The following is a 253,183-nucleotide window of genomic DNA, read 5'->3' on the forward strand; positions in this document are numbered from 1 at the left end:
GCCTTCTTCCACTGATGTGAAGACCACAGTGTGTCTATTTTTTTCTGTGTGGGGCCAATGCATGGTCATATCCACAGATGCTGATAAAAGCTGACAGAAATCAACATGAAGAACTTATTGCCAAAATAACTGTAAGCCCAATCGCTAGATTCTGAGGAGCTTACTGGACACTGGGAGTAGAAACACAACCACAATAAGAGCCACGTACCTTCCACATGGTCCAGCTGCCCCTGAGACAAAAGTCAAGCTCCATTGAGCAGCTGTCCCCTTACTGGGCAGGACTGTCATGTGTGTTACTTGGCTCTGGGGAAGAAGCTACTAATCAAAAGTACCAGCTGGTCAAAGCAGAGCCCAGGGAGGGAGAGACGTGCTCGCTTATCTTCACAGGAAAGAACTAAGTGATAAGAAAGGACTGTTGTTGTGTCTGAAACAAGCTGATGTTGAGCCGTCTTAAATAGATCCAGAGAGTTCCCTTTTAAAACTATTCCTTCTGCTCCCATCAGTGTATAAACTCCGCCCCCACCATCACGCACTGCTCTATGTCCTAAATCATTAGATGCCACTCCCCTGCACCCCCTCACCCCCATTAGGTGGCCTCCAATGTCCTCTCACCAGTGATTGCACTGTGGGGGTGGGGGAGGGAAGGGGAGGTGAGACTCATTCTCTGAACATATCTCTGGCATCTCAAAGCAATTCCGGACAGCATTAGCATCGAGTGAGACCTTAGGTAAGACAGGCCATCTGTACTCAGCTGAGACGACAGCCATCTCTACAGGATCCAGCGTGTACGAAGCCACGGAGCTTTCCCGTCACTCAGTCTGAGAGGCAATCATGAAAATGCAACTGTCCACAAGCATCTTTTCCAGCTGACCAGGATGGCCATTTGCTGACTGTCCCGCAATCTCTTTGTCAAGCTTCTGCCTCCTTTCCCATGACATAAAAAGGAGGCCTCGGATGAGCAGGGGATGTTTCAGGGGCAGGGGAGGAGTAGGATCCTAAATGACCTCTGGGCCCTGAGGCTCCTGCAAGAGGTCACCTGGATAGTAATATCCTGTGAGCCAGCTTCTCCTTCTACTTTCCGGCAAAGGAATGAATGAATGAACGAACGAACGAACAAAAGTTGAAGGCACAAATAGAGAAAGGCAGGAAACTTTGGAGGAGCTGTTGATGTTTTCTGACTCTGTGCTGTGTGGCAGGGCACAGGCTTCCTGGGATTGGAAAAGGATGCTGTTCTGTCTCCTCTGCACAGACAAGTAGATGTCCAATTGTGCATTTTCCTCCTTCTACCCTACTCGATAAAGGCAGCCACCTTGGCTGAGTTCTGGGGACCCTGAGAGGTACTGGGAGAAGGGGAGAAACCATCTCCAATCTCCACCTCGCATCCCAGCTCTGCAGCAGACAACCTTCTGCAGCTTCCCTGTCCTCACTGGCCCAGATCACGCAGGTCTCCAGCATCCCTTAGTCTCAGCCTCCAACTGGGAACCTGCCAGCCATGCCAGCCAAGGGGCAGATAGGCCACCGAAGCAGGTAAGGTAGCTTCAGAGCTCCACTCTCCCCTCCTCTCCTCCAAATCCAGTCCCCGACTCTCAGCCCCAGCTATAGCCGACTACAGACTGTGACTTCTCCTTCTCTGGCCTCATTCCCAGAGGACTAAGCAGATCCTGTTTGCACATCCTTGATATGCTAAAAATTTCCCTTAAACAACAGGGGACAAGAAAACTTTCTGCTTATGTGAAACAGAAGATGTTGGATGCTCTCTTAAACATGCCTAGAAAGTCCCAATGTTCAGTATTAATGGAGTCCCTATAATATGTCAGTTAATGCTGAGCTCATGGGAATCCAATTGTGAATAAGTTCTCTGCCCTCATAGAACAGGCATTCTGGTTGGAAGAGACAAACCAGACAGCAAACAAAACAAGCCAAAAGAACACTACAATAACAACCCCCAAGCAGCACAGCAAAGATGGTAGCATGTGGCCAAGGGAGAGTAGCGGGATGTGGGGTGCAGGCCATCTGAGGCAGGTTTAGGGAGGTCTCTCAGAACAGTCCCACTCAGGTTGAAAGGAAGAGGTCAGAAGGACTTGCCAAGCCCCGCTTCTTCTGGTCAGGAATGGCCCAGGCAGCAGGTGGAGGTTAAGCTCTGCCTACAGGTTTCAGGTACCAGGTCACTGGTGAGCAGCACCAGGTCATATCCCCCAGGGGCTGATGGGCACAGAAGGTGATCTGATGTCGCTCTCACAGCAAGGAAACTGTTCAGAAGGGACTTGAAACAAACCAATGTCCTTTCCGTATACCTTCAGTTTGGCTACCTTTTAAAGATCCACACCCACGAACTTTGGCAGCAGTGTGGATGCCCATGGCTATACTCATCTCTCCCCATCTTAATGAGCCAGGAGAAAGTCACCAAACACCATGAGCTCCCCTCCCTCCTGCACCCCTCCTGCATCTGGTTTGCTGGGTCCCCTTGTCAGCAGGATTCCCTGGAAGGCCTTGCCTTCTCCAAAGCGCTGACACAGGCAGGACTCCCCTACCCACTTCCCATCTGAGCTGTCATCACCTCCCCTTGGGTCTGTGGAGGCTTATTGTTCCCACAATGCCTGCAGCACTGTTGGTTAAGCTGGCTCAGCCAACCATAAAATCATAGAAGAATCAGCCTGGCGCGTCTTCCTGCCTCAGAACCGATGACAACTGATGTCTCTGAGAATGTCAGCTGAGCCCCCCCCCCCAACCCCCCACATTGGGAGGTGAGACTGCATAATGAAGTCCGAATTTTACTTCTAGGAGAAAAGAGTTTACCACTACCACCTGGTTTTTGTGTTCATTTTTGTCAAGTTCGTTTTCTTACATCTGTTTCTTCTCTGGTTTCCCTAATAGAAAACAAACTAAAGACAAAAGTGTGGAAGTGAGAAGATATCACAAAACCCAAGGGTCCCTGTAAAAGAACATAGTAACTTATTACAAGCTGCCAGCAAATGACAAGACACCCCATGTAAGAAAAGCAAGCTTTCAATCTACTCGTTAATGATGTGAAGATAAAGGTTATCTTTCATTGAGAAAGGGAACTGATAAAGACATCAAAGACATCAAAGAGAAATATCTCAAAGTGAATGTCCCAAGTAACCAGCAGATAAGACAGGTGCAGGGACAACCGGAGTGCATTTCACTCACATGGGCCCGGGGCGAGCACTTGTGTCTGGAAATCTGGCCTCTAAGAAAGTCAGAAAGTTTTACTGACTCCTTTGACTTAACAACCATGATCAGGTATCACGAACCACGGCTGCTGAAGTACACCCCTGTAGCTTAAGAGGCTCACACGACCACTACTAGGGCCAAACAAGAGCTAACCTCCAAATAGCTAGCTCAGAAAATGGGGGGAACTCTGCTAATAACAAGACGCAGCTGTGAGCCCCAGGAGACAAAAGCCAACGCTGACCCTCAGTGCTGTTGCCTGAGGCAGGTGGAGTCCCTAAGTTGTGACTATTCCCCTTTTCTGAATGTGTTGGGCTCTGTTTTCTGCAAGAGACGGGAGAAGATCACAAAAGCCACATAAGCCTATTGCAGAAAGGCCATGTCTTCTATACATGGCTGAATGTTTTTTTCATCTTTGCAGTATTGGCTCGGAAACCAGACAACTGCTCTGCAACCGACTCAAGTTTCCAACCGTTAGAACACATTGGAGAGAAGCCTCTTCTCTGTCAGAGGAAGCAAAATACAAAGAACGTCTCATTCTTTCGTCTTAAATAAAAACTAAATTTCTTACAAGTCAAGTGATTCCCTAGCCCTCTCCATATTCCCTGATCCAAACCATCATTAGAATTATTTGAGTTTCGAGTCACAGAATCCTGATTCTAAGTGGCAGAGAGACGAGGGGGTAACTAACGAGGGGACTTAACTGAGATACCCGAGGGCTAGCGGGTGGGGCTAGCGGGTGAGGCTAGCGGGTGAGGCTAGCGGGTGAGGCTATGGGCGGGCTGAGGTACTTCAGTGATGATGAGAGCCTTTCTGGACCTCTTCCTTCTGCTCCACATGACAATGGATCTGCTTGGTTTTATTCTGAGACAGTGTCTCAAGAGGCCTAGGCTTGCCTGGAATGCTTTATGTAGTTAAAGATGATTCTCAAATACGTGATCCTCCTGTGCCCATCTAAGTACTGGGATTACCAGCCTGCACCACCACACCCAGCCAGCTGCCGCTTTCATAATTGACTTAACAGAAAACAGAATGGCTGGAGAATTTACATTAATTATATCATGTCAAAACTTCAGTGATTTAAATGAAAACAACAACAACAACAAACAAGCAAACTTCTGATAATTCAGCAAAGATGGTCTTAACCCTGGGTCTCCAGGGTTTCCTAGTGGTCTGCAGGGTGACCGGGCAATCCTACAAATGGTGAACTGGTGGCAATTTGAAAATTCACCAACTGACAATGTATTTTTAGCTAGGCATTAAGCTCCAAACCCAGACAAGAACAGCAGCATATTGAGTGCTAACATGTTGTAGAGCAATCCATTAGAAGAGTTGGCCTTTGTGTTTAAGCTCAAAACTAGTAAAATGACTATTTTATTACTACCTTCACTTGTATCTCCAGTCTAACTCCCCACTTCATCAATACGGATGTTTTGCCTCCAATATGATCATATGAGCAGACATTTAATGCAAAAAAAAAAAACAAAAACAAAAAAAAACAACCCACAGCCAGGGAGCAGCGATGCTTGACTTTCTGGATGATGTTTCATTTTTAACATCGCTGAAATTTACAACTACTTTAAATACACTGATGTAAAAGTATATCCCAGAAAAGGCTTTTCTACATTTGCATGTGTGTGTTCTAACCCTCTCAGGCGGCTTTTGCACGTGTGTGTGTGTGTGTGTGTGTGTGTGTGTGTGTGTGTGTGTGTGTGTGTGTGTGTTCTGAGTCTCTCAAGTCTCCAACATAAATGATGTCTTGTCAGAATAACTCAGTTGCAGGATCACAGGTTGCAGGCCCACCATGGCATCTGGAACTCTAGTAACCAAGGCCTTTAAGCTACCCTGAAGCCCACAGTCATGTCTTTTGGTTTCAGGTCCAAGGGTCAGGTATAAGGCACACTGATGGTTGTGTTGGCCACAAATAAGAGTCATTGAAAAGCAACTAAACACCCAACTCCAGCTGTGGGAGGACTCGGACTAGGTAGGGCCTCCCAGGAGATGGTCCAAAGAGACAGACAGCCAAGCATGCGGTTCCTTATTGAGCAAGGCATTTCACCGGTTCTGCTTATATGGCTTTCTTACCTTATAGCCCAGTGTGGACAAAGTCCACCTGATTCCTGAGATTGGACGGGGCTATGCATGCAGCTCAAAGGAGCTTGCTGCAGCAGTTAGCCACCATAGGTACATGAAAAAATTAGAGTTTCCAGGATGTCAAATGACTTTCCCACAATTGCATGTTTGATGAATGTTACAATAACTTTTTCCTTAAAACTGTCTAACAGCTCTTTTCAGGACACTTGTAGATTGCAGAGAATGTGTGCTTCGTGTTGCCTTAAAAGAGTTAATTATCTTGGTCAATAAACCTTCTGCAGTATCACAACAGTAATTTCAACTATCAGTTTGTACTTTCATATCACAAAACATGGCCATTGCTTTTTTTTTTTTTTTTTGAGTTAGATCATAATGGATAGAGAGCAGGCTCCTGGGATAATTCTTTTGCATTCTAGAAACAACTCTGGAGTCCCTGCTTCACCATAGACAAAAGAGCTTTTATTTAATTTATTCACTTATTATTACTCTCTCTGTGTGTGTATGTGTGTGTGTGTGTTTGTGTGTGTAAGTATGTATAATATGTGTTTGTGGGTATGTGTGTCTGTTTGTGGGTGTGTGTGTGTATGTAGGTATAATAGGTGTTTGTGTATGTGTGTTTGTGTGTGTGTGTGTGTGTGTGTGTGTGTGTGAGTGTGTGTGTTTGTGGTGACCACATAAGGAGGTCAAATAGCGAAGCACTGGCTCCCTCCTCTCATGTGTGTACCTGGACTCAAACCCAGGCTGTCAGGGTAAGTGACAAGCACCTTTCCCTACTGAGCCACCTTACACACTTGACTTGTGAAGTTTTAATTAAGGTAAAATTGGAGGTTTTTAATCTCTTCAACTAATGCTTTCTCAAATCCTTCTCCCTGTGCTCACTGCTAAGGGAACATGGCTGGCGGAGGCCAGCGCCAAGACCTCAGGAAGAAACTGTTAAACTGGGTTTGGGGGTTTATTTATCTTCTCACAATTACATGGCATGTTTGCTCCATAATGCTACAGATATTTCAAAGCTATGGAGCATTTTTATATACCCAAACCACTTTTATCTCAAAAGGTATATTGCGATGAAGTCAGATTTAGGAAGCTGCGACCCCCGATGACTGTATTCAACTCTGCAGGGACCGCAGGCAGAAGAGCACCCAGTGCCTTCACAGTCGTTTCAATTGCACGTGACGTGTCTGTGGCACAGGTGATGCTCTAGCCTCTGAAATACTCTAAGCCGTATCCCTCCATGGCTACCTCAGGCAGAGCAGGGGAGTGTGGCCAGCACACCGAGTAAGCTCAGGGCATTGCAATTCTTCACACACACACACACACACACACACACACACACACACACACACACACACTCATATAACAGGAGTTTCGGAAACTACGTTTTTCTCTGAACCTCCTTGTATTTCAGTGTCTCTCAGGCCTGCCTGGGTAGCCTGTCCCTGTCTTTGTCCCTACCCCATGGCCTGATCTTGAATCTCTCCAGGCCCTTCAGTCCTGTCACTCTAGCAGTCTTCTGACCTTTCACCAACCCTCCTGGAGGGTTCTGACTTAGGGAGGCAAATGCTTAAAAAGACAGTGCTAAAGTATTTATTGACGGCCTCAATCTTGCCGAGGGAGACTTCCCTGTTGTCCTGCAAGGGTGGGGGGGCATACAAGGGAAGCCACGAGCTGATTCATTTTTAAAATTCCTGGCAGCTATGGGAAAGGGCTCACCTCTAGTCTAGGAGATAAACAACACATCATAACATATTTATTAGCCTGGAGGCTTTTATTGTATTAAAAGAGCCTTCTCCCCTTTCCCTTTGCCCTTCTTCCAGCACCTTCTCTTTCTCATTTACACAGACTCTCAGAGCCAGTAGAGACTTTGAGGGTTAAGGTTAAGCTCTGGCTGCCCTCTACCCTCCCCGCCTCCTGTCTTTCTCTCATCTCTGTGACTCTCCTCTTCCACCCATTTCCTGAAATTGTTGCTGCCTACAGGATCAGCCCAGGGAAGATCCTGGCCACTTCTGGGAATAAACAGCATCTACATGCTCAAGATGGGATCATACTTTCTGCCTAGGTAGAAGGACCAGGGCCATGCACAAGACCCATCTGGCCTCACACACATCAATATAAGACTAGGGTTTCAGTCCTCTGCTGAGATAATGAATAAACAACAAATTTTACCTTAGCCAAATGATTTTCAAGGACTCAGCTTTAGAGTAAAGACACATCCTCAGTTAAGAGAGGAGCTCTGTCAGGCACAGTAAGTTCACTGCAGATTAGTGTAGGGACGTGATTTTGTCCCGATGTAATCATTCTCCATCACCATTACTATTGCCACCACCACGGTTCATCGAAACAAACAAACAAACAAACAAGCAAACAAGCAAATCAAAACAAAAACCTTAGGCATTTTTGTAATACCCAGGAAGAGAGAAGTTAATTCCGGAGCCTAAGCTATTCTGTAGAGGCCAGAAAGGGGCACTGGGTGGTACTGAAATAAATGGGAAGATTTGGGCACTTACAGGCGCCCTAAGGACACCACTGTTAAACATGGGTGCAAGGCACGCCAGGAGGCAAGGAAGACACAAATGGTGGCAACACAACCGAACGTAAGCGGCGCTACCTGACGTAGGACTGCACAGCTCCTGCAACAACGATGGCGCTGAGCTGGGAGGCAGATGCTTAGTAATCTATGCAATAGCAACACAGGTACAGTGAATGCAGCTGCCGTTGTCCTAATTGATAGGTATTCTCTGCAGATGAAATGAGCCCATTCAAGCCAAATTAAAGTATAAAGGCAGCCCTGGGTTGGTTCACTGACCTCACAGGAGGGGTCAGTGATGTCACCATTGGGGGGACAGAGCAGAGAGAGAAAGCATGCAGAGGTGGGGGGTGGGGGGTGGGGGTGGGGGGGGAAGAAGGGATCCAAAAGTTTCTGGATTATATAGTCAAGAACCTCTAGGGAAGAGGAAGCCCAGTCCCTGGGCTGGAAAGTTCAGGGCAGAGGGTGGAGTATGCTAGCCATGCCCTGTAATAGGTAGGGACTAAGGGATGCTGAGAGAATATAAGGCCAGGTCTACTTTGGTTAAAAAGACACCTCAGTGGCTTGTCCTAGGTCTGTGTCTCGGGTATGAATCCCAACACTAATACTCACACAAAAGACGGGACCAGGGAAGCGCAGCTCTTAGGGCAGCCTGAGCTGGACCCTTGGCTGTAGCTCTTGTCCTCGTAGCTTGGGATGCTCACCGCTTCTTAAGGTGCCTAGCCACTCGCGTTTTGATCCAGCCTTTGAGATTCAGTCTGTCTTTGGCCTCTGGCTTTGGAAATTGTTAGTTCCTGCAAATAATGAGAAGGAGGGGGATTTAAGGACGTGCGGGACAATGAACAATCAGAAAGCACACTGTAAGGAACACATGGTGGCCTTCACTTGAGGCAGACATGTGCTTTTGTTGTTGGATTTGTTTCTCATTATAGAGCTGGCATGCTGCAAGAATTCACACAGTACCTATCCAAGTCCACGAATGTCCCTTGTGGGGGAGGGGCACAGAAGCAATTGGACCCTACATACTGAAACATTCCTGCATAGTTGTGACTCTAGGAAGATTTCTTTACATCTCCTAAAATGTACACAAGGCAGAAAGGCATCCACGGGATCAGAGGGGACACACATACAAATAACCAGCATTGCTACTAAATTAATAGCATTCTGGGAGGCAAGCTGCCTACATTGACCTTAAAAGAAATCCTTAAGTAGACCATTATACCGCTGGAAATGTTTTCTACTTTATTTTATTGTTAAAGGAGTACATTTTTCTTTAATAATATATTTATTTTTATCTTATGTGCATCGTTTGTTCTGCCTGTAGGTGTGCCTGTGTGAAGGTGTCTGATTCAATGGAACTGGAGTTCCGGGCACTGGTGAGCTGCCATGTGGGCACTGGGAACACTGGTCCTCTGGAAGGACACCCAGTGCTCTAACCACTGGACTATCTCTCCAGACCCAGGAACTGCTTTTTAAAAGAGTGAATTCTCTCTAGTTCCATACAATTTACATAGTAATTTAGCATCCATCATCATCTTTGATTTCTAGAATGTTTTCTGTATCTCTAGTTTCAAAGGAAAGACATTGGTACCCAAAAGACACATGTGGCCAGTGCAGGAACATGTGAAATTGGTTACAAAGGCACGATGGAAACTCGGAGTTGTTTAAACCTTAAAAACATTTGTTTATTTCTGTGTGTGGAGGTGTGACACACATATGTATAGTGCGTATTATGTGTGCCATGTGCTGGTGTGCATATGCCATGGGACACATGAAAAAGTCACAGGCCAATTTTCAGGAGTTGATTCTCTCCTCCCGTCTTTTTTGTGAGTCCTAAGGACTGAACTCGGGTCATCAGGCTTGCCTTTGCACCTTGAACCAGGCTTCTCATCTTCTTTTTACTACAGCAGCAGCACACTTGGCCTGTTTTCATAGCCACGCTCATTATACCTTATTAGTACTTTTCAAGACATTTCCTAAGTCCAAAGGAGCTTTACATGTGAGAAAATGGCTCTTCCTTGCATTTTCATCATCTCTCTCCACCAAGAGTTAAATGGTAGAGATGACACCATTCATATTATGAGATAATAAACCCTAAAAAAACCAATGTTGGGGCTGAAGAAATAGGCCAGACGTTAAGAGCACTAATGTCCTTGTAGAGGAGGGAGAGGCATTACTGGCACCCACATGGCAGTTTGCAACTGTCTGTAATCCCAGTTCTAGGGGATCTGACACCCACTTCTGGATTCTGCAAGCTCCTGCATGCACGCAGACAGTGAACATACATAACTCAGGCTAGCGCTCTTCCCCCACCCCGCAAAGATCTAGAAAAAGAACAAACCTGAAATAGACACAAAACCCGCTAATATTCCAAAACTTTCATAAGTTAAAGAAAGAAAAACAACAACAACAAAATAAAAGCAACAACAGGGGAAACGGCCTATGACGAGACGCTACAGGGAGAAGTGCCTAAGAACGCAGGGCTTTGGCTGTACCCTAATAGTCACACAAGTGACCACTGCCGCCTGCAGTGTGCGTGTTCTCAACCATTTGTCTTTTCACCCTCACATTCTGAGCACCAAACTTTGCTAATTTCACAGTACGCTGGTACTTCTTGATATTATGTAAAACATTCTATTTAGACACGTTGACTTCACTAATTAGTCTATAAATACTTGACTTTTACCCACTGCTTTGGTGAGTGAGATAATTACTGTGGAAAAGGCCAAAGCATTTATGGTCAATCAGATGAGGAGAAAGGGAATATGGTCTTTTAGACGAGGAAAATGTAAAACATTGTGAGGCCCGGCAGAAGCTATTAGCAGGATCAATATCTCGACTGGTACCTTAATAAATCATTGCATCAAAGTCTTGACACAGGATGGAGGGAACCCCGGTCTGTCTCTCCTACAAGCTTCTAAATTGGAAAAATAAGACTCCATTTAAATTACAAAGGCCTTATTGGTATATGCGGAATATGACACGCTCCTAAAACAGTCTCTGAATGCCTGGGGTATGGAAAGCACCGAATCACCAGCCAGGGAAGACAAGCAGAAAGACAAAGAGCACAGCCCTTCCCTGGCTGCACTTCCTAATTTGCAACTAGTAAATATGTATGAATCTGCTCCACTGCAGCTAGGGATGACATACTGCTTTCTAGACATAGCACGGAGTGGAGACCTCAGAGCTGGGGGGAGAGGGGGGTTTGGCGTCGCAACCAGCTTCCTCGCCCAGCGAATAGTTCTCAATCTTCCTAACGCCCTCCCCACTTAAATTTCTTAAATGACTGTCCTTTGGGTACCATTTCCTAAAATGAAAAGCACTCTGATAGCAATGGATGCTCACTGTGTGGCACCGAGTGTCCCGAGGTGAGTTCTCACCGCATCAGGAGAGGTGAACAACAGTAAATTTCTCTAACCCTGCAGTCACTCCCACGGTCTCTGATGGTCCCAGGAAAGCAGGCAAACAATTAAAAAGAAGTTTCAAGGCTTGCCGGTCAGGTTTTCATTTTTAACTTCAAGACTATTTGTTATTTCTCATATGTAGAGAAAGCCAAAGAACCATTTGGCAGAAAAGTGTTATCGCAGAAATCAGCCATTCGTTCATTATTGAGACAGCATGAGGGGGAAGGAGTGGAACACACAGTATTTTTGACCCACTGTTTTCCTTAGGAGTTCACCTTTCTGTGGGTCTACCCAATCTTGAGGCGTTAAAACTGGGAAGGAAGAGGTCTCCCTTTAAGATGCGCTTAGAAGACTCACGGTTCCCTAACAGCTCGCAATGTTCATTTGTGGTTAATTAAGGCTTTTTCAGTTGAACAAATATTTTCAAGCACTTACATATTAGACAGACTTGATGATAATTATATGTTTTTTTTTAAGTGTCCAGAAGTTTCTAACCTCAGAAAAGCTTGACAATATTAAGAAGGCATACACTTATAAAAAATAATAAGTAGCTGAAGATGCAGCTTGTTACAAAGGGTGACTGACAGCAGCACCACGGTGATTACGTGTCAACAGGGGGAAAGGGAAGGGCTCCTGGGAGCTGGTTAAAGAACTAGCAGGCAGTGACTTGAGGAGATGAGGGAAGAAAAGGACATCTGCTCCAATCAGGACAAGAAAATCAATAGAAGCATTGGTCAAATAACAGAGAATCAACACCACATATTAGGGGTATTGTGGGGTGTGGTGGGGTGTGGTGGGGTGGGGTGGGGTGAGTCCCACCCCAATAGCCAGTACAATGGCTGAGCCCCAAGCCTCAAACCTCATTCTTAGGATGGAAGAAACATGGCGACGACCCACATGAATGCTTACTCCAGCCCCAAGTCCTAGAACACAACATGTAGTCAAACGAGCATTTCACTTGTGACCAAGCGATGACTTGGGGTTAATGGGTAGGGATGGGGTTTGGGTTTCGGGTCAGGGTGTGGTGCTTCTGTAACAAGTCTTTGTGTCACAGAAAGTCTACTTGTCATAGAAAATGGCTTTCAGAAGAGCAAGAAGCAAGCCACAGCTCCAGGGACGAGATACCACCGGGATGGTTATTTTGGAAAAGTCTCATTAACAAGAGCAGGAATGACTGACTATATAGACAAGATCTCTTGCATGGGAGGAGAAGCAGAGCCGAGAAGAAGGGATCACATGGTACTAGGCGCAGCACCCAGCCTGCCTCATCCATCACTGGGAACAGCTGCATCCTGAGTCACTCCACGGCCAAACACTTGCAGGGTTCGGCAACCTTAAGGAACTGGGCTGAAGGCAGAAATCTCATCTACAGCTAGAGGTAGAAAGCAAAGAATGATGAGAAGACATCAGTTAAGAGGCCATGGCCTCTGAGCCTAAACAACCCAGTACCGATACTCATTGGCATGCAATCTATCTTATAAAGTTAGCACGATCGAGGCTGGCGTGCCACTATAGCATATCACAAGAAGAAGTTAAGCTGGAGGTGATGGGAGAAGACATATCCCCTCCCCTCCCCTGTGAGAACTGCATATGAGCCAGGCTGCTTGGAGGGTTGTTCCTGTGGTCCATTCTGGGTGCTGGGAAACCAGCCCGGAGCTGAGCTGCCCAGACAGCCACTCAGAGAACCAACTGAATACCCCCGCCAGGGGATAGGCTCAGTATGAAGTTTGCCCTGGGACCATCCTCTGTATGTGTCTTTCTGACAACTGTGAGATGTTCAGCGCAGAGACCACCAGCCAATGCACTGATGGCAGCATTTGACCTGCCCGGGACATTCAGCCATCTCCGGTCTCATCTATTCCTCTGGGTGTCCTTGTTCAAGCAGCAGTTAATTTGAAAACGATTAGCAGGCTGCTCACTTCCTTGAGACATCGCAAGGCTGGACCATCGTCTCAGCCCTGTGCTTGGAAGGAGCCAGGATCTTTCTGGAATGGATCTGGGTTTGCGCTGGTGTCAGGGACAGACTTTACTGCCAGACCAGGATGAATCAGCCACTGGCTAGCCTTAGCTGCTCCTGCAGACTTTCCCTAACTTAGTGTTGCCTCTGTGGCAGGGAAGACACTTCCAAGATTTCATCTGACATGAATGGGACCAGGCATTATGTTTCTCCCAGACCCATGTTTACAAGAGTGTTAAATTAATGATTGTACCGTAATTCACATAGGAAATCAACAAAAGATACAGTGATTAAAGAGGTTTTTTTTTGGGTTTTTTTTTTTTTATAAAGCTACTATTTTTTATTTTAAACTAGAAGACTTTTTTTTTCAGTAGCCAGCCAACAGGGTCTTTGGGACTGATAACTTTTTTGTGATAAAAGTTTGTTTTTGTTTTTTTTCTTTTTTACCACCTGTATTTTCTCCCACACTCCCTCCCATAGAGGGTGAAAAAAAAAAACTCTGCTTTTGTGCCTCTTACTTCCATCCCCTCCCTCTCTCCGCAAATCACTTAGCTTGTGTAACTGAAAGCATCCCACACACAGGGTGAAAATCTGGTACTAGGGACTTTCCTAGCTCAGTGCGCTTCTTTCTCAGCTAAATCTGGCCCGCTCGCTCACATCTGGTCTGCCAGGCCAGAACAAGAGGCCAGTCAACAGCACTCAGTGAGACATGGCCTCTGGCCTGCTGAGCCCTCGAATGTGCAAAGGACATGGGGTCACAAAGTAGCCTCTCCAAACACATGGGTTCTTATTGTGATGCTCTCTGCCCCTCAGCCCCACCCTCCCACAGGCTCTGACTTTCAGGGTTCAGCCTCTTCTAGTAGAAGGTTTTGTACTTTGGATCCCTAAAAACAGCTCTGGGGTGCAGCGCACCACACACAGTTTTACTCTAAACAGGGCAGGGAGGACAGTATGCAATTTACGGGAAAAGCAGACTCTCTCAGGCATTCTCTCTCAGGCAGAGCAGGGAACCAATGGAGGTGAGTATTTACTTAACCACTCTGCCGCTGCTGTTTTGAGTATGTGTGTGTGTGTGAATCACCCCAAGCCTTAATAATCACCCATGAACAAAACGGGATGGATCCTAATTGCAGAGAGCATAAGGGTTCATACCCAGGTGACTTGTCAAGGGTAAAACAGTAGAAAAAAAGAGGCACACCTACCTAGCAGTGACATGGAAGGAAACATTATGTATAGAGGAGCCTAGACAAATGCAGACTGTGGGTAGATTTAAATCAAGATGTTTGATTTCTAACAGAAATTATAGTATCTTATAAGTAGGGACCACATGGACAACTAACAGAATTATTGTCAACTCACCTTTTAGAAATACTAACATAAAATCTCCTTAATAAATGCTTTAAGCATACACCAGGACTTTTCTTAGAAATAGTATATAACAGAACCAGAAATTTCAATTAATTAAAAAAAAAACCCTGCCAAGAAATTCCAGCTTCAGTCCCACCAGTTCTCTTTCCAAATAACCAATGTAAGCAATACTACGTTCAGCCTTGTACTTACAAACACACATAAATGCACATTTAGGAATGTACTTATCTGCTAGTACCTGCTTAAACTACTTGGACACATTTATTATTCCATTTAAATGTGCTTATACTACATAAAATATTGCTGGAGCATTGCTCTTTATGATTAGCATAGACAGGTTGGTTTTACTTATCAGCTGCTGTTGAACTTAAATATGACATGTCTTTGCCAGACTCTTGACTTGCAAGCTTGAATGGCAGATGATGGACTTTGGGGAATTCCGGATACTGAGGGCTGTGATTTAACCAAAGGATTAAGCCTTCCATGGACTCAGATGAGGGCACTATCAGAGGGTAGTATAAAGTAAGAAGTGGGCAGAGGTGAGAGAAATGGTCTATAGGGCATACTCTGGAAAGCTATATTGTGACCCCTGACCTCTCTCTTCTCTCTGCTTCCCAAATGTCATGAAATGAGCATCTCTGCTTCTCTGCCACACGCTCCATCATGATACCCCACCGCCTCACAGGCGCACAGGGATGGGTCCAAGCAACCACGGACTAAAACCTCCAAAACAGTGAGTCAAAAAATTAGGAAAAAAAAAACTTCCTTTTAAATTATTTCTTAGATATTTATTCTAGCAGGGAAAGTCTCGTTAATGCAGTGCTACACCACACCATGCTGAGCAGATATGCTACATCATCTGTAGTCCTACTGGTATACTTTTAGATTTCTTCTAAGTCCTAACTATTATTAAAAAGACATGCAAAATGCCTTAGTGCAGTTATAGTTATATTTTTGGGATAAAGGCAACTAAAGTTATCTTCAAAAATATTTCCCAATATGCATGACTTCTAAAAATATGGCAGAATATTATTTTTAGGTAGTACCAATCATCCAAAATTTATTTATTTTCATTTTATGTGTTTTGCCTGAATGTATGTGTAACCACCACATGAGTGCAGTGCTTGTGGAGGCCAGAAGAGGGCACTGCCTCTATTGGAAGGGAAGTTACATGTGGTTGTGAGCCATCTGGGTGCTAGCAATGGAACCCAGGTCCTCAGCAAGAGCAGCAGGGGGCTCTTAATCACTGAGCTCTTTTCGAGTGCCATACCAACAGTTTAAATTGCCATCAGTTGGCAATTGAAAACAATGCCTTTTTTAAGTTGAGGTCTTTGGAAAATACTGCCTTTTAAATTTCAATCTTATTTCCATGATTAATAAGGTAATGCTTGTCAGACACTAGCTTTTCCTTTGACCTGTGCATTCACATTTTTTGGTTAGATGGTTGGTTGGTTGGTTTTTACGAGACAGGGAGACAGGGTTTCTCTGTGTAGCCTTGGCTGTCCTGGACTTGCTTTGTAGACCAGGCTGGCCTTGAACTCACAGAAATCTGCTGCTTCTGTCTCCCTGAGTGCTGGGATTAAAGGCGTGTGCCACCGCACCTGGCTGTATTCACATTTTTATTTTCTCCTGTTGGGATGATGGATTTTGTCAGTTGATACATTCAAGCCCCCTTTCAAAGAAACCTACCAATCATCAGTTACAGGTACGACAAAGTATTTTCTTATTCCCATTTGACTCTAGCTTTGGTTTGGTTAGGAGTGGAGATGGTCATCTAGAATCAAAGGCATTTTAATGTGTGAGTATGTGTGTCTGCATTCGATATATGTCTGCAGTGTACGTGCACATGTGTGCATGTGGTTATGCATGCATATGGGTGCACACCCATGAATATAAGCTGAGACTAGGGGAAGATTTCTGCTATTGTGCTCTGTAACTATGCACCTTATTCCTGGGAGACAGGGTTTCTTATCCTAACTGGAGCTAGCCTGGTGGTGGCCAGCAAACTGCAGACATTCCCATTTCTGCCCTCTACGATGCTGGAGTTACAAGTGTAACATGGCCCCATCCAGTTTTCCTTATATGGATGTAAACTTAGGTCCTCATGCTTGCACAAGTGCTCTTACCTAAGGAGTTACTTAAAGGCATTTTAAACAACGCATCAGTTCCTATAAAGTGCATCAGCCTGGTCCCAAGCCTACTAGGCTCTGGCCAGTTATTATGTGCATCTTATGTAACAAGGTCACCAGAACCCAGTAATGGAATTCGCTTAAGTTTTATATAGCCACAGTAGCCTCTGCATACTTGGCCCTTCCTTCCCTGACAACCACTTGTTGTAGTCCAGAGGCAAAAGTCCTTGTTCCTTGTCATTCAAAAGTTATATTTACTTCATTGATTCCCTATCAAGTGTTTAGGCAAAGGGCAGAGCTAGAAATTATTTATTTATAATTATTATAAAATGGTTCAGCAGGTTCCTAGGAGTACTTTTGTATCCTCACAAGTGGTTAGCCAGGCCTTCTGTTTTAAGGTTCAGTGTGCTAGCCCTATCACCTCCTGGGCTGTGCTCTGTGCAGGGCACTCCTCGTGCCTGCCATTAGCACTCAAAGGATGCCGAGGAACCAGCCCAGGTAGCGAGGGACTCTCCTGCTCTGTGCATGAGAGCAGGTGACAAGTGCAGCAGGTCTTACAGATAGGCTGTAGCTTTCGGATTCTAACTCTCTCATTGGGTAAGTGTTACCCTCTGTGGCCTCACAGTCCTCACCCACAGGATGGGGATGGGTACAGTTGGCAGAGAACAAACAGCAGCAACATGGCAGGTCTGCTGTAGGTAGCAGAACTTGTGTAGAGAGGAGACCCTGAGAAGCACCTAAGTGTTTCAAATAAATGTAGTCCGTTAGTATAATAACCTCAAATACAAACAACAGGATTAGAGTGTGATGTTGTCTAACAGGCCTTATCAAAGTACTATACACCATGAAAAGAGGCCCTAAAGAAGCAGTCAAGAGACATGGGAAGGAGTTGACAGGGGCTAAATAAGCACCTTTAAATAAGCAAAGAGTGGTGTGCCTGTAAAGACAGGGGAACTGCAATGGAAACACTGCAGTGACCTCTCGGCTTCCCTGAGCACCTCTGGACAGAAGGAGTTCTCCTTAGAAGTGTCTATGGCCAAGAAGCTAACCTCCCAGGCTTTCTGTTTGTTTAAATAAGACAGTGTTTATTTATTCTCGCCTCTCAGCTAGGACACAGAACCAGCTGTTATCAGGAGAACAGCTGATACTGAACTTATAACGGAATGCTGCTTCCTGAGGTTTATCAGCGGGATGTGTGAAAAGCCTGTCCCACAGAACCGCTCCTGCACAGGTTGGAGAACTCTGCAGACTGGTCACTGCAGCCCCTCATCACACCAGGGAGGTGGTCCTGATGCTGTTCCAGATCGCAGTTTCTCACTAGGTGTGCTCTCCTCTGTCCTGGAGCTTCCACTTGAGCATGGCCAACAGGAATAGAGGAATCGATGGGGCACAGCGAAGAACCCTGAAGGGGTGACTGAGATTGCCTCTGTGGGCACTGGTAAGAAAACAGGACTGGTCATTGTCCCAGGGGTGGGGGGGAGACTTCTCTGAGGAAGTCATATCTAGACTTAGATGAGAAATCCCCCCCCCCCAACCACAGAGACACAAAAGATCAGGAGGCTGAGTATGGAACAGGGACAAAGGGGAGTTCAGCCAAGATGGAAGGGAGTAGGTAAAGGTAAATGCATCCTGAGCTAAAAACATTCCAGCTTTTAGAGCCCTTCTTGCTATGTGCTGTGTGGGGCCCTGCTCCTGGGACAAAGTAAGACCTGGAATTCAAAGACTCCACGGCCCAGGCCACTCTCTGCACATCCCTAGGCCCTTAGGATTCCAGCGCTCATTGCAAACAAAGTCAAGTGGTTGCATAAAGAGAGAGTCACTGGGGGCTCCCTAGCTTTAGCACCAACAAGGACAACAGCCTGGGGACTGAGGCTGAGAAATGTCCACCCTTGTCAATAGAATTTATTGCTAACGGAAAGAAAAATCTGCTCTGGGTTTCCTTATCGTGTTTGAATCTCCAAGTTGGTAGAGTGAACAAAAGCACTTGGGATAAGGCAAATCATGAGTAAGCATCCAGCAAACCAAGATGGGGTGGAGGTGGGGGCGGGAAGGCGGCAACCAAGGCTGAAACACATCTACATGAACCCCAGTAAACGACCCTGGAAATCTCTCTCCGGTGGACAGAAAACGACTCTCATCTTTACAGAATGGTCTTTGTTTGTTGGTTTCTGTTTCAGCGGTTGGTCTTGGTTTTTAAATGTGTGTAGTAACTACCAGGAATACTACAGTGGCAAGTGTCTTACAACTGGTGGTCATTGTGGCTAGGAAGTTTAAGAACTGCCTGTTCTCATAAGCCAAGTTTCAACCACACATTTGTGCTGCTAAAATGATGCTTTCTAATACAAATTCTGAATGTAAATAGGTTGCTCCAGGGATGTCAGCATTTACATGTTTTCTTCATTTGTTATTTATTACTATGAATTAATATGCCAGTGAGTATTTGACAACAGATTTTTATAAAAACTTTTTAAAAATAATAAAATCAACCTTCCTATGAGGTCAAATTGTTTTCTCTGTCTTTTAAAAAATATTTTATTTTCATTTTTATTATGTGTGTACATATATGAGTACAGTTGCCTACAGACGCTGAAAGAGAGCACCAGGTACACCTGGAACTGGAGTAAAGGCCACTGTGAACCATTGTGAACTGACTTGTGTAGGTGCTGGGAACCAAACCCGGGTCCTCTGCAAGAGCAGTGCATGTTCTTAACCACTAAGCCATCGCTCCAGCCATCATCCTGCTTTCTCAAAAAGGCCAATTCACACATGCAATCCCAGCAGTAGGGAGGCAGAGGCAGACTGCTGTGAGTTCAAGGCCAGCCTGGTCTACAAAGTGAGTCCAGGACAGCCAAGACTACATAGAGAGACCTTGTCAAGAAAAAAAAAAAAAACAAAAACAAAAACCAAACCAAACCAAACTGACTTCCAAAAACAAAAACAAAAAAGGCTAATTGTTTCACAGTTACAAGGAACAAAATTCTGCTTCTTGCAGATTCTACGTACTTTCAAGATTTCAAATACAACAATTTCTTTAAAAAAAAAAAAAAAACCACCAGTGAAGAGGCAGGTGAATTTTGTAATGATTTTATTACATGGATTTTATTCTACCTGATCTTCAAGGAAGATGAACATCTGGGTTAAGTAACTTTATTTTATTTATGTTTTCAGAATGTACAAATTGTTATTCTCAATGTCACTATCACGTCTATCTGTTGGGAGGTAACTAAAAAAATATCCTGGCAGGTGAAGTAATACAAAGAAAACTGTGGATATTTGGAGAATATATTAGTATTTGTGAAGGAAAACAGGTAAGGCTAGAGCTCAGGAAGTGAGCTACTGAGATTATTTGAGAGGACAACACTTTGAAGCTACTGTCTTCACTCTCAGAGACGGTACAGGCTGCAACAGGGATGCTGTTTCCCAAAGACCCACATGGAAAAATCTGGAGCCTTCAGGCTGGCTGGATTGAGACTTTTAGGAACCATAAAGGGTGGGGCCCTGTGGGAGGGTGTTAGGTCGCTGGGGACATACTCTTCCTATTTTGTATTTGTTTGTTTGTTTCCCTGGCTCCAGATGTGAGACTGTCATATTTTACACTTTTGCCAGATGTGCCACCACAGGTGCCAAAAAAAAACCCCAGGTCCAACAAGTCATGGATTAAAATCTCCAAAGCTGTGACTCAAAAGAAACTTTTTTTTTTCCTCAACAAGTTGATTTGTCTCAGGCATGGCATTATCAGGATGGAATGCTAGGACAAACTGGATCTTTAACAAGCTAGATAAAACGTGCCTATTGTGTACATGAGATGAGTTTAAATGTTCATGTTCGCACAACAGGATTTGCAAGAATAAAACCCCTATAAAATGAAAGGGTGGGTCACTATTATCTTTGGACTAAAACCCTACCTGTGATATTTCCAGGGATCCGGTCCAGACTGCCTAAAGTAAGAATGAGATGAGCAACATCCTCCTGCAGAAGCAGACACAGCCAAGCACAGTGCTGTTCTATCCACGTCACCAGATTGTTTATTCATATCTTGAACAGAGTGCCGCGTGCCTATTGTGGATTGGGTGTTCCAAGAAAAATTTTAAAACAACAATGGATTAAGGGGAGAAAGGGTAAGGCCAAGCGCCTAACGCCTCAGAGCCTGGAGGCCAGGTGGGAAACACGAAAGCAAATGGTAACTGTGAGCTATCGGAGCATCCTCGCTGCGCTTTGACATGTTTTCATAGACCGTCAGCTTTAAGAGCTTCTCCTCCACACCAGCGTTCTTTCGTGTTTGTCTTTTAATTCCAGGGACTAAATTCAGCACCCTCCACTTGCTTGCCGAGTGCTGTACCAGTGAGGGACCTCCCTCAGCATTCGTGTGTGTGTGTGTGTGTGTGTGTGTGTGTGTGTGTGTGTGTGTGTTGTGTATCTATGTAAGTGTGGGTGTGCTAGGGTGCTTGTGTGAAGGTCAGTGGGCAGTGTGTGTCTTGGTCCTCATTTTTACTCTTGTTTAAAACAGGGTCTCTTTATTGATACCCACTGCGTGCGGAAAGGCCGGATACAACACGCTGAGGACCCTCCTGTCTCCGCCTCCCTTGCAGCTACAGGGCTATGGAATGGACCATCTCACCCAGCCTTATGTGTGTTCTGGGGGATCCTTAGCCATTTCTTCAAGCTTGTATGATAGTGCTTTACCCAGTGAGCCATCTCCCCCAGCACAATGCTCCTTTTTAAAAAACTCTCATTTCCCCTCTAATATTGTTTTAAAACTAATGTGATCTTCAGCCCAATGAGTTCTATCATTCTCTCTTTTATCTGGCACTCCAGCATACTTTTAAATATTTAATGTTTTAAAATGAACAAAATTGTATCTAATAAACTGCTTGCCGAAAGCGCTTTGTTAAAAAATTTTTAATTACTCGAAATGATTAATGTAACTCTCAAAGATCATTTTACCTCTGTCTAGCTGTGCCCTAATAATTAATTAATTAATCTTCCCAAACGGAGGAGCATGGGAGTCGTGACCGATCAAGAGTGAAAGAAAAGGAGCCAGAGGCCCGAGGGGGAGGGGGGCCCGTGTTTAATCTGCGCTGCCGCTGCAGCTCCCCTTTACCACCCCACCGCAGCAGCAGGAGAACCAGCATTTAAACAGCAGATCTGCAAATCATGAGAACACGAGTCAGGGCTTGAGTGTGTAACGCTCCACATCTCTGCACGTAAAACTCGAAGCTTGACATTTCTAGAAGCGCACACACCTCTTTCCTGGGTATCTTTGCTTACAATAATAAACTTTATAGCAGAATATTCCAATTCATGAATTCTAGCCAGGCTGATCTCTAATGAGGATACAGCCTGTTTGGGTTTTAAAGCATTCTGACATTTAAAGATGTTTACTTTGGGCCTCTAAAAAAAAAAAAAAACCACAGAAATGTTCCGCTGCTATAAAAAGTTTGATCTATTGTACTTGAGAAACATAATATGAAAAATCTCAAGGCGATGAATCTTCCTTTGTGGTAGAATAACACTCTTTTCTCACTTCTTTGACAAGTGGCACAGTTATTTATAAAGTTGACTTAGATAGGATGGCATATAACTGTAGCCACATATTTTGGTAAGAGCTGTCAGATAAATGTTTTGCCTTGAAAAGCTAATTCAAAAGTCATTTTCTCTTACCCCGGTGTACATGGTACCTTCTAGAGCAGACACAGGCCCAGGACACATACACTATCGATGGAGAATGATGTACATTGAGAACACACACAGACACACACACACACATAAACACACACACACACACACACACACACACACACACACACACACACTGGCTTAAATTATAGCTGTGCTAAAGATGTAGATCAGCAATCATGGCACGAGGTTCCCACAAGAAGCTAGAGACTCCCCCTGATCACTTCTGATACCAAATCAGAGATAGTCGGACTTTAATCAAACCAGTGTGCCAGTCCAACAACCTTCGCCCAGAACATTTTCCTGAGATGGGCCAGCTCCACATGAACTTCAGAGTCAAAGCAGATTACAAGTTAAGAGAGAAGAACTGCACAAGTAAGAAGGAGCCAGGCTCCCAAAACTGTGTGTCCCTGACACAGACACCAACATCACACCCAGCCGTTCTTCCATCCCAAGGTAGGGGCGGGTCCTATACTCACTCCAGCGTCACACGTCTCTCCACACGCTGGAAGTCAAGTTCCTATGTGTATTTCCCGGTTTGCGCTCATTAGTGTCATCATTGCTTTCATGTATACAATCATCAGATTTTTAAAATTCATTCCATTGATAAGACTAGACACATTTCATTCAAAAGCCAAGTCGCACTTGCTGGTGCTCACTCTCCAAAGGTCTGACTTGAGAATGGCAAGACTGCACGGTATACAGGAGAAGGTGGTGATTTTTATGGTGTCCACGGGTATCAAATCCTGTCAAATCCTCTGTGGATAGCACGTGTAGATAGAAAACATTTATATTTCAAAATGCCATTGAATAAATAATATTATGCCATAAAATGAAGCTTTAAACAAGAGTTGATGGGCACTGGAGAGATGTGTGTCCTTAAGCATGAGTGAATTCTTTCATCGTCCATCCATCACTTACGTCTAAAGTACTTCAATAGCCCGGTAAAAGGCGCCCCTCCAAGTCCACCTTCCCCTTTCTAAGGCATGCTGCTAGTCAAACACCCTTTCTATAAACACTGCTCATGTTGGCCCTTTCCAGATCCTTTCTTCCTTAATGTAAGGACCACCTCTATCAGATAGAAGAAAGAGCTAAGAGGAAGTCTGAAGACAGGAAAGTCACTGAGTGAAATGAGAGAAGAAAATTTCCCAAACATTTCATAATTTCCAATCCAGTGAACACCTAATACTGAAAGTGAAAGACAAGAGATACAATAATTCAAACAACCAGAAAGACAACTACAAACCAAACCACTGGAAATAGTGAAGCCATCTCAATAGCAATCTTAAATGCAAACGTTCCAACTCCCCAGGTGAGGAGTGCAAACTGACTGAGTCAAATGAAAATCAAGGTCTAGCTACCTCTTGTCTTCAGGAAATGCACTGGGCATCCTGGCAAAGGTCAAGCAATGAAAGTCAAAGTGAAACATCAGCTCCCGAGCAAATGGGAGGCTTAAACAAGCTTTACACTCATGTCTGAAAAAAAAAAAAATACACTTCAAGCCAAACAAGTTAGCAGAGCTAAGGCCACTGCGAGTCAATACATTTATCAGGAAGATATAACTGTTGTGAGTATGCACCAAATAGCAGGCTCTCAATTTCAGAAAACTAACAATAAGAGGCATGAAAGGTGAAAGGTCAGATTGGTCCTGACACAGTAACAGTGGAAAGCTTTTTTTCTTTTTTTAATTGTTATAGAATTACATCATTTTCAGTTCTCCTTTTCCTCTCTCCAGCTCCTCCTAACTGGCCTCCAAACCTCTCTCCCGACACCCCACTTATATATGTACCTGCTGGGTCCGTATTTGTTGGTGGTGTGTATATATGGTTTCAAGAGTGATTGCTCTGCATCAGCCTCATTTCTGAAAGAGGACACTTCTCCTTCTCCCGGAAGTCACTAGTTGCCTGTAGTTCTTTAGGGGTGGGACCCCATGGAACTTTCCACCTTACATGTTAACATGCCTGCTGGTATTGCCGTTGTCCTTGTCTTACTTGTGAAGCCATTTCTAGGAGAGACTGTCTCACAGCACACCTCCCTGTGTTTTGGCTCTTGACCCTTTCCTCCCCCTCCGCCATGATGTTCCCGGGGCCACAGAAGCAGGAGCTGTGACGAAGATGTACACCCTGGGGCTGGGCACCGCACCATCTGCTGATGGATGTTTCTGTGTCCAGCTAGGTGGATTATTTTTATTTAGTTTTGTTTGAATGACGGATCTAATGACTACTTTGGAATAACTTCATCTTTAGATTGGCTTCAGAAAAATTACCAAAACAAAACCCAACACCTTCAAAGCTAAATTATACCAAAAGTCAGCTGGATTCAACAACACATGCCCGCAGAAGAGTCTTCGCAGTGCCTGCTCTCTAAAACTGACCATATTCTAGGGCATAAGAAAAGCATTACAAATACAAAAATGACCAAAGCAATCCCTTCCTTATTAACAGGAGGAGCAACAACAACAAAATACACAAATAAGTTTGCTGAGAAAGAAGTTAGAAAAAAACATCCATTCACTGTCCTTTCAGAAAGGACAATGAAGTGCCCAGGGGCAAGCCACCTGAAGACACTAAGAAAGCAAATGAAGGAGATGGAAAGAGCTCGCACACTCACGGACTAGCACAGCCAATGTTACTGAAATGTATACATTAATAAATTGCCCTATATAGTCAATGCACAAATGTTCCAACAACACTGTTTACAGAACTAGAAAAAAATCAATCCTAAAATCCATATGGAAACACAAACACATAGGATAGTTAAAGCCGCACTAAGCAGACAGAGTTCTCTTGGAAGCATCACAGTGCCTCACTCAAGTCATACTACAGAGTCTAATAACAAGAACCAAGACACGTCGTTCTGACCCAGGAAGCGATGCTCAGGCCAATGAGATTATATAAATCAAGGATGAAGAAATAAATTATACTGCTATAATGACCTCATTTGACAATGGGGTCAAAAAGATACACTGGAAAAACAGCGGCCCCTTCTACAAACATTTTTTGGGAAACCGGATCTGCACTTGAAGAGGAATAAAAGCGAATCTGCATCTCACCCTATAAGCTCAATTCAAAATGGAGCAAAGGCCTCAGTATAAAACAGGAAAGGCTGAAACTATTAGAGTGTGACAGGTCAACATAGATGCATAAGAGAGATCTTTCTGGAAAGCCAACCAGTAATGAGAGAACTGGCCCCAAGAACAGATAAATAGGATTGTGCTGCAGCACAACAAAGGCTTCGTCACCACAGTGAACAGATGCCCTGTGACATGGCGGCCATCTATGCCAGTCACACCTCAGGCCAGGAGTAACATGGCAGATACATAAAGAACTGTGAAAATTAAACAGATGGACAGAAAAACCCGAATCTTCCTATCATTAGATAGATCATGAACTATATTTCTCAAAGGAAGCAAAAGGGGCCAATAAATATCTTGGAAGTATTTAAAATATTTTAAAGTATTCAATAACATATCAGAGAAATGCCTATTAAAGTATTCTCTCTCTCTCTCTCTCTCTCTCTCTCTCTCTCTCTCTCTCTCTCTCTCTCTCTCTCTCTCTCTCTCACACACACACACACACACACACACACACACACACAGGCAGGCATGGTGGCACATACCTTTAATCCCAGAAGTCAGGAGTCAGAGGCAGGCAGATCCCTGAGGGAATCTGTAAGTTTGAGGCTACTCTGCTCTACAAAGTGTGTTCCAGGACAGCCAGGACTACACAGAGAAATCCTGTCTTGGAAAAAACAAAAAAACAAAAACCAAAGTGAAACAAGTATTGTGAAGGGCCAGCAGCAGGGCCCAGAGGGAAATGGTGCTTGCTTCCAAATTTGACAATTTGAGTTTGATTCCTGATACCCACATGGTAGAGGGAGAGAACCAAATTATCTCTTAAAAGCACCTAAGCTTTTCCAAACCCAGCATTCCATATGCCTAGGGGTTTGGGTGAGGAGCCTCTGGCACTATGCAAGCTGCAGGGGCAGTCACAACACTCACGGCTCAAGGACTGGTGGGTCCACTGGCTTTATCACTGAGTGTCCTGGGGAGCAAAGAAAACACGTTGGAGGGGCTGATGTGGTAATTTGTGGTCAAGCAGAAATTTCACTCATTCTTGCCCTGAATTCTTCCACAGGAAATCTAGACTCCCTTGCCTTTTGAGATACACAGGCCTCACTGGAGCTCTTGGGTGGGGGTGTTAAAGTGAGATGTGCTCTGTGCTGGGCATCCGTTGCTATGTGTTCCGTTGTGGCAACCATGATTCACCATGATTCACCAGGGCATAGCTGATCCACTGCTGCTCTCAGCAATAATCCCGCTGGAACCTCTCTCTGCTGCTAGAGGGATAATTATCCAGAGATCCCTGAGGCCAGTTCTTGCAGTTTTCACATAAAAATCACCTCTTGCATAAGACATGAAATTTAAAATCATTCCTTCATGGATACCACTGAGTCACTAGGTTACCTCTGGGACAGATATAAATTATGCATTCTTTGATTCTCTTTAAATTTTTAGAGGCACACTGGGATGGAGAAAGATCTCATTGGTGCTAAAAATACAAAGCATTCCAGAAAGAAATAATAACTTGTGCGATATTAACTGCTTCTTTTGTTCCAGGAGCTCTGGCTTGGTCAAGACCATAACATAAAACACAGACAACTAACAGCCGGCTTGCATGCTAATGACTGCTGGTGACAAGGACTCACTGAATGTCATCGCTCCATGTCCTCCTGTTGTCCATTTTTTTCTTACCAGAGTAACTTCTTTCGGAGGATGGATGGTCCCCCATGTATTAGCACCCATTCTGGTACCTACAACCAAGAAGTCTCAGCAATGTCCACACTAGAACTCACACCTCCTCTGTTCCCCCTTTCTCTATTCCACACCTTAATACCAAGAGAATTAGGTGAACGAGAAGGTGGCATTTTATGAAGCCTCAGGAGCTAGTTTGATTTTTTTTACCTCCTGATTCCAAACCTCACTGTAATGAACGTATTCATATTTCAGAGCAGGGCGTCACTGTCAAAATTAGCATGAAGGGAGTGCTACGGCTGTCACTGCAAGAATAAAGAAACGTGTGCGTGCTCTGCTGTTCTGGTGACCCAGATCACGCCGGCATCTGTCCCATGGTGATCAACTACTCCAGATGTGAGCTGGCAGTACAGTACCACGAGGCTGCTACCTAGACGTGCACACAGGGATACGGAGGTTTCTCTCTCTCTCTGTATTCAATATGAACTTGGCTGTTCATCCTATTATTATTCCAGTAAGGAAGGAGTCCTTTAATATTCAAATCCACCGCACAGGCATATTGTTTGTCTCAGATGCCTGGGAACTATAGGACAAATAAAAGTAATAATAATGGAAGGATAACATCCAAGGACTTCTAGATCTGACAAGGAAATTAATCCATCTGCCTGACCTTCACAGCTGTTGGCTCACGTTTGCACTCAAGACTTGGGGCAAATGTGAGACAAACTTCAGAATCCAGCTTCAAAGGGCTCCTGAGGCAAACCTCATTGTGCAGCATTAATTTTTCAAGTTAAAAATTACAGGCATTTGAAAATGACTATCCTCCCAAACAGGCAGGAAAATCACTGTTCAGATACTGAAAATGTCTGCCACAGTCACCCAAACACACGCCAGTTCTGTACAAAATGCCTCGGGAGCCCTTGACCTAATGACGTTAGTGACAAGGATATGAACGACCAGGACAGAAAATGAAACTCGCCAAGAATTTTCTTTACTAACTACAATATTTCTCCTGTCATTTAACCAATTTTCATCCTCAAAAATTACAGCATGGGCTGAAAATCTTCAAGGCTAATGCTCCATATGACAGGCTAAGTGCTATTTAGAAAGCAGTAATATATGTGTCAAGCCGGTAGGCGGGGAAACGAGAGACCACGTGACAGGTGCTTCAGGTAGGCGGGGTCACAAAGGGTTATAAAAAATGACACTTAGGAAAGTGAGCTGCCAAACAGCTTTCCACATCCAATTAGTGAAAGTGCAGCACTGTCAGCAGGATCCACAGATGCAAGGGCCCTTCCAGCCCGAGCCTTCACAGCACACACTCAGTCAGCTGACCTCCAATGTATGACGGATTCACTCCACTAAAATTAATGCTGTGGGTTCAAATCGATGCATAGAGGGCGGTAATGAAAATGACTTCACGTGTGCATCACACATACATGTGTGCATCACACATACTGCCATTCACTACAAAGCGAGGCAGAAGAAGAGTCAGAGTGCTGAAATTTCCACAGCTGATTAAAGCAGGCACTTCCATTTTCCACACTGATCCTAGTCAGGACATGGTGTTCTTCAAACACCCATGGAGTCTAAGGGATCTGCAAAGAGAAATCCCTGGATTCACAAAGACTGCATTCAGGGCAGAGACACTGGGTGAGGAACACTGGGACATTTAGCCTGGCATCTGCAGTGAGACACCCAAAAACAGTCTGCTTGCATCTTTTACCACCCCAGAAACCAGGTGTCACAGGAAGAATGTGACAGAGAGGGAAAAGGACCTGTTAGGAGGTGTCTGTTTTGTTTCCTTTCCTTGTGGAAATGTCTTCACAGTGGGGCATAAAATCAGAGTGAGACTCAGAACACAGACAATAGAAGAGTTTTAAAGGTAGAACTCAGGCAGTTTGGCGAGAGGTGCAAGGTAGGGTGAGGAGCCCAGGCAGGAGAGACACAGTGCATCCTGGGGAGATAGAGGAGGAAGAGACTGACCGTTCAGTAGGAGCCAATAGTTCAAAACTGCTCACCGCACTAAAGTTCACATAGGACTAAACTTTAAGACAGCTACAATTTAAAAACATATTGGGCTGTGAGAGGAAACCTAGCTACGTTAAGAATAGAGTGACTGGCCTGTCCTTTTAATATTAAATGGCACTGAGAAAGAATCACTATGAAGGGTCCCTGAAGGACATTACAGCTCACACAGGATCTCAGAGGAATGAACAGTGATGCTAACTCAACCTTTCACCTCTGAGCTGTCCTTGGGAAAAGAAGCAGGCACGACCTGCTTCTCCCGGTAGAGTGGAGAGAGAAGTTATCTGAAAGTACATGTTTCCAGAAAACTAAACGGGGAAATGTGATGAAACTGCACTGTGACTGTCCGTGGGCCCCCTGCCACCCTGTGCGAACAGGAAAACTATGCACCCACGGAAGTGTCCCAGAACTCTGAAGATTAGCATCCTTCCAGCACAACTTCACAGCACCTGAAATCTGTTTGACTAATGGTGCCCAAGACGTAGCTCTGCCTTCTGCAGCCCCTCTGTTTGCAACATTCTACTTGAGAGTGTCACACCGCAAGATCCTTCTATGCGGCTGTTATTAAGAAGAAACCGTGTCTCCGCGGCTCTGAGCAGCCGGGATGAGGACTGCCACCAGATGAATGACACACTCATGCCGCAGTCATTTAGAAAATGCCTGGATGCGGTTCTCCTCACTCAATGGAAGCCCTCATGGCCAGATGAAATCTTCCTCCAGTTCTCCTCTGTGAGATCATCCCACAGGGGCATCAAGGCCGTGACTCTGGTGATGAGGGAGGGAGCGTACCCACTTTACCATGCAGAGGACGCAAGTGCCTGGGCAGGAGAATGCTCCTAAAATCCGCAGGCAGAAGTGTATTTTTAAGTAATACTTTTAAAGTAACAAAAATAAAAAACAACAGAAACCCTAAGGAATAGAGTTTACATTATCTTCAAATGAACTGACGTGTACTAATGGATTGTGACGGAAAGTAATGTAACAAAAATAGTTTCTCCAAGGTAACACATTCTTAGAAAGGTTAAGGATGAGGAAAATGGGAATTTATAAACAGCAGGATTGTCTAAGAAATGCAACTCCGGTCCCATCCCTAGCCTGCTGAGATGGATAGAGCATCAGCGGGGACTTCAGTCTCAGGGCAGAGACCCCCGAAGGCGGAAGGCAGTATGGTGGCTTGAATGAGAATGACGTCATAGGCCAGTGGTTCCCAACCTATGGGTTGTGACCCCTTCTGGGGTCCAACCACCCTCACAGGGGTGGTCTCACAACCCTTTCATGGGGGTCACCACGGACCACTGGATTATACAGATATTTACATTACAATTTATAACAGTAGCAACATTACAATAATGAAGTAGCAACAAACGTAACTATATGGCTGGGGGGAGGGGTCACCACAACTTGAGAAATTGTATTAAAGGGTCACAGCTGTTAGGAAGGTTGAGAACCACTGCCATAAGCTCAGGTGTTTGAGCACTTGGTGGAACTGTCTGGGAATGGTTAAAGAGCTTGGCTTTGTTGGAGATGTGTCACTGGGACCGGCTTTGGGGTTCCAAAGACCAGTGCCTTTCTCCCTATGCCTCTTTACCTCCTACCTGCAGATCCAGATGTGAGCTCTCAGCTGTCCCTGTTGTTATGCCTTGCTCCATCATCCTGGCCTATAACTCTGGAAACCATAAGCCCAATTAAACATTTCCCTCTCTTAGTTGCCTTGGTCACAGCATTTGTCAAGGTGACAGAAAAGTAAGACAGAGGCTGGGGGCATGTAACCTCACCCTCTCCTTTAAGACCTGATTTGCTTGTCACATGGCTTTCTGCTTTCTCTAGGAGACCTTCCCACACCTCACAATGGTTTGGATTCTCTAGAGTATGGTCTTTCTTGTAGAATTCTGTATTTTTATTTGATAAATACCACACTTGAAATTACAGATTCAGTACCCCACAAACACCCAACAACTGCGTGGAGCCATAGGGAAAGCATTACCCACATGTGTCATCCAGGCAGGATCCACAGTGGCATCTGGCCATGTCTCTGTGGGAGTTTCCAGACTGGGTTAACTGAGGTGGGAAACATCAACATAAATATGGGTAGCACCAGTCTGGGGGGAGGGGCGTTCCTGGACTGCAGAAAAAGAGAATTGTACAGTAAGCTGATCAGTGGCAGCCATAACACTCTGCTTACCAACTGCCAGGGGCCTCGGTCTCCCTGATACAATTTTCCTACCATGCTGGGAAAATAAATAAACCCTTCCGCCATTTTGTTGGGTATTTTATCACAACATTGGTAAAGGCAACCAATACATGTGCCCAGTTCAAAGTGAAATGTGATTTCATATGAAATTCACCTGGAATTTGGCAGAATTAGCACGTAGTCCTTCACAAGGACTACAGTCTATGGGTGCTTTGAATTAGCACTGTGACAGAACATAAGCCTTCTGTTCTTCAGTACCGTAAAAAAGTACATATGGAGTATATACCATTTGAGTCTTTCTGCTTCTGGGTTAACTCACTCATTATGATCATTTCTAGTTCAATCCATTTGTCCACAAATTTCGAGAATTCATTGTTTTTAATAGCTGAGTAGTATTCCATAGTGTATATGTACCACAGTTTCTTTATCCATTCTTCTACTAAGGGACACTTAGGCTGTTTCCAGGTTCTGGCTATTATGAATAAGGCTGCTATGGACATGGTTGAGAAAATCTTCTTGTTGTGTGCTGGAGCATCTTCCGGGTATATTCCAAGGAGTGGAATAGCTGGGTCTTGAGGAAGCCCTATTCCCAGTTTTTTGATAAAGCACCAGATAGATTTCCAATCACTTATATCTGGATACTAACCCAAGGGGCATGTCCCATGAATGTCTTCACTTATCAGGAAAGTGGGACAGAGGAGAGGACATCCTATTGGGGCTCTAGGTGAGAGAAGCATAGGAGAATGGGGAAATAGAAGGATTCAGAGGGTCCTAGAAACCTAAAAGAACATTATGACAGGCATATCTGGGCCCAGGGTTCCTGCTCAAACTATGGCACCAGCCAAGGACAATACATGCAGTAAACTTCGAACCCCTACCCAGATCTACCCAATGGACAGGACATTCTTCAAAGTTGAGTGGAGAGTGGGGACTGACTTTCACACGAACTCTGGTGTCCCATATTTGACCACATCCCCAAGATGGGGAGGCCTGGTGGTACTCAGAGGAAGGATAGCAGGCTACCAAGAAGAGACTTGATACCCTATGAGCATATACAGGAGGAAGAGGTCCTCCTCAGTCACAGTCAGAGGGGAAGGGAATAAGGGGAAAATGGGAGGGAGGGAGGAATGGGAGGATACAGGGGATGGGATAACAATTGAGATGTAATATGAATAAATCAATAAAATATATTTTTAAAAGTACATATGGGTTGATTTCAGTTACTAGTTTGCAGAAACATTAAAAGCAGCAACATTAAATGAATGTGTTTGGCTACTAGAAAATGTACATGTGATGTGCGAAACACATAATGTTTCCAGTGTTCAACACTGAGTCAGACCATAGTCTCCATGACAACACGGATGTAGCTACACTGTTCACTCCCTGTGCCCTGCCCCCAGGGTGTGGCCTGGCTTGTGGTCAGTCCAAAACTGTCTGGATGAATAAACCAATTGAAACCAAGACAGTTCTCTCTTTGGAATTTTTAATCCATTTATTATTCCAGTAAAAAGTTGTTAAGCACTTATTCTGGCAAGGAACTTTCCAAACCACCAAGGATATAAATGTAACAACCAGTGTTTGCCAGGCTGGGGAGGAAGGGAAGAGGAAACAGCTGCCAAGCAAGGATAGCGTTTCCTTCTGCGAATGTGAGAATATTTGGGAATAAGATAGGCATGGTGATTGTACAACACTGGCGAGTACCGAATGTCACTGAACCACTCACTTTCAATCAGTCACTTACATGACATGACTTTTAGCCCAATTAAAAACAATAATAAGACAAAGAAGGAGATGGCATGGTCCCTTGTCCCAAACCTCAAAGAGCTTAGTACAGAAAGAGATGGATTTGGGTATGAAGAGGTCATGACACGAGGAACCTTATACCACAGAACTGTATCTGGGCCACCGCTGCTCATGAAGCGGGCGAAGAGCCAGGTGGGACTGTGCATAGGTAAAGACTTGAGTGTCCAGAAAAGCCTGAAAGGAGGAAGTGGCCGCAAAACGGCTTTGAGGAGTTTTGGCAATCTGACAGAAGATTAAGTAGGGTTTTGTTTTTGTTCTAACCACGCGACTCACAGGGACTATTCTAGGCCCAAAGCCCGTTTATGTTACCACTGGCTGACTTCATTCTCCGTTAGCTGATAACGGTCTGTTCCCTTGTAAAACCCTAATTCATAGTTCTGACACAGCAAAACTCGAATCCTTGAAGCCCCACCACTGCAGTTCTCCATAGCCACAGAACCCAGGAAACGAAGAGCAGCTTAAGACGTGAAGCTAAAGAAATGGAAGGACGGGAAGCAGAGAAGCCATCAGCTCTACAAAAAACGCACGCGTGCGATGAGCAGTTACCAAGAGGAAGGGAGAGAGATAATACATAGTGCAGCCGTTTGAAACCACCAGGCTTCTAACGCAAGCAAGACAGGACGGCCAAAACTCAATTTGGGATGAGCAGGAGTTTGACACAGGGTGGAACTGAGTTGAAGACAAACTGGCCTCTCGCTGAAGGCCTGCAAATCTCAACAAAATTCATCTCAACCACGGGATGGCTCCAACTTAACAGTCACCAAAATCAGGCAACAGAGGAAAGACGTTTGACGCTGTACTGGGGCTTGGTCTTGGAGCTTCACATGACAGAAATGTGCACGCTTGGCCACTGAGCAGCCATGTCACCAGCAAAGCAATTCTTCATGATAATGAATGGAACACCAAAAAGTGGCCACATGGTCACAGTGATCACCTCCTTAGAAAGGCATCTTGTTGAAAGGACCATGCAAGAGATGGAATCCAATCACCTGTCTTTCTACTTTCTTGTAATTACACACCTGCACCTTCCTCCTTATCTGGGTACCTTTTCTGTTTACCCCCCCTCTCTCCAGCAGGAGGGCATCTGCCATGTCCTGGCCACAGCTTCATCTGCAGTACCTGCATGTGCCATGCTTGAGTAGACACCGCTGTTAAAGATGCAAAGGAAATCCAAGTGTCATGCCTGGCTTTATTTTGGCTCTCGTGTCTTCCTTTTTATATTGGTTCCAAAATTTTTTTCCAGATTCCACGGGGTTAAGTAAGCACACTAGACCAGAGGCGACAGGAAACAGGAATTCCAGCTTCATTGTTTTATTTCTAGTCTAGTTGAAGCTATAGACAAGGAACGGCGGCCTAAGAGATTATAAGAATTTCTATCTTGAAGAGAAACAGCTGGCTTTAGGAGTCAGTTATCTGTACCCAGAGATGCTCAGTGGAGTCAATTTTATACTTTGCTGGAGATATTGCAAGAAAGAGTCATGCATCAGAACGCCACTTTATTTTCTGACCTTTAATATGTCCCCTTCCAATTCATCTGGCCTTGAGCTCTTATGACCATGCTAATACTACACACCGATGCTAGAAAACACACACGAGCATCCTCAGATGTAAACCAAGAGGCTTTTAGCCTCCAGCCACCAGCAGATGCTTTTTTTTTTCAGTTTTCATAACAGAGTCAAAGTTGTTTCTGCTGGCCTTCACCACAGGGACCTATGTTTCTGTCTCCCAAAGAGAACAGAATAAATCAACGGTAGATGAAAATGGGAACCGGACAGCCACTGTGGTACACGGAGCTCCATAGGGACAGTGCTAGGGCAAGCAGGAGCAGGATAGGCAACAGGCTACTCTGTGCCTCAAAGAGGAGACTAGATGCTAAGAAGCTGAGAGGCGAAGATGGTACCCTATGAATCCTCTGTGCAAACTTGCTGTGAGGAGCACAAGAAGAAGAAGAACCTAAATGCTTCTGTCAACTTCTCAGGGTTTTCTAAGAAGTGCTCAGAGACGGGGATGCCAGTGTCTGCAGAAGAAAGGGGGGCGGGGCAGAATCTGAAGACATGGGAAAGGCTGGCAAGGCTGGCTATAAAAGAGAAATGAAAACCTACACTCCCCCAAAGGGGAGACCAAAAGGAAGTGAAAAGACCACGATGTACACAAGAGGCCTCCTCCAACCTTCTTCTTGTTCTGTTCTGAGTGTCACCTCCCCCCAAATCAAAGGAGAACATTTTAGCTTATCCATGGGTGATGTCACAAAGAAACTGAGAGAGATGGGGGACAGCACTGCTGCGGAGGACAAGCAGCCCGAAGAGAAGGCTGCTGAGCTGAAGGAAATAAGAAAAGCATATTGCTGCCTAGAGAACTAAAGGGAACCGAGGCAGAAAAAAGGGGGTGGTTGGGGCTAAAAGAGCAAAAAACCCTGGTGCCCCATATCTGAACATGTCCCTTGGACGGAGATGCCTGGTGGCACTCAGAGGAAAGATAAGAGGTCACCAAGGAGAGACTTGATACCGTATGAGCATATTCAGGGGGAGGAGGTCCCCCTCAGACACAGACTTAGGGGAGGGGAGGGGAGTAGGGGGGAAGTGGGAGGAAGGGAGGAATGGGAGGATACATGGGATGGGCTAACAACTGAGATGTAATATGTATAAATTAATAAAAATGTATTTAAAAAAAAGAGCAAAAAACCAAACAAACAAAGAAGAACGGATGATGAAGATGATGAGTAAGGTGGTTCTAGTATGTTTTTTTTTCCTTTGTATATAAAGCATTTGACCACCACCCCTGTTCACAATCACTCCTTTTAAAGAAAAAAAATTGAGATATAAGGCTGTGCAAGATTTGATTTTAAATTGTACAGTGACCTCTTCCTCTCCTTTTTGTATAGTTAATAAACTGTTGAATGTGTCTTTAGCTAGCTCTGTCCTGGTGGTATTTGTAATAGCCACTAACCTTGCCTGGTACAGTCTTGGAGTTATTAATTAGTGTAGAAATTGAAAGCAGGTTCTTGTTGGTACACAACACACAATTTAATTATATATGGATGGGAACGGTAGTTTAGTTTTGGTTTTGTTTTGTTTTCATCTTCAATTGTTTCTAATGTAGCTTATGTGTAAATAGTCATTGTTTTGTTAACAAAATACTACTCTGTAATTGAAAAGAAAAAGCAGCTGTTTTGTGGATATTCTGAGTGCTTCTAAGTAAATGCTTTTTTTTTTCATTAAAAAAAAAAAAAAGAAAGGGGCTGAAGAGATGGCTCAGCAACCCTGGTTACTCTTCAAGAATACCAGGGTTCAGGTAAAAGCGGGAGGGAGGGAGGAACGGGAGGATACAAGTGATGGGGTAACCGTTGAGTTGTAATCTGAATAAATTAATTAAATTTTAAAAAAGAAAAAAGGGAGAGAAAATTGGTTTTAGCTATGGGCTTAGAATGTGTGGGCTTGCCTTCCATTGACTTTATGTTGTACCAATTGTTCATGATTTCTAAACAAGAGCCCAGTCTCTGAGAATGTTTATCTGAGAGTGCTGGTTACTCTTTAAAAACACCAGGGTTCAATTCCCAGCACCCACATGGCAGCTCACAGCTGTCTGTAAACGCCAGTTCTAGGGGATCTGACATTCTCATACAAACACACATGCAGGAAAAACACCAATGCGTGTGAAAGAAAGAAAATAAATAAGAACTGGAACAAGGATGTTCTTGGAAACAGAGAAATCAGAGTTAGGTTTGTTTTGAAGATTCATGATAAAGACAACCCAAGTTTAGGCACTAAAGGAGGTAAAATTCAAAGACCTTGATGGTCTTCAAACGAGACAAAAAATAATAATAATAATAATACAGAGCAAAACCAAACAATGCTATGGCTCTCAATTGGAAAGGAAGAACTTACATGTAAACAAACTGCAAGACACCTTTATCCCAGGGCAGGTTACAGCATCAGACAGGAAGCAGTCAGCCTCTCCCAAAGTAGAAGCTCAGAGCATCTCAAGATGACCAGCAATAGGACAAGCGAGGGCACCGGGAAGTGGGGGCAGTGACGGCTGTGCGTGCAGGGAGACCTCAGCCAGACACTATCCCTCCTGTAAAGTCAAAGCAACCTGGAAAAACCTCAGTGGAGCTGTAGACTGAGAATGAGTCAGTGTGTTTCCAAATCTACAGTCTTATGACATAGCCTCAGATACTCATGTCTCTGAAAAAAACTACAGTCCTACCTAAATCACCTGTCTTACCAGAAACGATTAATAACGGGCAATCTTCAGTAGCTTTCATAGTCGTTGGATCTTATCATTTTCTACTTCTCAGTGACCTCTGGGGGTAGGGTCACTCCTCTTCAGCTCCTGCTCCCCCCCTTTTACTGTAAAGGGCTATAATCTCTTTTTCCACCAACAAATAATGTTACGTGGCATTAACAGAGCAGCACGGCTTAGCTCTCAACGTCGATCTGGAGCAGCTGTTCTGTGGGGTATTTTCAGGAGCTGACCAGAACAGAATAGCTGGTCTACGCACGGTTCTGTATGCTCAGGTGAATACCTAAAAATACACACTTCTTCTCCTTTCTGCAGCAGGGAAAGTCATTTTCAACCGCCCTACAAAAGACGGGACATCAATGTGTGTTAGCCGCAGTTAAGCTGTTTCAAATCCTACCCACACGTTTCGGGGTATGTGGGGGGGGGGGCAGGGAGCGTCATTCAAATTCTGATGAGCTAGCCGAAAGTTCCTAGGCACTGTCATACCCCTGGACTGTTTGCACACAGTCTTAGTAAGCGCATTTAGAACTTGAGGAACCACAGGGCTTATTTTTTTAGAGGAAAAATTCTATATATTTTGGTTTACCCTGCCCCTGCCACATGCATACATATTTACATGAAGTTTTTGGTTGATCTATCTGGAACATACACACCTATCTAGCGAGCTTTGTTGGCATTCAAGAGCTTGTCAATTTAATATAGCTTGCCCTTTGGGAGATTAGTTGCAGCGGGTGGTAAGAAAAGTTAGGACTCAGTGCTGAAAGATGAGGTATGAACTTATTTGAAGGTTCCTAGAAGACTGGGTTTATATTCCAGAGACTTTATAGTATCTCACACCTTAGCATAAGGCAGGATGGGGTGAGGGAGGAGACGGAAGCGACTTTAACACTCTGCGGGGCTTAATGGTTCCTTCTAGGATCACCATTTCATTTGTCTTTATTTTATTTGAGGGGAAAAAATAAATTTTCCATGTGTAATTTTAAAAACTTTATGGCTTTATTTTATTCTTTCTGCACAAATGTTTTGCTCACACTCACGTCTGCAGCACATGTGCGTCTGGGGCCTGCAGGGACCACAGGAGAGTACTGAAGGTCCTGATACTGTAGTTACAGAAGTTGTGAGCTGCCTTGTGGGTGCTCAGCATCCAACACGGGTCCTCTGCAAGAACACAAGCACTCTTTTTTTGTTTTGTTTTGTTTTGTTTTTGTTTTGTTTTGTTTTTCGAGACAGGGTTTCTCTGTGTAGCCCTGGGTGACCTGGACTCACTTTATAGACCAGGCTGGCCTCAAACTCACAGCGATCCACCTTCCTCTGCCTCCAGAGTGCTAGGATTAAAGGCGTGTGCCACCACACCTAGCTTACAACTCTTAACCACTGAGCCACTCCTCTAGGCCTGAGTTAATATTCGATCTAAAACTGTGTCATTGAAATACAGAATTGCCAAATGAGTAAGGAAAAGATTTTAAAAACATATTTTCCAAACATCAACAATTTTCAATTACAAATGATATTATCCCTAATATTCTGGTGGGACAAATTTTTCTTGTTTTTAATAGTGAAAAAGACATAAAAAGGAGATTTATTCAATCCACTGGGAGGAGGGAGGAAGAGATCCTGTGAACTGCTCAGCTCGCAAGTCCGCCTGGGGCGTTCTGACATACAAGTAAGGGGTAAATAAAAAATAGGAGCCACGTATGAATAAGTGGTCCAGCCAAGGCATGGGCCTTGCCACCACTCTCTGAGCTTTAGATTACCAAAGTGAACAAGGAGACCCACCTAGTCTTTACTTGAAGTCACGAGAGCCAAGCTGCCTGCAGTGCAAGGGGCAGCTGTGCAGAATGCAGAACCTTCTGACCTGCAGAGCTGCTAGGGATTCTGGAAGGAACACGGAAGGCAACTACAGGCAGGGGACTAAGCTTCTCTTCTGTTCACAGTCAATGGTAACACTAGTAAAATGGTAGAGCTTATCTAGTGTGACCGTCATCTACACGTTCTTGTATAAGTGCACAAGTAATGCACACACATACACATTAGGTAATTTATATCATATCTGTCCCCTGGAATAAGAAACTGCCTTTTTTTTTCCCTTGTAGCTACCAACTGAGTATACATTTTAATCTATATTTTATCACATATATAAATAGATTCCCCCAATAGCAAAGCATAGTAAACATTCTTAGATCTCTATGAGATGAAACTATCAGTTACTAACAAAAATCTGTAAAAATTGTACCTTCTGAAAATGTTACATTTCCCCCTCATAATTTGGGGGTGAGGACGCTCATCACAGTTCCTCACCTCCAGACCTCTGGGAAGTTTGTATCTAGGTTCAGGATGCCACCGACACGAACTCCTTCCCAGGATCCTCTGCACTCAGAAAACCCTTTCTTTAATCCTTGAGAATTTTATACTTGTAAGCAATGAAATATGATTATTTCTATTCCTGCTTTCTCCTCCAACACCTCCCTAGATACCTCCTAATGGCTGCTCTTTCAACTTCATATTTGTTGTCTCTCCCTCTTTTTCTTCCTCTTCCTCTCTCCCTCTCCTTCCTCTACCCCGCCTCTCTCTCTTCCTCCCCACCTCCTCCTCCCTCCCTTTTTGATACCCTGCTAAGTCCAAATAGTGCTGCCCTTCTGCATGAGTGTGGACCTATACACTGAGGCATACAAAACCTAAGCATGGCCACACCCTCAAAGAATGATTCTCCCTTCCTTTGCAGCCATCAAATTCTAATAACAGCTCAGTGTGGGATAGAATCTGGAGAGTCCCTCCCTACCTATGCTGGAATTTCATCTGGAATGATCTTTCTGGGGCAAGTAACCACAGCTTTTATCAGTACAAGTGCAGTCGCAATGGTGTGTTCAGAAGACAGCATTTCACAGTACCCCTCCAGAGCTTATGTTCTTCCTGCCTGCTCTTCCTCAGTGTTCCCTGAGCCTCGGTGGTGGTGGGGTGATTCTCTCTCTCTCTCTCTCTCTCTCTCTCTCTCTCTCTCTCTCTCTCTCTCTCTCTCTCTCTCTCTCTCTCTCTCCCCCCCACCCCCTCTCTCGTGCGCGCGCGCGTACGTGTGTATATGTGTGTGTGTGTGTGTGTGTGTGTAAGATGTCTTATTTAGGGATGAGTATGCACATTCTCTTACTCTCTTTGATGAGTTACATCTCTCAGATGGCTGCAAGCCACTGCAAAAGGAAGCTTCTCTGGTCAGGGCAGAGGGAGGCCCAGGTCTATGGTATAAACACAAATACTTACAAGGTAACTTGACAACATGGCCATTTAGCAAAATAACACCAACAGGTTCTACCTTGGGGCTTATGACTGCTCCAGCCATGGGCTTTTGACCAAGACATGAAATTCTCTCATACGTCCAATTAGGAAGGTTGTTAGTTACAGTAAGAGTCACAACACTTTTGCATCAGTGCATTAATCTTACCTCCAGGTTAGTTTCAAAGCATGGAGGGTCCAGTGCTGGCTAAGACCTTTGTTGTGTGTTCTACCTCAGTGGCCTGCAAACGGATAGTCCAGCACCATTCAAGCAAGCTGGAAGGAAATCTCCTAGTTGAATAAAACCCCTATTTAGATACTAACTCTTAAGAAGAAAAGCCCTGATGGTGGATTCTCCCCAACATCAGGAGTCTCCATCCTGCTGGCATCTTACACTTCCCTTATTTCTACTATAGCCCTACATATATTTACATCAGGGCTCTACCTCTCTTCTCAGACAAGATGCTTTTTCTGAGAGCAAAGGCCATGCCTTTTGTGTTCTTGTATTTGAAGCACTCCAAGTCTAAATTCTTCCATACATGGACATTTTGTTTACTGAACACATGAAAACTCAGATTATACAAACCAAAGTATCTCAAAGATTCGTGAGCAGCGGTTTTCCTTCCAATGTTCCTGCAGGTGCACGGAATGAAAAGGTGGCATCTGATAAGCAGCAGGGCACAAGCACTGCCTGCTCCTCTCTCCTCCCGCAGCCAGAGTAATGGCAGCATGAAGCCTGCTCAAACCCCAGACTGAGACACCCTAATTACCTCCAGGTAGGGAGGAGCTGGCAGCAACAGCCACTGCAGAAGCCCAGAAACAGCTCGGGGGAAGGGACTGGGCTGGGACTCGTGGCTTCCCTGCATTGCTGGTTTGGAAGGAAGCTCTTCTTCGTAAACACCTCCCTGCACACACACTCTGTCTCTTCACGTATTCGTCAAGACCAAATCTCGGCCTGTGCCTCAACACAACAGTGACAGTCAGCGTCACCTCTCAAAGAGCACATAGAACTTATTGTATGTACCCGAGGCAAGAGTCCTGTAATAACTAGCCCCGAAGTTTTACTAAAAGCAGAATATTAAAGGAAGGATAGGGCTTAACATGAGACATTGACATTGGGTCAGAACAGCACCCAAAAGCTGTATTCCAAACACATGACTTAGAAACTGGACGTTCATCACTCCCTCATTCTTCTGGGTACTTCTTTAAAAGCAAAGAAGACCAATGGAATGACAATTTTCTGTTTCACTTGGAATATCAGAGTTACACTTAGGAGTCGTTGAACCAAAGAAGTTGACAAACCTAACCGGTTGCTAATAAGGACCACTCATGACTAGTTTTCCTTCGATCTTCTCTTACAGAAACATTTCAACGTGGCTTCATCTCCACCCCAACTACAATCCAAGTTTCCAACCCCCAAACCATTATCTTCAGAAAGGAACCAGATGTTCGGCCGGCACAGTTTATTGACGAGATCATACGCATGAACTTAACTTAGTGTCTCCATCTCTACTACAGTGCGCAGAATAAGGAATTAACTCCCAGAACCCCAAGTCAGGAGCTTACACTGCATTACCTGGGTGAGTTCAACATAATCATATTATCCTGGCAGAGATCAAAAGGGCAGTAGGAGATGGAGCCAATGTTAAAAACATGTCCTTGTCATTGCTAGTTTTGAAGACAGAAAGCAACCGTGCAGAAAATAAGTGGGAAGAGCTGGGAAGGGGCTAAGAAGGACCCCTGGCCAGAGTGAGTACAGCCCTGCCGATACCCTGATATCAACTCACAGAAATGGACTTCAGGCCTCTGACCTCCAGAATCACATCTATTCTGTTTTAAGGTCATTATATTTGTAGCAACTTCTAAGAGCAGTGACGGGAAATAAACAGACCAGCCAGGGCTCTTCCTCATCTATGGTGCCACCTCAGAAAGTCCCGACTCAGCGATGGCTGCCATTCATACCTAGTCACGTGACTCATTCACACCCAAGCAGCCTGCATCTGACATCCATTACACTCCTCCCGGCGGGCCCCAGAGGTGGTTCTTCCACACCCTGTGGTTCATTCCTAGCCCTTCATCCCTTCATGTCAGGCCACTGTTCCCCTCAAACTCGGCCTGGGAAACGCTGCAGTTCCACGTCACTCTTAAGTTTTCTGAGACACGAATATGATCATGTCTGAAGACTCTGGCTCATTGGGAATAGCAAAATGATGATTATATTTCTGTCTCCCAAAGAAAAGGTCTTTCATAGTTTGGCATTGTGCCCCAACTGATTCCTGATTTGTAGTGAGTATAAGATCTCAGACATAGAAGAACCGAACCTTGGGCTGTGGCCCAGTTTTCTAATGCTAAAATTTTACCTTAAAAGATGGAGTCAAGGCCACAGGCATAAGTCACTCCAAGTCATTCCAAAGAGGGAGACACACTCAACCCTCCTTCCATGCTACCCTATAGGCTTGACGCTCGTGGTTATATAGGACGCTAATCTCAGTTTTCAGCACGGACACATTTTCATACTTTCGAATCACTTTCATTCCTTTTCTCTGGACCATCTCCAATTTCCTAATATTGTATTTAAAATATGGAGCTGAAAATTAGACTCTAATACGTGTCTTATCAACATTGGACACAGTGCATGACTTATTTCATGGCTCTCGTGTCCTACATGTTGGTTAATGCAACTCCAGATCCTGTCTGCCTCTTGGATAACGGCCTATATTGCTGATTTATATCCCTGAGTGGCAGGTGAGAATGGCTTTATGCCTGTGAAATGCCTCCATGTCAGTTCTAACCTTGCTGGTGGCTGGGATAGTCCATCAGCTTTTCCTAAACTAATACAGCCTCAAGCTTTTGCAAAGAGCTGTCTCGTGCACTGACAGTATAGCTCAACTGGATGTTCCTCATCTGTCATTAGAAGCATTAGACTCAAACCAATGCTCCACAGTGTTCTTCAGCAGTTCTCTTGTCTTTAAACTTGTTACATATTTATATGGGTGCACAATAATTTAATTCTTTATAAAAATAATATTTTACTATCCATTGATAAACCTCCAGAGTAGACGTCATAAGCACCAGAAATAATGATTTAGACCACGTGGCTCTAGTCATGGGGTTTTTACTTTGATTCCCTTAACTTCCTAATTTTTTTAAAGATGATAATGGGACAGGCCCACTGAAGGCAGCCGAACCTTCTAAATTATCTGCCTTTTGAGAGAACAATAGAAATGCAAGAAAAAAACCATAATCCTGAAGTGAAATGGTAGAAACTGAACCAAAAAATTCACCTTTAAATGGGAAAAAATATATATTCAGATTTTTCCAGTTAATTCATCTAAATTTGGTAATTTCACTTTCTCACATTGACCTGGAAAAATTACATCATATAAATAGTTATAATTTTTCTATATCCTAGAGATAGAATTAATAGCAACTCACCAAACCAAAACACATAAATGAGTGGTTATGGAGTGAGAAAAATCTAGACACAGCATTAGCTCATGCGCTCACCATCAGGTCAATATCATGACTTCTCCAGGTCCTCATCTCTGATATGACAAAGGCTAGTGTCTACATTCTGCCTTCATTCTTGTGTTGTGAGCATGGCTAAGAAAATCATGTTTGTAAAGAAGGGCTGGAGAAATGGCTCAGTGGTTAAGAGCTCTAGAAGGGGACACAAATTTGGTTCTCAACACCCATACTGGACACAGGAGCAGAGTGTCTCTAGTCACACAGAGGTTGAAAACACTGGTATTCTTACTTCTAATCTGCTATTCCACAGGCTCAGCCTGTGGTCCACAGCACCAGATTTTGAAACCAATGGATGGCATCTAGATACAGTCCTGCCCAGCCACAGCATCTGCATGCCTCCCACCAGGTGCAGCATGAGAAAGAAGAAAAAGGATATTAGTCCAGATTCAGAACCCAACATAAAATATTATCAAACAAATCAACATGGATATATCTCAGAAAAAGAATGCCAAGTTTGATAAACATGAAAAATATAGCACAAATCATCTATATAAAAATTTAAAAATAACGTAACATTTTGCCTCACGGGAAGGATGTACCGGTAGAGAAGAAAAGAGGAAGGGGAAACAGTAAGCAGTCAACTGATGGACAGTGGTAAGAAATGGGCTCTAAGACTGATCGGTCATTGGCTACCTCCTGCTTTTGTCTTTTCTTGGCCTAAAAGCATCTATACAGTTGCATGAATGTTGCCAAAGGCTTATGGGATACTCAAAGTCTGTTGAGACTTTCTTTGTGCCTGTACATGAGGTCAATTTTTTTTAGAAAGTTCCATGAGGTGCTAAGAAGAAGGTATATTCTTTTGTGTTTGGGTGAAATGCTCTGTACATAACTGTTAGGACCATTTGATATATGTTATCATTTCACTCCAGCATTTCTCTGTTTAGTTTTTGTCTGAATGACCTGTTAATGGGCAAGAATGAGGTATTAAAGTTACCCACTAGGGCTTCCTTTATGAACTCGGGTGCCCTTGTGTATGGGGTATACATGTTTAGAATTATAATATCCTTTGGTGGATTTTTCCTTTGATGAGAACTTCTTCTGATTAGTTTTGAAGATTATTTTATCTCACATTAAAATAACTATATCTACTTTCTTCTTGGGTCTGTTTACTTCGAATAACTTTTTCCATCTTTTTACCCCAGGGTAATGTCTATTCTTATTGGTGAGGTGTGTCTCTTAGATACAGGAGAAAGACGTGATCCATTCTGTTATTCTATCTTGTCTTCAAGACCTGAAACTCTCCAATTCATGTCGTGTAGTCTGTCGGTGAAGCTTTCCTCTGAGGATTTTGTTTAATTTCCTAAATTTTTTGTTTCAACTTTATTTCAGTTTGGGTTTTCCTTGAAGCTTCTATTTCTGCTTTCATGTCTTGAAGTGTTTCCACTATTCTGTTCAACTGTTGGTGTGTTTATAGTCTATTAACACATGTGTTCGTGTCTTCTTTAACATCCTTCAACATATTTGTCATTGCTGTCTTCAAGGCCCTGTCTTGTTCTTCAGCGAATCTGCATTTCTCGGCCATGATTACAGTGTGTACTGACTTCTGGAAGAGGCAGGTTGTCTATGCTGTTCATGCTTGTGGTTTTGCCCTGGGATCTAGATATCTTGAGTTACGCCATTTGAGGCACTTCTTGGTGTTCAGATCTGGTCTTCTCTTTGCTTGTTCTTTGGCTGCTGTCACCCACCCTGGACCCTCGGCAAGTGCGGTAGGTGCCCGGTCCCTGCTAGACAGTATTTCACTGGAGTACAGAAATGAACAGAGATAGTCCAGGAGAAAAGCCTGAGAAAAGCAGAAGGGGGAAAAGCTGGAAGGTCTGGGGTCTACACCAAGAGTTGAAGTCCTCAAAGAGTAGAGTGAGGGTAGGAAGAAGGTTCCTGAAGACAGGCTGCTACGGGACTAAAAATAATTCTGAAGGAAAAAGAACGGAGGACAGGAGGATATGAAAATCTGCCTACCTACATCCCAGCCCAGTGATGTAAATCCCTTGTAAAAAGTGTTTCTGCTGATTGGTGGCCGGCACAAAGCAATGAAGGCAAGCGAGAAGGGAAAAGTGAGAGGGCCAGCAGGAAACAGCTAGGAGGACCCTGGCTCAGTATCAAGAAGTAGAGTCCCCAGGGGATGGAGGTAGGGTGGGAGTAGGGTCTCCTGCAAGCAGGCTGCAGTGGTAAAAAAAAAATAGTAATAAAGTCTGGAAAGGCAGGAATGAAAAAGCCCTGCATGTATTTTTATGGTGCGTGATCACTAAGTTCCTAATTACTCATCTCAGCTGAGAAACGACCCACTTGAAGAAATCACCACACGTGAAACGGAAAAGGAATCCAACAATGTATACAAGGTATAGAAACAGCTTAAATAAGATTTCTGGATGCAAGAATTATATTAATGTATGCCAGCTAATCAATATGCTTGCTGAGGCAATCAGTTCTCCTTAGTCTATATTATAGTCATTTAAAAGCTTGGCATCTGCGACAAGTAAAAGTACATGACTGAATGACTCATGGGAGCATTCCAGTGGTTTGATTCACAGATGATTTAAAATACCATTATCATATTTTTAGTATAAAACAGAGAAGAAGCAAAACTGCAGGGGAAAAAAAATAACAGCTTGATTTGCTCATCAATTAGGAAATGCTAATATCTATTCTTATGTGATTAAAGTTAATTTGTTAGACCTAGTTTGATTGGATTTTCAGTCTGTTTTACATCACTATGCAAGACATACTGATAGAGATTTTTTCTATGCTGAAAATGTAACCATAATGGAATACATTAAGAATGGAGGGAGGGGACAGATGAATGGATTAAGATTTTCCTAAACATAGCCTCCGGGATCCAGCTAAGCCAATTTAAGGCAATGTACTGACATCTGCTAGGATGTTCCTCTCTTCGGCAGAGGCAGAGCCCTGAGAACAGTACTATTTATCACAAACTCTTCTACCATCAAATTTGAATCTGAGAAAGTCAACAAGCCTTTACCATACTACAGATCTCACTCAAATCGAGGTTGCTTTCCAATTATTCTTTTGTCAGATCTCCATACAAAAATCCCTTCAGAAATTGTTTTGCTAAGTATTTTTACATACTTGACATCCTCAAAAAAAATATCAGTAAATATCATAGAACTTATTCAGCTGTAATGTTTTGTTACTATATTGACAGGAAAAAATGTGAGCTAACTCCAAAAGCTGCTCGTATAATTGGATTACAACTTTTGCTAATAATTCCTGCTATGGAGACAAGTGGCCTAGAGTCTGCTAGAAATCGCTGCCAGGGATGGCTTTGTCTGTTTCCTACCTGTGGGTTTATCCCTGGCAACAAAGTGATTCTATTCCTTTATCCAAAATATATCCCCAGGCTAACAGAGTTCTAGGGGAAAGAACCAAAGCAAGAAAATCATCGCATTCCTTTACCTACTGATGGGATCAGAAACAGAATATTCAGGAGATGAGAGTGAGCCAAGAGGGTGTCTGAGAGGCATCATGGGCCCTTCAAGGTCTGTGAGGCAGCTGTAATGTTCTCAGCATCTTGGTTACTTTGTCTACAATGAAACCCCTAAAATGAAATGAGGCCAACAGGTCTTTCTTAGCTCACCTAAGAGGAGACTTTAAGAGAGGTTAACAGGGCACTCTTCACTCAGCAAGGATGAGAAAGGATGGGGTCAGAGAACAGCAGCATTCAAACCCTGAAGGACCAGTGGAGATTTGCCATCTACTGTCTTCTAGTTCCTTTTGCATGGACACAGGCACCATTTGAAACAACGCACCAGGCTCCCCTCGGGGGAAGGTCCTGGACCATTTAAAACTCATCTTGTAGGAAGGATGCTGTTCCTCCTGATGTTGTCAAATCTGTGGCCCGGGCGAGACAGAAGTATTCAAGTTAAAGAGCTGAAACGCGCTAAAGCACTGAGGCCAGCCAGCAGAGTGGCGCCAGAGTGTGGGCAGGTGGATGCAGTCCTCTTACTGATCCTAGCAACACAAGCCCCAATTGCGCACTTGTGGGTGGGGGAGGATGCGGAATGCAATGAAAGGAGGCAGAAGAAATTCTTCCAAGATGTCAAGATACGCCCATTCAAATATGTCTGCTCCTTTGAACTCTGGAATTCGAGGTTCAGGGGCAGAGCAACTCTTTACATAGAGAGTTTACACCCACCATCAGGGAGTGTAGATGCCAGAGGTGAAAACAACTGGCATGGATCTACAAACCAGGGACAAGTACACCTTCTTATGCAGTCTGTTAACTGGACTGTCGTGGGCCGGTAGGGCACTATGAAAGATTAGTCTGAAAATGCAGGAGACGTCAAGAATAGCATCTTCATATAAGGAGAGTTACTTTGGTAAAAGACAAAAACAAAAACCCACTGAAAATGACAAGTGGCAATTTCTGAACTGTTCTTTTATTCACACTTCAGTTCAAAAGGGTAATTAATATACTGGGTTGTGTGCAGAGGGCAAGGGAACTGGCATAGGACACGACACACCTAAGTGTCAGCTAACATAGAAGGTAGTTAGGATAGTCAGGCCTTAGGTTGCCGTCCATTAATTAACTCAATAATTTCCATGATAACCCCAAGAAGAAAACATTTTCCCTGGTTTACAAGTGGTGAAATCAGCCTGCGCAGTCTTCAAACTTGTGGCTGATTCTACATCACACTTGGCCACCCTAGCACTTACTGGAAGGTGGACATGTAGTACAGTGGCCTGGTCGGCTCTCACAGACGTGGAGTGAAGGAGCAGTGCGTGCCTCCAGTTCTCAGATGAGCAGGATGCTTGCTTCAAGGTCAGCTTCCCTAGAGACTTGGCCCTGGACACACTTCCCAATATATATTGAAACTGTACATGTACAAATCCTAATTACTATAATTAAGGAAAAACATATTCTTAAACAATCAACTGTGGAAGCTGCTGACAAACTGGCACCTGTTCTTTTCTATGCCAGTCAGTGGCCCAGATGGGGACCCCTGCTGTGACAGGGTAAGATAAAGAAGCTCTGCACACACATGCAAATTCTGTGGTCCCCATCCCCTGGCAGACTCTTATCTATTGGGCCTATGGCTTGCTCTGCAGAAGGTGTGGCATTTTTTACATTTGCCTGGAAAGGCACCCGGGTTTTAGACTCAGCTCCAAACTACAAACCTCCGGAGCTGTGGATGTTCTCTACCAAATTCTCTTCCGTGCCCAGCGGAACACAATCTCCGGCCTTCAACACATTCACTTAAAGTTTAGTCACCATTCAGGTCATGTTAATACAGACATGGGGCAGAGGAGCAAAGAAGCCATAGGGGGCAGGGGTGCTGGGGTGTTCATGACATGTCTGATTCCCACACAACTCAGGTAGTGCTCCTTTGCTTTTCCCACCACCACAGCCTCCTTCGAGTTTCGGAGTCTTAAGACAGAGATCATCCATAGTAAATAATACTGGCAGAAAGGAAGCGCTTGGGGACAAAGCTTTTCCATTTGCAGTGGTGCAGTTGAACTAGTTTGGATTTACTTTTAGACATAGAAGTCCTTCTTTTACTTTGGAGTCAGTCAAGAGTAGACTCTTAATGACAAAATCTTAATGAAAATGGAAAAAAAAAATCATTATGCTTGCAGCAAAGCAGTACCCTTGTTGGGCATTCCAACCTTTAGCAGCATTCTAAAGAACCAGAGAGATGGGCAGCTGCAGTACGAGGTTCTGTGAGGTGACTTCCTCTGAATTAGCCATGTCTAACTTGAGACATTTTGTGTTTCACTCTCCTTCATAGCAAGATGTCAAGTTGGGGTTACTGCTTAGATCTCAGAGGCTTACGGAGATCATGAATAATGAAGAGAAGAAGGACATGCATTCAACAAGCGTGGCCTGAGACTCACCCCACCCCACCCCACTCCCACCCCAACTCCATCCCACCCCACCCCCATCCCACCCCCACCACAACCCCATCCCACCCCCCCACTCCATCCCACCCCACCCCAACCCCGTCCCACCCCCACCATACCCCACTCACTCCACCACAACCCCACCCCACCCCCTTGCAGCAGATATAAACAACTCGTTAAGAATGAGATCAAGGTCCTGCCACCACGGGACCTCACTGACCATTTCCATGAACAGGAAAGGGAGACAATCATCAAAAGATGGAAGTGGAAACGGGGCCTCCAGACAGGACAGAGCCTTAGGTCTGTCTACCTCTACACTAAAATGTCGGTGCCCTCCTTGACTCACCTGTCCTGTGACAGACCTTCCTGTCGCATTGGCTCTCACACAACAAAAGCCAGGCTCTGAACACATCTCCCCACCCTGGAGTACCAACTGCATCATCTCCATCAGCCTCTAACTTACCTCCTAGCTACGGCCTCGCCACTCAGTTCCTGTTTTTAAAAGTCTGCTCAGTCTCCTATCTTACCCAACCAACAAGGGCCCTGTGAGCCCTTCCCAGGATGGGCCCCTGACATGTCACACTTGCTGCCCCCAGTGCACTACACTGTCTGCCCTGGGCATGCGCATGCTGGCTCCTTCACTCCTAGAATATATCCAGAGGTCACCAGCCCTGGTTACATCATTTCTGACTGCACTCCATCTTCTCCTTTCCCTGCTCTGTCATCCTCCATCGCATGTTAGCACGCATCAGACAGCGTGGGGCATTTATTTACTTAGTGGCTGCTTTGCCCGTCCCTCTCTAACTCCACGGGTGGATTGGACCCATTTCTTCTCAGGACTTATGTCGCTGATGTCACAATTTTTTTTCCTGAAGTTGGCTATGATCAATAAACATGACAAATTAGGCTTTGTTTGACCTCAGAGCCAGATTACAAATATAGTGATGTTCTCTAAAGAACGCCTGGTTAGACTACGCTCCTCCTGATTCCTCGCTGGCAAGAGACTATGCTTTATGAAGGTCAAGTCCAATGTTTTCACCAACAAACCTAAGATGCCTGGCACACAGTGGGAGTTAAGATAAGTGTTGGCTACATTAGTTCGTATTTTCCCTATCTCCTATATTCAATCAAACAGAAGGAGCATTAGAATAGCAAACCTTTGCTTTTAGGGCTAAGCCAAGTATGTTCTCTGGTTAGGAAACAGCCAAGGCCCAGGGCTTACTCCACCATCATGGACCATGCACAGATCTACGAATTCCCAAGGTGTCTCAGCCTCCATGAATTAATATAACCAAGAAGCAGCAAAGGGACTGCCTTTTTCTGACATCTTAGTGAGACTGAAGTAGTCATCACCACTCTCTGAGCCTCACCATGCCTCCCAAGGACAACAGGAAAAACAAAGATTCCAGAAAGTCGGCCAAAAAATGCAAAGACCCAATAAAAGTCTGGTGGTCATCTAGTCCTGTTTGAGAAAGCCACAAACTACAAACTCTATAAGGAAGTTCCCAAGTATAAGCTTATTACTCCAGCTGTGGCCCCTGAGAAATAAAGATTCACCAAACCTGTGACAGGGCAGCCCTCCGGGAGCTACTTAGAAAAGGACTTATCAAGCTGGTTTCAAAGCACAGCGCCCAAGTAATTTACATGGGATGCACAAAGGTTGGCGATGCCCCAGCTGCCAGTGTCCAAGCAGGGAAGATGCACAAACAGGTTCAATCAGCTGTACATTTGGGAAGTGAAAACTTTATTGATTTAAAAATAAAAAAAGCAACAGAGTAGACTAGGAAACCCATGACAAACCTGGCCATTCACTCTCACTGCAAATTCCCAGAGCAAATACTGACCTGAATATGCTAGACACGGGTATGTAGAGTTAGGAAATGTTTGTTGGAAAGAGTTGATGGAAATGTCTGACAAGATTCCTTTAAAATACGCTTTGTTTTAAGGGCTCAAGGAAAGTCTGAGAGACAGTGAAGGCGACAGGCAACTGACAAGGCCATGCAGATGATCTGGGTTGTCCGTTCAGGAGCAGTGCAGCCAACTCTGAAGAGCTGGCTGCCTCTCCCAGAGAACACATGGCTGGCCCACTTAGAAGCCTTAATGGGACTTTAATCAACCTTAGATGGAAACACGGGGGTGTTGCTGAGCTTGGGGAACACCGTGGAGGAGGTGCGGATTCCATGGGGAAGGAGGGCAGGTTTTTAAAGAAAATTACGGCACTGAAGCACCAAACTAAGTGGGCCAAGAGAATACAGTTCGCACTTACTGTGCACAGAGGCTCCTTCACAAATATGCTTTTCCCTACCCCAGAGTAATCAGTGTACAAAAACAGAGTTTTATTTGTAAAACAAAAAAAAAATTTCCCTATAATTTTCAACTCTTACTAGTGGTATCAATTTAACCCATGCCCTGGAGCAAAGCTGCCACAGGTAGGCATGGGGACAGAGATCCCTGGCCCCTTGTGAACATGATACTCAGAACATTCCCGGGACACTTGACAAGTGTTTCCTGTGCCTTGCTAATAATTCTGTAGTCCATACGTTACGGTACTTATGCTACCTCTATGGAAGCCAAAGGCTCACACATTGCGGTTGTCAGGCTCAAGACCCCGCTGCTCCTTCAGGAGACGATGCTCTTTCTACTGGATACATTTTAGTCTCATCCAGGGTGGGTGTTGGGCCACAGTTGATGTGAAGAGGTCCTAGCAAAGCTTCAGGTAAGAAAAGCACACGGAGGGTCTACCTTGGGTGTCAGGATGCCAAGTGTCATGGTAAGCACAAGGTGCTACAGGAGGATTAGGGCTAACATACTCAGGAGGGCGCTGAGGCCATCTAGGCAAGCCAGAAGCGGGGACCCTTTTGCTAAACATGTCCTTTTCATTACTGAAGACACCTGAGTAATTGGAAGTCCCCCCTTTCTCTCTCTCTCTCTCTCTCTCTCTCTCTCTCTCTCTCTCTCTCTCTCTCTCTGTGTGTGTGTGTGTGTGTGTGTGTGTGTGTGTGTGTGTGTGTTACTGGGGGTGGAACCCAGGGCCCTTGCACCAAGTAAGCTGCTCCATCACGGAGCTGCAACTGCAGCCTCAGCATCTGACTTCCTAATTCAGTATATGAATTCAGTTTGAGAGTGGGGGATGGATAAGAGCATGGACACAGTGATGTGACATTTCTGGAAGAGTTTTCTGATAAAGAGGATTCTAGATGTCACACAATATGACCAATCCAAATTCAAATCATTCCAATTATAATCTATACAGATATAGATATAATATATCTATATATATAGATATATAATATATCTATATATATATAGATAGATAGATAGATAGATAGATATAATATATCTATATATATATCATTCATTCATTCCCAGGTGTCAAAGATTCAATGACGACTAATAGACAATTGACTTTCCCAAAGTACGACCAATTTAATAGAGAGACGAAACTCTTTCTAGAGTGGATCTTGCCAATGTAACCTTCACTAAGGGATATCATGTTACTATACAGTTTTGGTGACTTGGAGGCATCATCATAAACCTGCTGTTCTGAGGCCCAGCAGGGAACTCAGCGGGAAATGGGGCTGCCGATCACAGGAAGAGCTAGCTGAGCACCACTCTCTGCTTTTGAATTAGACAGGTGGGAGGATGTGTGGACAGACAGACTGATGAATAAATAGACTCCTAATGTTCACCACCCAGCTTCTTATCCTCTCTCATTACACAATGAACTAAAGACCGGACTCAGGACCAGTGTGCTGTGCACGAACACAAAAAAGGCCAAGCCAGCACTGAGCACCAGCCGCAGAAGCTGTCCTCTCTTGATCCCCCGAGGAACAGCGATCCTGGTAACAGCCTCTTTGCTAAGATCGCTGTGAGCTGCCCACCTCTCATTCATCAAACATATTTCAACAGCACTTGCATTCTCCTCCTAATCTCCCTCTGCCCATCATCCTGTTATCTATCTTTCTTTGTTCTTCTCTTTTCACAATGTCTATAAAATGCCCCATAGACAGCCTGCCATGGGGCAGGCACTCAATCAATGCAGGAGACCCAGTCCCTGCGAGGGATAGACCACTTTTTTACCTGACACTTTCCCCAACCTCTTCACCTTTTTTATGATCGGGCTGATACACATAGATACCGCTCATCTTCATGGACAGCGAGCCCACAAATCACAACTGGTTACTTCCTGTTTCTGACTCTCTACGGACCAAAGTCTTTTTCTTCCCTTTCCTTTTTTTTGCATGAGATATTCATTAGACCTGTCTTTGCCTACCTAAGTAGCTCTTTTATAACTGTGCAGGATAATATCTTCAAAGTCCTTTATTGGCTGGGGAGGTCACTCCATGGCTAAAGTGCTTCCTGTGCAAGCAGGAAGACAGGAGTTCAGGTTCCTAGAGCTCGTGCAAACACAGGGCAGACGTAGAAGTAATTTTAGCCTCTAAAGGCAGAGCCAGGGGAACCGCCCAGCCAGCTGGCTAAGTGGCCTAGCCATGTCATGAGCTCCGGATCTGACTGAAAGAATACACCCCAATAAATAAGCTTAAGAAGGAAGGATTGTCCCTAACATCAACCTCTAGGCTCCACATGTACATACATACATACATACATACATACATACATACATACATGCCTGCAAGCAACCCATGTACAACAGACATTCACAGCACAGGCACAAACAGAAAACAGAAAAAAAATTGCCTTTAATGTATTCTGTATTGTTTTAATAAATTCTAACCCCTGCTTCAAAGTTAACAAAACAGTTATTTTGTCCTTACTTACATTTTTATAGGCACTTTGCTTTTGAGCATAATTAACAAAGCTGAGTCTGACTTACACCGCCATGGATAAGCAACTGTGTCTTTCCAGAGACTGAATCACCACCATCCTGATGGTGTCTTCGTGGCTAATGTCAACAGCTCACAGACTAAGACTCAAATGGAAAAGGCAAAGCAGTTACAGTACAGCGCATGCAGCCTCTGGTGACTGATGTGAGCTTCTCCATACAACCTCACACCTGCAACTGAAAAAATATTCACTCATATTTCTAACATGGACTTTGCCGTTGAACTGTGATCATTAACACTTGAACACAATTATAGTTGCATTGAAAAGGTATGCCAATTATTTTGGCTATGGCATAAGAATTAATGCAAGGTGTAGCAACACCAATTCTGAAGTTGGCCATTACGAAAGTAGGAAAAGCGCTGGTCTCCTATACTCTTAGACACTTCATTATGAATATCCCTAAACACTCAAGGAACACTTACATCAATTCGTCTGAATTTCAAGTATTATTTGTAGAGCTGCTTTATCAGAAAAGAAATACTAATCCTCCACAGTTTTAAATTGTTTCAGCCTCTCATGAGTTTAAAAAAAAAAAGCACTGTTAACATTTTCATCTATTTTAAGTTAACATAGCAGATATCCAAATATTGGGAATTGCAAAGTGGCGGTTCTCAGCACACACCATCCGTCATCTGCTCTGACCATCCAGGAAGGACCAGCATCACCTCCAGTGTGTTATTGTAAGCCAAGGTGCTCCTGGCATTTCTGCAATGCGTTCCCAGCATTTTGCATGTAATGAATGGCTGTAGCTTTTCCAGAGGAGGAATTGGTGATCACATGCATGTGGTGGTACTCTTCTTCTGCTCTGTATTCAACTGGGTATGTTTCTATTTGTCCACTCACCACCCCTCCCTGCTCTCAACCCTCCTCATGCACATGTGTCACACACACACACACACACCCGCACGCACACACATACAGATACACACAAAGAGAGACACACACAGAGAGACACAGACACACACAGACACACACAGACACACACACATACACAGAGAGAGACAAATAGACTTGTTTCAGGGAACATGATTCCTAACACGCCCAAGAAGAATAAAGGTTTGGTACTATTTCAAATTGACACTGTGGTACATTCTACACTAAGTGGAGTTCGGGAAAGAACACAGAGTAATTTACACACTGATTAATTATCATACATTTACTTGCTGAGGCCTTCTTCATTTCCCCTCTTTTTTTTTTTTTTTTTTTTTTTTTTAAGCTTTGATTTGTGGAACAGCATTAGCTACTCATAGGGAGGCATAAGCAACTCACACAGATGAAATTGCAAAGTTATGAAACAGATGCCAAAGTTCTTTTCCTCTTTGCCTTTCAAATGAAAGTATTTCCCAGAAGTCCATAGTCTTCTTATTCAACTCCCATTTAGTATTTACCAAAATAGGCAATTTGTTAGAAAGCAAGGTAAGGTAACAATTGCCCAGTGTAGATATTAAGAACAAATCATTCTTTGCCAAAGAACAGACCTTTATAAAATACTAGTCAGCATAAGGGTTTCAGCCGAGAGCGAGCTGTCAAACTGAGACCATTTTAAAGTGGAACAGTGGGAAACCATGTTGTGGCACCATGCAAAACAACAGAGCTTAACACTGCCAGTGACTTTTAAACCAGTATAAAAACACTCAGTAGAAATAGTTTGACAAGGGTAACAAGGCAGTTATCTCTTCCTACCCCTTGAGACAGCTTTACTAACTTTTGTTTTACAATTATCTTAGTAAAATACACGGAAACTGAGTTAGATGGTAATTTGTTTCCACATTTTGGGCCAGTGATATTTCAGCACAGGATGCCCCCCACCTTGGCTCTGTCCTCACACACACACAGGCACACACATATACACATACAGGAACACACACATATACACATGCAGGAATACACACACAAATATAGGTAGACAGACAGACACACACACACACACACACACACACACACACACACACACACACACACACCCATAAATCAATTTGTCAGGGATCAAGAATCACAATGCTTATAGTAATTCTCAATGTAAATATTTAAATGTTAAATGCCAGATATACACAAAGGGCTTGAAGAAAGAATCAGCTAGCATGACTCGTTCATACATCTGGTTCGGTCTCCTCTGGATGTCTGAATACAACTGTCACTTCAGACTTGCTTCATTATCAAGTAGAGAGAAATCAAGTAGCAAACGCATGTACTCTGCAAGGGTTACTTAGATGACACTGAAGACCTATGTTACTCCCCAAAGTACAGCTGGCTCCCCAACCTTATTAGGAACATACATTTCTTACCTTTTAAATATCTTAAATCAGTGGTTTTTTTAGACACTTCAGAAAAAAAAAATTATACCATGTAATTCAACTTATTTCAACAGAGCAAGTTGTTCTAATGTATTCTAAGATGTTTCTGGCCAAAGCCATATTGCACAATGGTGTTGGCAACTATGTGATTTAACTGTCAATGACGTGTATCGTTTGGGAATCGTGCAAGCCTTCTTGTAGCTGGAAGCCTTGCCTGGAGGCCCAGGTTTGCCCCTGGCGCAGTACCTCACTCTTCATCATGAGCTCCTGCAATGGGACATTGCCTTCCAACCTGCCAATGCACTGATCACACACACACACACACACACACACACACACACACACACACGCACACGCACACGCACACACACACACAGACACGTGCTCTCCATGCTCACCAAGTGTCTCAATGCTTTGCTTTTCTTTTTGCTAATCCTACAGGGTTTTCTAACTCTTTCATAGCTAAGCAATCATAGCCATCTTTACAATATTAAAGAGTTCTTAGAAATGTGCTTCATGCGCAGAGCTGATGCAGGGTGAACACTGAAAAGGAACCAGGTGACAGTCATATCAACGGCTCTAGAAGCTGGCCTCCAGACATCGTCAGGGAGGACGGGCGGAGTTCCTTTGGTAAGATGTGCTTAGCAAGTAGGTGGAGGTGCAGATCTCACAGAAACCAGACCACCTGACAGGTAAGATGGTCAGCAAAGAAGTCACAGGTTTACCTCACAGGAGCTGCACTTGAGTCCCAGGATTCACTAGGCTCAGAGAGCCTCAGCAAAGCTGTTCTTACTGGTTGAGAATGTAGGGTAACTGCTGGTGTGCCTCAGTGACAGAAGGTTTTCCTTTTCTACCATGCATAAGGTCCTGGAATTACTTTCTGAGACCACACACAAGAAAACAGAGAACTGGAGTAGAATTGACTGCCGTTCATAGGAGGGTAGAGAGAGGGACAGAACAGACTTCAGTGAACAGAAATAACATAATCGGTTAACAACTACTATTAACTACAAAGAAAGGGTTATGATTTTTTAAGGGCTTAAAAATAGAATTTTGAGAATAAAAAAAGTTAAGTAAGATTTTATGACTTCTGAAAAAGTTGTTATCCCATAATTGGCTGTAATATAGACCTTAAAATTAATCCATTCCCTTGGATCAAATTATATATATATATATACACACATATATATGTATATATGTCAGATATACATCTGCTAACCAATTAATTTTCAGAAATCCTTCTCAGTGCTTTTCTCTCTGAGATTTCAATACCATGAAGTAAATTAGCTACGTTGACTAGATATGCAATCTACCACACTACAGAGCTAGTTTTCATAAACATGAAAGAGGAAACATTCATGTTATTCACTTATGCTTTAGCTCTACAATATATCCATCAGGTTAACTTATACTGACTCTATGAATCTAATCAATTAAAAATTGGTTTTGCTTCTGAAGAGATGTCTAAGTGGCTTAAAGTGTTCGCTGCTCTGGCAAAGGGCTAGACCTAGGTTCCCAGAACTTTTAACTGGCTGCTTACAAGCACCTGTAATTATTACAGTTCCAGCGTGTCTGATGCCCTCATCTGGCCTCCTTGGGTATCTACACTCATTTGCATGCACACAACATCATACTTATAAATGAAAATGAAGTTAATATTTAAAAGTTTGTATCACTTCTTTTAAAATGTTGTACACCATGCTTTGATCTCGTTCATTCCCTCTGTGCTCTTCCTAGATCTACTCCTCCTTGGCTATCAGCTGGATTTTGCATCTTTTTGTTGTTTGCTTTCATCTATCAAGTCCAATTTGTGCTGCCCACATATTCTTCAATGTGTGACATTCTCTGCAGTATGGCTGAATTACCAGGGCAACACTCTCTAAAAAACCTGTCTCGTGTCCCTCAGCATCTATAATTGCTAATACTTCCTTAGCTAGGATGGGACTTGAGGTCTACTTCCTTCCTCCATACTAGGATTTGGTCTGGCTTGAGCTTACAAAGGGCTTGCACATGCTGCAACAGTCACTGTAAGTTCATATTTGCAGGTGTCAATGCTGATTCCTTGTATTTATCCACTGCCTTGGGTCCTTAAAAGTCGTTCTTTCCAGTCCTCCACAATAATCACTGAGCCTTGGGAGAAGAGGTGTGGCACAGATGCCTCATTTAGAGATGAGTACTCTGCAGTGTCTTATTCTCTCCACGTTGGTCAGATAACTGTGGGTCTCTGTGTTAAACACCATCTACTGAAAACAGAAGCTTCTCAGATGAAAACTGAGTCACTAATCTATCGGAATAATAAGTTATTAGAATTCAATTTAAAAAGATGTTCATACAGCAGAATAGTACTAGGTCCTCCACTATGGCATATGGCCTGTCTGGTTACAGGTTCTTGGCTCACCTATGGGTTTTGCCCTGAGAAGCAGGACTTAAATCCACCAGAAAGTAGTTGGTTACTCTCCTCATGTCTGTGCCACTATTGCAGCAGTACACATGCTTTGATACACCAGTTGTTGTTATAGCTTGCAGGCTTCACAACTGGGTAAGATTGATAATTACTTTTCTCCTTTAGCAGCACCTTTGAGCCCTAGGAAAGACAGCCAGTAGGGCTTCTATGTTAGTACCAACCCATTAACCGAAAATGTTCTTGTGGTAGTTTGAATAGGTACGACGTCCATAGACTTAATGTGTTTAAATGCTTGGCCCATAGGGAATGACACTATTAGGATGTGGCCTTGTTGGAGTAGGTGTGGCCTTGATGGTGTAGGTGTGGCCTTGTTGGAGTAGGTGTGGCCTTACTGGAGCAGGTATGGCTTTGTTGGAGTGGGTGTGGCTTTGTTGGAGTAGGTGTGGCCTTGTATAGGTGGGCTTTAGGGTCTCATATAAGTTCAAGCTATACTCAGGGTGGCAGCCAGTCTTTCCTTACAGCCTGCAGATCACAATGCAGAGCTCTCAGCTCCTTCTCCAGCACCATGTCTGTCTCCATGCTGCCATGCTTCTCATCCTGACTATAAAGGACTAAACTCCTGAGACTGTAAGCTAGCCCCCATTAAATGTCCTTTATAAGAGCTGTTATGGTCAAGATATCCCTTCACAGCAATAAAACCCTAACTGAGACAGTTCTAAAATTAGATTATTATAATTGCTACATAACTTTATACATACATGCTTGTAAACTTTGAGGAAATTTTCAGGTATGTAAACTATCTCTCAAAAATAACAATATTTTTAAAACATGAAGTAAAAGTCCTTTTTGAGAAGTTCAGCGGTACTGACAAATCTTTACCTACATCAGTGGTTCTCAAATTTCCTAATGCTTTGACCCTTTAATACAGCTCCCCATGTTGTGGTGTCCCCTAACCATAAAATTACTTTACTACTTCACTGGTACTTCATAACTGAAATCCTGTGACTGTCATGAATAGTAATGTGAATATCTAATATGCAGCCGATCTGATATGTGACCCACCAAGGGTCATGACCCACAAGTTGAGAACCACTGACCTAAATGAACTCCAGAAAAAAGAACACACAACATCAAAAAGAAAGCCATTATAAGGGATGCTATAGAAATTAAAAAGTTAAGAGGCTATTATAATGCCAAGGAAGGAGGCAATCTTAGAGAAAACAGTAAAATACTAGAAGCACATAATCTATAAAATATAATTCTTCAGTAGAGAAGCAAAAAAGGTCAATGAGACAGTTCATCAGTTAAGAGCACCTGACAGTATGAGTTTGTTTCCCAAGACCCATGTAGTGGAAGAAAAGAACTGATTCTTGAATGCCATCCTCTGACTTTCACATCTGCATTGTACACGTACACGTATATGCACAAGCATGCACATACACATGCAACAGCAAGGTAAAATGTAATAATTGTGGTTTTTCCATGTTTTTTAATGTATGTACTCTACATCCGTGTCACAACTGTTCCTCCCTCATTCCCTCCCATTCCTTCCCTCTCACACACAACCCATCCTTCCCTCCTCCCTTTCTCCCCAGAAAAGGGAGGCCTTCCATGGATATCAACCTGCCTTACCAAGTTGCAGCAGGAGTAAGCACATCTTCCTCTATTGAGGCTAGACAAAGGCAGCCCAGTTAGGAGAAAGGTATCTAAAGGCAGGCAATGGAGTCAGAGACAGCTCCTGCTCCACAGTTGTTAGGGGACCCAAATGAAGACCAAGCTGTTCATCTGATACATGGGTAGGGGGGGCCTAGGTCCATCCCATGCACGCTCTTTGGTTGTTGGTTCAGTCTCTGTGAGCCCCTATGGGTCCAGGTTTGTTGATTCTGTATGTTTTCTTGTAGAGTTTTTGACCTCTCTGACTTGTTCAAGCCTTTGTCCCCTCTCTTCCACAACATACCCTGAGATCTACCTAATGGTTGGCTGTGGGTCTCTGCATCTGTTTCTATTATCTGCTGAGTGAAGCCTCTTAGAGGATGGTTATGCTAGGCTTCAGAAGGCAAGTATAGCAGAATATCATTAATAGTGTCAAGGGTTGGCTCTCTCCCTTGGGATGAGTCTCAAGTTGGGCCAGTCATTGGTTGGCCATTCCCTCAATTTCTGCTCCATCTTTATCCCTGCGCATCTTGTAGGAAGGACAAATTGTATGTCAAAGGTTTTTGGGTGGGCTGCTGTCCCCATCCCTCCAAGTCTTGCCTGCTTACAGGAGGTGGCCATTTCAGGTTCCATATTCCCTGTTGCTAGGAGTCTTAGGATCATTCTCACAAATTCCTGAAAGTTCACATTGTCTTAGGTTTCCGTGTCCACCCAGAGCTACCCCATCCCCACCAATTTCAGTTCTCTCTCCCTCAATCATCACCCTACTCAATCCCTTCTGTTACCTTTCCCAACCCATCTCCAACAGAGTTCCCTCCTTCCATCTACCTCCCATGTCTATTTTATTTCCTTTTCTGAGTGAGAACCAACCATCTTTCCCTGGGCCCTTCTTGTTACTTAGCTTCATTGGGTCATGGATTGTAGTATGTTTAGTCTGTGCTTTATGACTAATATCCATTTATAAGTAAATACACACATTGTGTGTCTTTCTGAGTCTGGGTTACCTCATTCAGTACAATCTTTTCTAGTTCCATCCACTTGCATGAAAATTTCACAATGTCCTTGTTCTTAATAGTGGAGTAGCATTCCATTGTGTAAATGTAGCACAGTTTCTTTATTCATTCTTTGGTTGAGGGACATCTACATTGTTTCCAGTGTCTGGCTATTATAAATAAAGCTGCTATGAACATAATAGAACAAGTGTACTTTTGGGAATGTGGAACATTGTTTGGGTGTATGTCCAAGAGTGGTATAGCTGGGTCTTAGGTAGATCTATTCCCAATTTTCTGAGAAACCTCCAGATTGATTTCCAAAGTGGCTGTACAAATCTGCACTCCCACCGGCAATGGAGAAGTGTTCCCCTTTCTCCACATCCTCACCAGCATGGGCTGTCACTTGAGTTTTTTATCTTAGCCATTCTGATGGGTGTAAGGTGGAATCACAGAGTTGTTTTGATTTTCATTTCCCTACTGACTAAGACACTGAGCATTTCTTCAAGAACGTCTTGGGTATTAGAGATTCCTCTTTTGGAAATTCTCTGTTTAGCTCTGTAACTCATTTTTAATTGGGTTGTTTGGTTTGTTGGTTTCTAATTTCTCGAGTTATATATAGATATAGATATATAGATATAGATATATAGATATATAGATATATGATATGAGCCCTCTGTCAGAAGTGGTGTTGGCGAAGGTCTTCTCCCAGTCTGTAGGCTGCCATTTTGACCTACTGATGGTATTCTTTGCCTTACAGAAGCTTTTCCATTTCATGAGATCTCATTTATTAATTGTTGATCTTAGGGCCTGAGCTCTTAGTGTTCTGTTCAGTAAGTTGTCTCCTGTGCCAATGTGTTCAAGATTGTCCCCCACTTTCTCTTCTGTTAGATTTAGTGGTATCCAGTTTCATGTTGAGGTCTTTGATCTACTTGGACTTGAATTTGGTGTAGGGTGATAAATATGATTCATTTGCATTCTGTTGCATGCAGATATCCAGTTAGACCAGCAATATCTCTTGAATTTTCTATCTTCATGGTTTGGGTGTCTTTGTCAAAACTCAAGTGTCTATAGGTGTGTGGGTTTAGGTTTGTGTCTTCAATTCAATTCCATTGATCAACCTGGCTGTTTTTATGCCAGGTTTGTATTACAATTGCACTATAGTGCAGCTTGAAATCAGGGATGGTAATACCCCCAGATATTCTTTTATTGTACAGGATTGTTTTAGCTATCTTAATTTTTTTGTTTTTCCATATGAAGTTGAGTGTTGCTCTTCCAAGGTCTGTAAAGAGTTCTGTTGGAATTTTGATGAGAATTGCATTGAATCTGTAGATTGCTTTTGTTAAGATGGCCACTTTTACTGTGTTAATCCTACCGATCCATGACCATGAGAGTCTTAAAGAGAGAGAAAATTCTAAACAGAAACATAACAAGTGAGAAGATGGAATCAGTCATCCAAATCCTCCCTACAAAGAAAAGCTCAGGACTCTTTAAAATCACTTATGTATACTAAATGAAATAGCTAAATAATGGTGGAGACAGAGCCACAACTGGATATCTCTTGTCACCAAATGAGCTTCCAGGACCAAGAATGGGAACCATCTAATTGAGTTGTTGGTCAAAGGGATCCCATGAGAACCCCCAAACAAGCCAGGCAATTGCCAAGACTATAGACTGCTTCCCACAAACTAAAAGCAAGGCTTCTTTGCTGAAGACAACAACTACTCATTGAACATGGAGAAGTCAAGCCTACATAGAGCCTTTACCCATATGTGCTAGAATAGGAAGGCACTTCTTATGCTACCAAAAGAGATACATACACAGCAACCAAGCTATGAACACTTTCACCTCTAGATCAATACAAAATGGTGCCTTGCCTGCAAGAGAAAATTGCACAACACATAGATCTGAATTGAAATTCTTTAAAATATTTTTTTTATTTCTTATGTGTGTAACTGTTTTCCTGCATGCCTATATATTCATGTGTGCCTCCTTTCCATGGAAGTAGAAGGCATCAAATCCCTGGAACTGGAGTCACAGAGAGTTCTGAGTTGCCATATGGTGCTGGGAACTGAAGCCAGGTCCTCTCAAAGAGCAGCCCAGTGCTTTGAATTGCCAACCATCTCTCTAGCTGCCCCCGGGGGGCATTTCCACTAATACACATATTTGCCAATTTTAAAATGTACGCTGCCACTTGATGGGAATTTACTACATGAATTTATTCTATTTACTATTGTTGTTTTGTTGTAAGTTTACAATCGTATTTTTTCAACTCTCTGTTTTCTATTATATATGCATTTTTCAAATGAGTTATAAATGTAGAATTCACATTGTTTAATGCTTTTTTTTTTTGCACAGTTTCTAGTGCTTACTCTGGGTGTTATGCGTATATGTGCATAACTTTTATATTCTTATTAGCAGCATTTTACCAACTCTAGTGAAGTACGGAAATTTATTCATCTTAGTATTTCTGTAATCCCCATTTAAAATATACTCGACAACTTTCTCCATTCCCTTAGCCAGACACGATTCAGTACTGTCGTCCTCATTTCAACCATCAAACATAATTTATACATCTCAAAAGGTCTATAGCGTCTAACCCTGGTTTGGGTCACTGTTCTTTCTTCTTTCCTAGTTTCCCAATGTCCCTTCTTTTTATTGGACTCAGAGTCCAATAGCGAATCCCAGCATCTGTCCCAATCCCCTGCTGAGTGAAGACTCTCAGAGGACATCCATGGTGGGCTTATATCCACTTATGAGTATATACCATGCATGTCTTTCTGGGTCTGGGTTATCTCACTCAGGGTGAGCATTTCTAGCTCCATGCATTTGCCTGCAAATTTCAAGATTTCCTTTTTTTTTTTTTAGTATCTGAGTAGTATTCCATAGTGTAAATCTACCAGGTTCATTATTCATTCTTCAACTGAGGGTCATCTAGGTTGTTTCCAGATTCTGGATATTATGAATAAGGCTGAAATGAACATAGTTGAGCAAATGCCCTTGTTGTGTGGTGGAGCATCTTTCTGGTATATGTCAAGGAGTGGAATATCAGGGTCTTGAGGTAGCCATACTCCCAATTTTCTGAGAAAGCATCAGATTGATTTCTAAAGTGGTTGTACAAGATTTCACGCCCACCAACGATGGAGGAGTATTCCCCTTTCTCCACATCCTTACCAGCATGTGCTGTCACTTGACTTTTTGATCTTAGCCATTCTGATGTGTGTAAGATGGAATTTCAGAGTCGTTTTGAATTGCATTTCTCTGACAACTAATGACGTTGAGCATTTCTTTAAGTGTTTCTCAGCCATTCAATATTCCTCTGTTAAGAAATATCTGCTTAGCTCTGAGTCCCATTTCTTAATTGGGCTATTTGGTTTGGTGGTGTTTAATTTCTTGAGTTCTTTCTATTAGCCCTTTTTCATACGTAGAGTTGGTGAAGATCTTTCCCCAGTCTGTGGGCTGTTGCTTTGTTCTGTAGACAGTGTACATTAATTGTTGACCTCAGAGCCTGGGCTGTTGGTGTTCTGCTCAGGAAGTTGTCTCCTGTGCCAATATGTTCCAGGCTCTTCCCCACTTTTTCTTCTCACCAATATAGTGTATCTGGTTTTATGTGGAGGTCTTTAATCCACTTGGACTTGAGTTTTATGCATAATGATAAATATGGATCTACTTGCATTTTTCTACATGTAGACATCCAGTTAGACCAGCACCATTTGCTGAAGATGCTATCATTTTTCCATTGAATGGATTTGGCTTCTTTGTCAAAAATCAAGTGTCCATAGGTGGATGAACTGTGGTACCATCCAACAACAATGCATGCAGTAAACCTAGACCCCCTATTCAGATCTAGCCAATGGATAGCTCATTCTCCATGGTTGTGAGGAGAGCAGGGACTGACTCTGACATGAGCTCCTATTTGACCACTACCCTTTGGTAGGGAGGCCTGGTGGCACTCAGAGGAAGAGGAAGCAGGCCATCTGGATGAGATCTGATAGGCTGTGGTCATATGGTGGGGGAGAAGGTCCCCCTCTGTCAGAGGTCTAGGGGAGGGGAATAGGGCAAAAAAGGGAGGGGGGAGGGAGGAGGGGAGGGAGGGAGGGAGGAAGGGAGAGAGGGAGGGATGGAGGGAGGAGGGGAGCCGGGAAGATACAAGTGAGGGAATAACAATCGGGATGTAATCTGAATAAATTATTTAAAAAATAAAATAAAAACCAAACCAAAAAAAAAAAAAAAGAAGCGTCAATTCAATGTCATTATTTTTATAGCATTTGCCACATACTGTGCCATTACCCTTTATTTTCCATCCTTTCTGGTGAACAGTATGTTGTCCTGTTTATCTGATAGGTAAAGTGTTATTTTTCTCTTATTCTATTCAAAAACTCTTCCTGAATGCTGCCTTTGTTTGCTTAATTATAACTACTTGGTATCAGGCTTTTCTGTGTTTATTCATCTCAGGTTAACTGGCTTTCTCAAATGGAGAGCTATGACCCTGGGTTAAGCAAAGGTCTTCAGTATCAAATGCGAGAGCCAATAGGTGATCCCTGGGAACTCTCCATCAGGTAAGCCCCCTACCCCAGTCCTTCTATTCTCCAGCACTCAAATGCTCATTTGTTTGGCCTATAAGAGTTCTTAATTGCACTAAACAAGAAAAATTGGCAAGTCTCAGCTACAATAACCTGGATATACATGTTTTTAATTTTGACAGTTGTTAACTAATTGATTTTCATAGATGTACTAATTCGCCTTTCCATTTCCACTGAACCAATTACATTGCTGCAGACAGTCTTGCTAACAACAGTTTTCATGCTAAGCAGTTGCACGCTGCCACTTATTTCCCCCTCTACACTGTATCTGTCCAGGTTATAAAGGCTGCGCACCAGCTACTTCACAGCCTGCTTAAGAAATTCTTACAGGAAACTGAAGCGCAAATAAGAAGTAGCTGAGTGTGTTAGTGTCTAGTGGACATGTCCTTCTTTGATTAGTTGTAGTAAGAGTTTGAAGCCACCTTCACTCACAGAAATCCACACTACCGACTAATTCATCCCATTCATCCCAAGGGTAATTCTATTCTGACTCCCTATTCTGACTTTTATTTAACTCTACGTCATGCTGTATTCGATTTTTAAAACTTCTTTGTACCCGTGACATTTGATTGGGATTACGCCTCAGTCTGTCCATTTTCTTTGCAGCATATGCTTCCTTTTGTCTGTTTTCTGTTTAAGGGAGTATTCTCATTGAAGGGTGGAGGGCATACTACCAATATTAACTCACAGAAGCTGCAAGTGGATGCCTACAATGGGCATCATCTACAGAGGCACCAGGAAGTCGATCTGAGCCTCTGGATAATCAACAGTGAGCAGCGCCTACATCTACCAGTCTTTGCTTTGCCCCCACCCTTCACTATGGCGTACCTCAGTTTCACAGGTTTGTCTGTCAGGTGACCCCTTCAACAGAACGGGAAGCACTGGGATAAGCAAATCATTCAGTGGACAAGACAGGAGCAACACTACTAAGAGCAGGATGTCTTTTTACAGTATTGCGCTAAGCAATATAATGAGAGCATACTCTCCCAGCTAAAGCACCCCACTATTCCTTCAGCCTCCCCAGAAGCCTTTGTTTCTGCTTCACCAACAATCTGCAGATCCAACTTCACAAGAAAGCGCATGAGCATGGAGGCAGGGGGTCACGCCCCTCTGAGCTTTCATTGGAGCGCAAAAGAGCTGTGTGAATACATGTGTAAAACCTTCTAATATGTGCTCACTGGAAAATGTTCGCACAAAAGAAACACATACACAAAAAAAAATGTCACACACACACAAAAATGTTATTTCACATGTCATCCAGCTATCGCCATTCGTCCTCTGGTATTTTGTTCCAGTCTCTTCCTCAGCAGCTTTTTTCCTTTTATAAAATGGATTCATATCATAAATATCATTGTGAAACCTGCTTTATTTCCTTTTGATAATGTGTTTTCCCATTTTGTTAAATGGCCTTAAAAAGCATGTCATTAATGGCTATAATAATACTGTACCTTAGAAAGGGGCCATAATTTATTTAAGTGTTCGTTTATGTGAAGACATTTAAATTTCCTCATTGTTACCAAGTTTCATTAACGCCACAGTGCATATACTCTTCACACACGTTCTACTCTACTTTCCTCTTAAGGTATACTGCTGTAACCCAGATTACTAGATTGCAGCTCCTGGCAGCATACTGCTATCTGCCAGAGTGAGAAATGCAACTGTGGGCATAAAGCTGCCCACAGCAGCAAACGTGCATTTCCTTGGCAACCAACTAGAGAGCTTCAGAGCGCTTCCTTCCTGGCACCTTGGCAGTCAGGTAGGCTGGAGCCCTTCCCAGCTTGAAGGAAGATGTACTTGCCTCCTTGGAGCCTTAGAATGTTCTCTAGGTCACATGTGTATGCCCCCTCTAGTTAGTAAGCTACTAGAATCCTGGGGACCAAAATGAGAGCACGAGTCTGTAGAAAGATGGAAAGGCATTTTGTACAAAGTCCCACCTGCAGATTATTCAGGGAAAAGAGAGACACATCCACATGCTAACGGAGTATTATCTTCAAAATGAAACCAGCACAGTCCTGTTACGCCGTCTTATTATTATGTACTCTGAGCTTGTTTCCCCATTCAAATTCTATATTTTAAGCTAAATGCTTTCAACTATTTGAATACTACCTTGTCCCGTGTCACCATCTTGGGAGTCTGTGTTCTATTCTTGAGCTGGCAGGGAATTACACACGTGTGGATGCCTGAGTGGCAAGTGCGTGTGTGTGTGTCTTCCTGCTCACTTACCTGAGATCCACATACTTTGTGGTTAACTGTCACTCATCTTAGATATATTAAGTTACTGAAGGGAGGGATTCGTGCCCACCCCTTGTCATTGCCTATCTGTCTATCCCAAACCTTAAAAAACAAAATACAAGAAAAGCCAGAGTCCGAGGCTATATGTTGCTGGGATAGGAACTTACCCACGCTGTTTGTTCTTCCTTCCACCACGGCCCGCCAAACAAGCTCATAGATCTCTGGGAGTCACTGTCTACAAAGATAGTAAAAAGGAAGTTACTTGACAGAAGATAAAGTACAAATTCCAAACACTGGGAAAAGCACTGGCCACAGGAGCTGGCTATCCCAGAACTCTGGACTATACAGAAACCCAGCATTAGCTGGTGACTGACAGCCATTGTCAATTCGCTCAATCAGCCTTGGACCCCAGTGAATTCCTCCAGGAACACCACGAGAGCTTTTCAATCTTATTCTTCACATATAATGCTTTGCCTTCCCCTGTATCAGCACTGGCATTTAAATGGGAAATTAGGAGAAGCTGAGCCAGGGCCTGACAGGCAGAGGACACTATAAACATGTTCCTTTGTCATTAGAAGTAAAGTCCAAGACACTATAACAATGGTGAAGGGTCCTGAGCATGAAAGAGGCGTGTGTGCACGTAAAACTACAGCACCTTTTTGCACCATGATGGGCACACTTGTCGCCTGCCAATCAAGCGTGGTGGCTCTCAGGAGTATTAATTCTCCCATGGGTGGAGCCAGTGGGCAGAGAACAGGGTCACATTTCTATGGCAGCTGTTCTGGATGCCGGAAGCAAAGGAAGAGAGGGGAGTGGAGTAAAGCATGAAAGGATGTGGAAAAGAATCTGCACAGAAATATGTGTAAACAGTGAAGAATAAATGGAGTTAATACCTGGGAGGTGGCACAAGTGACTAGTGTCCAAGAAGACGGACAAGAGGGGAAATCTACAAATCATGGGGGTGGGGGGGAGGGGGAGGGAGACTGGGAAGGACACGCAGCTCCATTTTGTTCAGACTGATTTAGCAGCAACAGAAAACAGCAAGTAAACATGAAAGCCAGGCAATTTATCACAGTTATCACTTCCCCCTGATAAGTATTTCTTTGTTTAAACAAGTGCCCATTATAGGAAACAAGGCCGCAATTGTAACAACAAACCCAGCTTCTCCTGATGCTCCCTGCAAAGAAACAGGGGGGGAAAATCAAAAGAACAAATAATGACATTTTTTGGTCTTCTGAAAAAGATACAGTGACTAACTGTTATTTTCCATTCTTTATTTTAAATATGGAAGTGTACATTCGGTTCCTATATTTTCTGCAATGTCCACACATGAGAAGTGAGAAATGATGTTTAGAACTTCAGTATCAGCAAAATATGTTGTATAGTCAGGATTGTGGTGAATTTTGGCAACTGCTGTAGCAAGATCAAACCCAAAGAGAGGCCAGCTTGCCTTCACCTCATCACCGGACGGTGCGTATGTATGTACACACACTTATGTGCATCTAGACAGCGGCCAACACAATTCCCACTCTGATCTCAATCCTAGGGATAGAAGTCGAGAGGTGCCGGAGCCAGGGCAGCCTAAAGAGGCCAGCCAGTAAAGCCTTGGAAGTCATCTGGTTACGGAGGGTCAGCGGGGCCCTATCACAGCACTGGACTTCCGGGCTAGCACAGGCCCAGAAGAACAGGCTGCTGCTTTCAACAGCATCTCACTGAGGTGTCCAGGGCCTTGATCTCCCCATCACCACACTCTATGGCTCTTCTGAAAAAAAAAATCTCTCTCTGTGTAGCCTTGGATGTCTTGGACTCCCTTTGTAGACCAGCCTGGCCTCAAACTTAAGTGATCTGCCTGCCTCTGCCTCCCTAAGTGCTGGGAGGCACCGCCACCCTCAGCTTCTCTGAAAATTCTTAAAGACTATGAGTTCTTGTAATGATATTTTAAATAGGAAACACTGGTTGACTACGCCTTATACCAAGTTCTTGGGACCAGAGTTGCTTTATATTTGTTTTTTTCAGATTTGGGGAAACTGTGTGTGTGTGTGTGTGTGTATGTGTCTGTCTGTCTGTCTGTCTGTCTGTGTATGTTTATATATGTATATGTGTTCGTATGTTTTTACACATACGCATCTTGCATATAAAGCCTGGATGTAATTTTTTAAATAATATTTTCATATACCTGTCCTTACCTGGAACCCATTATATTAGATTAAATGGGAATTCTCTACTTATAACATAATGTCAACATGACAGCTTTGATTTTTTTTGATTGGAGATGCTCAGTCTATTCATTCTCTCTCTCTCTCTCTCTCTCTCTCTCTCTCTCTCTCTCTCTCTCATTAAAATGTACTTACTTCCACCTTTCATTTCCTGCCCCCAGTCCTTCCATACACAGTCCCACCTTGATCTCTCTCAAACTCATGGCCTCTACTTCTTTTGCTGTTGTTATGTATACATGAATATTTTTCCTAGATAAACAGAATGGTTCAGTCTATATATCGTTACTTGTATGTGTATATGACTTCAGGGCTGACCACTTGGTGTTGGATAACCAATCCAGGGACTCAACCCTGAGAAAGACTATTCAATAAATATCCTAGATCCTAGCACTCTGGAATACGTAGTAAATTTGAAGGGAATTAATCATCCAAAGGAGATGTTGGAAATTCCCAGCTGGCTTTGCAGAAGTCCTTTGTAAAAACAGACAAGACAACAGCAGACCAAAGCCTTGGGGGTAGATTTCCAAGATGACAAGTCAGAAAGGAGCTCGAGGGAGGAGAGAGACCATAGCTGGAGAAACAGGCTCAGCAGCTGCTTAGGAAACAGGCAGCGAAAGGGAGAGAAAGAGCAAGCAAGAGTGTCAGGTGGTACCCAGCAGGCGATGGGACAGTGAGTGACAGCTTGGATAGGGAGTTCTGCAACCTTCCAATCTGAGACTTTGACCAGTTATAACTCTTCAAATTTGGGGTTCTTATCTGTAAAATGAGAATTGTGACTGGAGAGATGGCAGCTGAGAAGAAATGACACTGTATTCACTGAAACAGTGGAAGAGAGCCAGCCACCACAAGGAACACAATTGTACACAGTTACGTGCCACCCTTCTGATGGCGCTGCCTGGGGAAGCCTGGTGGGCATAGGCCAGGCGCCTCATCCTTCACAGAATTCGAGCAATCCTGACACTCAGGCCTTACTGAGTGGATCCACATCAGCTTCCCATACATGGACTTGTCCTTGCTCTATTAATTCTATGAACTCTGAATGAACTTACTTCATCAGTGGTTACAAATGAACATAGCAGAGTGAATCTTGCATATTTTGTCAGATGTATAGAACAAGGATTAAAGGCTACTCTCCATAGACAGTAGAAAAAGAGTACTGGACAGCCAGAAACAATGACTCTTAGGTGAGGGGACAGCAGTGCCACACCCAGGTGCCTTTGCTCCCAAGACCCAGTGTGGAGCAGCTGTGTAAAGTCCTACGTTCTTACATACTGGCCGAACAGTGGGTGAGACCAAAGCAGGGAGAGGCTGGCTATGTCTGACCTTGGTGGGAAGCTGCCAGGAGTTTAAGTAGTGGCTCTGTAGTAAATGCCTATTGATTGTCTCTACATTATCGTAAGAGATTTTCGAATCACTCCCTCTAACCCCCACCTTTACCCTTGCCATGAGCTATCAATCCAACCCACCTCCAATGCAAAATGGAGACATGCCTTACTGCTGAACAACAACCGCAGCCTTTAAATTGCTTTCTCATTTCCTGTTTCCTACTTTTAGTCACAGTCGTCCACCAAAGCTATGGTATAATAAATCTCCAATGTTTCCTCCACAAATAATCTGAGAATGATTGCATTCACCTTTGTTCTCATAGATTTTACAACATAGGTTTAGTCTAAAACCCAAACTTAGAAAAAACATCTAGGAACCCTGACAAGGGACAAAACTACAACTTCACACACCTGCACACGCGCGCGCGCACACACATACACATACACACACCATACACACTACATACACCTACAAATACATACACCTATACACATACATACACACCTATACACATATACAGATACCTACACTCACACACACACCATACACACTACATACATCAATACACACATGCCCCTATATACACATACATACATACATATACCTACACACACACACCATGTCACTTTCTGCTGAGTTCTTAGAAAAAGTCAAGGCGGCAGGCAGGAAAGAGCCAAGAGCAAGTGGCACTTAGAGCCATCACTGGCTTGGGCTGCCTCGTGATGTCAGAGCCAGCTTTGTTCCACTTGCCCTCCAAGGAAGATACGTGGACCAGAATTTTATTGCTGCAGACTCATTTTTACAAAACAGGACTGCATTTCATCCTTCTTCTAGATGGCCAGGAAATAATGATACATCTTGTACATATGGGTTGGCTACTTCAGAAAGGGGGCAAGAATTAATTTCAAATCTGTCACATAGTTTCCAGCTATTTCCCATGAGACTTCCCACTGGGCCACTACACTGGAAGCCATCATTTCCATATTTATTGAAAACAGCATCTCAGCCAAAGTGGTACATTGTGTCCACACAGTGAGCTCTCACTCCGGGAAGTGGAATTAACCCCCACTGTCATCACTGGTGTCTAGGGTCTTTTTAAGAAAACTATAATATTTTGACCCCTTAATTCAAAGAGTTTCTTTAAATGCATCGAGCTTTTGCAAGAACTATAATTTAAGGGAGCTGGTTTCTAACTTAATAAAGTTCCTTGCCAGCTAAACAAAAACGTTGGTATCTGTGCAGTGCATAGTAAGTGAAAATAGAAACAAATGCTTGCAGTTGGTGTTTTCTTTCAATCCATATATCTCTGGGCACCACCACTGAGTCTTAATTTATTTATGATTCTGTACTTTATTCTCCAACGTTGTTGCACAATCTGTTTGCAAACTATTTATAGCTTGTTCTGGAGGGGGAGGATAGATCAAGAGGTGGGTCTATATTTAGCCTATGATGATTCAAGTTTAATAAAGGATGCCTCACAGGTGAAATACATCCAAATAGCAGGTTTTAAAACAGTGTCATTGTGTAATTAAGTCACGAGAGGTGGGTTCAAGATCAAATTTTAAACTTTCTAAGCATCTTGGGTTTTGTTTTGATTTGTTTTGTTTTGTTTTGTTTTTGTTTTACATAACAACAAAGCAATTTGTTTATGGCTACTGCTCAAAACTTAAGAAACCATATTTTCTTTACAATGTTTGCATTGGTCTTAGACAATGATACTAGGCCAAGATACCTAACATGTGATCATATTTATCTTTATTAACTAAAATCAAAGTCAAGAGCACTGACTGGTCAGTCTGCATTGGGGTTAACACCACATCTTTGGCATTGATGATCATCTCTCCCCAGCAGCCTTCATTGTAACCATGACAACCTGAGCATTGCCTAGCACAGTTTCATGTTTTAAAAGTACCCTCGTACCTTGTGTCTGTGGCACCTGGCTACAGTCCTAGTACCAGGCAGGTAGAGAGAGGAGAACTGAGAGTTCGAGGCCAACATGAACTATAGATTAAGATTCTCTCGAAACCACAACAGTGAAACAAACCAACCACCCTACACATCTTCAAGTGATTAGTTTAGATACATTTTAATATGGTTTCAAGTAAAAGTGTCCTCTATTGTTAAATTTAACGTGACTATCCAAAAATATATTCTGTCTGAATTGTAAAATTTATCTTAACACATTTGCCAAAATTTATTACATTAAAGGTGGATCATATGCCCTCTAAAAGGAGAATCTGACTTTAATCCATGCAAAAAAAATTTACAGCCTATTAAAAGTTTAGCATCTGCTAAAACTATTATCTATGGAAAATGTAAATTTCAGGTCAGTCACTATCATTTCTACTCCCAGGCAATTCTGGGATATTGGATTCATTATTTTAACATTTTAGATGTAAAGGACTTCTAGAAACAGTATCTGCATAAATATGGCTATGTTGTTTTCTTCTTCCTTACACAGTCGCGGCACTCAGGGAGCCATGGTGAATTAGACATGACAGAACATGCATATTCTGCATGCTTACTGCTCAACAGATTCCTCTAGACGCTGGGTACACAAAAATCCTTCACCAATAGGCTCAGAGCACCAGGCCAATTCCTAGAGAGCCAGTTTTTCAAATGTAAAGGATTGAGTACAAATTGACTCGACTTTAATCTTGTGATGCTCTACATAACCCTCAAAATGCAAATGCAGCACTCTCCAATGGAACACAGCCAGTGCCCCACCCACCTGTTCGATGAAAGCCTGCTGGTACCCTGTATCCCTCTAGCTGCTGTACCCAGCACTGCCTGCCAAAACCTTGAGACCAAATGAGCACAGCCCTGAAGGAAGCAAGTGAGATAAACTATCATCAAAGATTTAGAGCCTTTAATAAGCCCCACAGCCATTTAGGAAACATGCAGACCCACAAACAACCCACAGCTGAATCAACGGTATCATTGATCCTGCGTTGGCCAGGGACAGCAAATGAGTTACTAAGTCCATTATTATATATTTTGATTAACTATAAATCCTTTCCATTACTATGTCTCCAGTAAATACTGGTTGATCAAATATCTAAGGAACATAGATTTAGAGAGTTTTTTTAAAAAGATGGTTGGGCCAGCCATCAGCAGAATTTAGACCCTGGTCTTCTCTGTCTACAAATATGGCCTAAGGGTCCTCAAAACTCCTGGGTCCAGGAAGGTGACCTGAGAAATATTACGTCAAATATGAAACAATAAATAAACCTAGGCTTCACGACTCCATGCTGCACGGCTCTGTGCCCGTTTGTTGCGTTTCTTCTCTAGACTTTGCACTATCCCAACAGGATGCCGGAGGAGTAAGACACAACCCTGCCCTCCAAGCCTGTGACTCTTGGTCACACTGCAGGGTTTTCATCAAGTCGACTGCAGTGAGAGACATGGAGGAAACACAGAACAACAGAAGAACATTTAAGAAGTCCAGTGAGCCTCCCAGGAGACTTCAAGTTGAAAGGAGCTTTCCAGTTTGACAAAGTCTGAAAATATGCTCAAAACCTGCACCGGCCATGCTGATCAGTGTCAGCAGTAACGTGAACTGAATATTTACAACACGGCGGTGCTTCATGAGATGCATTTCCTTACCTAGACCACAATAAGGTCATTAGACAGTATTCTAATTTTATAAAAGAAGACATGCTCAGGGCTGGACTGATGGCTCAGCAGTTAAAGATCACTGGCTGCTCTTGCAGACGACCCAGCTTCAATCCCTAGCACCCACGTGACAACTCACAACCAGGTCTCACTCCATTTCTATGGCTTCTATGATCTCTGTGTGCACCAGGCATGCACATCCATATATACAGGCAAAGACACATAAAATAAATACATCTAAATAAAAATTTTAGAGACTTGTTTACCAACTTCTCAGGAAGTTCATATACATCATTATATAATTGGGCTTCTAATTTCAAAAGACCATACAAATGGCTCTTTAAAAAAATACTGCTGGTCTCCTACACACATGCACGCATGCATGCGTGCGCGCGCACATACACACACACACAAACGCAATCCTATAAGCACTACAGTCCAGTACTGTCTTTCTTCCTAGACAGCCTGGCCTGGATATTCCCAGACTGAATCTCTAGCAGTTGATGAAGCTGGGAGCTTGCCTTATTAAGTCAGCCATTTGTCGATAAATAAGTAATATATCAATAAGGTGAAAAAGAGGGAGAATTTAAACAAAAACATTTCTAACACATTACCCTTTAATTACTTGTAAACTGAAGTAATTATTGGGAGGGGGAATAGATGATATTTTTCTAAAGGCAATTAAATCTAGCCAATGGGCATCGCTGACACTAAGGTCACCCAGAGATAAGAGATTTGCAAATAAAAGCAGAAGTGCGCTTTTGCTGAGAAGTGCCCTGGAGAGGGCCATACAGATCAGAGACTAATTTCCCTCCCTGTTCTAGGAGAAGAAAGCATAGACCTCATTTCCCCAAGATTCTGGGGGGATTGGATTCCTTTTCTTAATTAACCACTCATCCCAGATACCATCTAAAAATGCTGACCCACAGCTATATGACGACGACTTGCTGTGGCCGCCACAACTCTACTTATTGGAATATCCATTTTCCTGTCTAAGGGAGCCCAGAGTTAGAACTTCATACATTTGCCCAATATTCTCATTTACGTGATAGCTGCATTTTTCTAAAAAGCTGTGTGTGTATGATCAAACAGAGTCTAAGAAAAAGAAAAATACAACAAGAAAAAGGAGGCGGAAGAACTCACTTCACGGCCTTTCATAGTAAAACAGTTAGAATTTAGCGATGTTCTAAGGCATCTTCGCTTAACGCCATGGGAGCGTCCCCACTGTGTGACACGGTTCTCGTGGGCAAGGGTTTGATTCTGAACCTCTTCTCTCATGGGCCAGTGTGGACTGGGCTGGGCAAGTAGTCTCTGAGTCCCTACTGCCTGCTCTCTGCCTGTGAGTGAACTGAGCAGCCTGCTAATGACTGTGATCAGCTTAAATACCTCAGTCCAGCATGGAATCCTACCCATGAAAGGTGGATGCCTAGCCAGTGTGAGCTGGACCAACCAGAAACAAAGCCAAGCAGTAGCCATGAACAAGAAACTGGAATAACACTGACAGCTTCCAAATGGTTTTCTGCCTATGGAAAGCTAATATTTTAAAGTTTTGGCTTAAAGAAATAGGAAATATTTACCGCACTATCTACGAAGTAAAAGATTTAACACTTTATATATATAGTTTGAAGATGTACTACATATATACATATATACATATATACACACATCTATACAAATACAAATCAATTGTATTTTTGTACGCATGTACAAAATCATATCATGGAGTATACACATACACACATACAATAAGTTAGCATGATAGTGTGAAGCAGCAAATGGTGACATGTGTGGGAAGGTGGGCACCTTATATTTGACCTCTACCATTCCATCTGCGGAAACACATTAACTATCATTTCCTTTTTCTCTTCACCTTTTCAGTCATATCTGCCGGCCGTGATATTCAGAGTACCACAGCTTGTGTTTTAGAGATTATAGGATTTCTTACTCTTGTAAGAAACTATCAAAAAACAAAACAAAACAAAAATATCATTTAATTTGCAGGCAAATGGATAAAGCAACCCAGACCACTAGGATACACATGGTATATACTCATTTATAAGTAGATGTGAGCCATATAATACAGGACAACCATATTACAATCTACAGACTTAAAGAAGCTAAGTAACAAGGAGGACCCTAGGGAGGATGCTTAAATCTCATTCAGAAGGGCTAATAGAATAGACACTGGAAGCTGCTGAGGAAAGGGAACAGGAAGGGTGCCCACCATAGAGGTCCTCTGCAAGACTCTACCCAGCAGCGGATCAAAACAGAAGTTAAGTCTCACAGCCAAAGTTTGGGGACGAGTGCAGGAAGTCCTATGGAAGAGTAGGGGGATAGAAGGACCTAGAGGGGACAGGAGCGCCACAAGAAGACCCATAGAGCCAACAAATTTGGGCCCGGGGGGCCAGCAGAGACTGATGCACCAAACAAGGACCATGTATGGAGAGGACCTAGGTCTCCAGCTCACGTGTAGCCAGTAGGCAGTTCAGTCTCCACAAGAGTCCCCTAGTAAGGGGAACAAGGATGTCTCTGCCATGGACTCTATTGTCTGCTCATTGATTACATCTCCCTTGTGGGGTATCCTTGCCAGGCCACAGAGGAAGAGGATGCAGGCAGTCCTGATAAGACTTGATAGGCTGGGGTCAGTTGATAGGGAAGAAGGGCTCCCCATCTCTGAGGACTAGGGGAAGGGAGGGGGGTATGAGGCAGGGAGGGAGGGACCAGGAGGAGAAAAGGGAGGGGGTACAATTAGGATGAAAAGTAGATATATTTAAAAATAAATTTAAATTAAAAGAAAAAAAAAAGAAACTGGAAAAAAGAAAAAGAACCTAACTTGTTTTCCTTCCTCTTGCTGTGCTCACTCAGCCTACTCCCACTGCAAAGCTTTAAAGCCACATGTCAGATCTGAAAACCTCTCTCCTACTTTTCACTGGAGAGATTGATTAAAGTGATAAAAATAGAATCCCAACCTGTCACAGCTCTTTTAGTCATCTTAATTAATTGTAATTAGTTTTTAAATATTCAGATCCTGATTTTTCATAAAACTGAAGGTCTCTCTCTCCCTCCCCCCCCTCTCTCTCTCTCTCACACACACACACACACACACACACACACACACACACACACACACAGGCTGTCATTATTTCTCAGTGTACGGTCTTGTACAGAGAGGTAACCAGCTATTCTTCCCTGTGGTCTTTCATACTTTCAACGCTGATTAGTATGTGTGTAGTTGGTAAATAATTGAATTAATTTTATAGTGAGTGGCATATTTTGAATTCTGCAAAGCATTTTACTCTGGGAATTCAAACCAGCCCGTGCTTTTCCCCAGATAGCTCTGTGCACGCCTACAATAATAAGTTGGAGCAGATTCTTGACTCTCACATTAGCATCTAACAATTTATGAGCTTTTGATATCCACGGGATGATTTTTAAATGATGATTTTAATTCCCCAGTGTACCTAGATAACTAGAAAAATAATAGACAATAAATGGGTGCTTTAGAAAAGGAATTTAACTAAGAATTTAAAGCTTCACCCAAGCTGAAAGTAATCAAAAAAAAATCTTATAATGGTCCTGAACTGAATTCAATATTCTTTTTACATTATTAAAGGAATACATCAGCCTCAAATAACTTATTTCATGCCGGATGCACAACTGCTCCATGATGTAGTGATCATTATCTACAATTTATAGATGGGAAAGCTGAGCCTCAGATGTTTCGGCTGAACTGCTGCACTAAGAAATAGGAGAGCTGCTGTTCCAATACGGCCCCGGCTGCGTGTAGAGCCATGTTCACAGCACCACACCAACTCCTGATGGGATATGGCTCCTTGAACTTTCGTATGAGTCAAGCACTGCACTTCAACCTCAAAAATACACTCTGGGCTTCACTGTCCTATGGATTATCCAAGTCATCTGGGGCCAATTTATCACTGGCTACTCACGGAGGAGGCATCACACAGCCTTTTATCTTTAATGGTGACTGTTTAAAAGGCAATTCATTTCAGGGCTTAATTGAAGAATCAAACATAAAGGAATTTGCACACTAAATAATAATTTTCCTATTAAGGACTTGCTTAGAACACTACCGTGGGAATCAAAGGAAAGGTTACGCTTTCATAAACAAAAATCTTTGCACGGCACCAATCAGCATCACCCATTGTCACAGCACAGAACTCACACTTTCATTCGCTCTCACTTGATGAGAGACAATTACATGCCCTGCACACATTCCATGTAAATAACTGTTCGCTAAAGTGACATTTGATTACCAATTCTTTGGGACTTCTGAATGCTATAGAAACTGGGTTTTTAAACAAGTTTGATTGGATCCTAATCCCAAATGATTAAGTTGAATTCTACACGAAGGATTTTTTTCCTTCTCAATGTTCAGATTTTATCAACTCACTGGTACAATTCTCTATGTAAGAAAAATAGTTTGGTGATAATTATTAGAAATATAGTTAACGGTGCATTAGTTTCTACTGGGAAGCAATTCTCACTCTGTAACATTATTTGTCCCAAGGGACCTTTTCAAGAATGTTTATGAGGCAAGGAGCCTATTAGGGTGGAGTTCCTATCTCCTTCCAGGCAAGGAAATAGTTGTTTCTTAGCCAGATGCCTTCCTCTGTGTTACATGCTGGGCATGTCTGCCAGGACCTGTTTATATGACTGGACATTTCCTAAAGGAAGTTGTTATCCTCAGCTGTGACACAGATCCACAAGGTCTGGACCACTGTGCCCTACTGCAGCGGGGCTAGGAGACAAGAGAGCCAACAAGGCGAGCACAGAAGCTCACACTCACTCTTGTCCCAGGAACAGTAACAATCTTTGTGTGCGGTCCAGGAATCCTGTGACTCATGTCATTGCATGTGACGCTGTGGACTTGCTGTACTGCAGGCAGTGTCCTGGGTCTTTTTATTGCTCTGAAGAGACACCATGACCATGGCTGCTCTTATAAAAAAAAAAAAAAGGAAAGCATTTAACTGGTGTTGACTTATGGTTGAGAAGTAGTCTTTTATAATTATGGAGGGAATCATGACAGCACACAGGCAGACACGGTGCTGAAGAAGTAGCTGAGAATTCTACATCTTGATCGGTAGGCAGCAGGAAGAGAGAATGAGCCACTGGGCATGGTTTTAACTGCCGAAACATCAAAGCCCCGCCCCCCAATGGTTCACCTCCTCCAATAAGGATACACCTATTCCAACATGGCCACACCTCCTAATAGTCCCCATGGACCTATGGGGACCGGTTTTCACACAAACCACCAGAGGCAAGGTAATATCTTAAGTTGCCCCTAATAGACACACCTATTAAGTTCAATGTGGGATTTTTAACCATTTATGCCTAAGCAATTAGATACAAATACATTAAAGAGTGGCGGCAGCATTCAACGAATGTCTTGACACTAGAATTCGATGATAAGACCCTATTGCTGAAAATACTAAACAAGTTGGTTACATGTCCTGGATAAATCAAGCTGCTGCTGAGTTCCCTCCGTATTGGCTAGCTTTCATGATTCCAGAAGGTGCTATGCATGCTGCTGGGAAAGACAAGGAGTAATCATCATTCTCATCCAGCTCCAAACCCGATTAGCTAAATAAATGATCTATGGAGGCAGCCGACCTCCGTCTTATTGGATTGGAGGTCCATTCCACAGGACAGAACTCATGCTTGGTTCTATAAACCTGGCCCACAGTCATTGACTGGGGAAGTCACAGGCTCTAGAAACAGACCTACTAATATTGCTTTGATAAGCATCATTTTTTATCTAAATATCATGTTTATAGCAACAGATTATCATTGCCTTCATGACAGAAACATAATACTGTAGCAGCTAGTAGCTAATACAGAGATCCATAACTGACCAAAGTGCCAGGAAGATGGTGCCATGCTGGACCCCAGTGAGCAGAGCACCTCGTCATAGGTTGAGAGAGTTATCTCGGCTGAAGAGGTAGGGAAAATGCGAGGCAGCAGAGGATGCGGGGACGGGTAACAGATGGATCATTTCTGAATATGACAGAGAGTTATTGCACTCACAAAGCCACTGGAGCGGTGGTTATTTGCACAAGTCCTGCACAAGATTCTGCCCATCAGTGTTTATCATGGATGAGGGAGGGGCCTATTAGGACCACTGGCAGTGCCTGTTGGGGGAAGGGTGTCACTTTCTTCAGTGGTGGGAACACAGATTGCCCTTGCTGTACTGAATAACTTCCACTCTGACTCGTGCAAGTAGCTAGTTAAATTCGGTGGGGCCACGCGTGGAGAAAGACATCAAAGTAAGAGGGCAATTCACCGAGAAGAATACCAATGGGAAGAGGAGGAAGATGTTGGCATGAGTAAAATTCATTCTATGAATGTATGAAACTGTCAAACAACTTTTAAAATGAGGGAAAAAGAAAAAGAAAAATAGAAATGATATTTCCTGGCCACCCTCTGCCAACGAAATAACCACGGTTGGATTAATAAAGTTCTGATATATACACCAAAGACAAGCTCTCCTTCCCCACACCCTGATGGATCACATGCTTTCATGGGCTGACTTGTAACGTTCCTGCAACCAGCCAGTCTCCCTTAGATGCTGTGCAGAGATGACTTTCTATCTCAATCACGCTGCCTCGCTCAGCTCAGGGTGACCAGAGCCAGACAGCATCAGGCCTCTGAGGTCGTGGTACGGGCTTCCCTCCTCACCCTGTTTACTCAGTGAGCACTCATAACCAACAGGGCAGTGCTCAGTGTTCACTTGATATAGACAAGCGCTGTTTACATTCTCTCTTCACAGGGACTTGAAGTATTGAAGTGGCTGACCAGGGCTGAGGCCTAGCAAACAGGGTCAGCACTTCTTCCTAGTTCACAGGACACAGAAGTCCAGTAAAACCTTAGTGGGGTGCATATAACAGAGGATCACCCATGCCGCCCTTCAGAGGGAATGCCCTGGGCTGGGTGGTTCAGCAGCTAGTCCCTTCTCTGAACCTCCCAGGTACAGATACCTTCTATGTCTCTGGGCTCTGGAGACAAGTGGTTAGGTCTGATCATAGTGGGGTCTGTTCTGAGTTCTGAGGATCCCAAGGTAGAAATCGTGAAGACCTAACAATGCACACATATGCATTAACAACTGAGGCTCTGCTCTTCAACAGTGCTGGCCCCCTCCTGGGCTCCCCTGGCTGTTCACTAACTTCCCCATGAGAGGTAGAAGAGCTCTGTGGTTAGGGAGCAGGACCAAGAGCCAGGATGCCTGAGTGTTTAATCTTGCCTCAGTCACTCCTAGGTACTCAGCTGTGTCACAGCTTTATCATCTATAAAATGAGAATAAAATGCTTTTCTAATTACAATGTGATTGTAAATACTCCCTTAAACACACACACACACACACACACACACACACACACACACACACACACACACACACACATGCATTATCTCTCATAACCCTTTTATTGCTACAGCTTCCCTCTCCACCCCACCCCACCCCACCCCGAGTCCTCTTTGGAGACACCGGGCCACTGGTCCCATTTTGTTTAGCAATCTGGGCTCCATGGTCCAACCATACATGAACATAACCTAGGCCTATTCTACCACTAGGACCAAAGGTGTCAAAAGAAATGGGACAAGCTTCATATTTAGCTTTCACTGAGTAAATAATAGCTTAGGAAGACTCACTCACACTCACACACACACACACATACACACACAATAAATAAATTGCATGGGATAGAAATAAGCAGTGGCTTGAGCACCTTATACTGGTTTTTATGTGGTGATAGTGTTTTGTTTGATTTGTTGTTGTTGTTGTTGTTGTTGTTGTTGTTGTACATCCACATGGAAAAAGAGTATTGCCGCACACATCCATAGAAAATGCCCAGCATCTTTCCCCTGGAATCTGCACAATACCTTACTAGGCAGAAAGGACCTTGTAGATGTTTTTCAGGTTAAAGACCTTAGGGATTACGCAAGATTATCCAAGTAAACTCAAACCATCCACCTTAGTGCTTATAATCAGAGAGCTTTATGGATGACCAGAGACTCATGAGAAAGACTTGATCCATTAGTGCTAGCTTTAAAGATGGATGGGTACCACAAACTACAGGATGTGGGTGACCTCTACTATTTGGAGAATAGATTCTTTTCTTCAGAGTCTCTGCTAAGAAATGCATCACTGCAGACCCTTGTATTTAGGCCTGTGTAAGAAGTGACCTTTAGAAAATATACAGAAGATAACTGTGTGCTGCTCAAGCCTGTGAGGCTAAGCTGACTGCTGTTACAACAGAAAACAGCTATGGCCTCTGTTACGGTTTGAATATGAAATAGCCCTCTACAGACTCTGCGGTCTTATGATCCTTAGGAAGCTGTGGGAACTTTAGGAGATGTGTCACTGGTGAGTAGAGCCTCGTAGTTCAGCAGACCCCTCTGTTTCCTGATCCTCTAAAATGTAAACCAGCTGCCTCAATCTCCTACTGCCTCTGCCATGCTTCCCTGCTATGATGGACGGGAATCCTCAGACCATGAGCCAACCCAATCCTTCCCTCCTTAAGTGGTTTCTCATGAGGTATGTTGCCATGGCAACAGCAACACCTAATCCTCTCTTTTGATTCTACCATTAGAGAAAGACCCCAATGCTAGGTACTACATTAAGGGATTAAGTAACAGGAAAACATAAGTGTGCACATTCATTCATTCATTCATGCTTTCATTCACTCACTCACTTGGTGGGTTTATTGAGTATCTCACAGAGGTCCAGACACGTTCATAGCTCCACAAAGCCACAGCTAATCAGAGTTGCAATTGGCTTTAGCTCCCATGGAGCTTACAGTCCAAAAGAAAGAGATAGACACTGAACAAACCGTCGATAAACTAACTGCCAACAGCGATCAGTGCCCTGAAGAAAGTAAAATAGGATTACAAGGTAGAGAAACCAAAGCAAGGAGAGTACAGGAGTCAGAATTCCCGGACTGGGTTGGTGAGTGGATATCCAGGAAGTGACACTCCAGCTAATATCTAAGAGGTATAAGGAGCCAGGCAGGCAAAGCTCCAGGACAGCTTGTAAGATACCAGCCCACTGATGGCCTGGCCTTCCAAAGAATCTGCAAGAGACGAGACGTACCATGCTTAAAAATTGATATCACTTCTGGCTGCAAGGATAAGTACACTGTGAATTGCTACTCTCATTTTCCTGTCCTCACTCTTCACAAACATGGCTTTTAAGGCTTTTTTTTTTTAACATGTTTTATGAACAGTGTAAAGGCAGCACTGTCCCAGGGCCCCTGGCCATTATTCTTAGCATGAGTGCTGCTCTGCATATGGATGTGGTTAGAGTCCCTGCAAAGGCTGCCCGCCTTTCCCATGATGCATCCCCCTGTGCCGCGGCACTTATCAGTGGCATGGGATGCAGGATGGACGACATCTGCTGCTCAGATTCAGACTCAGAGCACTTGTGGACCTCAGCTGCCTCCACCGTGCACTTGATCCTCACCCGAGAGACCCAAGTTTGGACATGGCGAGGAAGGGGATACGACCCTATCTTCTGTCATATCACGTAAGACTACTGCTTTAAATAAGTGGGCACAAATATAGAAAACAGGCCAGTCAGTTTATTTACTGAGCAGCACTTTGGTCTGACATGTATGGTAAAGTAGTGAAAACACCTTCAATTTGCTATAAGAGTCCAGTAGCAGCGGATACAAATTCTCACAATTGTCCCTTTTCTCAGTTTCACTCTCTAGCTCCAGTATTCCTAGACCTGCAAAGACAACCTGGCACGGTGCAAATGGCCTCTTATATCTGGGGACAGCTTCATCCACAGCCACCTTCCCACTTGAGAAGCATCCGAGTAGAGATGAACCAGATCACGCTGGCTCTGGAGCCCTCCTTCCCATTCCTGCTGGCTCCTAAGTTAACACAACGGACCTTGCAGCATATTGAATCAATAGTGAGCAGAAACGCTTCCCTGTTGAGCATGTGGGGCTGACAACTTTGAGCAGGGAGAATTCATTGCCTCTGAGGTCTCAGAGCCAGGATATCTGGATTTGATTTCCAGCTCTACCACGTAATAACTGTATGACCTTGAAGAAGACACTTGCCTGACTGAAGATCAATCCTTTTTTTTTTTCCTCTATAAATTGAGGTCAACAGTAACACTCATTCTTCCTGCCTCAAAGGGTTCTCACAATTACAAAATGAGAAGTACTTTGTAAACTACAAAACACAGTGTGAACTAGAAACCTCCACCCCTCCCTGTTCATGGCGCTCACATGTGCTATGACTGTGGTAGGAGTTCACTCGGTACCATCCACAGATCCGCAGCAAGTCTCTGTCCTCTTGCTCAGCTGCCCCATGAATGTCTTCTTCTTCACAGACCTAGGCCAGTGTGCCACGCACAAGTCACCTGAGTACAACTACAACATTTATCGGCAAGTAATGTCCTCCAGGACACCAACCTCAAGGCCCAGCTAGCATGGAAACAGGTCCCGAATTTGTCCCTTGCTTTTTCAAAACAGGGCTACCAAAATAGCTTTTGGGGACTGCTAATCAGTAAATTATGGGAAACAGCCTTCATCATTTATAAAGGGCCAGATCATATTCTTAGCTTTTCAAGACCACACATTTCTCTGTACATATTCTTTTTATGAACTATTATTTTTAAATGTATTTCTATAATCTCCTAGCCATAGGAACTAGGTGTGTAGGGGCACACACCTTTAATGTCAATACTCAGGAAGCAGAGGCTAACAGATCTCTGAGTTCTAGGCCAGCCTGGTCTACAGAGTGACAGCCAGGGGGCTATACAGAGAACCCTTGGAGGGAGGGAGAAAGAGAGAGAGAGAGAGAGAGAGAGAGAGAGAGAGAGAGAGAGAGAGAGAGAGAGAGAGAGAGGGGTGTCAAATCTCTGAGTCTTAAAGAAGTAACTAGACATTTCCTGCCTCTATGTCTTGAGTTGTGGAGGGGTGTCTATTGTTGGTTGTGGGATTAATGGATCCTAGCTAGGGCAAATGAGATATCAGAACCCACTGTGTCCTTGGCATCCAGACCCTGTGACCCAGTCAGGCCACCAGGAGATTGCCTCACTCCTGGCTTCTCGCAGGGATTCCAACACATCCCCTCTAGCAAACATCTTTGTTAATACTAAGCCATGGGAGAGATCTGAATAAGTCCAAAAGTAAAGTAGGCTCGACATTCTGGGACTCAGGGGGTGACTGCTAAGACAGGAGAGTAATATACACACAGCATATGGGAACTCTGAGGTTGGAGTTACCTACCATATGATCAGGCAGAATAAATAAATAAATGCACCTCTTGGCCAGTCACAATATTATTACATTTATTAGCTACTATTATGGTTGAGGTTTTTTGCTTGTTTGTTTGTTTTTAAGAAGAAAAGGTAAGGTGAGTGGGGAAGGGAAACAAAGAGGAAGTGGAGAGGCAGGAAGAAGGGAACATAAACACCAAGGGAAGGGGCAGGAAGAGAAACCAGTGCAGAATATATTGTCTAAACGTCATTATCACATAACTGAATTATTTTCGCTCAGAGTTTAACATCAAATTCATCACATACTGCCCTATAGTGCTAAAGAAGGATTCTGTCTCACTCATGGCTTCTAAGCAGGCACAGTGGCTCTCCCTTAGCATCCTCTGGGTCAAAGGCCTTTGAATCCCTAGCTGAAGAGCCATGGAAATGCCTCCCTGGCCAACAAATGAATGAGAAAAAAAAATCAAGAGATCTTGCCCTATGGCTCGTTATCTCTCTTCTGCACTCACTCACATGATGGAGGCAGGAAGGAACTCGGGACTCCTGCCCTTGGCCAGGCTGCATGATTACGGGGAGCTCCCCACCCCACCCGCCCACCCCAGTCTACATTTGGAGTTACTGCCCACAGGGCAGCTGAACTTGGCTCATTCCATGAATCACTAGTACTTGGTTCATACAGGATCAAATAGTGGTGGTGGGCCTGCCACCAATGGAACATGCCGGCTGAGAGCTTTTGTTCCTTACCATTCAGAGAGTGGAGATGTTGAGAGAAGGCCAAGGTAACTTAGAGACACCACAGAAAGGAAGGAAGCCCTCTGGCAGATAAGGAAGTGGAAGGCGACTGAGTTGTGAAAGATGTGGTGTCAGAGAGAAGAACGTTTACAACTTAATCCTTTCTAAGATGCCGAAGCAGACAATGTGTTCCTGGCGTCCAAATTGAAATGACTTGCTTTCTATCCCTGACAGGAAAGTTTGGGGGACCTTGCTGTGAACTGATGGAAGAAGCAAGTAGCTAAGGATCCAGTGATGAGGTCCCACTGGTCCAAAGGGGAAGGAAAAGAACCTGGTGATTGGTTGAAGATGGCCAGGGAAGAGAAAATCTGAAGTTGCCTTGAAGATGCATGGCAGATCCTCAGAACAGATTGGAAGCGGGAGGAGAAAAGGTCACTGCAGAATCAAGGATGACTGGGGCGCCCTGCCTGGGGAAAGGATGGATGGCTGTGTTTTTGTTGCCAAGACAACAAGGCTAAAAGGCAGCCAGAGAGGCCCAGAGTCCTCTCTGGCATGCTCTTGCTCTCTGTGATGTTGTGAACGCATCTTCTCCCACGTACAAGTATAATATGTTCTCTCTTACTCAAAATGTGCTCAGCACTGAGGTGAGTCACCCCCAATTGTAGTGGGGTGCTGTACATTGCAATCATCCTTCAGAAACATGTATTTTCTAGCATTGTTAGTGGAAGCAAACCTCTGCAACACCCAATCCAATCCCATTTACAGGAAAGATAAACAAAAGCATTTTCAAAATTTCCCTTTGTGCGTAACTTTTTAAACATGGGGGACATTACTGCAGAGGTCTGCCTCGCCTGTACAGAACGTACAATGCATTTTATTCCCTTCAGAAAACTAAAGATACCCCAAATAAATTTACAAACATATATTTCTTCGGAGCATTAATTTTTAAAGCGGCCAAAATTGCTAACAACCAGGGAAAGTACCGATTTATAAATTATGTTCTCAGCATATAGTATACATTGTGAATTTGCATGCATATTAAATGCAAATAACCAGAAGAGCATAACATTAAGGCTTCAAATTTATATGTGCAAAAGACAGTAAATTCTCACATTAAAATTCTTCCCAGAAAATATTAACTCCCCATAGCCCATGTGACTGTCACAAAGTCAGCCGAATGGTCTCACTGCAGAACTCCAGAAGTCAATAACCTAGTCCTGTCAAAATTCACATCACCCAGCCTAGGAATGGATAACAGGCCAGCTGGCAAAGTGCCCACCCTGGGTTCAATCTCTAGCGCTACATATACTGTATCCCAGGGGCGTCAAAGGTTCAAGGTTATTCTTGGCTAATTACCAAATTCAAAGGCAGCCCGGACAACATAAGACGCTGTCACAAGAAAAAGTTTTAAAAAAGAATATTCACGTGATCCATTCTCATATCAATTCATAAGATGAGGCAGATGAAGCCATTGGCATAACATGGGACAGAGAAAACGTGCTAACATCGTCCAAGTTTTCAACAATATTTTTTCTATTAGTTAAGATTTGATAGAAATGGTAAAACATCAGTAAGACTGCCACTACTGTATCAATGAAAGAATCAGAACACTACCATAAAGGTGACAACACCGGGGCAAATTGTGACTCACTCTGCTCTTTAAATACAGTGAAAGTCAGAGCTGTGTGGTGGCAAATGCTTAGGCAGGCTAATGAGTTTAAGGGCTGACAACAGGCTAGCTGGTACTGTGTGAGGGTCTTCTGCCTGCATGTATTTCTGTGCATATAGTGGAGCCAGGAGCCAGAAGAGTGTCAGATCCCCTGGCACTGCAGTTATAGGTGGTTGGTAGCTTCCGTGTAGGTGCTGGAAATGACGCTGATCCTCTGCAAAAGCAGCCAATGCTCTTAGCTGCTGAGCCATTTCTCTGCCCTGAGTGTTTCGCTGTTGTTGTTATTAGCATCTGTGGGCAGTTGAAGTCAGGCAAAGGAACCAACTCTGGCTATGTGAATGTGTCCTGTCAAAGCAAGCCCAAGTACTAAAGGGACAACCTGGGTTCCCTGGAGATGAAGAAACTGTGCCTCGGGACTGAAACATGGAAAGCCAGGACAGCAGCCTGCCCTCCTTCTCCACAGATGTCAGACTTCATCCAACACCAGCTTCTGCCAGCAGGGTTTCCTGACTATGGTCTAGACTGCGCAGCTTGAACTTACTGGCTCCCTCAAACTCAAGCTTGTGCGTATAGGTACGTACACAAACATATTCATAATTTATATACACATGCTAGGTAGTTGATAGTTTAGATAGATGGATGGAAAGACAGACAATTAATAGATTCATTTACAGTGACTGATATAAAATGCCACAGGCCTTACAGTTTGGTTGTTGGTTGTTGTTGTTGTTGTTGTTGTTTGGAATGTGCATAAGCTATAAGAAAGCCTTGATTTTTGAAACAGCACCTCTTTCTGGGATGTAGGGATTGCCAGGATTTGTCGGTCTCGACCTCGCTAAAGATGGGATTACAAACACATACCCCCCTACATCTGTTTTGCCTTTTGTTTGGTCCAGGGAATTGGTTAAGCCTTCTCTGGTGCCCCTTGTTTGTTTGTTTTTTTTTTTTTTTTTAACTCAAGGGATTATAATCCACTCTGATGGATTTTAATTGAGCGATTTTAATTGAAATGTAAAAATAATGCTTTCTTGGTTTAAGTAATTCTTCCACTTTGGGTTGAAAGCTTCCTACCTGGTACTCAGTAAAGAAATTCAGTCACTTCTGGTTTTTGCACTTGAGAATTGCTCTCCTAGAGGACCCTGAGTGCTGTCCCCAGGGCCAACACATTGGGAGGTGAACAGAGACCTGTGACTCCAGCTTCAGGGGACCTGGCGCCTTCTTCCAGGCTTTACAGGAACATGTACACACATAGAGAAATAAACTATACATAAAAAGATCTTTAGGAAAAATTTTTTAAAAAAGATCGTTGAAAAAAAACTCACAATCTAGTTCAGTGCACTTCCTGCTCTTGCATAGGTGTTGGGTGTGGTTCCCAGCACTCACGTTGGGCATCTCACACCTATGACTTCTGCTCCAGGAGATCTGAAACCTCTGGCTTCCATGTAACAGGCTCATGGGGATTTTTCTGGTGGTCAATTTGGGGCTTTGTTCTTTTGTGTTTTATGCTGTGAATTGTCTATGGATGCTACATTTAACAAATGACATTGCTCCTTCATTTAGAGCCTAAAATTACAAATAAGACTACCTACTCTAAGGAAGCAAACATTTCTAGCCTAGGCGAGCAAGCTTGTGGTTCACTGCTATGCCAAGCACTCCTTCCATCTTTTGTCCTTGGGTTCTCCGTGAAGCAGCTCACACTATTTGCTCAGACAGCTCTGCCCCTCTCCTTCTGCAGGCCATGGGGGAGGGGTGCTCATGTACACACGTGCATCTGATGACCTGTAAACCCTTCCCTCCCTGACCTCTGACCTTATCGCACTCCTTTATTTGTTGCTCTCAGGGGGATCCTCGAGGCTGCCTGGGAAGAAGATGAAGGATTGGGACTGCACCCCAAAGACAACTGATTTTGTCACTTTCTGTCTTTTGCAGGCTATTTGGTTGTCACACCTCAAGACAGAAAGAGAAGTGGTCTACTCCAGAAGGCATTTGGATATTTGCATGATAATCTTTTGGATATCTTCATTTTCTTTCTAGTTTTGAATGTAATTACCTAGCTAATTTTAGGCTGGTAGATAGGGTTTTCTTCAAGGCAGCAAGCAATGAAGCTTTAACTTATCTGTAGTTTGTCTTTATCAACTGCCGTATCACTCCTGTCAAGCTTGTCTTCTCCTCCTCCTCCTCCTCCTCCTCCTCCTCCTCCTCCTCCTCCTCCTCCCTACCTCCTATCTCCTCCTGCATCCGCTGTCTCCTTCCCCAAGCTCTTTGCAGTGCACAGTTATCCCAAAATGCCATTCTGATCACGTCATTTGCCCTCAAATGCTCCAAATATTTCTTTCTCAATTAGGTTTCCACCTGAGACGTGCAAGTCCACCCTCCCCTTTCCAACCCCGCCCCCAGGGACTGCCCCAGCCTGTGGTACCCATTCTCCATGCCACACGATGGGGAAGCCCCAGCTCCAACCTCTAGCTGTATGTTCATGGCCTCCTCCGAGTCTCTACCTGGAACCTACCTCCTGTAAGATTACAAATGACAGACACCCTTCATTGGTCAGTGGGAAAGTTCAAGGGTTGGTGACTGACCTCCATCCCACCTTCCAATAACTAGCTCCCCCTGGCTTTCTACTTTTCCTGATTCAGATCGTGTCGGGCTCACATGCAGCAAATCCTTATGCAAAATGATCGTAACGAGCTGAAAAATCGCTCTCTTGACCTCATCTGAAAGCACCCTCTATTTTTACCTTTTCTCATAATGATGTCTCAAATAAGAAATCCCTCAAACTTTTAAGCTTCTTGGCAAATTCTCTCAGAATAGAACTCCAAGTAAGCCCGTGGTAGGCACACATATCAGAGTACACTCCTCATTATGATGTGTGCACATGGTAGACAAAGTTATGGAGATATTTTTGGTAAAGTGTTTTTAATATTAATGACCATTAAATAGGTAAAATAATGCCCTACTCCATATGGAACAGTGAGGAGCCATTCTAGAACTTTCAGCAAGCATTTGCAATTGTAATCAGTATTGCAGGCAGGAAGAATATCAATGCTGCTCAATCATCACTGGTAAAAATGTAAATTTTATTTTTTTTTTAAATTAAGACTTTAAAAGGTCACCTGACTTAATCTTTTGCTAATGCAAGCTGGTGCTATCTTCCAGGATTCTGGGTGGTTTACCGCCATCAAGACATGTCAGAGATTCCGCCAGATTACTCAGTGAATACCATACATTATTCTGAGCCTCTGAGGAGATGAAAGAGGGTGAGGCAAAGCGCGCGTTTGAAGAACAAAGGGAAAAATGAAGCACAGAGACCTCAGGCTAGAAGCACAACACCCCTGTGAGGATTCTAAGGACATATTAGAAGCCTGAAAAATGAGAACAAATCAGCAGCCATTAGCTGAGCAGCAAATTAAAGCACCATTGTTTCAGATCTTCCACTCTGAATACGAAGGGCACCAAATGGGCAGTGCTTGCAAACCCCTCCAAACGCTGCTCCCCACAAGCAGCCCTTTCTTCTTTCACAGCTAATAAAAGTCCAGAGTGACTGTCTGTTTCCCCGCTATCTTCCCACAGAGGACGCTACAGAGACAGCAGGAAATCAGTAAGTCAAGACATAAAATGGAAGCTATAGTTCTCTTTAATTCCAACTTCTCACTTGGCTTTGATTAAAAGATGAAATTTACTATCTATAGATTTACTTATTTGTCATAGTCCAGGGCCACATATACTTTTTTTCCCCACCAACTACAATTTACTCTTTTAATTCATAATTGCTTCATAGAAAAATCCAACTGGGTTTAGCCTTTATCAGATTATCAGAGCATTGCATGTGGTTAGCCAAGAAAAAGGCAACCCGATCACATTTTTTGTTATAATTTGAACTGTTGAAGAATTTGGAACAGCAGTGAGATAAGTTGAGGGTTTTTTTTTCCTAATTACGGCTTGTAGAGTGTTTCACTAACACTGACTGTATTATCCAGTTTATCATACTGCAACAAAACTCGTATCACAGTTAACTTAAAAAGGAGAATTTACTTTGATTTATCAAAGGACAGTTGTCCTGCTGCCTTGCGCCTATTGTGTCATGGTATACCAAGGTGGAAACAGGTGGCATAGAGGGGCTGTTCAGCTCATGGTGGCCAGAAGATAGAAAGGGTCCAGTGTCCCAATATCCACTACAGTTGAGCTCCCAATTATTGCCCACCAAATATTCCCCATGCCTTAACAGCTCCATCATTCCCACCAAAGCCATAGTCTTAGGATGTGACCTTTGATACACAGACAGTCCAAATCACAACAGTGACTACCAAATCTGAAGGGAGAATCGCCAAAGACTTGATCAAGAGGTTGTGTTTAGCCACTTAGGGCAAAACAGTCTTCAAAAGTGTATGTTCATGAAGGCAAGCTCAGGCTACAATTCTGAAAAAGAGTCACCATACAAAGGTGACTGACAGCAAGTCTGAGGACCTGAGTTCGATCCCCAGGATCCACACGATGGAAGGAAAGACCTGACTCCTCCAAGTTGTCCTCTGACTCCCACATGCATGCCATGCACACATAGGCATATATGTGCACACATACAAAATAAAGGTCTCAACATAATTTTAAAACTTCTAACATGAATAGATTATCTTTGGACATCTTATGGATTGCACCATAGTTGCATTACATGCCCGCTCATAAGTCACAGGGCTCTAGAGAGACCACTGGTGTGGAGCCAGACACGGTTCTAGCTCATTGAGTGGTTTCCCAGGAATTTGTTAAGTGTCCTCCGAAGCCTCCCCAGCTCCTTAGACCTCCTCTCTCAGGGTCTGTACACACGGTGCCTTACCACTTTTGTCATCATCACTGAAGTCTCCCCTGAATCTCTACCTACCACAGTTTATATCAGTTACCCCAAGACCAGCTGCCTGGCTGGCACCTTCAGGTGCCTTCTGCCTTTGCCTTGCCATTTTTTTTTTTTTCAATCTCGTGCCATTTCTGAGGCAGGTCTTGCCTCTGACCTAACTCTGCCACTTACTGGAACACCATCCAGATTTGTAAGGTTCCACAATTATCTGATTTTCTTCTTTGACCTGCAAGTTTGGCTGTAGGGTGTGCTCAATTCCCCTTGGGTAGTTTTCAGTGCTTCCCCTCAGGGCCTCTCCCTCTGATGCTGCTTTTTGTTTTTTTTGGATTCTGAACCACATGAACAGATCCTAATGGTTAATTTTTTGGTATTATCTCCTATATTTAACTCTCTAGGAAATTCTCCTAGCATTATCATTTAATCTTTATAAATTCTGTGTGTTCCATGGCTGTGAAATCTTGTTTTATCTCCCTGGAGATTTTATTTTGAGATGACTATTTCCTTGGAGAAAACAAAGTTCTGTTTTCCTCAAGGTTGCTTGCTGTGGGTGCACGTCTTAGATTTTGCCTCTCGGGACAGCAGTTTTTCTTGAAGTCTGATGGTCCCTGGTATTTGAGGATAATGACTTCAGCTGATCTATAAGGGTAAAGAACTGTAAAGTAAACAAGAAACAATAGCTGAGGACTGAGGGACATAGGATGTAGTGTTGTCCTGCTAGGCCTCTCCTTCGAGAAGCCCTGACACCAGAGCCCTGATGTTTATTTTCAAGGCAGGTGCCTAGGGAAATCCTCTGCGCTCTGCCACAGGGGATTTTATCATCACTGTCTACAGGCTGAGGGGCAGGAGGCAGGAGGTGCTGTGGTTTTAGGACTTGGAAAGTCAATATTATTCCCTGGGTTTTATGACTGCATTAAACACTATCGTTGGCTTTCCTTGATATCTTACAGTCTAGAATGTTCTGTTTTATCATCTTTCCAGAAGGCATAGAGTTAGTCTATTCCTCTCTCCCATAGCATCAAAGGGACAGCTGTCTGCTTAGGTAGGGTTAGCCTGCGAACACCCTGCCGAGCAACCACAAAAGTCATTTCAGTGATGTTTTAGAAGTCAAGAATAACATATGTATTCATCTTTTGGAGGGAAGGAGTCAATTTTTAATTTTTTTCCTTTTATTGAAAATAGATTTTCCCCACATAATATATCTTGATTATAGTTTCCCTCTCTCAGCTCCCCCCTAGTTCCTTCCCATCTCTTTTCCATCTGGATCCACTCTTTTTCCGTCCCTCATTAGAAAACAAACAGGCTTCTTAAGAAACAATAATAAAAATAAAAATAGATAAAACAAAAACTAACACATTGGAATAGGGCATAACAAACGAACAGAAGGAAAAAGAGCCCAAAGGAAGGCACAAGAAACAGACCCACTGGCTCACACACTCAGGGCCCCTATTGACTTCCTTCAGAGAACAGAGACAGCAGGAAAGCATTAAGTGAGCTCATAAAATGCAAGCTACAGTTCTCCAATTTCAACTTCTCATTCAGCTTTTATTGAAAGATGAAGCTTGCTATCTATAGGTTTACTGCTGTTTTATTTGCCATAATCCTGGGTCTCGTCCATATGTATCTTTAACTTTAAACCTCTGGGCCGGGGTTTAACCTTTGGCATTGAGACTCCTTTACCATTGTGATCATCCAATCTTGTTATCAACATTAAGACAAGACCCAATGTACAGAAGCAAGAGATTGGGGCGTTTAGGGGCAACTCAGCTTGGAGACTGCATGTTCTTATGTTAGTGCATCTCATTGCCCTAACAATGCGCTGTGCATTGTGGGAAACAAGAACATATACTCATAGGGAAAAGAGGTCTTTGCATTGATAGTTGGCCTCAAAGAGGACATTCAGAGGAGCCTCCCTCAGACACGGGATAGTAAGAGCCAATGCGGTAGAGGAAAGAAGAGCTTCCGTGCAGTTGTAAAACTCAGGGTTCTAGGCAGTTCTCCGCAGGGGCTGCACCATGAATAGCAGAGTGCGATCAACTGGTGAAGGAATACATAAGCCCGGGCTCTTCACATAAGAAAGGAAAACCCTTGTGCATTGCACGTAGCTGCTCTCAGTGTCTGAAGAGTCTCCATTTCTCAAAGTGGGTCATCAAGATGTTAAAATGGTTTTTTTTTTTTAAATACTTTAGCTCCCTACACTCTTAAGAAAGGAGAAAGGAAACTTCATACTTGAATGATGTTCAGGTTGGAAAGTTATACTCTTATGGAGATCGAAAACACCATTGTTACTGAAATTATTCCAGGTAAGACAGCCTTCATGTTGCACACCTGCAACTCTCTAGGCCCCGGCACCACTCGTCACACTAGAATCACTTTCTTTCTAACAGTGGTGATAAAAAATAAAATTAAATAAAAATAAATTTAAAAAACCCCAAAACCAAAATCCACCTCACTATTTCCTGAAGACAACTGCCTTTAGTTGTAGCATGTGTGTATGCATGCATGCATGCATGTATGTATGTAGAAGAATTTTAAGGAGAATAATGTGTATATCCAATCTTCAGTGATACAATTACAAGACAAACTGTTGCCCCTATAGGGGTAGGAACTGGTGGAGGTTAAGTGTAAGGAGTGGCAGGAATCTTAATGAGCTGCCACAGGGAATTCATTCTAAAGCACAACACTGCCAGAGCCTTATAGACAAAGGAGAAAGCACTGAAGTCTCCCAAATAGAGTTTAGTCATTAATAAAGGGATAATTCAAAATGTAAAAATCCTTTGGTGCATCATAGCTACGACAGCCGGGATTTTCAGAAAGCCACTTCATGACCCAGAGATGCAAGGTCACCAAAGCTGGCCTGGTCTACCGATGGGAATAATGTGAGAGAAGTCATTTCAGAACAAGAATCAATGAAATTGAGTCATCTCCCAGTCGCAGGACTACAGACGCGGGCCAGCAAGTCAAAGGAGCATGGGAGAGCGAGTGCTAACAAAGGGACTTGTACCAATTCATTGTTAAACTACATCCCTGTTAGCTTTGCGTCAATTCAAGAACCATCTACTGAGATCTACCATGTGTAAGGCATATAGTCTTATCTCATCATGTTTCATTATACTATAAACTAATACAAAAACCCTGGCTAATTGATTTCACAGGCTGATTGATGCTCTTCCTTAAGAACAACAGATTGATTTTTTTTTTATAGACAGCAATATTCATTCTTCCATCATGTCTTTCTTCGATGCACACAGTCCAATCGAATTTAGAGCGGACTCCAGGCAAAAGCGGAAGAAAGGCACTAAGGGAACAAGGTCCATTAGGCCCAATATTGTCTCAATTACTTTAATTCCATTATTCTGGTTCATATTGCTTCTTTAATCAATACTTCTCTGCAGTTATTCATGTTTACCCTTTTTCAAAATCTCAAGTAATACGATTATGGTCTTTCGAGCTCAGTGGCAACACAGTTTCATACATACATATTTGAATTTGTGAATGTCTCCAGATCTGTAACTGGGAAGGCTTAAATTGAATCAAGTTTTCCAGAGGTCATTTCATATAATAATTTCAATGCAATATCGGTGCTTTTACCTGTTGAGCCGTTTGTTACTCGGTGTCAGAGACAATTACATGGGGCTTAATGGCTGAGTGTCCTCTTCCTATGTTTAACCCTTAAGGAAGTTCATCTGATTCCCACTTAAGCCTGGGGTCCTTTCTGCACCTGGGCCTGTCTTTTGTTCAAGGCAATCCCTCTGCCTCTCTGACAGTGATTTCCCCCTGCACGAGTTGCATATGGACTGCACATTAACCACCGCATCATCCCCATGACAACTAATCAATCACAGTAACGGCCTCACGGATTACAGAAACCATTTCCCTCTGCTCTCTGGACAAGCACCAGCGCAGAGCCTGTTACACACAAGAAGCTGCTCTTTCAACATGGACAGGCTACACGTTACATATCGTGCCCGGGCCTTCAGCATGTGAGCATCGTGCTGAGTGTTTGTAAAAACAGCTCGTCACTCAAAGAAGCATACAACAATTTTGATTGAGAAGGCATCGAACGTTATCCTGGAGTTCAGAAGGGGGTAAAAAAAAAAAGTATATATATATATATATATTCACTCAGGAGTAAAGTTTCCATAAGAAATACAATCACAGGAAGCCTTGAAGGACAGGAGGATTTTGAAAATGGAAGCCAAGGGATTCAAGTAGGAAACGCTGTATGAGAAACAGAATGGACAAGTCACCGTGAGTACACGGCTTAGTGGAGTGACTAGCAGTGAGAGGCGAGCTGGCGTTCCTTTGGAAGTGGTGAGTTGAGAGTTGGCCCTTATGGACTGTCAATCTCCTTGCAATGTGCAGGATGTGTGTGAGGCAAGTGCTGTGTGCATCGTGAGCTAGAAAGGCAGGTTCAGCTGTGTGTAAAAAGAATCTTCTAGATCTGGCTTCCACCATCCTACAGAGCGCCACCTGTGCTCACTCGTTCTTCCCACTGTGTGCTCCAGTGACATCCTAGCAACATGCGGGTCACAGTGTACCCAGCTCCCTGCAGACCCACCTCCCCCCCTCTGGAATGGTTTCTATCCCGTGATGCTCGTGCACATAGCAGTGTCTTTTCTAGTCTTCCCATCTCCACTCCTTAACGATCTCTTCTATAAAAACACGACCTGAGTCCCCCAAGCCAAAGTTACTGTCCTGCTCCCTGCATGGAAGACATATGTAGTACATGTGGCTTTTGCATGACTGTCACTCATCATCTCAAGGATAACACGCTTAACATTTTCTCCCAGGGCAAATTTTGGTACACGATGGAAAGGCAATGTGTAAACAAATGAACGAGTAAAAGAGAAAGTGAGAAAAGCCTGGACAGCAAGAAGAAGGCGAGGACAGGAGAAGTACAGGGAGAAGAGAAGCTGGGACATAGGAGAGACTTGTAAAAACCTGACTTACAGGAATTGGACAGAGCCTAGTGCTAACTACAGGCAAGAAACAGCCACGTACGGCGGAGAATGCCAAACTCCTGAGCTCCCTGCGAGAAGGCCTCTGCTCTTCTTCACCGGTTTTAACTTTCCAGCACAGGGTCATTTAGCTCATATATATTAAATGACACAAAGAGAATGCCATGGGAGAAAGATGAACCCACAACAGGTGAACACTCAGGCTCGCCTTTTAACTTACGCACGTGCAAACATGTCCTGAGAAGACTTATCAAAACCTGACTCAAAGCATGCTGTGTACTGAGCGCAGTGGCATCAATGCCAGAATCTGAGAAGCCAAAATACATAGGTCTCTCGGAGCTCGAGGCCAGCTTATCCTTCAAAGCAAGTACGAGACAAGCCAGGGCTACATAAGAAGATCCAACCCCTAAAGCAGAACATTTGTTTAAAGTAGGATACCTTCTATAACACCATAAATAACCTTTAGGAGGTTTTGTTTTCTTCATTCCACCATGCTAATCATTAGCTACATGAATATACAAATGACTTCTCAGTTTTGAAGATCAGAGCTAACAACAAATATTAGCATCCCATGAAAGCCCTGTGTTCAAGTTCTCAAATCTTAGATCAACAAAACTGAAGGATGCAGACCAGCACCCAAGAAAAGATCAGGCAGCAACGATAGCTGAGGTTTAAGTGCTGCAAGGCTTGGAGTTCCCGGGTTATTTCCATAAGCGTGAGGTATAGGGTCCACACAAAATGACTTATTTATTAAGGCACTACTGCTACAGTAATGCGCTGTACAGTGCTCAGCACATAGCTCAGCGGGGTGGAACAACCAGCATGTACCTGCTCACTGGGCTCTACCTGCAGCCACAGAGAGCAACCCCACCATCACTCTGATGTGCTCATGTGTGGCTTAAAGCAAATTTAACTGTTTTCATTTTAAGGAAGCCCTACAGACATCCTCAACAAGCCAAACATGAGAAGTGCACGTAGAAAGCTATAGACGCCCTTAAATCAACAGCAGTAAAGTTTTGAAGAAAACAGCAGTGGAGGCAGCAAGATGACGCTACACGTTCCCCCACGTCAGTTGATAGGAGCTGCCTGCACACACCACATGTGCCATAAATAACTACTGTATGATTTGTCAGTTTTCTAAGGACAAACATTGGTGTGAAAATGATAAAATAAATTTTTATTTCCACTTCGCATTGCACTACCTGCAACTAGCTTATGAATCCAATGCTACTGGACCCAGTGTCACCTACTTCACCATGTGGCATGCTCAGCCTCATCCCAAGGAACATGGAAAGTCCTGTGGGCTGGCACTGTCTGCAGATTCCAATGGGTGGCATAGTAGACTTCCAGGACCCCTGCGCCTGGCTCCAAGCTTCCATATCTAGACTTTGGCCTACCACCTTAACACAGCTCTGTCGTATCCTGGGTATAAGTGAACGCACAGGTCTCCCAGCCTGTCCACTCATTCCAGGGAGAAAACTACTACCATACCTTCGATCTTCATGGTAGGAGGCTTCCTCTTAGTTCTCGTGTGGGGGGAGGTGTTTTGTTTTGTTTTGTTTTGCTTTGCTTTTTTTTTTCCCCTTATAACAGCAGACTTGGACAGAGAGCACTGAGCTAAGAGGAAGTAAGGATTTCACAAATAAACATCTCTAAGAATAAACCAGAGCCATTAAGTTCTACCTGAGGATCCGTGTCTTAATGTCTTACCAACACCCATATCTGAATGCTAAAAAGGTAATGTCTAATAATTGAGCTAAAGAAGCGTAGAAATGGGAGAAGATGCTGGGAGAGCAGCGCCACTTTCAGGATAGCATTTATGAATTAAAGCTAGGAAACAGAACATTAAACTTAATGAGTGCAATGGGATGCAGGCAGGGAGGAAGGCTAGCCCAGCTATGATTTAGGTGGTGCTGAATTGGCTGCAAAGATATCTTGAGGTACTGATGGAGGCAGTATGCAAATGGACGGTTCAGCCTGGGTGCCAGCAGAGCAGCAAGCACCACTACACATGTATTTTTAAACTCGCTTTTTATACAGCATTTAAAAGAGGCACCTTGTCTATTTCCAGTGTTGTATAACTTGGACTGTACTGAACTGAGGAGTAAGAGTGGGCGTGGTGCCTGCACTTCCCTAACTCAGTTTGGCCATGGTCAGGGTGCTCTCTTACTCATTCCGTAAATAGCAAGCCACAGGTGGGATGTTAGATTTGTTTGGGGATGCCGAGAGAAGCGCCCATTGGAAAATACTGCCGTTGACTTGTGTCCCTCTAAAAGACGCAGAAGTCCTGCACATATGAATGGGACTTGCTTAGAAATGGGGCCGCCAACGATGATGAAGATTGTGTCATTAGAATCACCTGGTGCCCTATGACACAGACATAGATGGGCAAGGAAAGAAGGTGATGTGAGAAGTGGGAGAAAGGTGCTGTCTATAAGCCAAGCGAGGCCTGAGACAGCAGGGTTTAGAGCTGGAACCAGCTCCTCCTTACAACACCAAAAAAAACAAAACAACAACAAAAAAAAGCCTAACCACACCTTGCTTGTGGAACATAGCTTCAAGAACCATGAGACAATGATACGGATTAAGTTACCGAAGAAATGAACCCAGTAACATAATTGCCATGGTCAATAGAATTCCTGGCAGGGTCATTTCTCCTGGCGTCTTGGTTCAGTTAGCCACATCACTACGTCTACGTCAGGTTGGTAAAGGCCGTATGAGAAAGACATGGTTTCTTTCCAGTGGGACATTTAATCCTCCAAAACTGTGATTAGAAAAAAAGGAAGCAAAAGTTAATGAAAAACTAATCTTAGTGGACTGCTTGGGCAAATTAAGGTTGTAACGTATGCATTTTTTAAAAAAAGAGACAAAAGCAAAAACAACCTCAAAGGAAATTTAGGAGGACACCTTCAGATAAGGATGAAAAGAAACAACCATATTTTGTTTGTTTTTTAAAAAGATTTACTTATTTACAAATGCAGAGTTCTGCCTGCATGTACACGCAAAGGTCAGAAGAGAGTGCCAGAACTCATTACAGATGGTTGTGAGCCACCATGTGGTTGCTGGGAATTGAACTCAGGACCTCTGGAAGAGCAGGCAGTGCTCTTAACCACTGAGCCATCTCTCCAGCCCGAACAGACCATAATTTGAAGTCTTCAGTATTTACATATTTACATTTATGATAAAGAGATAGATTTCTGATAAAGAGGCAGAATAGCAATAATTCTATATTTACTCTGTAGACATTGGCCCATGTTCTCCTGTGACTATTTGTGTCTCATCACTGTTGGTTTCCAGAGGCTCCTGCAGACGCACCCCATGGGTCAGTGAGTTCACTGAGGTTCTGCACCACAGACCCCCTGAAACAGGCATCACTGTGCACCATACACCTGAGAGAATGACGTCAGACCATACGATGACATCAGTTCCCAGAGGGTGGCAGCCTGACATCAGTGCTGCTCTCGACATTTGTGTCCCATATGCCACTCCTTTACCTGAGTGCTGGCGAGCTCCCTCTCCTTCTCCACGTATTCTCAATGCGCTATCATGCTGGCTGCCAAGGACCTGTAAAACAAAGGCCATCCTGTTAGGAGAAACTCCAAACAGTAATTTTCAAGCCGGGTGAACATGTGTAAGCAGATGCACGGTTCCACTTGAGGAGCCTGAGCTGTCTCTTGCCCTTTCCATCCTCAGCCCACTCCAACCAGATGCCCCCTGCAGAAGGGCTCCAAGCCGTGCTTAACTAGGGACAATCGATAGCTGGGAAGGGCTCACGGTAAACAGAGCCTTTAAACTGTCAATCTTTCACAGAATATTTCTGCTTCAAAGTAGCCCTTGTTGTTAAAGTTTGCTACATTGAGTCTGGTATTAGGGACATGGCCTCAGTAGTACCTAAAAGGGGGGGGGGGGAGATACGTGTATGCGTGTGTGTGTGTGTGTGTGTGTGTGTGTGTGTGTGTGTGTGTGTGTGTGTGTGTACATATAAAATTTTCCAACTGGAAATAAGTTAGCTGTTGATGGCTTTTTCTAAGAAAGGTAATTGTCCTGCAAATTATAAAATGTACCTAGATATTTTTAGTATTTTCATAGAATAAAACCCTACTTCCTAGAAAGGATTTCAAAGCCCTCTTTTTCTGAGCATGGTCTACGCTCAGCGACACCAGCCTGGCCGGAGAGCTCACTGAGAGGCACACAGCAGAAGCTGCAGTTCCATGAGGCCTGCAGATGGTTCCCGTGCACGCTCAAGTCAGAGAAGCCTGGTTCTAAAGTCCCTCAAGCATCATGGCTGTGGTTACTAGGACCATAGTCTGGAAAGTTCCAGAACTGAAGCCCACAATTTCCTTACAAGTAAGTGTATGACTCTAAGAACAAATGGCTTCTTAATCCTTCCAAAACCCTTTGCTGCTGGCTAAACCACCTTCCTTTTCCAGGACACATAGATTAACTGGGAGCAGTATCAGAAAGTGTTTCAACTATAACCAACGTCATCCAAAGAGTCAAAAGATGGGGAGCAGGAATTATAAGATGGCATGGTTGCTCTAACAGAAACGTACGCACTTAGGTCTGCATGCCCACGTGGAAAGCGCCTTGCCCAGCTGCAGAAGGCATGCTGCAGTGAATCCTGTAACAAAACTTAGGTCTTTCAGAAGGCACACTGTGCGGTGGTGTCAGGGCGTGTAACCAAACTAGAAATGAACGTGCCAAATACTTTACTTGGAGAAAATACAGGACTGTGACTTTCTAGTTTTCTTTCAGCTTTTGGAATATTTGTATGCACGAGCCATAACCATGGCAGCCCTGGGGTATGCTTTCCCCCCTTTTAACTCTCCTACCTGTAGACAAGGAGGGATGGCAAACATCAAATGCAGAAAGCCTGGGCTCAGAAGTCTGCCAGGCACCCAGCAAGGGATAACAGAACTGTGCCTCCCTGCTTGCCATTTGATCACACGGTGTCCATGAAACCTCAACCAGTTATACAGGAACCATAAAGGGAATCGCATTAAAGTTAATACAAAAGTCAGGAAAATGTCCTCCACAAGGGACGCTGGCTATTTGCTAGATGCACCACTGGGAGCAATTGAGGGCTCTCAGTATGACCAAAGCGTGCACTTCCCCTCTCTCCCGTGCCCATCGCTTTTTCCTGCATCTAAATAGTCCTTATCTATCCCTCCCTCCCCCTCACTTATTCTTGAGGCTTCTCTGGTTCCCTTAGCACCTCCAGCTGCCTACCTTGGTCTCCGGGTACCCCCCCCCCCCTCTATCTGACCTGCTTTGTTACTGTGTCTTTTCTGTGAACAGGTGAGGAAGATGCCCAGGACAATCAGATATCTGTTGTGCCTCCTTTCGACTTTCTCTCCCCGCCCCCACATTTTCATGCTCTTCTTTGGTGCCCTCTGGCCTCTCACAGAGCTGAGTCCCTGGTATTAGCATGCAGCCAGCCCAACCAACCAGAGAACCAACAGGAAATGCTAGACTCCTCTGCTATGCCAATGTAACCATTGGGCTTCTCAGAGCCCCCAAACCTGTGCTAGGTCAACAGTTGGAGCATTTTTAAAAATGCAACAGTCTAGCATTTTTCTCAGTATTTAAAAATGTAGGACAAATCTGGAGTACTACCCTATTGTGCTTAAAAACAATAAGGAGGTACCATAGACTAGGAGAGGGGTCTCAGGCACTCCCCAGCTTTGCCTAAGTGCACCATGAAAACAATCCTGTCTTTAGACTTGTCCCTCTTTGTGTAGACCCCACACCCTCCCGGGATGAGGGAAGCATGCCCCACCCCTGTACAAGGCAGCTCAGTGACAGCAGCAGGAGCTCACAAAGTGCTTCCTGACAAAGACACAAAACAGCCTCCTTTACTGCCCCATCAGGAAGCCTTACAAGGCACAGCTTAATAAATAGATGAAGGCTGTATACAATACAGAAATGCCTGGTACCACTTCGCATATCAAATGCACTTAGGGAGAGCTCTATAGGGCCGGCTGCAATATGGCAATCTCATATATAGTCTTTAAATTGCTGAAAAGCAATTTTGGTTTTCTTTAAATACTTTAATCTTTTATATTGAACCTGTGAACTATCAGTAAAACTCAGACAAAATCCAGTTTGCTGACCTTTTGTGTCCCAGTCCCTGGACACAGTACACAGGCCTGGCACAATTTATATTCCCTAAACATCTGAGAGATAAATGAATGAGCAACCAAGCAACCAACACACTGGTCAGTGTAAATTTTAAGAGAGCTTAGTTGAGGAAAACACTAATTCACACTGACGGTCTTGGAAAAAAACTCCCATAGGTTTTTGGCAACGTGGCCAAATTATAATCACGAGATAGGATTTAGGGTGCAACTGGCACTAGAACGGGAAGCAATGCTTTGGGCAGGGACACTGTCATATGTGACAGCTAACATTCAAACAACACATCTGAAAATAGGGAGAAAAAAAATCCTAAAAGCAGACAAGTGTTGACACGTAATACAGCATCCTGTGGTGTACTAGTAAATCCTGCTGGGTGTTTCCAAGACGCTTTATCCAGGTCTCATCACACAGCTACATTTCCTCAAAGGGGGGGGGGGGGAAACAAGGGGCTGCACAGCACACACAGGCCTTTACCAGACAACTGAGAGAACTCCCCAGACAGCACTTGCTGCACAGAACACAGCAACAACTGGATTCCTAACTTTGTTTGGTTTGGTTTGGTTTGGTTTGGTTTTTTGAGACAAGGTCTCTCTGTGTAGCCTTGGCTCTCCTGGAGTCACTTTGTAGACCAGGCTGGCCTCGAACTCACAGCGATCCGCCTGCCTCTGCCTCCTGAGTGCTGGGATTACAGGCGTGCGCCACCACGCCCGGCTTTGGATTCCTAACTTTGGCTAAACCGAAGGAGGTGCAGAGAGTTGAGCTATGCCAGACAGAACTGTGAGAGGCCAGTCTCTGAAGCTAGGGGCCAGGTGAGCAGTTTCCCAAATGACAGCTTTAAGATGCTACCTGTCAATCAACCAAGAGTGAGAGACCCAGGCTGGAAGTTTGTTACGTGCGACTCCAAATTGCTTTGTAATTAAAGCACGGTTTTCATTATGTAGTATTCAGTCTTCCACAGAAATTATTAGAGATCCTTCTTAACAAGGACATCCGTATCGTCATTGGAATGAAAGCATCAGGCCTCTAGCAAAACGCAGTTCAGAAACTGACAGAGTCAACCACCTTGTAGGATCATCCATCATGATTCACGCCATCTCTGGCTCTCACACCGGAAACTGTTTACAAATGCTCAGTACTCATGTAGACAAAGCATTTGTTTGTAAAAGAAGATGCTGTCTACCTCCTAGGACATGTATACTTCAACATATGTCTTAAGTAGATAGGATTAAATATTTAAAACGCAACACTTTCACTTATAATTAATAGTGTTGAGGGCACAGTCTCCCCTCCCCACAAATACAGTGACACTGCATTTGAGAAAAGGGCAGAGGCAGGAAGGCCTCTTATCCCTCCTGCACTTCTTGTCTGGATCTGGCCATTAGAACTTGGGAGAGACTTTCCTGGCTTCTTGAAGCAGCTCACAAGACCCTCACAGGAGAGATGAACCCCTACATGTAAATGGCATGGGCCAAAGATATGGGGATACCAAGAAGTCTTTGAAGTCCTTGGCAGACCTTCTTCATTTATTGCCCAAACCTATTTTTCCACAACTGTCCACTTCTTTAACTAGTAACGTCTAAGCCCACCAGCTTAATAACTGTTGGAGGTTATTATTGTATGAAGTCTCCACTATCATATATAACCTTTAAAAGAAAAAAATATGTCTCTTTTTGTGAATGTCTTTTTGTTTGAGGAACATGAGTCATGAACCCAAAGTAGACTTCTCTTCTCCTTTGCTACTTTTGGCCATTTCCTAGTAACCGGTTTTACCATCTCAGGTGCAACGCATGAGACCCACACTTGTTACCACCCAACAAGGAAGGCTTTCTAATAACATGCATTTAGAGCAAAGGTAGGGTGTCCTTACATTTTATTTTGAGTTTTTCAGTAATATGGTTTCCTGCTTTACATTAGAATACCATTCTACAATTTCAGTCTTATCTAAATACCATTATAAAATAATTTCCAAGAGCAGCTGCCCAGATGGCTGAAGAGGAAAAAAAGAAGAGGCAGATCTGCCACAAGTTCACCTACCATGGTGTAGCCCCGAACCAACTGCTGGGCATGTCCTATCAGCAGCGAACAACAGAGGCAGGCACCTGAACAGTGGCCTGAGGCAGAAGCATCACGCTCTACTCAAGTGCCTGAGAAAAGCCAAGGAGGCAACGCCCCTGGACAAGCCCAAGGTGATGAAGACTCACCTGAGGGACCTGATCATCCTGCCTGAGATCGTGGGCAGCAGGGTAAGTGGGTACAGCAGCAAGACTTCCAACCAGGTGGAAATCAAACCAGCAATGATGGGCTACAACCTGGGTGAGTTTTCCGTAGCCTACACGGAAGCTGGTGAAGCACAGCCCGCCTGGCATCAGTGTCGGCCACTCCGCCCAGCTCGCCCTCCTCACACAGCTGTGGCCACTAAAGACTCAAGTTTAGTCCAGGAAAAAAAAAAACATTTGTTTCCAAAAAATAAAATCTGTATTGTGCTTGGCATCTGCACTCACTTTCTACGAAGTCCTAAAACTGTTTTTAAAGAGATATGTTGAGGGATGACAAGAGTGGTGGCGCACGCCTTTAATCCCAGCACTCGGGAGGCAGAGGCAGGCAGTTCACTGTAAGTTCGAGGCCAGCCTCGTCTACAAAGTGAGTCCAGGACAGTCAAGGCTACACAGAAGAACCTTGTCTCAAAAAACCAGAAAAAAACAGACAAACAAACAACAACAACAACAACAACAACAAAACAGAGTCAGCTACAAAGTGAGCATCGCGGCAGCTTCACCTGCACGTCAGCACCTTTAGATGTCTTCCACTCTTATCCGCAACCAAGCAGGTTCTATTGGAAGAAAACTGATTGATGGAGAAAGCACCCCATCACCAGCTCTCCCTGGAAGACTCAGTACCCAGGATCACCTTCGCCATGCCCACAGCAGGGAAGGCCTGTTTAAGCAAAGCTTTTTGGTGACAGAGGGCCCAGGGGAACCCTCTGAAAAAGATCACCACATATTTTCATAGTTTACAAGGATAAAGCAAGTAGGGCCTCAGTTGTTCATGAATAAGGCCTCTTTAGCATTTTAATGAGAACATTAACTCGGCTTCTCTTGGTTTGGCCTTCCCAGAAAGTCTGTTAGCCTTAAAGAAAGTTACTTACAAAACCAATAAAGAAATTGCAGGCCTTTCTGTGCCCCCAAGGGCACCACGGAGCCACAGACAGCGACTGTATTATTTCTCTCTGGAACTAGCCTATATTTTGATCAGGCTACAGTTTGGTAAATGAGTCAAACATCTAAGGGAATGCCTTCAGCCCTGTAGTGCTGTATGCGCACTCATTTTATATCAGATTTGTTCCCTAATTCACCTTTTATGTTATACACAGCTTTGGATACAACGGGCGGCTCAATAAATGTTAGAACACACTTTTTGGCCAGTCTCCCTCAACCCCTGTCTGCTGCCTGCATTCTCTCTTGCCACGTGACCGATCCCCACCGAAGCTTCAAACTGCCTTTCACCTGGGGCCCATTAAATTCAGTAGACAACCCACAGAGCTTCCGAAGCCAAAGGTGAACAAGAAATAATTCCCAGACTCCGTGACTTAACATGAATTTCTGCTTCATCCTCTGAACAAAATCTGGGAATCTGGAGCAAAGTGAATAAAAGAGTTTGTCGCCTTTCAGAAAGCCAAGAAGACGAGAGCCTAAAGGAGTCAACGCCCAGGTCACTCTGCATACAGCTTGTACATTTGCTGAGCACCTACTGTGCAGAAGCTGTGTTCTAGATAGGGTGAGAATCCCTGGACCTAAGACAGACCGGAACTCCATCCTCACCAAGCTGGAGAGGGGGGGGGGGAGAGGAGAGAGAGGAGGGGGGAGGGGGGGAGGGGAGAGAGGAGAGAGAGAGAGAGAGGAGAGAGAGGAGAGAGAGAGGGGGGAGGGGAGAGAGGAGAGAGAGGAGAGAGAGAGGGGGGAGGGGAGAGAGGAGAGAGAGAGAGAGAGAGAGAGAGAGAGAGAGAGAGAGAGAGAGAGAGAGAGAGAGCGCACACTAACCAACAAAATAAAAACATCAGCAGGCAATGATAGGAAGAAAATACAACAGAGTGATATGATCAGAGATGTTTATAGGATACGATATAAATTTAAAGTCAAGCGGGGGTGGGGGAGACACAGCAGAGAATTCTTAAACACATTTAAAGACACGGAGGAACTTTGAATTCATAGTCATAAGCAAAAGAAGCAGTGACTGACCAGAGACGACATGAGCTACGTGACATGACAGTCGCCAGGAGCTGTGGAGAGCAGATGAACACAAGAACACAGCAGACTCCAGGGCAGAAACTATTTGTATGACACCACGCTGGTAGATGCGCGTCCTTGCTGTATCCAGATTTCCTGACTTTGAAACACCAAGATGAGACAGACCCTCACATGAGCCATTGGCAGGTGACAATGTGTCGATGTGCCCTATGAGTGTGGATGCTGACAGCCGTGAGGAAATGGTTCGGAGAACTCAAGTTTCTTCGTTTGCTTTATTCCCTCTTGTTCTAGTCTTTTTGTTGCTGTGATAAATGCCAACACCAAAACAACTTGGAGAGGAAGGAGTTTGTCTGGCTTACGTGTCTCCATCACTTGAGAAACGCCCAGTCAGGAGGACAAGCCGCAGCCTGGAGGCAGGAATTGAAGCAGACAACAGGAAAGGGTGGCTTACTGCCTCGCTTTCTCCGTGGCTTGCTTAGTCTGCTTCCTTCAATACCACAGGACCACCTGTGGAGGGTGGTGCTGCCCACAGAGTGATACCTCCCTCCCCCCATCATTAATCAAGAAAATAGCCCACAGGCTTACCTGCAGACCAGATGGTCCTAGCTTGTGCAAGATAGCAAAAGAGTAACCAGCACACTTCCTTAGTGGGTGTGCAAAACAAACATATATGTTTGCGACTGTATATGCATATATATGTGGTCATGTGCAAATGTATGTCACTTCAATATAGTGATTTGGGTCTTGTGGGATGTTTTGTTTTGTTTTGTTTTGTTTCTTTTTATTTTGTTTTTGGCTTTTTGAGACAGGGTTTCTCTGTGTAACCCTAGTTACCTCATTCATGTAGACCAAGTTGGCCTTGAACCCAGAGATTCCCCTGCCTCTACCTTCCATGTGCTGGGACTAAAGGAATGAGCTGCTACGCATAACTCCAAGCAAACATTTAAAAAGTTCATCAGCTTCCCAAGGAATAAAGAGAAAGGTCTACTGTTCTCGAGCCGTCCCCATGAACTTCAAGGACACTGAGGGTAAACAGGAAGAGTCTGGCTAAGCTCTCACAGGCAGTCAGCAGCAATGCTGAAAGCAGAGGGAGGCCAGGCTTCCTCACCAACCACACTGTGTACCATACACCTCTGCATTTCTTTTGGGGTGCCCTGCAGGCACTGCTCCTGGTGTGAGGACATTCCAGCGGGAGGCGAAGGCTGGGGAGGGGTAACAAGGCGCAGCTGTCTTCCTCTGTCATTTTCCTTTGTCTCATCCTGTCATACATGCTAGTTAAATAATCCATAAAATGTGGCTGAGAAAATGAAAAAAAAAATCATTAACACCAAAGCCAGGCTCATGGAGAGAAAATCAAATATTAAGGTGCAGTGTGACACAGGTTTTTAAAGAGACATTTTAATTATCAACAACAGGCCTCTACTGCACATGCCCATGCAAAGGCCTCCTGGGGGATGCACGGATGGAAAGTACATGTGGGGAAGGACACACACCAGGGCTCAGTGGCCTCACGGGATCTGTGTACACACCTCACCTGAAACTCTTAACCAATTATTTTCTCAGAGCCTATTAGCACACTCCTTTTATATAAACACTGTGGAAGGCAGAGGCAGGGGGATCATCCCATGTTCCAGGCAAGCTTGGTCCACATTGAAAGTTGTAGTCGAGCCAGGACTGCATGGCAAGACCCTGTCTCCAAAAGAGAAATAACAGGTTTGAGGAGAGTGTGCCCTCAGGAAAATGCATCCTTTGTTGAGCCAGACCCCTTGAGCCTGAGTAAAAAGCCTGGCATGATGGTATGCACTTGTGACCCCAGAATTGGGCAGAGGACAAAGGGATCATTGGGGTTCAGTGGCCAACTAGTATAGTCCAGGCCTCCAAAAGACCCTGTCTCAAAAAAAAAAAAAGTACCTGCTTGAAGGACAGCTGAGATTGTCCCCCAGTTTCCACATATAAGTGCAAACACACACACGCACACACACACACACATACACACATGCCAAACAAACAAAACACACTGAACACAAGCTGGGCCTGGTGGCACACACCTTTAACCCCAGCACTTGGGAGCTAGAGCTAGAGGCAGGAGGGACCTCTTCGAGTTCCAGGCCAGGCTGTTCTACATAGTGAGTTCCAGGACATCAGAGCCATGTTTAGAGACCCTGTCTCAGCAAACAAACAACAAAAACATTTGAACAAATGTTAGGAAAAGGACAAAACTAGAGTCAACACATTCACAGGTCTGGTCTCTGTACCATTTGAAGAACTAAAATGCAATTAGGGAAGATAGATTAATTTGAAAACATTTAGATTCAGTTTAAAGAAAACCAACATGGGGGGGGGGACCTGGGGAGCCTGGCGGGTCCGTCTTGCCTGCAAACAACATGGGCCAGTTTTGAATAAAGGCTTCCGTCTCTCACCTGCCAGGTGTCCCTTGGAAGGTCTAAGGACGCCCACCTTATGACATTGTGTCGTCTGAAATGGAAACATGGAGGGAGGGAGTCCACCTCTGCCCTGTGAGTCAGGCCTTTTGTCCCTTTTTACGGGAGTGGTTTGTTTTCCTGTTGATCTGTACACTTCCTCTCTGCAGCTTTTCGTCACTATTTTCCAACGGACTCCTCTTTGTAACCACAGCCCCACAGAGGGAAAACAGTTACTGGTTCCCACAAGCACTGGACTGAGAATATCCCGAGAAGAGGACCCAGGGGACAGGAGTTTGAGAAGCCTGGCTGGTTGCACGCTGACCTCTAGTCCAGATTAGAAAAGTCACTCTGCAGGGCTAAACATGAGGATTCACGTATATTAAGAGTTATTCAATCTCCTCCACCATGAATTGTCTTAACCAAGTGCTTTGATGTGAACTTGTATTTGCCCTGACTTGAGAGAAACTGTTCTTAGGATTTCAAGCCAAGGTCCTCTATCCGGGTCACGTTTCTCTGTGTATTCCGCCGTGTAGAAACTGTTCCACCGCTTGGGCGCATAGCGTTTCCATCTCCACCTTCTTCTAACATTGAAGTGTCCCTTTCTCTTTTTGGCACAGGCGGGTGGTGGATTTGCAAAGCCAGTGCAAGAACAGCAGCGGATGAGGGTGAAAGCTAACCGGAACTAACCGGACACGCACTGAATCTGACCTACAAGATCCTGGTCCTTCGGAGTATGAAGGCAAGTGGAGGGGGTGTGGTATGGCTGGGAGGCCTGGAGATCAAACAAGCACACAAGCACCAACGATGGTGGGGAAAAAGCAGAACAGATACAAGAACAGATCCAGGAAGGAAGCACCTCACCACCACGAGGCATCCCAAAGTGAATTCTTGGGTTGGGAACAAAAGGATTCAGAGTGGGATAGCACCTATGACTGGGAATTGAAAGAGCCGTGTGGCCATGAATAAGGGAAATGTTGGCTGTTCTTCACCCTTTATAGCAAAAGCCACCTCCCTCCAGCACCCGATTTCTCTCTTCCCTTCACAGTCTGAGCCCATGCTAAATGTCCCATTAACTTTGTGTGACACTTGATACTATAAAGACACCAGCACATACTCTGAAGCGCCTGTGCAATTGCACACACTAACGCTCCTGTCAAACACACCGCTTACCTCTTTTGTCTTTTCATTCTCACAATCAGACAAAAGTACTATTAGACAGATTGTACAATGCCCCCCTGAAAGCAACTACATTCAAACTTATGATCTTTTGAGGAGAGTCTGTGTGTACTGTTCATCCCTCTTGTTCTTGCCTTGTAATAGATGGCCGCTAACTCATACTGGTTCAGTTTATTTTGGAGTTAAATGATACACACTGTTACATCTGGATGTTCAGCTTTGCTGTCCTATGGGGCTAGCAATGAGTGGGCCATGCCATCATGGCTCCCGGCTAGTGAGGAGGACCCCGTCCACTCAGGAGCACCATCGCTGAGCTATGAAGGTCAGTGGATAGGTATATGAAATGCCTTTTGTAGGTACTGCATGGCATAGTCCCACGGTGATTTGAGGAAAATGTGTCCTATGATTTTCACTCATCTGGACTTGTCTACTACAGAACTGACGAGGCAACAGACAAGGATTTCTGCCCAGGTGAGTAGCTGGACTCTCAAACTATGAGCCAAAGCAAACTGCCCTTTCTACCGCTGCTGCCTTTGTTGGTATTTTGTCACACCAATGAGAAAGGTAATGAATAAATACACACTGTGTTAACTAGAGTGTGAAAGGCCACTAGCATCAGGTATGTACAATAGATCTATCCTGGACTGAAGAACATCTCAGACACAGACTTCGGTTTAGTTGCTCACCAGCTATGTCATCAGGGCTAACTGACCTCACCTCCTGACTCCAAGTGCCCCCATAAGCAACAAGGACAATATTAAACACTACGCCTGATAAAAATGAAGCCGCAGACTTGGCACGCTGTTTAGATGAGCGAATTTCATGTAGGCTATTTATCTTCCCTCAATTCTCTCACATTTCCCATGACCCCTGACACAACCACCACCTTGATAATGGCATTTCCAATATGCAAAACCCTGTTTGAAAATAAGTGGCCGAGCACCAAGTTTCTTTGCATTGACAGTTTCCCCCTGCACTAACATCAAGCTTGTCTGCTCATGGTCTTGAGGTCAGTTGTCACTCAGAGCAGGTGTCCAGGGAGCGGCAGTGACTGTGAGGTAAACACCCCCAGGGAACTGAAGCTCACTCTTCTAGGCTCCAGTACTCTTTATATCTGAAAGCGTTCAAAATGTTCTTTTTTTCTTTTTCCCCTCCTGACCACTATGTTAAAACAACAAGCAGAAAGATTATTATTTTCTGATTTATGGCTCTCAACGTGAATTTAGATCCGATGCTGGAATAAAAGTAGGCATTCCCAGAATTAAAATAAATAAATAACTCACTAGCTTTGTTCAGACTGAACACTCCCACATTTCTGTGCTATGTTCTCCCATATCAGTTCTGCCTATGCTCAGCAGCTTCCCCCTCCTCCCCCCTGGAAGCACCCAGGAAGGAACCGGTTCACACTGCTGCCATCTTCAGAGAATTGCCTAAGAGCAATCCCCAGGAGCTCCTGATGGCGCACACACAGTTCCTAAGAGCGCCAACAAGCACCTCTCGGCCAGTGAAGGCTGCTTTCTCCATAACCAGCTTCACATTAAAAAGGGTTCTCAAGAATATTCACAAAGTGCATGGACAGGGTACAAAGTCTACAAGCTGTGCAATCGCTGTTTCCTCTTTCTAGAGTTTCACCTGACTCTTGGTTAGGCCCTTTATTTCCTTACGGCTGTTTTCTTCATCTGCTAAGTAAGGCCTAAAAGAGTGTGTGTGTGTGTGTGTGTGTGTGTGTGTGTGTGTGTGTGTGTGTGTGTATGTGTGTGTGTGTGTGTGTGTGTGTGTGTATGTTCCAGATAGTGGAACTGCTGGAAATATGACTATTGGATAGGTGTGGTATGGGAAAATATAATAAATAAACGATATATTTTACACACCTAATGGGATATTTATCCCATCAGGAAGATATTAACTTTGGGCCATGGCAGCAAAGATAAAAAGAATTAGCTCTCTTATTTCTTTCTCTCGCCACCAATAAGGTAGAAATATTGAGCTAGGAATATAAACATATTGATCTTTCGTTCCTGTGTCATATGCTCTTAATAACTGAACAGCCTACCGTATCCCGAAATAAGTCAGCACTGCCCAGGAAAACACAACCTCACGGGCCCCTTTTTATTTTTTTCCTTATAACTGAGTACACTTTTCAGCGACCTTCTGTGCCACCTACCCCTTCACTCTCCACTTGGTTCATATATTAGCCCATCAGTACTTCTGCTCAAATGATGCGGTGGTCTTTGCACCAAAATCCAATGTGACTTCCTTAAACTCCAACTTTGTTTTATTAAAATAGAAACAGCTAGATGAAATTTATTCATAAAGCTCACACATAAAGGAAGTGGACACCCTCGGAAAACAAATGCACCATTGCTCGGTGTGCACACCTGAAGGCGTTATGAGTGCTGTTGCTCCCAAGAAACCTGAGACCAGGGGAGCCTGGGCTGGAAGCCATGTTGAGCTACGGCATCCAGATAGAGTGGTTATTTCTTTAATTCAATTCTACACAAAGTATGAGTTCCTTGAGTACCATACCAGTTCCAAAGGATGCAGGAAAATGAATAAAATACATCACATCTGCCTTAGAGGAAACACAGTAAGACCAAGTGCCTAAGAGCGGTTGACATTAGGAAATGGTTGCCAATGACTGAATCTTAGCTTTCCTATGCTTGTGTGTGAAACCCAGGCAAGTTCCTCTGCCTTCCTGACCCAGTGTCCTTATAGGAATAGTCTACAAGGACTAGGCTAGGACTATTGGAAATTTCTTACAGCATCGCCATAGGATTGACTAAGTTATTAGCCATAGCATTAAAAGCACTTGAACACCGCACAGTACTGGGTGAGTACCGCCATTGTGATTGCTGTCTTCACAAACACAGTGAGACAAAAACCTTGCCCAGGTTGCCCAGCTGCAAAGCAACACAGCCAAAGCTGGAACGGGACTTAACCACCCGGTACTGCCTCCCTCTGGACAACCAGGGCAATGCAGCTGTCCGCCTGGCCCTTGTCCCATTTGGCAGATACATCCATTTTTCTCTTGGGAAGGAAATGTCGGAAAATATTTTTTAAATGAATTAGCAAGAATCTTGCTGTTTTAAATTCAATAAATATGCTTTATTATTAACTTCATTGCTGGCTAAGCCTGAAATTAAGTTTTTCTATGCTTGGACAAGTCTTGCCCAGCCAATAATAGGACATCAGACTGCAATTAAGCAGACCTTCTGCTTGGACTGCAATGCATGTGCACATGTGCGCACACCACACACACACCACAGATACACACAAACACACAGACATGCACACACCTACACACACCATATACATACCACAAGACACACACACACACACACATACATACAGACAGACAGGTACACACACACACATCCCACATACATACCACACACACACACCACACCACACACACACACAGACATGCGCATGTGCACACACACACACACCACACCACACACACACACACACACACACACACAAACACAGAATCAGTAGACCCTTAATCAAAAAAGGAAGCTTCAGATCTCTTTGCCACTTTTCCAGCCTATCCTGAGAACGGGAAGTATTTAATATTTTAAGACACAGCTCTCTTAACAGAAACTTCCAAGCACTGATTTTTCCAAAAGAGGAATCCGCTTCCTGGTGCTACCGATGCTGTTTCTACCCCAACAGTCAAACAGCAGCCCGTCAGGTTGGTCAGCCCGCCATCATATCTGGCTCCTAAAGGTCCCTCCCCGGCATGCTTTGTGCAAACCAGTGTGCAGCTGCCTGTGTGGCCATGCGTCCTTATGCTGAGCCCTCCATACCCCAGTGGAAAATTAAAGCTCCGAAGCCAGAGCCTTTTTCTCATGTATGAGAAACAGATCCTGTGGATCTGCCTTTCTGTTGTTATACTACAGAGCCTTGAAGATAAGAATCTAAAACAAACATTTAGAAGCAAAAAGTAAGCAAAAGGGCTCTGCTTGCTCCAACCCTCCGCCTTCCATTCTCTGGACCAGGAATGGCATATTTGCTTCTGCATGTGGGGCTTAAAATGTATGAACTGACTATACTGAAGGGAGAGGTTCTGGCCACATTCCCACGGTAGCTTACACACATGAATCTGGGCCACTAGAAACATCTTAGTTCCATGATCTAAATAGGTGTTTGCTTTGCATGGTCCGGACGTACACATATGGTCTGGACATGCATGAAGCTGCCTCGCTGGAGCCACAATGAGTGTGTGTTATCTAGACAGCTCTAGCCTTTACTGTTACGTGTCTTGATCTTTCTTTCTTGGCTGACACAGGCCAGCTACCTGGGGTAATTCCAACTATAGATTGTTCTAGTTTCATGAGACAAACCCACAACCAAAAGCAGGGAAGGGGAGGAGAGGACAGATTTACACTTCCAGGCGACGCTGTTCATTGCTGAGGGAAGCCAGAGCAGAAAGGCAGGCAGGCATGGAGGTATGCAATGTGCTGGATTCCCCAGGTCCCAGTTCAGCTGGCTTTATTATACAGCCCAGGGTCACCCGCCCAGGGAATGGTGCCGCTCACAGTGGGCTGGAACCTATTATATCAATTAACAATCAAGGTGAAAACCCGCAGACCAGCCTACAGGACAGTATCCGATGAGGGCGATCTCTCAACTGGAACTGCCTTCTCAGAAGGTCTAGGCTGTGTCAAACTGACAGTTGAGCTAGTTAGGACAAAGATGTTGTTCTTTAACATTAACAGAGATGTTGAAATTTGAAATTAGAAAAAACAGAACACTTCCAAAAAAAAAAAGGAAAAAAAATCAAAGTTTGAAGAATTGAGCTAACATTTGAATGTTCATAAGAAAGAATTAATAATAATGATAATAGAGCTGGGCGTGGTGGCACACGCCTTTAATCCCAGCACTTGGGAGGCAGAGGCAAGCGGATCGATGTGAGTTCGAGGCCAGCCTGGTCTACAAAGCAAGTCCAGGACAGCCAAGGCTAACACAGAGAGACCCTGTCTCAAAAAAAAAAAAAAAATAATAATGATAATAATAAGTTGTTGCGTGCATCATCTTATCTTGCATGCAGGCCAGAAGCAGCAGCTCATTCTCTCCAAATGCCTGTAAAGGGGGAAAAAAAAGATGCTCTGCAAATGTAACAGGAGTTGAGATCCTGAGGGAACCAATTAGATTTAAGCTACTTCCAAAATTCTGTAAAAGAAAACAAAAGGCATTAGAAAATAACTTGGCACTTGAAATGGCATTTTACATGTTCTGCTCTGAGCCCATGGAGAATTTTCTCATGTAATGGCTAGTTGCCATGCTTATAAGATAAATCCTGGGACTTTAATAGAATAGAATTATTAGCTAGTAAAACAAACTTAATTTCAGAGGGAGAATGTGGGACATCGCATCTCATAGGTACGTCAGCCTTCATCTTTGGAATTTATTAGCAATAAATATACAAGCAGAGAAGGCCAAAGCTACTCTGGGGGAAAAGTGCCTCTGAGTCTAGAAGTTCTTCAAGTTGTCTAGTCTTGGGGATGCTGTGCTACAAGGCCAGCATCAGAAGACCTCTGAAAGCCACGCAAGCTTGGCCTTGGGGTAATCTACAGCTGGGGCATCTGTGGTGGGAAGAAAAGAGAGAATGCAGAAGAGACTACCCTACTGTGTTTCCCTGGCGACAGAAGCAGGCCTGGGCTTTAGCTGGTGGCCTGAAGAGGCCTTGGCAATCCCTGACTTCTAGATCTCACCATAGCTCAGTACACTAACAGAGGTGACTATTTCTGAGTTCAGTTTAGCATGAACTCATAATTAGAGGCATAATTAGAGGAAAAACAGATACGTCGAAGACAACAGAACCAGGCAAAAGTCATGGAAACTGCCAAAGAGACCAACTTCAGTTGTTTTCCTGAGATGGTTTTCCTTCATCCCAGGATGAAGCAGCAAATGGTACCTTCTCCAAAGATGATTAGAGGCCCCATGAGACTCACACTGCAAATCTTACTCAAGTTTACTTCCTTGAGTACCCAAGGAGTTTTTAGGATACCCAAGAAGTTTTGATCTAGAAAGCCAAAAAGATCAAAGGAAAATCATAAAAAGTCATAATGGGGTTACTAGACAAAAAACAACCTTTGTTTTTCCACAGAGTTGAATATTTTGACAGTACCATCTCACTTTTCATCACGCATTAAAAAAAAAAAAAAAAAAAGGAAAACGCCATGCTTCTAGCACAAAACCAAACCGATGACTATGTTAGATTCCTACTCTAAGTCAATCACTGAACTTTGTCACAAAACACTGAGGACAAAGAACTCATGTATTGTTTCTGCAGACATGACCCTCAAGCTAAAGATGAAGCCACTTACTTAGGCAGGAAACAACCTCACTAGCAAAAACTTTGATGATGGGAGGGTGTGGGCCCTTTCAATGGTGCCTACTCCATAAAGTTCTCACCAGGAACACTGGTTCTCTCACCTGAACATGCCTGTCTTTTAGATCTTAACTTTCAGTTATTGATGCAGATGCCTTTTTGCACCTGAAGCTCTTTGAGAAATGATGCTTTAATGACTGATAAGAGCAGTCAGGAAATGTGGAGTTCTTGACTCCTGTGTGGCCGATGGCTGTATCTCTGCCACTGAGTGAATGAAAAATGAGGACATGATGGCTCCCAGGCATGGCTGAGGAGAAGGTTTATTGTAGATACGAGAAAGAGAACTGCCAGAAGCATCTGGAAGGGTCCAGAATGAACTGGGCCAATAGAATGAACCAGGCCATGAGAAAGAGGGGGTAGGGGGAGAAGCAAGAGATTGGGGAGTTAAAAGAAGACCCACTGACCGTGGCTGAGGTCATCTGGGAGTCCGAGAGGCTGGAGGAAGGGCAGGGAAGCTCAGGGTCTGGAAAACTTGAGGGTAGCGGAGTGGGGTGAGAAGTGCTGAGAAGAGCCAGGACTCTAACAGGTATGGTGATGCAGAGAGCCACTGGCCAGCACCTGCTTTGATAAGTTAAATATTTCTCTCGGGTTTCTTCGAGACCTAACACTGAGGGACCAAAGTGACCAGCTCTACCTGATATTACAACTAAAGAATCAAAGGGAAAGAAGGACACATGCAAACTAAGACTGGTAAAACCTGATTCTCCAGAAGCCTCCCCTCACACATATACTTAATATGTAGCACATCCTGGTGACCTTCTGAGTAGTCGTGAATGACAAGCAAAATGGCTTTTAAGCCAGCATCCTTGGTCCCAATAGCACCGCTAATCCACTCTAGCGGTAGCAATCATTGGGAGATGATAATTAGATCTCTGACTGGGGCCCTGGACCTCTTCCGGGGACTGCCATTCTACAGAGAACAAGCAATCCTTAGAAGCAACTGAATTCTCACGTTTACACCCAGCACACCAAATGATAGGACCTCCTCAGGGAGCAAGGATTAAGATCTAAACAAGTCAACGCTCCTCCATGCTTTGCAGCGCCACTCAGTCACAGGTGCTAAGTCTTTCTACGGGTTGGGATAAAAAATGTTTTGCCTAATTAGGATGCATACATTGTACTCAGGACAACAACAACAACAACCAAAAAAACCCCTCATGATCACAGTTAAATAACAACTGTATAAGCATTTGAGCTTTGAAATAGTTTCCAAAGAAACAGCATCCAGGATGTCTCTTTACAGCATTTTAGAAATGGCTGTTCTTTAAGCATCTCTCTTCTTTTCGGCCTCATTGTGTAAATCATGCTGTTCTTCTTCAATTTCCCAGGATCCCCAAGGTCATTTTCTCCGGTGTTTGCTTTAAACAGGACTTGGTGCCAAGGAGTCTGCCTTAAATTTCAAGTTCACTCGGATGACATTTCCCACACTGTTTCTGCATATTTCCCTGCATCCAGATCTAGTCAATCTGCATTTTTTTTTTTTGCAAGAGTTTGACTTCCTGGTAATTGCAAATCACCTCCCCATCCATGATTCCCTTTTCCCCTGGGCAGGTGACTGCCAGGAAGGCAGTGGAGAGGAGTGGCTTTGTGAGGCTAATGAGGTCTCCTCAGTGCAGTACTCAGAGCTGAAGTGTGGGTTCTCTGGGGAACCCAGGTGAGCTGGTGTCAGGGCACAGCTGAGAGTCATTTGGGCACCTGGCTGTTCCCCGTAGAGCAAGGCATTCTAGGTCCACAGGAGTAATCTGCTAACAGCTTACATAATGCAGAAATGAGTCACTCTACTTGGCAGTTGGGACTCAGAACTATGGAAGGCTTTAATTCAAAAGAAGTCTTGGGGGGGGGGGGAAGCATTAGATGATGGCAGAAGTATATTTACTAAGGCGCTGGTGGATGGGTACATGCCGATGTTATGGACATCTGTAATCCTAGCTGCTTCCATCTGACTTCAAGAAGCATTAGCCAGAGAGCTGGAGTGCAAGCTGGCTCCCTGAGACTAACTGAATCTGCAAGCCCAGATTAAGATTGTGAGCTCCACTTGGCGCTCAGCTATGGTTGCCTCCAGGACATGCCAAAGACGGTGAGATCTCGACCTGGCCCCATCACCTACCCGACAAGCCCTGCTCAAGTCAAGACAGCTGTCTGAGTCTTTTAGAAAATCCAGAAGGCAAACACACACACACACACACACACACACACACACACACACACACACACACAAGTACAAAATACTTTTGAATCTCCAAGTATAAAATGAGCATAGTGGCTCACCACTGTAATCCCAGGATTATATGAGTTCAAGATTAATCTGGGCTACACAATGAATTTCAATACAGGCTGGCTAAAGAACAAAACTCTGCCTTAAATACACACACAACAGCAACAGCAACAACAAAAATCTTCAGATATACATGAAATTTCAACAACCATAAACTAAGAAGCAAACCAACCAAGCATCTAAGATAGGTAAAGTCGCCCTGGGGATCGGGGGGGGGGGGGGGGGGTTGTCTCTTCTTGTGGGATTGGAATGACAAAGGAAAAATTACCTTCTAATCAGGGAAGAAATCAAAGAACCCAGATTAGCTATTAATATTTTGTAGCAAAAAGTAAACCTAGAAGTTCGTGAAATATTTCAGAATTTGATTTGCATGACCTCATTTCATAGTCAAAATAGCCTTTGGAGATCAATGGTTTGAGTGAGACATGTCCCCTACAGGGCTCATGTTTTGAGAGCCTGAGCCCAGCCCTTTGGAGCCTTTGACATATGGTGCCTCGCTGGCTCACTGAGGCCTTTGGAGATGTACCTTTGAGAGTCAGACCCACCTGGAATTACAATCTAGAGCTCTCTGCTTCCTAACCCAGCAAATGCACTCCATGTTCCTGTACCGTGGATGGGATTCACTGGTCACCATTCTCTTCCCACCGGGACTCTTTCCTGTGGAACTGTGAGTTCAAATAAACAGTTCTGTCGAGCAGCTTCTGCCACGTGGACCGGAAAAGTAACTAGTGCAGTAGTTGATTAGGAGTCACGTTTGAAGATGAGGAGCTCAAACTTAGTGAACGTAAGTGGTTCGCTCTAGTTTCTGCATGTAAATGTCAGAGATGGGATGTGAACGCAAACTACCAGTTACTTCTGCGTATCAGTATCCCCGAGAAATTCTCAACCAGCGTTAGATACTTGCAAGAAGCTGAAAGGCAGGAGGGAAGAGGTGAAAGGCTGAAGAAGAGGAGGGAGCTGGGACAATGGCTCAGCAGATAAAGCACATGTAATCCAAGGGTGAGGACCTGAGTTCAGGTTCTGAGAATCCCCTTAAGAACCCAGATGGGTAGGGTGGCTCACTCAGGAGCTCAGTGCCCGAGAGGCAGAAACACAAAATCTCTGCTGCAAGCTGAGTCAACAAGCTCGCGGTTCAGTGTTCAGTGTTTATCGAGAGGTTCTCTGGCCTCCATATGCACATCTACAACTGTGTGCGAGTGCGCGTGTACACACACACACACACACACACACACACACACACACACACACGCACACACACACACACAGCTAAACAGGAAAAAAAAACCTGGAAGTTAAAAAAAAAGTGACATATCTCTCCAAACTCCCTGTCAGTTAGTTCCCTTCTGTTATGCTGCTTCATGAGGCAATAGGAGGCCCCAATGCTGAACCATATGAGTGTTTGCCCACAGGGAACAGGGTGGTCCTCAGCCACATGACTCTTCTGATTGATGAAGTTCCCTTACACACCAGTGCCATGCGCCCAAGGTGGCATGCTTAGTCAAATGTGATTCATCTCCACTTAGCTATTTCAAAGGGTCCATGCTCAGGAACTGAGTGCTCCTGCGTGTCTCCTGGGGAGTTTGGGGATGAGGGGTGACATCATGGGAACAATGTCTGTCTTCTTTCTTATGACTCATCCAAGAATGTCTAAGAAATTCTGCTGTTTCTGGCCCCAAAGCAATGAGTTATTCCATCTGCCAAGCAAATTCATATGGAAAAACAGCATACCATCTATGAGAAATTATTGAGCCAAAATTGAACCAGAATGGGGTAAACTTTACCCACATCCTTTGCTCTCCACAAAAACATGTGCGTACATTTCCATTTTCATCTTGCCAGAAGCAGGAGAAACCAGAATTTGTTCCTCCTGCGTGCTCCCAGACTACCTTGTACATATTGCTAATTACGGTGCTTACTATAGTGTCCTATAATTAGATTTTAGGTGTCTGCTTTCCAACTAATAGAATAGCTCCTTTCCCCCTTCACATCTCTATTCCAAGCATCTGGCTCACACTTAACAAATATTTGTTAAACAAACAAATGAGAGACTGAGCGGGAGAGTGAGCAAATGACAGCCTGCCCTAGGGCTCTCTTTATGGGGGTTAAAAAAAAAAGGTCTTTTTCCTCTGTTCTTTATGACTGGAGAAGGTTTGACACCGCTAGACTGGGGAAGGATACTGTTTGTTTGGGAGATTAGGTATCCAGGATGTTTGGGCACCTAATGGATAAATTTTATGGATAGTTTACACGTACACATATACATATATACATCCATATACCTAACAGTGTCCTTTGCTTCTTATTTTAGACATCTCTTAGACCCATCAAGCCAGCTTGATTTATTACTTATGTTCTATAGATTTTAGTAATTTAAATAATGAGATTCATTACTTTAACAAGATTTGGCAAATGGGGACAGGAGACGTGACTGGTGATGCCCTCCACCGTGGTGCTCATGACCCGATGTGTTTCAAGGATGATGGCCACTGGAGACCCCGCAATACCCCGTGCAGGCATAGTCCTGGTTAGTGTGGAGGTTATGGTTGTCGGGAAGGGGGAGACAAACAGTAAGATGAATAAGAAACAGTATCTATGGTAGATGGGAAGATGGCAATGCTGAAGGACACAAAAGAAGCCAACAGCCTGATCAGAGGGAGGCAACTGTCTCCTAGACAAAGTGCCTTTCATGTTTGACCCGGAAGGGTGTGTGAGGCCTACTTGGCTAAGAATATGAGAGGAAAGCCAGAAGTGGTGACACTTCTCTTTCATCCCAGCATTTGGTAGGCAGAGGCAGGCGGATCTCTGAGTTCAAGGCCAGCCTGGTCTACAGAGCAAATTCTAGGACAGCCAGGGCTACACTGTCTCAAAAACCAAAACAACAACAATTAATTACAATACTACAACAACAACAACAACAACAACAACAACAACAACAATAATAATGAGAGAGAAGAAGAGAAGGCACAGAAAACATAGAATATTATAAACAAAATAGTAAACAGGAAAGGGGAGAGTTTAAGTAAGAAGTAAGCTCAGTCTTCTGCTATTTCTGAGGACAAAGAAAAGTCACTGGAGGGTTTTAGTCAAGATACTTTTAGTGAACTTTCAGAGAGACATGAGATACTTGTTTGCACATTCTACCATTACGGTAACAAGCAGATTCTCAACATTTTCCTTTGAACTGGATTATTTTGGACACCAAATTGGGGACAGATTGCAAAACTGTGGGAACAGATATACTGGGGGCCAAGTAGGGTGCCATTTCCACACTCCAAATTGGGTGTTAAAGGTGACACTGGAAAGGTAAAGAAGTCAATGTGTTCGAGAGAATGGTTAGAAGACAGCATTAACAGACTCTGGCAAATGACTAGTTAAGGCTTCGGAAAACACCAAGTAGGACCAGGTAAGAAATGTTAACATCTTGTCAGCAAATGATTTCTATACCTAATACTCAGGTCTTCTGCTCTTAATTAGAATGTGGACATTTAAAAAGGAAAATCAAACATACAAATGAAAGACTTCTGTGCTGGAAATAAAACTATTAAAGGGAAAATAAAAGGCCATGAGGCTGAATTTGTCACAAGGCTGACACATGCCAACCTTTAGGCTCAAAGACGGATGTTGGCATCCAGAACAGCAACGCAGAGCTCCCAGTCTGGAGCCTGGGCATCTGAATGGCCAAAGCCACTATTTACAGGAGAGACAGTGGGGGAAGGAGGCTCTGTCGGTTCAGATATACTCTAGTTTAAGACACTTGACAAGTATCACTCTAGACACTGAAGAGACATTTCAATCTTGCTTTTGGAGAAAAAAAAACTAGGCTCCAGGTAACTTGGGGTAGTCATAAGGTAGATGTCCCAGTTTTTATTCTATTGTTATGATAAAACACTATAACTAAAAGCAAATTAGGAGAGCAGGAATTCAAGGCAGGAATCTGGAGGCAGGAACTGAAGCAGAGGCCATGGAGGAGTGCTGCTTACTGGCTTGTTACACATGGCTTGCTCAGCCTGCTTTATTACATAGAACAGAACCATCTGACTAGGGGTGGTACTGCCCACAGTTGACTGAGCCCCTAAATCAATCATTAATCAAGAAATCCTCCCAAAAATGTCATTTATATGGCAATCTAACAGAGGCATTTTTCTCAAATTAAGGTTTCCTCTTTTCAATTGACCCAACATGTGTCAACTTGACAGGAAATTAGCCAGCGGAGTAGTCTAAGCTATAGTAGCCAATCAGCAAGACTGAATGGCTTTAGTAGTGCATTTAAATCTATTCCTACTTAGTGATTCCAAGAATTCAGATAAGGAAAAGGAGCACAATGATTTCAGGAGCTTGTTAAATAGTAGAATCCATTCCACTCAACAAAAAAGGAAAAAAAAAAAAACGCCCTGGGCGGTGGTGGCATAGGCCTTTAATCCCAGCACTGGGATGCAGAGGCAGGCAGATCTCTGTGAGTTCAAGGCCAACCTGGCCTACAAAGTGAGTCCAGGACAGCCAAGGCTACACAGGAAAACTCTGTCTCAACAAACAAACAAACAAATAAACAAAACAAAACAAAAGGACAAAAACAAGCCAGATACAGTTATAGGAGATTTTTATAAAGAGCTTTTATACATATGGCCACACCCCACTTCAGGGCAAGTTAGGAAACAACCCCTTTAGTTGTGCTTCTGAGATAGAGAGTAGGGAGCACCTGGGTGGACAGCTGTTAGCACTTCGCCCCTGAGTCACAGATACAAACCCACAAAAAACAGGAAAGCATGAAAATAAATGTGATGGTTTGGGTGAGAATGGTTCTCCTAGGCTCCTATGTTTGAATACCTAGTCTCCGGTTGGTGGAACCGGTTGGGAAGGATTAAGAGGTGTGGCCTTGTTGAGGAAGTGTGTCACTGGAGATAGGCTTTTAGTTTCAAAAGCCATTCCCAGTGTCTCTCTGACTCCTACTTGCTCATTAAGATTTGAGTTCGCATCTGTTCCTGCCGCCATGTGCTTGCTCTGCCATCGTGAACTCTAACCCTCTGAAACCGTAAGCCCAAACTAAACACTTTTTTTTTCATAATTTGTCTCCGCCATGGTATTTCATAGCAGCAATAAAAATGTAACTAAGACAATGAATAAAAACAATTCAGACAACAATGGATTCAAGAGATCCAGCTCATGAGACCCAGTTCAGAGCTTGAAAGTTGAGAGATAAACCGAAATTAAAAGGAGGACTCAGAAAATCAGAAAAACAATGGAAATAGAACCAGAAGATTATCCAAGATGCTTAGTGGACAGATGCAGGAATGAGTACAAATTCAATCATTAAGTATTGAGTCCTTTTCGACAAGCTGACACATATTAGGTACATCCAATATTTGGATGAAAAATGAGCCAAATTCCATTTAAGAGAAAATGGTGAAATCAGCTGTTCCAAAAAGCAGCTTTTCATTCTCATGCAAATGGACTGCTTCAGGGCGATGGATCATTGTAGTCATTCTTTTTTCCATTCAGTTTTATGTCCATAAATCAACCTACACAGATAAAATATACATACTGCATCCAAATTCTATATGACCTTCCAGACATAAACATATTAACATGACGATGAATGAATGCTGTCTCTGTATACACATGCACTCAAGACTTAACAGAATTCTTTACCAAGATGCAGTTCTGTTGTGCTTCTGTTCTTATGTGACTCTCCATGCTCTCTTCTTTTTCTCAGCCTTTGCCCCCACCTTTCAACCTAAACGTATTCTCAGGGAGAAGACTAATGAGAAGATGTTAGCTCCTGTGGCATTTCAAACCCTGCTCCATTTGTACAAAAGACCTATGAGTCTGTAGCCCAGGATGGTCCATGAGAGCATCGAAGATCCCTCTTTGGCTCTTATACACAAGAGGCCTTAGCTAGAAAGATAAGAACCCAGGATCGTGTTGGCATGTCAGATTATCCAACAGCAGAGTAGCACGCATCACTTCACCCTCTACCGTCTCTTGAGAATACAGGATTTGTGGTACAAAGGTGATTCCGAGAGTTCTACATCAAGAATATTCATTTTTGGCAGAATAATAGTCAGACTTGCTTATAAATAAGATTGAAGAACAAAAGACAAGCAGCTTTTTAAAAAACGATCAGTCCGGAAGGTACCCATAGTAAAGAGAATAAAGCCGATAAACTGTTGCCAAGTTTAAATTATTAATGTACTCAACTTGATCAAGTTAGTATTTATAAGCCTGACTTCAAACACCATGATATTCAATAAATATAAATTGAAGAGAGTGACAATGCTGCCCGCATTTCCTCACTAAACGACACTTGGCTGACAATTCTACAGCACAAGTCACACTTGCTGTCTTATTCCTTCACTCGTGTCCATGTCATAACTCATACCTGGCATGAACTTAACAACTGCAGATGGCTGCTCAGGTAGCAAACTTAAGTCTTCGTTCTATTGGAGAGGCAATATATGTAATCACAGAAAACCCTTGGCAAGTTACATTTGTGCCCTGATTTCTGAAATGTGATTTTTCCATCAGCTGCATCCAGGAACTCTTTCTTATTACAACTTTTACAGGGTTTTCATTATCCAAAGTCTGCAAGCTTTGAATCTCATCTGCAAAGTGCATCTTGAGGTCTGTTGATGATACTGATGATATATGGAACAGGAAAGCCATACCTTTTCCTCCGTCCATGTTAAATAACTTGAAGAACATTCTGGAATCTGTCAGCAAGTGTTAAAAAAAATGGCAGGAGTTAAACAAGATGATGTGTACACTGCCTGGGCACTTGGTCAAATGAACAAGTGAGTACGAGATTCACTATTTGAACACTAAATCTAATGCCTTGAGGTGGTGCCTTAGATGAAAACCCATCAAATTTGCTGTCACATCCCTCCTGTCATTCCCCTGAGCACAGGAGTCAAGTTGACCATGGCTTGCTCTTCGCAAGCCATTTTCATCTCTCAGTCCAGGGAACTGAAGACATTAACAATGTCACTTTCCCATCTGCATTGTTCATCGTTCTCTGTGCATCATCGCCAGCAACATCTTTGTCTTGGGGCACTACCCCCTGCTATGCTCGCTAAGAGTTCACTCGTGGTCACCTCTTAGCAGTAAGCCTTACTCTCAGACTCTCCAGACTTTAACTATATGAGGAGACAATGCTAATGTTTCTGTTAGATAATCTGCCTTTGTATCTCTGACTAAGCCAACAGTGACAGAGAGCTATGGGATGAAATAGAGGAAGTGGAAGTTTCTGTATGATCAAAGTGGAAAAGCTGTGGATTCAAAAATAGCAGTGATCCATACCAACTATGTTTCTCCCAAACCAATTCCAAATAGTTTACTAACCACAGAACTGGAACAACATTTAAGGGACAATTTCTATAATCTTGGAGCAACAAGATTTTTGCCCAGGATTATTTTTCTGTCCAATGCTATAGATTGATACTTTGATTGATTACTTATCTCTTCAACAGATGGAATGTTCTAAGTCCAGGTGAAAACATAATAGTCAAGTAAGGGGGAAATGCATATTTGCCACATTGCCTAGTACCTAATTTACTTTGAGTTAACTTATGAGGGGCTAATCTGTCTAATATGTAAAGAACTCTTGTAAAAATCCAAACCTGCTGCTAGAAAAGGCACACCAAGTGAAGAGAAAAGCATGCAAAGACCTCCAAATGGACATGAATTCACATTTTAAATGAAAATTGCATAGGGAAATAAGGATTGAAAAATGCTGAGCCGTTAAAGAAGGCAAGACAAAGTGAGCACTACTAAGCCACTCACACAAAAGTGAACTGATAAAAATCTCACAGGAAGAGTTTAGTGCTGCTTAGAGTTCTCATCATAATTCAGCCTAGTAAATGACTTCAATGTAATCAACAGGGAGCCAAGAATTTATAGTAGCCCTTTGAACAGCAAACCTAGTCATGACATTTAATAATAATATCATATACCCACAAATCAATGCTGCACAACTACAAATTTTTCAAAATTCGGGTTAAAATGATATAGTTCTATTTTAAAATGAGTATGTTATATGCTCAGAAGGAAAAGAAAACCAAGACAAAAACTCTTAAGAGGATATTTAGCAAAATATATATTATTATCTCTGAGAAGTAGGAATGGGGATTCTTTCTCCAAACCTGCTGCTTTCTTTCATCACACGTCTGAAGTTATATGGCCGTTCTTACAAAGGGCATGTATATACGTATAAAGTGCCTTGGTTGTAAGATAGGATTCCTAGGAGATTACACATGACCTCACCCAGCCTTTGACTGGTTATTTGGTTACAGGTCAGTATAGAAGGGAGAATATGTTGAGACAGCCTCTCTCGCAAGATTCTCTTGAGCAAACAACTTGGGGAACTAAAGATGGACAGAGGGACTTATAGTCTTCTACAGCTGTAACAATTTCACCATTCCTAAGTCCCTCCCCCACCCACCCCTAGAAAGAGTCACAGCCTACTTTTTCCCCTGGGAGACAGGAGAGAGGCTGCCTTTCGCTGTGTGTGCTAATAAATCCCATCTATTGAAGGTCACACTGTGGTCTCTTTCTGCCTCAGAATTCTAATATTTATAACAAAAGTCATTATCCGCAGTTGTCACTATTTAAAAAAAAAATAGAAAGAAGACAAAAACTTGTCTACATATGCAGAGATTAAAAGAGGCTACATGTCTGACAAGGTTACCATTTTAACTTTACTATAGCAACTGCAAAGGACACTGCCAGTCCATCCATAGGACCACCTCCACTCCTCTCTGAATGAATAAGATCAATTTCCTTGTCTGAATCATTCTCAGTTTGCTGCGTTTTTTTGCATGGCTCCAGGATGGACTCAGGCGGCAAGGAGGGATGAAGAAAAAACAGACATAGTGTCAGAATGCTGGGACTGGGTGGTCTGGACTACTGGAGAAATCTCAGCCTTCCCCAGGCTTAGTACATTGATTATACAGAGTTGAATAGAGAAACGGGATTGTTGCATACAGCTGAAAAAGGAAGGCAAGGTTATTATAGACAGATAAACAAGGAGACAGTGTTTATAGAATACAGATGGATCAAGGAAACAGGCTTAGCTAATCTCGGTAGGAACATGCTTTATAAGCAAACAATCTTAAGGCTGTAAATAGTGGGAGGAAGAAGATATGGTGGACATTTTCTACACTTGCTATCAACACACTTGGTCCATGGAGGATGGCTTTGCCATCCCTCTGAGATTGAGGCTGTGGGATTCTTTTTTTTTTTTTAAGATTTATTTATTTATTTATTTATTATGTATACAGTTCTCTGCCTGCATTACATCTGCATGTCAGAAGAGGGCATTAGATCACATGACAGATGGTTGTGAGCCACCCTGTGGTTGCTGGGAATTGATCTCAGGACTTCCAGAAGAGCAGTGAGTGCTGGTAACCTCTGAGCCATCTCTCTACCCGGGCTGTGGGATTCTTGACACGGCCATGCCCATGCCAACAGCACGCATTCCCTGAGGACTTTCTTCCCTCACTTGTCTTTGCTCCAACAAAAGCTGGATTCTATTCTGATTCCACAGAGCATAAAATCAATTGATTTGTATTCAGTGGCTCATCAGTTTCATAACATAGAGGAGGTGAGACAGCTTTTGCTCCCCCTACCCCCCCCCCAACTCTTTCATCTGTTTTACCATCTTTAAAAACAAAACAATAACAACAAAAGTGAAGGCCTTTTAGGCTCAAGGAGAAATCTAAGAACTGGTCATTGGGATGCGCTGCCTCTTGCTGTTTTATGTCTGGGTTTCACTAATAGTTCTCACTAAAACAGATGGGTATCAGAAGAATAGGGGGAAAAAAAACGGAACCAACGAAAATGTCAACTAAGCTTTAAGTTCCACGGCTTTGGTTACATAATAGAAGCTGAGTTCTACCATATTAAAGATGGGACTTTTATCAACCATGGGGAGTCTAGGGGAAGTGGGGGACTCAGTGGCTGACTGGTCTTTCTGAGAACAAAAGAAGTAAAAGTTATTTACAGTGACCTTTTAATGTTTACCTTAGAGCTGCTAATCAGATGTAAATTGTCACCCCATGGATATGCATAATCAACTTTATTCCCCTTGCTAATTGAGAAATAGAGCTGTTAATGTCAGGAAACATTTGAAAAATGTACCAAGCTTGCTCAATGGAGCAAGTTCTTTTTAAAAGTCACAGTTTCCATATGGTGAAATCATGTAAATTCAGCTCAAGGAAAAAAAAAAAAAAAGAATGAAAAAAGAAAAGAAGACTAATTGGTTATGGAGATAGCCCATGCTGGCAAACAAAAACAAAAACAGAAAAACAGTCTAATATCCCCAAATTTAGAAAATGTGACCGCTTCTTATGTTCAAAATTAACCCCTTTATTCCACTTCCTCCCTTCAAAGTAGTTCCTCTGGGCTGAGTCTACCTGGCCCACCTGCAGTAGCTCCAGCTAAGCAGACACTGGCAGGTCCCTTAGTCACTGTGGTCTCCATGAGGCGTCCTCTCAGCAGAAACCTTGGGGAGCACCACGGTGGGCACCATGTGTCAATAAGGAAACTGGGTTCCCCTCTTTGGGTTTCTTACTCTAAAAAATAATTTAAAAATGGACTCAGAAGGACGTCCATGGACATTTTGATTAGCATTTAAGAGGAAAACAACAGGGCAGGAAACTGCAAGTCTTGAAGGAGAGGAAACTTCCATTTTTCCCATCTCTTTAGCACGGCAGTTTTCCTGGGGGTTGAGTTCTTGGGCACGTGATTGGCAGGCCCAGATGGATTAAACGTTAAGTGAGGAGACAACCATATGTAATGTTCTAACCTTTGGGGCAGATTAGAATGTCATGTCTACACCCAGGGGCAGAAATAGATTCCATTAGGGAGGGGGCCTGTCAGCCGTGATCTTTAAGGAGTTTTTTAACAGCCTCCTCTCAAGAATGGGAACTTCGATGTTATGTAGGATGTTCAGTTGGGCTGAAACTGGGGAAGAGACATGACCCATTTCCACCATGAGCATCCACGGGCCCAGTTCCAAAGCCATTCATCAAGAGGGACTGGTGACTGGTCATGCTCTCATTGCTGGTTCTAAGTAAGGGTGCTCATGTGTGATAAGTAACAAGAAATTGGGAACAGAGCTGTCTTCACAGTCAGAGACATCCCGAAAGCTACTGCTTTCCGGACCCCTGGTCTAAACTGTCTAGACAGTTTCTATCTCTGTCCTCTGATGAACTCTTACTTGGTCTTTTGATTTCCCTTTAAAACTGACCACCAGAGGGTCAATGAGCCATAAAATAGGGATAACAAATTCCCTCAAGTGATATTTCCAGATGGCTGCTGTCTTTAAAAAACCAGACACCGGCACAGGGATGATTTTTAATTTACAGTTAATTGTAGAGAAGATGGAGCTGAGACAGAAGCAGTGAGACTGCCCTGCCTCCTCTAACTCTAAGATTTGACCCTCAGTGACTGGTGGTGGATAAAAAAACAACTATCAACTCAATGGGAATGAGAAATAAGTTTATTCCGGAGTCAAATATAAATGACCATGCCTAGGAACACATATATAGGCTACCCTAAATTCCATGCTCTGTTGAATAAACAATTTCATGAAGTTGTTATAACAGAAAGAGCAAAATGTCATAAATCAACAAACTCCACAAATACATTGGTTGATATATAGGAAGATGGGTCAGAGTGAAAAGGATAAATCTCTGTTCTACGGCTCAAGTGACAGACAGCCCAAAACATCTTTGGCCTTGGGGATGACAGAAGCTATGGAGGAGTCTGTTCACAGGTACTGAAATTTACCTTCCTGCCACAAGCAAAGATGCTGGTCACATACAGAAGGGGCCAATAAATGGTCATACAAGTGGTTAAAAATAGCCCAAGGTAATTAATAATTAATCTCTGGCCCTGCAATGTTCCAACTTCTGTAAATTAGGCGCTCTGCCAACATGACTCAGCAGCAGCAGCTTATATCATCACCTACTGCCACCTGGTAGAGCGCATAAAAGGCCTGGCCCACCCAGATCTCTCTCTCCCTCTACCTCTCTGCCTCCAAGTCTCTCTGTCTGTCTGCTTCTCTCTCAAGTCCTCACTCTGAGATGGTCTTTCACTCTCCCCCTTCTCTCAATAAACCCCTTGCTCTAGATCTCTTACAAGTCATGATCTCTGAACAGCAAATCTTGGTATAGACCTACCAAAGGTACACCTTCCTTGCCTCTTTATCTTAACCAACTTCTCAATGTCATTGAAGTCCGAATCAACAAGTCAGCCTTTGTAGATAAAGCTTCCTTTACAAATCTCTTGTTTGATGAAATACAGGATGTCTCCATCTTTGAGACAGTCATCAATGTTGACGAAGATTCTTCCCCTTAAAACAAGCTCATTAAAATCCCCTGTACTCTGGTGAATTTTGGCACCACCAGCAAGCATTCACTTTCTATAGAAAACACAAGTAGCAGAGAGAGAGAGAGAGGAATGCAAACACCAATGACCACAAATCTGCCTCACTCTTCAAGGCACTAGAAGGAATTGCTGGGGCTACATCCTGAACAAGTCCAAACTTCACACTCATACTATGCCAAGGTTCTTGTCAACACAGCTCTCATCCTAAAAGGAGTGAGAAATAGCTTACTCTGGAGCCAAATAAAAGTATAATCCAGGAACAAAGATTCATGTCACATCAGATACCACATTCCAGTATGGGAAGTTTCATGACACTTTTCCAGTTAAAAAACAAATAAAAGCTATAAATCGAAGCCCCTTTAAAATGCTAAGCAAGTGGATTACAGCAGGGTATAGACCTTGGATGCTGATGACATTCTAGCTTTTGGGCTGGTGGAAGCTATTGCCTGTTAGTACATTTCAGAAGGATTTATCCAATAGTTACAAGTACAGATACTAGATCACAGAGCTGTTTAACATAAGGATGTTAAAGGGATAAAGATAGCCTAGGATAATTTGGCTCTAGACCAACAACATTCCAATTCTCGTGAAGTTCTAGTAAGTTCCATCAGCCTTGTGGCTTTCTTTTCCCTTTTTCCTGACAGACAAAATGATGAACCAGAGAAAGATGTGGCAGAATTAGTCAGAGGTAGGGCACACTCAATTCTCATGAAAACTGACATGAAAGAAAGGATACTGAAGAGCAGTGCAAGAAGAGAGAGGGAGTTGAGTATGGTGCAGTACAGTTGAGTTCAGTTGGCTCAGTTGAGTTCATGTAGTTCCATTCAGTTTGGGCTATCAGTGCAGTTCATTTTGCTGAGTTCAGAGGCAGTTTTTCCAAGCCAAAAAAAGAAATCAGTGAGAAGCTAACAGAAGCTGGATTGAATCAGTCATCTTGGAGAGGAGTTTGAGCCAGGACAGCTGAGTTGAACCAGCCAGCGAGAGTTCAGGAAGGGCTAGAAAGGGTGAGTTTATTCAGCAGTTAAGTCTTGGAAGTTGAAAACATTCTAGGCCTAGGTTAGCAGACAGAGGCTCAAAGATGAAGCCTTTAAGGTCCAGGCTTACAGAAGATTAGACTGTTTGGGAAACTAGAAGTTTCCAGGCCTAGGCATATGGATACTTAGATAGAAACACTCTGGGCTCAGCCAAGCCATGTATTCATAAAGCTTGGGCATGGCTCTCATCTCTTATCTTAATCTGAGGAAATAAAACAACATTTACACTAAGAGCCACATATTGAGCATGGGGAGGTCTCCCATGATACTTGGAAGGCTTGTTGTCTTTAGTATCCAATAAAGACGCGGCTAACTGGGCAAGAAAGCATTTTTTAGGAGTGGCTGGTAAATCTACTAATAAATAAACCTGTGGATCCCTTTAAATCCATCAGCCATCATAAGCCAGGTCTGATCCCCACCCCCCAGGTCTATATGTCTGATATAACTTTTACATGTTATAGATAAATATATTAGGAGGATTAAACTCAAAATTAAAATAACCGAGAAGACAGTATGGCCTAAACAACTAAAGATAGCAGATGAAGTAAATAGGCAAAAACAAATATTTCATTTTTTTATCTCATTGGTTATATTTTTCCTCCTGTGTCTACAGTTAGATGTACTTCATAAAATATTATACTTGATGTTTGGAGTATTGAAGATAATTTACCCTTAGATTCTAGATATCCTTAGCCAGACACTGGCATATACCTATAATTCCAGCACCCAGGGAGACAGACAGGTGAATTTCCATGAGTCTGAGGCCAGCCTGGTCTACAAATGGAATCCAGGCCAGCCAAAGCTACACAGAGAAACCCTGTCTGGAAAAAACAAAACAAAACAGAACAAAAAAACAAATAACAAACAGACAAAAATTCTGGACAGTTTGATAGCACAGCTATAACTAGTAGTAACTGTAGGAAGCATTGGGCTTTAATATTCAAATTACTATTTTTTTATTTGTAACTAATAATTCCGTTTGTTACATTATTCAGTGTCACTATTAAATATAATAATGGAGTGGTGGCAGTCCATTCAGGGACATCTATGATACATAATTAACCGTCAGGAATGAAGTTATTAGGAGGAAAGGACTTAGGGGCTGTGGTCTGGGTTGACTGGGGGAGCTTAGAAAGAAACAAGAAATTAAGAACATAGCACCCATGGGGCTGGAGAGATGGCTCAGTGGTTAAGAGTACTGCCTGCTCTTCCAGAGGTCCTGAGTTCAATTCCCAGCAACCACATGGTGGCTCACAACCATCTATAATGTGATCTATGCCCTCTTCTAGCCTGCAGATGTACATGCAGGCAGACATTGTATACATAATAATAAATAAATATTAAAAAAAAAAAAAAAGAACATAGCACCCATGGAACCACCGCCCCAGCTACACCAGCTGGAGTGGTCTGAAGAAAGATACTCAAGCACACACTCTGTCCCGTGGCCGGAAGAAAGACACACAGGCACCTGGACAACAGACAAACGTGTGATGGGGAGATGGGAAAGATGGAATATGTGGTGGAGAGATGAGCAAAAAAAGAGGGTTTTGAACACTGTAGGGATGGGTGAGACTGGAGACTCACAGCCTGAGGAGGAGGTCATGGTGAGGTCCTTGCCAAGGCTGCTGCCAAGAGCCATGTCCAGGTCTGTGGTCCCGCTGCAGCTGGGGCTTGTGTTGGTGTCTGTGGCTTGCGTCACCACTAGAGACCATGCGGATATCTGAGAGCCAGGCTGCAGAGTGGGGACATGCTGACCTGAGTCTCCTGAGCTGCCAAGTGAGGCTATGAGGAGATGACAGCAGGATTGCTGACCCAACCCCTTGCCACCCAGTACTGGGTGAAGTAGCCAGGGCAGAGCTGGTGGTGTGGGTACAGGAGATCTGGGCTGGCCAACTCAGCTACCTCCCAGGTCTAGACCCAGGGCTTTGAGCTGTCATAACCCAACACCTACCTCATCTATGAACTGCTGGAGTTCGTGAAAAGGCTGGTCCTGTAGATCCAAAGCTACAGGACCTTGATGTCACAGGGCAACAACAGGATATCTGAGCGGAGTCCCAGTGAGGATCCAGTACTGACAGTATAACATTAGCCAGAGGCATCAAAGCAAACCAATGACTCAGTCCAGTCAACATTTCCAAGTAAAGATGTGTGGACAAAAGGGTAAACTGTATGACACACTACAGTTTCCTCGACAATATATTTTTTAAATTCTACCTTATATTATTTTATTTTTTAGGGGAAGTTGTAAGGGCGGAGGGCAGATATGAAGGGATAGGGAGATGAGTAGAACTGGGGTGCATGATGTGAAATTCACATACTTACAAAGATAAGGAACAGCATAACAATGGAGCCTTAAAGAAACAGAGAGGCATTCCCTTCAAACTTGGACAGGGAGAGAGAGAAAGAGAGATGCCCACAGGAGTGGGCAGAGAAGCACCTTCAAAGAAATCCCTGAACAAAGAGCCACCTGACTAAATCACATGTGATTTATCACAGACCACACTGCAGAGGAATTTTAATCCAACAACATGCCAAGGGATCACATCCGAAGACCTTCCAGGTCTGTCTGATCTGCCCGGAATGCAGCAGACGAGGCATACACCCTTAACCCCTCTGGCTGGAATGCAGACACACCCTAGTACACAGCTTTGATCCCAAGTAATTAAGGTAAAGTTGGTTTGCAGAAGGAAGCGGCCATGTTTGAAAGGGATGTCTAAGTGAGAGGTAGACAAAGCGACAAATCAGACGAAGATCTGGAAAATCAGAGAAAGGCTTGACAGGATGAGTCAGAGATAGGATATGCCCAACTCTCATGAGAACGGACAGGAAGGAGAAGCTAGGTAAGAGCAAGCAGCAGGGCAGGGAGAGAGAGTGGAGTCGAGGTCAGTTCCGTTCAGTTGAGAGCACCTGAGTTCAGTTGAGTTCATGCAGTTCTGTTCAGTTCTTGCAATCACGGCAGCTAGCGCAGTTGAGTCTATGGAGTTCAGAGGCAGTTTTTCCAAGCAGGGAAACTTAGTGAGAAGCCCAGAGAAGCTGAAGTGAACCAGTCAGCGTGGGAAAGAGTTTGAGCCAGAACAGCTGAGTTGAACCAGCCAGCCAGAGTTCAGAAAAAGCTAGAAAGGGTGAGCCTATTCAGCAGTAAGTTTTGGAGGCCACAAACATTCTAGGCCTAGGTTAGTGGATGGAGCCTGAAAGCTGAAGCCTTCAAGGTCTGGGCTTACAGAAGATTAGATTGTATGCAGAACAGAAGCTTCCTAGGCCTAGAGAGAGTTAGAACAGAGATAAAAAAATGTTGAGGGCTCAGCCCAAGCCATGTATTCATAAAGTCTGGGTATCTAATTCTTATCATATTCACTCCCACATTTACAGCACATCATATAAGACAAAGAACACGGAAGAGCTGGTGCTGGTTTGGAGTATAAGACAAGGGGCTGCTGTTAGTCCCTCGCACAAACAACTTCTTATCTCTCTGTCCCAGGGAGATGGTTGCTGTGGGAATTGTGATGCCCTGTGGAATCTGGTTGCTTGTTAGAACTGTTGTCTTAAAGGGGCAGGCTATATCTAGCAATTACATCAGCTTTTGGTTGGGGGGTTTCCATAGACATTCACATTATAGAAGAAATGGGGTAATGAAACAGTGTTAGATTAACTTCCTTTCTAACAGAATTGCCTTTGGCTATGGATCACATACTGTCATGGCAGATAGAAACAAAGGCCAGATCCAGTGCTCATCTGTCTTGTAAAAGAACCTTTTAGACAGGCCTGCTTTCTCTCCTAAGAGTTTCAGTTCACACCTGCAGAGTGCTACGTTCACAGACAAATCCAAGGCCTGTGCTCCTTGAAAGGCAACAGCATTACTTCAACAAGCTTGTCTTCCCAAATCAGGCCCTGATCCCTACCGCACACTGAAGGCACCGAAGTAGGGCCACTCAGCAGCTCATGTTTAAAGAGCTTAAACAGACCTGACCATGACAAAGTGGCACTCCATACATATATACATATATAGATATAGATATACATGGATATAAATGTGTATATATATATATAAACATATCTTGACAAAATATATTCAAACACTTTCTATGTTTTACTGCTCTTTTTATTCACTTGACTCTTTAACAAAGGATTAGGATATAACTAGTGTGCAACGAACACTCCCTTTCCGTTTGGAAGTTGTTTGTTTGTTTACTATATCACAAAGTTGGGCAAGAGCCAGAGTTTAGGGCAATAGCATCTATTCCAGCTACCTGAACATGCTAGGCTCAGCCACCTTTTCCAATGTGAAAATTATAAGGCAGGAAATAGTGAAAATTGGGCATGAATTGAACTGTTGCAGTGAGAGGCAGAAGAGAGGAGGAAGGGAGGAGGAAGGGAAGAAGGAAGGAGGAAGAAGAGAGGAAGCAGGGAAGAGGAAGGGAAGAGGCAGGGAGGAGGAAGCCCTGTACCTTGAAATCCATCTTCAGGGTGGAGCGTGAGCTTGGGAAGGGGGACCTGGGACAGAGAAAGAGGTGTGCATAATGAACAATCCTGACCTCGGTGTGGATCATTGTCTCAGTTATGGCTCTTTGGGGTGCTTCTCAGGAGTCTTTGCCTTTGCCTAAAGGATCAGCCTGGTTCCTACAAAACCATCACTTCTGCTCCAGGGTCTACCCTTCCTCCTCCGGGAGGTGGGTGCCTCTGGTTTTCCTGTTCATAGAATCCAAAAAGATAGCATGCTTGGACTAAAAATATATCTGAACTCTCAGCACTGTGTGTGTGTATGTGTGTGTGTGTGTGAGAGAGAGAGAGACAAAGACAGAGACAAAAAAAAATAAAGAGAGAAAAACAGAGAGATTGGGTCATGTTTTAGTTACTTGTTTTATTGCATTGATAAGACACCTGACAAGAAGCAACATGAGCGGGGAAGGGTGTACTTGCATTTAGTCCATCATGATGGAAGACATGGCGGGAGGAATGCAGGGTTGCAAGCTCGTATCTCCATAGAGCAGGAAGAGAAACAGGATACAGGACGAGAAATAGAGCCAAGCTATAATCCAAGGTCTGTCTCCAAAAGATCTACCTTTTCCCCGCCAGGCTTTCACTCCCAAAGGTTCTAAAACATTCCAAAAATGCTCCACCAGCTGGAGCACAAGTGTTCAAACACTTGAGTAGAGATCTCTGGGACATTTCATATCCGAGTTATAGCAGATGGGGAGACAGACATTTCTTGGTTGGAATATGCACGACCCAAACTAAAGAAGACAGACAAAGTGAAGGCAGAGGTACCAGGCTTCCATTGTGCTCTTAGCTATCTTGTGGACTCAAGAGAGAGGTTAATGCTTTTTAGCTTTGGTAGCTTTAAGGGTGTATGATGTTATCACACTATCTATGGTTGGCTAGTTTTACATCAACTTGACAAAAGTTCTGGTCATTTTGGAACAGGGACTCTGAGTTGTAAAAAACAAAACAAAAATACCTCTATAAGATTATCCTTTAGGCCAATCTGTAGTGTATTTTTAAAAAATGATTGATGGAGGAGGGCCTAGACCACTGGGGGTGGTGTCATCTCTGGGCTAGCTGTCCTGGGTGCTGTAAGAAAACAGGCTGAACAAAGCCATGAGAGCAAGGCAGTAAGCAGCACTCCTCCATGGCCTCTGCATCAGCTCCTGTCTCCAGGTGTCTGCCCTGTGTGAAGTCCTGGCCCTGACTTCCTTCAGTTATAGACTGTAATGTGGAACTGTCAGATAAAAAAAAATAAACATTTGCCCTCAAATTAATTTTCATCATGAACTTTTTCATAACAACAGAAACCTAACAAAACCATCATCTGATTCAGTTAAAATTTCATCATCTTAAAAAGAAATTCCATAAGCAGTTACTTCCTATACTTTCACAGATTTATATATTCTAGACCTTTCACATAAATGGAATCATATAACACATTGCCATTTGTTGCCAGCTTCTTTTGCTTAGCCCATTGTCTTTAATATTAGTTCATAACTCAGTACTTAAATATTTCCTTTTTGATGTTCAAATAAAACTCCACTGTATGGATATACCACAGTTTGTCTATTCCTTCATCAGCTCCTGAATGTTTAGTTGTTCCTGCTTTTTTTCTATTCTGGAACAATGAACACTGCTATTAATATTTGTGATCAGGTATTTATGTGCTTATGTATTTTCAGCTTTCTTTGGAACACACCTACAGGAGAACTTTTGAGCAAATGTCAAACTGTTTTCTAAAATGGTGGTACCGTTTTTCTTTACAATTTGGCTTTGTTTCATTTTTCCCACTCTGCTTTCTGGTTGTAAAAACCAAGTGCTGGGGGAAAACTAAGTGCTCATAAAAATATTTTGGAAAGAATGGGAAAGTTTGGCGTGAAGTTAATGTAAACAAAACAAAATAGTTTATGAGGTAAAGAAGCACAGAAAGTATTACTGTAATGCTTACATCAGGGCTATCTATGCCTAGGCACCAATAATACCAGGCATTTGATTCAGGACCATCTGGGTAGGGTTCTCTATGCCAGCAAAGCACACACACACACACACACACACACACACACACACACACGGGTAAGCAGGGACTCTAACATCTGTATCCCAAGTTCTGTCATTACAACAGGAAAATTCAACAAACACAAAAAAATAATTGGAGAACACAATGTGTGGTTTGCTTTGTTCTTTCAAGGAGTGTTTCTGGCCAGACACATCATAGGGAAATTATTTGAGGGAGAAGAAAACATTTTCATTGCCCCTTAATGGATAACAAAGTTTTAGAGGGAAAATTAAGGAGGGGTTACCTCCCACCTAGGGAACCATTTAAGCAAAAAGAGACTAAGTAAACAAGAATGAAGCCTTTTAAGAAGCTATCAGGAACTCTGAGATGAACCAACCCTCACCCAATGGTTGAATACGAAAAGGGAAGAGACTGAGAATAAAACATGACTCCACATTTTAGGTGTAAGAGATGAGAAAGATGACTAACTTTATCATTAAGAAAGTCAAGGTAAAGTCTAAAAGAGAAGTTACTAAGAGAGAGGGTCAATTTTAGATATATATTAAGTTTAATATATCAGGGGACTTGCAGTGGGGGCTCATTAGGCCAACAAAAACTAATGGAGCTTAACAAACATATTTCCCAGGGGATGCCATTGCTGATGCCTTCAGAGTGGCGAAGAGGGAGAAGAAGACCAGCCTGCTTTAGGACCTACACGAGCAGGACACTCTGGCCACTAGAGCTGCAAAGGGAACAAGAGAGCTGGGAGCAGGGTTTAAGAAACCTGAACCAACATTAGGAGGAGGCCTTGTGAGGCTGGTGACTGCCCAGCTACTGTGTTCTATGGGACATCGTAAACATAGGCTTAACCTGCCCACCTAGTACTGACACGTAAGAGCTTTAACTTTGCCTGGGACACATGGTGGGAGGAATTTCCAGTGAGAAAGGTGAACCATCTGAGAGCAGATCACCTGCTACGAAGTCGGCCTCTGAGTGGCATCCACCCCAGGACAGGGGCCAAGTTAGTGCAAACGCATGAGGTTCCAGGAAGGGTCTAACTCACACCGAGATGAACAGTCTGCTGGGCTCTGAGGAACCATCACAGCTGGGTGTGGCTCACCCAACCACCCCTCTCTCCACCCAACCCAGGGAGGTGTGACTGATGTGAGCTCCCACATACTACTGCGGATGAAGTGTGAAGGAAGTTCTTCCTGCTCTCTCGGGAAAGGCTTTGTGCTGAAAGGAACTGAGCCTGTGCGGTGGAGAAAGGCAAAGATGGAGGCCCAAAAGTCACCTATACCTGGTAAGAAAGAAGGGTAAGATATAAGGGAGGAAAAGAGGGGGAGGAGAGAAGAGGGGAAGGAACGGGAAATAGCTAAATAGAGCTGAACATTGGGAGGAGTAAGTGGATCACAAGAGAAGTAGAGGACTGAAAAGAATGGGAGAAGCCTCAAGGCAATCCCTTAGACCTCACTGGTCCACACTAATGTTTTCACTTCATTGTATCTGATGATGATGCTCAGTCACAAAGAAGGCTCTACTTGTTAGTCTAAAGCGCCCTTATTTGGGGGGCTACCATCATGAAGGACACATTGCACATAAACAGCAGCAGAAAGTAACTATTAAGCTAGGTCTGGAAAGTTGCATTAAAAATAAACAGAGAAAACACTAATTATATGAAAGTGGAAGCATAATTTCCAAAGACCACAGATCTTAGAGGAATCAGAAAAATATTTAAAAAAAAAACCCAACACATTAAAAACATGAGAGTCGGTGGTTATAAATACAATGTGAGCTCAAATTCACACAACTTAAAGTAAGTTATTTAAAGGAATCCCTTGCTGGGGGGTGCAGGGGGCAGCAGGGAGCGGTTCTGAAATGGCCAGAATATTTGTAGCCCCGACTGGTCTTGAACTCACTGTGCAGCGCAGCGCATGTCTGCAATCCTCTTGCCCCCTCTTACAGAATTCTACGATCACGGATGTGTGCAAACCATGCACGGCTCTCAAAAAGGCGTACCAAAATGCTAAAATCTAATAGAAATAAAACACTGTTGCTATGATAGTTGTTTTCTACTCATATCTTATTGAGGGGAAGTCAGAGCAAAAAAAAAAAATCTTAACACCACAATCAAAGATAGAACGCTTCAGTCAACACTCTGCTTTTCACATTGCAATCTGCAACAGGCTGAAAACTGTGAGCAGCACATGTCTAGTCTTTGCACACCCCATGAAAGATATATTTGTTCCAAACAACATGTCTCCTGTCAGTCCTGCTGTGGAAAGAACATGAGTCACGGAGGCTGAGAGGCTCTCCTTGTAGTTCCAACCTTAGGTGGAGCACACAGCTTTCCAGCCATACACTTGTCCAGAGTCTGTGAGGAAAACAACCTCACAGCTCAAACAGCAAGGACAGCTTTGGTGCTTTGAGGCCTGGCATCCAACATTTCAGATAAATAAGCAAAGAACTCAGCCTGGGCACTGGCTGCCATGGATTGTGGACAGCAATGGCAAAATGACTCCTCCTGCAACTCGTATGGACACTGGGACAAATGCCACAGAACAGACCTTGTGAAGGCTGGAAAATCCCAATGGTGGGATGGGGAGGGAGGGGAAAGCAAGATGGTTCAGCCAATAAAGGCATTTATCACCAAACCCAACGCCCTGAGCTTGATCCAAGGGACCCATATGATAAGAGAGGACCAACTCCCATTAGCTATCCTGTAACCTCAATGTAAGCACCATGCCAAACATGCATATATACATATACTATTGATTAATTCATTGGGTTTTTGTTTTTAATTCCAGTAAGGCAGCTCGGGAGATGGCTTGGTGGGTAAGATCCCTATTATGCAAGTGCAAGGACCTGAGTCTGGTACCCAGAACCCATGTGAAAAGCTGGCATGCTACCACAAAGCCAGCCCCTGGGAGACGGACAGAGGCAGACCTCTGGGGCTCACTGGCCAATCCACTGACTCTAACTGGTGAACCCCATCCATGTCTTAGTGTGTTTGCCTTCTGGAAAACAGTATGCACTACAATCCCTTCCACATGCACACAATTCCCAGGAAATAATCATTTTGGGGGTCATCCCGGCTTCTATATAACATGTTGTGGAAAGCTGGGTAGCCCCTTGGTGAATACTGGAGTTTCATTATAGAAATTACTTGAGAGGAAAACATGTTCTTTGTAGAATAATCCATAAGCCACAAAGATCACTTTCTGTGCCCACAGCACCTTCTGATTCGGTTCGCATATTCTGAACGGAAGTATGTGCTATACAGAGGACACACATACACATACTCTCTCTTTGTCTTTGTTTTTGTCTTTGTCTCTTTCTCTCTGTCTCTGTGTCTCTCTGTGTCTGTGTCTGTCTTTGCCTCTGTCTCTCTGCCTCTGTGTCTGTGTGTCTCTCCCTCTGTGTGTGTGTCTGTCTCTCCGTCTCTGTCTCTCTGTCTCTGTCTCTCTGTCTGTCTCTGTCTGTCTCTGTCTCTCTCTCTCCCACTCTCTCTCTGTCTCTCTGTCTGTGTGTGTGTGTGTGTGTGTCTGTGTCTCTGTCTGTCTGTCTGTCACTCTCCTTCCTTCCCTCCGTCCCTCCGTCCCTCCCTCCCTCCCTCCCTCCCTCCCAGACTGGATAAAGGATGCAGAGAGCTGGGTTTTCATAGAACAGAAACATGTCCCCACACAACAGCAATGGCTGGAGAAAGCCTCCTGAGTATTCTTAAAGTTATCCCTTTTCTGAATACCAAGGAAATTTCTCAGGCCTTTTGGATGCACTGAAAACTAGTTTTGAAAGATAAGATATTAAACCATTTCCAAAGGGAATCGGAACACTGGAGATTATTTACTTTGCTGTAATTACTCTGCACACAGGGAGATTAGCTTTCAAACACTACTAGGTTTGCATATAGAGATTTCAAGAATGGAAAAAACCAGTTTATATCTTGAATATTTAAGGTTTGAAGTCTACAGTGCTGCTAAGCAGTGAAGACAGACAGGTGCGTATCTGCACAAAGAAGAGTAATTACAAACACTATCCATTGTTTGTAAGTCCAAACTCCACTCCCCCAGTTTGTTTAGCGAGAGCATTTTGATTTTCATTAGAGCTTCCACTAAATGAGAATATGCTTAAATATTCACAGATGAATATTAGTTCCGTAAGTCTCAGGTTCTAAGGACGACAGCAAGGCAGTTAAGAGGCCCGTCTCATTAGCAACAGAAGAACTAAGAGGTTTTGAATTGCATGGGCAGTCGTGTAGAAGAGACCAAGGGAACTTTGGAAACTTATTTTGGAATGGACAGTCCAGGGGGCATTTCAAAATTATTTGTATCGTGACTTAAACGGGGACAAAATTTATTCCTAGGGAGTGTCCTGGGCACATCAGTTTTCTGAGCTTCCTCTGGCTTATTAACTCTTATTTAGGGTTAAGAGACAATATCTCTATGCATTTCTAAACACTGTATTTAGAGATAATTATCAATTCAAGAGAAGTTGCAAAAATAGAATAGATGTCTGTATGTACTTTGTCCAGTTTCCCCATATTACATAATTCCCAAGTCCTGGAAAATATATTGGCATAATATCCTTACAAAGGTTCTAGGTCTTTTTCAAATTCTACCAGTGCTAGCATAGTGTGTGTATATACACAGATATGAACCACTTTACACAGTGAACGGACTAACATAGCCATCACCGAATTCTTCCATCCCCACCAGGGAATCCCCACACACTACCATCCCCCACCCAATCACTGCTGTCACTCATCTGTTCTAGATCTCTGTAACGCTATCATCTCAGAAATAAGTGGAATCATTCACTATGAAACTTCCTGAGACTGGATCGTTTCACTCAACCTAACTCTCTTTAGATACTTAGAAAGGTACTCTATATAACTAGATAGGCGGGTGAATATACATACAGGTATCACTCATTCATTCATGTTCTTCTCATTGATGTTGCTATCAAAATATTGCTATCATTTTGATGACCATAATACAAAAGTATATAGGAGTCTTAAATGATTGATAATAATACCATTTCTAAGTTCCAAACCAATCAAGAGGACAAACAGATCCACACACCAGGGCATAGAGTTATGAGTGCTTTATCATCCCAGCTCCAGAGAGAAGAGAGCTTTTGTATCTGCTGATGAAATAGTTGGCCAATGTTCTTCCTCTGTTTAATCCATCTCACTGGCATAGGGAGGGAACTAATGACCAGCAAATCTGGAAGTCTAGGATGTAACTGCATGTGATGCTTGGTCTGTATGTAAGCCCCACCCCACCCCATTCCATGCCAACCTCATATATTAGAACTTAGCATTAAGAGGTAGAGATCAGTGAAGCTCCTTCATCCATTCTGCAAATGAGGACACAGAGAAGGTACCATGTATGAGAAGCAGGCCCTCTCCTGATAGTGAGTGCGCTGCTGCCAATCATAGGTGTAGCCTCTCTATGTGTGAGCAACGAACTCATACGGCATAAATTACCCAAGCCAAGAAATATTGCTATAACAGTGAAAAGAAACTGCCTACAACAGATAACCTAAGACCCTGAGGTGATGCTGAGGCAGAGAGAAGTGTGTGGTGCTCTGTCCACATGCCTCCTTTCCTTGGGCATGGTGTATAGAGTCCCTCTTCTGCAGGAGCAGGCATGGATCAACCACTTCTTCCAACCCTGCGGCCTTTTCTCATGTATGCCAAGCTTTGTCACTGCTCACTCCGTTCAATTCCAGGTAACTGGGAGTATGGCCAGCTCCTTCAGTGTACATTGCTTCTGAGGCCATAAATGGAGGCAGCTCGAGAACAGTGCTTGGCTACTTCTCTAGGACTCTTGGGGCGTATTACATCATCTGTCTTCCTCTCTGTTGACAGAAGTTCCATAATAGGTCCATTCCTGAGTTCTATAGAAAGATCTAAATACTCTTTCCAGATAGATTTCTACTGAGCAGCTGACCAATCCTAACAGAAAATATGTAACAAACAGATGATATATTCAGAGTTAAGAACTTCAATTGTTAAGAATTTGAATAGTTAAGAATCTAAATTGACTTAATTTTCTCCTAATGTTCATTTTTTAAGTCATTGCACAAAACAACAAAACGTTGTCCCTTAATTTTCTATCAGTCCTCTTTTAGAGTGATTTCTTTATTAGGTTCATATCTTTCATTTTTAGCAACAAGCCTGGGCTAGTGGAGTATATTTTAAAACAAGCATTATCGCATATTTAACAAAACAGTAAACTAAAATAAACTCCCTGGCCCATGCTCACACTTGATAAAATTGTCTTTTGTAACAAAGAACTAAAATGCCAAGATGATAGGAATGGAGGCACAGCAAAGACTAGCTGGTTTATCTTCATAAGGAAGATTTCAGATGATAACTGAATGAAGTTACTAATGGAGACATGTTAAAAGACAAGAGGATCTTAAATGAGGATCATACAGATTATTAAAAATGTAATGAATGAATGAATGGTTTTTAAACAAAAGTAAATCTTGTGAATTAAAAAAAGTAGAAAAGAGAAACAAGGGGGAAAAAGCAGTAAATAGAAAATAGTCCTAAGATAACATCATCCTAAAAAAAAAAAAAATTTAAAAAAAAAAAGAAGGAACAAACAGAAACCAAATTGAAGGGCTACATACTTAAAGAAAAAAATTCAATCATTACATTAAGAACACCTAGGAACTGCCACAACTGTAAGAGGTGGATACACTATATAATAAAGCAACCAACTACATTGTCTGAAGAATGAACGTTAGGCGAGTCACACACTCAAATGCCATAAAATGAAGCCAAGCTAGAAGTCCACCAATAGATGAGTGGCTAAAGAAAGCATGACACACATACACAATGAAACTTGCCAAAGCCACAAAGAAAAGGAAGTCAAGACATGTACATGGAAATGGATGCAGCAGAAAACCATCTTATTAAACAAAGTAAGAAAGACCTAGAAGGGCAACCAACAGCAATGTTTGTCCTCATATTCTGTACCTACCTTTAAAATTATGTGTGTGTCTACATGTGTGGTGTGTGTGTGTGTGTTAGACATGGAACTAGAAAAGAGATATAAGAATGTAGGAAGAGGTGAGGAATAGAAAGAGTAGTTATATATATATATATATATATATATATATATATATATATATATATATATACACACACACACATATATATAAGAAGAAGATAGATGAAAGTTCACTATGGGGAAGACAGGTAAACAGTTGGAGGGGAAGGTACTGGAGAGGGAATTAGGGGAAGCGAATATGAAAGAAGATGCCACAATGAAATCCATTATGTTATATCGTAATCTAAAAACTAATGAAAAGATTAAAACAAGCATTAATTAATTCATAAAAAAGAAAACTAATGTGGCTGGGTAAATACTCTAAAAAGCTAGGCTTCAACAAAAGGATATTTCTAGAAATAAATGAATGTTACCTTATAATGACAGTCATTACTGTAGTTAAAACACCATTTCTTTTACCCAGAATGCCAATCCAAAATGTGTACTCCCAAGAATTTTAATTTACATTAAAGACTAGCAAAAATAAGATTTTAAACATTCCTTTCATGGGAAATGACAAAACAGTGTGGACACGGCTGATTGTAACAATACTAATGTTTAGTATCCCGACAGTGGGAGTAGCCTTGGCGGTCACCGAGGACGGACTTCCTCGCTCGTGGTCAGCTTTGGACCTCACCTTCCATTTCCCTAGTAACACCAGGAAGGGAACCATCACAACTGTCCCCCCTCAGGATGTCAAGTACATAAGAACAAGGGAGCCAGATGGACTCCCCATGAAGGGAAAACTACTCCCTCCTGGCCAAAGGAATCGTATCTGTGTTCTACCTCTGGCTCTGGGTAGAAACATGACATCCTGATCTACTCCAAAATTTACAGCCTTAAATATCTCCTCTCCTCTCTCAAGAGAGAAGCCAACTGGGCTTGTCAATAATCCCCCAGCCCCTTGAGATCACTTCACAGGAAGGAAAGCTGATTCACCTGAGGAAATACTAAGGACGAACAATCACCCCTGCATAGGATGTGATTACACTTCGCAGAAGACCCTCCCTTCCTGCAGTTTTTTTTACAGAAGCCTACTTTTTCTGCGTTCTACCTCAAAAAGTACAACCTTTTCTTTTTCCTTCTTTCTGGTTTTTTTGTTTGTTTGTTTGTTTGTTCGTTTGTTTGTTTGATACTGGTCTAAAGCTTAAGCTTGTTTTCCTTGACACTTAAACTTTCTCACTGTTTCTCTGAAGACACACTCAACCATAAACACAAGCCTTTCCACACTGCTTGCCAACCTCCACTGGAGGTTTCCTTAAACCCTAACTCAAAGACATAGCTCTCTTCCTCTTTTCTACCTCCCTTTTCCTCCAAGCTGCACAGATTTAAACCTTGCCTGCTCTGCTGTTTTTCTTTTAAACTCTAATAAAAATACACACCAAGCTTCCTTTTGAGTCCATTTTCAATTCCAGAGAATTCAGAAAATTAATGAGACAAAGAACCTCAAAGGGAAACCTTGAATTCCCCCAAAACATTATCTACTAAAATTAACTTAAATGTGAAGACTATTAGGCTCAGCAAAGTAGAGCTGATATAAGAAACATACTTGTCATACACACTTGAAAATATTCCTTGGTAGCATAGACACAGGTTACATATCTCCCACTCAAGGAAAACAGCCTCTGATGCTTGCTCATGCACGTAACTCTGACTAAAGTCAGTGGATCTCTCTCACACATACAAAGAGAAGACAAGAAAGTAGTCAGAGGGGAGGGGGGACACTGAAAGAAAGGATTTGATAGAAAGGAAGTAAAGAAGTTAATGGACATGGAGTGCTTTGATCAAAGAATATTAAATACATGTTTGCAGTTATAAATGAATAAATTTAGAAATGCTTTCCATAAAATATCTTTGTGTGTGTGTGTGTGTGTGTGAGAGATATAGATAGATAGAGATAGAGAGAGAGAGAGAGAGAGAGAGAGAGAGAGAGAGAGAGAGACAACTGCGGGTACCTGTGGAGGTCAAAAGATGGCATAGGCTCTTCTGAAACTAGAGTTACAAGCAGTTGTAAGCCATCTACCATAGAAGCTAAGAACCAATTGGGTCTTCTGCAAAGGTGCTTCAGCACTCAGCCTTCTCGCCAGCCCCACCACCAAAGAGCTTTTAAAATAAAAACATTATTTTAAGGAGGAAATTTAATAGGAAGATCATATATTTGAACACAAAACAGTCATAAGAAATTCAAATCATATAGAGCATAGTATTTGTTCATAAATCAATTAAATAAATCAGTAACATAGCTTATAATTTTAGTACAATATGCCAAGTATTATGAAATTAAGTAGTATCTTTTTAAGTCACCTGTGGGTTCAAATAGAAATGATAAGCCAAAGTTAAAAACAGAACTAAATACTAATAATAGATTAAAATTTGGCAAAATACCTAAAAGTAATGATTTGAAGATGTTTTTAAGATTTATTACGAAACTTTTTAAAAGGCTTAATGTCAGTGACTTATGCTGTCAAACTAAGGTGAAAAAAAGCAATAAAATAAAGCAGGAAAAATGAAATATAAAAAAAGGCCAACAATAATAAATGTCGGTAGACCCAATCTTGATTCTTGGAAATAAATCAAAAAAGAATAAAAAGCATGATCCAGCAATTTTGTTATTATCCTAATACCCAAGCATGGAAGCAGCATTACAACAAAGGAAAACTGTGAACCACATAACTCACAGATACAAGAATTCCCTAACAAAGCATCGCAAACCGAGACTAGCAAAGATACTTAAAAATAGTTCCCCTCAGATATGTAGCATTTAACACAAAATGCAAAGCTATTTTAACATTCCACAGTTAAAAGATTAAGTAAACAGGTATTAGCAAAATCATGAATGAAAAGAAAACTTACAAAGAACACAGAAGACGTGGGAAGGACATGGAACCCGAATGAAGGCATGGAACCGATCTGTGGGTACCCTATTCTAAAGCACTATGACCGCGGGTATACAGCCCACATTTCCCCTAAGGTCAGAAAGGCTCCTCTCTTCCCACTTCTCATTGGTGATGCGGTCACCCCAGACAGTGAAAGAGAACAATGGAAGAAGTAAAGCTACTTCAGTTGTTACTTTTCTCTGCCAGGAAAACAACCAATGTTGCTGAGAAAGAAAAATTTAAGGAACACACACACACACACACTGTATTTAGTAAAGCTAGATGATATAAAAGTCAACATGGTTCACCTTACAGTTTTCCAACTCTAAAATGGTACAACAGCAATGAGCACTCGGGACAAACAGTACTTTGGATTTGAGTCTTTTTATCCAAGTTCCTTATGAGGCTGGGTAGTGGTGACAAGCCAATTGTCCTCATGATCAAAAGGACCAACAACCAATGCCCTACGGTGTCCTATCACTAACCTGTGCTGTTCAGAAGATGAGGAGGTTTAAATAAATGCTCAAATATTTTCCACTTATAACATCTATGAAGACACAACTCTCATAAGTCAGCAAGCATCTGTACAGAAAAGTCACTTCTATGCCTATATGCCACCAACCAATAACTGTATATATCTAAAATAATACCACTTACAAAAGCATTTTCAGATAGTAAGCAGGGAGAAGTATGGCAAACATGAAAGACCCTTCTATTCAAAACTGTAAAATATTACAAAAAAATAAAGATAGAAGTGTTGTCCCGTATACATATGGGTGAAATAGAAGTGTCAACTTCTCCAGTAAAACTCTCAGCAAGATTTCCATAAAAATGGCATGATTCTAAACTTAGTATTATACAAAAATATGAATAATCTAGTTATAAGAACAATCTTTTTGCATTATAGTGTTTTATTAATTCATTCATATTACATCTCAATTGTTATCCAATCCCATGTATCCTCCCATTCCTCCTTCCCTCCCACTTTCACCCTAGTCTCCTCCCCTATGACTGTGACTGAGGGGGGCCTCCTCCCCCTGAATAAGATCCTAGGTATCAAGTCTCTTCTTGGTAGTCTGCTGTCCTTCCTCTGAGTGCCATCGGCCCTCCCCATCAAGGGAACATGGTCAAATATGGGGCGCCAGAGTTCGTGTGAAAGTCAGTCCTCACTCTCCACTCAACTGTGGAGAATGTCCTGTCCATTGACTAGATCTGGGTAGGGGTTTGATGCTCATTGCACATATTGTCCTTGGTTGGTGCCATAGTTTGAGCAGAACCTATGGGCCCAGATCCACCCATCATAGTGTTCTTCTTGTAGGTTTCTAGGACCCTCTGGATCCTTCTATTTCCCCATTCTTCCATGCTTCTCTCACCTAGAGTCCCAATAGAATGTCCTCACCTCTATCCCACTTTCCTGGTAAGTGAAGACTTTCATGGGACATGCCCCTTGGGCTAGTGTCCAGATATAAGTGAGTATATACCATTTGACTCTTTCTGCTTCTGGGTTAACTCACTAATTATGATCATTTCTAGTTCAATCCATTTGTCTACAAATTTCGGGAATTCCTTGTTTTTAATAGCTCTGTAATATTCCATAGTGTAAATGTACCACAGTTTCTTTATCCATTCTTCTACTGAGGGACACTTAGGCTGTTTCCATGTACTGGCTATTATGAGTAAGGCCACTATGAACATGGTTGAGCATATGTCCTTGTTGTATGCTGGAGCATCTTCTGGGTATATACCAAGGAGTGGAATAGCTGGGTCTTGAGGAAGCCCTATTCTCAGTTTCCTGAGATAGTGCCAGATAGATTTCCAAAGTGGTTGTACTAGTTTGCATTCCACCAACAATGAAGGAGTGTTCCTCTTTCTCCACATCCTCGCCAGCATGTGGTGTCGCTTGAATTTTTTATCTTAGCCATTCTGATGGGTGTAAGATGGAATCTCAAAGTTGTTTTAATTTGCATTTCTCTGATTACTAAAGATGTTGAGCATTTCTTTAAGTGTTTCTCAGCCATTCGATATTCCTCTGTTGAGAATTCTCTGTTTAATTCTGAGCCCCATATCTCAATTGGATTATTTGGTTTGGTGGTGTTTAATTTCTTGAGTTCTTTGTATATTTTGGATATTAGACCTTTGTCAGATGTAGGGTTGGTGAAGGTCTTTTCCCAGTCTGTAAGCTGTCGCTTTGTTCTGTTCACAGTATCTCCTGCCTTACAGAAGCTTCTCAGCCTCATGAGATCACATTTATTAATTGCAGAACAATCTTTTAAAACAGAAAATTTGAAGTATTGTTTTTGTTTTTAAGATACCATCCAAAATTTAGCAAAAAACTATAACAAAGAATGTAATATTTGTGTGTTTGAATCATGATACCCAATACAACGGTGGTGGGAAGGAAGGACTTGGAGGAAGCATTTACTGGATTAATGCCACTCTTTAAAAGGCTTGCAGGCCATCCAGGAGAGTAGGCCCTGCATCTCGCCTGGGCAGCACAGTAGTGCTGGTCGTGGTGGAGAGAGCACAGGTCAGTCAGCCCTGAGGGCATGAGTGCAGGAGAGCTGTCCTACCCCTCACTTGCTGCAGCATTTGGGATAGTGGGCCTTGCATATCAACTGAGCAGCACAGTGGAGCTGGCTCTCGAGGTGTGGGTGAGCAAGGCCCCCAAAGGCACAAAAGCAGAAGAGCTGACCCTGCATTGGCCGGGTGAGTGCTGGAGAGTTTGTCCTGTTGGTGTAGATGCAGAGAGCTGGTGGGCTGACCAATTTAGCTACCACCCAAGCCTAGATCCAGGGCTTTGAGTTGGCTCAGAATCTACATGATCTATGAATTGTTGGAGCACACGAAAGGGTTGGTCCTGCTGATCCAAAGCTGAAGGATTTCCATGGCACAGGGCAACAACAGGAGGTCTGGTGGTGAGGCCTCAAGCTAGACCAATGAGTCATTGTGATGTGCATTTGCAACTGAAGATGTGTGGGTAGAGGGGTACACTATGACATAGCAGAGCTTCCACAATGCGATGTTTTCTATGCTTTCCGGTTTTGTTGTTATATTGTTTGTTTGATTTTTATTTTCTTTGTGTGTGGTGAGGGGAGGTTGCAAGGGTAGAGGGCAAATACGAGGGGACAGGGAGATGAGTGGGACTGGCGTGCATGATGTAAAACTCCCAAAGATCAATAAAAAAATTAAAAGGGGGAGGGGCTTGCAGGTTCAGCCTTTCATGAATGCCCTTCCACCATCCAAGACATAAGCACTCACCACACACCAGAGCCACCATCTTGGACTTCCCATCCTCTTGTGAGCAACACTTGTGAGCAATGTTTCCTCTTCATAAATTACTCAGAGCTAGATATTTGCCATCACAGCACAAATGGATTAAGAGCAATCTAACTCCACAGAAGTGGGGTACAGCTACAACAACTAAAAATGTGGATGCAGCTTTGGAAGTTGATACCAGGCGGAGGCTGGAAGAGGTTTGAAGTGAATGCTGTGGAAAATCCAGGATTGCTGTGAATCTGGGATGATGTTGGTAAGACGGGTCAGAAGACAAGGGGTTTCTATGGAAACCCTTAGTCATCCTAGTGATTCCCCAAGTGATTGTGGGAATGCTGATAGAAATATGAACAGATCACTCTGAGGGAGTTCAGAAAGGATAAAGGCTAAGCACTGGGACCTGGAGGAAGAGTCATCCTTGTCTCGGTGCAGCAAAGAACTTGGCTGAGTTATATCCGTGTCCTGCATGGAAGTCAGAATTTGAAACAGTGGACTAGGAGAGTTGGCAGAAGAAATCTCAAATCAGCAAAGCACTCAGGGTAGGTACTATGTTATTTCTTTCCATTGCTTATGGTGAGACACTGGAAGATAGAAATGATTTAAGGATGGTAGTTACAAAAATGGAAAAAGAAGATAAAAAGTTTGGAAGTTCTCAGGCCATGTAAGCAAAAAGGCCTCATGTTGGGAAGGAAATGCCAAGTGCATATCTGAGCAACCACTGGATAAATGGATTAGCACAACTAGAAGAAACTACATACAATCCAGCAGGACAATGGAAGAAGGCCCGGCAAACATTTCGCAGTTCACCATGAGGGCTGTCATGCCCATATTAGTCTGGAGAGCCGTGGCATTAGGAGGACAGCAGGTTCAAGGGAGGGGCTACAGGGAGTTTGTGGGTCTTAGGGTTCTCTGCTCAGGGGGACCACATTCCAGTATTGTATTCCTTGGCTGTCTCAACTGTGGCTCAAGTGGGTCATGAAGCATCTTAACAGCTGCTCCAAAGGGTGCAAGTGGTAGGCCCTGGCAGCATCCTCGAGGTGCCAATTTGCAGGCATTCATCATGCAAGAGCTGCCCTAAGAACACCCAGATGTGGAGTCACCAATGTGCAGTGCCAGCCTTGAAAAGGTGAAGACGAGGAATTTCACTGTTTGGGTTGTGCTTCACGGCTTAGCTTGGGGCCTCGGTGGACCAATCTCCACCCTCGTGTACCTGGATGGCAGGAAACAGACTCCAAGATTATTTTCAAGGTTTGACTTACATAGGACCTGCATTTCTTTCTTCCCCCTTTCTACATCCCCTAGTCAGAAGGGAATGTCTAGTGCAAGCCCATCTTTGCATGGTCTTTGAGAGGCCTGCAACCTGCTTGGGTTCATAGCCTCACAGCTACGGGGACATTTGATGCTGGAAGAAGTTAAGAGACCGGGGCCAGTGTAAAGGAATGGGCCAGAGGAGGAGGTGAAATTAGGGTGTGAATTTGTTTCCTCCAAATTTGTGTGCTAGATGCTTCGGTGCCACAGACTTGAAAGGTAGAGCCTTGAGGGTAGTGGTTAGGCCATAAGAGCTCTGTCCTCAGGATGAGATCAATGCCGGATAAAGGTTCCCAAGTCTTTTAGAAAGAAGATGCCACACAGTAGTAAAGCGACTCTCATATGTTGTAGCCCTCCATATACTCAAACATGAATGCACACACACGCACACGCACGCACGCACACACACACACACACACACACACACACACACACACACACACGCACGCGTACCAGCACCAGCATCCACTCCTATGAGCTTCGTTTTCTGAGACTCCGCCTTGCTCTCTAGCTGCCCCTGTGTCTACCTCAGAGCTGAGAGGCCGATGTGGTGCAGGCTTGTATGTATGTGTGTGTGTGTGTGTGTGTGTGTGTGTGTGTGTGTGTGTGTGTCCTAGAGATTACAATGCAGTGGCTACAAGGCTAAGAGATAGGATGCTCACAGGTAAAAAGAGGGGATGTTATAAGCGTACCAAGTCATAAGGCACTCACAGACAAGCCTAAGGATTAAGACCCCACACTGACACAGAAGTGCAGAGAAAACAACTATCAGGGCCTAACTCAGCGGCGCAGCCTACTAAGTATGAATAACTACCTGCCGCATAAACAAAGCAAAGCGAGCAGCAGCCAGGAGACCAGCCAAAATACCCAAGGCCTCCTTCGGCCACAGAATTTGCCTCCTAATAGACTTTACTCCTTCCCAAAGTGTGGCCCTACCCAGATGCATAAGCTAACTGTGGCTTCCTCTCTCAGGCTGACAGAAACCATATCAGAATCCCATCCTGCTTCTGAGACTTGAGGGCAGCATTCTCAAGTTTGCATATAAAGAAAAGAACATGAGGCACATATGCCTAATCCTCACCTCGGGGCGACACACTTGAAAAGAGAAACCAAGATTTATCTCCCTAACTGTAATCATTCTAAAAGCAAGACAGAGAATTAACAGTGTTTCATTTTGGGGGGAAATTGTCTAAAGTTAATATAAATTACTCAGGTTATTATTGAAAAATCACATATATAAATCTGATGTTTCTCTCAGGATTGTGTCTGTAGATTTACAGACGCTATGCAATATAAATGAGAATGAGGAAGCGACGATCTTATTCAACAGTCTCATGTTGTACAAGGCAAATGATCTATACCCACACCGCGTTCTCTTTGCTCAGGCTGTTCTAGACAGCAGCTGCGCTTTCTGAACCTCCCAGGGTCTGTCCTGCCATCCCTCAGGGGTGCGGCACAGGTTTTCTCTCATATGGAATCCCTTTCAGTGGCCCTCTTTCTGAACTGTCTCCCATACTGCCTACGCAACCATCGCCCTCCCCTCAGAACCTTCCCAGGTGTCCAAGCCCTTAGTTACAGCTCTACTCCATCTGCCTGGCACAGCTTGGGTATCAGTACTAGAATGCTACGGAGGAACATTCTGGATTTTGCAGTCTTTCAGATGTTGTAACATTTGCATTCACATAATGAGACGCCTTGGGATGAAAACCAAGTCGAAACATGAAATTCATTTATGTATCACATAAACGTACCTGAAATGTTATATAATATTTTTAGCATGCATATATTTTGACAACAGCCTGTTATATCAAGTCAGGTGTAGAATCTTTCCACTTGTGGTCTCATGCTAGCATTGAAAATGTTTTCTGTTTTGGGACATTTTCAAAATTCTGAGTTTTGAGTTAGGGAGGCTCAACCTGAAATAGCCTTAACTGGTTTTCCACTGGGCAGGGCTGCAGGATAGATGTGACTTATACAGCCACACAGAGCCCCACCTTCCAAGGGTCCACTCTTGGCTATGCCCTTACTGTCATCCTCCTGAATGTGTGCTGTGTGAGGTGTGTCAGGACATAGGGATGTGTGGTGACCAGAGGAGTATGGACCTCATGTGTGTGCTATTCCTTCCTACCTCATTTGCATGTGGACTTCTCAGTGTCCTATGAAAATAGACTTCCAAAATATGTAGGAGATGAGTGAGACTCAAAGCCAAGTGTTTGGGAGTCGGCAGTGAGTCAGCACACTGACATCCTCAGAGGATGCCTTCTATTTGAGGTAGAACTTGATCTTCACATGGGAAAAAAAAAATAAGACATTCTAAATAGTAGCTAACTACTTATCCAGAAAGCTCATCAGAAAGGTAGGGCCACTCACAGTTCACTTTACTTTTTTTTTAAATCAAAGTACAAAGTAGTAGAGTGTGGACATCCCATAACGTGAAATGAAAACAACTGATTATCTGGTGTAGTGTTTTCATTGCATAGTTTTAGGGGTTCCATATACAAGTTTAGAGGCTCCATGCATACATTAAATACAAACAAGCATTACATAATATAAAAATGAGAATAAATGTCAAAGTCATTACTTAATACTGAAATTATTCTCTAGTTTGAAATATACTGAATAACAAATAAAAAACTTTGCCATGAATGAAGACTCTGCAGAAATAATGGCACTGTTTCCTGCATTATGAATAAAAGGTTCCATATTTTTTACTCTGCACTGGATCCAGCGAATGGGGTAGTAAGACTGCCTCTACGACAGGCTGGCTCAGGGCACAGGACCTCTGCTTCAAGAACAGATCTGTGTAGACTGCAGCACATGGTACCATTTTGTGTTCATTCAACGTCCAGTAAGTGTTTGTTAGATACGGAAAGATACAATAAACACCAAAATGTTTAGAAGCCAAGGAAACAACCGTCTCCGTTTCTGTTCTGCGGTGGATGCACCATAGCTACGGGGCCGGATCTAGACAGGAGCGTAGACAAGAACCCATCAGAGGACACTGGGTTCAAACTGGGTCAGCAGCTTGTTAGCTATTAATCAAACAGAAGGGAATTAGCCTGGTGAGTCTCAATTTTCACTTTTGGGAAATAGGGATAATAAAACATTCTAAAACATGGTAGAGGTAAAAAGCAATTTGGAAATATGCTTGTTCTATGTAAGTGTTAGTATTTAAAATGCTAACCAGAGCCAAGGGTGCGGTGATACACACCTTCAGTCCCAGCACTCAGGAAGGCAGAGGCAGGGGGATCTCTGTGAGTTCAAGGCCAGGCTGGTCTACAAAGTGAGTCTAGGACAGCCAAGGCTACACAGAGAAACCCTGTCTTGGAAAAAAGCCAAAACAAACAAACAACAAAAACCAAATAAAACGAAGCGGGTATCTCCAGAAGATCAGCTGGAAGATGGTGACCTCACAGTGAGACCTGGGAAGCTAAGAAAAGCCAGGAGGAACATAGCCAACAAGGGCAGAAATAGGTTTAAGAGTGAGTATAGGTTAGGCTGGGGAGGTGTTCAACCAGGAAAGTGCTTGAGAAGAGCATAAGCACCTGAGTTCAATACTCAACACCCACACAGAAGGCAGCACACATCTGTGATCCCAGTGCTGGGGAGGCAGAGCCAGGAAGCTCTCTGGGAGTCATTGGCTAGCTGGCCTAGCCGAATCACTGACCTCTGGGCCCTAGTGGAGAGACTCTGTCTCAACAGATACAATGAGGAATGAATGAGGAAGCCACCCAACTCCACCTCTGTCCAACGCATGCACACATAAAAACATGTACACACACAGAACGCAACGTCAAGCTGGGGGTGCACTCAGCGGTGCTCTGCGAGGGCGCAGTAGGGATCTGGGCATGGTAGTGCACTGTAATCCCAGCACTCCAGGGGTGGTGAAGGCCACTATGATTTCTAGACCATCCAGAGCTACAAAGCAGGACTCTGTCTCAAAATTCAAAACAACAAAAACAACAACAAAAAACATAGGGACTAATGGAATTAAATAATAAGGAAGAAAAACCAACATGAATACTAATTTCCCAAGAAGCAAGTACAGACCTGTCTAGGAATACAATCAATTGTCTGTCATTGCAGATAGTGAAAATCTACTGGAAAAACATAGTTTAAAGGAACATGTAACACTAGATAGAGATTGAACATGAAGCAGCAATGGTAACATTGGTAGTAGATGTTATCTGTTGCTTTTTAAGTTCTAGACACTATGAGAGCCACTTCGCATACACCATCTTTCTAAACATGACAAATCCATGGGTCAGGGAGCATCTCATTATTCTATTGAGAGTACTGAAGGATAGTCATCTGTCCCTGATCACAAAAGCATCTTCCTTCTACTGAATTCCGTTCACATTCCAAGATTCAGAGAGACTGGGCACATTTACCCAAATGCTAAAAGAAATGAGCGTGATTACAAATTCCAGCCTGAATGTGAAACACTCCCCAAATAGCATCCTCCTTTTCACACAAGCATGGCAGCTTCCATCTGGACCGTGAGGAAACCTAAAAGACACACTGTGTCTGTCCAGGAGGATGACATCACTGTAAAACAGAACCTTAAGAAAAGGCAAGGAGACAAAGGTATTTGGTTGTAGGTTTTTTTCGCCCCTAGAGCATCCCCAAGCACTGAGCTGCCAGCTTTCCCCATCTGCTCCTCCACAGAACAGAATCCAGGCTCCAGAGTTCTCTCTCCAGCAAGGATCACTGAACCTGGACCTCAGCCTCTACCTTGGCAGATGATGAGGAGATAGGTCTGTCAGGCAGCATCACTGTCCCGTAGGAAGACATGATGTGTGGCTTTTTATACCGAAGCATCTTGATGTTCCATCTAGGAGAGCCACATTTGGGTTCTGTGTAGCAGGTGTGTGAGTTCCTCTTGTGGACTACTGTTCACTTCTCTAGCACTGAAACCCAAGGCACAGCTCAAACCAAGATCCACAGAAGCAAAGCCATGATGCTCATGTAAATGTTTCCAGTTTCCAAATCCCTGTTGGGATTGCTTTAAGATGACGTCATCACAAATTCCAACTGGAAATTAAGAATTGGAAGATGACTATTGTTCCTAAAAGTACTTTAAACTCTTAAGCTCCTAATCAACAAAGTACTCCATGAGTACAGGTACCTTGGAAACACCGTTTTTCAAATAATGGAAAACCAGGGCAAAGAAGTGAGAGTCACTGAAGATACTTAAAATTAGAGAGGAAATGACATCATAGGTATTATCTGTCTGTCTGTCTGTCAAGACTGTCTGTCTGTTCTTCTTCACAGTGGTGATGGTATTAAAGCCACCTGAGAAACTCTCTCTCTCTCTCTCTCCCTCCCTCTCTCTCTCTCTCTCTCTCCCTCCCTCCCTCCCTCCCTCTCTCTCTCTCTCTCTCTCTCTCTCTCTCTCTCTCTCTCTCTCTCTCTCTCACACACACACACACACACAAGAGAGAGCAAGAGAGAGACACAGAGAGAGAGAGAGACAGACACACAGACAGAGAGACAGAGAGGATAAATAAGAGAAAGGGTTGGACAAAACCCTCAGGCTACAAGGAGGAAGAAAATGAGAACCATGAATATTTCATTAGGATAAAAATGTCCCAATATAAGCTTTACTCCTGAAGACAGTTATTCCGGGCTATCTGATAAGCACTACAACACCTTATCTCTTCCCATCACCAGAGCAGTTTTGATACTTGAAGCAACATAATGTATTATAGTCTAATACCTATCCGCTTCAAACGCGGTCGGAAAACACCGGCCCCACATAAATCATACATGACATCACGTTAGATCTTTTAAATAATGTTGTGAACACCAGGAAAAAAATTCCAGGGGTCCATTTTTCATGTTTCTTTTGTTACTGCCCAAATGGAACTGTCATCTACCTTGCTTCTCCATCAGTTCCTTTCAATTAAATAAATCAAATGTCTGCACAGGGCTTTCACACATGAAAGGAAGCGCATGCAGCTGACAAACAGGAAAGGCACCTGTTCGTGCCCAAGGCCCAGAGTGCTTGCTACAGCAGGCCCAGCCTCCTCCACATGCCCCACCTCTTTATTAGGCTGCTGCCTCCCTTCCACCTCAGCATTGTTGCCCTGGTGCTTCCAACACTGACAGGAGGGAGGGAGTTCCTGTGGCCCTGGGCACTCCTCTTTCCTTGGCAGCACATACCACAAGGATAAAATAATCTATGTGTGGGCACCTCGCACAAGGACCTTTATCTCTTTCTGCATTGCCTTGACAAACACAACAGTGGGAACTCAAGGGACACAAATAAAGAAATACGGATCGGATGAAAAGTAGTAAAGAACGCTTTCGTGACAGATTCCAGCAATAGATTTTGGAGGCAATTCAACTACAAACTAAACTGGACCTAAAGAATGTGGAATCTTTCCAATTTCTATTTAGCTAATTCACCCTTCCCTTCTTCTGTCTTTCTGCCTGTTCCTCCCCAGCTCAGCCTTACCTTGGCTTTCACGAGAGGCCTGCCCCGCTCCGCACGTGCACGCGCACACACCTAGCTTTTCTTTACACCCATGCAGAAGTACTGCTACATTGTTTGGTCAGCGTGACTGCTTCAGCTTGCTGTAAATGGAGCAACAAATGTTCACACCTACAGAAAACTGACACTATTGTTCTCTTAAGTTTTTTTTTTTAAAGATAGCAGGCAAATTAATGGGTTTCACTGGGATATTTTCACACATCTCACTGTACTTTGTTCTTATTCATCCCAACAACTCTGCCTGATTCCCTTGTTTCCTGTCTTGTTGGGACTTTTCCTTTCTCAAAATGCAAAAGTTTTCCCTTCCGGCTCTCATGTCATATATGCCTTAGTGCCCTCGTCTTCCTCTGACGCCTTTCTTAAGATCCCATCTTCCCATCTCAGTCCTCCTTTCAACTATTCCCCATACCCCACCCCACCCTCTCTCTCTTACACACACACACACACACACACTATCTATACTGCAAAAATAAGAGAAAAAAAACAATGTGCTATTTTGTTCCTGAGTCTGGGTTACTTAACTTGATATACTGGCTCCCAGTTCCATTCAAAGACACTGCCAGTGCTAATATCTCAAAGTAGATCAATTGAGTATTTGGGCAGAGGCAAAAATAAAATGTTCTGCAAAGGACTCAAACAGCACAGAAAATAATTCTCAGAATTGACAAATGATGTGGCAATGATTTAAAAGTCTCCTGTGCAGCAAAAGGAACCATGAGCAGAGTGAGGAGACGACACTGGGAATGGGAAAAAAATCTTTACTCACTATATATCCAACAGAGATAAATATCTAGAATCTATTTTTAAAATTCTAACCATTAAGTGCAAAAAGCCCCAAACCATCCCATCAGTAAATGGAGTAATGAACTGAACAGTTCTCAAAAGAAAAGTAAAGAGGTTGGAGAGATGGCTCAGTGGTTAATAGAAGGTACTGCTGCTGCCGTGGACCAGGGCTCGGTTCCCAGCACCCATGCCAGGCAGCTCACAGCTTGTGCTAACTCCCACTCCTGGGGATCTGATGCCTTCTTTTAGTCTCCGCAGGTGACTTCAATCACATACCAACATGTGTACATACCCATGCATGTGTGCATGTGTGTGTGTGCACATGCGCGCAGACACAAAGTTTTTAAAAATAACAAACGTGAATTATACACATACACACACACACACAGACACACACACACACACACACACACACACACACACACACACACACACACACACACACACGAATTACAGGATTCTGATGTGGATACTGGAAACTGAGCCTAGAATCACAGCACTGCAAGAACATATAGTGCTAGGAACTGCTGAGTCATCTCCCTAGCTCTCCTTTTAAATGATATTTTAAACTTCAGATTATGGTTATGTGTGTGTTGTCTGTGTGTCGTGTGTGTGCAGTTGCCACCACAGTCCAGAAGAGGGCATTGGGTTTCTGGCTCCGAATCATTGAGACATTTCTCCAGCCCTTCGATGTTTTTAAATTATCTGTATATTTCTCTCTCTCTCTCTCTCTCTCTCTCTCTCTCTCTCTCTCTCTCTCTCTCTCTCTCTCTCGTGTGTGTGTGTGTGTGTGTGTGTGTGTAAATTCAGGTGCCCATGGAGTCCAGAGGAGGACATCTCAACCCCCTGGAGCTGGAGATACATGCAGCTGTCAGCTAGCTACCAGACATGAATGGCCAAGACAGATCCTCTGGACGCACATCAAGCTCTCTTAACCTCTAAGCCATCTCTCAGCCCCATGACTTGAATTTATAAGGCAGGATAGAAGCATGATGCTTTACTTAGACATTGTGCATGGCTGTGTATTTGAGCACATGAGGGTGCACATGTGTCCATGCATGAGGATCTCAGAAGTTATCCTTGGGGATCATTCCTCGGGAGCTGTCCACCTTGTTTCTGAGCCAGGGTCTCTCTCTCTCTCTCTCTCTCTCTCTCTCTCTCTCTCTCTCTCTCTCTCTCTCTCTCTCTCCTTCCCTCCCTCTCTGGAACCTGGTGGAACCTGGAGCTTGCTTGTTAGGCTGGGTTTGCAGGCCAGTAAGCCCAATGCCCTATTCCCCCAGCCCCGGGAGTCTAAGTACATGCTGCTACCATGGCCCGCTCTCTGTGGGGATGCGGTGGATCAAGTGCAGCTCCTCGTGACTATGCAGCAAGCACTTTATTTACCAAGTGAGCCATTTCCTCAGTCCAGAAGTATCTGTGGTATGTGTGTGTGTGTGTGTGTGATGTTTAATATGGCTGTGGCTGTCAGTGTTGTAGGTCTCCCTCTATTCCTCTCTACTTTATTTTTTGACAAAGGGCTCCTTGATGAACTTGAACTTGCTGTTTCTGCTGGGCTGGCTTGCTGGTGAACTTCTGAGATCCACGTCTCTGCATCCCAGTGTGACAAACTCACGTAGCCAAACAACTCCTTTTCCACGTGGCTGTTGGGGATCAACTCGGGTCCTCGTGTTTGCACACCAAGCACCTTACTCACTGAGCCATCTCGCCAGCCTTTAGTATTTTATCTTTCAAATCTGCTTTTTTTCATGGAAACGGAAGAAGGTCTCCAATTCCCACTGACTGAACAGCTTCAAATCACTCAAGAAGAAATTGGAATGGGCACTTGAAAGGACCTTGGTTCCCGGAAATGTACAACTTGGAGGGGCCACGCGGTGGCTAATTCATTGTTTCTACCAGCCACCACCATCCAGCTACACACCTCGGAGTCCAGAGCTCAAGGGGGCTAGTGCTATTCTCCTGCCGGGAGGTGACCCAAACACAAGGCACAAAAGAGCTCACAGGAGCCAGCCAACACCATGCTCTTCTCCCAGACAAGGGCAGCCACTAGGCAGCAGGAATCGTGTAAATAAGGTCACATATCTTTTGTCTCCTGTGACAAATCTGTCTCTCACAAGAGCTTTCCATAAGGAACATGGCTGCCTCTCTCTGCTGTTCTTCTGCAGTTCCTTGGTGCTCATCATCAGCCATACAAAGACAGCACCCACGCTCTTTCCTTCCAACGTGCCCAGTATGGTTATAAGAGTGCACTATAGACAGGCGTGGTGGCGCACGCCTTCAATCCCAGCACTCCGGAGGCAGAGGCAGGCAGATCGCTGTGAGTTCGAGGCCAGCTTGGTTGACAAAGTGAGTCCAGGACAGCTAGAGGTGTTACACAGACAAACCCTGTCTTGAGAAATTGAAAAAGAAAAAAGAGTGCACTACAATAATATTTTTTATAAAGTAAACCATATGTGCGCACAAAAAAGACAGAGTGTGGCCTGAAACAAACCAAAGCAGAAAAGCAGATGACCAAAACAAACAAATAAACAAACAAACAAACCAGTAAGATTTTTAAATGTGTTTAGAAATTTCTTAATTTTTACCTTTCAGTGTCATTACTATCACAGTCATGAGATTTACCAAACAAACTGCTAAGCTTATCCTTCCTGAGGGGACTACGCCTCATCCTGCCACACAAAGTAGGCCTAAATAAAAATGGACACAATTCATGTTTCCTATTGACAGGCAGAGGACACAGCCAAGGCGACAGAGTCGTTACAAAGTTGTTCTAACAAGTGTCTTTAGGTGAGGGCTTTTTTGAGATCAGTAGAACCAATCCGGGTACAGGAGGCACAGCAAAAGGTAGCCCTAAAGACCACATGGGCCTAGAGAAGACGTGGACGGAGAGGAAAGACTGGCAGAAGTTTGAAGAAAGAAAAATCCTCAACTACGTGACAGCTATATTTTAGAAAAATATTAGGTAGGCCCTCTGTACTTTCCTTCTCCTCCTTTCCATAAGGTCATCATCCTTAATTAAATATTAGGAACCATGCAAAATATTATCAACCTTTGAAAGTTTTAAATACGAATTCACCTACTTAAGTTATAAGCATTTATGTGTTTACCTGTTGTGTTCCTGATGTTAAAGAAATCAATTTTTAAAGGTTAGCTGGATATGCAAAATAGCCAGTTCCTAACAAAAAACATTTTTACATTCAAAGCCAAAACTCCTTATGCAGCATTTTGTATTATGGGAAATGTGTGGTTTTCTAGGGTACTTCAGAGCACGGTGCCAGCTGCTGGGCTTTAACATCCTCTGGGCTTTAGTGAACCTAGATTCTCCGTTGTCACTCTTTTTTGCTCTTCCGTTACCTTTTTGTCCCTGGAGAAAGGCAAAGACCAGGCTAACAGCCCTGAGTCACAGCATTGTCTTCCTCTGAGCTTCATCTCAGAAAGAAATAAAACCAGCTCAAACCTGATTCATACGGTTCATATTTATTATCGTGTGTGTGTGTGTGTGTGTGTGTGTGTGTGTGTGTGTGTGTACACTTCAGCGCACACGTGAGAGATGGTTCTCTTCGTCCACCATGGGGTTTCCTGGGAGTTGATTTCAGGTTGTGAGATTGATCAGAAAGCGCATTCGCCAGCCTGACGTGTCTCCTGGGTTTTAAGGACATTCTTAACAGCAAATACAGCGGGTAAAAGCCTTTGTTGGATATGGAACCATGTGTGTCTGTTGCTGTTGTATTTACTTCCCACTGGTTTCCCAGGCCTTGATCAAAAGCATCTGTCCTGTGTAATACATATCTGAGTCACTGCTTAGGACCCCTCCTGGCATTTAAACCTTCCCAACCCCTCACAGACCATCTGAACAGCACAAACTATGGGATGTGTTTTCTAGCATGTAAACTGTGACTGAGCTTTTGGGGGATAGTAATAGATTCTAGGGGAAAAAATAAAAATAATGTGAATTAATTTATGAAGTTTTAAATATTTCTTTATTTGGTTGGTTGGTTTTCCCAGACAGGATTTCTCTGTGTAGCCCTCTGCATGGCCTTGAACTCGCCCTATAGACCACGCTGGCCTTGAACAGAGAGATCTGCCCGCCTCTGTCTTCCAAGTTCTGGGATTAAAGATGTGCACCACCATTGCTGGGCTTTATTTGTGAACTAATTTTTAAAAATTGTTTACAACTGAAGTTTTTGAAGCGTGTTTCATGTATTTGAGAGTGTCTAAGAGACTGAATGGGAAGGGCTTCTCAAGATTTATCAGACTGTTAACCCCTCTAGGGTAAAGTGTCACTAACATTTGTTCTGCAAAACAAACTAGAGCAAAAATGAAGCACATTTACAATTCAATCATGTATATTCATGAAAAATCATTTTATATTTGATCTTAGCCAAAAGGCAGAGAAGCAATGGTCTACATTCTTTCAATTGGTGAATGGAAAGTATGTAGTGTCATTAAGAAATTCAGTGAGAAGCTGGAGAGATGGCTAAGTTATTAAGCACATTGGCTGCTCTTCCAGAGGACCAAGGTTTGACTCCCAGCATCCATGACACCTGCAACCATTTGTATTCCCAGATACTGGGAATGTCATGCCCTCTTTTGGCTTCTGAGAGCACCAGGCCTGCATGTGATACACAGATTTGGGTCCTTGGGACAGTGTGATATGACACCAACAGCCATCTCCTTATTGGAACAGTAGGAAAGTGGAGACCTGAGGATCCCTGGGCTTACTGGCCTGCCAGGCAACCTATCCTGACTACCAAGCCCCAGTCAACCTATCCTGACTACCAAGCCCCAGTCAACCTATCCTGACTACCAAGTCCCAGTCATCCTATCCTGACTACCAAGCCCCAGTCAACCTATCCTGACTACCAAGCCCCAGTCAACCTATCCTGACTAACCAAGTCCCAGTCATCCTATCCTGACTACCAAGCCCCAGTCAACCTATCCTGACTACCAAGCCCCAGTCAACCTATCCTGACTACCAAGTCCCAGTCAACCTATCCTGACTAACCAAGCCCCAGGTTTCAATGAGCGACTCTGTCTCAGATAGATAAATAAATAAATAAATAAATAAATAAATAAATAAATAAATTGATCCCTCTCAAGTTCATTCACTTGATCAAAGATAACACACCAAAGACTATTGAACCAATAGTGTCCCTACCGCACTACAGAACCAGAATGAGATTCTCCCTCTGTGTCTGGCTGACCCTTATTTAACCCTTCCTATCCCACAAGCCCCCGCCTGGATCTAACGGCCACCATTCCACTCTGTTCTATGAGATAGACTTGTTTCCACAAACGAGTCTGAGCACATGTACTATTTATCTTTCTGTGACTTACTATGCTGAAAATAACTAACCTCCCGTTCCATCCATATTGCTGGAAATGACAGGCTTTCATTCTTTTATGGCTGAATAATATTCTCTGTGTGTGTGTGTGTGTGTGTGTGTGTGTGTGTGTGTGTGTGTGTGTGTGTGTATTTTTTTTTTCTAGCCCCACATCCATGGATGGCCATCCATCTGATTCCCTACTTTAGCAATTGTGATTAATAGCTCAATAAACATGAGAGTACAAGTATCTCCTGGTCCAATGGCTTTGCTTCTCTGGATTTATATCCAGTAGCGGAATGGCATAGCCATGAGGTGGCCAGCTTTTTAGTTGTTTGAGGCATGGCCACACTGTTTTCAATGATGGATAAACTAATGTATATTCCTACCAACGCTGCATAGGAGTGTCTATACAACATCCCCAGCACTTGTTTTGTCTTTCTGATGATAACTTTCTACCTAAGGAGAGGCAGCAGCTCATTTCTAACTAGCTAGATTAGTGATTCCCAGTCTTCCTATTGCTGCGACCCTTAATACATTTCCTCATGGTGTGGTGACTCCCAATCATCAAATCACTTTCATTACTACTATATAACTGTAATTTTGCTACTGTTACGAATAGTAATGTAAATACCTAATATGCAGGATATCTGACACACAACCCCCAAAGGGTCATGACCCACAGGTGGGGGGAACCACTGGCCTGGAAAGTGAAATTCACAAGACATGAAAATAACCAATGCTAAAAGAGCTAAAAGATTGTGTACCCTGACTTAACCTTATATCTCATCCACTTGTATTGAATTACCACTGTGAGCTTCTATTAAGTGTCTCAATTAAAGAAAAGAAGAAGAACCACAAAATCTATGATTTAGTCCAGTCTCTCTCTCTCTCTCTCTCTCTCTCTCTCTCTCTCTCTCTCTCTCTCTCTCTTATTTACATGAGAGAATTAAGGCCCAAAGAAGTCACCTGTTTTGCCTAAGGCTTTTTCATCAAGAAATGGTTAAAGGAAGAACGAGAAATCTACTGTTCTGTATTCTATATTCATACAACCAGGATCATACTCGCTCAATATATATTCTGTATACAATTACACATGCTAAGATAACCTATGAATCTATATAACACAGATTAAAATACCAATCTTCTGATTAAATTATAGAAAACCTAGTCATCCCTCCTCTGAAAATTTGGCATTTTGGAATGTTTAACTAGGTCTAGGCTAACATTCCCCTTGCATTATTTATGAAGAAGAAGCATGCCTAATGTAAACACAGTTAGCACCTGAAATACTTAACTCCTATATGGTGTGCAAAGGTAAAGATGTTCGAATACCTTATTAGCAACCGGCCAACATGTTGTATTTTGAACTATTTGTTAAAACATTTCTGTAGCACTCTGTGTGGTATGTATATCTTAAAAACAAACTGGCATTAAAAATATACCCTTAAGCAAAGAATCTTGGTGCTGCAAGGTGTAACGTAAAGGCAGAACAAATCTTTAGTAGTCACTGGGTCCTAAATTCAGTTCCCAGTACCAAAACAAAACAAACAAAAACAAAAAAGCAAAACAACAAAAAACCAAGACAAACCTAAGACACATTGAGTATTTTCTATCATGTGACTTCCCATCACTGCTACAAAGCCAATATTTCATTCAGAGTGGAACCAAGTTTTCAAAAGCAATGTTAAGGCAAACGAAACAAAATTACAGTGTCTGATGTGTCCTCTCAAATTGAGAATCTGACTTTAGAAACAAAAGGGCACGAAAGTCAAACCACATACCTTTCTAGATTGTTTTTCTATGTCTTCGAACAGTGACCTTGGAATCTGTATTGGGATTGCATCAAATCTGTAGATTGCTTTTGGTAGAAGGGTCATGTTCAGTGATTAATTTTTCTAATCCGCGAGCATGAGCGGCCTCCCCATCTTCAGTCTCTTTCTTCAGCCGCCGGGTGACTTTGCTCTTGTTCTGCCCCCACCACCATGCTGTAGGATGCAACTTGACAGTACCTGCTTGGGAAGCTTTTCCTGCCTCCTGGACACATCTGGGTGGGTACCACTCCTCGGTAACTGTTCTTCTGCCGCCTGGCACTGCTACTGCTCTTCAGTGTAGCTTGCTGCGCCTTTGTTCCGATGTATCTCATCCTCTAGGGGGTATGTCACCTCTGTGTGTTCAGCTCTTAGCAGAGTGTGTTATCATATATGTGAACGACACACAATGTGCTTCCTGGATGAATAGGAGTCATTGGAGATGTCAAGGCCGTTCTCTCTGGGCTCCTCTCCATGTCATGGAGCTCAGCCAAGTTCTAGGTAATGGCCCTGATAATCACATCAAATTACTATACACTCCAAATTACTCTAATTTCAACTTCATTAATTTGCCTGGCCTTTCCAAGTCTGTCTTAAATAAAGAGGTTTTCTCTGCTGAGATGTTTCAAAAAGGAGTTTTTTTTTTTTTTTTTTGGGACTGAGTTACTTTAATATGTGCCTTACTTATAGGTCATATTCTATGTATTGAGTTTTTTTTTTTAATACTAAATGCTCAAGCTTTTACTTTTTTTTTTTTAAAGTTTCTGCTGGAGATATTTCTAAGCAGAGTATTAATTACAGCCACCTGTGCTCCCTCAACCAGGACGCCTTTTCTCAGCCAAACCATTTTAAGTTTGCCACCAAGTCCCATTCTTCTCCCTTTCTTTGGAAAGAATGTAGGAGGTGTGGGGGCACCTCACTATTCTGGAGTAAAAGAAGATTGAACAATGATTAAGACAAATACTGCTCTGGGCTCAGAATAACCAACGTAATTCAAAACGCATTCAGATGCCGCTTTAGTTAACCACCTAGCTTGGTGTTTCCTATGACGCCACTGTCTAACCAGCCTAAAGCAAAATAAAATATTTTCCAGTTTAAAATAATAATTTTTAAAAAACCCAAAACCTGAAGGGATCACTTCTGAGTAAACTCTAGGAGCACACCACCCTGGCAGAGCAGCTGGACTGCCACCGTGCACAAGAACACGAGCACCCCTGCCTTGGGGTCCTCCGGACTGCAGAGGAAAGAAAGGAAGCTTGCCCCGTGGGTGTGTAATCTAAATTATACAAGCAACATGAGTCATGCAGGCTTCACAGGTGAGAGTTAATTAACATTTTTATCCCAAGCAGAGAACGAAAGGGGAGAGAAAATTAAAATCAATATTAACGGCATCAGAATTCACTTCAAATATTATAGGAGTCATTTGCAATCGGAAGATAATTTTAAAAGCTTGTGACACTGTCAGGCTCACTTGATGCCCTTTCCATTTGTATAGTCTACTGGGCAGGCACCAAAATGTACATTTTTTTTTTCAGACTGTCTTCTGCACTCTCCCACAGCCAAGGGACAGAACGGCCTGAGGTCAGGAGACGGACGAGGTGAGCTGGAGTGCACTTTGGTTATCAGACTCAAAGACTGTGAGCCTCGTCTCCCACACTCCCTATGACGAAGGATGCGATGACACCAAATCTACGGTTATCTCTCACACTCGGTTTATTCATAAGGCTGTACCCTCAAATCCTTATTAGCAAAGACTACCATTGGAAATTGACACATAAACAATTTGAGCCTCTATAACTGAACCCTCAATGCAATTAGCTCCATTTTTATACTAAGTCATTAAAACGTATGTATTGAAAAACTGACTACCCATTCAGCCACCTATAATTTTTTTTTAAATTGTAAAACCAAATTCATCTTCAGCACTGAGGAGACAACAACCCGAGCTGTCCTTAAGAAGAGGTCGATGTGCTTACTGTTAAGTGAAAGGGCACTGCAACGAGTTCGCCAGTAAATCTTGCTGCAAGAATCCCGAGAACTGGTAGGATAGTTCTCACGAACACTTCAGAGTGGGAACCACGCCAGGCAGTGGTGCCTGCTGATGAAGTCTCTGGTCTTTGGCTCTAGTAACCACTGAATACTCTCTGCCCTTGCTCTGCTCCAGGAAAACAGGTGGGCCCCCACCCAGACTATGGAAAAGCCAGCATCCACACTGCAGATAGTGACAGCTCACGTCATTGACATAAACTTTAAACCTAGTTGCACAGTCACGAGACAAAAGGAGTCCAGTGAGCTAAATCTGAGCTAGCACTTGTCCCTCCCTGATAGCCTTAATTCATGACTAAAAGATGCATGTCCATACCATCACATATCCACCCCCACCACAGCCTAAGTATTATGGGATTGCAGAACAAAAATATAAAGATTTCATACAGTTCAAATAACCGTGGACCAACCACATGGGAAAATAACAACAATAACAAAAAGTACAATAAATGGTACATAAAATGCCTTTTGCAGCAAAAGTAGTGCGGAGACCTAATAGCAGCCACTTTGTGGAAGCTGCAGTGACTTTGCTATTGCAAGACACGATCATCTCAATGATTTTCCACACAGAGAACTAAAAGATAATAACCTCTATGCACAAACGAACCTTGGGCTTTACAAACATGTCAGACGCATCAAAAGGCATTAGAGTAAGCCTTAGCCGGTGTGGTGATTTAGCCTTGACTTTGTCTGGATGCTCAGAAGAAAAATGGAGACCTAGTTTTTCACTGCACCAAAAGCACTCGCTTAAAAAGCTTTCTTGTTTTATCTTGTACAAATTGTTTTCCAAATATACTGCTGGGATTGCGGATCCTCCAGCTGACCCCTCACCCAGGGACTTTCCACTTCTTCATCACGGGAGTGGGATGGGGAATCGGAAATGTTTCTAAGTTGAACCATGTGCCCTCCAAAGTATGTTGACATCCAGTACCGTTGGATCTGGCTCATTTTGGAGATAGTCTTTTAAGACATAGTTAGGGTAAGGTGACCAGACAGGTCCTAATGTAATATGACTGATGTCATTATGAGAAACCAGAGTAGGGCTTGCACTGATGGGGGCAGGGACTTACAGGCTGGCGCACACCGTGGAGAAGGGCCAGTGACTTTCAGCAGAAGGTAAAGGAAGATTCTCTCCTATGGGTAACAAGAGGAACATGGCCCCGCAATCACCTGATCACACCCAGACCCTCCCAAACACTGTGGGGCACTTCTTTGTTCTTTTAAACCACCTCATTTAATTGGAGTCCTAAAAAAAATAAATAAATAATAAAAATAAATTTTAAAAAAGCAGTTCAAGCACTTCATTGTTCTTTTAAACTACCTCATTTAATTGGAGCCCTTAAAAAAAGTAAATAAAAATAAAAATAAAAAAAGCAGTTCAAGAATTGGCTCTTCTGTGGTTTTTTGGGTTTTTTTGTTTGTTTGTTTGTTTTTGGTTTGGCTGTTTTGTTTTGTTTTGTTAACTTTCAAGTAGAACAACATGAAAATTACTCCCGATTGGCAGGGGTGGGGTGGGGTATCTTGATAGCTAAGACCTTCCATATTAGGCATTTTTACCCATCATCAAATGAAAAGAAAAACAAAAAATGTTGTAATGCAATTCAACTCTGTTAAGCCTGAAGGTGCAGTTTGGGGTTTAGGGGGTCACCCTGCGTTCCCTCCGAAGGGAGCCGCCTTTTGGGAAGCAATGAGGCAAAGCCAAAAGGACCAGCACCAACCTCAGACCTCTGCTGTTTGTTTTTGAAAATGCTAAGACCCGAAAAACTCACAGGAACTTGTTTTGAACTCTGGCAGTATGAGCACATAGATGGTAACTCTGTTATTTAATGAAATCACCAGCAAGCAGGGAATGGAGCAAAAACACAATAAAAAAAATGGGACATGAAGGAGCCTCTCGTTTGCGCAGTTTGGAGCAGACACATGGATGTAGTCACGAGAATGAGGGAAAGCTCTTGATGATGGAATCTGAGAATGTGCTGTTAGTTATGTTTCCAGAGATCTCTGGAGCTTAATTTTACCGATGAGAAAATTGTGCTGAAGTTACATCTGTGAGACACCACTGCCAACCGTGGACCAGGCTGGGTTTCCACCAAAGCACAATTCCAGCCTGCTCAGTCTTTAAGAGGGGGATGGTTGGCACTTGGTTATAACATGCTTCAAACAGCCCAGCCAAAACCAGATTCATTTCAGAGGAAAGAGAGAAAAAAGAGAGGGGAGTAAGTTAGAGTAAGAGAGAGAGGAGATTTATCATTTAAATATAAAATGGGGAACATAGTCTTACACTGTAAGTCAAAATACTCAGCATGGGCCAAGAAGATGGCTCACTGGGTAACAGCACTTGCTGCTAAGCCTAAGCGAAGTTCAGTGCTTATGACTCAGATGGTGGAAGGAGAAAACTGACAGAACTGACTCTTAGAAGTCTTACTTTGACCTCTATATGTCTGCTGTGGCATATACATGTGTGCATATGCAAACACACACATATAAAGTACATGCAAGCAGTTATCAAAGTGCCCAACATTTAAATGCATCAGAAAGCATGACATTTGAGGTAACAAAAAATCTAGTAACAGAGTTTTTAAAGCCATGAATACAATTTGGGATCTTGTAGACAGAAAGATACACACACACACACACACACACACACACGCACGCACACACACACACACACGCATGCACACACGCACACACACACAATCATTTCTCTGATTTATATAGCAAAATATTAATATAATCAATAAATGTTATTTACCAAAGAGAAAAAAGCAACCAAATTTAACATCACTCATTTTACATAACGCAACTACTTGTAGAATCAGGAATTATAAAGGAATGGCAACATGTGAAGAAATAAAATATAAGTGACAAAGGATGATGCACAAAACCAATCCCAAGTCCTCAAGTTGAAAAGGCAGTCAATCCTCACTCCTACACACAAAGACACAGACACACACACACACACACACACACACGTATACGTACATTCATGCATACATACATACATAATACACACTCATACATACACTATACACACACCAAGGCCTACATACCTACACACACATACACACATACACAGAGAGACACATACATATACATACATACACACAAGCATACATACATACACACATACATACAAAAACACATACATGCACACACAGAGACATACATACACACACACAATCACACAAAGTTCATTGAAAGTTGAGGCTCAGAACTCAACTCAGAACATGTCCATTTTGCTCTGACCACAGCACAGTGCTGGCAAGGACCTGTGCTTCCCGACTTCCCGTAAAAGTGCAGCATTATAAAAGGTAACGTGAGCAGGAATGATGATCAAAACCCATTTTCAGGACCAAGTCTTTGCATTTCCTTCCTCTTATTGATTTTTTAAAACTTCGCTCTGCACGCTCTCAGTTGGCTTGGTCGCAGGGAACATCGCTTAATGTACGCTATTGATTCAATTGTTCACATTTCTACTTGTGTAGAAACTTTTGCTACAGTGCATTTATTGATCTTTTAATTATTAATGTGGCCCACAAAACATGAAGAGCTTTATTGTAAAATTTTTTCTATTCTCCCACATTATGGCAAAGAAAATTATCAAAAATTGTTAGAACATGGAGCACAGTACCTTGCATAGCCCCTAAAAAGACCGCGACAGGCTGTGTGCCTCGTGTGCCAACACTGAGAATTCTTTCTCTAAAGTTAGAAAGATATGAGCCTAAGCAATTCATTAGATGATTTTTTCCCCTTAACTTCTAGAAATACTATGATAAATATGCTCTTAACTTGACCCAGGAGCAAGAACTGTGGCTGTGATACCAGACAAACAATCTTCCTGAAAAATCAGCATAAATTAAATTCCAATTCAAACAAGTTCAAACAAACGAGTTTGTCCACAAACTCCTGGGCTATGTATTATCTGGAGAAACACTATCGCACTTAAATTCATACTGCTTAAATGTACTTATCCACTCTTTGAGAATTTCATACATATATACTATGCATTTTGAACACAGCACCACTACCCCCTCCCCAAATTCCAATTTCAGTGGAAGTGAACAGTGTAATATTCAGTCTTTATTTAAAAAGAAACATGCAGATAACAAAGACACCAGGTTAAAGATGAAAAGAGATGAAACTGGTTGAGCTTCTCCTGCAAAGCGCTCCTGCCCCTCACTCCTGAAATGCCGCTTTGGCTGGCTTTAAACAGCCAACTTGAACTTGGATGAGTCAAGGGAACCAGATAATATATTCCTAAACCCAGGTCTGATCCAGTCTGCAGACTTCCAGTGGAAGGCGTTTTACACTCAAAAAAAAAAAAAAAAAAAAAAAAAAAAAAAGCCCACTGCCCACTGACCAGCAAATGCATTCCCTATTGCATCTTGTGCTTTCCAATATCAAGGCAACGATGTGTGTAATAAAGTTGAGACACCTCCAGAATCAGGGATCAACTTTGGAATAATAACCTAAATTGGTATTTCTGCTTTCCAAGGTCCTTCGCGTTTGCTCTTTCCTGGAGGATAATGGGAGTATATGCCACCTCTGGACCCAGCGGTTCTGAATGTTAATGCAGGCTCACGTGTCTCAAGTGCTAAGAGCCAGGACCTGAGACTAGTGATGGAGCTCCTTGCAGAACCACTCTCAATACAGAGGAAGCCTTCTTCAGGACTCATCTCTCCGGCCAAGAATGCCACTTCACGCACTGGCACAGGTCACAAGCTTTACCTAGAATGTGTACTTACCATGATTATACGTAATAGTTCATTCAGCAAGGAAAGAGACTAGGCTAGACTTTCTAGAACGAACCACCTGAGTAAACATACGTGTCACCACATAAGCCGTAATCGGTAGGTATCTTAAATCTATTTGACTTTTATTATTTAAAACTCACATATATCTAATTTTCCAGTCCCACCGAACACACAATGGGCCCTGACACAGCAAACACAGGTAGATATGAGACCCGATTCCCAAGTCTTTCCCACAGCCCACACATACCAGGGACTCAGCGTCACATCAATCCGCTCAGAAAGAGAACAGGGACTATACTTTAAGTTGGGGTTCTATTCCTTTGGAAGAATTCCAACTTTAATTTAGAAGTAAACTCATCATCATAGTTTCTTTACAAACCCTGTGTATCTGAAGTGAAAAGGTGAAGGGAAATGCTATTGGAAAGATGTTACTTTCCAAATATAATCATAAAACATTAAAATGTCACTCTATCTCTTGTGAAAAGCCCTTTTATCTAGGCCCCAAGAGAACACAGTATGTGACACTGCCTAGAAAAGAGCAGTTTAAAAAATTCGGCCTTAGTATTTTACATGTAAAAGTCTTTAATCAGTCTTTCCAACATAATAACAGGCAGTTATGTGAACAATTATATAGTACATGTAATAATTTATTGAAAACCCCTTTAACATTAAGTGAAGAAAAATATCTTATTCTAAAAGTATCTATTTAAGGTAAACTGCCTTTGTCTCCTATTGTATAGACCAGCAATAGATCTGGCTCTTAATCAGTTACAAAGGTTAATAGGTAAAGCTCACATCATCTCTATTGTATGCCCCACATCTCATATGCATTTGAATAGAAACAACATTTTTACTAACTACTTTTCAGACAAGAGTGTTTTATAACCAATAGCTGTTAAATTGCATATTAGAAATTTTAAAATATATTTTATTAATTTATTCATATTACATCTCAATTGTTAGCCCATCCCTTGTATCCTCCCATTCCTCCCTCCCTCCCATTTCCCCTTACTCCCCTCCCCTATGACTGTGACTGAGGGAGACCTCCTCACCCTGTATATGCTCATAGGGTATCAAGTCTCTTCTTGGTAGCCTGCTATCCTTCCTCTGAATGCCGCCAGGCCTCTCCATCAAGGGGACGTGGTCAAATATGGGGCACCAGAGTTCGTGTGAAAGTCAGTCCCCAGTCTTTACTCGTGTGGAGAATGTCCTGTCCATTGGCTAAATCGAAGTTTACTGTACGTATTGTCCTTGGATTGAACTAGAAATGGTCATAATGAGTGAGTTCACCCAGAAGCAGAAAGAGTCAAATGGTATATACTCACTTATATCTGGACACTAGCCCAAAGGACCTGTCCCATGAAAGTCTTCACTTACCAGGAAACTGAGACAGAGGGGAAGACTTCCTATTGGGACTCTAGGTGAGAGAAGCAAGAGAGAATGGGGAAATAGAAGGATCCAGAGGGTCCTAGAAACCTACAAGTAGAAATGTTTTAGGGAGGAAAAAAACAAAGGAAGCTAGTGCTGAAGAGAGATAGCAAGATGGCAGCACATTCTTCCTGGGCTCGATGTGCACAGTTCCTTTTTTGCGACATCTCATTATAGCAAGCATATGTGGGTGATATTTTGTCTTAAAGGTTCTGAAACTATCTCATATATTCATAGAAGTTTTGCTGACGGGCAAACTCAACTTAGCACTTGCTTCGATTAAAACTGTCTTAAATCCTGCCCGCCTCTGCTTTCCTGGTCCTTCTACTCCACGTCTGTCTGAAACTGTTTTTCAACCAGCACACAGGCTCCCCGCGTCCCATCTTCATGGTTAAGTGGGGCTGCCCCTTTATGGACCGTCCTCACCAATATACAAAGACACATTTTAAAGACTATAGTATTTGCCACTTCTGTCACAGTTTCCCCAGTTCCAACTAACTAAGTAGATTAATTGACACCAGCTGTTCACTGCCATCTTACACGATCCATTCATTCAACAAATATTCTCTGTGTGTCTGTTCTGTGCCAGAATTCTTCAGTGTACTGGGGATATGTGAATAATCGACACCAGACAAAAATTCTTCCCTTCACGGCAGGATAATGCAGTAACATTCTAGTTAAGATGCTGACCCCCCTCCAAAAAAAAAATAAATCTGTGATACATGCCCAGTTAAAACCCAAAGGCCTGAGAACAAAAGCAACTAACAGTTGTATGAAGTGCCAATGGTCCAGGGTAGGAAGTGATAAACATCAGGCAGAAAGAATTCTTACTGGTGAACATCTTGGCGGTTAACTGGGCATCCACAGCCTAGTCAAGTTAGCACAGACAACCAACCACTGCTCCCTAAGTGTTGTGATGACAGTGGCTCCTTCTTCAAAAGGATACGGAAACAATGAGGGATGCTAACGTTCTGAATGCTTCACAAGTTGGACTGATATGTTCATGGGAGAGACTGGATGTCGATGTGTGCCACTTTTGGATGAGAGTGTCTCCCACAGTCTCAAGCACCTGAACCCTTGGTCCCCAGCTGGCTGTGCTGTTTAGGAAGGGTTGGGTGGTGTGGACTTGCCGGAGAGTATTTGAGAGTAGAAAAACCTTCGCCTACTCCTAGTTTGCTCTGTCTGCTTCCTGCTTGCATTTGAAGATGTGAGAGCGCCTGCTTCCTTCCTGTCACTTGCTGCCATGGTAGCCTCTTACCACTCTAGCACTATAACCCTATAACACCAAATAGATCTTTCCTTCTATAATGCTTTGGCCATGGTGTTTCGTCAAGCAACAGAAAAGTAACTAGTACAGTGTGTCAGAAAGAATTTCAAACTCATGTTTGGGTTTTGTGGTCAGATGCATTTCTGCCAGGGATAGACTACATGATAAACAGCTGGGGCGGGGGGGTGGGGGGGGAGAAAGACAGGAGAGGCGAACGGTAATCAAGAGGCTGCTTTGATAATCTCACTTGAGGATGCACTTGAAACGCTATCACTGCTCCTTAGAAACAATGTGACTAACAGCACACCAGTTACTGTAGAAACATTAAGCTTCACCACAGGTGAGAGGGCAAATGGGATGCAGACACCCCTCCCATCCTACCTCACTGGACCGTTTCCAAAGGAAGCAGGAGACTCACGTTTTCTATCAGCTCAGAAACTCTGCAAGCATCCTTTGGGCTACATTTTCTGATAGGTCCAGGCCAGCGGGGCTCTCAAGCATAAATCCTCAAGCTCTATTAAAACCGTTGAGAAGATGGTCAAGCCACAACCTAAAGAGCTCATCCCTTGACACCTGAAAAAGCCCCAGTGGTTCTAGTGCCCCTAGAAGAGATTTAATCCTCACCCCCTGGCTCAGGCGGGCGGGCGGGGCGGGGGTGGGATGCTAGACAGGGGCAGGGAGGAAATAAATGAGTCCCGGAACTGTGGCTTCCTTCTCTGCATAACATTCTTGTTTTCTGTACAAAGCGCGCCCCACTCCTTTCTATGCCAGAGAACGTTTCCATCTCAGTGAAAATTTCAGTCCACAGGGCATGAGGAAGGGCATGAGTTAATGTTCCTTTCCAGTAAAAGCCTGAGACTTCAGGGCTTCTCGGAAAACAGGTTCTGGGCACCGTTGTCATGGTTCTAAGAACCTGTTATAGAAACAGACAAAAAGAGTTTAGCTCACCCTAATAAGTCCCTGGAGTCATTTCTTCCCCAGTGAACCAATGGCTAATGAGGAAGCTGTGCCTTCCAGCACTGGGATGTACACAGGAAGGGAGGCTAGGATACTACATCTAAGATTTCCAAGGCACACAAAGGAAGCTGTAAATCTGTCCTCTGGCCTGGAAGAAAGACACAAAGCAGGCAGGATGCTGGAATGGCCTGCTAAGCAGTTGTGTGGAGAAGGATGCAGGACATGAGATGCAGCACTCCAAGAACTGACGTTAAAACAAACAACCTGAGTGTAAATATGAACACTATTTGCTTCAATTAGGTCTAAGCTATGGGAGTGTGCACTTTAATATTTCCTCAGTGTACAGCTCTGCGAGGGCTCTCACCATTATTAAAGCATGTTTATTCAGGGTTTGGCTTTTCATCTATTATGGAAAAATTACATCTTGCCAACAGCACCACAGAGCCCTAAACAGTAAATCCTCCACTGACCTTGAACCCCAGCTAAAGCAAACAGTCACTCTCCTTGGTGCTGAACTGCCTAAATAACACACTGAGTGAATGGCTGTGAATATAAATTACATCTACAATGTGTCTTAATGGTATGGATTACCCGGAGTTTCTCCATAAGGCAGTATTTTCAGAGGAACTGTGGTGTGAAGAAAGTTCCTAGCGTGAGAACTCCATATATGTTCACTCGCAAATGATCATCATGTGCTTATGAGTAGCAGAGTGCACAGGTCTCGAGCCCCCGCGGAGGGGCTGGCAAGGTGCCCACAGTGTCTGGTCAGATTTTCCAAGAGCAAAAGAAAAGAAGCTTCTCAAGAGAGATGCTGTACTAAGAGGGGAGGTAAGACAGAGCCCTTGAAATGACAAGGCACTGTGAGACAAGCAACAGAAAACAGACGACAGTAGCCGGCAACAGTCAGCCAACATATTGGTATATCCCCACTAAAGACATCAAGAAAATATACCAACATGCTGATAATAGTAAGTGCGGGCAGCAAGATACAAGTGAAAAAGACAAAAAACAAGGCACATAAATGAGTAGAATGTGACAGAAGAGATTTAGAAATCAACGGCATTGGGTGTAAATAATAAAATTATGGTCATATTTGTACTCCTGAAATTTTCTTTACCATACACACACACACACACACACACACACACACACACACTTACTTTTAGAATGACTATTAGAAATTAAAGGATATGTGAATGCTCACGGCAGTGTCTGTAATGGTAAAAGGGAGGCTCTAAGCAAGGTAGTAACTAGCCAATCGCACTAACAGGAAGCAGGAATAAAACACTGTTTGACCATAAACACAAGAGATGATTTTTCATGATTTATAAGAGGCCATAAAGATGTGAAAAAATGTGACAAGGGATTTCTGAAAATAGATGGTTTAAAAAAAAAAAGAAAAAGAAAAAAGTGAGCCAGAAAATTCATGAATAAAACAACATAGAAGAAAAACAGGGGAGTACACAGAATTTTTGAGGGAACCCCTAGCACGTGACAAATTCACCAAAAGCCAGTCGAGCACCAGAAAATCTGCCTCCAAATCCATTAACCTGAATTCCACTTTCTTGCTTCCAGACAGCAATGCAAACTTCAGAACGCACTTAATCCACCCTTAACAAGTTTATCAGGTTTCTGTTGAAAAAAAAATACCATTTTTATATATTGTGATAGTCCAAGTCAGTGCCCCAGATGCTGCCTGCAACTGGAGCAACTAAACTCTTCCATTACTGCGTCTGCCCCTCTAGGACAGTAGGCTGGAAATGGAGGCAAAAGTAAATGGTACCCAATGGTATAAAATGTGGGTGACTGCCTCTTCCCCTGGCAGCCACGTCATAGCCATAGCACGTCCTAGGCCCCTCCTCTGGAACATCAGGTACAATTTCAAAGAACTGTGAGACTCCAATGACAGACTAATGATAGCTTACCTTTTGGACCCAAAGTAGCTAGGACAAGCTTCTGAATAGGCGAGCAGCACGCTATGCTAGCATTCGATACTACAAATGGGAAGCAAGGCAGAACGAATGATGCTCTCCGCGAGTCTAGTCCACTCCTCCAATGTGTAATAAATCTGCAATTTAGTTTGCAGTTTCTTTTTATCATCAATATCTCTACCAAACCGTGACCTTTGTTACTGCTCTCCTAAGCAAGCCTGCCTGTCACCTGGATCTCGTCCTTATCCTTAAGAGTATGTTTCTGTGCCTGTTGCCGCCTTCTCTCAGAAACATAAACTCCATGACGAGGAGGGCTGCATTGTTATAGTTCATGAGCAGGAAGTAACCATCAAAGCAGGCAGAGAAGAAAATATTTCTCTACCATCAGGCCAGGGAGAGCCCTCTAGAGTCAAGACCTACACGGAGCAGTAAAGGAACTCCAGATTATTTTCCCATAATGTTGAGACAGAAGTTCTGAAGATCCAGATGTGAAGAGCACACCAAGCTATTCGCCTCACTCTTGAAATATGCAAGATTAGGCAGGACCATCCAGAGTGTGTGAAATCGTCCTCAGAGCCTAAAATTGGAATTCCAATTATGAATCTGGACAACAAATGTATCTGTGGCAGTACTAACAGCACATGTACATTTGTCACCCAGAGAAGCCATGAATCTTTTCACATCTCATTGCAATTCTTGTGAATGTGTCAAAATATTTTCTATGTTCAGCACCACTGCAGTGATTATTATAACCACTGCAAGACCTAACATAAGATAATGAAAAAGAATAGACATTGATATAGTCCAAGTATGTTTTAATACTCTGATAACTATTTCATTTAGATGCATCCTTATCAGTCTCAGTATTCAATACACTTAGAGATGCCACTCTGAGGAAGAGACCACAGACTCCAGCTGCCAGCTAAAGAAGTCTATGGCATGAGAGGCCGAGAACCCTGCTTCTGACAGTCGGCCCAGGCATTAAAGCATGCAGTCACCGGGCTGGAGAGATGGCTCAGTGGTTAAGAGCACTGTCTGCTCTTCCAGAGGTCCTGAGTTCAATTCCCAGCAACCACATGGTGGCTCACAACCATCTATAATGAGAGCTTGTAGACAGTCACACATGCAGGCAGAACATTGTATACATAATAAAATAAATAAATAAAATTTTTAAAAAAGCATATAGTCACCAAGCCCTCACTTATAATGCTTTCAAATGTGAAATTAAAATCACTATTTATGAATCTACAACATTCTGATATATAGGATTTATGTATATATGACCATATATTATGTATATTTTCCATATTTATAAAGTTCAAACCTAATTGCACAATTTATATTTTTAAAAAGGCAGCTTACTCATAAATTGTCTGAGGTGAGTTATTTTTATTACTTCTTCCCACAGGATTTAAAACAAACATGTTTGTTGAGGATTTGGGTTTGAGCCCTAAATCAGATTTACTCACCATTATAAACCTTATTTTCTCCTCTATAAAATGTGAATGATAACATTCTCCTTGTTTTGATTTTTTGTTTTGTTTTGTTTTGAAGGTTTTGGTTTTTCAAGACAGGGTTTCTCTGTGTAGTCTTGGCTGTCCTGGACTCATTTTGTAGACCAGGTTGGCCTTGAACTCACAGAGATCTGCCTGCCTCTGCCTCCCTGAGTGTTGGGATTACAGGCATGAGCCACCATGACTGTCTCTGGTTTGTTTTTTGACAGCTTGACACAAGCTAGAGTTTTCTAGGAAGACAACAATTGGGAACCTGTCTCTATGAGATTGCCTGTAGTGCATTTCTTAATTAATGACAGGTGTAGGTGGCCTTTTTTCATGACTTCTCTCCATGACAGACTGTAATTTGTCTGTGTTCAAACATCATGTCCAAAAGCAAGCTGGGGAAGAAAGGCTTTATTTCCCCTTACAACTCTCAGGCCACACTCCATCACAAACATCAGGGCAGTAACTCAAGGTAGGAACCTGGAGCAGCGACCATGAGGGAACACTGTTGACTGGTTTGTTCTCCATGGTTTGTTCAGCTGGCATTTTTACATAACCCAGGACCAACTGCCAGGGGTTGGCACCGCCCCACCATGAGCTGGGCCCTCCCCGCATCAGTCATCACTCAAGATGCCCAGCCTTGCCTACAGGCCACTCTTAGGGAGGCATTTCTTCAATTAAGATTCCCAATTCCCAGACACGTCTAGGTTTGTGGTAAGTTGACAGGAACCAACCAGCAAGAGGATGAAACAGTACACACAGAGCAGCACCACAAGATACCTGCAAAGTACTCAGCATAGTATTTCATGTACTCAGTACTCAATCCTCATAGCAGAACCACTGTCCCAGGTGTTAGTGCCATTTAAATGTTAATTTATAGTGTCTTCAATACTGTTTCTTCGAAAGGGTCTGCTAGTAAGAGGCAATCAGCAGACTGCTTCTGAACACCAAGTCTTAACAACAGACCACCTGGGTTTAAATTTAACTCTTCCACTTCCAGGCTCTGTTAAGACAATTTCTCTGCGGTTATAATGCAGATGCATATCATCAGGAAAACAAGATACTCTATCTCCCAGGGGGGTGTTACGAGGTTCAAATTAGTAGCCATACGTAAAGCACATGGGAAAGTCCCTGGCACACAGCACTTTATAATTATTGGGTATTATTATTACTGCAATGGGAGTTATTATAACAGTTATTATCCCATCAAGTTACAAACAATTTCTTCACCCTTCTTTACCCAGAATGTTACTGAACATTTAGCATATGCGAAGTGGAGCCAGCCAGGTTTAAAGGATGCTGGAGCTCACTTTGAGAAAAGGAGCCATGGAGATTTTGAGCTTCTTGACAACAGCAAGGCTCGCACCAACTCCTCAGCGGGCAATGGGTAGGTGTTGACTTAATTTAAACCCACAGGAACCACTGATCTCTGAGAAGGAGATCCATGATGTCATTTCCTGAAGGGCAAAATAGCAGTCAAAATAATGGTAAGTGTTTTGCTTCTCCAAGGTTTTAGGTATTTGAGCAATTACTTCATCGTCGTGGCAAAATTATGGTGTGAAGACAATCTTGCTGATATTTCATTATTTTATATTTTGTTGTTGTTGTTGTTTTGCTGCTTCAGAGCTTTACAAATTCAAGACTCTCTGCTGTATGTGACCTCCCAATATATAAGATAACAAATATTCAAGTCATATGACATATCTGTCAATAATTCCATTACACTGTTAAATGAATATATATCATTATGTCCAGAACTCACCAAACATCCAAATGCTAGATCTGCCTTTTTTTTATTACAACAATTAGACAATTATAAACCTTAAGAAGTCTTTATGTTTCTCCAAGATGCAGAGAGGATCCCCAGCAAATGTTGTTCTCCAACACACATTGGCTAAAAGCCCATTCCCAAGAGAGAGAAAAACAGAAACCTTTATATCTTGAAAGGAAAATAAAATTTGGCCCCATACAGATTTAGTGTCAAAAGACTAGCAGGCAGAAAGTAGTGAGGGTGGAGACGGGCAGGCGTGACCATCCGCGTGCTTCCTTCTTCAGTGCTCCCGCCTGCACTCAACTCCAGCATCCTTTAATGGTACATGAACCGCATCATCCCAGCTTGAAGGATGAAGCACTCCCCTTGCAACACTACAGGGCACTTCGCAGGACACCCTAGGGACAGAGGAGCCTGCATTTAGTGCTTGCAGCGCTGGGATCCAACCACACTGGGAGAGTTTCCAAGCTTCCACGCTGCCAAGCTTAATTCTCAACTCCATTCTGATGGGATTCTGCACAGAGCACCTTTACAATGCAGCCTTTGATAAGATCTCTGATCTGAAAACTCAGGAGGAGGCCTGAAAATGTGCCCTCTGTGTCACTAAGTGAGGTGAGAGGAAGCCAGGAGAGTCAGGACTTTAGATCCACATGCATGCAGCTACATGGCTGGCATGTGGTGCATAATTTTCCATGCGATATTCTTTGGAGTCTGTTCAAACAAAATAATTGCACACGAAGTATTCAAATAAAATCTTTATGAATGGAAATACTCTTAATGAAACTCTTGTGTTTCTTTAATCATCATGAGCATCCATTCTGGCATGAGAGGAATCTTCCTTGAACATATACGTTTCCTGACACTTTTCGGATTAAGCACCTTTAGCAGCTCCCCTGTGCCTCTGCGCTAATATCCTCACACCACAGGATGACAAGATGAACTGTGTAGTCTCGCCCCTTCTTCTCTTCCAGCTTTACCCACCTCCATGGTTGTCAGAATACCGCCTTTCCCTGGGAATACTCACTTTCCCTTCCCCCTCCCATGCTTCATCACAGGCCTCAACCTTTACCCACTGCTTCTCTGCCCAGAATATTTTATCTTTGTAGCAGTATCAACAGTGCTCATTCACCTCTCTCAGCTGAGCTGTGGCCATTTCCACTACAAAGATGGACCCGTGGTCCTTGTAAAGTAGAGCATCCATTCAAAGCCCTGGAGCACTTGTGGTATTTCTTCTGCCTGTCATAGCATCTGGCAGTACTGATTTTAACAGTTCTTTGGACAATAATTCAAATACAACAAAACTCACACTTTATAAAGTGTAGGCTTTCCTAAATTTTCCCATGTGTACTTTCCTGTGTGTATATCCCATGTGACAGTTTCCTGTGAAGCCATCATGACCGTCAAGATAGTAAGCACAGCCACAGTGGAAATCTCTAGTTCTCTTTAATTCCCACCCCACCCCCACACAAGCCACCGGACCTCCTCCCTAACATCACAGGCCATCATCGTTTCTGAGAAAATGAAGTCAAGTTGTCTTCATGTTTTGCATAATTATTTTGAGACTCATCCACACTGTTGCATGAAATCAATAGCTCATTACATTTTATTGCTGAGGACTTCCAGCACGGGCGTGGATTTACTGCTGTGAGTTTTATCTTTTCAACTGTTGACGGCCAGTGTGGTTGATGGAGGTTTGCAGATAGTGGCAAGGACACTGCTACAGAAAGTCACATGCAAGTGTTCATACAGGCAAGTTTTCTTTCCTCTGGAGTACAAACGTAGAAATGGGAGGATGTAGATCATGTGGCGAGTACATGTTTCCTTTTGCAGCAAACTGCTATTTTCTAAGATGAGCATGATAATTTACATCCCTACTAACAGTACATGAAAGAAAGCTCCATTTCTTCTGTAGGCTTGTCAACATTTAGTAGGGTTTGTTTTAATTACAGCCTCTCTAATATGTCTATTGTGTGATTTCATTGGAGTTTTAATTTGCATTTCCCTAATGACTAATCCTATTCAGCATCTTTCCATGTGTGTATTTGACACCCCATATTTCTTCTTTAGTGATGTATCTATTCAAATCATTTGCCCATCTTAGTGGGTTGGGTTTTTCCTAAAATTCGAGACTGATTTATGTATACTGAATTGCAAATCAGACATACAAGCTTTAATCCTCTACCCCCACCCCCTCAACCTCCACCGCCGACCCCCACACCCCCACAATCTGTGGCTTATCTTTGCATTCTTAAACTGAATGTTTTTGGTGATGTTTGATATATTGACTTGTTCTTTAATGGATTGTACACTTAAATTATATCTAAGAAACTTTTGTTCAACACAGCAAAGCATACACTATCTTCTATTAGAGTTATAGCTTTAAGTGATATAATCATGTCTTATCCCATTTTTATGCTCATTTTTTAATCTTACATCAGGAATATGTGCTCATTTTGTTAGTTAAATAAACCCTTCCAAACTCTGTTTGCATCTTACTCTAAAGCCAGTTCAGAACGTTGTGGGTCTATTTCTGGTTCTCTCTTCTGTTCCCCTAGCCTATTTGTCTACTGAGACACCAGGACCAAGCTCTTTTGATTACCACTGCTGCAGAAGCCTTCAAATCACAAATGTAATCCCTCAGCCTTATCCAGCCTCTCCAACACTGTTTTTGGATACTCTGGGTTCTTTCCCTTTTTAAACGGCCTTTCAGATTCATCTTCTCACCAGTGAAACTTCCTGGGATATACGGTCTCTGTATATCCATTTGGGGATGTGGGCATCAGAACAGTTTTGTGTCTCCTGACAATGCACACCAAAAAGTAAACATGTTATGATCCTGTGTCCAGGTTTGCACTCTTTCCTTGGGCAAGGCAGGCCCTCTGGATGCTTAGCCAAGTCCTCCAGCTGCAATCTTTTATTAGATTTATTACTAAGTCTTTCATATTCTTGGTGCTATTGTAAAATGGCATTTTTATCTCAGCGTCTGATTGTTCGCTGCCAGGGTATAGTAACGCCATTGATTTTTATATATTGATATTGTATCCTGCAACCCAGTAAGAGGACACTAGAAATATGAATTAAGATTAACATCTCAATGCCTTGGGAGACAAAGAAAATAGATCACAACCACTCTCAGGCAAAGGAATGCTATGGGAACACATAAATGTGTAAACTGAGGAAGAGATGAGCAGAGAGAACACCTCTGCATTCTATGTCTGTGCCTTTGATAGCCAGAGTGAACCTTTAAACCCATCAGCCAAGTGATCTGGGGAAACTTTAAAGATTTATTGTGCGTGGTTACTGCTGCAGTGGTTTCTGAAATATACAGTAACGCAATCCCTCACCACAACTGAGGCACTCAAGGGGACCAGCATGCCTTGCGTTTTAAGTTGGGTTCTGCTTATTTTCTTTATTAACTTATGACTATACTTCCTGGATAGGAATCTAGACCTGACATTTCAGAAATGGGACTTAGGCTCTAAGTATTTTCTGTCTGCTTCCTTGCAGCTGGAGTGGTTTCTCTTTGGTTCCAGGCTCACAAGACTACAGGGCAAACCACATTGACTGCTCTCATGCCCCTACAGAGGATGTTTGCTTAACTATCCAACACACCCCTCTTGGCTGCATTAGTTCTCCCAAAAGGCAAATCCAGAGGTCACGTGGTCCTCTCCTGACCACATAACTGGGGTTCTATCTGCTCAGAAAACAGAAGAAAGAAAGCTATGGTTGAAAACCCCAGAACACAAATCATTTCTGGGTCTCATATTGCCCAGGAACAGCAAGGCAAGGCCTTCCCTAACTGCAAGGAATTTGGGTGGAATGTGAGCATTTTTGGTGGTATTCCTGTTGCCAGATGATTATCAATACCAGAAACATCATCCTGAAGTATGAAAGGCAGAGAGAAACAGACGCCAGGGAAAACAGCCCAAACTAGCCTTGAAGAATGCTATGTGGTCCAAGCTCCCAAGGCTGCTTCCTCTCTCCAGGTTGCTGAATCAGTAACTTGGAAGGCCCTGGCACTGCTGGGAACCTGTAAACCTTCTCCCGGGGCCTGTTCCCCGGGGTCATAAACCATTACCTTAGTCCCACACGTCTGTTATATGGATATTTTGATTGCTTTATAGCCATAATACGTTCTACAGTATTAAAATTCTAAAATACAATTAAATCACAATAACTAAAACCATCTTTAAATCCACTATCAGGAAATCACAACTCCTAACATTTGGTAGATATTGGCATGTGTGCTTCTCCTCTATTAAATTTTTTAGCGAAACTGAAATTAAGAGTTATTCGTAATCGCTTTCTAAGGCACCAGAACAGAGGGAAGATATGGATTACTCTGAGGTGTGAGCAAATAAGTGAAATGTAATAAAAAAGAAACAAAAGAATGAGATTGCCAACAGAATCCACAAGATAATTATGGTATGCATCTAAACCACCTGCAACCCACACGTGACTTATCATTGAAACGTGGAGAATTAACAAGCAAATGAGGAAATCGCTGACTGACTATATATATATATATATACCCACATCAAGGACACTGCCTCTCAGCCTAGACCACAGGCACAGCTGTAAGAATCCCACAGATACACATGGTCTATAGACTTGGGGCAAGAAAACTAAAGAGCCAAGGTCATGTGGTTCCTGGTAAGAGGCTAACATGTCAGAGATTCAGACACATGCATGGTTGGAAGATTCCACACTCCACTTGCCATGTTGATGTACCTGGTATCTCTCATCAGACAGCAAGGCAGGTCCCATGATACTTGTGTCTGGTGTTAAGCAAGGACTTGCTCAATTTAGGGTCCATCCAAGTGGTTTAGCGGAAGTTGGATAGACAAAAATTAGTCTACTTTGTAAGAATAGTGAAAAAGTATCTTCTCTAATCATTAATGTCCCATTATGACTTAGGCAGACGCCATTCTGAAATAGAAGTTCATCAATGAACTGGCTAATTTTGGAGATGTTAGTGTCTTTAATTCAAACACACCCCCACACACATGAACACACATGTACACATGAAGATGTGCTTGCACACAGACACACATGCATAGACTTGTGCACACAGAGATATATTCATACACACACACACACACACACACACACACACACACACACACACACACACTTCTACTTGAATTAGCTTAAGGAGAGGTCTTGCTAAATTGCCCAAGCTGGACCCACACTTTCAGTCTCCTGCTTTAGCCTCCCAAGTAATCGAGACTGAGGCCACACACACCACTGTCCCCAGCTCGGGGTTGGATGAGTCTTTTACTAGGAAATGTATTTGCAGGACTAATCTGTCTTTTGAAGAAAAAGAAATGGAAGGCATTTGAACTAGGAGGCTGGTATGCTTGGCTCATGGCAAAATGCCTCTTAGTTCTATTCCTTGTCCCCAGCATCTCACTTGACAGCTTCTTCCTAGGGTAGCCGAATCTATTCTCCCACCCCTTGAACCTGGATTGACCTTGTGGCAGAGTCTGAGAAAATGAATATGAGGTGAGTGAAGGGTTCAGATGTAAATGAGGCCTGAGAAAGACCTGTCAGCCTTTACTTTCATTTAGAGGCCTGACTGACCACCAAGCCTGCCTGTTGGATGATAGGAGACATCAGTCACCCTCTTTCCAGCTGATGACCGACCATCAGAGATGAGAGTGAGGACATCATAGAGCATCCAGCCCTGGGGCACAACATTTTACCAAGGAATAGGGAAATTCAAGTTAAAACCACAAGACACCATTACATAGCCATCAGAGTGGCTGCAAAACCACGTCGCCACCAAATACTAGGGAAATGCAGAGAAACAAGATAGTCATACGTTGTAGCTGAGAGTGTAAGACGGTGAAAGCACTGTAGGAAATGTTTTGAAACTTTCTTATAAAAGTAAATGTTCAGAACATGCAACTACCCATCAGCTGCACTTTAGAAAATGTATACTGGGGAAAATAAAGCAAACCTATGTTCAAACAAAAGCCTATACAGGAAAGGCCCATTAAAACTCTTTAGTAGTACAGTGAAGAAAGAAAAGGGAGTTTTTCAATAGATAAATGAGTTAAAAACTACTGATCTGGGGTATTAGCTCAGTGGTAGAGCACTTGCTTAGCGTGAACGAGGTCCTGGGTTCTAGCCCCAGCACTGGAAAAAGAACAAGATGGGTCATCATCAGCCCTGGACTAGCAAATAGTAGAAGGTAGATCACCACCATCATAACCATCATCTCTGGACTACTCAACAAAAAATGAGAATAAATTATGGATGCACACATCAATATTCAGGAGTGATCAGGTAGTAGGGAGGAGTTATTTATTTTTTTTAAAGGGCCAATCCCAAAAGGTTACAAATCATATTTTATGTGACAATCTGGGATGGAAGAAATTATGGAAACAGGCTCACAAGAATCCCACCATTCAGGAAGGGCAAGAAGATGGAGAGGTGAGAGTGGCAACAGAGGGAAGCATGAGAGACCAGAACTTGGCTGTAGCCACGTAACTACCTGCCTGAAATTTCACACTGTATCTTTACAGACAGTAATAAGGGATACGGGAGATCTCTACATTTTCTAACTGGTCATGAATCTCCACTTATCTTAACATAAGCTTAACTTTGAGAACGTTACAGACACCCTCCCCACCCCACTCCACCCCCGGCCTTGGTTTTCTCACTCATGAACTAGAGACAAAACAAATAGTTATTTTAGCAGGACTAAGCTTAGATGATTAAGTGAAATGTTTATCGCATTCTTGGAGAATAAATAGGTATTAGTATAGACCTTATGAGTAGCAATTGTAACAGAAAACAAATTAGCATAGCCTAACTAAAATTGTAAAATAAGGACAGGTGAAAACTTTGGGGCCTAACAGCAGCGGAGCCAGGAGTGGCTTACACTGTAGCATGCTAACTAGAAATCAAAGTGAGAGGGAGGGAAAGGGGCCTGAAGACCAGAGCACTGAGAAAACCAACTCTGTCTTAGGAGAGGCTATAGAAGGAAACACAGAAGTCATGTGTCAGGGAGCAACAGACACTTGAGCTTAGGGTTGACCATACTCTCATATTCCAATGACAGATCGTCAAATGCAGGTTTAAACCACAGAGTCCTGAAGTCACACAACTTAAATCCACTAGTCTAATCAACCCCTCGTGCTGCTGGAACAATCCCAGTGCTTCGGATTTTTCTTTTGTTTTAAATTTATGGAGACGGAGAAGCCACTACCTTACAGAATAGCACGCAACTGTTAAATTTATATCAGAGGCTAACATTGCAAGGCACATCACAGTCATGTGATATGATTCTTAAAAAGAGGGTGGTGTCCTTCAGTATGACTGTTTGTTACCTTAACAGGCATCTCCTTAACATGTAGGCATAGCAGGCTTTGTGATCTTCCCCTCTTGGATGCTATCTTTATCCACCCAAGGGAAAGACGGTGCAGCTGTTTCACAGTTAGATGCATCTATCCGTCCATACACCATTCAGTCAACAGAAAACTACTAAGCGTCTTCTGTGTGCCAGGCACTGTCTTAGTGGCTGAAGCTATCGCTGAAAGCGAGAGGAAGATAGATAGTCTTGACCTTCACAAGCCTTAAATCCAATCAAGATACACATACAGTAGCTTAAGTATCACCAAGTGTACAATGAGCAGGTTTTGTTACAGGGATGCTATGGTGAACTCCTGTGAGTCACATGGAGACCTCTACTCAAAAGCTACAGTATGACTCATCCCTGTAAGTGTATATCAGGAACATGCACAGAATCTGTTTTATCTGCTTTTATTTCCAATTTCTACTTTGGAGCCATTTCAGAAACTGAAAACAACGCCTTCGTTTATCTGCTATCATGAGCAAGTAGCCTGTGTCCTGGTTACGCGCACTTTCTACAAAGCTAGAACATGTCACCTTTGGTTGCAATTTTATTTTCCACTTCAAAAATACAAATCCTTCTTAAATGCAACCTAATACATATTGTCTTGTATCACCATAATAGACAAATAATTATAATTTTCATTGTTTCCAGTATCTCTGGTAGTCATTATGAATGTCACACTATGTGTCCATGCTGAGAAGGCTTTGAACCAACCTGACGTATGCAGAAGAGCAGATCTCCCTCTGATGCTCCGTAATGCCATCTGTCACATCCTCCATACCAACCCATGTTGCCCAGGGCGCACGCCAGCATGTTTGCCCTGACATGAAATGTCCCTCACTCAGTGTGGCATTGTTGCCTTTAGGGTCTATACTCCCTGTGGGCACCTGTCCTCACTCCCTGGTTCTGCTGTCAGGTCCCCAGCTGGACCTGATCTCTTCAGCTATATTCCCTACCTTGTGGTCTATAAGCTAGAACAGAAATGAATATTTCCAAGGGGACCGAACCAACAGGTGTTATGATATACACACTTATCATTAAGAGACCCTTTGCCTAAAACAAAGTTCAAGTGTGTGGAAAATATCATCGATGGAGAAGGGATATTGAGATCTTTAGGGAGGTTACAACTAGCACAAAGCAGAGAAAACAAGAACCACCTGTCTGGCAGTAAGCTTTATGCCAATTACAATTATGATAATGCACACTTTCTAGCATAAGAAAGAGCTCAGACATTTGTCCTCTTGTATGTTGCTTACTTTCTCTGAGTCCCTGAGATAAAGGAAAAGACGGGTACAATTATTACTACTGAGACACTGAGCATCCAAATGCTACAAGTCACAGAAAGAGCCTGCAGGTCTTAGTGCCCTCCACCCTCGTTTTCTCCCCAGAAAATAAAATGTGAGATCAGAGACACATGAGATGGCTAATTTTTCTTCTGAGACAGAAAAGTTGAGGCAAGAAAAGCAAATTCCTCAGAAATAAGCTCACTAAAAAAATTTAAGGATATTTTTATTCTGAGGGAAACTATCTTTATTCTGTTAAAAAAAAATGTGAAGAAAGTATTTAAAACTTCATGAAGGAAGGCCGTCCATCTGCCTAAATCACCAAATGGACTTTTCACCCCCTCAAACACATTGAAATGGCTTGAAGTCAGGGTAATGACTCAGTGCTTCTCACGCTGTGGTGAAGATGCATCATTCTCTGACTGCACACTTGGACATAAATGACAGAAATGACACAGTCTGCTCCAAGGGCCACTCCCGCACACTCACTTTGGCCACCTCCCTACAAGGGTACAATCAACTGAACTGTTTCTACATGGATTCAGTTCTGCTAGGACCACCTTCCCCTATGTGGTGCTTGGTCATAAGCCCCAGGCTCCTCCTCTTCCCCATCTGTGTCTGTTGCACTGTCCAGGACTCCTGGGATATCTCATTTTAAAGTGACCACAGTGTTGTTGATACTTTAAGCGAAAGGACTAAGAATAGCATTGCAAGTAGTCAAAAAACAAACAAACCAAAAAAAAAAAAAAAAACCAAAAACAAAACCAGGGAGATATGAAAAAATGAGAGAATATCCAGACATTGCAAGTGCATATAGAGTCCAGGCATGAATTTATGCCCTTCCCTGGGTCAGACTGACAACACTGGCAAAGATACTACAAGCACATCCTCCCTTTGTTCCTTAAAAAAAAAAAAATATATATATATATATATATATATATATATATATATATATGTACATATATATGTATGTATATATATACATATAATGGCTAATAAAGCTGGACTTCCTAGTTCAAGTTGAAGGATAACACTGTGTGAACTGTAGCCAGGTGGTCAGGAATCGATCCTGTGAGGCCCGGGAAGATCGAACACCCCCACCATGGTTTAGAGCTGCTGGTGCTGCACCACGACCTCCACCAAAGCCCATGTAAAGAAAGGACAGAAAAAAAAGTACTTCGGACAAATAAAATGGGAGTTATACTTTAAAAAAAAATGTTCCTGGGCGTGTTTGAGACGGATACAGCTGCTGAGCTATGTCATATCCAGCTGGCCACATCTCCATCAAGTGAGAAACTTGTGAGTTGAAGCAGCCCTGGGGCAATTTAAACTTGAGTACCAAGTCATCTTTCCTCTGACAGGATATTGTGTTCAAGCTTTGGGACACGTGTGACCTAAAGAAGGAAGCCCTTTCAGTTCCTCCTTATGTTGCCAACACCTACGGTGGATAAGACAGAGGTCTACGCAGGTTGGCGGGTGGCGGGGGTTGGTCCTCAAGTACAGCAAGTATCATTTTTCTGGGGTATCTGGAAGCGGGCGGGGGTGGGGGGTGGGGGGAGGAAACAGTCAGATCTGAGTTTCTTTCTGGTCGCTTCCACTATCCACTGGGTGAAAGCTGGAACTTAACTAAGATTGCTCCTGTAAGTCTTTAAGGTGGTGACACATGGAAGCGATGAACTGGTCTCTGCAGGACACAGAAAGAAAGGCGCGTGCACAGCGTGGGTCGCTGCCTCCCACAGATGTGTGCGCTGGCAGCGTGCACTTCCCAGATGGAAGGGATTCTCCGGTGGAGTCCTGCCGGCAGCTGGCTGTGGGAATGAGGCAGAAGATACAGTCTGCTATTTACTGTTCATGGCGACGCTGCCCTACGGAGCCGGAACGTACTTTAGTTTTTAAATGCACGCCCTGAATAAGCAGCTTGTGAGATGCAACATGAAGTATTCATGGGATAATCATATTTTTGTTAATGCGATTAGGAAGGTGTCTAAGTGAGTCAATCAATTCTCAATTATCCCTACTAATGGCATTAATCAAGGCAACAGATAGCCTAAAATGGCTAAGTAGTTTTAAGATGATGGCTCATAAATCCACTGTTTATTGTATGTGTATATATATATATATGAATAATATATATGTGTGTATATAATATACATATATATGGTATATGAGTCTTTCGTCAAATCTGTACTAAATTCATTTCAGGCCATCTATTTTTTATTTAAGCCTGCTATTTCTCACCCAAGAATATCTGGATTTTGCTGTTAAGGGGAATCACACTGATATCAAATGGGTAAATTGGACCTTCTCTTGGTCCATTTCACAGCTACAAGAGAACAGTGTGTTTTCGATGGCTTTATATACAGAAGCAGTTAATTTCTTCTAGCTCAGTAGACTAAGAAGCCTAAGGACGGCCAGTGTCTGGATCCTCACAACACGGAAGGGATGAGGTGCTGGACCCCTCTGAAGAGGGTACTAACCTCACCCATGAAGGTTCTGACCTTCTGACCTTGGATCAACCTCCTACAGGCATCGTCACTATTGAAACATGACAAAAATGCTCAGTCCATGACAGCTCTTGGCTGAACGCCCCACTGAGACCCAACGAGCTCCCTCAGCGTCTTCCCTCCTATCCCGACCTTCATTCGGTCCTCAGATCTGTCCACGTCCCAGAGTATCTTCAGCAAACATCCGCTAGGAGCTTCCTGTGACGTCTCAGCCCAATTTGGTGCTCTGACTTAAACAGGACTTGATGCGCCGCTATCTTTATGTGGCTGTTGCATGACGTCTTCCCTGAGGAAGTGAGCAATCAGTAGTGACCATATGAAGAAAATGCCACTGGATATGTTGCTAATCTGGAGTTAGAATACCCTTTTAAATTAACGACATAATTGGAATAATATAAAAATAGTAAAACATGAATGCTGTGCAGGAAGATTTGCAACGGTTGTACAGACACATAAGATGCATGGAGAATTATGAATCCTAAGCACACAAGGGCACGCCTTGCTCTTTAAGAACTCCAGAGTAACTCCCAGTGCAGCTCAATGGACGAAACTTTGCCGCAACGAGGTCAGCGAAGATAGAAACCGGGAGACGTAGTGCTCTCTTATAACTATTCTGGAATAGCCAAAGAAACATATTCCCAAAACCCACCTCGCCCTAACTCTACAACATCCTTGAAACAGCTATGGAAATATTTCTAACTGTGAAGCAATGAAAGGGCTTGGGAAAGTTATGGACATCCTTAAGCTGGCCGAGAAAGGCCACAGGGTTCTAACCAGGGCCTTATGATGATCCACAGTGAGGCCGCCTCACAAATGCTGCTGAGAACGAAGGAGCCGGCTCCCAACAGCACAGGAGCGGGGCGGGATAATTACAATGGCGGTACTTGGTTTCACCCTGAGAACAGTTACTCTTGATCTTCTTGTTAGCAGGGGCCGGACAGACAGCAGCGTCTACTGTGAAACGGAAGGGCAGATAAGAGTTGATTTGAAAGAGGATTGTGTAAACCCAGTTAAAGAGCAACCTTAAAAGATTATTTTCAATTACAGAGATAACATCGTGGCTCTCTGTTAAAAAAAAAAAATGGAAAGGTTTGTTCTTTACACCGCATATGGTGTACAAAACCCGACGAAAGCGCCTGCTTTTAAGCCACAGTCTCGGCTAACAGCTAGCATGCTTTACCTCCCTTCCTCTCTCTTTTTAAAGTTGTTTTCACGTATTTCTAGCACCTCCTCATCTCTTGTGAACCTTATTTTTAACCAGCAGAATCAGCTCAAAACACCATCACCTTCAAATTAATTACTAAAGTGTTTATATTTCCCGGCACCAGATACATAAACCCTATGAGGCTTCACCATCAGGGCAGGACATGCAGGAACGAGCCACCTGTTTCTGGAGGGCACGCTAACACTTGCTTTACCTGCCAAGACCCACTCAGCTGAGCACACCCAGGCCTCGGCCCTCCTCACAGTGCCTGAACTAATCCGTAGAGACACACAGAGGCTTATGCCCACCAAACTGCAAGCTCGTGCCCCTGGCTAAATGGGATGAGTGTGTCAGGTGAAATCCCCACATGTCACGCGCATCAATGAGCCTCTACAGAACGGGCTCAGGATGTAGTGTGGGCGTGGGGAACCTCCATGAAGACCTTAGCCTAAAGGAGAATCATCAGCTGTAGTGCAGAAAATGCTGTGCCTTCCAGGTTCTGTCATTTGGAGAAGCTTCACGGCTTTTCCAAATCTTTCCTCCCTGGGCTTTCCACAGGTCCTCAGTGTCCTGGGTACTTCATGCTGCTCTGCCCACACTGTGCTCACTGGCTTTGTTGTTGTTGTTGTTGTTGTTAACTTGGAGATGCCCTCTGGAGGCAGGCTTAACTCCTATGCATGGCAGCCCACCTTCCCTGTTAAGCATTGCTCCCTTGCTCTTCTGTGAACCCTTCTAACACTCTGTAACTGACAGCTTCCTTCACTGTTCCCCACTGCTGTCCACTTCCTCGTGTCACCCACATGCGCCCCAGAGGACAAAGTCATCTCTGTACAATCTAATCTCCTATAACATGAGAAAGCACACACAGTAAATAGGTAGGACATAAAATGTTGAATCAGTCAGGCGGTTGTGGCACACAGCACTTGGGAGGCTGGTCTAGAGAGTGAGTCTAGGACAGCCAAGGCTACACGGAGAAACCCCGTCTCAAAGACAGGGTAAAAAATAAGGTAAATCAATGACCAAAGTGCAACATGATCATCACCCTCAAAATAGTAAGGATGCTGCCCATTTCATTCATTGTAATCAAACAATGAGATTGGATTTTTCACGCTTTTCTGGACATTGTGCAAATGCAGGTAATGGTTATGACATCAATAGTGATGTCTAAAAGTCATAACATAGACACTGTCTGCTGTTTTCACATGCTCTAAGGAAGTTATTATCCCCTGCACAAGAGGAGGCACTTAGCAAAAAAAGGCCCTTCACCTTCTCAAAGGTGAACTTGTGCCAAAGCTAAGAATCTGTAAAGATAAGAAATGAATTAAAGCCACCTTCCACAGGTATTGCCACTGCTTAGCCACACTTCTGCTTTGGGCACATGGCTATATGCCATGGGCATTGTGTGATATGCATGGCATCCTGTGACTTCCACTTCCAAAGCAAAGCAGCATTCTCCTGGAAGAACGGGTCCCAACTGCAATACACAGCCTAGGCTTCTTCAAAGACAAAGAGGTCACAGAGGGATTTGCAGGCATACAACAGCAATGACCAGGACCTCATACTTCATCTGTAGGCAACGGAAAACTGACTATAAACATTTCCCTCCAAAGACAGCTCTTCTTTCTCAACTGAGGCTCTCATGGCAGAGAGAGAATGCTCTCTCATTTGATCAAGACCATATTCACACGCTCTGCAGAGTTCCACCCACTGGAAGAAACACATCACCCAGCCCCTCGGGCCCCAGGACAATAGGGCAGTGCACATGTCTCACACACCCATAAGCTGTGCTTTAGTGTACTGGCCTCTAAAATGCATAAACAAGGAAGGAATGATGGGGTTGTAGGTCATGAGTATTTCCAGGCACCAACTAAAATTATGTTCCAGTCCCAATGTTCCCATTATTCATTGGAGCAAAGTAGACTCTGTGTGTGTGTGTGTGTGTGTGTGTGTGTGTGTGTGTGTGCGCGCGCGCGCGCGTGCCTGCATGTCCATACAGATGTGAGCAAATGTGCATGTGGTGTGCGTGTGGAGGCCAGGGATGGATGTCAAATGTTTTCCTCAGTTGCTGTTAGAGGTAAAAATAAGGTTATTTTTTTGAGGCAGGGCATCTCAGTGATTTGGCCAGGCCAGCTAGTCAAGGAGCTCCATGAATCCCTCTACAAACTCTTCTATCCACAGCTTAGGTTACAGACATGTGTTTCCAAGCCCTGCTTTTATGTGGGCTCTGGGGACCCAAACTCAGCCCCTCATGCTTATGCAGTGGGTTCTTTACTTACGAACTCTGAGCCACAGATAGACCTCTTTGATAAATGAGTAGACACAGACAAGGTCAAGCTGTGGCCAATCAAAGCCCCTGCAGAAGCTGAATGAACCTCATCAATGACACGAGGCTGGAAAGTGAAGTTCTCACCGAAAGGAGGAAGAGGCTATTCCAGTGACAAGTTATCATAAGCTCGTTGGCCCATCAGCTGTATTCAACTCTCAGCTCACCCATAGAGACTCGAGCTTTCATGATACCAAAATGAATGCCCCTCTTGGAAAAAAAAAAAGTGCCCAATTGAAAATAACTCTCTAATCTGCATCCTTTCAACAGAGCTGAAGTGCACTTCACCAGCACAGTGCATGGGCATCTTGAATTAGCAGAGAACTATTTTTAACACATGAAGGATAAGATTTGAAATTAGTTTCACGGGGGAGTGAGAACCTTGGAGATTATTTACTTCGCCTTAATTACTCTGACTCACCATTAATTTAGCTTTCCTGGGGTACTAAATATTTCACGCCAAGATTTTGAGACAAGAGAGATGCGGGCACAAACTTGAAGCTTTGAGAGTTTGCAACAGCATCTTTGATGCTGAGATGAGGATGTACCCACCGGACACCAAAGACCACTCAAGGATGTCAAGGATGCGCTGCTCGTTGACAAATTCTGTTGCTGTTCCCATGTTGTTTGGGATGAGAAGCGCTGCCCTCAAGTATGCAGGAAGCTCAGCTTTATTCTGCATCTATTTCACTATTTTTTGTTCAAGACGATAGCATCATCATCAGTGCTCACAACTATTCCAAGCAACTGCCAAAAAGGACAGGCAGCAGTTGCCTCAAGCTTAGGAGGGAGAAGTGTGGTGTGTGCAGTAAAGTGTGGTTCAGTGCAGTTGGCCAAGGGAGTGACTAAGGAGACACTACAGCAAATACCCTGTAATGGGTTCATTAGAGAGCCAGTGGGAAAGTATGCACTCGGCTCCCCTCCGAAGCACTTAACAGTGAGCAGGGTCTGCCATATACAGCTGGGCACTTGCCAAAGCTCTGCACTCTCCCCCATGGCTTGGAGTCAGCTGTCCACTGGCTGACACCACTACCACAGGCAGCGTGCAGCAGCCAGCAGGAGCCTGTGGAGAGCGATGCGCTTGCTGCCAGATGCAATACGAGACTCACTAGGACCACTCAATCTGTCAGTGCCCTCCAGCTCCACCTGGCATCCAGCAATTAGAGATGGAAAAAGCAAGGGAGGCTGCGAGAGCTGGGGCGCAGCTCTTGGCCCACGCTGGCAAAGGACTCTTCCGTATTCTAAATGTCAGAGGGCCTGCATGTGTTGTGAAATTCCATGAAGCCATTATTCTCCTCCACTAACGCTGCTCGGCCCCAGCTTTCTCTTTTCCCCTGTACATATATTTGCCTCTTATAATGTATTCTTTATGTATAAGTTGTCCTTTTTTTTCCATCTCCTTTTGACTGAGTTGTTTGATATACTAAGTCCGTATCATTCTAACATACTTGATCCAACTAAAAACAGCAGACAAGTCCAAATACCTCTCAAACTTTCTACCTCATAATTATATTTTCTGTTATGGAGGTGAGTGTGCTCCCATGATAAGCCTTTCTAGTTTGGCGATGATTAGCATTTCTTTAGCACACTTATAGGTTTAAAAAACATAGGTACACATATATCATATCACCTTATCTTGTCTGTTTGTATTCCTTGGCCTCTTTCCTTTTGCTTCTTGCCTGTGAAAAGTCACAACTCAGAGTCACTTTCTGCAGGCCAGCCTGTTCCCTTCGCTGCTGTTGAACTGACTCCCTTGTTTCCTGTCTCTGTCACATACTTCCTTTGAACCTTTTGCGATACCAAACATTTTTAATAGCAGTTCTCAAGTGGGTCTGTTCAATGCTGTATTTTTATTTTGAGAGTCAATATTGCATTCCTTTCTCTGTCATCAGTTAAAATCAAATAAAGCTGCTTGTGATCAGGGGTTTTTATTTTAAAGCAAAGGGAGCATTGTGGGACACGGCACAGTAAAAGGAAGAACTCATATTCTTGCTTCCTCCACTTGGCAGCGATGACAGCAGACATGTTACTTGTCTGTGCTGTTTTACTCCTATTGGCATAAACAATTGCTGTACGAATTGAAAAGCTCATCCTGTGCACACATTTCAGAAAACACACAAAGACATTCATTATCAGGTCTGGAAAGACAGCTCAGACTTTAAGAGCAGTCGCTGCTCCCGCAGAGGACCCAGTTCAGTTCCCAGCACCCACGCCATCTGCAACTCCGGTTCCTGCATAAAGTAAAAATAAAGAAAATGTTCCTAAGTGACATCAAGCATAGGCTGAGGTTTTTCCCATCAGGCTTCACACGTATGCCCTTCTCATCCACACAAAACAGGGGAACTTTGCTACATTGCACTGGGTCCCTGGGAGTGCAACGGCTCGCTAAGTTTCCTTATCCTTGCCTCAAAAGGGAGGTGGCCTCCACAAGGCCTGACCATTACAGAAATCATCGATCCCTAAGCTAAATTTCTCCAATAAATTCAACTACAAGATTTTGAGCACAACTACAGTTGAGAGCGCAGAGCGAAGACATGAACGGCCACCAACTCCCTAGGCTGTCCACCAGGCTTTACTGGTCTTTCCTGAACATACTGGAGTGAAAGAAATGACAGCCGCAGCTAGGACGGGCCAGCACCACCAGCAACCAGACAGGGTGGGCAACCAGCGGCTTCCAACTAGCTAACCTCTTGGTCTATCACCCACCAGAAACGAGGCTCATAGCTGGTAGAATAGATCACTTCTGTCTACAGAGGCTTCGATCAGCTTCAAATAACTGTTTTGCTAAGAGAAACCCTGACATCTGAGATGCCGCTTTAACTCTGAAGCCTCCATTCGAAGGTTCAAAATCTTGAAAGAAAAGAAAAGAAACTAACATTAAAAAAAAACAAAACAAAAACCACACACTCTCAGGCAACTGAGGGATATCAGCACATTATTAGCAAAACTATCATGCTATAAATGAGACGGCTCGTGGCTATTAAGATGTAAATCAGGCATACCTTCGGATCCAACATGTTCTCTAATGGTAATTTACCCAAGTGTCATCACCACATGAGTGCCAAGAGTGTACCTTAAGTGTACTCAGAGCAGCCATGGTTTCTAGAATAAAAATTAGAAGCTAACGTCTGTCTGCAACCCTGGAGAAAATTCCGGCAGACACCATTATAGCAGCTAACTCCGCAAGGCATCTCGCCAGCTCTTTGGACAGCTCTTTTGCTTTCTAACTCATGCAGTTGGGATGGGATCGACATAAACTCCCCAGATCTAAGGCAGAAGAGAAAATGGTGATGGCGCGGCTGCTGTGCTATTGCTGGATGCCACCCACCATAACAAATACCGGCTTGACCGCATGGCTTGTGGGCTCTGAAGTGGGACATCTTGGTGGGAGCACACAGCAGAGGATGTTGTGTGAAGCCAGAAGGCAGGGTGAGGATGAGGAAGGGCCATTGTCTCAAGAGGACTCTTATCCCTAGTTCAGAACAGGTCCACGGTCCCAACAGCCAGGCAGGCTAGGAACTAAGTGTCAACACATAGACCTTTGAGGAACACTCAAAATAGAAATTACAACAGTAGAATGTTTCAATAGATTATCATCACTATGCCAGTTTGGAACGAGAATTGCTCCTTGCCATAAAAGGTATCCTAGTTAAGGTTACTTTTGCTATGATGAAACACAATGATCAAAACCAAGTTGGAGGAAAAAAGTTTTCTTGGCCTATACTTGTACATCACTGTTGACCACTGAAAGAAGTCAGGACAGGAACTCAGACAGGGCAGAAACTGATGCAAAGGCCATGGAGGGATGCTGCTTACTGGCTTGCATCCAGTGGATTGCCCCACCCACAGTGGGCTGAGAGCATCAATCATTAAATAGAAAAACACCCTACAGGCTTGCTTACAGCTACTTTATGGAGGCAACTTTCACAGCTGAGGCTCCCTCCCCTCCAGGCACCCTTATTTTATATCATAACATTAGCCAGCACAAAAAAAAATGCAGTATTCAATCATTAAAAATATAAATCATATATTAATAGATAGAAAATAGATAGATATTACACACCATCTGAAATAAAACGATGCCTACATTTTAGTACAAAATTAAAAAAAAAAAAAGCCCAGCAGGCTATAAACTAATACGTATATCAGAATCCCATCAGCTTGCAATGTTATCTGTGTGCAAGTGTGGTACACCCCCATACCTCCCACACCTCCAAACCCCCACCCACATCCACGGAGCTGAGTCAGAGGCATGCAGGGGAGAATGCCTCTAAAGTGTCAACAATGGTTGCCTCTGGGGTTTCTGGGGACTGGTCTGTTCTTCCTGGATCCTCTATAGAGGTATTTTATTTCATAAAAGCATGCGCTTTTTTTGTGTGAGGAGAATTTTAAACTTAAAAATAAACTAGGTATTTACCGATTCTTTCTGTATTACAAAATAAACGAACAGCTTTGCCTCCAACATCTCTCTAAACTTAATGTTCTGGGAGAGGAAAAATAACAAAGAAGCTAACCAGGCACTCAAAACATTCCATTAGAAAATTCCATGATGAAGCGATGAACATTTCAGAGCTGAACATACATATGTTGATAAAGAAAGATTAACACAGAGGTTTCTAAGTGTCTTTTCCATCTTCCAGGAGACTGGAAAGAACACTGATCAAGGGGAAGCGTGCTCTTTCAGAAACCGAGTGCCGTCTAACATAAGAGTCCTCACACACAACAACGGTGGCAAAGACAAAGCAATGAGACAACTCCATCAAGAACACGAAGGACCATGGAGGCCACTCAAAGCTGCAAAGGGCAGCTGCCTGCAGGTCCATATACCAGGCAGAGAAGGTTGCTTATCCCTGAAGGAGGCTGGGTAGCCACACTCTTCTTTGGACAAACCCCTAAGGTACCCAGAAGATGCAAATCTTTATTCAGCCACTGGAGCCTTCTTCTCAGAGTAATGGTTTCAAGCAAACAAAGGGACTACATGCCTCTCGGAGTTTCACTTCCAGCGTTATCATTGAGTATAACTGATATAAATTGTTGGGGGATGATTGTTTCAAAGATTTCCGAGCAACAGTAAGCTAGAGACATCCGACTGCTGCACGTTTGGACTGGACTGGCAAAACCCAGGGATGACAAACAGAAAACAGAAATCAACATAACAATTGGATTTGTTTATTGGTGAATTTTACTATATAACATGTAAGATTCCAAAACAAACAAACAAACAAAAATAAACAGTCGTCTCTAGAACCCCAGTATCTAAGATCAGTTTATTGGTGTGAACATTTTTTAAGTAATAGGAATTTTACAAGGATAAGGCAATAGTTTAATAAGCTAAATTTCTACCACTAATTTGTTTCTTTCATGATAAACTGCTACACAGTATTTATTGAGTTAGTTACCATTGGGTTTTAGGAGAGTCAAAGTGTTCGGAGGGGTAAGAATCAAAAATGAATTCTACCCAATCATTCATTTGTATTGCATACTTAGCTTTGGGGTTTACCCCCCAAACTGTGTCCATCCTACACAACATTCTAAGTGCAAGTGTAATTGTGCATTTGTCTATTTTATACCCAGTACTAGTTCAATCTGGATGAGATGGGCAGTTGGCCACTCTTAAGTAAAGAATGAACAAGAAGAAAGTCTTCGCTGCAGCAAGAATCCTTCGGAGACCATCAGTAATCAGAGGTGGACTCGAGTGCCTGCAGTTTTACCGGGGATGCCAGACGGGCCTGAGTAGTGCTACAGAGCACCCTTTGGGAAAGTGACATGCGTAATTACAAGAGCGTTCAGTCACTTACAGATAATCAAGCTTGATTGTGTGACTCTGTCTTGGATCGTTGCACGAATCTCTTATCTGCTCTCATTATTCCTGTGCCGTGTTCGGGAGCCCATAATCAGTTACCCCTGGACTTGATAAATCATCTCCAAGTTGGGCCTCCTGTTTCCAGTCTTCCCCTTCAGGCCCCTCCATAAGCTCACCAGAGAGGTTGTGTGTACTAACTCTAGTCCTCGGCGCTTCCCTTGCGCTCCTCTGGCAATTCAGCTTGAGCACAGGGTTCCCGTGTGCAAAGACGAAACGCTTTAGAAGAATGCGAGGTACCTTCACAGCCTTTTGAGTGCGCTAAATACAACCGCACTGCTCATTTCCGATGCCTTCCATCTGAGTGATATGAGTCTCACCTCAACTGAAAGGGACAGGAAGGCGGAAATCCTCTGAATAGCTCCCTGGCACACGTAAGGTAAGATCTAAGGTCATGTCACAGATATTATCAGTCTCACCAGCGTCATTCTCATGCACAGTCCACCACTAGCTGGTGTCCAGCACTGTAAACTGGCCACTTATTTAGTTTCCAAAAACTAAGTTCTCTCTGGGCACCGCACAGAGGACTCCCCACCTGGATAATCTTAACCACCCTTCAGGCATTAATTTATAAATTACTCTCCCATGGAAGGCTCCCTGACCACCGTGCCCTCGTTATACTCTTGCAGAGAAACATGGTCCCTTCCAAGTACTTATCATAAGTTCCAATTATATCATTATTTTGTGTTTATTTGTTCAATGCCATTTACAGTAAGCTATGGACTCCCAGGAAGCAAGGAACAACGGTTGTTTTGTTCACTGCTGTGTTTTCAGCATCTAGTGTGAACTTGGCCCAATAAATAACCTATCCATCTGGCACAATGCCTATCTAGCATGCTTTTCTCAAAAATAAAAATTACATCCCTACTACAAAATGAATATACGGCTAGGTCACAATACTGTGTGAGGTTTAAAATGGATGGGTCAAAAAACAATACTTTAATGGCCAGTTGTTAAAAGTCAGAAACTACTTAGGGTCCACTCAACAGCCAACAGTGGCAAGGACTTTGGCTAGTAGACAGGAAGAGCAGATTCTCTGCCTTCAGAGCTGCGTCCCGAAAACTTAGACATGTCCGCTTTAAAACTCTGTCCTCACATCACTGCACATACCTGTGTAACCAGGAAAGCGGGTGTAGACCTCTGCAGAATGATACAAGTGAAATGGGTAAGACTAGGCTTGCGGGGGAGGGGCGGGGGGAGTGGGCGCAGGATGGCCTGAGAAGCCATTATTTTCTCCCACATACCCATGCCTCTCTTGAAGAAAGGTGCATAGAGTGTCACCAGGAGAAAAAAAAAAAAAAGGAGTCTAGACTCTGTCAGGCCTGAGATAAAACAGCAAAGGGAAAGAGGAGAAAGTCACACCAGCGCAAGCGTAATTGCTGTTTTGTTACTAAACAGTTCGTCGTTGATTACAGGTGAGCGGGTGGCTCGCCTCTTTCCAGCCCGGCACTTGTATTAACTAGAATCCTAATTTTCCCATGAAGCTGAAGTATGTCTTAATTACCTGCCTTGAAGCTTGTGCTCATCTGAAATAAGCCTATTTCTTTTCCATTGTCGGCTCACCCAGAGCCACCTAATCCTCAACCTGAAGGCCGGCGCTCACCACTTCTTATCGTCACGGAGAGCCAAGGCAAGCGAGTAGCCTTGCGGGCAGGTTCCAAAAAGATCCACCCGCTCATAACCAGGGGCACCATCCCACAAAACACTCCCAAGCCCTGTGCCCACCATGAGGCCAGGAGAACGCATTTAGTGGCCAGACAATCCAAGGCCGTCCTTCAATACTTAAATTGTTTTTTTTTTACCAAAGCTTTGCATTTTGCCCAGGTTCCACATCTGTACGGCTGCTGACAGTATAGAATGGCTTGGTAATTTTAAGAATATCCCCCATGCAGACTACAGTGGTCAGTGAGCTACTTCTGGCATCAAAGGGCAGCACACTTTAGATGGTCCGAGTGTCCCTCTGAGCATCCAGTTGAAGATACCTCTAATCCTTTTCTTAAAAAAAAAAAAGGCAGCAACACCCAACTCTACCTTTGACTGGGAGCCCTGGAGGATGGAGAAGGTTGCTCAAGGACCAATATGGTGGCAGCCAATGAGACTGCTTTGGGGGAGGAGGTGTGCCTGGGCAGCCACTGCCCAACCTTCAGGGCACCAAGACACTCTTCTGTGGCTCCTTCCTCATGGTAGTGTGAGCACTTACAGTCCCAGCTTTGGTGGCCCCCTGGTGTGCATTTGTAACTTGATCAAGGGGCTACTTGATTCCACTTCCCTTCCTTCCAGAGCAGGCGCACCAGCGCTCTTGCTACTGGGTTGGTTATAGAAACACATATACTTCCACGGGAGGGAGGCGGAGGAGCCCGACAGAACGTACAAAAAGTGTCTTGATACAGACAAGTATGATGCCAGTAAATGCGGGACCAGAGGCAACAGACGCATGACCCAGGAACACTCACACTCACGAGTGAGCCATGAAGCCGGCATGGTACTACACAGACGTGCGCTCCCAAACAACGGCTGGCAGAAGGCGAAGGTTGGCAGGGGTCGGGGTGGGAATTAAAGACAGGAGCAGAGACATTGGGAAGAAACTGCCAGAATGACAGGCTAGTTGACAAAGAGAGCCTGGTACTTTGGAAGCAAGTACTGAAGGGTCAGAGGAGAAATGGACACTGTGGGGGACAGCAGTGTGATTGTGAACGCAGGTTTAGCCGGGTGTGGTGGCGCACGCCTTTAATCCCAGCACTCGGGAGGCAGAAGCAGGCGGATCGCTGTGAGTTTGAGGCCAGCCTGGTCTACAAAGTGAGTCCAGGACAGCCAAGGCTACGCAGAGAAACCCTGTCTCGAAAAACAACAACAAGAACAACAACAACAACAAATGAATGCAGGGTTATCATATTTGCGAAATCTTTTCAAAATGTTCCCACTTGAGGAAACAATAAAAAATTGCCAATCCAGGTGACAGGGCAATTGGGGGTGTCAAGACATCAGCTGGTCTCGAGGTTCTTTTTATTCATTGTTTATTATTTAAAAGAACTGTTCGTTTTCAATGTATCTTGATTGTGGTCCTCCCTTCTCGAGTCCTTCCAGGTCCTCTCCCCGCACCGACCTACCCAACTTCAAGCTCTTTTTCAAAAATCAAACATACAGTGGCACAGAAAAACCCCTAACAACCATGAAGATACACAAAAGGAAAAAAAAGCCATAACCAGATAAGAGCATTAAAAAAAAAAACAAAAACAGAAAACCTGTGGAGTCCATTATATGCTGGTCAACTATTCCTGAACATGAGGCCTGCCCTGAGGTGGTTGATATACCCAGTGTCACTCCCTTGAAGAAAACCAATTTTCCCTCTTCCAGCACCTACAAATGACGGCTCAGTTAACCTTTACCCTAGTGGCTAGGTTTTCATTCATTCACTCATTCATTTAAAAAAAAAAATATATATATATATATAAAAGAAAACCATCCCATCAGAGTTGGACAAGACAAACTAATGAAAGGAAGAGAGAATCAGAGACCTACTTTTTGCACACTCAGGAATCCCATAAATACTCTAAACTGAAAGCTGTAATAATATAACCACAGAGGACCTGGCACAAGCCCCACGAGTGCTGCTTCAGTCTCTGTGAGAGTGTTTTCCTGGTGTCCCTCCATCCCCTCTGGCTCTTAGGTTCTTTCTGCCTCCTGTTCTACAGGGTTCCCTGAGCTCAGGGGAGGGATTTGATGGGGACAACCCATTTAGGGCTCTCACTCTCTGCATAACATCTGGCTGTGGGTCTCTATATCTGTTCCCATCTGCTGCCCGAGGAAGGTTCTCTGCTGATGGCTGAACGATGCGCTGAACTGAGTACAGCAGAGTGTCATTGGGGGTCATTTTATCACCATATTTCTTTTCCTTTAGACTTGCATGATTTGGTTTTACCCTAGGTCCCTAGGCTAGCTAATATTAGGTTCTTGGTCACCCAAGTCAAATACAGGTTCCATCTCATGGAGTGGGCCTTAGGTCAAATCCATTATAGGTTGGTTACTCCCACAAGGTCTGTGCCACTGTTGCACTAGTGTACTTATGTTGCAGGCATGACATCACTGTAGGTCAAAGGCTAGGGCTGGCTCGATGTTTCCATTTCTCTTTTGGTAGCATGCAAAGTAACTTATTACACCAAAGGCTCTGGAATTCAGGGACAAAGGTTCTCTATAGGGACCAGCTCAGCATCCCCGTCTTCAGTGAGTTGTGTAGGTGTTGTCCTCAGCAACTGGGCCCGGTCCAGGGGTTCTTAAGAGCAGGAAGCTGTAGGAACCACCGCACAAGATGGCAGTCCTACACTAGCGAGCAGTGAGGAGGAGAGAAGGTATATGGAAGCAGGCATGAGTTGGCAGAGGAAGGGGCCTGCCGTCAGGGACGCTGTCTAAAGCACAAATAAACACGGATTCGCCATTCTCACTACCGTTTCCCACCTGCTGGCTTGGCAGTTGGGAAAGGTAGCCTGCAGGAGTGAGGTGCTAAACAGAGAAGAGGAGGAGAGGACTAAGGGTATTGGGCCCAGGCGAGGAGCAAAGGATTCACATACTAGTGCAGGAGGAGGCATCCCGATGGGATTCCATGAGCAAGCTTCTATTACAAAACACCGAAGAAGCCTTCCCAGAGCCGTGCACCGGTCACAGGAGCAAACAAGGCAACTGACAACGGACATTCCCACCAAGGTCAGGTGGCTCCTGATGCCGTCAGCAGAATGCCAGGGCGGGAAGACACCAGGAGATCTTACTTTGCACCTCCCGTTCTTCTGTTACACTATAGCCAGCCCTAGTCCAGATGGGTGTCTCTCTCAAATTCTGGAATGAAAAATAATCTGACTTTTAAGAATAAATGGTGAGTCGTGGTGCACACCTACCTACAATCTCAACACTTGAGGGGCAATATTGAGGACAGCCAGTCCTGTGTACAAAGCAACTCCCAGACCCTGTCTCAATCCAACAACAAAGAGATGATATTATACAAGCGCATATAAACAAGAAACCCTTGTGAAATCTCAGCACAACAAAGGGATTACACTAACTCAACACCCTGCCTATAAGACTATGCTATATGCTCTGGTTTTCACAGGATTTTATCCTTGCAGGATCTGGCTAAAGAGATACATTGAGATCGCTGTTTTGTCTCTTACAAAATATGAAGCCACCATTAACTGTAAGTGAAAAGTGCAATTCAATTCAAACACAGTCCACATATGTACAACCCCCTCCAGCAGCAAGACCTCTCCTGTCTCATTGCTTTTCTCCCATAGCTCCCTCTGTCCTCTGTAATGCTCACATGCACAGTATTTTTGCTGTTGTAACTTTTTGTTCTCCCTGATAATCATATACTTGTGAGCTCTTGCTGACCCATTCTTTAGCTTTTCATAATTTGGCCTTTGTTTGTCATTGACTCAATGGCACATTAGAAGAAGAAGAAAAAAAAAAAGGATGGTGACAGGCTGCCCTTGTTTGACTGTTCAGCTTCATAGTCTAACCTCAGACAGAGCCAGAATCTTAATATTCACACAATACTAATTAGAAGGCCTCCTTATCTTATTTCATATAATCTAACAAGCTCTAACTCGCTCATTTCATAATTAAGCATTTAATTCAAAAAACAGTTCTCTTCATGGATTTCTGCTCTCTTTCTCTTGGTCTCTGTCCCTCTTGATCTCCTTTGGGAGCTTGCGGACTGAAAAACAGGCAAGAGAAGCTGCAGTCAAGAGCTGGGAATCATGACAGAGCAAGAAGGAAAAAGCCAGCCCCACCTCAGCTACCATTCATTTACTTAGCTAAAATACCCCGCCATCAGAGCAGCAGGAAAACAAGAGACGTAAGTGCAGGGAATCATGGTCCCCTCCCGGAGACAAATGGTTGGGTGAACACCACTTCTTGGCCACAAGCAAGGGAGAGTGAAAATCACTATCCATCACAACATCAAAGATCTCTCCCATTGTTCTCCACAACTCCACAAATCCTTCCTGTAAAGTATAATGTTCTTCCTTTAATGACCTGATGGTGAATTATTTATACTCGGCAATTTATCTTTTTGTCTTCTTTTATTTATGCTTGCATTGTACAGTTTAACTCTCAAGAACCTAGGTGTGATTATAAGCTGGACAGAAAGAGTCCCAGCAATTTCAAGGCTGTCAAGTCTGATGGCCAGAGCAGGGGGACAGGACAGGGTGGAAGACTAGACCTCCCCTCAGGCATGGCAGCAAGCTAACACACCAACACGTCACAGGTATCTGTGCTGTGCTCACGTTTCTGGGCTGCACTCCATTCAAGTGCACCTTCCCCGCATGTCCAGCAACAGCCTAAGAGCTCCTAACTACCTCTGCATAGTGCTTATCACTGCTGGCCTGGGCAGGGCTACTTCCCAGCTGGTCTCCGTGCTCCCAACCCTTCTCCCATTAATGTATTTCCCACACATCTGCTGGAGCAATCTTTCTAAGCACCAAAGCTGAAGTGCAATGCCCTCATCCACAGCCTTTCACCCAACGCTGGGTCTCCCAAACTTACCTCATGATTTAAAAAAATACATAGAAAATTAAGCGGATTCTGCTACTTCTTGTGTGGAACTCCATAGAACCTTGGGACAGAGTTCAAGTGCAAGCTATCTATCTATCTGGGAAGGGATCCTGTGAAGAGCTAGTAGACTAGTGGGAAATGACACAGCTGCTAATCCCCAGGCTCACAGGAAGCCTCTCCGGGTTACTGAGGAGCAGGTTCATGGTGGAGCTCCAGGACACTGGACAGAGCATCCACTGTCGCTATCATGACTATCATGACCCAGGGTGTGACAAAGCTTGGCTATGCTGAGGTCCACTCTAGAGGCCATTACCATCTTTCACTACCAAGATATCCAACACATGGGAGGAAACAGCCTTGGGTAGAGAGTGGACATTTGCAGAAGAATTTTATAAACGAGTCCTGGAACGTGGCGTGTCTGACGCTGAATATGAGGCTGACTCTGTCCATGCCCCATGGACATGTCCCTGCACATTCCCATATGGTCTTGGTAGGATCCTTAAATTGGTACTGTGATGAGCATGTCACAAGAGTCCTGTGAACAGACAGATGTGAGGTGGGCTAACAGACCTCACTAAAGTTCAAAACCTCTGGTGGACCCTGTCAATTCTTCTAAAGACCACAATGAATTCGTATACTTTTCTGGAAGTAAAAAATGTTCTCGTCAAACAGCCAGAATGATGTATTACGAGTCTTTATAAACCCCAGGGCCAAATACAGTTACCATTCATATAGTAAATACTCAAGAAACGTTTGTTGAAGAAATAATCTCGAAGAAGGCATTGAAAGTGCTCCTAGACCGAAAAGAAAAAAAGAAAGTTGGTTTCCATTAATAAAATAGTAAGTTCCATTTCACTACTAGAAGCAGACAAATGCATACTGGTCACTAATATACATCAGACAGGAATCCCTCTAGGAGCCATAGGTCGAAATCCACCATCTAAAACTGCTTAGGACAGGAAGTGTTTTGAATTTTATTTGTGAATATTTACATACACATAATAGGACATCTTAACGGTGAGACCCAAACATAAAATTCAGTTAAGTTTTATCTTCATGTGGCCTGAAGGAAACTTTAATCCTATATTTTCAGTACGCCCACATTCTGACAGCAACCCATCTCCACCCTAGGACGTCAGGTGTGGAATTTTCCACTTGTGGTCTATAGACTTTCCGACTAGGGATACTCGACCTCAGCTTTGACCATCAGCTTCCATGGTACACTAGCTGATACTCAGACAGGAATAAAACCCTACATAGCAGACAAACACCTAAGCAGTGGGAAAGTAAAGGTGTGACCAATTAGAACTTACAATAGGGTCTTCACCCAGTCTCCATCACACAGGTATATCAGGATAAAGAGTCTTTCTCAATAGCTATTAAGCCTGGGCATCTGATGAGCAATGGGGACTCTGGGCTCTATCTCCTATGTGCACAATGGCTTCTGAGGCTTTCTAGATGCACACAGTGTCCACTTGTAAATGGGACCAAAGCAGAGGCTTCAGTCACTTAAAGTCACTGAAGACGTCATCCATGGTTATTTCCCCGCCATTTGGGATGTTAGCCACCAACCTTTGGCTGCACTCCAGTCTGGATAATTACACTGAAGCTCGCAAACTTCACCCTCCAGTGCCAACTAAATAAAGTATTCCTTCGGACTTAGAGCCATAACCTTTGTTATGCTGCTGCGGGCTCTTAAAGAGCTGTTCTATAGTGGAGCTAGCTGTATTTGTGGAAAATCAATAATCCTGGTGTGGCTCTTCACGCTGGCAGGCGGTATACTCCAAAATATCACTGGCTAAGCTAGCTGTTTCAGATTTCTTTAATATAAAAACTATTAGTGAATGAGAGTAATGTCTTCTCCATATCCTAGACTTCTACTTTTCCCTTGGAGGAAGACTAAAATAATTGCATTATTATGCAGAGAAGAAGGGAAGGTGGACTGACCCATCTCCCAGATGCCAGCTTCTGCTGCGCGTCCTGAATGCTATGCTGCAGCTGGTTGTATTATCAAAATAACTGTAAAAAACTTCCCAAAAAGAATAAATGTGACCCTCTTTATGCATCCCATTTCGAAAGCTCTGAATACTTCATCTTTACTTCAAATGAGACCACACACAGATCTTCCAGTCAAATGCTAGTTCTGCCCACAAGAGTCTATAGACCTTTCAACTTCATAGGCACGGAGATGTGCACAGCAGTAAATGCATTCCTAAGGATGGGAAGAGATGCTTGCCTGGCCAGCCTGGAGGGTAGCAATGGCAGCCTGCTTATGCATTTACCTGCTTGCTTTTAGTAATAAGCCTTATTTGGGTGGGTGAGTGTTTATGGGTTCTAAGAGATGATGACATAAGGAAACTGAAACTGTAAACATCTTTTATTTAAACATCTCATTTTTAAAGATTGATTGATTGATTGATTGATTGATTGATTTGAGTGGTCTATTTGCAAAAATTCCTGCATGGCAGAAGAGGGCCTCAGATCCCTTTACACATGGTTGTGAGCCACTATGTGGTTGCTGAAAATTGAACTCAAGACCTCTAGTGTTCTTAGCCACTAAGCCACCTCTCCAGCCCTTTAAACCATCTCTTTACCACATTAAAAAAAAAAAAGGAAAAAAGGCAAACTGACTCTAACTGTATTCTATCACAAGGATATAAACAACAAAAGGAAAAGGTGTTAAGTGTATGATTTGTTTGTACTATAAAAACATTCTCCTGTATGAGAAAATAGGAGAGGGAAACTAAATTCCAAGATTCTAGCAGATTAAATGTGTGACTATCAAATATTTAACATCATCTTATGCAAATACATTTAGAAATGGTCCAGAATTGTTTTTAAAATAACCTCAGAATTAAGATTAATCTCCAAGGTTCCAAAACAAGTACGTGTCGTGGACAAACTACACTCAAACAATGGAAAATGCTTTGTGTTAAAATGCTTTGTGTTTTCATTTGGGTAAATCAGTGAAGTTCACTTGAAATCTGCCAAGCTATTATTCCGTTTCAAAATCTTCCTAGCTAGAACAAATTAATAACAGGCTCCTAAAGCTAGGTTAAACATGCTGCAAATCAATTTATCTCCCCTGCAAACCTGCTGAAGTGCATCTTTTCTGGTGAGAATGCCTCTTCAGTGGTACTTAGTACTGTCACTGCACCGCTCGCTCCCCCAGTCAGTCCACTTGGTCTCACTGCTAATCGGCTCGCTCTTCTCATTGGGCAGTGGGATTTCAGGTTGTTGACTGGCTAAAGAACCTCAAAACGTCTCGTGTGCACAGAACACGTCCTAAGTTAGATGAAGACCTAGAACCACGCAGACGTCGTCGAAGTTTGCCGCCGATAACATGCAAAACATGATTGGTTTTTTGAGTTCAGGAACAAGATGGATTACAACTACGGAGACTTGCCTTACACATAGAACCCCTGAAAAGTCGGGCTTGCTAGCATCCTGAAGTGAATACGATGCAGTGTAAGCAGAGGAATGACGTTCACTGAAGACCCTGCACCATTACGATGTAGGAAAAGAAGCCACTGCCACTCATCGGCTACTTGTAAGAGCTGAACTCTTGGGCAGGGAGATGGGTGGGCGGGTTGGAGAGATGGCTCAGTGGTGAAGAGAGCGCCACCTGCTCTTCCAAAGGTCCCGAGTTCAATTCCCAGCAACCGCGTGGTGGTTCACAACCATCTGTAATGTGATCTGAGTTCTGGCCTACAGGTGTACATGCAAGCACAACACTGTATACATACTAATAAATAATAAAATTAAAACAAAAAAAAAGATCTGGACTCTTATAGAAAGACAAACTGACCAACACAATCTTGAATCTCACCACTGTCAAAAATGCACACACGGGGACTGTCAAGATGATACAGTTGGTAAGTTACCTGCTGAACAAGCGTAAAGACCTGAATTTGTTGTTAGAAAAAATACACACACACATATATATTTTTAAATACAGTGGCTTGTTCTTGCAATCCTCACACTGGGAAAGTAGAGACAAGTGCATCCCTGGGGCTCTCTGGCCAGCCGATTCTGCCTAATCAGCAAGCCTGAATCCAGCAAGACACCCTGTCTCCGAAAATAAAGTGGAGCCATCTTAGGTAGCTGGAGCAACATCCAAGCATGCCCTAGAGCCGCTGCACGAGAATGAACCTGCACACAAAGGTGCACCCCACACACAAACATACACACACACACACACACACACACACACACACACACAATGAGAGAGTATTAAAGATTGTGCAAGTCTATACATAAGCAGCAAGGCATTAAGCCTGCAAGTGTTGGAGAAAGGTGGACTCATGGGCTGGATGCCGAATACACTGTGTGCAGTTCATCTCAGACCACAGTCTGGCCTAGCGTGTCCGGGCTGATCTTTGCTTACAACTACTACTTACTTTCTAAGTATCCTGATTGAATCCCACATGGGAATTCCAGGTAAATAAAGAACGAAGAGATAATCTGGAGGAGAAAAATCATCACGTGTTCCCCAGGGAAGCTCTCCTGTGGGTTGCCACCAAGCTGTTGCATCCCTTCCTTGTGCCTCAGTAATGCTTAGAATTAAATGGTTAAACTAGAGCGCTCCGCTGTCTCTGCTTCCCTTTTAGCAGTCAAAGGCTGCCATCTATTTAGGTATCACAGACCTAGCTCAAGTTTTTATAGCATCCTAAGAGCCCCTGACAGTGCTGAAAATGTGCTCACAATGTTTATTGACTCTAAAGGGAAGAATGCAAAGGGTCTGAACCACCCCTCCCTCGTTGGCCCTTCTGTTGACACCAGGCCTGAGAGAGCAACAGAAATCAGCTGCTTTGTTTCACACAGCAATAACCACATACTTCTTATTACAACCAAAAAAATCCAAAATTATCTTAACATTTTTTAAAAAAGAGATAGATAGGTTCACCTGTCTAAAAGGAAACTTGTAGATGTGTCTCGTGTGGAGGGCTTCTATGCCTGAGCTACAGGCTGAGGATCAGGATGTGCAAGCAGCTGTCACTGCTTTGTTTTTCATTCACAGTAGGTGGTTGCCAGGCAACAAAATACTATTGTCTGTTTCTGTGATCTATTGGCCAATTCTACCGGTGATAATGCTTTTACAGTTTAAAACAGGGCCACCTTTCGGACAAGAAGAGAGGAGCAAAAATTCTGAGGCTGACAATAATGTTTATACAAAGAGGAATACATTGCTAGTACCCTAAAAGTATGCTTAGCAATTTATAACTGCATGCAGACATAATATATATATGCACATATTCTTATGAGTTTGTGCTATTACACACTCTCTTTTCCAGTCAACACACATGTAAATTTTGCAGGCCTGCAGCCAGCATCTAAACCCATGTGGGAAAATCAGGGCATGAACTACAAAAGTAAAACCACAGCAAGAATCATTTTCTCAGCAACAGCAATGACTTCAGATGTGTCAGATATGTCAAACCCTGTCCCTTGCATAGGAAGTCTTCCAGAAAGCAAAGTACCTCTTCCTACTTACATAATAGAAAACGGGGAAGCTTTGTCATCTCCGCTGGATCATCTTGCATATTAAGTAAGCCATTTTACTTAAAATATCTGCCACCAATGTGTTCAAAGACCATTCAGAGAGTGCTGCTATTTACACATAGGAATCTTTAAAATGTCTTTGTCTTTAAAATAATAATAATAATTTAATTGCTCTCCCTAGAATAGCCTCACGTGATTCTCCACTTTGTTTGGATACAAGTCCCTGGGGAATTACAGTCATGCTATGTTCCTCCTGCATATTTCACCAGTTTACAGATAAAATAACACACAGTGTACTCAAAATAAAGTTATCAACATTACCCTGAACCCCTTGCTGCTTGCTTTGCATTGACAAGGTTACTAAAGATAAGAATGACAAGATTCTTAAGACTTTCAGACACAGCATCAAAACAGCCTGAAAGAATTAAAGCTCGGAAATGCTAGAGGCAATCGGGCTTTGAGATAAAGAGAAATCAAAGTCATTTATATGTATTTCTGGAACGGCACTCCACAATGTCAGGACAGTCTCTGGATTTTACACAATGCCCATCCGTCTTCTCTCACGATATTTCAAAAGCACTTTAACTAATGCTTCCCTCTAGAGGGATGAAATTCATTACCATTTGCAAATCTGCATATTACAAGAAAGCGGAATAATCAATATCCATTATGTGGGCAGACATTATTACTATAAGTCTCCTATCAAGAGTGCAACGCTAGCAAAACAAAAGCAAAGTGTGCTAATCGTGACCTAAGCACTAGACAAAATTACTATACTTTTCCAGAGCGCAATCTTCAGCAGAACGCAGCTGCCTCCCACTAGAGCTCCCAGGGACTTCTTGACATCTCAGCCTAAAAATGACCCACCTGTCTCCTTCTTCTTTGGCTTCCTAAGCACCAGGGTCTCTGCCATCAATCAATTTCCTTTCTTCTTTCTCTTTTCTCCACCCTCTTCAGATCCCTTAAGCACCCTTCATTACTTCTTCCAAGGACCACACTCAAATCTGCAGCCCAGTTTGCAGTGAATCTCCTTTAGTGCATTCTCCTAAAGCTACTTTTAAAAATCACTACCACTGAACAAACATAATCTCAGCAAAATTTAAAGATGTTTAATGTTATAACAGTGGAAGACTGCGGAAGGGGAAGTAAGGTACAATCTGAAGGAATGAGAGTGGCCCAGTTACACACACTTGGGATGCCCATCCCATAGAGCTAGGCTTCCCCACCTGTCGACCCCACTTCCCCCATGTGCTCGCTGCGGGATGACAACCACAACACTCCAGAACCACCCCCCCTCCAAGGAGGCGGGGTTATGCCATCAGCCAATCAGAGTCCGCGATCCCGGGTGTCCAACCTATGGGGTGGCCGTGGCCGTGCAGGGGGAGGACATAGGGTGGTCCGGGAGGGGCCGCGTCCGTGGGAGGAGTGCACGTGTCCAGAGAGGCGGGGAACCCGCGGGCGTCCAGCTGCCCAGGCGCCCGCTGGGTTGTCCGAGGCCAGCTGCCCAGTGCGGTCTTGGACTGGGCAAAGAAGGCAATCGCCCGCCAAGGAAGACCTGTCCATGTGTCCAGTTCCCAGCAAGAGAGACAGACACAAACAACAACAATAGTACCTCGCTCAGATCGGGCGAGGAGGAAAGTTTCTGGCCCGCGTCAGAGTGGAGGTCGCCAAAGCAGGGAGATGCTATGCAAGACAGGAGGGGCACATTGTGGAAAGAAGGGGACAACCGGAGGGCTGCGCGGGCAGGACAGGGTCCCGGGTGCGGTCCTTCGGAGGCTAGCGGCGGGGTGCGCTGTCCAAGGTGCAGGGGAGGCGGTTGGTGCGTGGCGGGCGCAGAGCCGGAGCGGACACTGGCCGGCCAGAGGCAAAAAGAGCGGAAAACAGCTGTGTTGGTCGCCGAGTACCCCTGGCTCGTAAAAGTGCTGGAGCCCGGGGAGCGGCGGGGAAGGGCGCAGGGGGGATCCCCTACACCGCAGCCTTCCAGCCTCACCTCCAGCTCCGCTCCCCTCCCCCCCTCGCCCACTCCCCTCGGTGCCTTGTTCCCCGGCCGCGGCGGGGGCGGGACCTGGAACCCACCCTGGGCTGCGAGTCGCGACACCCCGGGGATGCTGCGGGCCGCGGAGCTGCTTACCTGGGGCCGCGGTGCGGAGATTCGAGGCTAGCGAGCGCCGGGTGCGGCGCGGCTCCTCCTTGCCTCGGTGTCTCCTTCGGATCGCGCTTCTGCCCGACTCTGTCCAGGGCGCGGAGCTGCCAGACCCGGCTAGACTGCAGCCACTGCTCGCGCCGCCGCCGCTGCCGCAGACAGAGGACGCCCCGTGGCGGCTGGAAGCCTGTGTGAGTAGCAGCGCCCGGGAGAGTGGGATCTGCTCAGGGGCGCTGGAGACTCCGCGGCTCGGGGCGCGCGGGCGTGCGCACGCGCGCCTGCGAGTGTGAGTGATTGTGCGCGCGCGCGCCCAGGGGTGGGGGGAGAGTCGCGAGGGGCGGGGGAGCGAAGCTGAGAGATGCTCGTAGGGACCGAGGCAAAATTCGTCGCCCCCGGAAATCCGTAAAGCAGAGGAAGGATGGGCCGCCTGTCTAGCCTGGAGGAGCTGCGTGCCGGGTGAAGAAACCCAAAGAGAAGGCGGTGTGAGCGCTTGAGCTTGGGATCCCAGGCGGCCTGGGGCCCGGGAAGCGCTCGGCCACTGATGCTGCACAAGTGGCGCCTGCTGCACAGGACCGCGCTATCCCCTCGGGGGTGGAGCGGAAGAGACTTGCTCGAGCCACTGCTGCCCGTTTGGATTTCTAGGCTGGACGTTCAGGGACTGGTTATGGTGCCCCATGGTTGCCATGGCGACCTTGGAGGTGCCAAGCAGGAGACCCCTGGTGCGGGGAACTAGGGTGTATTTGGTGGAGTCCAGGCTGAGAGCATGGGGTGCACTGCTCAGTCCAGCACAGTCTAAGGTTGAGCCTGAGCAGAAAGGGTGTACTCAGAGTGTTAGGCTGCTTTAGTGGTAGTTGGGATCACTCTAGAAGAAATGTTACCTTTTTGTTCTCACTGGAAGCCACTTTTCGTCAAAGTTATCCACTTCCGCATAAAAAGTACCGGCCTTCTCTTTGTTATGATTCTGTCAACTGTCCAGGCAAACAAGTAATGCAAAGAAAGCTGATCCAAATACTCCTTTATCATCAGAGAGCTCTAACGCCTTGGGCATTATGGTTAAATGACACTTACCTGTCCTAGTACTAAAGGGTACATCAACCTGTCGGTATGCTTTTTTCCATGCTTATTTTAAATAAGTAAACTTTATTCACCCAGGAATTCTATATAACAGTTGCCATGCCCTTCCTGGCAGGAATCTTCCAGAGCAGCTTGGGTTTTGCACTTGGGCCTGCGCTCCAGTACTTGCACAGGACCACTGTACATTGTGCGTCCTCTATAAATGTTGAATGAATGACACTGTTGCCTAGCTTCACATATCCTGAAGGCAGAACTTGGATGCTAGGAATGTCACTGCCACCCCACTAGGCTTGCTTGATGTAAACTTAATGCCAGTTCCCTGTGTGAAGGACTATTTTGTCCCCTCTGGCTGCCAGGGCCCCTGTGCAAAGAAAGGAAGTAAGCGACTACTGGCCCACTGTGCAAATTTACCAAAAGATTCAGAAAGGAACTCAGTGGTGAGGAACTCGTGAGACAAGGAGAAAGGTCCTCGGGGACACCTAACCTCTCAAACCATCAAAGTTGCCAAGCACAGGTACTTAGCAGTTTTACAGGCTCCCTTCTGTAGAACAGGCTGGGAAAGGAGAGTTTACATGGCTGCCTGTCCCTAAAAGCTGGTCAGAAGCAAGCTCTTCTCCAGTCAGGAGTGCCCGGCCCTGAACACTGGCCCACACATTACAAGGTCACTGGGAACTGCTAATTCTGCTGCTGCGTCACGGGGCTCACTCCCTTCTATCTCACTATTTCCAATCATCTCCTTAGAAGCAGCGGTCCTCAATTTCACATTCCACGCTCAATTTCAACTCCTTTGAACTCAGGCTCTTCTCTGAGCTGCCTCTCTTGCCAGTCATGATACCGCAGCTGTGAACTATAACTGAAAGAAAGTGAAAATTAAAAAGGATTTATCTGGATGCTGCCAAACAAATCCATTTCGTGTTTTCTCTTCGGGGCCCCTCTCAGTGACTTCTCCACGGTTGGCCCACTTGCAGTCCTTTTAGGAGACAGTTGCTGTGATCTTGGAATTCTCGTCTTATCCAATAGAAAGTTTAGATAGCCAAAACATTTGCTTGAAAGGACTTTGGGAAACCTGTGAACAGAAATGCAGACTGGACCCCTGACAGGTGAACTAGACGACGAATATAAGGCAAAGTCTTCCAAGACAGCTTCCCAGTGTCTGTGCAATTCCATGCGGTTTCCACTTGCTTGTCTTAGCTGCTGGAGTGGAAGAATGCTCGAGAAGCTGTGACTTCTTCAAATATCTTGTCACAGCACCAAGAAAAGTTCTAAGAGGCCGATGCCTTAAAATCGACTTAGGCACGTGGCAATTGTATTTGCCTCCCGTTTAAAAGATACATCGTAGATACACAATAGGAAAGAAGAATAACAACGTGAGACATTTAATATTTCTGACTAAGTTATAGATTAAAAAGTTTCAGGGCTGAAGAGGTGGCTCACCCGTTAAGAGCATGTACTGCTCTTGGAGTTTGGTTTCTAATACCCACTGTTACTGCAGAGAGTCACAAATGTCCGTGTCGTCTTCATCTCCATGGAGATCCAGTGCCTCTGGCCTCCTGGGCACCTACACTCACGATCAAACCTACATGGAAGACATATACATAATTTAAAGTAATAACATTTTGTTTAAAGGATAAAAGTTTGGAGGAGCAATAAGGATTAAAGTATTGATCTCTAAATACCTGTGCACTTTAAATAATAGTAGACAATAATAAAATGTATGGCCCAGAGACTCATTCCTAATAAGAAGGATCTTTATAATGTATGAGCTCGTCTTCATTTTGCTAGAGTTGCCATAATGCTGTCAAACATTAACTTCTTTAGGAACACAGGAGTGTGACACAGCGCCTAAGGACAAACACAGCTGATTTGGTCATGCCTGATCAGTCTGTCTGTCTAAATGAAAAAAAAAAAAAAAACCAGAGGCTCCCATCTCCAAGCAACAGCAGATTTTGTCAGGGAGATGTTCTGTGCATTTCAAAGTGAGCTCCTCTTGCTGGGAGCACACCTTCCCGAGTCTTCTGAAGTGAGAAGGCAGGGGCCCTTAGCTGAAGGGCTGCTGAGGTTTCAGTGGTTGTGAGCTCGCATAAGGATACAGGTAATTTCCCTCGTAATTAGGTCCCAGATCATTTCGTCCACTTGAGTTGTAAATGATAAAAAGGACCTTGACCAGCACTTAAAATCAAAGTGCCAACTCAGTACAGAGTGGAACCTTGAACAAGGAGCAGGCTTGGGTTACCCAGTTTATACCCACGCTGTTACTGGTAGTACAGTCTTATTCCAGATACTTCTTAGGGCAGCTTAATTCTGACCAGATGTTAGAGGAAAGTAAAAACAAACAAAAACAAACAAACAAACAAAAAACAGAGAGGAACTTACAGCTCATTCCAAGCAAATGTGGGCAAGTATCTGTTTCAGTCATCAGTGCTACTATTTGGTACAGTTGGCACGCTACAAACCGACCACTCTAATAGGAGTTATAGATTTCCCTGAAGCTAACAGGAGCCTCTCTCTAAGAAATGAACCTTTGAATAGACAACACTTTGCATCAAATTTCAGAGAGTTGTGGGAACACTTTCTGAAGATGAGGTGAAGCTCCATACTTAATATAGGTCTTTTTGTACATTGTCAATTTATGACTAAAGTAAGCAAACTGGTGGGATATTATTATCTCATTTTTAACACCAAAATCAGTAAATTTTATTACATATAAATACATACACTGTATATATGTATACATATATACAATATATAAACATAATTATATATTTATAATTCCATTAAACCTCACTTTAAAAACCTTTCAAACAAAGCCTTGACCTGTTGACACTGAATTGGTCCCTTTATCTCCTCTCAATTTTCAGCTCTATTTTATCTCTTTTGGATTATTTTAACCTAACGACTTCTTTAATGATATAAAGAAGATGCACAAACAGACCGGCGAACTAAACTTCTTGAGTACCTACTATATAAACGGTTCTTCTCTTCTCACTCTGGAAGCAATAAAAATGAGGCGCTTTGCCTTTAAGGCATCTACAGTTTAGCTTGCATTGTTCTTAAGAACTAAAAGAAAAAAAAGTGAACATGTGCAAAATGGATCACTTGAGCCAAGTGCAGCAAACAAACTTCTGTCTGAGCTACCAGTGAGAACTGATGAGGAAGCTATGGTTAAGTAGAACATTTCCTCAATGATTGAGGCCAAGTCTATATTCATGTTTCCAGTTGCACACGTCCTCATAGTAATGATTTAAGTGACCACGAATGCTCCTGCTCTGTTGCTGTAGTCTGAACTTGAATTAAAGGTGTGAAGGCAATACAATTGCTGAGATGTTAAAATGGCTGACGTAAACAGGGGCGGCTATGGGCTACCAGTCTTTGAGGATCCCTAGGCAGACTGGAATATATTAGATAGAATATGCTAGATCTTCTATCAACCCATCAAGGAATGTGAAGGGCCACTATACATTGTTTAAAAATATATCTGTGAAGACCCAGAAGTTCATTCTTGGATAATTTTCATGTAAGACTGTATCACTGACGTGCTTAAGAAATCTTATGTTTTGACTACCCAGTTTATTCCACGTATTAACTCAGAAATATTTTTAGTTGGTGTAACTTTTAAAAAGAGAATTTTCAAGTAATTAGTAGAAAGGCAGTAATCCATGGTGGAGCAAGCAGTCTGCTGAGGCAGCCTCTCCCACTTAGTATAGGGTAGCATTAACATAAAGCTACAGAATCAAAGCTGTGGGAAGCCCAACCATCCACGTATTGAACACTCGGCATGATGCGCCTTCTTTATAGGCTCTGGAGGTTGCAGGTAGGGGAGTGAGGACCGCAATGCTCATCCTGCGACTGTTTTAGAGGCAATCTTAGTGCAGCATCAGAATGGCACAGGATTTGCCACCACGGGACCTAAATTCAAATCGCATTCAATCAGTGACCTGCCATGTGATCTTGGACGCTTCACCTACCACGGCACAGTGCCATGTCTATCCCAGCTGGATGGTGCCTTCCTCTTTGGTTTGTTAAGAAAATTATATGAGGCAACATGACTAGGTTCCCTGGCATTGTAGAATACTGGCTCCACATCAAGCGTGTGGCAGAAACTTGGAAGACAGGCATGATTGAGAAGCTCCTGAAGCAAGTGTGGCTACTTTTGTGAGACTGCCTCACCGAACAGGGTTGAAGATTCCTGGGAGTCCTTTCCAAGGATATTTTAAGAAAACCCGCACAACCAAAAGTTGGCAGAAAGTGACACATTCAGGAAATTGCAGAATTCATAATTGGAGAGGTGCTGTAATTCTGTTACTGTTGCAAAAGCTCATGCCTTTCTGTCCATCTGTTTTTAATCACTATGGTTTTTTTTCTCTATTATACAGTTTCTAGTTCCCTGGTGATGCTTTGGCCCCTAATTTAATTATGCAAACATTAATTTTCCATATTAGTATCAATGCCTAAAGTCCCTCTCTTTAAAAAAAAATAAATAACAGATTACTGCCCAAAGATGTGCACATTGGGAGAGGAAATAAATAATACAAATATATATAAGAAGACATGCAGAAACATTACCTCTTATGGATGATCACGGTTCATATTTTAATGTGTATCGTCACAGACAGATATCTGTTTATATTTATTTTCTTTAAATGTCATTTAAGCTTGGGGATGAGACCTTTGTCAAAAATGTTATTTAAGTAAAACAGCGGTCATTAAATGTTATCATTTTAGGAAGAAAAAAAAGTTAAAAACATTAATGAAAAGTTTAAAAAAAAACCCATTCATTTTCTTTTTCAAGATGGGCTTTTTCCTCAAGCGGGTCCTTGGAAATGAGGTTTTTAATTGGGCATCCTTGTAAAGCTTTCTACCTCTTTAAGTCTCTGCTTTGGGCGTTTCTAACAATGAGAGCTTCTTAGTGGTTCTTTACAAGTTTAACTTTACCTTGCTGACGTGTTCTGGAATCACACGCTGTGCCCCTGGGCCTCTGGCCATTGTGCTGATACTTTGCATCACTTAACCTCTGCCCCCCAAAGCAGGTCCGCTCTAACCTTGGACTTGGCATTGCATTCCCTGATGGAGCAGGAAAGAGTCTTGACTTCAATAAGTAACCAGAGTGCTCCCTGGAGTTGCCATCTACTAGGCCTGCAGAAGGTTGGCTTGGGGGTGGCAAAGTATTTAAATACATGTTTTCAGTTGATTGCTACAGGCAAAATGGATAGAGGTGTCGAACAGTCCTTAGTAATTAATGCAAATGGCAGCTAAAATTCCAGTGGACTTGCCTACTTTTGCAGTTGATTTGCTCTGTTTTTCCCAGGAAGAAAGATGTTGTATTTAATATAATAATAATAATAATAATAATAATAATAATAATAATAATAATAAATGCAGTGAGGTTTACAATTTGGGCAATTTGCTCATTGTATAGAAGGCAAGAGGTCCCAAAAGTAAAAACACCTCAAGCCATACCATCCCACCCTGCAAATCTGATTGCCTTTATTAAAATGAAAGATAAACCACTACTGGAAGAAAAGAAGGTGGGGGGAAGAAAAGAAGGAAGGAAACCCAGGTGGGATTACTTATAGGAGTTGTCTTAGTCCCTTTCCTACAGTGATAAAACGCCATGGCCGAGGCAACTTACGGAAGAGGTGATTTGGCTTTACTGGAGGGATGCCAGTCTGTGATGGTGAAAGGCAGGTAGCAGGAAGCAGGTGGCTGGAGCAACAACTGAGAGCTCAACACCTCAGACTACAAACAGGAGGCAGGAAGGGTTACACTGGAAACTGGATGTGGCTCTTGAAACACAGAATCGCAGTGATACCTTCCTCCATCTACAACCACACCTCTTATCCTCCCAAAACAGCGCCACACATGCCAAAAATGTAGGGAATGTCCCATTCAAGCCACCACAGGTGTATGGTCTGCCAACTGACCCTATACTGTATATGGTGAAAGTTTTAAACAAGGAAGTCACCATCCTGAATTGCATTTCACATAAAGAAAAGAGGTGATTAAAATAGAAAAGTGGTGAAGCACAATGTATCTTGGAAATTGTACACAAGGAATATCAATATGCGTTGAAAGGTTTTGGTGGATGCTGAACGTCTAAGAATTGATGGCACCACTAGGACTTAATTGCAGGAACTGGTCCTGTGTACTGAATCAGTGAATTTCAACATCTCAGAAAGTACATTCTCCTGGCAAAAAAATCGCGTATCTATTCTTTCTTGTGTCAAGTGTTCCATGATTGTTTGTACATATCTGTGTCAGAGTGAAAAAGGTTTTAGAGAGAGTGACAAACCAGAGTCTTTTTTGAAATGGACTAAACTTATGGCGCTGGCCCTGACTAGTCAGATTAGGGCTAAAATAGACTACTGCTTAAACAGCATGAGTCTAGTGATTCAGAACCCATAGAAAGCCCTTCCTGTGTGATCCGGCTCCCATGAAGCCTGCAGAGTCCGCTTACTTCCATGTCCTTTGATTACATATTTTGAAAATGAGATTTTAGTTACTATAATGAAACTATATTTGACCATAATGATAAAAATGAAAATAATGAATGGCTGCTGAGAGAGAGATTGATTCAGTCCTCTCTAAGGACAAGTTCCCTAATAGGTTACTCAGTCTCAAATTGTCAGCCCTAAACATATACACATAGGAGCAACACTAAATGGACTCAGCAGACAATATCTGTAATTATCTATATATGTGATTATATATAATATCAAAATATTAATTTAAAAAGTCATGAATCAAAGAGACTGGGAGGATACAGGAGGAGTTGGAGGGCAGAGAAAGAGGGTAGAAATGATGTAAATACACTACTCATGTACCAAATCCTCAAGTGAAATTTAACTTTTTAATTAAAAGTTTTTCACTATTATTTAACTGCTTCAGCATTAGTTCTAAATCACACTATATACACTTCAACTTAACCCTCACAGTCACCAGAATGCTCATTTACATTGAGTGGTAAGATGGGCAAGCATGAAAAGGGAAACATCAACCATCAAGTGGCTGGATTTGTATCACAGGGTATGAACTTAACCTAGTTGGACCTCACCAACCCTGGGTTTTCTCAGCAGCAACTAGGAATAATTTGGTGTCAGGACTTTCTGTAGAGACATGGGACTTTCTAATGTTGGCACGAAACTAAAGAAACTGGACCCACTTGAGAACACTCGCCCATCACAAATGATGCCTCTTTGCACACGTCCTGTGTGTGGCCCTGCAATCTGAAGAAAGGAAATGTTACTGGATTTAATGGTGTGGCTATACCAAGATACGCAGGAGAACAGGCAAGAAGAAAAGGTACCCATCTTCCTGGGGCCATTTGTCCGACTCGTGCCCCTCTAGTCCTCCATCACGCCACCAGTCTCCTAAAATGTCATCTGGTAGGAACCCATTCCTTGGGACTGCCCAACTCTTCAGTGGACCGAAACTGCCAAACTGTAGACTCAGCCATGACAGCGAAGATCATGGAAGGGCTGTGTCACATGTGACCCAGCCCCAAACACTCAAAGACATACAAGACATATGTTTTAGGCATAAAAGAATTTTAAAGGTTTTTTCCCCCCATGCACTTTAGGCTTTCAAGAGTGGACTCTCTATGTGCAGAGACTCAGTGCCGGGATTTGTGTTTCTTCATCTGTGAGTGAGGGATTTAAGGTATAAAGAAGAGTTGTCTGACGATGAAAGTGACCGTACCCGAAATGAGTTGCTGAAATGGATGGCAGACGAGCCAGCTTCCCTTGCATTGCTGTTATGAACATAATAATCACAAGCAACGTGGGGAGGAAAGGGTTTATTTGGATCGTTTGCCCTAATTGCAGTCCATCACTGAGACAGGAATCAAGCAGGGTAGAAACCTGGAGGCAGGAACCGAAGTAAAGACCACGGAGGAATGCTGCTCACTGGCCTATTCCCTACGGCTCATGCAACCAGCTATCTTGTACCGCCAGGCCCTTCCTATAGGTAGTGTCACTCACAATGGGCAGGGTCATCACATACCAATCATTAATCAAGAAAATACCCCCAATAGACTTGCCTACAAGCCAGCCTAATGGAGGCACCATCTCAATTGAGGCAAAAAAAAAAAGTAACAATACATTCTGTGAAACACCACATAAAGGAATCTAAATAAAAAGTATGTATATATGTATAGTGTGCAATGATCAGTCATGGCCCCTTCTGGTCAGGTAATTTTCTGATGTTGTAGAATAGATGCTCCAGACGGTGATGCAATGAGGTTATATTTTGGTAGTATTAATCCATGAGCGTTTCAGTAGTTTCATCCTATGACAATTATAGAAGGAAAGGAAAAAAGAAAAAAAAAGAAAAGAAAGAAACACAAATGGAAATTAGCCCTTAGCAGCTGCTTTGTGGAGAAATTTACATTTTAGATTTCCAGAATAGCAACACTAGTCCAAAATAGGAGAAACAAGATTTCATTCTTATTGTAGAATAAGATCTCCCATTTTTTTTTTTAGAGATTTTGTTCTTATTGTAAAGAAAGAGAAAAATGAGTGTAGCTGGGAATGCTAGTCTATGCCCAAGAGGGTATTTTGTTTTTTGTTTTCTACAGCACTTGTCCTTGTCTTGTACCCAGACTCTGTCAAGCAGGATATGCAGCAATCCGTTTAGAAACTAGAAGAGAGAAATCAAAAGGAAATACTGATATTTTGTTGACAGCCACGCTTAATTAATAGGATGTGTTTGTGTCTCATTCAGCTGGCCTATCATTACTAAAACTTATAAGAATCCTGTGCAATTCCTGAAATTGAAATGTCAGCTATGGCTTTGTCTTACCTTCCTCCGAAGCCTTTCCCACCTGCTCAAATTGCACTTCATAAGATTCCCTCTAAACAAATAATAAATGTGTTGGTAGTGATAGGGAATGTTGCACCAAGGCACTCTTCCAGGCACCCTAACCATGCTGTGAAAGAAATACTGCAGCCCCAACACACACACGCACACACAGGCAGAGCCACGATCCACTGATCAAGCTTTCACAGAGATGCTTTGTAAGGCCGCAGTGTAGACCTAGGAAGCCAGGTCACCAGACCTGCCTGTGGAAGCCAACTGGCGCTAGCACAGGAAGAGAGGTGTGAGGGGTGACCTTCAAAAGTTAATCCATGCACTAAATGTGCTTTTACATTTAATTTCCAGACTCCTTTTCTTTTATGATAGGGCTTTATTTTAGACAGTAATTGAGTTATGTGACCCAGAGAAGGAAAATGTGCAAATTGGAGTTTGAATTATTTTCCAACTCCTATCCTGTCATTTTTCAGGATATGAATTTAATTTAATATTGCTTTCATAAATTATTTTATAAAAGCTAAGATAGTGTATAGATACTGGGATATTTGGGAATATTGTTTTAGTTAATATAATATTGAATGTTAATATTTTCAATACTAAATAATAGTATCACAGTTGACTACAAGATGAACTACTTGACAAAGCTTCAGAGGAAAAGAGTCCACTAACAAGGTGAGTGTTTGCTCATCTCACACTTTCATCAGTGTTTCTCCATGTCAGACTTACTACAATGTAAGGCAGATAACAGGTGTCAACACAGCAGTAGGACTCAACCAACCCATGTCTCACGCCCTTTGCTCTACTCAGCCTTTTTTCCTTTTAATCCTTTTCTATTTTTAATATCTTCTGGTTCTACATTGTACATGGTACCCTTTATGGGCAACGAGCAAGTATCCTAAGGACTGTGGAAATGTACATAGCACTTGCTTTCGAAGAACAGGCTGGCTTTTGTCTTCCTTGAGTGTTTTCTCGGCTTTTAATTTGTGTGTTTTCAAGTTTAAATCACAGGGCAGGAACTCTGTCTGATTCTATTTGTAAATCATGGCAAGAGCATCGTTGTTCAATAAATGCCAAGAAAACCAGCACCCATGTGAGGGGTGTAGGTGGACATAATTATCTCTGGCTACTGTAAGGAGAAAAGAAAATGGATACTGTATCATTTCAAAAGCATTTCCACATCAGTTATCTCATTTGTATATCATAGTGACACTATAAAAAAAACCTAGAGTGGATAGTTTTGCTGTTATCTTCTCTTGACCACAGTGAAAACTGAGAATAAGGGTTGATGCCTTGTCCAAGGCCCTGTGGTGAGTTGGCAGCACAGCTAACAGGGGACTCATCTTAACCAATATGGCAGAGAGCTTAGGTAGGACCTGTGGGTCTTGAACATGCCAAGAAGCAGCTACATTAGAAGCTTTCATATGACAGCATCTAACTTTGACCCTGGACCACAGCAAGCGCTTAGAAAATAGTTACTCAATTAATCAATATGACAGTCAAGTCAGAAAGACTCAAGAAGTAATTATGGAAGCCGTGGCAAACTTTCACATTTTTGTCACCTAGGCTGCTGCACAATCTCTGGAAACCACACATGTTGTTAATTTTCTGTTGCATCTAGGGAAATTTGGAATGTTGCTTTTCAATACTGCTTTCTAGGTCTGCAATTCTCCCAACACATTGCTACCTGTGGCTGAGAGCTTGGGTCAATGGTTCTCAACCTTCCTTGTGCTATGACCCTTTAATACAGTTCTGGAGACCCCAATCATAAAATTATTTTTGCTGCCACCTCATAACTGTAATTTTGCTACTGTCATGAATTGTAATATAAGCATTTGTGGTTTTCAATGGTGTTAGGTGACCCCTGTACCCACAGGTTGAGAACCACTGGCTTAGGTACATGGACATTATCTTAAAAGACTTAATTTTAACTTGCAAAATACGTGTGATAAATACAAGAGGTATGAAGTTATTGCTTACTCTCTCATTTCATTAAGAAAATGCATCAAATGTTTACTGTTGAAATCTTCTCTGTTGTCCAGAAAACCCTAGATACCAACCTATGAACACAGTGATCTACAGTAAGGGGTCCGCTATCAAGGTCCCTGCTCCTGCTAAAGGTACAAAGGCACCGAGACAGCTGGGTGTTACAGTGAACTTCAAAGGGTGTTGGGCAGACAACTTGGATTTTGCAATAGGAGACTTAGGAATAGTTGCGAGTAATTGCAGTTGAAGACAAAGGGATAAGAATGCCCCCCCCATTCTTAGCAGCCATTTTCACAGATGTTGCAGGAAACTGTTAGGATCCCTGTCAGCTACACTAGATATGGGTGGCACTCACATATTAGCTGTTAGGAGTGCCCCACCACCTTTGATGGGCATGTATATTTTGTATGTACAGCGACATGGAGCAGACCAACATCCTGTGCATCCTTTATGTACATGCTACCTCTTTTGAGCTGCATTTTGGTAGCATTTCAGATGAACAATTTTGCTTAAAAGAGTTGATTGAGGAAACTGAACTTGTTGTCTTATTTCTCAGGATTTGAGAAACTGCCTACCTGTTGTCACTCAAAGTCTCTCCCACAAGCATGCATTCTTGCTCCACGGCACTTACTGCTCTGCTCTTAGCTTCCCAGAAAGACTGACAAGGCATCTATCCAATCATATCTCCTAGACAAAAATCTTACTAAAACGAAGGCTAAAGGATATATGTTCTAATGATGTTTTCAGAAACGATAAATTACAGCCCTGAATTCATTAAGTTAGCCAGAATCAGTGTGTGGTGGCTTAAGCTCATTATTTCTTTAATAAAGCCATCTGAGAAGTCCAGCAGTTTCCATATCAAATCATGTCTGGGGCACATACATGCAGGAACTTTCAACATCTGACCTCAAATGCTTTCTGTTTATTTTTCTTTCCCGTTAATCTTTATGCGCTGATAAGCTACATATCAGCTAAACTTTTTGAACAGGGAACAGTGACAGTAACAATAGTTATATACCTACATGCACATAATGCATGTGTGCAATGAATGTATGTAGCATAATATATTTCTGCTAGCCTAAATAAATGTGAATTCATGAATATCAGACAATTTTATTAAAATAAAGCATGGAAGAATATTTGTTAGGCCTTACCCATTTGTGTCTGAGCTCATTTTTATTACTAGGGTTAAGCAAATAAAATGACTGGCTTGCAAACAATGCAGTATCGCAATGGTAATTCTACTGAAATATTTTGCTATACCTCATCTTGTCAACATTGTTGTTTTTGTTCAACTTTAAGTGTATACATACATGTTTTGTCATATGATTCTTCTTTTATTTTTTCTTCAAGAAGTCTTTTTTTTAAAAAAAAAAACTGTTACCAACTAGTTTCTTGTTAAAATGCAAACTCTTATTTAATGGATTATTTAAAGGCCCACTTTTACATTGAGCTAATTTTTAATTAAGTTTCAAACATCTCCAATATTTTAGATATTATGATTAAAAAACCACCAATCACTTTCTCTAGGGTATGCGTTATTAATCTCATTTTTTTATTGATGACAAAGCTCTGGATTGGAAAGGTAGAATAAGTTGCTAAGAAAATTAATAAATATTAATTTATTAGGATCCAGATCTATCTCTCACTGGATGCTATGTTCTTTCTAGTATATTTTGTGGCCTCTCGAATTCTAGAACCATCAACATTTTTACAGACACATACTTGGATGCGTTGGAGGGTTGGGAAGGGGGGAGAATCTCTCTCTCTCTCCCTCCCTCCCTCCCTCCCTCTCTCTCTCTCTCTCTCTCCCTCCCCCCCCCCCTCTCTCTCTCTCTCTCATAGTGAAGAGCAGGAGGGATGTAGACAACGGAGCCATATTAGAAAGAAGAACAAAGAGATGCAGTGACTCTCCGACTGTGACTTCTGCATCTTTCTTTTTAAGGACTAGTCTTAACATCCAAAACCCAGCTGCGGCTGGGAAGAGATGAGTCCCAGTGGCATGCTTCCGACATTTTTACATGTATCTGTCTTGGTTTTAACCTTTACGACATCTTAATTAGCAGTGGACTAACCTTTATAAATCATTGTTGTTCTTAGAAAGTAAATATAATTTGTTAAGGAGAAAGGGTCTCACTTTCACACCTCTGAAGAATGGTGTCATTGGACATAAAAACTAGTAGTTGGTTTAATAAGCTATTTATTCCTATAATAAGAGAAACCTTCATTTTTCGTGAGGAATACACTGCATTTGGTGATACTATAATAAGTGGAAGAGATAACAATTGAAATTCTGAATATATTAGAGACACAGCACGTTGCAGACCAATTAAAATTGACAGCCAAGTGAGGCAAATACACATGAATAAATATAGAAAATTCAAATTGTTGTTAGGGTGATTTTTTTTCACTACTTGGTGTTTGTTTTCTTGCTTCTGGATATCCCACCTCATTGTATTAATCTTTCTGTTTTGCTTCTGAATTTTAATCAAGCTGAATACTGATAATAAAATTTTAATTCATAGTAGAATATGTTGGCAGTTTGATGCATTTAATACTTTGACGTTGAGAAACTATCGCTAACTAGAAATACAAGCTTTTGTAGACAATACATAATTTTCATAATCTTAAACCAAGATAGGAAAATAGACACAGTGTTCAACATTTTAGCCATGTGTTCACCTCTCTATTAAATTAGTATTGGCAGCTGAGTGGGAGATTACAGGGTACAGCTGCTTTAACCTTCAGCAGCAAATGATGCTTACTGAATTGCCTCTAAAGCCCAGGAAGCTTAAAAATACAGGTTTGATGCTAATGATGAGAAAACACAGTGAATTAGCATCACTTAGCTTGGAGGAGAGTTAGAAGTAAACACATTCCTAATGGTGGTGATGGGATTTGCTTTTATGATGTTCTGGATCAATGTTTTGTGTAAGACAAGCCTGACAATCAAAGAGGCAAAATAAATAGCCAGTGACACTATCTACCATATATACGCACTGTGTTATATACTGGATTGGTCTAGCTATAGTATTCATGTTACCTGTATGGGGTGGGTACCATAACAATTATTAAACATGATAAAATTGTTGTCCTGAGAAGTTAATTACCATAACCCTGCGCTACATAATTAGACCTGAGACTCAAACTTTAAAGCTCATCCATGGTCCCTTCTGATCTCAAGGCCCTACCTACAACTATTCCATTAGTTGCTTTCCATGTGACACGGTAACCGTCAGGTATTTGTTCAAGAGCAGCTAGGTGTGATCGCAACGCGAACTCTTTTATTTCACCCCAAGGTCAGTTCTGGACTGAAATGGACATTTGGCTTCTATCGTGATGAGCTAGCATCTGCAGTGTGTGGGGGGTGAGGTGGTGGGGGAGGAGAAGACAGCTGTCCTGCAAACAGTGAAAGAAAAAGAATCAAGTTAAATGCTTTCTAGCCTCAGACAAGATTAATAACTCTTAAGTACTTCTCTAGTTAGTAAACTGGGACAGAGTCACCCAGTTTTGATCCAGAGATGGTTGGGCTCCTTGTAAATAATGCTTTTTATACAGAATGACTGGCTGGGTTTATACAATTTTTTTGAAAACAAATAGTTTGGCAACAGGCAGAAGACGCTACAGATTTATTTAAAAAAAGAAGTAAACAGTGCCATCTACTGGAGTGTAACTTTTACTTTTGGTAGATGATCCTAAAGGTATCTTTCATATGTAGTGTGTAGATGGGAAAACACATCTGTTAACCATCCATGAAGATTTCAAGCTACTTTAAAAATAAAAAAATTGAGCACCTGTGTTTGTTGTTTGCGTATGGATTCATTCTTTAAAAAGATGACCAGTAAAAATGAAACAATTACTTTCAGGGGAAACCTGCCATGATTTTTAGAAACCCTCTCTAAAAGAAAACTCCATTTTCCTGCCTAGAGGTATCATTGCCAGGTAAACCTTGAGAGAACCCCCACAGGTTTGTGCAGTAATCCATCCCTTCGGCCGAGCTGAAGGTTCTCCTCTCTAACCTCAATTTGAGCCACACCTGAGCAAAAACAGTCCTTTCTTTACAAAGAAAATGGAAAAGAGAAACACTTGTCCTGGTGAGGAAGCCACGGCTCACATCATAAGCAGGAATTCTCCGTCTACGCCACCCACCTGGTAGAAAAGGACCTTCTAGCAGTCTGGTTGTTTGTTTGTGTTTCTTCCTTCTGCCATAAAATACTTTAACTGGGGAGAAAGCATGTCTTGCAGTGTTGTGAGCTGAAGGCCCAGTATCAGCCAGCTCCATTGGTTTCTGTCTCTAGTAATAAGTCTGGCTAGGCCACGTCATGGCAGATGTCAGTATGTGGGAGCATCAGAGAGAAGAGAGACAGACGCCCGCTTACACTTCTCTCGTTATGTTGCTTTCAACAAGATCAATTTGAGCCACTTAACAAGACCGGTATCAATCCATCCTGGAGGCAGTGCCCCAGTGACCTAATTACTTTGCTCATCTGTTAAAGGTTTTGATGCTTTCCAACAGTGCCACGTAGGGGATCAGGCGTACACTACACGGTCCCTGAGAGAGGTATTAAAACCATATCTGCACCTAGTGGAGCTGTATGCATCCTCACCAACCCTCTCCCTGGGAGAAGGCCGTGATCTGGGTCACCCGATTTTCCTCTGCCTGCTCTCATCTCACTTGTGCTCAAGCAGACTCATTCAACAGCCAAGTACAGTCCTCAAATTGTGCTCCGTGGACCACCAGTGTCAGCTTGACCTTGGGAATTTACTGAAATGTGAGGAATTTGCATTTTCTTAGTTTTTTTTGGGGGGGGGGAGAGGGGCACTAGTGTGTGGGTTCCCTGTGATCTGTTCTGGAACTTTCCTTTGGGTATTGTTCTATAGTAGTAGCACATGGCCACATATCAACTCCACCTGTGTCATCTAAGAGGTGGCATGTGACCCGGGCTCAGTGAGTCAGATCCGTTGGGTAACTCTCAGGGGCACACTGGCGTGTCTCCATCATGGTCAACGGCAGCTCTAAGGAAACTCCAGGACAGTCCTTGGATCAGGAAGTGGACAACATATGCGGGCTGACTCCTCATACAGGACCCCTCCTTCCTCATAGCAAGGTGTAGCCATTGCAGACTCCCTTCATCAGCTGATTGCTTTTATTTCCCATCGGCTGATTCCTTTCATTATCGTAAGCTTGGTGGGATTTTGTGGCAACTAATCTCTGGCAACTAATCTGAATGCCAGCTTTTAATTAACTTTGGACCCCATGGGAAGCCTGTAAAGTCTGGAAACCCAGAGTACCATACTGTCACCCACTGCAACATACTAGTAGACAAGTTATTCTGCATCCAAATTTTTTTTTCAAACTGACAGCTACTTCTTCAGATAAAATGTCCCCTGCCTTAACCTCATAAAAGCTCCTTTGTTGCAGAGCACCTCCTGTGTGCTTGGGGCAGAGCACAGTCTGAACAGTAAGGCAGATCACTGAGCTTGGTGTGGGAGCTGACTCCTTGGGACTGTCCAGTTCTACTATCCTAGGAGACGTGGGTGCAAGCATAGAAGGCAGGGGAGCATCAGCAATCCAGATGTGTCTCTGACTTCACCTTATAGTGGCAAAGATGCTCATCCCCAGGGCCAAGTTAGATACAACTAGCTCGTCCATGAAACCTTGTCCAGTGTAAGCGCACTGTGAGGCTTATCCATACCAACCTCCTTCCTCCAAAATCACAGCACAAGTCATGTGAGCTAGCACATAACTACTCGTAGATCGCTCTGAAGTAGCTCTTAAGCTGGGTGGGAATTTGAAGTCCCAGCACTGGGGAGGCAGAGGTCCGGGCTGAAAAAATACTGTTTAAAAAAAAAAAAAAAACAACACATTTGTAACACCCATGAGACTGTCTTCTGGCCTTCATGCACATGCACGTGCACGCGCGCGCGCGCGCGCGCGCGCACACACACACACACACACACACACACACACACACGAAGGGTAATTAGGGAAAGAAAATTTGTAAAGGTGTTAGTATTACTCACTTTACAGTGATTCTTTCCAACACATTGGACATATGCTCATTAGAGTTCAAAACTGTCTTCTATATGTTTGTATCTTCCCATAGCTCACACAGGAGAAGCACACAGTAAATATTAGCTGATTTGATGCCACTTTATCCCTCACATCGCTTCTCAGACATAAGATATGAACAGCAGTTTGTTATCATGCTCACAAGCATTTATCAGCCATTCATATATACCACCCCCCAGACACTTTCTGTACTAGGCAAGGCTGAGTGCCAGGCTGAGAGCTACCCCACGCTGGTGTACTTACTGTTACCGCATGCCAGAAGTCCTGGAAACAGTGCCAAGTAATAAAATAGAAAATGCAGGACTTTTGGTGTCTTCTGAAGACTTGTCACTGCAGGGTCACATGGGGGAAATGTCTCAGGTGGCAGCCTCAACCCTCCTCCAGACCAAACCTTTCCTTACTTGGTGATCCACAAGCTTCTTCTTCTCCTCACAGTGGTTCACCAGGCTCTCTCCTTATATAGGCCTGCTAGTCAAGCCCATTCTCAGGACACGTGTCATCCGTTCTTCAGGGTGTTTCAAAGTCTCAGCCACGTCTTCTCCTGCATGGCTGGAGTCTCTGTTTCCAGTGGCTCTCAACTCTAGCTATGCATTAGAAACATAACTTTGTAAAATGGTCGTGCTCTGGTCCCCTAGGCAAGTTTGACTCATTTTGCTGTAACATTGCCAAGGACTTAATGTTTTAAACATGTTCCTAGGTAATCCTAACGTCAGGGAAAAATGGCGAACACTCTACTTTCTGATTTATATTGTGCTTTGCTAAGGAGAGATTCTATTTTGCCTTTCTCCTCACACTTGGCCCACAATTCCAGCTGAAAGATTATATATTAAAAATTAACACATGTGAGTTCAGTTGTTTACAAAAAACAATTAAGCAAATAGGGATGCCGACTACCTAAAATAAAATCAAATAAATTACATAAACACAATATCTGAGACATGTATACTCTGACCTACTTCTGACACCTTCAGAAGATAACTAGAACCCTTGGCTACTTTAAAATTTCAAGGTTTGGGATTCCCCAAACAAGTTACACAACTTGCCTAGTTAATGTATAAATTATAAACGGATGTGAAAATAGGAAGTTCTGTTAAAACGCAATCCTGAGACTTTCTACCCATGTACCCTGTCTCCCTAAGCATTTCAGCCATCTACTACTGACCAAATGAGAGGTGTGGTTTTTTTTAAGAGGAATGTGACTCGTACAGAATTTAGAATCTGCACCCCTCAGTGAGATGTGCTGCCCAGCCATCTGGGCAGTGATCGTGTCAGAATGGGTTACTGCCCACTTCCCACTGATGCCAGGATCTTAGATGTGAATTACCGTTGAGTACAATAACATGGGTAGCTCTCAGCCTACCACTATATCTTGCCTAGTACACAGAGTGTCTGGGGTATATGTGAATGGCAAATAAATGTGTGTATAATGAACTTCATTAAGATAAAATGACTCACATTAAGGAGAGTACCCTCCTATGTAATTTGAAAGTGTTTAATTGCATCCAACACTACTAGAGCACTAATATTTTGGTCGGTCATCAATGGAAATGATAATAACATAAACTCTACATGTCTAACATCTAGCTTATCAGGAAAAATTAGCTAGTATGGAATGCATAATTTGTTTATAAAATGTGTTTTTGAACCATTCAAAGAATGGGCATTTCTTTGCCAGTCTCCTGAACAAGCCTTTATAAGTGTATAGGGAACTTGGTGAACAATTGTAAAAGAACTCCTAACTGGTTGAAGGATGCCTCTTAGAAAGGCACATCAACTACTGAAAATATGAAACCATTTCACCCTCCTAATATAATCTTGTGTGAGCTAAGCACAGCCTTTCACCTTTCATTTTCTTCCCTTTATTTCTTCTTTCTTTCTTTTCTTTTCTTTCTTTCTTTCTTTCTTTCTTTTTCTTTCTTTCTTTGTTTTTTGTGATAATTTTATCAGAATTTGTTAGGTTTAGGTTTTGTTGCCATTCTAAGGATTGAGAATGTGTAATTGAAAAAAAATGTTTTAAACATTTGATAAATCAGAAAGAGGAAACGACAGAAGACACAGGTGTGTGGTTCTTGAGAGACCTCCAACCACGTAGCTTTCTTTTTAATTTTCAGGCTCATTTTTGTGGGTTTGTTTTCTTTCTTCTCCCCCCCCCCCCCACACTAACTAAGCATGTCACAACTGACCCAGCAGCACGTGATAGCCTTCGAAAGATGAAATGGAATGCAGTGACAGTCGTATCATATGTTTTCAGGTGTGGAATCTTGTTCCTTTACAACTCTTATTAATATTGGATAAATGCCCAAGTAGAAGTCTTTTTTCCCCCCAGAGCAGAACAAAAAGGCTTCCTTAACTAGCTTCAAAATTAACATAGGCGACCAAGCGAACAGGAAGTTGTTAAAACATTGCTGATTCCCTGCTGCCACAGCAAGGACAAGGTAAAGTCTAGAAGGTACGCAGCAGGCGGAAGCTAGCATTGGGCTAACAGAGACTTAAAAGTGCAGGCTACTGATCAAGTGATAGGAAATAAATGGGGGTGGGGGAAGGTACAGGAAAGGAGGAGAAAAGAATTAAGCTCAGGATGAGAGAAGAGGAAGTGATTTGTCTCTACCCTACAAAGAAAATTCTAAGTTGGGCCCAGAGTGGACCACCCTGTAACTCCGACTAGTCAGGAGGTGAAGGAGAAGGAGCCCAAGGTCAGGACGGCACTGACTATAGCAGGTGGACAAGGCCAGGGTCACCATCCTAGTGAAACCCTGTACCCAAACTGAAAATACAAAGGACTTGGGCTTAGCGTAGTGGGTGAGCGATTGCTTAGCACGTGTGGGGCCCTGGGCTCAGTCCTTGGCGCCACAAAAAGACATAAAGGAAACGCTTATTCTTAAGCACCTGTATGAAAAACTAGAAGATTTTTTTTTCTTCGTTGGCTCTCATAATGTATAAGGTTACAAACTGGTTAGAAACATTCCTTCAAGGCTGGGAGTGAAGGTCAGCTGGGGTAGTGCCTGTTAGCATGCGGGGCACAGGGGGATGAATCTTACTCTATGTAAACCCATCATGTATGCCTGTAACCCTGCCGGGACTCAGGAGGTGGAGCGCAGGTCCATGTCTGCTACATAATGAGCCCCAAGGGCAGCCTCAGATACATAAACTTGTAAAAGAAAGGAGGAAGGGAAAAGAAAAACCATTCCTTCAGCTTCTTGACGAACAGTGACAATTGACTTGCTCTACTACACAGCTATAGCGTCGCAGTCCAGTCCAGTGACGTCTCGTTGACCTGAGACTCTGCATAGCGCCAAGTGTGCGCTAAGGAGGAACCAGACAGACCATCTCCTGGCTCTGCCTCTGGAAATGAAAAGGCCCAAGCAGGAGATCTAGGCAGCAGCCAGAGGAGGAGCCAAAGAAAATGGGCCTTGGTCATTTGGACATCGCCTGGCCAGGGAACGGAGCAGATTACAATCCCCTCCTGTGACCATATTTAAGTAACCTAAAAAATGCAAGGGGGGGGGGGGGAAGGACAACATTTTCATGACCTTCCAGACAGATCTATAAATGACAGAAGTTAAGAGAAGGGATCCTAACTTTTTAACTTCCAGCCTTCATCCTTCTTTAAGGTGGGAGGAGCATGCTGATGTCAGAGCTGGAATTCAGAAGTCCCCAATAGTTTTGCAGACCCCATTCTTCAAACCCCCAACAAAGCAGAAAGTCAAATCTCAACTGAAGGAAAGGGAGAGTCTTTAATCCACAGAAGAAATCAAAGTTGTATTTAGACTTCTACAAAGATATCCTAGAGCTGTGATTGAAAATGACCAGAAAGGCTGGGAAAGCCTTCAGAAATGCACCCAAGTGGCAGAGAGGGCACAGTCACTGAGCACAGAGGAGACAGCAGTAGCTCCTGTTTCCATATGCTTTGTTCCTCTGAATTACAGATGCAGCCCTGGGATGCCTTCATATCCTCCTTCCTCCCTTGTCATGACCCATTCTGCACTAGGCTTCTGTGTGGTATTTTGTGAAGGTTGCCTCTGACACTTCCCTGCCCTAGGACCTTCCTTCCTGTGGAAAACCTCCCACCCATCCTCCTTTCCTCCTTTCTCTGTGTATCTTATCACAGAAGGGAACTTTTTTCCTTTCCTTTTTAAAAAATTTGTTTATTCACTTTATATCCTGGCTGTAGTCCCACCCTTCTTCCTTCTCCCCTTTCCCCCCTCCCGTATTCCTCTTCCCACCCACCCCAGCTCATCAAGTGGCATCAGGGCTGAGCACATCCTCTTCCCCTGTAGCCTAACAAGGCAGTCAGGCCAGGGGGGAAGTGATGAAAAAGCTGGCAACAGAGTCCATGTGAGAGAAAGCCTCCGCTCCCGTCACTAGAGGAGCCACATGAAGGCTGAGCTGCCCATGGGATGCATCTGTGTAGGGGGCCTAGGTCCAGTCCACGTACGGATCTTGATTGGTGCTTCGGTCTCAGCAAGCCCCTCTGGGTCCTGGTTAGTTGGTTCTGTTGGTCTTGTAGAGCTCCTGTTGCCTCCAGGTCTTTTTATTCTCCCCCCTCCACCCCACTTTTCCAGAGGACTCCCTCTATAGCACCCAATTTCTTTGCTGTGAGTCTCAGTGCTGCTGGGTGGCGCCTCTCAGAGGACAACTCTGCTAGGCTCCTGTCTGCAAGCATAGCAGAGTATCATTAATAGTGTCGGGGGAGGGTCTTGTGTTGGGTCCGGCATTGGCTGGTCTGTGTAAATTTTATGTCAAAACATTATCCAGCTCCACTTTGATCTTTGGTAGAACTTAATATCTCTTTATTTTTTTATTCTGATCGGATTTTGCTATTGACTGTAATAAAGAAATATAACTTAACCACAAATGTATTTTATACACTAGTGTGTTTGCTTTCTTCCCATACTTCATATGAGGGCAGTAAGAGAGGCAGAAGACAATAGTCCATATTTATAATTAAATAATTAGCCTCCTTATTTCTTTTTACATCTGCCACCTCTAATCAATTACAAGCTTCCCAAACTGCAAGAATCATGCACCTCTTCATTCCGGATGCTGGTAGGCAAGAGAAAGCAGCTTCTTGGTCAACATGTTTGCTAACGGAATTAGTGAATCTGTTAAAGTGATAGGAACAGTATTGGGTGTAGGCTAGGAGTTGCAGCAACCTCAGCCAATCTAGGCCATCTAGACACTCTGTGAGGAGACTGAGGATGGGGGAGGGGACTGTGGACTCCTGCTTGAACTCCTGAGGTGTTTACAACCTGGCAAGTGTCAGAGGCCTTGTGATTCGGGGTCACTCTGTCATTGTGCATGATGCGCTGGAGACTTGGGGGCTAGAAGATGTATTCTGACAGGTTTTGTTCAATCATTCATCAAGACCAACAGTCCCCAGGCTATTTCTTTTCTTTTTTTATTTTAGAGGTAATGCTAATCCATTGGCTGCCTTTACGGTGCTGTCTCGTAAATACTTATTTTGCATGTCTAAAGCCTTTTAAAAGGAAGACAGATGTTAGGACCTATTGCTGGCCTCATTTTCTGCCCTTGAACTTGAAGCAATAGGTTGCTCAGCTAAGGGCTGCCTTCTGGGAAAGGATAGGGCTTAAGGACTCAGAGCCCAGCAAGCTTTTGAGATTTCCTGCCTGAAGAGCAGCCTGACAGAAGTACTGTAGGACGTAACATTCAGAGTATATACAAAAGAATACTGTACTTGATTTCATAACCAAAACAACCTAAAGGAGCTACAAGTGGCAGACGAAGCACTGATGTGGCTCCTGAGAGGTATGTCCTTGCGCCTCACTCTCATCTCTGTTAATTTCTGAGTGGAGAGTCTCTCTCCCTCCCTCCTCATAGTAGACCCCACCCCACCCCCACCCCGCCCAACATGGCATACTATGGCTGTTCTAGCACACACAAGCGCTGGTTTGAAATCATCTTGTCTTTTCTTTTTCATCCAAATACTGTCACTTTAACCACAGCTCATGGTAATTTTTCAGAAAATACAAGACACACTGGAAACCTCATATTCGCCACTTTTGTGTTGCTATACTGCTTCAAGTCTTGCTAGCACACCAGGGTGTATGATAAAAGAAAGGGCCAATGTTGTACATTACATCATGTTGTGGGGATATGTCCTTATTGGACCAACAATTGCCGAATAAACGACTCAGAACCATACCACTTAATCGATCAGAATACTTATTGGTGGGGTGTTCTGGAATATGTGTGCGATATCTTGAAAAGTGTTCAGTAAACGTTTGTACTTAGGATCTGAGATACCAAATGTGGTTTTAAAAGAAAATTGGCAAACCAGCAGCAGGGAGATGGCTCGGCGGGTTAACGTGCTTGCTGCCAAGCCTGGTGATAATCTGAGTTGGGTCTCTGGAACTCATGTGGGGCAAAGAAAGAACAGACTCCCCATAAGCTTTCCTCTGACTAACTTTAAGGAACACCTCTGTGGTCAGATCTCCCAAGCTCTAGAAAGTCCTTTTCTTGATCCGTCTTGCTACCCCGTAAGTATTGTTTTATTTCTAGCCCTTTGTTTACTATCTCACTTCTAAAAATGAACAAATAGAAGCCAGAATGATAACTCTGTTAGTGATGAAGCTGACTGGGGAACATGTTGTTACTTATTTGGTCAAGGGCCTTGTGATATCGAATTTTCTCCTACAACAGCAACCCAGAACACATTTGGTGTGCAGGCTGCCTTACAGAACAGTCACAGGTTAAGTTACAAATCCCTCCTCTCCCCTGCCAAAAAAATAAAAATAAAAATAAATCACGCTTCTACTTAAAATAAAAAGAAAGATGAGAGATAAGCTGGCAGCATTCCTCTCGTAGTTTCCATTCCTGGGGACAAGTGTGAACATTCTCTTCCCTTTATGGAAATGTAAGCCATGAGGGATCAGTGTTCCCCACTATCCACCCCACCCGCTCCCTCAACCAGGGCTTCCCAGTTCCTCTTGTGTCTCCGGAGGCCTGCCTTGGCTTGTCTGCTCTGGACTCAGCTGTATCATCCCTGGTGCTGTTAGCACACACCCGCTGCCCAGTCACACAGTGCTTTGCTCCACTGCTAGCCACAAGACGTTGGCTACCCATGCACTGGCCCCTTCTTCAGCTTTGCCTTATCTGACTTCTGAGCTCTAAAGCACTCCAAATGATTGTAGGGAGGAGGCCACGCGCAATGTTCTGAGTGCACAAGTCCTTGTTTAAACACCACTGCTCCTAATCATCAAAGTGCTCCCTGAACACACAAGCCCACTCTACTTGAGGCATTTCTAAGACCAGCATCAAGAGTAAAAATTGCTTTTCACTAATGAAATGAAAAGATGTGAATTTGGAGTAAAATAGATTGATTGCAGCTCAGGTTTTAATTCCAATTCTGACACATACTACTTATGAGGCTTGATTTGATATCTCATTACTTTTGTAATTTCATTTACAAACTGTGAGTTAATAGCTGGCAACATCAGTGATTAGCATTAACGTTTCAGTACAAGTTTCTATAATCATTATCATATTTAATATTATAACTTCATGTAACAAATCATATTTTATTTCTACATTACAGATTCATACTTTTGAGGCAGGGTCTTACTATGTAGCCCTGGCTGGATGAACCTTACAAATTTAAAGCCTGAGTCCCACTGAACGTTAAGAAACTTGTTCAAATGCCAGACATGGTGGTACATGACTTTAATCCCAGCACTCAGGGAGGCCAGCCTGGTCTACAAAGTGAGTTCAGGACAGCCAAGGCTACACAGAGAAACTCTGTCTCAAAAAAAACATAAAAAAAAAAAAACTTGTTCAAAAGTTTCATGACCATTAAGTGACAGTTTGACGTTAAATCTATTAAAGCCTGTATTAGAAGTTGGGTGACTGTAACTCCAAAATCAAAGCTTTCAAAGTTTCTTCCTGTCTATAGATATGCACGCAGATGCAGAGAGCATGTGCAGTACCCGATATAGACTATGGAATCCAAAAGAGTACCTGTCACCATCATCACTGCCAATACGAGGGACAAAGATTACATTCCAATTAGCAGTGGTCCTCTTGTTGTCATTCCAATCTGATTTCTTATCCTAGTGTGATGGTTTCCATAGGAACAGCCCATGTGTTTGAACGAGTGGCTCAAAGGGAGTGCCACTGTGAGGAGTTGTGGCCTTGTTGGAGGAAGTGTGTCACTGTGGAGGTGGGCTGTGAGGTCTCTTGTGCTCAAGCTATGCCCAGTGTGGCGCACAGTCTCTTTCTGCTGCCTGTGGATCAAGATGTAGAAGTCTCAGCTCCTTCTCCAGCACCATGTCTGCCTGCACACTGCCATGCTTCCTGCCATGATGATAAGGGACTGAACCTCTGAATGTGTAAGCCAACCCTAAAGTTAAATATTCTCTTTTATGAGAGTTGCCATGGTCATGGTGTTTCTTCACAGCAATGACACTCTAACTAAAACACTTGGATTTGCTGAAAGAGGACTTTCCCTTCCTCTGAATATTTTATCATAGAATTGAAAACAATAACTACATGGTGTTATTTATATGCTAGAAGGAAGTATCACCGCATCCTTTTATAATCCAGGTACAATAAGGAAAACAACTGTTTAACTTAACTCCATAAATTAATCAAACTTTGTATGGGAAAAGTAAGTATAAACAAGGTAAAACAACTCTGTAGGCCATTATTACATCTGTCACAAGTAAAAAGATTTGTAGCACCAAAACACCCACATTGACCAATGTAATAGAGTGCTTAGAAAGAAACCCTCACACATACAGAAGTCAATGACCTTTGGCAAGTGTGTCAAGAACATTTAATGAAGAAAAGACAGCTATTTCACAAAGACTGCAAGAAAACTTAGACAGGTGCACAGCTTTAAGTTGAAATTGGACCCTAGGTTAGACTTCATACAAAAATAAATTCCAAATGAATGAAAGGTCTAAATATCATATGGTATATACTCACTTATAATTGGACACTAGCCCAAAAGGCATGTCCCATGAAAGTCTTCACTTACCAGAAGATTGGGACAGATGTGAGGATATTCCACTGGGACTCTAGGTAAGACAAATATAGGAGATGGGGAAATTAAAGGACCCAGAGGGTCCTAGAAACCTATAAGAAGAACATTGTAACGGGTGGATCTGAGCCCAGGGGTTTCTGCTCAAACTATTGCACTAACCAAGGACAATACAAGTAGTAAACATCAATCCCCTACTCTGATGTAGCCAATGGACAGGACATTCTCCACAGTTATGTGGAGAGCAGGGACTGACTCTGACATGAACTCTGGTGCCCCATATTTGACCACCTCCTCTTGGTGGGGAGGCCTGGTGGCACTCAAAGAAAGAATAAGCAGGCTACCAAGATGAGACTTGATAGCCTATGACCATATAGTCGGGGAGGAGGGCCCCCTGGTCATAGACCTAGAGGAGGGGAATAGGGTGAAAGCAGGAGGGAGGGAGCAATGGGAGATTACAAGTGATGAGGTAACAATTGAGTAGTAATCTGAATAAGTTACTAAAAAAAAAGGAAAGGAAAAAAGAAAAAAAACCAAAATTTTAAAAATATATAAGATGTAACCAATTAAACTCTGTGATGGTTAGAATGAGATGCTTCCTGTAAGTCTTGGGCACTTAAATGCTTGGTCCCTGGTTGGTGGCTGTTTGAGGATAAGGAGGTGTGGCCTTGCATCAAGGTGGGGTCGGGAGTGAGGGAAGTGAGGAGTATGTCCTTGTGGGGCCAGCTTTGAGGTTGCCAAAGATGTGCATCATTTCAAGCTAGTCCCCTCTGCTTGTGGTTCAAGATGTGAGCTGTCAGCTGCTGGTTCAACTGCCTGCTACCTGCGCTCCACCATCATAAACTGTAACCTAAGAACTTAAGCCCCAAATAAACTCTTCTAATGTTACTTTGCTCATGGTGTCTTATTACAGTAATAGAAAAGTAACTAATACAGCCGACAATGTTGGCGCACACCTTTAATCTCAGCACTTGGGAGACAGAGATAGATGGATCTCTCTAAGTTCAAGGCTAGCCTGGTCAACAGACCTAGTTGCAGGACAGCTAGACAGAGAAATCCTGTCTCCCAAAACCAAAAAGAAAATAATACAAACTTAGCCTTGTTCCAAAAGATTGGGAAATAAAATATAGATATAAATAAATATATATAATATATAATATAGATAAATAAAAAATAGATATATAAACATCATGAAAAATTAAAAATCCTGTATGTCAATGGATCCAGTGGAGAAAATGAAAGGCCCAGAATGTGCGAAAGCATTTGAAAAATCACTTTTGAGATAAGGAATCAGCATGTATAGTAACAACTGGAAGAACTCAGTAACATTGGCAAAGCATCCTGATTTTTTTTAAATAGGCAAAGAACGTAAACAGACATTTCTTCAAAGAAGAATACAACAAACAGTGTGTACCAAAACTTCTCTTTTGAAGGCCAGAGCTCCATTGGACATTGGACATCCGCACTCACAGCAGCATTACGCTCACTGGCTAAAACATAGAAGCAACCCAGGGTCTATCAAACGCAGATAAATAACCAAGAAGCATTTGTTACGCTGTGGAACACAACCTGGCGCATGCGCCTCAAAACTGCAGAGATACCCTATCACACTCATGGGGGCGGGCAGGTAAGCATTAGTGAGGATGTGAAGCCGTTGTTTCTCTGCTGGGAGTAAAAAGGGTGCAGCCAGCATGGACAAAGTAGGTTCGCTCCTTAGGGAACAATTAGCAGACACCTTGCAGGAAATTTCTAGAATAAAAATGCTGCATTACGTGCTTCTGGGCATTCTAGTCTGCTTTGTGTTGCTATGATAGAATATCTAAGACTAGATAATTTATCAAAAAAAAATATATAATGTTTTTTTCTCACAGTCTTAGAATCTGGGAACACCCAGATAAAAGCCTGGGACCCCAAAGGCCTTCTGATTGTGTCCTCATGTGGCCCAAAGTAGGACACAAGAGAGATATATGTCTGTTCTTGTCCATTAGAGACAGTTATTTTTATAAGGTCATCAATCCTTATATGAGTACAATGTTCTCATCATCAAAATGTTCCCCATTAGGCCTCTATATGGTTGCTTTGGAGACTGCATTTCCAATACATGAATTTGGTGAGTGGGAGGGCTCACATATAGATTTTGGTTGAACTCAGAGACTCAAGGAGTATTTGCACATCCAAGTTCATAGCAACATTATATTAAATGACTAAAACAAAGAAGCAACCCAGGGTCCATCAATATATAAGTTGATAAGTAAAATATGGTATATAATCATAATCTGCCTTAAAGAAGAAAGAAATTCTAATGAATGTGTAAGCATTGAAAACATCATGCTACCCTGAAAATGGCCTAACTATCTCAGATCTTTGAAATACAATTTATAGTCATGTTTGTAATAAAAGTAGGTAGAACACATATTATTAATAATACATTCATGATGTTTTACAATCTACTTTGCCTCTTCACTAATTTAATGAGTTTATATTTTGTCAGTATGCATATTTATAAATCCTTATTTGCATATGTAATATTTGGGCTTTATTTGTGTCCACTGTATTAATAGTATTATGCTTTAAATTCCAATTCATATATCTTAGCAATTATATAGGTAATAGTATACTATATTGTGTTAATATTGTATGTATTAATATATAATATAGTATATAGTTAGCATATAGTATATGTATACAGTATATAGTTAATGAATAGTCATTATAGTGTGGATTGCTTATTGGTTATACACTGCTTTTCCATTTTGCTGTGAACATAATTTCTCAAACATCCTTGATTATAGCAGCCATAATTGTACTAAAATGCATCTGAAAATTAAAACATCTGGGAAACATCCTAATGAAAGTCTCAAAGTCCCTTTGTACAGACAATTAGTCTCCAAGGCTCAATAAGCATGGTTAAGGCTCCTGCTAGTGCTTAAGCACAGAAAAAGTACCCCAAAATGTCAGCCATTAGTCAATGGAATATTGTTATTTGGGAGGAGGGGATTAAGAATTATTTAAAAGCAATAGAAAGAGTTATCATCAGTGTATAAAAAAATAATACAGTTGTTATGGAAGGCTAATTTCCCAATGATGATTTTGCTACAGATGTAATTAGAAAATATGTAAATTATGTCATATGAAAAAACTAGCAGAATTACAGTTAAATTCTATAATTATTCCTAAGCATATGGAAACACAGGAAAACACAGTGAGGCTTTATGGAATCATCTGAAATATTCATTACTTTGTGATTAATTTATACTATCATATTCAGAGGAATCCTATGACTTCCACTTTTAATAACTTTCTTTTTACTCCCTTACAGTCCTATTTGTTCTCAGTATTTTCAGAGAGTTTGTCAAACTTTCCTGTTTTAAAGGATGGAATACTGTGCCTATATTTTTGCTGAATAAATTCCCTTCAAAGCATGCTTCAACATGTTTATAATATTTTGTGGTTTGCTAAGCATGCCTATCTCACTAGAGCAACCTGCAAGTGTCACTCCATTTTCCTAAGAGGCATTCTGCAGAGACATTTTATACCAGTAAACACTCATATAATTGGGCCTAAAAATGTAAAAGTAGGCTTTGGAAGTAGATGAGACTAGCTCTCACATTCTTTCAGAGTCTTGTGCTGTGTGTGTGTGTGTGTTCTGAGAGTGTTACTGTGTGTGTGCACGTGTGTGAGTATGTGTGTGCATGTGTGAGTGCAAGTGTGCTCTGTGTGTGTGCCTGCATGTGTGTGTGCACTCTGTGTGTGTGCATGTGTGTGCTCTGTGTGTGTGCCTGCATGTGTGTGTACACTCTGTGTGTGTGCATGTGTGTGTATGTATATGTGTGTGTGCATGTGCGTGTGTACTTGGTCCTGGGGATGGAACCCAGAGCCTCATTCATGCAAGGCTAATGCACTATGTCTTGCATGTTACACTTTGTTTAGTATTCCATTGCAAACTCCAGAATATCTTCCATGAAGCCCAGTATCTTAGGTTTAAATTGTCTTAACACACTGCAAACAAGAAGTGCTACATCAGTTCTCTAAGCTGTAATCCTGTTATTTTTTATCCCCCAAATCATGATATAAATTTCTAAGTAATTCTAAAATGTGACATTGTAGAAAAATTGAGCTTTGCCAACCAGCAATTCAGCTTTATGGTGGATGTAATAATCATTAAACTTGATCCTTAAGGCTGAGTCAGTGTTGACCCCTAGGTGTAGGAGAGACTAATTTCAGGCAGAGAATAGCATGTAAAAACATGTGCTGCAAAAGCTAGATTTTTTTTTGTTTCTTGCCTGAATTATGGGGTTTATTTGTTGGGTAGAACAGGACAAAGTAAGGATGGAAAGGCAGGCTGCTGACAGATTTTAAAGTGTTTACAAAATGGATTTTGTCTCTATACAAAGTATTTTTTTCTTTGCTTTCTTTATAGGAAAAGCATTGCATGCTCAATCTTTATTCAAAATGGTTTCAGTATTAACAGATTTCTGAGTGAGGAGAGACCAGAGAGGAATGCTGGGAGATCTGGGTAACAAGATGAGTTGGGTGATTGACGGGTTATCATGCTCACTCATTCTTCAGCACACATACAGCAAAGCACTTCTATGTGCCCAATAGCTGCAGCCGGCTTAGAAGCAAGGGAGGATAAAATAGAAACGTTCAGATTTTAATGAGTGGAAATATCTATGAGAACAAACGATTTCCTTGAAGCAACCTTCAAAAGTCACCTCTCCTTTCTCATAATTAGTTGCTTTTTATTCCTTTTCTAAAAATAATAAAAAAAA

General features: G+C 43.2%; 2 protein-coding genes across 4 annotated transcripts; both read right to left on the reverse strand.

The window, feature by feature from the left end:
• Positions 1–8,486: 8,486 nt before the first annotated feature.
• Positions 8,487–172,261, reverse strand: LOC311589492 (uncharacterized protein). 3 transcript variants are annotated; one of them, XM_084767979.1, is made up of 5 exons: positions 171,074–172,261; positions 103,114–103,183; positions 69,177–69,244; positions 26,345–26,387; positions 8,494–8,604 (listed from the first exon to the last, which is right to left on the reverse strand). In XM_084767979.1, the coding sequence occupies exons 1-4, from the start codon at positions 171,167–171,169 to the stop codon at positions 26,376–26,378; spliced, it is 246 nt and encodes an 81-aa protein (XP_084624105.1). In that variant the 5' UTR covers positions 171,170–172,261; the 3' UTR covers positions 8,494–8,604; positions 26,345–26,375. The 3 variants fall into 3 exon arrangements, 2 of the variants coding, with proteins under 2 accessions (XP_084624104.1, XP_084624105.1); XR_014776567.1 differs by lacking the exons at positions 26,345–26,387; positions 171,074–172,261 and adding an exon at positions 110,361–110,496 and having other exon boundaries at positions 8,487–8,604; XM_084767978.1 differs by lacking the exon at positions 26,345–26,387 and having other exon boundaries at positions 8,487–8,604.
• A 48,158-nt stretch (positions 172,262–220,419) lies between these two features.
• Positions 220,420–222,735, reverse strand: LOC311589596 (uncharacterized protein; the record flags this gene model as incomplete). Its single annotated transcript, XM_084768093.1, has 3 exons — positions 220,420–221,182; positions 221,464–221,695; positions 222,624–222,735. The coding sequence occupies 3 exons, from the start codon at positions 222,733–222,735 to the stop codon at positions 220,687–220,689; spliced, it is 840 nt and encodes a 279-aa protein (XP_084624219.1). The 3' UTR covers positions 220,420–220,686.
• Between the last annotated feature and the right edge of the window lie 30,448 nt (positions 222,736–253,183).

Source organism: Acomys minous (assembly GCF_964271855.1).
Source record: "Acomys minous genome assembly, chromosome: 18".
NCBI lineage: Eukaryota > Metazoa > Chordata > Mammalia > Rodentia > Muridae > Acomys > Acomys minous.

Bases quoted from the DNA above. Each gene is read 5' to 3' on its own strand.
- LOC311589492 (XM_084767978.1), bottom strand. From the start codon at position 171,169: ATGACCCTTCTACCAAAAGCAATCTACAGATTTGATGCAATCCCAATA. The intron at 103,184-171,073 runs GTATGTGGTTTG...TTTGTTTTACAG, and splicing joins TAGAAAAACAATCTAGAAAG to GTCCTTGGCAGCCAGCATGA. The intron at 69,245-103,113 runs GTAAAGGAGTGG...CTATCTTTGTAG, and splicing joins GGGAGCTCGCCAGCACTCAG to ACAGTGACTCCCAGAGATCT.